The sequence below is a fragment of the Panonychus citri genome, unplaced genomic scaffold (genome assembly GCF_014898815.1).
Source record: "Panonychus citri isolate SS breed McGregor unplaced genomic scaffold, ASM1489881v1 Contig00138, whole genome shotgun sequence".
NCBI classification, from domain to species: domain Eukaryota; kingdom Metazoa; phylum Arthropoda; class Arachnida; order Trombidiformes; family Tetranychidae; genus Panonychus; species Panonychus citri.
Genome location: NW_026515543.1, coordinates 3,517,945 through 3,759,243, shown reverse-complemented (window position 1 = coordinate 3,759,243; position 241,299 = coordinate 3,517,945). Strand labels below are relative to the sequence as shown.

General features: G+C 31.6%; 44 protein-coding genes, 2 long non-coding RNA genes, 2 other non-coding genes and 2 pseudogenes across 57 annotated transcripts; 28 read left to right on the top strand and 22 right to left on the bottom strand.

The window, feature by feature from the left end:
* Positions 1–11,991: 11,991 nt before the first annotated feature.
* LOC128393004 (alpha-crystallin A chain-like) lies at positions 11,992–13,471 on the bottom strand. The gene has a single exon (XM_053353103.1). It carries the CDS (start codon positions 12,914–12,916, stop codon positions 12,230–12,232), a length of 687 nt encoding a protein of 228 aa, XP_053209078.1. The 5' UTR covers positions 12,917–13,471; the 3' UTR covers positions 11,992–12,229.
* Positions 13,472–13,623: 152 nt separating this feature from the next.
* LOC128393003 (replication factor C subunit 4-like) lies at positions 13,624–14,915 on the bottom strand. Its single transcript, XM_053353101.1, has 2 exons — positions 14,533–14,915; positions 13,624–14,421 (listed from the first exon to the last, which is right to left on the bottom strand). The coding sequence occupies exons 1-2, from the start codon at positions 14,762–14,764 to the stop codon at positions 13,646–13,648; spliced, it is 1,008 nt and encodes a 335-aa protein (XP_053209076.1). The 5' UTR covers positions 14,765–14,915; the 3' UTR covers positions 13,624–13,645.
* A 419-nt stretch (positions 14,916–15,334) lies between these two features.
* Positions 15,335–18,891, bottom strand: LOC128393002 (fatty acyl-CoA reductase 1-like). The gene is made up of 7 exons (XM_053353100.1): positions 18,185–18,891; positions 17,827–18,116; positions 17,563–17,742; positions 16,310–16,651; positions 15,993–16,241; positions 15,667–15,924; positions 15,335–15,584 (listed from the first exon to the last, which is right to left on the bottom strand). The coding sequence occupies exons 1-7, from the start codon at positions 18,278–18,280 to the stop codon at positions 15,419–15,421; spliced, it is 1,581 nt and encodes a 526-aa protein (XP_053209075.1). The 5' UTR covers positions 18,281–18,891; the 3' UTR covers positions 15,335–15,418.
* A 7,870-nt stretch (positions 18,892–26,761) lies between these two features.
* LOC128393666 (uncharacterized) lies at positions 26,762–28,915 on the top strand. Its single transcript, XM_053353862.1, has one exon. The coding sequence runs from the start codon at positions 26,762–26,764 to the stop codon at positions 28,913–28,915; it is 2,154 nt and encodes a 717-aa protein (XP_053209837.1).
* A 7,479-nt stretch (positions 28,916–36,394) lies between these two features.
* On the bottom strand, positions 36,395–37,046 carry LOC128393660 (baculoviral IAP repeat-containing protein 7-like). The gene is made up of 2 exons (XM_053353856.1): positions 37,035–37,046; positions 36,395–36,922 (listed from the first exon to the last, which is right to left on the bottom strand). Exons 1-2 carry the CDS (start codon positions 37,044–37,046, stop codon positions 36,395–36,397), a joined length of 540 nt encoding a protein of 179 aa, XP_053209831.1.
* Positions 37,047–38,736: 1,690 nt separating this feature from the next.
* Positions 38,737–41,868, top strand: LOC128393134 (putative ferric-chelate reductase 1 homolog). Of its 2 annotated transcripts, none has more exons than XM_053353261.1 (2): positions 38,737–39,325; positions 39,576–41,868. In XM_053353261.1, the coding sequence occupies exon 2, from the start codon at positions 40,019–40,021 to the stop codon at positions 41,345–41,347; it is 1,329 nt and encodes a 442-aa protein (XP_053209236.1). In that variant the 5' UTR covers positions 38,737–39,325; positions 39,576–40,018; the 3' UTR covers positions 41,348–41,868. The 2 variants fall into 2 exon arrangements, with proteins under 2 accessions (XP_053209236.1, XP_053209237.1); XM_053353262.1 differs by having other exon boundaries at positions 39,451–41,868.
* A 2,819-nt stretch (positions 41,869–44,687) lies between these two features.
* On the top strand, positions 44,688–49,341 carry LOC128393781 (protein pygopus-like). Of its 2 annotated transcripts, none has more exons than XM_053353992.1 (2): positions 44,688–46,764; positions 47,344–49,341. In XM_053353992.1, the coding sequence occupies exons 1-2, from the start codon at positions 44,865–44,867 to the stop codon at positions 49,116–49,118; spliced, it is 3,675 nt and encodes a 1,224-aa protein (XP_053209967.1). In that variant the 5' UTR covers positions 44,688–44,864; the 3' UTR covers positions 49,119–49,341. The 2 variants fall into 2 exon arrangements, with proteins under 2 accessions (XP_053209967.1, XP_053209966.1); XM_053353991.1 differs by having other exon boundaries at positions 47,341–49,341.
* A 14-nt stretch (positions 49,342–49,355) lies between these two features.
* LOC128393783 (E3 ubiquitin-protein ligase RNF185-like) lies at positions 49,356–50,873 on the bottom strand. Its single transcript, XM_053353994.1, has one exon. It carries the CDS (start codon positions 50,631–50,633, stop codon positions 50,106–50,108), a length of 528 nt encoding a protein of 175 aa, XP_053209969.1. The 5' UTR covers positions 50,634–50,873; the 3' UTR covers positions 49,356–50,105.
* Positions 50,874–52,323: 1,450 nt separating this feature from the next.
* Positions 52,324–55,047, top strand: LOC128393785 (uncharacterized). The gene is made up of 3 exons (XM_053353995.1): positions 52,324–53,005; positions 54,265–54,402; positions 54,494–55,047. Exons 1-3 carry the CDS (start codon positions 52,945–52,947, stop codon positions 54,727–54,729), a joined length of 435 nt encoding a protein of 144 aa, XP_053209970.1. The 5' UTR covers positions 52,324–52,944; the 3' UTR covers positions 54,730–55,047.
* A 443-nt stretch (positions 55,048–55,490) lies between these two features.
* Positions 55,491–57,513, top strand: LOC128393782 (general transcription factor IIH subunit 3-like). The gene is made up of 2 exons (XM_053353993.1): positions 55,491–56,699; positions 56,825–57,513. Exon 1 carries the CDS (start codon positions 55,548–55,550, stop codon positions 56,508–56,510), a length of 963 nt encoding a protein of 320 aa, XP_053209968.1. The 5' UTR covers positions 55,491–55,547; the 3' UTR covers positions 56,511–56,699; positions 56,825–57,513.
* A 1,670-nt stretch (positions 57,514–59,183) lies between these two features.
* Positions 59,184–93,943, bottom strand: LOC128393619 (uncharacterized protein DDB_G0283357-like). The gene is made up of 2 exons (XM_053353812.1): positions 91,501–93,943; positions 59,184–62,297 (listed from the first exon to the last, which is right to left on the bottom strand). Exons 1-2 carry the CDS (start codon positions 92,794–92,796, stop codon positions 59,616–59,618), a joined length of 3,978 nt encoding a protein of 1,325 aa, XP_053209787.1. The 5' UTR covers positions 92,797–93,943; the 3' UTR covers positions 59,184–59,615.
* LOC128393644 (uncharacterized) lies at positions 66,134–68,366 on the top strand. Its single transcript, XM_053353841.1, has 3 exons — positions 66,134–66,876; positions 66,966–67,163; positions 67,273–68,366. The coding sequence occupies exons 2-3, from the start codon at positions 67,142–67,144 to the stop codon at positions 67,758–67,760; spliced, it is 510 nt and encodes a 169-aa protein (XP_053209816.1). The 5' UTR covers positions 66,134–66,876; positions 66,966–67,141; the 3' UTR covers positions 67,761–68,366.
* On the top strand, positions 71,968–194,968 carry LOC128393647 (mediator of RNA polymerase II transcription subunit 9-like). The gene is made up of 3 exons (XM_053353845.1): positions 71,968–71,974; positions 194,371–194,522; positions 194,627–194,968. The coding sequence occupies exons 2-3, from the start codon at positions 194,395–194,397 to the stop codon at positions 194,895–194,897; spliced, it is 399 nt and encodes a 132-aa protein (XP_053209820.1). The 5' UTR covers positions 71,968–71,974; positions 194,371–194,394; the 3' UTR covers positions 194,898–194,968.
* On the bottom strand, positions 99,095–102,493 carry LOC128393650 (uncharacterized). Its single transcript, XR_008326237.1, has 4 exons — positions 101,814–102,493; positions 100,494–101,736; positions 99,755–100,390; positions 99,095–99,387 (listed from the first exon to the last, which is right to left on the bottom strand). It is a non-coding gene; the product is annotated as an uncharacterized LOC128393650 (long non-coding RNA).
* LOC128393624 (uncharacterized) lies at positions 104,449–113,206 on the bottom strand. Its single transcript, XM_053353816.1, has 8 exons — positions 112,850–113,206; positions 112,139–112,776; positions 108,268–108,454; positions 107,697–107,822; positions 107,071–107,162; positions 106,835–106,934; positions 105,582–106,738; positions 104,449–105,044 (listed from the first exon to the last, which is right to left on the bottom strand). The coding sequence occupies exons 2-8, from the start codon at positions 112,652–112,654 to the stop codon at positions 104,841–104,843; spliced, it is 2,382 nt and encodes a 793-aa protein (XP_053209791.1). The 5' UTR covers positions 112,655–112,776; positions 112,850–113,206; the 3' UTR covers positions 104,449–104,840.
* On the top strand, positions 113,395–115,262 carry LOC128393631 (probable inactive tRNA-specific adenosine deaminase-like protein 3). The gene is made up of 4 exons (XM_053353823.1): positions 113,395–113,758; positions 114,010–114,112; positions 114,169–114,484; positions 114,570–115,262. Exons 2-4 carry the CDS (start codon positions 114,016–114,018, stop codon positions 115,129–115,131), a joined length of 975 nt encoding a protein of 324 aa, XP_053209798.1. The 5' UTR covers positions 113,395–113,758; positions 114,010–114,015; the 3' UTR covers positions 115,132–115,262.
* Positions 115,281–116,387, bottom strand: LOC128393659 (uncharacterized). Its single transcript, XM_053353855.1, has one exon. It carries the CDS (start codon positions 116,385–116,387, stop codon positions 115,281–115,283), a length of 1,107 nt encoding a protein of 368 aa, XP_053209830.1.
* Trnaf-gaa (transfer RNA phenylalanine (anticodon GAA)) lies at positions 116,783–116,855 on the top strand. Its single transcript has one exon. It is a non-coding gene; the product is annotated as a tRNA-Phe (tRNA).
* LOC128393635 (nuclear nucleic acid-binding protein C1D-like) lies at positions 117,443–118,544 on the top strand. The gene is made up of 2 exons (XM_053353826.1): positions 117,443–117,826; positions 117,894–118,544. The coding sequence occupies exons 1-2, from the start codon at positions 117,640–117,642 to the stop codon at positions 118,442–118,444; spliced, it is 738 nt and encodes a 245-aa protein (XP_053209801.1). The 5' UTR covers positions 117,443–117,639; the 3' UTR covers positions 118,445–118,544.
* On the top strand, positions 118,696–120,281 carry LOC128393630 (galactose-1-phosphate uridylyltransferase-like). The gene is made up of 4 exons (XM_053353822.1): positions 118,696–118,858; positions 118,954–119,775; positions 119,837–119,991; positions 120,060–120,281. Exons 1-4 carry the CDS (start codon positions 118,834–118,836, stop codon positions 120,111–120,113), a joined length of 1,056 nt encoding a protein of 351 aa, XP_053209797.1. The 5' UTR covers positions 118,696–118,833; the 3' UTR covers positions 120,114–120,281.
* Positions 120,279–121,741, bottom strand: LOC128393639 (eukaryotic translation initiation factor 3 subunit J-like). Of its 3 annotated transcripts, none has more exons than XM_053353832.1 (3): positions 120,995–121,741; positions 120,744–120,895; positions 120,279–120,622 (listed from the first exon to the last, which is right to left on the bottom strand). In XM_053353832.1, the coding sequence occupies exons 1-2, from the start codon at positions 121,544–121,546 to the stop codon at positions 120,782–120,784; spliced, it is 666 nt and encodes a 221-aa protein (XP_053209807.1). In that variant the 5' UTR covers positions 121,547–121,741; the 3' UTR covers positions 120,279–120,622; positions 120,744–120,781. The 3 variants fall into 3 exon arrangements, with proteins under 3 accessions (XP_053209807.1, XP_053209808.1, XP_053209806.1); XM_053353833.1 differs by having other exon boundaries at positions 120,279–120,578; XM_053353831.1 differs by having other exon boundaries at positions 120,279–120,895.
* LOC128393633 (NADH dehydrogenase [ubiquinone] 1 alpha subcomplex assembly factor 3-like) lies at positions 121,840–122,870 on the top strand. Its single transcript, XM_053353825.1, has 2 exons — positions 121,840–122,303; positions 122,378–122,870. Exons 1-2 carry the CDS (start codon positions 121,949–121,951, stop codon positions 122,767–122,769), a joined length of 747 nt encoding a protein of 248 aa, XP_053209800.1. The 5' UTR covers positions 121,840–121,948; the 3' UTR covers positions 122,770–122,870.
* On the bottom strand, positions 122,869–123,859 carry LOC128393638 (ER membrane protein complex subunit 7 homolog). Its single transcript, XM_053353830.1, is given in 3 exon segments — positions 122,869–123,461; positions 123,553–123,643; positions 123,646–123,859. Coding segments are annotated over 3 exon segments (702 nt in total). The 5' UTR covers positions 123,770–123,859; the 3' UTR covers positions 122,869–122,974.
* On the top strand, positions 123,938–125,457 carry LOC128393632 (ER membrane protein complex subunit 3-like). The gene is made up of 2 exons (XM_053353824.1): positions 123,938–124,487; positions 124,598–125,457. The coding sequence occupies exons 1-2, from the start codon at positions 124,281–124,283 to the stop codon at positions 125,186–125,188; spliced, it is 798 nt and encodes a 265-aa protein (XP_053209799.1). The 5' UTR covers positions 123,938–124,280; the 3' UTR covers positions 125,189–125,457.
* On the top strand, positions 126,395–127,606 carry LOC128393637 (protein rtoA-like). The gene is made up of 3 exons (XM_053353828.1): positions 126,395–126,827; positions 126,898–127,089; positions 127,166–127,606. The coding sequence occupies exons 1-3, from the start codon at positions 126,665–126,667 to the stop codon at positions 127,525–127,527; spliced, it is 717 nt and encodes a 238-aa protein (XP_053209803.1). The 5' UTR covers positions 126,395–126,664; the 3' UTR covers positions 127,528–127,606.
* On the bottom strand, positions 127,702–131,945 carry LOC128393640 (progranulin-like). Its single transcript, XM_053353834.1, has 2 exons — positions 131,666–131,945; positions 127,702–128,428 (listed from the first exon to the last, which is right to left on the bottom strand). Exons 1-2 carry the CDS (start codon positions 131,769–131,771, stop codon positions 127,923–127,925), a joined length of 612 nt encoding a protein of 203 aa, XP_053209809.1. The 5' UTR covers positions 131,772–131,945; the 3' UTR covers positions 127,702–127,922.
* On the top strand, positions 128,603–130,992 carry LOC128393628 (uncharacterized; annotated as a pseudogene).
* LOC128393627 (TGF-beta receptor type-1-like) lies at positions 143,951–150,568 on the bottom strand. Its single transcript, XM_053353820.1, has 6 exons — positions 150,199–150,568; positions 149,606–149,760; positions 147,235–147,468; positions 146,811–147,041; positions 145,830–146,434; positions 143,951–145,752 (listed from the first exon to the last, which is right to left on the bottom strand). Exons 1-6 carry the CDS (start codon positions 150,333–150,335, stop codon positions 145,624–145,626), a joined length of 1,491 nt encoding a protein of 496 aa, XP_053209795.1. The 5' UTR covers positions 150,336–150,568; the 3' UTR covers positions 143,951–145,623.
* Positions 150,630–172,315, top strand: LOC128393620 (homeobox protein 5-like). Of its 2 annotated transcripts, none has more exons than XM_053353814.1 (4): positions 150,630–151,282; positions 153,459–156,282; positions 166,589–166,896; positions 167,729–171,124. In XM_053353814.1, exons 1-4 carry the CDS (start codon positions 150,955–150,957, stop codon positions 167,797–167,799), a joined length of 3,531 nt encoding a protein of 1,176 aa, XP_053209789.1. In that variant the 5' UTR covers positions 150,630–150,954; the 3' UTR covers positions 167,800–171,124. The 2 variants fall into 2 exon arrangements, with proteins under 2 accessions (XP_053209789.1, XP_053209788.1); XM_053353813.1 differs by lacking the exon at positions 167,729–171,124 and adding an exon at positions 171,171–172,315 and having other exon boundaries at positions 150,640–151,282.
* On the top strand, positions 151,331–151,403 carry Trnav-aac (transfer RNA valine (anticodon AAC)). Its single transcript has one exon. It is a non-coding gene; the product is annotated as a tRNA-Val (tRNA).
* On the bottom strand, positions 164,680–166,649 carry LOC128393651 (uncharacterized). Its single transcript, XR_008326238.1, has 3 exons — positions 166,139–166,649; positions 166,008–166,044; positions 164,680–165,928 (listed from the first exon to the last, which is right to left on the bottom strand). It is a non-coding gene; the product is annotated as an uncharacterized LOC128393651 (long non-coding RNA).
* Positions 174,829–183,239, bottom strand: LOC128393626 (activating signal cointegrator 1 complex subunit 2-like). Its single transcript, XM_053353818.1, has 10 exons — positions 183,113–183,239; positions 177,195–177,407; positions 176,997–177,080; positions 176,726–176,886; positions 176,441–176,624; positions 175,836–176,341; positions 175,659–175,766; positions 175,515–175,589; positions 175,192–175,454; positions 174,829–175,086 (listed from the first exon to the last, which is right to left on the bottom strand). Exons 2-10 carry the CDS (start codon positions 177,285–177,287, stop codon positions 174,977–174,979), a joined length of 1,584 nt encoding a protein of 527 aa, XP_053209793.1. The 5' UTR covers positions 177,288–177,407; positions 183,113–183,239; the 3' UTR covers positions 174,829–174,976.
* On the bottom strand, positions 177,651–181,603 carry LOC128393658 (uncharacterized; annotated as a pseudogene).
* LOC128393629 (tigger transposable element-derived protein 6-like) lies at positions 181,900–183,062 on the top strand. Its single transcript, XM_053353821.1, has one exon. It carries the CDS (start codon positions 181,905–181,907, stop codon positions 183,021–183,023), a length of 1,119 nt encoding a protein of 372 aa, XP_053209796.1. The 5' UTR covers positions 181,900–181,904; the 3' UTR covers positions 183,024–183,062.
* Positions 183,159–184,756, top strand: LOC128393641 (guided entry of tail-anchored proteins factor 1-like). Its single transcript, XM_053353835.1, has 6 exons — positions 183,159–183,299; positions 183,480–183,544; positions 183,650–183,988; positions 184,097–184,262; positions 184,327–184,394; positions 184,480–184,756. The coding sequence occupies exons 3-6, from the start codon at positions 183,878–183,880 to the stop codon at positions 184,672–184,674; spliced, it is 540 nt and encodes a 179-aa protein (XP_053209810.1). The 5' UTR covers positions 183,159–183,299; positions 183,480–183,544; positions 183,650–183,877; the 3' UTR covers positions 184,675–184,756.
* LOC128393625 (DNA primase large subunit-like) lies at positions 184,923–186,984 on the bottom strand. The gene is made up of 2 exons (XM_053353817.1): positions 185,279–186,984; positions 184,923–185,212 (listed from the first exon to the last, which is right to left on the bottom strand). The coding sequence occupies exons 1-2, from the start codon at positions 186,827–186,829 to the stop codon at positions 184,940–184,942; spliced, it is 1,824 nt and encodes a 607-aa protein (XP_053209792.1). The 5' UTR covers positions 186,830–186,984; the 3' UTR covers positions 184,923–184,939.
* LOC128393657 (striated muscle preferentially expressed protein kinase-like) lies at positions 187,425–188,375 on the top strand. Its single transcript, XM_053353854.1, has one exon. It carries the CDS (start codon positions 187,425–187,427, stop codon positions 188,373–188,375), a length of 951 nt encoding a protein of 316 aa, XP_053209829.1.
* LOC128393621 (rabankyrin-5-like) lies at positions 188,803–194,075 on the top strand. The gene is made up of 3 exons (XM_053353815.1): positions 188,803–189,005; positions 189,260–193,697; positions 193,758–194,075. The coding sequence occupies exon 2, from the start codon at positions 189,401–189,403 to the stop codon at positions 192,848–192,850; it is 3,450 nt and encodes a 1,149-aa protein (XP_053209790.1). The 5' UTR covers positions 188,803–189,005; positions 189,260–189,400; the 3' UTR covers positions 192,851–193,697; positions 193,758–194,075.
* Positions 194,969–195,458: 490 nt separating the features above from the next.
* On the top strand, positions 195,459–197,159 carry LOC128393642 (uncharacterized). Of its 5 annotated transcripts, XM_053353840.1 has the most exons (7): positions 195,459–195,766; positions 195,857–195,969; positions 196,085–196,103; positions 196,183–196,293; positions 196,362–196,424; positions 196,504–196,687; positions 196,787–197,159. In XM_053353840.1, the coding sequence occupies exons 4-7, from the start codon at positions 196,183–196,185 to the stop codon at positions 196,849–196,851; spliced, it is 423 nt and encodes a 140-aa protein (XP_053209815.1). In that variant the 5' UTR covers positions 195,459–195,766; positions 195,857–195,969; positions 196,085–196,103; the 3' UTR covers positions 196,852–197,159. The 5 variants fall into 5 exon arrangements, with proteins under 5 accessions (XP_053209815.1, XP_053209813.1, XP_053209812.1 ...); XM_053353838.1 differs by having other exon boundaries at positions 195,857–196,103; XM_053353837.1 differs by having other exon boundaries at positions 195,840–196,103.
* On the bottom strand, positions 197,152–197,977 carry LOC128393648 (acyl-CoA-binding protein-like). Its single transcript, XM_053353846.1, is given in 5 exon segments — positions 197,152–197,361; positions 197,471–197,521; positions 197,524–197,532; positions 197,633–197,747; positions 197,819–197,977. Coding segments are annotated over 5 exon segments (267 nt in total). The 5' UTR covers positions 197,834–197,977; the 3' UTR covers positions 197,152–197,284.
* A 677-nt stretch (positions 197,978–198,654) lies between these two features.
* Positions 198,655–202,550, bottom strand: LOC128393649 (uncharacterized protein DDB_G0284459-like). Its single transcript, XM_053353847.1, has 3 exons — positions 200,437–202,550; positions 199,682–200,365; positions 198,655–199,649 (listed from the first exon to the last, which is right to left on the bottom strand). The coding sequence occupies exons 1-3, from the start codon at positions 201,125–201,127 to the stop codon at positions 199,018–199,020; spliced, it is 2,007 nt and encodes a 668-aa protein (XP_053209822.1). The 5' UTR covers positions 201,128–202,550; the 3' UTR covers positions 198,655–199,017.
* A 154-nt stretch (positions 202,551–202,704) lies between these two features.
* LOC128393645 (chromatin modification-related protein MEAF6-like) lies at positions 202,705–203,307 on the bottom strand. The gene has a single exon (XM_053353843.1). It carries the CDS (start codon positions 203,206–203,208, stop codon positions 202,750–202,752), a length of 459 nt encoding a protein of 152 aa, XP_053209818.1. The 5' UTR covers positions 203,209–203,307; the 3' UTR covers positions 202,705–202,749.
* An 82-nt stretch (positions 203,308–203,389) lies between these two features.
* On the top strand, positions 203,390–204,402 carry LOC128393646 (ubiquitin-like protein 4A). Its single transcript, XM_053353844.1, has 3 exons — positions 203,390–203,560; positions 203,649–203,754; positions 204,020–204,402. Exons 1-3 carry the CDS (start codon positions 203,513–203,515, stop codon positions 204,277–204,279), a joined length of 414 nt encoding a protein of 137 aa, XP_053209819.1. The 5' UTR covers positions 203,390–203,512; the 3' UTR covers positions 204,280–204,402.
* A 1,273-nt stretch (positions 204,403–205,675) lies between these two features.
* LOC128393636 (glycolipid transfer protein A-like) lies at positions 205,676–206,908 on the top strand. Its single transcript, XM_053353827.1, has one exon. The coding sequence runs from the start codon at positions 205,878–205,880 to the stop codon at positions 206,610–206,612; it is 735 nt and encodes a 244-aa protein (XP_053209802.1). The 5' UTR covers positions 205,676–205,877; the 3' UTR covers positions 206,613–206,908.
* Positions 206,909–208,170: 1,262 nt separating this feature from the next.
* LOC128393871 (arginase-1-like) lies at positions 208,171–210,320 on the bottom strand. The gene is made up of 2 exons (XM_053354106.1): positions 208,992–210,320; positions 208,171–208,914 (listed from the first exon to the last, which is right to left on the bottom strand). The coding sequence occupies exons 1-2, from the start codon at positions 209,404–209,406 to the stop codon at positions 208,292–208,294; spliced, it is 1,038 nt and encodes a 345-aa protein (XP_053210081.1). The 5' UTR covers positions 209,407–210,320; the 3' UTR covers positions 208,171–208,291.
* A 2,114-nt stretch (positions 210,321–212,434) lies between these two features.
* On the top strand, positions 212,435–220,625 carry LOC128393870 (bromodomain adjacent to zinc finger domain protein 2B-like). The gene is given in 12 exon segments (XM_053354105.1): positions 212,435–212,598; positions 213,057–214,180; positions 214,183–214,480; positions 214,571–214,682; positions 214,750–214,854; positions 214,921–215,124; positions 215,206–215,271; positions 215,344–218,715; positions 218,782–218,928; positions 219,018–219,127; positions 219,211–219,738; positions 219,904–220,625. Coding segments are annotated over 12 exon segments (6,240 nt in total). The 5' UTR covers positions 212,435–212,578; the 3' UTR covers positions 220,058–220,625.
* Positions 220,626–224,277: 3,652 nt separating this feature from the next.
* On the top strand, positions 224,278–228,221 carry LOC128393248 (fibroin heavy chain-like). The gene is made up of 4 exons (XM_053353385.1): positions 224,278–224,681; positions 225,170–225,661; positions 226,559–227,153; positions 227,452–228,221. The coding sequence occupies exons 1-4, from the start codon at positions 224,585–224,587 to the stop codon at positions 227,558–227,560; spliced, it is 1,293 nt and encodes a 430-aa protein (XP_053209360.1). The 5' UTR covers positions 224,278–224,584; the 3' UTR covers positions 227,561–228,221.
* A 6,478-nt stretch (positions 228,222–234,699) lies between these two features.
* LOC128393121 (prostaglandin E synthase 2-like) lies at positions 234,700–236,656 on the top strand. Its single transcript, XM_053353249.1, has 3 exons — positions 234,700–235,136; positions 235,314–235,729; positions 235,804–236,656. The coding sequence occupies exons 1-3, from the start codon at positions 234,791–234,793 to the stop codon at positions 236,386–236,388; spliced, it is 1,347 nt and encodes a 448-aa protein (XP_053209224.1). The 5' UTR covers positions 234,700–234,790; the 3' UTR covers positions 236,389–236,656.
* Positions 236,509–238,085, bottom strand: LOC128393122 (serine/threonine-protein kinase 19-like). Its single transcript, XM_053353250.1, has 5 exons — positions 237,839–238,085; positions 237,574–237,722; positions 237,286–237,418; positions 236,847–237,192; positions 236,509–236,768 (listed from the first exon to the last, which is right to left on the bottom strand). Exons 1-5 carry the CDS (start codon positions 237,903–237,905, stop codon positions 236,729–236,731), a joined length of 735 nt encoding a protein of 244 aa, XP_053209225.1. The 5' UTR covers positions 237,906–238,085; the 3' UTR covers positions 236,509–236,728.
* Positions 238,086–238,680: 595 nt separating this feature from the next.
* Positions 238,681–240,766, top strand: LOC128392947 (uncharacterized). The gene is made up of 3 exons (XM_053353040.1): positions 238,681–239,184; positions 239,274–239,435; positions 239,545–240,766. The coding sequence occupies exons 2-3, from the start codon at positions 239,414–239,416 to the stop codon at positions 240,030–240,032; spliced, it is 510 nt and encodes a 169-aa protein (XP_053209015.1). The 5' UTR covers positions 238,681–239,184; positions 239,274–239,413; the 3' UTR covers positions 240,033–240,766.
* Positions 240,767–241,299: the final 533 nt, after the last annotated feature.

Below are 241,299 nucleotides of genomic sequence, written 5' to 3'. Positions count from 1 at the left end.
TTTTCATTACTTCATGAAGACTCGTGTGAAATTTTATTCATTTTGACCGAGCTATTTGACCGCAAATTAATATCTTATCTCACTGCTTTAAGACCTCCTTCATAGCAACTAATTAGCAAGAATATTCAATCAACTAATTTACCGACTTCGCGGACCAATCAGCCCGGGTTCTCAATGTATTCATGACCAGAAAAAAAATCTGAATCTACTCGACATTTTTTTGGGCTGCGCCAAGGCCTGAAATACTTTTAATCACACTTGCAGCATTTCTATGAAAAATTGCAATATCTCCCAAAGTAAAAATGATAGCAAAAAACCAATGGCATTTTTGAATTTAGCATAAAAAGTTAAGTCAGAAAAAATCAAAAACTTTTTTCGTGTATCGGCAGATTTCGATGTGCCTCTTTAGGGGAAAAAACTTAACAAAGTGATTTACATGTTATCTCTATGAGAGTCTTAACAATGGGTTGGAATTTTTCAATTTTAGTAAAGGGGAAAAAATAGAATTTTCATTTTCGATTATCTCTTTTCGGACTATCGATAAAACGCGTCAACACTGAATTAAGATCAAAGGACATCAGACCTCTTTGTCTTAGAATTAAAGTATGGAAATTTTTTCAGTTTTAATGATTTTCAAGCTTAAACATTAAAACAAATCAACACGTATTTTTTAATTTTTTGATCTGACGCCCGGATCTCGTGAAATTCGCCAAAAACGGGAAAATGGTCTGAATTGTTTTGTGATCGAATTAATATACTTATATAGCTAATCTTGATATCAAACGAAAGCTCTTGAGCTGTTCTTTAAAGAAAATCGGCATACCCTGAGGACCAAGTTTTTCGTACGGTTCCATACAGAAGCAATGTTAGTCCATCCAAAAATCGAAAAGTTTTTTGACTTAGATTGCGTCTTTTTGTGATAAATAGGTTACACCTTGGTAGAGTCTTAACAATGGGTTAGATAGTAGATTCAATTTTAGTAAAGGGGAAAAAAATGTAATTTTTGTTTTCGATTATCTCTTTTCGGACTATCGATAAAAATGCGTCAACAATGAATTAAGATCAAATTTTCAAGCGAATTCTGAAAAATCTATTTTTATCAAAATCTGAGAATCCACTGACAAGATATTAAAAAATATCAAAAAAAAAATATTTTGAAAAATTTTAATTTCAGGTCAATTTGATCTAATATACAGGGCATTTCACCAAGTTTCCAACAAGTTTTTCTCGAATAACTTTTTTGTTTTTGAGTGTTCAGACCCAAGACTCGAGTTATGATAGTTTAGGCCATACTAAATTGTCATACTAAAATATCAAGGTCATTCCGGTCATTTTGTTAGGATACGTTATCAAGGTCATTTGATGGTCACAATCAATTCAAATTAGAAAAATTAACATGTACCTAAATCACAAAGATTTCACTACTCTCATTCTCATCCGCCTCAAAAACGCTATATCTCAGCAACTAAAAATGTCCAAAAGTTGTAAACTCGTAAGGAGCCTCATGATTGCTATTTAATTAGATTGTATTTTGTAGTTAAAATTAGAAAGGTTTCAATTTGATAGTGTAAGTTGAACTTTTCGAATAATTGGACTCGTTTTCGATAATTCGAACAAAACGTAAAATTTCAGCAAAAAACTTTTTTTTATGATTTCGAAAGGGCCTAGCACATTCGATTTTTGATCGATTTTTTTTCTAAAATCATAATTAAGATCAGCAAGATCCACCTAATAGATTTTAATAATTAAAACAATTTAAATCATAAATATAAAAAATTAGTGAGCGATCATAACGAAAAAGTCCAAAAATTTTCCCAACAAATCAAGGGGGAGTATTACTTTTTCCAATTTTTTTCATTTGTGAAAATTGACTTTTTTCACTTTTTTTAAAACAATCACCAAATTAGTTGATTAATCATGTTTTTCTAATTAAGATATAATTTCTACTAGTTTCTTGCTAATTTAAGATAGTGATGAAAAAAATTATTCCATAATCCAAGTTTGAATGAATAATTCAAAATCATTGACAGTGCACCACGATTTATGTCAATTTACAAAATCACTGCTTATTTCATTCAAATTGACGGATCTCCGTTATTCGAACTGATATCGACATCATAACTTCAAAGATGGAATGGTTTTTTGTTTTTCTTTTCAAAAAAAACTTCAAATGACTTCAATGAACTTGAAACTTTTTATACGAAGTACTTCAGTCCCGATATGTATCTATACGAGATTTGATCTTTTTAAACTCATTGGTTCTGGACTTATAACTAAAAATCTGCGTAAAATGAAGTTGAATAGCCCTGTATAATAGTCATTGGTAGTAGTTTAAGAACAAACGGCTTTTTGGGTCTACCTTTTTGGTGAAAGGGTCAATTTTATTTTTTGTATAGTCCCTAAATTTTTCAAGATTATGCATTAGTATTTTGGTGATTTTTTTCTCTTGAGACATTTTTAAGGCCAAAAAAACGAAATAAATGATAAATCGAACCTTAAGTTCGTATTTTTACAAAATGACCTCAAAGTAAAATAGTAAAATTATTAAGAAAGGTTAATTAAGTGATAATTAATCACTTTGGACTTTTAGAAATGCCTAGTAAATGTATTTCTCAAGTTATTTGAAGTTCACGATGCGTTTCAATAGTTGCGAAATTCGAAAATTGGCCTCAATTGATAATAGAATGTGTCTGGACTCAAGAAATTTATTGTCAATAAATGAAAAAGGTGAGCGTTTAAGGTGGCACACTTGAAAAATTCTGTGATTATTTTTTGATAGATTTTGAGGCCAAAACAGTGACGATGTTAATTACATATAATAAATATACATTATAATCAATTGATTGTCCTTAAACTTTTGCCGAGGACTGTATGATTATCATGGAATCTTACGTTCTTAACCTAATGGTGGTAAGAATAGTGATGATAATAATATTCTATTAATAATTTATTGTAAGCGACTAAAAAGCAAATAATTACATGAATTTTCATGATATTGACCTGAACCGTCTCTGAGTAACAGGCCAAAACCCGTCATTGCGCATAGAGCCCCGTGTTAAATTCAACCGGATAGAACTTTTTTATTTCTTGTCCGATTTTGATCAAAATGATCTTAAATTGATTGTAAATATACAAACAATTAATACAGGGCGTAACAACCAAATATCCCTACTTTTGGCTCCTTATTGCTTGTAGGCCATTTTTCGTGTTGGATTTTTTTCTTCGCGGTTCTACAGAGAAAATGTGAAAATTTTGTTACGTTTTTGTTTGAAACTTTTCTGTGGAGCCGTTGATGACCAGTGGCCTCCCAAAGTCGGAAAAGTGGTACATTTCGATGCGAAAATTTTTTCTGAAAACTTTTTCCTGCCATTTAAAAGGTAGGGATTAATCCCTATGCCTTTCATAGGAAATTTTTGGACTTTTTTTGATTGTCCTGAAATTAAGTCCTACTAAAAAGCCGATGCCAAAAATGGTATTGAAATCAAAAGAACCTCTCTCGTTAGTCATTAAATAAGTTTATCATGAGGTTAATTTATCGTCCGAATGCGAACAAATAGCATTAATTCCAGACCAATGAATGCATGCCAAAGAATTTTTTTAACTTCAACTTAGTTTTTGGATGGGTCTGAATTTTAGTTTCAAACTTTTCAAAGAGTAAGATAGACAGGCCGTAACAACCAACTATTAATATTTCCACTCTTGAGGGCCGATTTCTCGAAAACTATTTGTTCAATTTTCAATCTAATGCCACCGATCGGTAGAAAAATGTGTAAGTTTTGTTTGGCGTTATTAAGAATATGACCTCAGCTTAAAATTCGAACGATGGCCTTTCAAAGTGGTACATTTGGATGCAAAGAATTTCGCGGTAAATTTTTTCCGGTCATTCAAAAGTCCAAATTTTATTGTGTACTGTGTTTTATTGATTTTCCAGCGATTTACCGTACTTACCTGCAGAAGACTCACTTTGATTGTAATCAAGTTTTTCTCTATTTTAATCTTATTAAAAATTTTTGATATTTTGGAATTTTATGTAAAAAATATCAATTATTATGATGGTAGCAAAAAAAATTAAAAAAGTTTCAATTTTTAAGTTAATTGTTGATTTAGACTAATTTACTCACCTTTCACCATGTTAAATCTCCACAGGTAAAGCTACGGTTTTAAACGATTAAAAACGGTTTTTACAATGAGAGAAAAGGTAAATTTAATTATTACTCATCAATGGTTAATAAAGGGTGTTAAGTTTAAAAAGTATAAATTATCTTACCTAAAACTGTGATAAGAAAATGAAAAATGTCCACAATTGTATTAAATTGTCATCTTCTTATCACAGTTTTAGGTAAGATAATTTATACTTTTTAAACTTAACACCCTTTAATTTAATTCTAATTATTATTAACTATCATCTACTTATATTCTATCAATTTACAAAGAAAAAATATTAAAATTGTTTTAATTGTGTTTTACTTATTGTCCCAAATATTGTGAAACGCAGTGTAGCTATTTAACATATCAATATGCAACTCGAGATTTAGATAATAGATCAGACAAAAATGAAACGTAAAAATCTTCATTTTTTCACTCACAGTGTGCTGATTTTCCATAAAGAGCCGATTTTCATGAAGTTCTTGATTTAGAATCAATTTTCATATAAAAATCTCCACAGACAATGTCTCTTCAATGGTAAATGGTTTTTTGATTAAGGCTCGTATTCACCAACCGAGATCTAGCTTAACTCTGAGATTAAATCAGCTGAGTTAAACTTAACTGTTTCACCAATTAAAATTAAAATTTGATTTGGAATCATAGCTAAGCGAAGATTTCTAAAACTCTCAATCAAAAATTTGCATTTCACCAACCGAAATCAATTAAGTCGAGATTTAATTGTTGTTTCACCAAGTGAAATTAGCCTAATCTGATTCAAGATTTTTAGCTAAGTGGTCATCAAAAATTAATCTTGGTAATTACCAAGATTAAAAGCTGATTTCAACTTTTTTTTCTCGTTTTTTCTAATTTCTTCTGTTTTAACTCTTTTTTCTTGAAATTTTTTTTTGATGAATCGATTAGTATCACAATGTTCTATTATTTTCCTACAATTTTCGCTAGCGTAAAAAATATTTTTTTTTCCAAAAAAATCGTAATGAAGATTTTCAGAAAACATGATCAGTATAATCATTTAATTTGTTAATTGTTTGGAAATTAATCTGAATTTCAAGTCTTTTCCATGAATATTAAATTATTTTTATCATCTTCCAATTGCCCGCTTTTATCTAAAGAGCGAAATGTTTACATTGCTGTTACCGTTGTTATGTTTGATGATCAGTTGATGATAAAAATTAATTAAAAATTAGGGGTAAAAAAGAAAAAATAGGGAAAAAATGAAAAAACACGCCTTTTTAGGGACAATTTCCTAATTAAATAAAAATTTAAATGATTTAAGATCTACTTGATTTGATTTGCGAAATCAAGATCTTGGGTTCAACTAATCCAACTTGGTGAATACACTTTGCGATTTAATCTTCCAATCAATTGATCTTTGGATCAATCGATTTCAGCTTCTAATCTCGGTTGGTGAATACGGGCCTAAATTTAAATAAAATTTGAACTTGATCGTTGTTAGGATCTAGAAGATTCTAATGTAACGTCAACCCTAAGTACAATCAAGTACATTGTTAGAATCAATTAGTTGATTACCATCTTTGTCGTCAAGGTGAATTTATCTTTGTCACCTCGACCAAGGTAACCTTTACCTTTTGTATATAAAGTCTTGTGTAGACAATATACAAGTAACCAGTTAAGTTTAGTTCACCTTTGTTAAAACATAAACGTTATACCTTCAACTATTATGATTTACTCCTTGTACCCTTTCTTGTTTATTTAACTATTAAACTATCACTTTAGATATAATTTAATTGTAATTAAACTTAGGTTATTATTTATTTCCATTATCTCGTCTCAAGCTTCTTAATTGTTTTCACCCAATGTTTATTTCATCTTCTCAGGAAGGAGAAATGATGCCGCTAATGGCATACCAATAATCATTTTGATGGGAACAATTTAATTGTTTGTAAAGAATGACGAAAACATTTCCTTTCCTAATTAATTGAGACAAGTGTATTTACAGTAAACTCTCGGTTAATGCATAACTCGTTAAACGCATAAAATTGTTTTATTAGCCTCCTTGCAGGTAATGCATTAAGAACTTAGCACCAAAAAGGTGGCCCTTCGGGCACTGAGCTAAACGCTTAGTTTGGTTTTATAGCGAAAGTGACTCTATTTTAAGGCCAAAAAACTATTGCTTCTGACTTTCGCTATAAATAGTTTGACAATGTTTGATGAAATAATATTTCATTCGAGCAAGCGTAAAACATTTGGGTGTTTATAACTGATAGCCTTGGTTAAATGACAGCGATTTGACTTATTTAGACATCTCTAAGTATTGTAGTTTCGGAGATATTAGGCCTCGAAGGTCAAAGGCCACTCTCTCATTCCGGTAAAACTGTTGATCAAACGAAAAAAGTGCTTGATCAACCATGTTAACCCATACTAGGATAGTCTCAAAAATAAGTTTCAGATCATTCTCGGCACTTGGGACTAATCACCGTCCATTTATTTAAATACAACAAAATTGTGACCGGAGCACTTTGGATATTTTTTTAACAAAACAAATTTTATCTTCTGCAAAGGCATGAAAAGTTGTCGATAAAATAAAAATTTCATGATCTAAAAACTTATCGTTGCTTAGAAAAAGTGACATGAAGTTTTAACTTCGAACTCGATTTTCTCGAAAACTACTGATCAGATCAGGAAAAAATAAATATATTTGGACTTCGTATTTGTGGCCCTACAAATACACAAAATTTCAACTCTTAACTCAAAACTAAAATTCGGCGACCCTTCTCCTTTGAAAGGCATCTGTTTGTTACTCAATGAAAGGAATGGTTCTTGGAGATAAACTCCAAGTGAAGACGAACTACTGCTGTTTTTAATATAAACCCGATTTTCCTTACAATATTCTTTGAATGGATTGATCAAAGCTTTTGTGTTTCACCAACCATGATCAAGTCTTGATCTCGGATCAGATTTAATTTCCGGTCAATTTAATGGTAAGGCATAAGATATGTCCGTCAGCTCAATATATTCAATTTTCAGCTGATTTTTTCGGCTTAAAGTTCGGTTTGATTGTCTCAGGCCCTCCAGGCCTTTCTTTGGTCATGGCGACCCTTATTAGCGAAGACCTAACCTAATTCAAACAAACACAATTAACTGAACAATTAAGTCCATTTTCATATGTAGCTTGAACTTTAAGCTGAAAAAATCAGCTCAAAGTAAAAATATCGAGCTGACGGACATGTATATTACATCTTATGCCTTACCAATTTAATTAGAGGATTAAAAAACTTATTTCACTAACCGATATCAATTGATCTTAGTTCAAATTGTTGTTTCACCAACCGAAATCATCTTTAATTGATCTCTGAAGTCTTGATCAAAATTTAATCTTGGTAATTACCACGATTAACTTTTGATTATGAGTTTTTTTCCTCATTTTTTCCATTGTTACTCATTTTTTTGAATTTTTTTACATAAATTGATTAATATCGTTATGTCCTATTATTTTTCTACAATTTTCGCTAGCGTAAAAAAGGTATTTTTTCTTAAAAATATTAAACAGAGATATTAAGAAAACGCGATCAGTGTAATCATATAACTTGTTAATTGTTTGGAAATCAATCTTAATTTCAAGTCTTTCCATAAACAATTAATTAATTCATCCACTTCAAATTTACCGCTTTTGTCTAAAGAGAAATAGTTTTTTATTGTTGTGACCGTTGTTATGATTGATGATCGGTTGGTTAAAAAAAAATTAATTAAAAATTAGGGGTAAAAATGAAAAAATAGGCCAAAAAGACAAAAACACGCCAATTTAGGGACAATTTCCTAATTAAATTAATATTCAATTGATTTGACTTCAACTTGATTTGAACCCAAAATCAAAGAATCGGGAATCAACTAATCGAGCTTGGTGAAACAACTTTTTAGTCTAAACTCGGAATCGGTCTGATCTGAGGATTAGTTGATCATAGCTTTTAATTACGGTTGGTGAATATGGGCCTAAATTGGCCAAATACTAATTTTGGCATCGGGAATTTACTAGGACTCAATTTCAAGGCAATCAAAATAAACTATTAACTAATCGGCTGACGCTTCCCTGTTGCTTTGTTTGATTGCCCTTACAATATGTCTGAGATAGAGAATTTATTTAGTGTTTGATTGAGGGTTGCTCGCTAATGTGCAGGTTACACGATTGTGTGTTCTGATTACAGTTTAATTGAGTAACTGTTGAAAATCTTCTTTTCAATAAATTTAACTTAACGTACACAGCAAAGCTCATAGAACCTCAAAACTTGTCAGTACAGGGCTATTCAGCTATTTTCGCCGATGTTTTTTGCGATTTTCTCAGCAACTAAGAATCAAAGAGACTCGAGACTTGAGTGGTATGAGTTTGAGCGATACTCAATTGTCATATTAAAAGATCAAGGTCATTCAGGTCACTGGTAAAATAACGTGTTTCAAGGTCATTTGAAGGCATTATCATAAAAAAGTATGTGTGAAAACACCAGTATCAAAATTTCAGGCTCTTATGTCTTTAGGGTCAACTGTTATGATAAGTTTTGTTAATTAAAGAATCTCAGTACCTTTTTAATTAAACTGAAATATCTTCTGATTGACAGTTACAACTAACTTCAAAATCTTAACCCAGGATGAATAAGTGTGGAAAATCATAGAATGACCATCAAATAACCTTGAAACGCGTTATTTTACGTGTGACCTGAATGACCTTGATCTTTTGATATAACAATTGAGTATATGCCATATATGCAGTTTATTAGAGATTTAACATGGGAAAAATGGACTCATCAAACATTTGGCCATAGAGCATGGTTAAAAATGATATGAAAATTTATCTAATTATAATTTATTGCGAACAACTGATAGGACTATAAGTACGCAAGTTTTACGACTCTGACCTCAATCGTCTCTTATTACTAGGACAAACCCGTGTTGTATTCGAATTTCTATAAATTTTTTATCAATAGTCCGATTTCGAAAAAAATTACCGCAAATTGATTGTGTGATAAAGCTGATCAAAATATGAATGAATCAAAATGACGATTAATCTTGACATTTGACTTTTTACGAAAAACCTAAACTATTATTTGGACTTATTTAAGGTTCGACATGACCTAACGTAGAGATTAATTTTCATCTAATTGATTATATGTAATGTCAACATGGTAACAATAGTTATTCAAGATGAATTCTTATTCACCATTTATCCAATAGTTAATTTTACAATTAATTGTTCTTATTGAGAAAAAGAAAGTAATTAATATTTCCCCTTCTTTCTTTTTCTCTTTCATTTCTCTATCCTCTCAATTGTTAATTGTTTAATGTTGATTGTAACTAACTCTTAATTATAATCCAATGATTAATATCTTAATTGTGGAATATGATTAACTAAATCACCCTGACTAAGATGATGTGTGATTAGCTGTGTAAAAGGACAATCAACGATTAAACAATTAATCTGTTTTTCAAATCTCTCTTAATTACTCTGATTCAACAACTAAATTAACTAATGTTCACCAAAATCACCAATTGCAACCATTATTCATATTAAACTTAAATTGTTTCCTCAAATCTCATTTAAGTTCATTCATTTAAACAAATTAATTAATAACTTTCTTAGAAAGCTCATTCAAAATTCATCTTATTATCAAATTTATGGTGAAAATCCATTGACTCATCGAAATTCATTTACTTTTTGAGAAAATTCATTGAATTTCTAAGAAAGATATTCTTATTTTTCATTAATTCATAATAAATACAAGTTAGAACGTTACACATATTATCTTCATATTTGAAAAATTGAAAATTCCAAAAAATTTTGTAGCGATTTAGTTAGTAATAACGGAGAACGGACATTTATTCGAACCAAAATAGACCTAGAACTGCTATTCACAGATCAAAGTTAACTATTGATACAAATCACATCACATATCTTCCGTCTGGGTGCTGAAAAATAAAATTAGACGATATTTTTGAGATGCTCGTTCAAAACTCTATGACCAAAAAAAAGTTGGATTCTTGACTAAAAAGAATAAAAAAGTGAAAAAATTTAGAGACCCTCCTCTGAACCATTTAAAGCTTAGAATTTGATCTTACGAATGATACTGATTCTATTAATTTCGTGCAATTCAATTTATTACAATTAAAGGAGAATGTACACCAAAGGATAATACAATGTAGTCAAAATGGCCTATTTATACGAATTGTGTGAAGTATAGGTATCAATTGAAAGCTCTTGGTGAGTCAAACGGTATGACCAAAATAAAAAAAATGTGAGTGTCGAGTCGTAAGTTTGTGTATTTGTTATTTAAAAGACCAAAATTTTCATGTGAAAGTCAACGGGATAAGTAGGCATCTTTGAATGCCTATTACTGCTAAACGAAAAGTCAGATCAAAAAAATGATTAGCTCGGCTTGTTAATTGTGCTAATTTTAGATGGCCAAAATGACCAAAAAAAATTTCTTGAAAAAATTTTTCATTCAAATGTTCTGACTTTGAGAGGCCACTGTTCGGCAACGGCTCTATGGAAAAGTTCCAAATCAGAACATGGCAAAACTTTCACTCTGTTGAATTGTGAAGAAAAAAAATCGAACAAAGTAATAACAGTGAGCTCATTTAATTATAAAAAGCTTAAAAGGCAACAAAAAACCAAGCCTATGAGCGTACAATTTAACGGAGCTTTCTGGCCATCGCCAGGTTTATCCCGCCTGAAGATATTTTAATGAAAATGTAACCCATTGGGTTACAACCTAAACCAAGTTTCGCTTCAGACATATAAGGTACACAGCTGAAAATTTTGCTCTATTTGGATGGTTTGAAACTAGAACACTTGGAGTACAAACTGTCTACTTTGATTACATCAAAACAGAAAATATAAATAGTTTATCAACTTTATTAATTACCGGAGTAAATTCCACTGAAGTGCTTTTTAAATTCTTTAAGGAACTTTCGACCTGCCGAAAAGTCAGTTTCGAACTTGATGTCAAACAAATTCTCATGGTCTCCTAAGTTCATATCTGTAATCTGTTCTTGCCAACGTCTCTCCGTTCTCAAGTTTTTCCGAAAACAGATCTGTTAATTTAACGTAATCGCTCTGTAGAATCCGTAAAATCATCTCTTGCTTTGCAAAAAAAAGAGATTGCTTGTATTCAATCAGCAAAATCCAGACCTCAAACGATTGACGATCACTGAAAGTGATCTCTTCAAACATTCAATTGAGTTCGTTAGTGTCTAGGAACTATTTGGTAACGTAAGTTTTCAGTGACCTGAAAAGCAAATGGTTTACTTTGGATGCAAAAATTTTTGTCAAAAGTTATTCTTTTTGACTATTTATCTTATATACCTAAACTCATCATTATCTGAAGTAAAGTTATTGAGATCCAACATGGCCAAAATTAACGAAAATTGCTCTTTAACTTCCTCATATAAATTTCTCATAGAGCAAATCACGATTTTGGCCTTTATAAATAAGAACCACAGTTGCATTTGAGCTTCGAAAATTTTGAAAAAAATTATTCATTTATATCTGATCAATAGCGCTTTCAATGACGTTTGAAACTTTATTCTAGGACCTACCATTCTTGAGATGCTCACTCATTTTCGGTCACCCGATATTATTAATACTTTCAATTGTTTCAGCCTCAACTGATGAAGATTTGAATGCGATTCATCTCATCTCTTCTCTAAGTTCTTGGTGTCCTTTTTCCTCGTAAGTTATATTCAAGAAATGATTAAAACTTGCTAATAAATTGCAAAGATTTGCGTTAATAATTAAGGTCCGTATTCGCCAACCATAATACTTACGAAACTCGGCGAAAATCAATGAGAAGTGCTGCTAAAGCTCCAACAGAGATGTGATTAAATTTTGACTTTTAGAATTTTATTTCTTTCAAGATAATAATTGATTGGATTACATTTTAGAATTTAATTAGTTTATTGATTAATTGTATCGGAATTTAATTAAACATCTTTTTCTTTCGCCTTTGTTTACCAATTCACATAAATTATCAGATGGTTGTATTTGACAACACAGAGAGTAAACAGAGATAATTATTAATTGCTAGTAATTGTTCAGATTGACTCAATTGACTAGTAATTAGTTATTTTTGGATGAAGCTTCAGATTCCTTTTGATTTGAATCCTCAACGATGGTGGTTTGGTTATCATCATCTCTTGATGTTGACATGGTGACTGGAATAGATTCTGATGTTGGTTTGTCGATAGTTTGATCAACAGATGATATGTTGGAAGTTAATGTAATTGGAATTATTTTTTCACCGTTAGAACCTTGAATTGGTTTTCGTGGAGCTTTAATTGTAAGAACACCATTAAGGGATAATTGTGATTCCAGTTTTTCGATATCATAAATATCCGGGATAATGTAACGTCGGCTGAATGATCGAGAAATGAAGCCATGATCATCAGATCGCTCCGCGTGTTTACCTTCAATGACTAAATTGTTAGTATCAAGTAATTTAACACTAATTTCTTCGGGTTTGAAATGTTCAACTTGAACTTTCACCTCAAAAGTATCGCCATTGATTGAGTTGACATTGGATTTTGATGAGGACGAAGCACAAGCCGATGATCCAGAAGCCGAAGCGGATGAGCTACAATCAGCATTGGGTTGAATCAAATTATCGTGGATTTGATTAGTCATCCGATTAATTTCTCGTAAAATCTGAGCTGTATGATTCCAAACATTTCGATGAACCATATTACCGAAACCACAGGGATTGAATACCATTGGATTTGTTGGAATTGTATGATGAGGAAAAACCATTTTGATGAACGTATCAAGATTGACAAGATTAATTAGAATTAAGTTTAAACAGGAAAATAGAAACTGAAAATTAAGGTAAACACAAGATTTAAAAAATAGTTTTCACGTTGATTGTTGTTGCTTTGTCGGAATTACTTTCGATTGTGATTGACTTTGATTGGAAGGAGTTGACTTTATATTCAATTTGAATGAAATGATGAATTTTCTGGAATTTATAATTCCAGTGAAAATTAGAGTGATTCTTTCATCATGGTTAGTGAATTGTTACCATGACAGAAGGAAAGTAATATGATTAATCATTCAGAATTAACAAGATTCACCGAGGAGCCTCTAGAGAAGTCTTGGAAATCTATTATTCACTAATTGAGCCAAACAATCAAGGTAAATAACGGAAACGATGAGAGATATTCAGTTGATTCAGTTGATCCAGTGTTGATTAATGTCCTCATTTCAATTACGTTTTCCTTTATTTTCCAACGTAGTTAATTGTATCACTGTTAATACAGAAAGTAACTTGATTTTTCGTTAAATTGATAGATTTTCCTTCTTTGAGAGCAATCAGTTAATCGTGATGCTTCTGGATGTTACTTGACTATAGTTAACATCTAATAACAATGATGCAATTCATTGCAGAAATTGAATCGGTTTGATTGTTCGGCGTTTGATTCACTTTGGTACACGGATGTAACTTTTCAGATAATTAGCTGTAATCAAATATATATGAGAATTTTATTTTTTGGAAAGAAGTTGAATAAAAACTGAGGCCACATTGAATGTTTGTAAAAACTCATCGGCTCCTTCAAGAAGCCTGTAATCAGCTAATGCTAGAGCTTCAATTAGTTCAGCTGTTTGTTCATCAGTCAAAGGACTTTCTTCACTAAGGAACCAATCGTGAAGTTGATTTAGTAATTGGGCTCCAGAAAAGCCTTCAGCGACCAAACCATTAAGAACATCTTCAACTTGCTCATATGATTGCTTTTTACAGGCATCGACAAAATGTTGGACCCAATCTTGAGGAATATAGCCTGTAACCTCTCGAACATCGTCTATGGTCATCATTTCCTCTCCTTTCAACCGAAAAGATGTTTGTAGAAAAGTGATCGCTTTCCTCAGATCTCCTCCGGAAACTTTGATTAATTCCTCCAAGACACTATCGTTTTGAATGGTAACTCCTTCATTGGTACAAATAGAAGCCAATTTTTCCATCACCAGGTCTTGTTGAAGGGGTTTGAAGCGAAATTTGGAGCATCTTGAGACGATTGGATCAATAATTCTACTAATGTAATTACAGATAATACAAAAACGAGTTGACTTGGTTTCTTTTTCCATAATTCTTCTTAAACAAGCCTGAGCTGATTGAGTCATTGAATCAGCCTCATCCAGAACAATGATCTTGAATGGAGGACATTTGGTGCCTGATTCACTGCGACTGACAGTCTGTTGAGCGAACCTTTTAACCTTTTCTCTTATAACAGCAATACCTCGTTCATCGGAAGCATTCAATTCTAAAAGAAAGAAGGAAAAAAACAAAATAAATTCAAACAAAGGAAAATAAAATATACTCAAGGTTGTCAATGCAACAAGAGACCAAAATATCTCATAGAAAGTTTACTCACCTAATACTCTTGATGAGAATGTATCTTGAAACATTTCTCTTGCCAAAGCTAAAATTGTTGATGTTTTACCAGTACCTGGAGGACCATAGAACAATAAATTTGGGAAATCATCGCCCTTTAAACACTGTTTAAGTACATTAACAGCTTCTTCCTGGTAAACAACATCATCAACCTTTTTAGGTCTATACTTTTCTACCCACGGAACCATAATCGGTTTAATTTCTTGAGACATTTCACTCTAATATTTATCTTGACTATTCCCTCTTCAACAAAAAGGTAAGATGATCAGAAAATGACCAAAAATGATTAAAAAAATTAAACAAAAGAACAACAATCAAGTTAAGCTTGTCAAGAGAAAAAGAATTTTTTTCAAACACAAAGACCAAGTTGGCGCGAAAAGAATATCGATCCCGCAACGATCCAGATACTACTCGTTCTTTAAACGAGTCTTTTTTCTGGTTAATCAGTTAATCACTTTAATTTATTATTCTAATCAATGAGATTCTCTGATTGTTTGATCGATAAATTAGTGAAATGGGAATAACTGGAAATTGACTATGTGATTCAAGTGCCGGTTGTGGTGAAAAAATGTTCACATGAACCAGAAAGTGTTTGGTTTCAATTCAATTGATTGTGATTCTATTTCAAGATGAATGGATTTTAGAAATTGAATTTTTTTCAAAACTCAATCAGTTCAGCTGATTAATTTGATTAAAAGGATTCAAGTGTTCATTTCGATTTGGAAGATCGTTTGGTACGCGTTATATTGGTGTTTATTTATGGTCATCGATTCGCTTTCAAATTGTTAATAAGCCATGAGAATATAATAGAAGAGGATTGATTTTGGTGTTGTACAAGAATTTGGTGTCATTTGTGGATCAAGGAATCATAAGGATGTTATCATCAAAGTACAATTGTAAATGTCAATCAAATTATCGGAAATATATGCAAACAAAGCAAACAAAATGATTCCAACGTAAGGTATTAAGGTTAGAATCTTCCAGCCATAATAAAGAACAGCAATTTGGTATATTAGATAGAGGAAGAGTTGTCTGAATAGGTAAGGAAAAGAAGAAGAAAATAGTTGAAGTTATTAAGAATAATTAATTAATTTCGATTATATTTTATACTTACATTCGATATTTAATTCTTGCCATACTAATTGTGTTATCGTTTTCTTTCAACAGATATCTCCTTATTCCAAGCCAGACATTCATTAGGACATCTTCAGTTCTTGGTTTTGATATATCAACATCATAAGTGGTAATATCTTTACCCTTTAAGCTGTTAATTAACGTGATATAATTGTCACAAGTGAATGTCCAATGACGATTAGCAAAGTATTTCATCAAATCAAGAGCATAATGCATCCGACCAACTATTTTCTTCATTCTGTTTGGACGAAAGATAATCAATAATATTTCATAAGGATAACAATTTAATTCGATATTGGTACTTACATTGGCGGCTGTCTAAATATGAATAGAAGGAGGTCAATTATAAATGCGAAAATGACGTGACTGTAAAATATTTTAATCTTATATTCAAGATTGGACATGTTATTGGTCTTCGGGGGTAATCGCGGTGGCCTGATAACGTACAAAGATGGACACGATCTCATGATACGTTCACCGTCGGCTAACATTGTGTAATTATCGACTGGTCGGATCGTTGTGGAGCATAAATTGTAAACTTTAAGCTCCTCGATACTGTAATTAGAAATGGGCAAGTTAATTGTGAGAAAAATTTTCCCAATGATTGTTTTTAATATTCTTACTCTCGAGCCGTTGTTAACCAAGCACTGATGAGACATGAATTGGCCAAAAAATCAACTGGAAATATATCAAGCTGATGATTGAACTCCCAATCAGTAACTTTAGCTATACCCAGGGTGGAAACTGTACTAAAACCCGCTGGCCCATTAAAAGAATCAACATAACCTGGAACTGGGTCACGAATAGCGGGTGAAACAATAGCTGGTCTCAATATAACGGCTTTCATGTTACCACGATATTTGTCCACTACATGTTCGGCCATCGCTTTGGTGTAAACATAACTATTGGGTCGACCTTGAAAAAGTTCGTCTTTCATTGATTCTAAAGTTTTATCATCAACCGATCTACAGGAAAACAAATCGAATCACAATTAATAAACAGTAGTAACTAATTTAGAAAGATGTTTAATCTTCTTTCAAACAATTAACTTACTCACTACAACTAATTGTGTATGTATGTTAACGATTGATTTGGCAAAAATTATTATTCTCTTGTTATTCAGTTGCAATAATTAAGAAAATAAGATGTAACAATTTAAAAGGTAAAAGTGGAAGAGTTAATTTCCAATTAACTGGTTAATTTAAACTATCACTTAACTTTTTTTATGAGATGAATAATTTCATTTACAATTAAAACATCATCGTAACTGTAACTGGAGGAATTAACCAAACAACAGCAATCAAAGTGTTAAATCATTACAATTCACGGAACATTGATTATCATCTCTTTGATTCTCTCTCTCTCTCTCTCTCTTTAAATCATTTCAAGTGTAAAATGTTAATCACTACCAATCGCTCGTTGTTTAAATTAACAACAATCAAGAAAACAAAACTTTACAAACAGTTAATTTAAAATCAATATTTTAAGTTGAATCAATTTTTTGATGGTTAAGTTTGAGGCTTAGTGGGTTAATCTCATGTTATGAAATTTGAGTAACTATCTAAATCAAAATGATCTAAATGATTTAAATCAGACCATATCAACAATAAGATGATAACTTGACAATCAGATTATAATAGATTGTAATTAGTGGCTATTAATCAAGAGAAAATTTCTCCAAATTGACCTTTTATTGAATTATTTAGATTTGATTGTTATCAAATTGTCAATAGACAACAATTAACAATTAAATCTCAAATGTTATAGTAACTTAATGTGGGGAAATTGGTAGACAGAGTTGATCAAAACGATACAAACTGATTAATTACTGAGTCAATCACTTCACACGAATTAATTGTAATGAATAAAATATTACCTGATTTTAGCAATTAGTTTATCGATGTCATCAGTTAATGGATAAAGTTTTTCCTCGATTCGTTCAAATTGACAATTAGAATAAGCTGTTGATATATGAATGTAAACTTTACATTGTTTCATTTGTCGAGTAAATTTCAACACGTTTTCGGTTCCTTGGACATTGGTCTCGAACTGTGACCTTGATAATTGCGAAAAGAAAAATCGAAACAAAAATAATGCGAATTCGATCAACTCATCTCATTGATAATAAAGTTAAACTTACCTGAAATTTGCATCAAATTTAACCGAAGCTGCGATATGATAAACAATATCGACCGTTTCAATTAATCGTCGGCGATCATCCTGATCGTAAAGTAGATCTTCTGCCGATAGATCACCTTCAATGGGGATAATTTTGGCTCTCTGATAATCGGGAATTTGATGAAATTTAAATGCCTGTGATTTGAGTAGATGGTCAACTCGTTGGCGAGCATTAGATCCGCGTTTTGATCTCATCATCACATAGATTTTACCGATTCCAGTTAACTCATTGAGAATCTTGAAAAGTAACAACTATCAAAGGGAGAGAATTAATTCCATTTAGCTAATATTAATTAAGAAGAGAAAAACAAATCACTTACCCTTCCACAGAATCCAGAGACTCCGGTAATGAACAAATTCTTGCCATTAAAGAAACGCTCAATTGGCGAATCAGAATCAGAATTAGTTAGTTCCATGGGATTTTAATTTCTCCTTCCAATTTGATCACAATTAGAAACAAGATTAACAGTTAGATTATCTTTTAGATGATGAAAATTCGTTGATTGTCGATGTTTCAACTGTTTTAATGATGTTGTAAGTGAGACAAAGTTGAATGGCACTGAAAAGAATGAAGAAAAAAATTATCGATTCGAAAGCGTCACAATTGATGTTGATCGCTTCGTTAATTTGTGTTAATTTATTTCTCCCTCTACTTGTTAAACAGTGATTAATTTGTTGGAGCTGATGATTTAGTTGATTACTGTTGGTTATTAGTTTTTTAACTATAAAACTTTACTTTGAGCATTGAAATAATTAGTACGAGTCTTCAATGTCCAAACCAGATGACCTTTTGTCCAGCGAAACAAAAAATCATTGGACATATTTCTCCTCATCCTCGACATGAAACAATACAAACCACTAAAGATACTACAATTAATGGAAAAACTTCTAGATATTATCACAATTAAACTTCAGCTCGATCATATTAAATCATTTCGTTACCTTTAAAACCATTAATCGAAGTCCCTGTTGATACCAAATTATTAGTAAACTATTGCAATTATTTTCCTGAGGAGATTTTGCTATTATTAGATTAGATTTCCTAAGATTGATAATCCTAATATTCCCAATATAAAATCAACTAATTTCAAGGTTAAAGTTGAATTAAAGCCAATTAAACGGAAAAAAACTCATAAAATTGTCTCTAATTCAAGAATTTAGATGGAGCCACTTAGAACTTTTTTCTGTCAATTAATTGGGACGAAATTTTTTAATCAAATTGATTATAGTAGTAGTAAAAATACACAGTTGAGGCCACTTTTTTTCAATTTTCTCTTTCTTTTTCTCTTTCTTTTGTCTTTCTTTTTCTCTTACTTTTGTAGTAACAAAATTAATGATTTTCGGGGTAACCCCAAGGCCAACAACCTGTTGCAACAAGTTTGCTAACTTTCCCTTTATAATTGAGGAAGTGCATTTAAAAGGAGATGACCGTGTATAGGTCAATGACTTCCCGGGTAAATGTGCATTTTATTGAAAATTAGATTATTAGTATAGTTATTAGGGTTACAATTGCTTGCAATACACCAATAGATTTGAAATTTTAAACTGAATAAGATGTAATAATGCAATTTTACTTTATGTTATTCTGTTGACCAGAATCTTTCTTCTTCTACACCGAGTAAATGTATGTTTTCAAACATATACAAGTTATTTTCCAAAACTCGTCTTTCTATGGAAAGATGTCTTATTCTGGGATACATTTGAATGATTCCAGCTAATCTAGTATAAAATAGAGCTGACGTCCTACGTATATTGAAACGAGATTTAACTGCAGAAATCCATTGATTCAAAGTCCTGAATCCGCGACGATGAACCGTTAAGCATATTCCTAAGCGATTCATCGAGTTGAGGTTCATGTTCCGGAGGTTCCTTTGAGTTGATCGAAGCCTATCAATAGTATCTATTGCTTGGGCTACTGTCCTCGGTGCAACGAAATCTTCTAATTCAACAGCATCCACAGGTGTAATTAAATTATTCCTTTGTTGATTGAGGAAAGTTCTCAAAGCAGAAGGTGATGGTATTAATGATCTCCTTGTCCTTATCCTGGGCGATGAAACGGTTGATGATGTAATTGACCTTGTTGGCGATGTGCTCATTGGTGATTCATCTGGATCGTTTATGGGATCATCATTTCCCGAATCACTGGACTCAATTACGAAAACAGGTTCCTCTGAATTGAATTCAACATCAATTGGTTCATCTGGAATTGGTTCGTCAATTGTAACCAATGCAGGTTCAGGATCATAAGGTGGTGGTGTATAACTTGGTGCTACTTGGTATGGTGGAGGTGGTGATGGAAATGGTGGATGAAGGAACGGGATCTCAGTAACTTGTTGAAGTCCTGATGGTCCTGAGTTGGATTATCAAGATCTTGAGGCTGCGATTCAGTTGGACGAACTTCCGGAAGGACAAAGTTTTCAAATATTGTTCCAAGAGATTCCGTTATGAGTTCACGATTCAACAATTGTCTATCAGCCGGTGTATCCGATATGAGTGATAGGATGGCCTGAACCAATACTGTTAATTGCACATGTGTTAACGAAATTTTGTTCATGGTGATAGTCTTGAGAAACTTGTATAAATTTAAGATTTACAGTTGAAGTAACGTAAACTAATAACTTGATTCCTAACCTGTCCAATTCAGAAACTGACCTGCTACACCTGACGTAATTCAGTGAAATCTTCAACATGAAGAGCGGTAAATATGAATGGAGGGTAATTAGTCAATTCATCCTGTGTAAGTCGTAGAGACTTGAGATTGGTATCAATGGATAGGTAATGGAACGTTCTCTTAAATGTATATGTTGAAAGTACCAAAATCGATATTGGTCGTGTCTAGAATGTCCAGAATGGTCCAATATTCGTACCTTGGGCTATGTATGTCGTAGAGACTTGAGATTGGTATCAATGGATAGGTAATGGAACGTTCTCTTAAATGTATATGTTGAAAGTACCAAAATCGATATTGGTCGTGTCTAGAATGTCCAGAATGGTCCAATATTCGTACCTGGGCTATGTATGTCGTAGAGACTTGAGATTGTATCAATGGATAGTAATGAACGTTCTCTTAAATGTATATGTTGAAAGTACCAAAATCGATATTGGTCGTGTCTAGAATGTCCAGAATGGTCCAATATTCGTACCTTGGGCTATGTATGTCGTAGAGACTTGAGATTGGTATCAATGGATAGGTAATGCAACGTTCTCTTAAATGTATATGTTGAAAGTACCAAAATCGATATTGGTCGTGTCTAGAATGTCCAGAATGGTCCAATATTCGTACCTTGGGCTATGTATGTCGTAGAGACTTGAGATTGGTATCAGTGGATAGCTTATCGAATGTAGATAAACATAGTATACTATCAAACAAATATCTCAACAATCAGGCTCCACCTCCCAAGTTCAGTCTGACTGAACTTAAATTTCATCAACTTGTACTTATCGTAGAGACATGAGATTGGTATCATTGGATAGCTTATCGAATGTAGATATACTCATGATACTATCAATGTAATATCTCAACATTCAAGGTCCGCCTCCCAAGTTCAGTCTGACTGAACTTAAATATCTCAAGTTGTACTTATCGTAGAGACATGAGATTGGTGTCGATAGATAGCTTATCGAATGTAGATCAACTGATAATACTATCAATAAATATCTCAACAATCAGGCTCCGCCTCCAAAGTTCAGTCTGACTGAACTTAAATATCTCAAGTTGTACTTATCGTAGAGACATGAGATTGGTGTCATTGAATAGCTTATCGAATGTAGATAAACTCATGATACTATCAAACAAATATCTCAACAATCAGGCTCCGCCTCCAAAGTTCAGTCTGACTGAACTTAAATATCCTGTTGTACTTATCGTAGAGACATGATTGGTGTCGATAGATAGCTTATCGAATGTAGATCAACTGATAATACTATCAATGTAATATCTCAACAATCTGTGCCTCCAAGTTCAGTCTGACTGAACTTAAATATCTCGTTGTACTTATCGTAGAGACATGAGATTGGTGTCGAGATAGCTTATCGAATGTAGATCAACTGATAATACTATCAATGTAATATCTCAACAATCAGGCTCCGCCTCCCAAGTTCAGTCTGACTGAACTTAAATATCTCAAGTTGTACTTATCGTAGAGACATGAGATTGGTGTCGATAGATAGCTTATCGAATGTAGATCAACTGATAATACTATCAATGTAATATCTCAACAATCAGGCTCCTCCTCAAAAGTTCAGTCTGACTGAACCTAAATTTCATCAACTTGTACTTATCGTAGAGACATGAGATTGGTGTCGATAGATAGCTTATCGAATGTAGATCAACTGATAATACTATCAATGTAATATCTCAACAATCAGGCTCCGCCTCCCAAGTTCAGTCTGACTGAACTTAAATATCTCAAGTTGTACTTATCGTAGAGACATGAGATTGGTGTCGATAGATAGCTTATCGAATGTAGATCAACTGATAATACTATCAATGTAATATCTCAACAATCAGGCTCCGCCTCCCAAGTTCAGTCTGACTGAACTTAAATATCTCAAGTTGTACTTATCGTAGAGACATGATGTTGGTAACATTGATAGGGAATTGAATGGGAACAACCAGTTGTCTTTTCAAAGCCTATCATGACCTTGCTAACGTTCAAATAAAAGCAACTAAAACTCAGTACTTATTCTTCACATCTTAATGATTAATTTATAATTATAACCATTTCATTTTCTCACGATCAAAGTACGATGCAGACCTTGATTCATTCTTTTATTTTAACTTTCAGCAATGATTCAATCTAATGATCATCTTAATAATTAAACTTTCGTGCCAGTTAAATGTACACCTTGAATTTGAATTCAGCTGCAATTAAGAGGCCCAGATAGTTATTATTATTGATAATTAATGTTAGTAAAATGTTCTTGAAAAAGTAATCAAGAGATTATAATTAACATAATCATTATTTATGAAAATAACGTCAAGTTCTGCTATGAATTGTTTCAATGAAGGACACACTGAGAGGCCAAGATAATTATCTTATTTAAAATACATACTTTGTGTTCAATTGAACGTAATTAAAACGTTTTGGGAAGAACAATTGAGAGTCTTATAATAATTAAAAAAATCATTATCCATGAGATTACTTGAGGCCCTACTATAATTATTTTACTTAAATTCACTTTAAGAAGAATAGATAATTAGTTTATTCAGTACGTTATTCTTTGTAGTCAAGTTCAAGTGCAATTAAAAGTGTTCTTGAAAAAGTAATCAAGAGGCCCACAATAATTAAAATAATCATTGTTTATGAAATCGCTTGAGGCCCTGCTATAATCAGCTTTACTGAAGGACACAAGCGAGGGAGCTAAGGCAAGACGATCGTATATAAATAGAAGAGGATTCAAGTGAATTTTCATCAGTCTTCAAATCTTTTACAACCGAAAAGATTAAGTTAAATCTTTGTTCGCTTCATCAACGTTTCATCGTCAGTGTATTTTTTCGTTTTGTTTCTGTACAATTTGTTGTTCAACTACAACTGTTTAATTATTCACTCAAGGTAAATGTCTGTTTCGTATTTTACTTCCCTCAAGCTTGTTAGAATTCCCATCGAGATTCGATCAAACAAGGGCTCAAACGAACCCTTGAATCTTGCTGACTTCAACATCAGATCAAGTGACTTTCTTACAATAGTAAAGTTACTTGATCTTGAATCAAAAGAAAAATTTCTACAATCGATCATTTCTTTTGATGTGCAAACATCTTCAATTAAGTTTAACAATAGGAAGTTTTTTAGCTCACTCGAAGGAGTGAGAATTGATCATCAGGCCGAAATTCATCGGATTTTCATGAAAAAATTTTATTTGGTTTAAAATGAAAATTATTTCCACTACCATCCCAACCAACAAGGTCTCCAAAGGTAAGGGTCCTTTAGCTCCAACCAAGGACTCCAGCTTTAAGAAACAATTGGATGGAACAAAGAAGAAAATGAAGGCAAAACCAATCGTCTGTCAATGTAAACATTTATTATTTGTATTAAAAAAAATACATGTAAAACTTGAACATAAATTGTTGAATTGTAAACTCTGTTCATCATTTACCGATGATCAGAGTATTTTTTCTCATATTACTACAAAATTAATTATTTGTAAAGCCCATTGTAACGAATTCTCTGATGTGAGACTTTGGGCTTTAAAATGTAACCATTTAAAACTTATTATGAACAAGTGTAAACTCCATTCAGCTTATCTCAAGATGATGAGACAAAAAGCTGAAAATCAATTAATGATTTTTAATAAAATTATGCTTTAATCATATTTTTTTTCTCTTTTATCAATTATTTTAGATGAACCGATATATCACACCTGCAATTGAAAACTGGGGTTCTAAGATGACTGGCTGTCTTAGAACCTATTCAATTATGAAACAAGAATTGAATAGAATGATGTCCTGTATAGACTTGAATGAGAGGTGGTTTGATGCTGTCAAAGATGGATTTTTCCGGTTCAAAGACGCTGACTACTTGCAATGTTTTTGTTGTGGACTTCAAATCGCGTTCGAATTTCTGGACGAAGACGTTGTCGCTCTTCACGCTAGCTTCAGTCCTTCTTGTAGCTTTGTCCTCAAGAAAGAACCCAACTTGATGCACAGGATCGAAGGCGATTTACACCGATATAGTGATGCTGTGCAGGTCCAGGATATAGATGATGAAACGTCTATATCTCTACCGATATCTTCTCTTGTCCGTTCAACAGATGGACAAATACTTCAAGTTTTCTCGGAGACAAAAATCCTTAATCCAGAGAAAGTTTTCCAGCTTTATCAACTAAGGATAAATCGTCATTGGTCATTCGCTGGATCCAGATTGACTCAAGGCAAAGGATTGGTTCGTCGAGTGGATTCTTTGGACCGGTTCAAATAGAATAGTCCAGTGTGCTTTCTGTCGGTTGGCTATTGATGGTAAGCTGAGTAAACTTCCAGGGGAGGTTCATAACCATTTTTCTCCAGATTGTCCATACGCTAACAAGGATAGCTATGAGGCTGAGAGACATCTTTGTTGTGTTTGTCTTTTCAAGACAACACAAGTTTTATATTCACCATGTAATCATTTAGCTGTCTGTTGTAGCTGTGACAGCACTTTGAAACGACTTGGGCAAGAAAGTTGTCCAATATGTCGTCGAAATGTCCAGTGTCGGATCAAAGTGATCAGACCTTAATTTTGTATAAAACTTTTTTTGATATAACTTCTTAACTCAATAAAAATTTTTCAACAATCAAACTTTGTGTTTACTCAATAACTCAAACGAAGGCTACGGAAAGCTGGTATTGTTTTCACTCATGTTGATAATGTTTGAGATAAAGTAATCTTATCATCATTCAAGTTGAACAAAGAAAATAGATTAGCATCTAGATCAAGTTTAGCATCATAAGGAATTTCTGTTCAAGGAGGAGTAATTGATCCTGATTACACAGATCAAGGTTATACAATCATAGTGATTATGAGATAAAAAGAGGGATGAAAATTGTTAAGTGAATTGTTGAAAAATTCACTCCCCTCATGAATGGAAGCTCTAGATGAAACAGAGAAGAAAGAGGGTTGGGCTATTCTAGACTTTAAGAGTATAAAAGGAATACTTTGAAGCATAATTTTCATTCGATACTTGATCATCAAACCATCAACTTGATAAAAATGACTTCAAATATTCCTGACTCTCCTGCTTCTCCTGAAACTCCTACTCAACGAGTTCTTCCATGGCGATCAAGACAGAGTACATCGTCGGCGAGCTTTGAAGACCGTTTCCAACAACTGTTTTGTGTTGAGATATCTCCAAAGCTTTGGTTGACTGTACAACGAGCCAAATCATCAAATGGACAAACGTATGTTGATATTCGTCGGAGGATGGAGCGAGTCATCAATGGTGTCAAGACTCAAATACCGACAAAGCTTGGATTGTTTCTTCGATATAATGAATTTGAGTCGTTGAAAGAAAAGTTGAACAACACAAATGAAGGCAATCGTGAATTTGAGCTGAATCTAAATGGTGGAAGAGAGATATCATGTAATGGACAGCACATTGACGCAGTTGAAATTCGATTGAAGGCTGGAGCAAAGGAAACGTGTATCCGTCTCGAAAAAGATGAAATCACCAAGGTTGCTACTCATTCAATCCCTGATCAGGTTTTTGCCGCAATGCAAGAGATTATTTGGGAATGAGTCTATAAACATGAAACCCAACATTTCTGAATTTTGATTATGTATCCTTACTAACATTTGAATCTATAAACTGTAACCCTATATTTACTCTGATAAATAAAACGTGAGCTCACTCAAATTTCTCTTTTCTATTATTTATTTTTACGTCGAGACATCAATCTTCGTGCATCTAAAGTTGATAGTATGAGAAGTGTACCTATGGCTACCAAGGTTCATTTTACGGTAGATTTCAAGACCTCACTCAAGCTAAGAGGCGAGTTGGACTCTGATGAAAATCTTTATCATTTAATGGACAAGATATGGTCTGGTTTTAGGAGACTCAAGATTCCTTTTACAATTAACCACCATGATATGGACAAGATTGTTTTGATTATCAACTATCAAGATTATTATTGTAATGAAAAAGAAATTGTTCAATTTATGACCAATAATATATTCTGTTTAAAGACTGAAATGATCTATTAAAAATTTAAATCAATAATCCAATTATCAGTTTATTTCTCGTGTTATAATGATGTTGTTGAGTATTGTTTCGATAATGTTATTAGTCTTGACTTTATTAATGTTGAGAATTATACTAGTAGATTTTTACAAGACTAAAGATTTGAAACTAGCCTGAAGCATGCGCACAAGCAAACATGATAATTTACAATATAAGCAACTGCTTTTGTCAGTTTAGTAATAGTCATGTTTGAGTGCAGTGAATGTGGAGTTTCATTCAAGAAATTCAAGTCTCTATTTATTCATAAAGAACAGTGTAGTTTATTGAAATGTTCAAAATGTAAGACAAGGTTTAAAGATAAAGAAATGTTCATTGACCATGTTATCAAATGTAAAACAGTAGTCTCTTCCCTTGGTGACGTAGCTACTTTTCGATTACATAAATCAGCTTATAAAGGTGTCCTTGAAATTTATGTTAAACTTGGTTCATGGTCATCTCTAGAGAACCTGTTTACAGCTGAAAGGCAAAACATAATTAATCTCATCAGCCATGTAATTGGAAAAATTGGATCAATTAAAACTCAAGTTTGTGTTCTAATCAAGTTTATTAAACAAAAACCAGATGGCGATACGGATTCTACTGAAATTTATAAAATTTCTCAAAGTGAACCTTTAACTCATTCTTCACAAATTGAAAAAATGATAACTAAATGTATAGAAAACCTTGAATTGGTGGTTGATCAGTTCACACAACGTGGAAGTGGATGGGTACTTCAGACAGTCAAGATGTTGGAAATTAGAGTAGGTAAGCTAAAAGAAAATAGTGGTGGTTGTTCAAGTGTTAAATTACCACTAAACTTGATCCGTAAAAGGAGCTTGGTATCGCCAGTTTGTAAGTCTCATTGCTTCAAGTGGGCCGTTCTCATAGCTCTTCATCCTCAGGCAACACATAGACAAAGAGTCTCTAAATATAAAAAATTTGAAAAATGGTACAAGTTTAGAGATATTGATCCAATTACACCCTTCTCTCAAATCAATCGTTTTGAGAAGCGGAACAATGTTTCTATCAATGTATACACACTGACTTTGTGTAAGAAACCCAAAGTTGTTCCTTTGAAAATCAACAAAGATAGAAAGACAAGTCACATTAACCTGTTTCTCTTCAATGATCATTACTTTCACATCACTAACTTTAACGGATTCATGATGAACAACAAGTCATGGGAAAGATTCTTTTGTTATTCTTGTCTTTCTGGCTTCAGAGATCAGTCCTCACTAACCAGGCATGAAAGCTTTTGTGGTGACAATTCAGCTCAAAGAACCATTCTTCCAGGTACAGAAAATGTTCCAAAAACATGTGAGTTTACTCGTGCGGAAAAGTCAATTTCTTATCCATATGTTATTTACGCTGACTTTGAAGCCTTGGTGATAAAGAGTGAAAATGCATTAGGTGCCAGCACATTTGAATACCAAAAGCATGAAGCTTGTTCATTTGGCTGGGTTGTTGTTGATTGGACAGGTAAAATTCTGTTCAATAAATTCTATCGAGGTGATGACGCAGCAGAGAATTTCATCAGAAGCCTTTACAATGTACAAGCGTCCATCAACCTTGATCTAATGAGGAGAATAAAGCCACCAATTCTAACATCAGAAGAAAGAATCATTTATGAACTTGCTGACATTTGTCATGTTTGTTTACAGCCACTTTTCCAAGACAAAGTTTTAGATCATTGTCATCTAACTGGTAAGCTCCGTGGAGCAGCTCATAATCTGTGTAATCTGAAACTTAGATTACCAAATCGAATACCAGTCATCTTTCATAACTTGAAAGGCTATGATGCTCATTTAATTATGAAAGGAATCAAGTCAAATCAAGTGAAAAAGATTTCTGTAATCCCACAGAATAGTGAAAAGTATATTGCCTTTTTCATGGATGATTTCATTTTTCTAGATAGTCTCGCTTTTCTTCTATCCAGCCTTGATACATTAGCAAACAATTTACCAGATGAAGATAAAACGAAATATTTATCACAAATGTTCAATAGCTCGGATATACCTCTACTTTTATCAAAAGGGTGTTTACCTTATGAGTATATGGACTCTTGGAGTAAATTTGATGATGTCAATTTACCTTCAATTGATAAATTTTATTCACATCTATGTCGAAAAACAATAGATGAATCAACATATTCAAATTTACAAAGGATATGGAATCATTTCAATTGTCAAAACCTTGGCGATTTTCATGACATTTACTTGAAAGTTGATGTCTTACTTTTAGCGGCAATATTTGAAAACTTTAGATTCACAAGTTTGAAACAATTTGGCCTTGATCCTTGTCATTATTTCTCTACACCAGGTCTCACTTGGGACGCTGCTCTCAAAGCAACAAAAACTTGATTTATTAACAGACATTGACATGATCCTCATGATTGAGAATGGGATTCGAGGAGGAATTTCTTGTGCAATGACAAGACATGTTGTTGCCAACAATCCTCTCTCTGAGAATTATGATTGTAATAAACCCAACTCATACATAACTTTTCTGGATGTGAATAACCTTTATGGTTATGCTTTGAGTGATAATCTACCAATGAGTAACTTTGAATGGGTCCCTTCGGAATCGTACAATCAAGTGATTGAATCAATAATGGGTGGACAAGATTCAGATACAGGATACATTTGTCAAGTTGATTTGATTTATCCACAACATTTACACGATCAACATAATGATTATCCCATGGCTCCTGAGAAATTAACTGTTGATGATGAATGGTTAAGTGACTATCAAAAGAGAATCATATCTAATCTCGAAAGCGTTGGGCTTAACCGATGTAAAACTGAGAAACTAATTCCTAATCTAAGAGATAAGAAAAACTATGTGGTACATGAAAGAAACTTGAGATTTTGGTTATCAAAGGGACTAATCCTGGATAAAATTCATCGTATTCTCAAGTTTAAGCAATCCAAATGGTTAAAACCTTATATTTCAATGTGTACCCTCAATCGCCAGAGAGCTTTAACTTCATTTGAAAAAGACTTTTGGAAATTGATGGTCAATTCATTATATGGAAAGAGCATTGAAGATAAGCGGAAACATTCCAAAGTTAAAGTTGTGACAAACGGTCAACAAGCAATGAAACAGATTAGAAAGCCAATGTTTGAACACTTTTACATTCTCGATAATGATTTGGCGATAATTAAATTACGTAAATTTGAGGTTAAACTGGATAAACCAATTTACCTTGGATTCACAGTACTAGAACTGTCAAAGCTTCGGATGTATGAACTACATTACGATCACTTTCAGCCTCTTTATGGAGATGACCTAAATCTTGTTTACACTGACACTGACAGCTTCATCTATCATATTCAAACTGAAGATATTTATAATGATTTGAAATCAATGTCAGCAATTATGGACTTTTCAGATTACCCTGAAAATCATTTCCTCTATGATGTTTCAAACAAAAAGAAACTTGGGCTACTGAAAGACGAGATGAATGGTCAAGTCATTGATGAAGTCGTTGCCATCAAATCAAAACTTTATGGAATTAAATATGGTTCAAAGATAAAGAAGACCGCGAAGGGAACTCAAAAGGCAACCGTTCGTGATGAGATATCGATAGAGGACTACAAGACCTGTCTCTACGATAGTGTATTATTCAGACATGACAATTACAGATTACAATCTAAACACCATCAGATTTCAAGTATAAAAACAAACAAAATATCTTTATCTCCATTGGATGACAAGAGATATATACGCGAGGATGGGGTATCAACATATGCATTTGGACATTATAAAATTGTTTAATAAAATTTATTTAATATGTAATCATTAACTTGTGTTTTACATTTAATTAACGGAAAATTTAAGTTATTGAAATGAGATTCGAGAAAAAGAATACAATAATAACCACATTTGATTGACAAATCTCCTTGGAATATGTTTTGATTATAAGAAAAAGAATTATTTTTACAGTTTCTTTCCAAGAAACAAGTTATAGCATCAGGTGGTGCAGTTCCGAATGAGTCAAAATATTCACCATGTCCATATTCTGATACAAACAGAGCAGTCCAATGAGAGCCTGGTTTCCAACTAGGATCTAGATTAATTACTATACCAAACGGCTTTTCAAAAAGTTCAAATGGTAATTTATCAATTGCGAAAACACCTTTGAACTCTGAGAATCTCTTGAGATGGCTATCAATATCAATTGTTGATAAAGCCATCAATAATCTGTTGTTATAGCTCTATTTGAATTTATTTGAATCACACTATCATATATTCCAAATACAATCATGTGTAATCCCTCAGTCAAAGCTTCGGTAAATTGTATATCAATTCGAGCACTTCCCCTTTTAATCATTGAGAGAGCACCAGAGTCTGTTGCCAATGTACCATCATCTGTAAGATCAAACACAAACAATGGGTACTTGTCAGCATAATCAGAGTACTTGATATTAATTTTAGGCACTCCAAACTCTTGATTCATAGCTCTGAACATGTTGTAATACTCTCTCATATAAATCTTGTTTTTGAAATCAGGTTTGAATGCTGAACTTGGAATCTTGACACCATTAACAACCAATGACATTTCCTTCATGTCTTTATGTTTAAATGAAAATGCATTGGTCGTAATGTCACCATTAAATGCCTTATCAGTTACAAATCCAATTATTACTTCGTGGTAACTGTCCATTGTAAACATTATCGATACTACTGGCAGCAAATCCGTTCACAAGGTGATAAGATTTAACTTCATTTCGTTGAAAGTAATACTTGGCCATTGATTTAGCTAGATTTTGTTCAATAGTCATCTGAACAGGCATGAATAACTTTACTCGCCTAATGAATAATGACATTTGTTCAAACTTTAATGAAATTGATCCTGACTTTGAACATGTTAAGCCAAAAGTTGCAGGTGCCAGTTTGAACCGTAAAACAATAGGTACTCCATCAATCAAAACTTTTCTTGTTGAAACATTGGTGCATGAATTGGTAGAATGAAATCAAATGAATCTTTAATTCGATTGATTCTTTTATCATCATCAATCAATTGACAAGCATCAACAGGTGATTTATACTTGAAAAACAAATCTTCGATAAATGATTGGTAATGAAACAAACTATTACCTGTCGTTACATTCACATTTCCGAGATAAACATCAAGTTCTTCGAATAATGATACAGCATAGTTATTCACGGGTGTAATTGTATCTGTAGCTAGTATTGGATCTTTGTACTCAATTTTGATTTTTCCATGTAAGTAAGAAGCTGATAGATCCGTATAATGTTCAGACGAAGGTACAACAAATTCAAAAACTTTCGCTTCATCAAGGGATCCTACAGGTCGATATTCAACATCATACATTGATTCAACAACAGTTTGTGTAGGTGGTAATTTGAATAAATCAAGCTCAGCAATAGTGGCTGGTGATGATTCATTGTGTATAAATTCCATTATTTCTTGTTGAAAATGTCACGAGTTGTTCTCTTTGATTTTCTTTTTGTCTTGTTGACTGGTCTGTTTTTACCTGTTGTTTTCTTTTTAATTGTTTTCCTTTTATATAACCTTTTTCTTCCTTTACCTTTTTGGATACTCTCAACCTTCTGTTGAAGTTTCGTTAGACCCTTTGATGCTAGATTAGTTACACCAGTCTTGAGTGCTTGTTGAATTTTTGGGTCTTGAGCGACTTTTTTACCAAGTTGTACTCCCTTATCTAAAGCTTCCTGTCCAAGATATTTAATTATTGGCATAGCAAGTCTTGATATAAAACTACCGAATCCGTACCCTCGTTGGTAACGTGGTGCTAACAACTCTAATATCACCAAATCCAGAACCAGTTTGACTTGAGTAATGACTAAAGTCACTATCTTTAGGACAATAAGCTTTTCGATGCATATCGATGATAGTTTAGAAAACGATGTTGGTCTTTATACAACTTTTTTACGAAAGTCTAAACTCAGAAACATTCTTCCTTTACCCTCAAAGGCTACCTGATCTCCACTATCATGTGTTGCCAATACACTTATGCTTTCAATATGGTTTTTTCGAATAGGGTAATATATTCTTTGATTAAAAGTACAATACCCAATGTCCTTAAAAATCCCACTTGTTAATGGGACAGCTCGAAGTACAGGAGCCTGTGTGCCACCGATCATATGATCACGTATGATATCAGTGTATAAATACATTAAAAAAATTTTATCGTTTGCAGCGTCCAAATTGAATTTTAGAGACGGAGGAAGCAACTTTTCCTTATTTGCGTAAGACCACCAATCATCTTCAAGTTTATCAATCCCCAAGACCTTTTTTACTTTTATGTCAAATATTGGTACATAAATGCAACCGTGTAAATTATTCTCAAGAAGGTCTTTATTCATTTTCTGAAGATAATATTTAAAAGCTCTCTGGTACTCGCCTGCTTCGTTGAAAATTGAACATTTTACTTTGGGAAAGTCAAGTCCATAGTTTACTGAGATTCCCATAGAATCCACACCAAAGTAGTGTACACCGATCTGTAGTTTATCAGTTCCGATTCTCAACGGATAGTCAGCAGGTGTAGTCTCTTTTATGTACTCGTTTGGTAACTCTTTCATCGCTTCATCAAAACTTTGTTGTAAACTCTTTAAAATTTTTTCAGGAGAATCGTTCAAAAAAAATGGTACTGTTTTTGTACTCGACACATAAACCCAATCATTAGTCATAGCAAAAATTTTTTCATTTGTATAAGAGTAAAAACGCTTAATTTTTAATCTATATTTAATCTCAGCTTTTTTGGCCATCCTTCCCATCGTATCAAGTGCTTATATAATCTTTTCCTTCGATCATAAACACGATCAAGTACTTTGGCCACTCTATACTCTGAATTAGGGTCATATTTAACCTTTTGGACTTCTTCTGGATAGAAAATTGATGTAATGTTTTCATCCATCAAGTCTTTCAGCTTGTAAACAGTATGACCAGGTGTCTCTTTAACTCTTGAGACTTTAAACACCTCATCAGTCCATTGTTGATTAGCACCTTTTTCACCAGTCATTGGGTTAAGAGGAATTTTCACATGATCATCTACTTTAATTGTTCTCTTCTTTTTAGGTCTTGATTTAATTGATCTTTGAATTGTTTGAACTATTTCCTGTTGGTTGTCCTTGGTCACCAAATTTGGACTTGTTTTAATTGTTCTATGGAATGAATTGTTGTAATTATCAACAATCTTTTGTAGATCATCAATATATCTGTTTGATTTATTGTGGTACATATACCTGTATATTTTTGCTCTTAAAGTTCTTATAAATCTTTCAGCTAATGCACATTTTACCGAATTGTCTGTTGTTGTGAAATAATGAACTCCAACACTTGAACAAAAGTCTTGGAACCTTTTGTTTTTAAACTCTTTACCTTGATCAGTCTGTAACTTTTCTGGTTTTCTTCCATTGTCAAATAATTTCCTAAAAGTACCTGTAATTGTTGATGATGATTTGTCTTTTACAGACTCAACCCAAGCAAATCTACTCAATACGTCAATTACTACCAGTAGATATCGGTTATTATTATTATCTTTAGCCCAATATGACATATCCATCAAGTCGGCTTGCCATTGTTCATCCAGCCTATCAACTAATACAGGTAAACGTGAAAAGTTCTTTTTTCTTGATCGAAAATTTGTATATGTCTCTTGACCTTGTAACCAATCTTTGACAAAATTTATGTCAATGCTCGGATCAACTCTCCTGACAGCATCAAATAGTCGATTAACACCACCAAAACTTCCAGTGTTGTTAATGTCATAATAAATATTCTTCAGAATTTCTTCACGCTTGTCCATTTTATAATTGGGAGTGTTTTTTGTTTATTTTTCTTTTTCAGTGGTATCTTTTCAAACTCCTTAACGGCTTTATTGAACGTCTTTTTATATTCATCTAAAAGTGGAGGTTCGATCGGTTTGTCAACAACTTCTTGAACTTCTTTTATATTGTTTTTAAGTAATTGATATTCTTTTTCTGGAATTAACACCATCTTTGATATTGTGTTCATTACATGTACTTATTAATCAACTTTTCACCAAAGTATGATAGAGCAGGTAACAGTAGTGCTGGTAAGAAAGCTCCACCTGTTTGATACACAATTTCTTTACGTTTCTTTAAAGGAACCCCTGACTTTCTTGATAAGAGTCTTATCTGAGCCTTAAACTTGCCAATTTTCCTTTGTTGTATTTGATTGATAGGTATATTTCCGTTTAGTGTGTTTTTACTTATATCTGAAATTGCATAGAATATACAAGACTTTGATTTTCTTAATAACTTATTTCTTTCAGTTTTTGATTTTTCATTAGCAAGTCTCTTTAATGTCGGTAGACACTTGATGACTCCTTCAACTGTCATGTTGAATAACGTTAAAACATCAATTTCTTTTATATAAATTATAGTGGATAAACATACATTGGGTCATTTTCATTGAAGTTGTTGGCTAATAATCGAAGCTTTTCAGGTGTCAGGTTTCAAATCAAAAACAGATGAATAAGGTTTCGATGTAGCATCTTCGAAGATCTGTTGAAGTTTTTAATCTTTGATGGAAACATTTGACGCGCAATATTTGAAATCATTGATTTGTCTCTCGGATTTTTGAAACACACTACATACTGACTATTTAAACTAATGTTTCTCATCTCTTTACCTTTAACAAAAAAGTTTTGAGTTATAAAAATTACTGATATATTACGATGATGTGAACCACGTGTAAAAAGATTACTTATAAAACTCTGATTAGCTGCTTCAAACATCAAATCATCTATTATTATCCATTCAGGGTCAGCTCCTCCGGCTTGGTTAATCATATCCTCTGGAGCCCTACAAAAGTAACATTACTCATTGAACTAAATTCTTTTTGATATTCTCCATAAAAGTAGGTTATTTTAACTGGAGGGGGGTCACAAATTTTCTCTGCTAGGTTTATCATATTTCGCACAAAGTATGTCTTACCAGAGCCTGTAGGCCCAGATACATACATTGTGAATGGATGCTTCAAATGAACAGAATACATTTTGTGTTTAATTAATTTCTTTATTCATTTTATATTAAATCATCAAGTTACAATTGATGAGGGAACTGATACATTGGGAGAAGATTTTCTATCTTCAGCTTTATAATTTCTGTAACGAGGGGTCGGCAATAGATAACCAAGTGATGATCCTAAAAGTGCTGTCCAAAGTGGTAAGTTTCCCGTCTTGAATACTATATTGGCGATAGCGGTTACCACCATTGATAATAGAACCAATATTTGTACCGAGAAAAGTACCTTCTTGCACCAAATCCTATATTCTTCCGCTTTGTCCATGATTGATTTTTATTAAGAAAAAATTATCCTTTATATAATTGTTCAAACAGAATGAAGTATTTTTCTATATCGATAATGTCACGAATACCAGTAACAGTAACTCGGCCAGTTCTTTTGAAGATGATAAAAATTACCTTCGTGTTATCTACTTTAACATGTACACCTGGAAATAGCTCAGGCTCATATGAATAATAAGGAAATTTATTGAGATGATAATATTTGAAATTAGAATTTAATCTCGAATGTGCGACAATATTTACTACCTTGGCTTCTGTTTTATATAAATTATCTGGATAAAGATCACAAAACTTGTCAATTAGCTCTCATGCAGCGGCATAAGTTTTACTCCTGTAACATTGATCTTACCAGAATTGAATATTAATAAACAACCACCATCAAGCTTCAGTATTCCTCCTGAAAAACGTTTGGGATAATCAACAGATGGACAACATGCTTTCACGATTTGTCGATCCAACTTATTATTCAATTTAAATGATATTACAATATTGTTGATAACAATTTCTTCACAAAGCACCATTTAATCAACTAGTGATAAACGTATTTTTCGAATACTAGTTTTACAAATTGGACACGAATCAAGATCAATTGCACAGTCCGTACAAGACACTGTATGTTCACAAGGATGGAAAATACAACCAATTTCCTTTTCTCTACAGATTTTACACTTGTATCTGCCGATATCCACTCTCGGTAGTTCTGGTTTTGGTATTTGTGGTTTAGTTTCTAAAACACAACGTAAAGGAAAATCGCAACCACATTTTACATACATAAAATAGCAGTTTTTGCTATGTATACCATGTTCAACGAATGGATCATCATCTGTCTGCCAATTGAAAAGTACACTGTCACAATGGAAGCAAACTACTTTATCTTCGTTACCTTCGTAGAAAAATCCAGCGTCTGTTAACTTTCCGATGTCTATATCCGGCCTTGGCCAATTAACAAATGATTCAAGACGAGTTATAGGGTTTCTGTACTCTGGATGACGTGGTCTTGAACCACCAATACCATTATAATTGTAATGATATCTGTATGGGTATTCTTGCTATTTGATCATACTCGTCAAACGATTCAACCATGATTAAAAGAAAATTGAAATCGTCAGCTCTATTTATACCTGAGAAAATATGTCGGCTATAAATAGATTGTCTCGTTACAAAGTGACTCATTTTGTGTATCAAAAAGAAAGAGAAAAAGAAAGACAAAATTGAAAAAAGTGGTTCAACTGTATTTTTAGAAAGAAAAATTAAAAGATAAGAGAAAGAAAGAAATGGTGATTAATTGCTGTATAATTTAATATTACAATAATTCTCAATTTTTCAATAAACTTTCGCTGTAAACAATAAATCGTAATCACTTTTGATTCAAAGTAAACTTTTTTTTAAACTCGAACGCAAAAAAAAAGTTAATCGACTTTTGTAATTAAATTATTACTTTAATAATGAATCATTATCATGTATTGATTACTATTAATTTCAATAGTGAATTAAAGGTTAACAATTTAACAACAGGATATTGAAAATTACCTTTAAATTGGATTACAATTAAAATGAAACCGATTCATGGTGGGTGAAAGTATTATTACCTTTTATATCAATACCTTGAGCCATCAATTATCAGGCTTTTAATTTGTTCCCATTATCATTAATATTGATTGAAATTAACTAATTTATCTTTATGTCCAGTTTGTTTTAATTGCTGTAAAATAGCAACAACAATCAACAACCTTTAACAACCGTGATTTAATGATTGTAATTCATTCAATACAAAAACAGGAAAAATTATCAACTATAAATATCAAGTGGACCAGTAAAAAAGTAACAATAACAAAGTGAAATAATTAAAAAAAAAGGTTAATTTTAATTTGGTATATAATTGAAATAACCTTGATTAACTATCTTGATTAAATAAACAATCAGATTAATTTTGAAAATGATAATTGTTCACTCATTGTTTGATTAACCTTGTTGTTGTTGATGAGACAATTAGATTTGTCTATGAGGCCATGTTGTTGGTTTGGTTAATCCAACCATTGGATTAAAATTAATCATAATCAAGGTACAATTAGTGACAATCAGATACAAAATTCACAGACAAATTGTTCACAATTACTTATCTAATCAAGTTTCCTTGTCAATTAGGTGCTATTACCAACAAATCACAATAACAATTAACAGAAATAATCGCTCTAAGTGTTTACATATTTCCCCAGATATAGTTACAATTAACTAATAGTCTTTGGAACACTTGAATGTGCGAATCTAAATCAGTTGATTGTAAGAGTAGATTTTATATTGTAAACAACAGTGATTAAGATTAATCGATCAACTGATTCAAAGCAAACTCAAAGGTCCATTCGTTAGGTGAACTTGTAACAATTTGACCTTAAATTGTGTTTAATTGTTGATTATTACAGTGATTTCCGATAATAAAACAAACTATCATTGTAACAATTATTGCATTTCCTTGAAAATTAACATTTATCTTTAATCAGTAAGTTACAATCAAGAAAAAAAAACCAACCAATCAAAGTTCACACTTAATCATTACCATAATGATTAAATAACATTTGTTTTATTATTTCATTCACTTTTGGTGTTAATTAAATCAGATTAATCCTAATCAACCACGTTGTTAAAAAATGAAATTAATTCGTTACGTGACTTAATAGTTATATCATAATCAAAGTTAATGAATTATTAATATTAATCAATCACCAACTCTAAACGTAAAATGTTGTTGACTAATTACAATTAGATTGATTGTAATTTTCACACCTAATAAACCACCACAATCAGAGAGTAACAATCAAGATAATTAACTAACGACCACAGAACAAGATGATTAGTTAAACTGATTCCATTCCAATTAAGGTCATGGGTTATTTAAAACTCTTGAATTTGAATTAAATTTGTTTCAATTAAAAATTTAGTTTAACCATCAGAATATTATTAATAATATCCTGTGAGAGCCAACGATTTGTATTCACTCATATTCATTAAATTATCATGTGAAATTAATTGTATTCAATTTCCCATCAATTGTTGTAAATTTTTCTCCATGGGTTTTTATTCATATTGTTTACTTTTTAATTGTAATTAACTGTAAACAAAAGAGGAAGAATCAACTAGACGATAATTGTGACGATTCTGGAAGTGCAATCGTGACAAAAAAGTGACAATATGATAACACGTTACAAGGTTTATTCAATTTCCCTTTCATATTATATCCTAATCTTCATCATCTCATCAACGATTGACAAGGTTTTTAGATTAACCTAATCTCCAACTAATCTGTCCCCCACTCTCTCATTTTGATACTCAAAGTGATCCACTCATTTGGTGGAGAACAAAATAAACAATCAAATTAAATTGTCCACCAGTGTCAATTCATTTCTCCTTTCTAATCGTCAGCCTTTCATGTGTTTACGATCAAGTTAATTGTGAATGTAAGTTTAATACAATTTTCTCTCTTGCTCTTTATTTTTCCAATAATAATCAACACTAATTGTGACTTTTTCTTAATTTTTTTCTATTCTTTTTCCTCCACCTCCCATTTCTACACTCGTACAAGTTACATGACCTACAAAAAGGCTTTACCCTTGCTCAGAATCTTAAATTTATTCTTTATTCGTTATTCTATTTCAACTCATCATCTTCATCTTCCTTTTCTTCATCTTCTCTATTCAACTTTCCCAGGTAAACTTTCGCCGGCCTCATTTCTGGTTTAATGGATTCTCTAAATTAGAATTTGCTGTTTATGTTATTTCATCTTCTTCTCAAACTGCCACTTGTATTCATCTCATAATTTAGTTACTAATTAACTGTTACTGTTTGGGTAATGATTGTTGGTTAATTAAATTTCACTTGTTACCGTTGACCTTGCCACTAATCTACCAAATCAAGAGACATTCAGCAACAAAAAAAAATACAACATTCAAATTACTTGAAACATTGTGACCTTCACCTTAAAAAAAGACCGATTCAAATTCAAGTTGGATTGTTGATTAAACTGTCAACTGTATGTGAGTGTTTGTTTGACTGTCGTGTCCACTTTGTTTCGTTTGAATCAACGTTTTAACTGGTTAATTGTTTGGTGTTTGTTGTTGTTGTTGTCATTTCATTTTCCATTACCAAAGAAAATGTCTAAACCATTGGTCATCTCTCTGGTCTTCATCTTACAACATTTGTTTTCATCAGCTGTTGTCGCAGCTCAAAGTCCTACACAGAAATGTATTGATGGAGATAAACTTTGTTTCGGTTCACCTCCTCAATGTCCAACTTCATCCGAGTTTAATTGTGATATTTTGGTTCTCATTAGTTTCAAAGGTAATTCATCTGGTTTAGATGTTGATGTTTATGGTAAAGGATCACCGGGTACTTACTTTGCCTTGGGCTTTGTCACTGAACCCAATACGATGTCCGGTGCTACCGTTGTCCATTGTGATTATAACGAGGATTCAACTCTAGCTGTTAACGAAGGTTATACTGAAGGTTATAGTTTAAGAAGTCTACCTGTTGGTACATTAACTGAAGACACATTGGCCGATATTGAAAACGGTGTCGTTCATTGTCACTGGACACAGAAGCCAAATGGAGTTGCGGGTGAATCTAGTTTAGAATACAATATCCATCGGGAATATTATGTTCAACATGCTTATGGGTCAATCTCAGGTGGATCGTTGAAACACCATAAAAAAAGGTCGATCACCTCAACGACTGTTAATTTAACTTCGGTCGGTGTCATTTCGTCGAGTAATAAAATACCTCTTGCAGTCCGAGTTCATGGTTCCATGATGACCATTGCCTGGTTATGTTTGGTCAGCATCGCCATGATTATCGCTCGATATCATAAAGATTCCTGGGGAAACACCAAACTTTGTAACGTTAATGTTTGGTTCGCTCTTCATCGAGGCCTTATGGTTTCCGCTCTCTCTTCAGCGATCATTGGGATGATTACAATATTTGTCCATGCCAAGGGCTGGCGGGCGAACTCACCCCATCAATATCTCGGACTATCTGCCAATATTTTCATGATCCTTCAACCCTTAGGCGCTTTATTCCGACCTGCACCAGATCACAAGAATCGTATCTTTTTCAATATCTTACATACACTTGGTGGTAACATTGGACATGCTTTAGCTATTTTGGCCTTGTTTTTTGTCGCCAAACTCTCAATCACTTTATCCAAAGGCTATTTTATCTTGTTGATAATTTTCCTCGCTTTTTATTCTGCTGCACATTTAACACTCCAATTTCATCCTCATCTTTTGTCAAAACTTAACATGATCGAAGCGACCGACATGGCTGATCTTAAGAGTGGAACCAACAATTCATCATCACAATCATCTTCTCATCCAGTTCGTGAAACAATTGAACGATCAAAGAAACGAGTTCTAACTCTATTTATATCACTAGTCATCGTTATCACAATTTCAATAATTATATTCATCAACTTGGGATCATCTTAATTGCTCTTAATCTCATCTGATTTTATTTTTTTAAACTTCATTCATCGAGTTATTTTATTTTGTATTAGCTATTTGATTTCAATCTTTCCAATGGAAAGTTTCTAGTTTTATTATTCATCTTTCATTCACAATTAATGTATTTATTTTCAACGAGTAATCAAATCAAATTGTTCAATCGTTTATGTATTGATGTTATAATTGCAAAATTTTAAATGATTAACCGTCAACCCTTATATTAATTGTGAACAATCAAAAGGATATGATGGACATTACCTGGTTTATCAATTGTTCAAAGAATATTAATGTTAATTGTTTGGATTTTGGAACAAATTTGACATATTTTAAGGATAAACGAAAATGATTCAACCAAACAATCAACAAATCTTAAAATTACGCACTTTGAATGTTTCTATTATATATCTTAATTGTATTCCATCAAATTAATTACATGAAACCGTCACAACCATAAACTTTTTGATAGCAACAGAAACTAATAAAAAAATTATATATACATTATATAACATTTGTGTATTCTTAAACATTTCATTGACAATTTAAGTCTAATTTGTTGCTTGTACAATCAATCAAAATAATCAACTAATCATTAGTGACAATCATTGTGATTATCTTAGGATCCTGGATCTAAATTAAAACGGTAAAAATGATGATCACTGAACTTTATCTCGAACATGTTTCTAATTATTATTACCCAAGGTCACAGTAAATGATTAAAGGATATTAACAACAATTAAATGAGAAACACAGTTTAATGAATTGGCAGTAAATCAAATTGGCAATTCATGGATTTACTGGTAAACCAAATGAAACCCAAAAATAAACCAGAGGTTAAATAAACATTCACCAGAAAGAGAGGGAAGTCTAGGGATTGAATTTTCCTTTCAAATTCACATGGTTTAAGCAATTAAAATGATAGTTAAATGATCCACTGATTTACTTTTAGTATGCAAGTAGTTGGACAGTTAAAACGATTAACAATTAGCAATAATTGTTGGTCATTTCTTTTTGCTTCTGAATGATTTTATCTTATCTTCTTGATGTATTGATAGCCAATCAATGAAAATCTGAATTTTCACTGTTTAATTGTTGGTTGAATTTGGCTAAGAAATAAAAAGCTAAGAGTTAATACCAATAATAACAATCAGTAACAATCGAGATGAAGAAATTAACAATTAAGAAAAAAAATTAAAGAAAAAAGTTTAGTGAATATTGTGAACATCAGATGGCAGCACAATCGATTTAACCAGAATTTTTTGTTCTTTCATTTATTTAATTGTGAACTAACATATTAACAATTAGATAAGATCTTAAGATAACAATTTAAAGGAATTAACTATTATTTTATAGATTATCAAATAATCAAAGTATTAGATTGATAAAAACTGTAAAGTATGAAAAAGAAACAAATATAAACATAAATGATTTTACTTCAACAATTAAAGATTAATTATCTTGTCTCAAATCTAATAGCAAACCAATCAAATGTTTACCGATAAATGGTAAACTAATAGTGTCCAAATCTATTAGACTGATAGAGTAAAATAATTATGGGAACAATTTAATCAAGCAAAACAAATAGAAATGCGACTAATTAAAGCAGATTAAAAGCTTAAATGTAAAATTAGAAAAGTTTTTTCCAAAAAAAGAGATTTAAGATTAAAAGTTTTAATTTGATCAACATAAAGTTGATTGTTGTTTGTTAATCAAATTTTTCATCTGGTTTCATCTTTAACGTCATTGTGATTAGACTCACCCATCCTAAGAAAATCAAGTTAATATAAAGATTCATGATCATCATCCTCATCCTCATCATGATCAGAATGAACCTGATGAAGAAAAAGTAAAAAAAATTATCAAGACCCACAAGAAGATTGAGTTAAATTGTTGAACAAGGGAAAAGCTAAGAACCTGTTGGTGGTTAAATTGTTGCCGTTGAAGGTAACTAGTTGAGCTTTAATCATTATCATTATTATTATAATTAACTTTAAACCGGTTTAAGATTCAAGTCATTCCAAAAGGTCGAGATCATCTTAGGACCTTTTCTTCAGAAAAACTTCCAACCCACCGGTGGAACATGTTACTGACTTTATCTTCTTCTCTTTTCCACTTTCTTTTCTTTCTTTTCTCCATCTCTCTCTCTCTCTCTCTCTCTCTCTCTCTCTCTCTCTCTTCTTTCTTTCATCATCATCATCTTCTTCATCCTCCATGCTACTGGTAATTATAATGATGAAGATAAAGTCTTAAGCTCTAAGATGAACTAATTTTCATGGTCAATGTTTTTTTCTTCGCGTCCGATTTTGTTATTGCTTCTCCAGGGGAGTTTGGGTTTACCTTTTGTTTTCTCCATTTAAATTGTTTCATCAAACAAACAATTAGATTTAATTATTAGCCACTTATTCATTAAGGTTGAACTGCCATTGATTTGTTGACTTACAACAATTTACTTTCGATTGAAGCTCAAACTTTTTTTAACTTTTTTCTCTATTTTTTGATTGAATTGTTTTTTTTTGTTGATTTTCTGTTTGATTTTTTGCTTCATTTCTTTTTATCATTTTGATTGTTACTCTTTTTTTTCAGTTTATTGTATTTCTTTTCTTAGCACTTTGATTTAGTTGAGGCTTGATAGTAATTAGTTAATAATGGAAACAATTGTGGTCATTTCTCTGTCTTTACTTTTGTTTTCTCATTTTTTCAGCTTCATATCGTTCATTTTGATTTAATTGTAACCATATTGTTGATTGTTGATTCTTATTTAGTCTGATAAATCTCATAGAAAAAATTTTTCTGGTAAAAAGTTTTATCTAATAATAACCTTGAGTTATTTGTTGGAACTAAATTAGTTTAACTTCAATGTCACTGAACTTGAATATTAGTCTCTTACTTTATATATATAGTTAATTGCTAATCGTTTTTTAATTGGTACATATTTATCTGGTTTAATCTTTAGGTGAAAGGCAAAGATTAATTATTATATAAATATTACTATTAACTAGAAATCAGTATTAGTTAATTGTTGTAATTACTTTTTGGAGGCAACTTTCATCTCGAGTATTTTTTTTAATACTTTCCCTTTCCCTTTTCTGATTCCATCAGAATTCAATCATTTTATGATTAGATAACTGATTTCCTAATCAACCCTTTCATATATTCATTTTTGTTTAGTTAATTTTTATTCTCGATTACTGTAAATCAAACAATTGAGAATTTAAATTAGAATTCCAGTTTTCACTTCATTTTAAAAACCGCGCGTAAAAAGAATAAAGCGCCAGCTATTAGAAGAATTTGTTAAGAGTACTGAGTTAAGGTCTTACTCTATTACTCTCTCTGTTAATACAAAGAAAAATCAAGTTTTAGTTTCTGTGTGATTAAATTGATGGAAAATGATTTAAATTAAATGTTTTATTATTGTTGATTGGTGTTAATTTTGTGTCTACTAACGTGTACCATCATTTAACTGACAAATAAGGTGGTTTGTTTTTATATTAAGTGAAAAATCAAGATGGGGACTAATTTTCATAATGTTGAAGTGCAGTGGAATAGAAGTGAAGATAATTTGACAACAAGACAAGCAAAATTAGATTGTATAGATGCGATTGGGGATGCTATATTGCGAGCACAACCTAATCAAATGTCCATGACACCTCAAGCGCCTCAACAACAGCAACAAGTATCACCACATCCATCACAAGGCTCACAACAACAAGCACAACAACAGTCACAACAACCTCCACCACTTCAACATCAACAATCCCCGCTTCAACAGCCGCTACAAATTCAGCAGCAACAGCATCAACAACACCTTCAACAGCAGCCATCACATCAGCAACATCTTCAGCGGCAATTACAGCAACAACAACCTCCACCACCTCAACTTCAATCGCAACCTCAACCTCAACAACAACAACCCCCACAGGCACCTACCAAGAGAAAAAGGGAAAAGAATCAAAGTCCGGCAGCTAATGCTAACAATTCTCACTCACCAATGTCACAAAGTTCATCATCAATGAGTAGTCCGAATCCTAATATCGCTCCAAGTCCAGGAGCTTTGATACAAGGTCCACCTCCATACAATCAAGGTTACAGAAACCTACCTTCACCTTCACTTTCTTCACCAATGAATGTTAACAATTCAATGTCCATGCCATCACAGCTTCATCCATCAAGACAACAACAGCAACAACAACAGCAGCAGCAGCAGCAACAACAACAACAGTACAACTCAACCGGTGGTAATAATCCTGGTGGACCAGGAATGGTTCCTAGTAATATGCGATTAGCTTCATATGCAAGTCCTGGTCCACCAACACCTTCGGGAGATAATGGTCTCTCAATGTCATCTCCATCAATGAATCCACCTAAACCTGGATCTACAAGTATCACTCCGACTCCCGGTGGTCCTTCACCATCGCTCTCTCGTACTCCGACAAGTGGTCCATCTTCAGTGTCCACAACAACTTCACCAAATCAAGCAAAGAAAACGAAAATTCATCACAATAACAATAATAATGGTCCTGATTCGACCACTGTAAATATTAATAATATGAATAACTCAGCACCTCACTTAATGGGTATCTGCCAGTCGCCTGACGTTTGTAAAGGAGAACCTCAATTAATGCCAGTTCCATCACCTCAACAAATTCAGTATCTTGATACCTTTGGTGGTCAGGAATTAACTATCCAACGTCAACCAAATACTTCAGCGCGAGATAATGACTTAATATCACCTCCTGACTTAGATTCAGGTTTTCACGATTTTACATCACCACATCATTTCCCTCCTAATTCACTTGATAATGGTTCTCAATTTATGACCAACAACAATAACTTAAATCCAAGATTTCCTAATCCCTCACCGAATTGTGTTGCACCTTATGATACAAATCAAAGGTTCATGGGTTCCGAGGGTCCTCAAAGATACTCATTTTCTCCCTACGATGAGGGTAATCGTGTGCCACCCAATGGACCAGGTTTAATGCCTGGAAACGGCTCAATTTCAGGTCCTGGACCTGGACCTGGCTCTGGACCTGGACCCGGACCTGGACCTGGACCTGGACCCTTGGATCCACCAATGAGACCTGCCAACATGATGAATTGTAGCCCATACAATTATGGTGGCCCTCGTATGGATAATGGTCCACATCCACCACCGCCACAACAACAACAACAACAGCAACAACAACCTCCATTCATGAATCCAGGCGATAATTACATGAACAATCATCGAATGCGAATGCCAGGGGACATGGGAATGCCGAGGTATAATGCTCCCATTAACGATGGTTCTATGCACCCACAATTCATTCCTCGAATGGGAGGTTACCCACAAATGATACCTAATCAGATACCGTTTAATGGTGGCCCTGGACCTCATGGTAATCAATTCATTAAGGGTAATTTAGGTGAGTATCTCTTTTTGTTCATTTTTAAATAGCCAGTTAGAGAATCAAAATTTCCTTCAATTTAATCATAAGCATTTTAGTTACTCTTTTCGAGCTTTTTTCATCTTTCAATAAACAGCATCGAAAGTGAGGTTGTGATTCTGTTGTGTTTCTGCGCATCTTTTTCCCCATTTGTTTTATATGAATGAAAAAAATACATAACTTCACCTTTGATGCTGTATATTTATCTTTCAATAACTGAGACTCTCAGATATGAATGTTGAATTTTTGTCCATGTTCACATGTTGGCTTTTAATTATCTTTAACTCAATCTAGTTCAGAATGTCATGAAATTTTGGTTGCTACTTATTAGTTTCAATATCAATTAATGAATCAATAGTTGTCTTGAACATTTATAGCGTATTACATTATATTGCATAGATTAAAATTCAATCAAGTTTCTTATCTTTAGTTGTTTCATATTTGCTCTTTTCCTTTCAAAGTTGATATGAAATTGTATTTCTTTTTTATTGTTATTAATCATTTCGTTAGATATTTGATTATAAATAATAACCGTATAATTAATTTTCCCGTCAGAAGCTGGTAATCAACTTGGTAATCAACCACAACCACAGCCACATGGTAATCATCCCGGAATAATAATGCACAACTCAGGGGAAGCCGGTACATCACCTCATTTACAAAATTTACAAAAAATGACTCCACCATTTGACAATGGTCCAGTTAAGATGGAAAACATGATGAACAATCAGCACATGATGTCTGGACCACCAGGTCCTACGAATGGTCCTGGAAATGGTGGACATGGTCCAGGTCCTAATATGGGAGGACCAATGCATGGTATGAACGGACCACCCAATCATGGACCAGGACCCGGTGGCTTACCTGTTGTCCATCATGTTATGAATGGTCCACCCGGACATGGACCGTGTCAAGGCCCTAGTCCAGGAATGCAACCGTCTCATGTACCTTTGCCTCCAGGGCATCATCAACATCACCAACAACAGCAGCATCAACAGCATTTACATATTCAACATCTCCAACAACAACAACTTCCTCCTCACTTACAACAACTACCGCCACAACTTCAACTTCAATCACAACCTCAACCTCAACAACCACCACAGGCACCCACAAATAAGAGAAGCAGGCAAAAGAATCAAAGTCCGGCAGCTAATGCTAACAATTCTCACTCACCAATGTCACAAAGTTCATCATCAATGAGTAGTCCGAATCCTAATATCGCTCCAAGTCCAGGAGCTTTGATACAAGGTCCACCTCCATACAATCAAGGTTACAGAAACCTACCTTCACCTTCACTTTCTTCACCAATGAATGTTAACAATTCAATGTCCATGCCATCACAGCTTCATCCATCAAGACAACAACAGCAACAACAACAGCAGCAGCAGCAACAACAACAACAGTACAACTCAACCGGTGGTAATAATCCTGGTGGACCAGGAATGGTTCCTAGTAATATGCGATTAGCTTCATATGCAAGTCCTGGTCCACCAACACCTTCGGGAGACAATGGTCTCTCAATGTCATCTCCATCAATGAATCCACCTAAACCTGGATCTACAAGTATCACTCCGACTCCCGGTGGTCCTTCACCATCGCTCTCTCGTACTCCGACAAGTGGTCCATCTTCAGTGTCCACAACAACTTCACCAAATCAAGCAAAGAAAACGAAAATTCATCAAAATAACAATAACAATAATAATAATAATGGTCCTGATTCGACCACTGTAAATGTTAATAATATGAATAACTCAGCACCACATCATTTCCCTCCTAATTCACTTGATAATGGTTCTCAATTTATGACCAACAACAATAACTTAAATCCAAGATTTCCTAATCCCTCACCGAATTGTGTTGCACCTTATGATCCAAATCAAAGATTCATGGGTTCAGAGGGTCCTCAAAGATACTCATTTCCCTACGATGAGGGTAATCGTGTGCCACCCAATGGACCAGGTTTAATACCTGGAAACGGCTCAATTTCTGGACCTGGACCAGGACCCTTGGATCCACCTATGAGACCTGCCAACATGATGAATTGTAGCCCATACAATTATGGTGGCCCTCGTATGGATAATGGTCCACATCCACCACCGCCACAACAACAACAACAACAACAACAACCTCCATTCATGAATCCAGGCGATAATTACATGAACAATCATCGAATGCGAATGCCAGGGGACATGGGAATGCCGAGGTATAATGCTCCCATTAACGATGGTTCTATGCACCCACAATTCAATCCTCGAATGGGAGGTTACCCACAAGTGATGCCCGATCAGGTGCCATTCAACGGTGGCCCTTCACCTCAAGGTTATTTCTGAGGTAAAAACGACAAAAGCGACAAAAGTTTCTTCCTCTTCGTAAAATTGGTAAAATCTGATGAGACGTAAACACAAATACAAACCAATCATTAAACTAATTTGATGTAGCCTACATGTGATATATTTGTCTTCTTTAACATAAAACCTCGTCATCTCTCATCGAGGTGTAAAATTGTCTTTACACTGATGAATAAAAATAATAAATAAAATGTCACCATGAAAATTCAATGAGTTCAATTAAAGGGAAAAATGAAATGTGACAGAATTTATTACAGGATTGAATAAAGATTTAACAGAAAAAATAGTTTCTTGTTTTCTTACAATAGATGAGAAAACCCATGAGAAAAATTGAGAGAAACTCAGATGCTGGTCAATTGATCATTACATTGGAAATAGACATAAGGGTCTACGTATCGATTTCGATTTAGATTATTAAATCCATCGGCTTTTCTCTTAATGTTACAATCAAATGCGATGAGTTTATAATACTTGAAAGAGCGAAAAAAGTGATAACAATTAATAGATGGAGAGAGAAGAGGAATGATGTAAGAAAATGAAGATGAAGAAAACAACCATATAAAAGATGAAATAAGCAAATTGTGAATCCTTTTCATTGCAATGAAACATTTCCTTTGATAATCCAGTGCATTGCAACCATAATAAACTGATATTCCAAAAGCAGTTAATCACTTAATTACCTCTTGATCCTTTTCTCTCTCTTTCTAGTATAAATCAGATGGTTATTATAGTGATGTTGTTTATGAGAAATTGAATTGATTGAAAAATTATTGATTAGAAATAAACCTTTTTCTGATGTTTTTTTTGTTGTCAATTGATTGATGAGAAAGTTTGGATTCTTTTTTAGTATTGGTTTGACTTATTTTACTTCACCGATTTGAAGTTTCACTTGGTTTTGAATGTAAATTGTGTCAATAGTTTTTTGTTTCACTTAACACCTATGGAAATCTAACTCTTTTGGGTAACACGCTATGCCACGAGAAGATAGAAAAGTAGTATCATGGCCACAAAGAAAAACATTTTACTCAGAAGAGCATCTTCTAGGTAATCGGGGTTTGTGGGTGAAGGGGCTGGTCTTGTGTCACCAAAGTTGAATATTGTAGAGGAGAAATAACCGAATGGAAAGGCACCAATACCGAATGACATATGGAAACCTCCATCACCAAAACCGAATCCAGGGAAAGAGGTTGATGGATGAGGTTCTGGTTCAGTCCGTTGACCGGGTGGCCTTGGTGGTAATGTGTCCCTGGGATCACGTCTTGATGATCCACGACCATAAATAGGTGTAACCTTATCTCGAGATATTAAGGCCTTGCAAACAGGGCAAACCTGACGTGTAGGCTTAGTTTCTAACCATTGATACAAACACGGCCAACAAAATAAGTGACCACACATGGAAACAACAGCATCTTTAGCAGTGTCCAAACAGATATTACAATCAAAAGAACCGTCGTTACTTTCCCGGCTGGAAGTGTCTCCTTGCCCTTCACCAGTCATTTTTTTAGTCGATTACGAACAAAGAAAAACACAATAATCCAAGTATTTATTGGTACGCAATGTTCCTAGATTTGTAGGTAACAACAATTATATAAAAAACACCAAGAAAACTTAAATAATTAATGAAAATTTATCACTTATTTTGAAGGAAAATTTTTGTTTCTTCAAAACAAAACAAATCTTTATGTTCAATTTGTCCAATTAAAAGGCCTAAAAGCAATTCCGCTTGAGTGTCGACATCTGGTGCCGATAGAATGAAACAAATTCTGATTCGCGTATTTCAATTCTGACCCTCAGAGTAGAGGTAGATTGCAGCTCTACCCTGATTCATGATGAATAAACTTGAATGACTTTAGTTTTTTTGTGAGACGAAAAAAAAGAAAATAACAAGAAAATCAAATAATTCAGCAGAAGATAAAGATTAAGAAAGAGATGATAAAGAAAAGTAAAAAGAAAAGCTAAAACTTGATTCGCCATCATGATTGTCATTGAATTTATCAAGGATTTTTCATCCATACATGTTCACACTTTTCTCTCTCTCTCTCTCTCTCTCGTCCATGATTTAATGGAGGGCAACTACTACGATAAATGATTAGTAACTTGATTGTTGCAATAATCATTTCAAGAGAAAGTTATAACCGAAATGGGAAACACAAAGAAGCGGAAAAAAAGACCAAGAATCTGAATTTCAAGCCCTCAAGTGAAAATCTCAATTGTAATTGATTTTAATTCACTTCTGGGATAATACTGTTAATTTATTCGTCGTCAGAATCAATAACACATTCACCACCTTTGTTTTTCTCAACATTATCTCCAATAAGATTATAATCATCACACATCATGAATTAACTTTCAGTTAATTTTAACTAATCTTGCAAATAATTATCGTAACACAATCGGAAATTAATTCCTCTCTCCCTCTCTAATCTTTATGGTTGATTACTGTTAATCAAAACGAACCAGGTAGTAAATGTGTAAAACGAAACATGAAATCCGATTGAGAAAAATGTTCAGTTAATTATCAAAGTGATTGATTAATTGACTTGTTTCACAACAAGACTAATTTATCTTCTTATAATGGTTGTGATCAGAAAAGTAATCGAGAGTTTTATCAACAGTTAATGAGTTCCAATCGAAGGTGAAATGTTGAAGTTTGATTGGAAAAATTGATGAGCCATCGATGATAATCACTTTCTCTCATCATCGTCAATGATTTTCCTCTGGAGATCCAAGTGAGCTTATTATCATCCATCACTTACTTACTCCTCATCTCTCACCTTAATTGTGACCATGGAAAAATAAAAAAAGATATTCATAGTAATCAGGAACAGAGAAAACGTAAAATAGACAAAAGATAAAGACAAGGAGCGAAATTTGTAGTCAGAAATAAGTAATCATGCTCATAGCATCTTCATCCTCATCAATATAATTTTTTTCTCTTCCTTCGTCTCCTCCTACTTTCCTTGTTTATCCTCATCCTCATCCTCGTCTTCTTCCTCTTCGAGCAAATCTTGACGGTACTTTTCACCTTGTACCTGCCCAGGCTTGATAATATTGGGTAAACCATAGAAGACAGAGAAGGAGAAAGAAAAGAGAGAAAGAGGAAGAGAAAGAGAAAGAGAGAGAATAAGGAAGATGAAGATGAAGATGAGCATGAAAATGATAGGTAACAACTTGTAATCTAGCGTTGATTTAGTGTTGGTTAGGTCAACAAGACATGTTCATTTTTGGCTAATCTAAGATCACACTTTTTGGTTACTCTTCTCAATGATTAACCTTAATGTTTATATTATCTTATTGTCACTTAGTAATCTCATTATCTTGATGAAAGTGATTAACTGACTGATCAATTTGATTGGTGTCAAACAATTTAAATTGTTTGAAATTCACAAGCTTCACCAGAGTGAATTAAATCTTCACTCTTTTTAGTTTATTCTTCTTTCCACCTTTTCATCTTCCTCCTTTTTCCTCCTCATCATCATCATCATCTCTCTCTCTTCATTTAGGCTTCTTTGTTTTCCTTCATCTTCTCCATCTTTCCCATCATCTAACTGTTACTCTCTGTATCTCTTTACCTTTAAAATTCAATTGTTCATCTTTTTCAATTCTTAAAGTGACTAAAAATTGTTATCAATACATTTTCCTCTTCTCATCATCTATGCATCCATCGAACTGTGCTAACAATATAATCACCATTAATTGTCATCATCAGAACATCACATTCAACAATCTCCTCATCATCAGTCGAACATCAAGTTAACATTATATTTATACTTTAAATCATTTGGATTCCCTTTAATTACAATTAGAAATGGTTTCGCTGGTGAGAAAACATTTAAACCTTTCATTCATTGTCACATGTTTCCTTACAGGTAAGTTAATTAATCTAATCATAACATAATCATCACCATTAGAATCAACTTCTTGTCAATCTCATCTCATTTCTACTCCCAAAAATCATCACCACCATTACCATGATTGTATTTGACCTTAACCCTCCCTGTAGCCTCCCAGCTCATTATCTCAATGCAATGACATTAATCATTCCCAAGTAATCACCTTGTAAACATTGAATATAAATTAAGTCGATAATGATTAGTAAACAGTCAACAAAATGATTAATTAATTATCTTTGAGAGGGAAAATTCAAATTGTAAGCAAGTTTTTACTGATAAGACACAAAATAGATTTAATTAACTCGATTTATCAAATTTAATCCAATTCTAATACAATTAGGTAAATGGTTGAAATTCACAGAATAAATTTACTTTTATAATGTTGATCTAAATTATGATTAAGGTAATAACATTCACTTTCATTTTAACCTCAAACACTTTGATGAAATTGATTAATAAATCATGATTATCTTTCTGAGAAATTCAATATCTCTCTCTCTCTCTCTCTCTCTCTCTCTCTCTCTCTCTCTCTCTCATCGAGATGATCTTTCCATTACCATCATCATCTTTTAGAGTGAAAAACAACCTTAGCAATCAAATCAAAAGCTTCCAACTGATTATATTTAGAATTTAATTTTACCGTTACTTTTTATCTCTTTCATCATTTTGATGATAATTCTGGTGAGTTATTATCAACTGAAATCATTATGATGAAACTATGAAACAATCATGATAATCATCATGAATAAATTGATTATTTCATCTTATTCTTGGTAAAAACAAATTGCGAAAATTTCTCCTTATTATTGATTCGTTAATATCTTGTGGTCAGTCAAACTTTATCATTCATATTGTAGCAATTTAATAATAAAACTCAATTAATCATTCTAATACTTTCACTCGAACCCTGGATTTTATTGATTACCTTTAGTTCAATTGATTTATGACAATATTTATTTCTAATTCATGAGAAAATCATATTATTTACATAGAAAATTTATGAATTATTAATAACAATTTATTTCTCTTGCATCATTTAATTCTTCAAGTTAATTGTTATCAATTCTTTTCAACAAATCATTTGAATCCAACTATCAACAATTAAACGAGATGAATATGATAATATCATATTAAGAATCGAGGAAAATAACCAACCTGCTAATCTATTGAAAATAGAAAATTTAACCAATAATCATTACTAATTGTTAATCATCTCTCCTCTTAATTGTTGACAGTAATCATAGGAAAAGTGTTCGCACTGAAATGTTACATTTGCGAGAGCTACGGTTCCGAACCATGTCCACTGGAAGATCTGAAAACGTGTCCAAATAATCAGGCCTACGATGTTTGCTTGGTGCGGATGCAGAAATCAGGTAATTATAATCATCTGTCGTCTTAATTACATGGTAATTATTATTGATTTTTCGTCATCTTTTTTTTTCTGTTCCTCATCCTCATCATCAGGAGATAAACCGATGAAGGTAATTAGGGGATGTGCTCTTGGCCCATGTAACTTTCGTGAACCTGCTTTCGATAATATTTTCAATCTTCGAAAACAATGTGATATGTCAAAGGACTTTTACGATTGTGTTTATTGTTGCAAAGACGATGGTTGCAATAAAGACCACAGTTCGTCACTGGTACCGACCTTTGTTATCGTCGTTGGTTCTCTGTTAATTACCCAGTTAATTAATCACTAATCACCTCTCAACCTTTATTATCCATTTTAAAGCACAAATTCAATCATACTGATGATAGTTTACTTTAATCCAGTTGATACAAATGCAATTGTTTTCTCTGCCTCTTTGCTTTAATTTAAGTTTTTTCTTCAACAACATCAGGTATTGATTTAATTGCGATCAATATATTAATAATTATAACTGTAAACTAATCATATGGTAATTCACTGACATGATCTTCCTCTTCATTCATTATCATCTTCATCACTTAACTCATTCAGTCACTTTAAACTTGTAAAATGTCACAAAATTAATAAATCACCGGATTAACAATCTTAATTTATCGTTAATTGTTTTACACCTTTTAATTCAAATTGTTGTCCAAAGATTCGAGATCATCAACACATTTTTTTCTTAATTATCCTGAAACAATCAACTAAAAATAAACATGTTAAATCAATTTGACAATAAAAGAAAATTTCATTCTAATTATTAATAATTAACTTTTTTTTTGTTCCAATCAAATTACTAATTGATGTAAATTTTTTGTCTTTTCATTAGCTATTAATGACAAACTAAAATTCCTCCAACCAACAAGTTCATTCATCAAATTGAATAATAGAAAATACTTTGAAAATTTCCAACAATTAAGGATTAGTTTAACTGAAGAAATTAAAAAAGAAAATCGATTTTGAAAAAGAGATTAAAAGTCTAATGTTCTATTCCATCAATAGATGGCGGTAGTGTTGCGAATGGAAAATAAATTGATTGTTTTGATTTATTTTCCATATGATTTTGTGAGTCCCAAATTGTTATTTTCTAATTACTTTGAATTAACTATGGAAGTTGTTGAAATAGAAAAGCAAAAAAGGACTCATCTTATTATTATCATTGATCTATCACCTAATCTGTACCTTCTACAACGTAATGATTCCTCTTATGAGATTTGGTTAAACTCGTTGATCTCATTTTGTAATATTCACTTGTTGATGAACAATGAAAATATGCTTCATGTTATTGGATCACATTGTAATGGGAATACGGTTCTTTATCCAATCGAAAATGATGATTCAAGTGACCTGAAAGGACCGACAAATGGTCAATATGAGCTGTTCTCGATTCTCTCAAAAACTATTCATAGTCAGATAAAGAAAGTTGTTCGACAATGTAGATCTTTACTGGAGGAAATTCATCAATCTAGAAATGGTGATTTGATTAAACCTCAGCCATTGATTTCTGGTGCTTTGGCCATGGGAATGTGTTGTATTCAAAGACACAAGGCTGATGTTGACTCTTCCAGAATGGCTGTTATTGCTGCTAGTAATTACGATTCAACCGCTTTCACCTCACAGTATATGAATTTCATGAATGTTTATTTCACCGCTCAAAAATTGGGAATTATCATTGATTCGTGTGTCCTCTCACCCGATGAACCAGAAGATGTGAAACACATTATCGCAAGTAAAATTCCCATGTCGATATTTCAACAAGGCTGCGATCTAACCAATGGAATTTATTTAAGAGTCGCCAATGTTAATGCTTTTTTGGAATACTTGATATGGGCAATGTTACCTGACTCAGAAATTAGGAAAAAATTGGTTCTTCCTTCACAGAAAAAGGTTTCATACAAAGCGGCCTGTTTTTGTCATCGAAATCTAGTGGACATTGGTTATGTTTGTTCCGTTTGTTTATCAATATTTTGCTCATTCTCACCAATTTGCTCAACCTGTAATACCGTATTCAAGCTTGGTCCACTTCCGACCGGAGTGAAAATGAAAAGAAAACAAGCAAAAGCCAAGTAAAATGTAATCACTCATCAAATTCAATTTATTCTTCCTCATCCTTTATCCATCCATCGAACTGTGCTAACAATATATCATCGTAATCATCAATTCATCATATTCAACAATCTCCTCATCAGTCAAACATCAATTACATCTTTATTTTAAATACATTGTAATCCTGAATCTCTTAAATTATAATAGGAAATGGTGAGAAAACATTTAAACTTTTCATTCATTGTCGCATGTTTTACCTAAGAGCTGTAGCCGCTTTACTATGGACACAAATTTATTCGATTAGTTAATCAATTTTAATCCAATTTATATAAAATTAGGTTAAGGATTGGAACTCAGAGGGCCCTCAAAGATACTCATTTCCTCCATATGATGAGAGTTCCACTCAAAGGACAATGAAAACCTGGACCAGGACCCTTGGATCCACCAATGAGACCTGCCAACATGATGAATTGTAGCCCATACAATTATGGTGGCCCTCGTATGGATAATGGTCCACATCCACCACCGCCACAACAACAACAACAACAGTAACAACAACCTCCATTCATGAATCCAGGCGATAATTACATGAACAATCATCGAATGCGAATGCCAGGGGACATGGGAATGCCGAGGTATAATGCTCCCATTAACGATGGTTCTATGCACCCACAATTCATTCCTCGAATGGGAGGTTACCCACAAGTGATGCCCGATCAGGTGCCATTTAACGGTGGCCCTTCACCTCAAGGTTATTTCTGAGGTAAAAACGACAAAAGCGACAAAAGTTTCTTCCTCTTCGTAAAATTGGTAAAATCTGATGAGACGTAAACACAAATACAAACCAATCATTAAACTAATTTGATGTAGCCTACATGTGATATATTTGTCTTCTTTAACATAAAACCTCGTCATCTCTCATCGAGGTGTAAAATTGTCTTTACACTGATGAATAAAAATAATAAATAAAATGTCACCATGAAAATTCAATGAGTTCAATTAAAGGGAAAAATGAAATGTGACAGAATTTGCCAACTGAAAGGAGTTCGTTGTAGACCAAATTCATTTTATCAACTCAAAAATTCATTTTATCATGAAAATACACCAAGTGAGTGGAAATACAGGGCTATTCAGCTATTTTACCAATGTTTTTTGGGATTTTCTTAGCAAATAAGAGACTCGAGACTTGAGTGGTATGAGTTTGAGCGATACTCAATTGTCATATAAAAAGATCAAGGGCATTGTTGAAAGAGAGCGTTTCAAGGTCATCTGGAGGTAATGAATGTTCAGAGATACTAATGGCAAATTTTGAGGTTTCTATGAGCTTGACTATGCACGTCAAGATGAATTTATTGGATAGGAGATTTGCAACAGTTATTCAATTAAACTGTAATATCTCAAGAACTGTGATAACAAAATTCTCTAAACTAATTTTCCAGGGATGAACAATGTGAGAACATAACTATATCACCTTCAGATGACCTTGAAAGAATTTCCAAGACATTTCAATTTTTCAACACCAAAAGTCCTGAGATAATTTCTAACTACTAGTATCAGGTCATTATTAATTCAATAATTGAATATCGCTCAGAAACTATGTTATTCTTTATTCTTATATTTTCAAGATGTGTCGTTCGGGATTCAGTTTAAATCGATAATCTATACAGCTCAAGCCTTTAATTTTATTTGCATTGGCGAGTAAATGAGCTAATGCAGCACAGTTTACAGTCAAATTTTCAAGATGGATTATCTACTACGAATGAGAATAAATTCTAAATTAATTTCATCAATAAGAAAAGTTTTCGTCTTTGTAAAACTCATTTCTTACCTGACTTTAAACTGAAGTGTAGAGAGTTTAATTTTCTTCAAGATCTTTCTGCATATTGTGATAATACATTTACGAGTCAATGAAAATGACTTTACTTGAGAGAATCATCAATCTGCATTGATGGAGCAAACAATGAAACTGTGGTTTAAATTTGGTAGAAAATTCTCATTTATGTGTCGTTTAAATCAACAGAAATAAATACAATACTTACCATCAAATCGAGATGATCTTTATGAAAGAAATCAATAATTTCTCCTTACCTTTCATCAGTATAAAAAATTGTCGCAATTGATAAAACTGATAAAAAATCAAAATAAACAATCATCAGGTTAATCGTTGACATTCATTGTTGAAAGAATTAATAATGACCTAATAGTTACAAATTATCTCAGGATCTCTTTTACTTATTGATGAAATTAATTCAAAATTTATTCTCACTCGGGGTACATTTTTAGTTGCAGAGATATAGTGTTTTTGATGCGGAATCCTTTTTATTCAACTTTCATTAATCTGCTCGTAACAAAGACTGTGAGATTAAAAAAACCTTTTTGATTTAGGCACATGAGGTTTTTTTTAATTTGAATCGATTGTGTCCACCAAATGACCTTGAAACCTTATCCTAACAGAATGACCGGAATGACCTTGATATTTTAATATGACAATTGAGTATGGCCCAAACTACCATAACTCGAGTATGGGGTCTCAACAATCAAAAACAAAAAAGTTATTCAAGAAAAACTTTTTGGAAACTTGGTGAAATGCCTTGTAGAAGGAGAAAATAAGAATCTCTCTGAACATCAACTCGAACAGAGAAATTGTTGTCAATGATCAATTCTAATCTTTCATTCCAATTATAATGAATTAATCAGTCCAAATAAATTGTAACTTTATTTTAATTATATTGTTGGACTAATAATGTTAAATAAACACAAAAATAGTATAAAAAATTCATATTACAATATAAACAAAGTGCAATTCAAATTTTAAGTGTTCAAAATGACAACCGAATGGGTTAAACTCATTTGGGTCTCTGAAAATCAGTTGATTGTTATGTAAATGGTGACATTACAATTATAATTTATCATTGGATTAATTGGCACAAATTGACTTATCCAATATGAGAGTAGTTCAATTAATTCGTATCCTTAATAATTATTAGGATGCATTTGGTAATATCGTTGAATCAATGAGGATAAACAAAAAACTGGAATCAAACAAAATGGCGACAATTTAAATTGTATTGTTGATGATTAAAATCAAATCCGATTGATTGTCGATCTTGTTGGGTGACAGAAAAAACTTTAATGCTTGTTAATTGACGACAATTGATTGTAAATTGGCAGGTAACTGTTGATTGTTAAATCGGGCATTGATTTGACACTGACAAAAGCTCCTAATTGTTCACTTGGTCCACTAATTAAATCCTGTTGGGTGAGTGATAAACGTGAACCAACACAATTACGTCGATAATCAACCGATAGCTCTTTAATTGATTCCTGTCTTTTGGCCGCAGTTGCCGCTGCTCGACGATTTAATTGATACTTTTGAGCTCGAATTCGAGGTCGATTTTTTGAAAAGCTACTAATCCGTTCTAACCGACGATCAGAAGCCTCACCACCAGTAATTAAATTAGCAAATCGTTTACGATTAACACGATCACCAGGTCCAAAACTACTGCCACTTGAATTTGTACTGTCACTTGAATTAGTATCATGTTGCTGATTATGATTAATATGAGCGGGATAATTAGGGTCAAATGGTAAATGAATCCTATTATGAGTCGATCTGTTCAAATGATATAATCCAGCATCTCTTGAACCATAAATTGATTGTTGCTGTTGTTGAATAAATTGACTAATTGTCCGTCCTGGTGATAAATTAGTCTCACTCATTGACCTTCGTGAGCCAATTACTCCTTTACTAGGACCAGTAACTTGACCACTGGCCAATTTATCCTTCCCATTATAATAGTAATGATTACTCAATGGATTGATAAAATGTGAGTCCTGTTGTTTGGACGAAGGAAGATTTTCCTTAATTACTGATGTCGACGAAGTTGGTAATTGATTAACTGATTGTCCATTATTAGTGTCCAATAGATGCAAATCACTGGCGGAAAAAAACTGCCACCCTCGGCGTTTCTCCTCTCCTATTCCTCCTCCTAACTGATTGTTACCATTAAGAATATTATTTGGATTAACAATTTGGGACGATGATCGTGACTTATTACGATTAATTAATCCTCCTAAAATTGGATTGGCTGCAATTAGATTGGCAGTTTTGGAAACATAAAAGTTTCCTTTCTCCATTTGAAGATGATTAAGATGAAGATGATTAGGTGTTAATGCTAATTGTGATGAATAATGATGACGATTTGGTTGCAGATGATAGTGATTACCACGGGATGGATACAATTGTTGATGAGACATATAATTAACAGATGATTTTTGATTTAATTGCGATTTTTGGTTGGATGTTGTTGGTTGATTGTCACTTTCGGAGTCACTTGTTGAACAAGAATCACTTGTAATTATTGAAACATCTTCACCTGATGAAGTTGATTCACCACTTTCAACGTCCCCTAATTGTTTACCATTAGCTGGACAATTACCAAGATTATCTGATTTAGTATAAATTGCTGAACCAGATTCTCTTGTATCATGAAATTCAAAATCATCATTAGCATTGGTTGTGAATGATAATTGTGAAATTGAAGCATCATCATCAAAATTAACTGAATTTTCTGGTTTCCTTAATTGTGGTTGTTGAGACGATGATTTAATTGCATCTTTACATCGACCATAATCAGAATTAGAATCACCAACTGATCTGACCTTAAGTGTTGCATAAATATGCTCATCATCATCGATAATATCATCATCATCTTGATTGTTGAAACGATTAGAATGGTTGATTAAATTGTTTAATTGTTTCTCTTTTTTGTTAAAATCTTTCACTTCGTTTGATTTTCGTTTACCATCAGACTTTTTACTCTTCCCAATCAATCTTCCTTTGTCATTATCATCATTAATTATCAGAGTATCATCTTGATTATCCTGTTGTCCACCACCGATTGGAGTGGTCAACTCCATGGTCGAGGCCATCATCTTCCGGTCAACGGTCGATGATGAAGAGAAATGCCAATTGTCGCCATTAACTGACCAGGTCATTGGTGATATTCTTGCCAAAGAGGGAATTTTTTCCTTCTTGATAGAATCATCAGATCGAGTTAATTGTGAGTTAATTGTTGAATTATTTGTTAGATATTGATTGAATTGAGTTAATCCCGATTGTGTTTGCTTCTTTGACAATTCGGTGATATAATTGTTGGACGATGATAAATGTGACGTTTTTCTGGATAATTGTCCCTTTAGATGATGAGGTTGATGATAATGATGATGATTAGCAAATAGACCAATTGATGAAGATGATTTAGTAATTGCTGCACCAACAGCGTTAATCGATAGTGATGAGCCATGATTATGTCTATTAACACCACCGACAATTGAATTTAAATGTAATTGTGATTGTGATCTATTATCAGTTGATGATTGATTATGACGACCTGGATAAGGGCTTCGAGATGTCGATGAAGTGACCAAATTTAAAGTTGATGGGCTCCGTTTAGCCTCAGGGGATTTCATTAATCCAAGGTAAGGTTTGTCAATTAGGACGAAATCATTATAATGAAAGGCAAACCCTTGATGTGATTTAGAGTTTATTAATCCTGATTTAGCATATTTTTCCGACCATGAGGATGATGATGGATTAATTGCTAATCCTCCACCTCCACTTGAGGTCAAACAACCAGATGAACCAGATGACCGACGGAAGGACAGTTTAACGGCATCACGAAAATTATCATCAGTTAAATATAAAGATATCGGCAAAAGGAAACCTTCAATTAAAGCAAACCAAGTGATCACATTGTCATGAAGAGGTGTCCAAAAATTGGGCACAATCATCCCAATGAACATGAATATCTGTTAATTATCAACGAAAAAAACACAAACAATTAGTTGATTGTCTTCAAAAAGCTACATTAAAATAACAATTAGATTTATTAATAAATCCAATTGTAAACTTTTTCCCTTATAAACTAATAATTACATCGTTTTATAACAATTAGTAAACTATTTTTGTAATAACAATCATCATTGATTAATTAATATACATTTTTTGGACTTTACAATTATTAAATTGTTCAGATTTTACTGTGAAATCATTTGATTGTTAATTCTAATCATTTGGTCACTTAAGGTCAGAATTTAACTTGAAGGAAAATTGAAATATTATAAGAAAAGGTTGAAGATGATTTAATTGTGGCCAGGAAATTAACAACAATCAACAACAATTAAGATGTTACGAAAAAAAGTTCAAGTTGATGAAAAGTTTTTTTTTTATTCACCAATTATTGATTTGAATGGATAGAAAAAGTTTAATTTTAACCTTAATTGTTACAATTAAAAGAGTTTAATGATATCGAAAGAGAGACAATTAAGAATAAAAATAATGTTAATTGAGTTCATTTTAATCAATGAGAATCTTAATCATTGCCTTTAAAACACAATTAATTGTGATGAGAATGAAAAAGTTTTCCAATGTTTAATTATTACAACACTTGGTCATCAATTAATTGTAACATAAATTAGTTGATTGAACCAGACAATTAATCAATGAGATAATCAGTCTAAATTGTCATTATTATTAATTGTTACTATTAATATGAAATGATAATAATTAGTTTGTAAATTATTAATTTTGATTGAATTAAGAGTAAGAGCCGGGATATTGAATTAGTGAATTGATTGTTTGTGTAACTTTTGATTAGTGAACGAGTTAAGATGATTAAAATGAAAGTATTTAATTACGACAATTAAATTAGATGATGAAACTAAATCAGTAACATCAACAATAATCATCAATAATGATTAACCTTGATAATGATTATGAGATAACCTTGCGGGTAATAACAATTAGCTAATTGTAAGACACATCTTTCAAATCGATATGATAAAAATAATAAATTATCCCAACAATTAACTAATCATTTGGTTAGAAAAAATAACAAAATTAACTTTTCAATATCAATTTTTTTTTGTTTTCACCACAAAAAGGTAAACCAGATTAACCATTGAAACAGTTAATTATCACTGATTGTTCAATGTTAAAAGTGAAAAAAACAGCACAGCAATTAAGATAATCCCAAGCTCCGGTTAATCAGTTGATATAAATTCAGAAATTAGTGAACAATTAACTGTTTCATTTCCCTGCGATCGAAAAAATTGTTTTCGAGTTCCTTTTTTTTCACTCATAGTGATTAGATGTGAGCAACAATTAACATTACTAATTCAGAATACATAATATTGATTGTGATTATAATCATAATCATGAGTGACCTTTAACTTGTTGCAAATTGTAACCTTGATTGTTGATAATCAGCAAGAAAAAAATCACAACAATAACATTGGAAGGAAGGTAAAAATAAAAGAAGCTGAGAGCTGATTGTTTCCAACGATTAAGGATAATCACAATAATCATATTTAAACAGTGGACAACAATCATGAATGATGATTAACAATTGATTGTTACGTTAATGTAACTACAAGATACTGATTGTTAATCAATGTAACTGGGAATCGTTAAGATTTATCATCAATCGAGAAAAAAAATTTTCAGTTTTTCTTTTTCAATTTGTAGTAATCTCATCATGATGGAGAAATCTTCATGCTCCTTATCATCTTTATCATCGTTATCTTCATCAATATCTTCCAAGAATAGTAATAAGATACGATTCTATTTTCATGATTAATCTGAATTTCGTTCAATCATTTCAAGAAAATAATGATGACCCTTCAAGGTCAAAGCTTTTAAAGTTATCAAATTTTCAAGATATAAGATAGATGAACATGATGAACAAGGTGATATTCATGTTGCAACTTATTCATCATCATGAAATTTACGTTCAATTCAAGGTGTCAAGTCTATAAGATTCACACCCTTTTTCAGATGAACATTTATGAATCAACATGATCATCATTAAATTGTAGCCTCACTTAATTTACAATCAATTAATCATCGTAATGATGAATTAGAATAACAAAAATTAATCAATACTAACACCCAATATTATAATAGATTCTGGCTGATAACTTTTGACCCTTATTGCTTTCTGGTGATTAAGATTAATTGTTACAATTAATTTCTGTTTGTATCGTGTTTAAATTGAATTTATCTTGAAATTATTAAATTACCAGTGACAATCATCATCATAAATTTTAATCATTTCACTGAAAGTTTATTCAACTAATGAATTGAAAATTATTGGTTATTGTTACCAAATCAATTGTTTGGATAAAGACAAATGATTAGTAAATTGTGACTTTCAATTGGTCAATTGCTAGGAAATGATAATAACACTTAACTCTACAATAAAGTTAATTATTAATTCATTTTGTCTCTTCAAGTTAATCACTATTCTTAATTGTGAATCAAAATCGTGTCCGTCTGCTTCCGTATGACCAGATAATCATAAATTGTTGGTAAAATCAACGTTTAATTGGGTTGATAATATTCAATCATCATTTTGATAAACTGTTACAATCAAGTTATCATTTATAAATCATCGTAGTAGAAAATTGAACAGAAAATAATTGTAACTTGATTGTTACCCTTGACACTGTGTTATTATCAATTGAACGACAACAATTAACATTGATCGTGAGGCACGATCGGTAATAGATTTGATGAAATCCAATCAATGTTGTAGTTTACAATCTTAATCATGATTTAAATTGATAATAATCATAAACAATTGTAATGAAAATCGTTTCACTTTTATTACAATCAACTCATTCCCTTCATTAATTCATATCAAACAATCAATTGGATTTCTGTGATTAGTTAACGATCATGATGAGGTTAATGATGAGCTAAATCATAACAATTAACATAACCATTTTCATGATAATTTAGTGAAAAAAAAATATATTGATTATTAAACAGCTAGTGACCATTAAAAATTCAAATAAATTCAGAAAATTTTAATTGTTACAATTAAGATTCGTACTGATCAGTTTATTACCAAGATTTACAAATCATCTTGATGTTGATGTTAATTTTTTCACCGATAATGCCAATGATTAAATAGTGGAAACAATCAAAATTGATTGTAAACTATTAAACTGACCTTTAAATTGTAACAATATCAAGGTAAGCTGATTAAATCAATGGGTAACTGTTTAGTTAATCATTACATTCAACTGATTAAATGGATACAGTTAATCAAACAATTATGGCTTCAGGGTGAAGATGTTAATTCAAATAATAATAGATCCGCTTCTGATAATCAACGTTTATTATTATGATTACCTATTATGATTAAGGAAAATCAAAACCGGATTAACTAGATTCATCATCATTCAACCTTAATCTAGTATCTTGGATTATCAGGAATCTCATTTAAATCATCTAATCGTGTCTTATTATGATTATCATTTGATCATTATTATTGTGATTATCAACAATGATGACCGATTCAGAAAAGGTCAATTTGATTTACAACAATCAACAATCAGTAGTTAACCAAAAAAGTGATCTTTTGATTATCAAGTAATCATGATAAATATTATTTAGAAATGTTTAATTTCTGGTTTACAATCATATCGGATTTTGATCAATAGACAACAATCAAATTTAAATTGTCACTATTAACCAATCATCAGGCTTATTATAATTTGAAATCATCTAAATCACAATTAGTTTTGTTAACCAAATATTACAATTGACTGTCAAACTATTCCAGTTAATTGTGAATCCAGAATATTATTTTTCTAATCAACTGAGAAAGTGAAAATTGCCCCAAGCAATTTAACCCTTCCCGTTAAATTACAATTTAAGTTAATTCAGTTTCCATCCCTAAACTTGTTCATCACAATTAACTTTATAAATACTCTCAACACTTACAGATCTTTATTATAACAGTTTAAATATTGTTACTTATTGAATATCGAGGTAATAATTTACATTAACAATTAATATTAACAAGCCTAGGATGTTGAGGTGATGAAGAAGATACTATTTAATTAATCATTGGGATGAGAACAATTAAATTGTTTCCAATTGCAACCAAGAGACAAACGCTGGATAACAATAAACCCGGACTAATAATTTTGAATATAATCTACCAACCGTTGATTGTGATTAAGAAATAGAAACAGCAACATAATTAGAGATGATGATGAGAGAGAAATTAATTGTGATCATATAAAGGAAAGTTAAAAAGAGAGTAAAAAATTAGCTGGTTAGTTGATTGAATTTCTGAATAATCATATTGCCCTGATTTAAGGAGGAGAACAAGCTGATTTACTGATTGTTGTCTCTTTTCAGTTAATTGTTGTCATAATCTTTATCTAGATTGATCTAAATTTCTCTTTCTTTTTGAATTTTCTCATCAAAACAAATCACAATCAATGAGAATCAACAAACCCATGAAAAGTATAAGCGGATTTTCATCTTTATCAACATCTTATTGTGAATTCAATGTTACCTTTAATCATTAAGGTAAATCCTTTTTTTCAACTTCTTCTCAATCTTTCCCTTTCAATTATTAACCCATCTCTTTGTTATTGTTGTTAATTATTGACAATTAGGATCCTGGAATCACAGGTATATAAGTGGGCGAAATGTTCAAATCAAAGTATCAGTTGATCTTCATCAATCTAACAGTGAACATCATTTAGTGATAGAATTGAACATTTTGGATTATCTTTAACACTTAATTCACTTTATTTCGACAACTAAAACAGCAACAATTAACTAAATTAGAATGTCTACAATTCGTGTTTTGGGTGAGTTTTCATTGATTCTCTTTCTCTTTAATTGTTGATTGCAGTTTAATCATTTCTTGTTTTTTGTTTCTTTCTCTGTTTGTGTTTGTGATCTGTTGATTTATTCCAGGAGATTTAGTTATTTTCACCATCGCTGTTCATCTTAGTTTATCTCAATTGGCCTTCGCCAGTGTACCAAAAGCCGCTGCCGCTAATTTAACAGCCTACAATACACCTTATGCTTATTATGATTACGAACGAGATCCTCGCCAATGGATGGGAACACCTTATACACCTTATGGGGCATCAGTCGCTCCCTTGACCGGTGGATTAGAAGCAATTGCAATCGGTCTTTTAATTGCTCTTGGAATTGGAATAATTGGATTCCCATTGGTTCTTCTCCTTTTCTCACTTTTCCTTGGAAATTCTGGTTCAGGTCTCAGTTTTGTTCCACCGGCATCAACAACCACCGTCACTGGCCGTAAACGACGAGATGTCCTAAGTAACCTTTTCCCCCAAGTTCCACCTCAACTTCAAGATCGATTAGTGAAAATGTTCAGTCAATTCAGTGAATCTCCTGATAAAATGGCCTTTATCAAGAAATACTTGGAATCTTAATCGATCTCCTAATCTACAATCATCAAACTTTTTCCAAAGTGATAAAACTTTTTTTACCATCTCAAATTTTGTTTAATTTTTTCCCGAACTGTAAGCCCACCAAAAAGTAATTGCAATCAGTTGATTATAAAATAAACAACCAACTGAATTCAGTCAATTATGATTATCATACTGTAAAAAGAAACTGTAAAAGCTCATAATCAAACCCAGTGACATTTAAAATTAAAACTTTTTTGTTGAGAGAAAAAAATTAATCCTAAACGTTGAAAAAATTCAACAATTAAGACAGAAAATCAATAGAAATTGACCACACAGTTACACAAATTGACCATTTAAAACTCCAATCATTTAATACATAGAATTGAATCAAAAGAAATCGACAATAAATCAATTAGTAAATAAGATGAATTATTGAGGATTTCAAAAAGTGATTTAATTATTAACGAAAACAGGGTAACCCAGAAACGAATGATCGAAAAGGTAAACAGATGCTTACGAATGCTGTGGATTAATTTAAATAAACCTAATTAAAGTTAAATTGTTCTGTTTAATGAAATAATTAATTCGGTTTGAAACAAAGTTAATATTTGATAATAGCAACTGACCCAAGTTTAATTGCTGTGCCTTATATTGTTTTATTAGTTTGATTTAATTGTCATTAAGATTGACAAGGTTCAAGTAATTTAACAATTAAATATCATACATAAAATATTATAATGATTAAGTAAATTGTTTCAATGAAAATACAACCGGGAAGTGAAACCAATTGTTATCCGATGATTTTAATTATGAGCCAACCATTAAAATGGACGAAACAATTTAAATTGTTACTCTCGAATAATGGGTTTTCATTAGCTGAGAAAACTGTAAATTAATTAATTGCAACTTAATCAACTACCAGTTTCAACTAACAATTTGACAACAACCTTTAATTTTGTACTTATTAATACAATTCAATCAGACAATTAACTTTTGTCACAATGGTGAATGTTAATTTTTACTTTCAGTGAATCAACAATTAACTCAATTTACTTGCATCTCGTTTATAAATCAAACTGTGTTGATTTAACAGTCGATAATTTAATTCAGTTTAATTAGATGAAAAAAAAAGTTAAATCAAATTCATTAATTGTGTGTGGGTTGGCTTGATTATCAGTTAATTGTTAGCAGTTGATTAGATGTTGAGATGTCGATTTGATTTGGTTAACAATTTTTTTCATTGATAATCATCTTAATCACCCGGAATTAGTAAATCATGAAGGCGAGGATTTATGATTAATCTTAATGATAATCAAATCTTTTTGGCCAGTTAAAGTTACAATTAACTAATTGTGGGTTAAGATTTGAAAGTGTGAAACTAAAATTTTAAGCTAAGATTAAGACAATTTAGTTCAATTTTGCAAATTAGTTTAAATTGTGATCAACTGATTTAGAAATTCATATATAACAATCAATCCTCTTCCGGTCAACAATTAAAATTAAACGTAATTAGTGAAATGAAAACAATTTTGCTTATTGTAGTTATTATATTAGATTTAATTGTTCCAGAATTGAAATTGATTTTTTTCAGCTTAATCTTTGATTAACCAATGAATTTAAATTGTTGATGAGAAAGTAAATTGTTACCACTAATGGTTAACTATTTCAAATTGTTCACTTACATTTTCTCATCATCAAAGTTAATTTAAATTGTCATTTCTCACACTCTAACAATTATCACAAATTAATAATAATGTTAATTTATTAATCATGACAAGGGATAAATACACAAAACACACAATTAGATTTAATTGTGTGTCAATTGTTAGTCCGAAAAGTTAATTGTATTAAACTTTCTCTCTCTCTCTCTATGTTAATGGAGCAAAACAATTGAAACTAAATCAGTAAATCATCAAAAGTACACTGAGTTGATTATTATTCTGATTGTTTATATGGCTCTCAAATTGAATTAAACCAACAATTAGATCTGATTATTAGATGAAAACATTTAATTGTTGAATAATAATAATCCAATAAAAGTATCGTAGGGAAACTGAATTAAATCAACATTAACCATCATGATGATTATTTTAGATTAAGGTGAAACAATTAAGAAACGAGATTTCAGAATTTGAAATGGATTAAAGTTGATTGTGATTAAGATGATAATGGTGTTGATTAAATTAAATTGAATTTAATTTAACTTATTTTTTCTTCTTCTTCATCTTCTCAACTTGTTGATGGTAAATTGAATGAACTAATTTAGTTTCGTTGATTAATATAACAACAATTAACAATAAGATAAAGTTACTGTTATGTTGCTTTAAATTATAATAACAATTTACCTTTGAAACAACAACAATTAACCAAACCCAAGACAATTGAATTATTTCAAGAAATTAACTGTTCCATTATTAAATCATTAACTTAATTTTAGTAGATTAACTGATTGTTAACATAACAAACAATGACAAAAACTTAATCATTGAGCATCTTAAATTAGTTAAACTCAATTGTTGGCGCTAGAAATTTACTGGTTAAGCAAAATTGGAGTGAATTTAACTAAATCAGTAGATCAACTTGATTAACTGACTAAACATTGAATCAGAAACAATTTAAATAATCAACTCGCACCAAAATTGTTCACCAATCAGGTGACCCTGTTTATTTAAATAACATTAGGTCAGCATTTCCGTTCAACAATTAAAATTGTAAATATTAAGAGAACAATTTAAATCGTTAATTGCTGTTAATTGTAATAATAAATCAGTTGACAAAAGTAACTAAAGTGACAACATTGACCTTAACCATCTCTTAACTGTAATTCCGTTGATAACTTGATTATTTTTTGCTCTTTCTACAAATATAAAACTCAAATTACTAAATCATTCATGACTAATATCAATTGTTAATTGCTGATGACATTCAAACAATTAATCCTGAGCAATTAATCCGATAAGATCATAACCTTCATGACATCAGTTGAATTTTTGTTTAAAAGCCTCTTATTGTTTTCCCTCCATTTTTTTACTCTTATTGCAACAATTTAGGCTTAATTGTTATGAGTGATTACATATTAACTTGATTATATTTTGACATGTTAATCTAAAAAACTTTTAATTGTCACTTTTCATGTTAATCCCTTGTATTAATCATCCTTGAACTTGAACAATCATCTTGATGATGATTCTGATATTTGATCATCTTTTAACCTTGTTTATCGTAATAACTTTTTTTATATATCAGTGTGGTCGTGATTAGTTAATTGTTTATAATAAACAGTTTTACAATCGCATAAAAAAATCGCCAAACAATTAAATTAATATTGAATTACAATGTTACCGTTACAATTAAATGTGATTATAATTGTTAATGAAAAAGAGGAAATCATAAAAAAAAACATCAACAATCAACTAAACCAATAAACAATTTAAATCTAATCCAACTTTCCTTTTGTTTTTTTTTCTGGGTCAATTGTCTTGGTGGTTATAACAATTTACTTAATTATTATCAAAATCTATTACCTGAGTAATTTAATTATAAGAAAAAGTTAATTGTAAATTGAATCAAGAAAATCATCATATTCAAATCACCAATAAAAGCAATAACATAGTAACAGAAATTAAGGAAACAATTTCTCAACCAACAATTAATAATTAATTTGATTGCTACAGTTAATAGTGTTTATTATTACCTCTTCGTATACTCGATTTGTTTAATTATCTACAATTAACTAATCCAGTAATCTCACCATACATTTTGTTTTCCAGGTTATGAACCTTATAAACTTTATTTACAATCATACGAATGGTAAAATGATTAAAGATGGTTAGTTAATTGTTTCGATGATTTTTTCACAACAATTGTAATTAGATTTATTTTCTTAATTAGAGGATTTCAATTAGAAAGCAAAAAATTAAGGATTAAGATTTGGGAATGAAAAACTTTCATCTCTTTAAGGCTCAACCATCATCTTAATCTGGATATTTTTTTCTGTTCATTGTTAAAGGTTAACTTAATTGTGATTACAAGCAATTAACTGTGATAATTTAGATTCTGTTCACGAGGGAATCAACAGTTTACAAAGTACAAGTAAATCAGGTTCAAACAATCAGCAACAATTTAGAGTTTATTTTAATAGTTTGTTGATTTAGGTAGAAACATATTAATCCAATATTGCATCACAGAAATTAATCTTAATCCTTAACTGATTTACTAATGGTTTAGTTACATTCAATTGATTAGTGAGATACTAGAAGTTGATTTAGTTGCACTATTTAAATTATTGATCAAAACTAATTAGTATGAAAGGTTAATCCAATTACGTTAGACTAATTTATCAGCTGAATGTTTATCTTCAAAATCAAATGGATTAATATTCTGGTTGAAGAGATTAAGACAAGATTAAAGGTTAGGTAATTAAGTAGATAATCACAATTAGATTAAATTGTTTCTCATAATGTTAACCGTGATTAGAGTTAAACAATTTAGATCAAACATTTTTCAATCAATCACAATTCATGTTTATATTAATGATGTTCATCAATTGGGTGAACCAGCAATTGATTGTTAACAAAATTGTCAATCAACAATTTGTTAATCAATTGATTGAGAAAAGATTTCAATCATTAGAGACTATAAACAAAAACTTTCTAAATCATTTTAATTGCATTATATTGATGTTAATTGTTGTCAAGATCAGTTGTTAATCATTGACCTTAATCCAGTAATTATGATTGTAATTGATTGTTATGAAGTTTAATCTGATAATTGAAATGTTTTTGTTTCTTTTTTTCAAAGAGATAATCACAACAGATATGATAACTCCAAGAGAAACAATTAACAAACAATTAATTGATTCCAATCCACGATTATATTAATGAACGTAATAACAGAAATTTGAACACAATCAAATTAATTGTACCAGTTAATTAACGATCCTCGATTATACTTGTTAATTATTCAAAATGTCAAGAACAAGCTGATTAGAGTCATTATCCAATCTAATTTTATCCCTCGAATTGATTAGATTTTGTTAATTGTTCACAATTAACAAAGTATCAGGTAAATTATGAGAGAGAGAAAGTTAATCAGCTAATCTATCAGCTGATTAGTTGATTATGATTTGAATATCATTACTTTTTTCATCTTGAAATTGTTTATTTTGAACCAAATTTATTATTATTAATTACTTTTAATCATCAGTCTGATTCACTAATTGTAATCATCTTGAAATTATCGTAGGTAGATTATCAAGTTTGATTCTTTGCCCGTGACAACAATTTATTTGACAGCAAATTAACTCTACAATCATGATTAACAATCAACAATTTGATTTGATTTTTTGATGATTCTAAATTTAATCCACATTGGTAAACCATTAAAATCATGTTGATTTATGAGAGGTTGAAATGATTAAGATTTAAACAGAATCAGATTAACAGATTTGTAATAATAATCGTTAAAATGAAAAACAATCATAATTACCTGTTGATCGTTAACTTTAATCATTTCAATATTGGTAACAATCAAATTAATGATTAGTTACAATAAACCGAATCATCAATAATTGTAATGATCAATATAACCTTTTCATTTGTAATCATGATTATGATGATGATTTAACTAAATTGTATTCATATTAATTAATGAATCACACAATCATAACTTAACCAGTTCATAACTAAATCAACAATTAACTGAATATCAAACTATTATAACTTTTATTTTTTCACTAATCATTAATTTTTTTACAGGTTAATTTAAATTCACATTATGATTAACATAATTATCAGCCAATTAGATGGACAAGATTTACTCAGTCATTATCTTAATCTATTACAATCAAAAGGGTTTAAATGATTAAGAAAGTCACAATTTAGTAAATTGTTAATCATTATGATTCTAGGTTTGATTAAACAATTACACCAATGAATTAAATATTACCATCATCAAGTTAATCAACAATTACAATTGTTTAACTTTAATTATCTGATACTGATCATGATGGATGCACAAATTGTTTGACCAACAATCAACAATCATTAAATTATCATTAAATGGTTACAACTTTCAATGATAAATTGTAAATTGTTAATTTAATTAGGAAGCTTAAAGTTTTACAATCAACATGTTGTATATAAATTGATTTGGAAACGATAATATCAAAATTGATTTGATTCAAAGTAAATAATTAAGATAATAGCATATTATTAAATTCAATCAATTCCAACAATCGATTATCATTATTTTATTGATGATAATAATATAATAATAACCTGATCACAATTAAACATTTGTTTAAATTGTCAAATCATTTTGATTCTGTTTAAAACTGTCAGTTGATTATTGGTTGACAACAACAATTTGAATGGTTGATAATCCTCTTAACGATTAGACAATTAAGAAAAATATCAAAAATTGTTTACAATTAAGACATGAAGGGGATAAGAAAAATGGTCACCAGTTGATTGAAACAATTAGATAAACAATCAAACACCAAATGGATCAACAATCAACCAGCAACAATTGGATTAGTGTAACAGGTAAAAAGTCACAAACAAAAGTGAATGTGGATTTAAAAGTTGACGAAGTTACAATTTAAGCTCCTTAATCCTGTTTGAATATTAATTTTTTCCACTTATTTCGTTAACAATTTAATTCAATTGTTAATCAAAAGTAAAAAGTAAATTAAATGTAATCATAATATTGGTTTAAGACTTTTTTCTTCGTTGATTGTTGTTGCATTTCACAAGAAAAAAAAGGTAACTTTGGTTGACTGATTTTAATCAACAATTTAGTTCGACCGCAATTTATATTGTCATTGATAAATCCAAGGATTGATTATTTTTATCATCATTATCATTTCTCTCTCTCTCTCTCAGTGATTTACCTTTTTCAGAACTTTTGTTCATCATCATGGTGGCAGTTATTATGATAATAATAAGAATAACCAACAAAAAAGGTAAAGTAACTTGATATCGGCCTGAATATGAAGATGGGAGTTGGTGTTGATGATAAGATGATGATTATAAGGATGAGGATGAAGATAATGAAGATAATGGTTGTAAAAGTAGATTTGGTTTAATTTAAGGACCGTGAGTAAAGTGTATTAATCAAGTCGATAAATAAAAGTTTCTTCAATCAGAATGAGTTGAAATTCAGAAGAAAAGAAATAATTTTTTCTTTCTCGTCTTAAAACTCACTTTGAATCAAACTAATCAATCGACATTATCACTTCCCGAAATTGTTGGAAGATGAAGATGATGAGAGAAGACCTTAAATATAGTAAAGTCAACGAAAGTGAATGACAAGAAAAGAAGAGATTTAAAAAAAGAAAGAGATGACTTTCGGATTTTCATCAATTTTTTCATCTTTTCTGATCCTTTGATTACTTTAAATTAAATTTGATTTGCTCAATTGATTTCTACCTGTAAATAGTTGATCTTTTTGTTAACATTTCGTATATGGAAGATGATAAAAGAAGATGAAAAAAAGAGTCAACATCCTTTTCCTTTCCTTAAGTGTTCATTATAAACTTTACAATAATTAGAATCTAAATCATCAATAACAGAGCTAAATTTGATTAACGGACATTTAATCAATAACAATTTCATCGTGTTAGAATTGATCAAAAGCCAGAATAATTGGATTGATTGAAAAGTCAATCCAATTAATAATCAAAATCAACCAACAATAATAAAGGAAAAGTCAACTGAGAATCGTGAAGAAAATTAAAATTAACATCACAATAATTGGGGAATAATTAAAGAAAGCAAATCATTTCTATTTGTGGTAATTAATTAGCGAGAAAAAATTAACTAATCCAAAGATACTAAACGATTATGTTAATCTCGCTAAATACAATTTTAATTACAATTAAATTGCTACTGTTTTTTTTGGATGTTAGTTGATTGTTGTATTGTTTTGGACCTCATAGTTTTGGGTACTGAATAAACCGACAATTTCATCAGAACCACCAAACAGAATCAACGGAAATTGGTCCAGAACAGAAAACTACAATTGGGTCAAGAGTTGACAATTAAGAGACAGTCAAAGCAAAAAAAGAGACTTGAATTTAGTGTTGAAACTAAGGTCAACTAATCTTACCTAAAAACGACAATTAAATCAACACAACGTGAAAATAACTGTTCAAGGGATTATGAGGATGAGGATGAAAAAACTGACAACCCAAGGCAATGAAAAAAAAGCAGATGAGATGAGGAAAAGGTTACAAGTTTTATGAGTAGATATTATCATTATTCTTGACTAATTTATCGTAATAAAGGTAAATTAAGTTTGTTAATTGAGTTGATTTTGTAATATTTTACTTCAATTCGTGAATTGCATGTAAATTTAATCAAATGATTGCATGTTTTAATTTGATAATGATGATGAGAAGTCACCACCAACATTAATTTAACTTTGACCATCAAGCTAACGATCAACAAACTGGACATTCAATTGGGCAGCAAATCAAGTTGAACAGTTTCAGTTGATCAGATTTTATTAAAAAAAATCTCGCTGTTGATGAATGATAATAATCAACAGATGATGATGATGATTTAAAAATTGCAGCAGATTGTTTACTTAAATTTTATCGTTAAATCAAGTATTATCTCGGATAATGATTAGAGGGTTAAGATGATTAAAAAGATGAATGGGGAGAGAGAGGGAGGAAGAGAGAGGGTGAGCCCTCACGTCTACAGGTAACACAAGGATTGGAACCAGTCACCAGGTTGGAAATTACAATTGGATGAGGTCAAGTTTCCCGCTTTTAAGGATGATGATGATGCTACTACTTATACCAACTATTAACAATGATAATACATTAAAAAACATCATTTACCTTGATGAAAGTACAAATAATATACATAAAACCGAAGCCAACAGGATGAGATTTACAAAATGTAATTGAGACTCAATTAGTTGTTAATTGTATATAAAAATATTCAAACGTAACTGTTTGTGATTTAGATTAGATTTAATTTAGTATTAAAAAATTTGGGTTAACCTAATGTCCTTTAAGTAAACATGAAGGAAAAAATTTAAGGTGAAAACAATAAAAATTGATGATAATTGTCTTAATTGTTTATATTTATTTCAATTGTTTGGTAAATTGAAGAAGCAAATATCAAATTAAATCAAATCATTGATGTACTTTAAGCAAAGGGGAAGAGACAGTTAATAATAATAGTAATTGAATTGTAAACAAAGACCATGAAGAGGTAAATATTATGATGACAGTGATGAGGATGGAGATGAGGATGGAGATGAAGATGATTAATGATTTCAATTATTTTGTTAAATTATTCAGTGATGAAAATAACTGTTAAACATGACCAAGAATATGGTGATTGTTATGATCTGTTTGCCTTTGGTGTGATCATGGTGGTGGTTAATTTCTGGTTTCCAACGATAATTAAAATATCTCCATCTCTACTCAGAATCTTTATCTTCTTCATCAGTCTCATCTCTTTGATGAAAAGTATGTGAATGAACGTGGAACCGCCACGGAAAATAAACAAGATAACAAAAGAAAGAGAAGATAATCAAGATGAAATAGACAGTAAGTTACCTGAATGATTAAGAAATTTTCTAGTCTTTGATTATCACCAAAAAGTCCGTTAAATGCGAAGATGAAAAAATAGACTAAGATGATTTTCTTTTCAGAATTTGATATAATTAAAGTGGAAAAGAAGATGAAGATAAAGGTAAAGAAAAAGAAGACAGAACCTGAGATGATGAGGATGATGATTGAGAGCCAATGACTTACTGTTATTTCAGAAAAGTATCTCTTTCTTTATCATCCTTTATCATCATCTTTCTCTTTCTTTTTCTGCTCCAATGGATCAAACTATTTCTTTTTAATTATCATCAATAGTAAATTACTTTCTTCATCATTCGTTTCAAAGGTAACTTTCCTCTCTCTCTCTCTCTCTCTCTCTCTCTCTCTCTCTCTCTCTCTCTCTCTCTCTCTCTCTCTCTCTCTCTCTCTCTCTCTCTCTTGTTCATTTTTCTCATTCATTAATTTCAGGAAACATGGTAATGATCATCATCATCATCTTTATCTTCATCATCATGATTATATATTAACAACAATCTAAATTGATCATTGAATAATATTCAACCAAATGCTCATCGTGATCAACCCGGAGGATGAATTTCAATCATCTGTGTGTTCAAGCAACAGTTTAACAACAAACAATAGATTGTTAATTAACTAATCACACAATCTAATCTATTGGATTTAAAAATAAACTGTTCAGTTAATCTGATGCTTGTTAAATAATTAAATGTTCAACAAAAGTGTAACATGTTTACAATGATTGGTGATGATTTTTAAATTGTAAAGATTATTATTATTTACAGTTATTTATATTTAGTTAATCAACAAGAAACAAAAAATATAATTATCATTGACTTGTGATCAAGATTAAATTGTTGTGATTGTTTTTTTATCAATGAGGTGAAAAAGTCAAGGAGGAAACAATCAAATAATTAACTAATCAAGATTAAGGTGCGGTTAAAAATGGTAACTGAATTGAACTTGAAAATTAGATAATAACAATTGGATAAGTAATAAATTGGGATTTGTGAACATCGATAAGTTAATTGTAATCAAAATCAACAAATTCCCAATCGATCAATGTATTAATTGTTTACGTTTAAAAAGTTTCTCTATAAAACTCAAGGTAAACCAAACAATCAAAAAACTAATCAAAGTTGAATTGTTTTAACAACAATTTACTAATCCAATTATCCAATACAACTGATGAAACAAATATAACATAAATATCTTGATTATTATGGTTGAAAAAAGTGATTTGTTTAATTAAAATTTATAATTTATTAATATGAAACTATTTTAATTTTCTCATTATCAATGATAATCAACCAATCCTCATGGCCTAACCCTTGATGAAACTTGTAATGATTATTGTATGAAGATGATGATGAAGACAATATTATCATCCTCTCTCCTTCCCCTTTCTTTACCTCATCATCATCATCATTGTAAGGGATTACGCAATAGTTGATAATGAGTCATACATCAACTAGTTACTTTCCCCCTTTTAATCATTTAATCCACCATTTTGTATAATCTTATCAATACCCACGAGACCTTTTAAAAATTAGTATTTAAAGCCAAACCAAAGACAAAGGACCTAAGTCTTTGATAATAGCTTTTTGTATCCACATCAAAATTGTCAATTTCTTCTTCTATGTTACTTTAACCTCAAAATACCCTTTACCCTTTTCCTCACAAATTCAGTTTTCTTAACTCAGTTGTATAATTAATCAAATCAACCTTTGTGTTCTGTTAAATAAAAGTTCTAATTCACTAACTGTAGTTGATCCTCGTGTTCCTCGAGTACAAATCGTCAATTGACAAATTAAGTTTACAAAATGGTGGAGATGCCTCTGCTTCATTAGTGAACAACTAGTGGCCACATCAGCAAAGAAAACAAAGAAATTGAGTCTTATTCTTTACTGAAAACTCCATTTCCTTTTCCGCTGTCTTAATAACAAACACTATAAGTGACACAACGTGTCGTTTTGATAAAAATTGATTTAGAGAGTCTAGAGGACCTTTAGACGATATTCCAAATCAATTTTTCGATTTGATCTAAGTGAGTTAACCTTCCAAAAACAATTTGTGTTGAGTGAAAAGAGACTAAGAAAAGCAACATGGAAAATTACCAGATTATGTGCCATGAAGGCGCTTGAACAAATAACCCGAAATGAATTGATTGGTATATCAATCGAATGGGGAATAAAGAACCCGAGTCAAAAGACAAATGGTATGCTTCAAAAAGAGATTTGGGAATCTCAATTAATACAATTTATGTTTGAAAACAATGGTGATGTGCCTGATGAATTTGAGATCGATTCAAGGAGGACATACCAGATTAAATGGATTGATGGAATCGAATTGCGAAAAATGGGGTTGGATTTCAATACGTTAATCCTGCTACTAGTAAAAGGTTTCAAGAGTCTAGATCAATTCACGACTTATACAAAAATCAACTAGAGGACGATATTGGATTACCTTCAGCGTTCGCTACTCTATTAGCCAATCGATTTTCAACCATGGAGAAATCATCAATGATGGAACGATTGAAAAGATGAATCAATCGACATCAAGAGAAAGTCAATTAATTTTGCCCAGCAACAAGTGTTGCAAAGAATCAACAGAAAGAAATGGCGAACAACGAAAACAATCATTTGTGAATTTCATCAGGAGTTTGGAATACGATCTGAGGACCTTAGATCCAACCAAACAATCCTGGATTGAACATATCACAGTCTTGCTAGAAAATGAAGCAAGAGAAAGAGCAGAGAATCTAAGAAGTGAATTTCCATGGATTCAGTATGATGAATGGAAAGAAAAATTGATAAATTCAACAATTACATCAAGTGAAAAAGCAGAAGCTGCTTACATAGTTCTACAAAAGAAATATGATAATCGAAATGATCCAAAGGAACATTTCTCAAAAATCGAAACAGCGTTAAAAATAATCTACCCAACAGCAAGTATTGAAACTTTGACTATCGCCTTATTATCATCTTTACCTTACTACATTCAGAATGAAATTATACCTGAAAGTTTAGATTTTGATATTGAGAAAATCAAAAGAAAAGTCATTGGACATTGGCAAAAACAAAGATCAAGAGATCAATTAAACCGTAACAATCCGAGAAACAATCGCCCTGGTCAATATGTGAGAAATCAGAGTCAACAAGGTCAACAAGGTCAAGTAAGGACATCAAATGACAAAGTGTGTAACTCGTGTAAGAAGATTGGTCACGAGGAAGAAGATTGTTGGACTAAATATCCAGACAAAAGACCAAATCGCATCAATAAGCCAAATACAAACCCTCGAAAAATCGAAGGTCAAGTAAACAATGTGGAAATTGATGAACCAATGAGTGAAGGTAGCATCACATCAACAAAATTAATTGCGACAAAAAGCACAATTAATTCATCTGATGCTAGACATCCAACAATGAGATTACAAATCGGTGAAGTTAAATTTGATGGAATGTTTGATACGGGAGCCTGTACAAGTTTAATTAGCAAGGACCTCGCGATTAAACTTGGACTATTGGCCTACCCTCACAAATTAAGATTTCTAAGTGCAAATCAAACAATTATCAATTGTGAATGGTTTGTGCCATTGAAAGTGTTTTGGACAACATCCCAAAGATTTTAGTAGCTTGTGATCGATGGATTATCTAATGATATCCTCTTTGGTGAAAACATCATTAAAGCTACATATTTAATAATTGTTACCAATGGATTAGGTAAGCCCTATTCATTAAAACAAAAAGATTTGAATCAAGATTACAAAATGAAAATTCAAAAACCAAGTTTAAGTGAAATTGAACTATTACTCAAATCGTGGTATGTGGACAATTATAACATGAGTTATTTACGATTGATGAGTAATAAGGACCTCATTACTCAACAACCCAATCATCAAGATCACCCATCAAATCATCAAGTGAACAACACGATTGATAAAAAGTTAATACCTCAAATCAACTCATTACGTGTCAATTACATTCAACATTTTCAAGACAATTACGCAGAAAATGCAAGTAATTTAATCAACAAAATCGAAGAGTTTAAAGAAACAAGTTTGGATTTACCGGATGAAATTCATAATTTGGAACAACAACTTTACAAACAAATTAATCCTGAGCTGAGTGAAGAAGAGAAATTAAAAATTTTCAAAGTGCTATCAGAAGAAAGAGGATCTTTTTCTTCAAGTAAATTCGATTTAGGATTGGTACCAGCATCAGTAACAAAATTCAAAATTGATATTGGCGACAAACCAATTCCAAAGTCGAAACCATTTAGATCAAGCGAGAAAATGAAAGAAGAGATGAGAAAAATAATTAAAGAATTCAAGGAAAATGGGATAATAGAAGATTCAGATGTAGGCGGTGGAGCCCCTGCGTTCGTGGTACCGAAACCAATGGTACTTGGCGGATGGTTACATCCTATGTCGAACTGAATAAACTAATTCAGAAAAGAAAATTTCCTATTCCCAACATCGACGATGCAATTAATCAATTAAAAGGAAACAAGTACTTCACAACTCTAGATTTAGCCCAAGGGTACTACCAGTTAGAAATACCAGAAAGTGAAAGAGACAAAACAAGTTTTGTCACAGAAGATGGTTGTTATCGGTATAAGCGATTGCCGATGGGTTTGGCTGACGCACCATCTTATTTCCAGGAGGTAATTAATCGAGTTCTTGGAGAACTAAAATATACCTGCTGCTTTGGTTATTTCGATGACATTGTCATCTACGGTAAAACGATCGACGAGCTTTGTGAAAACATGAAGAAAGTAATTGGTGCATTGAAAATCTATGGCTTCAAAAATCGAATTGAAAAACTCCAAGCGGGAGCAACAAAAATCGTATGTCTAGGACATTTAGTGTCAGGAAGAACAGTTCAACCTGACCCAAAGAAGATCGAAAGGATTAAGGCCCTCAATCCTCCGTCTTCTCAGAGTCAAGTGAGATCACATCTTGGATTATTCAATTACTTCTCGAGATTTGTGGAAAACTATGCAAAGATAGCAGCACCGTTACAAGAGTTAATAAAGAAAAAGTATAAAGGACTACCAATTCAATGGGAAAAAGCAACGTTAGAAAGTTGGAATACGCTTAAAAATGCACTAACAAAGAAATGCCTATTAACACATTTTTATCCAGATAGAGAAACAGCAATATTGGTTGACGCTTCAGCGGTGGCGATCGGTGGAATTCTAACACAAAAAGATGAAGATGGACAATGGAATCCAATCTATTTCTTTGGTGGTAAATTGCAAAAGTACATGTACAGTTGGCATACAACAGAAAAAGAATGCGCTGCTGTAGTCCACGCGTGTAGAAAATTTGCTCATTTCTTACGACACAAATCATTTGTTGTAAGAACAGATCATCACGCTCTTTGTGAGCTCAAAAACACACAATTCAAGGTCCCTCGAATTATGCGTTGGCAGCATGATTTGGCTGAGTTCGATTTCAAAGTGGAATATCTCAAAGGAGAATCTCATCCAGCCGATTGTTTTTCTCGCTCAAATGAATGGGCCCATAGACAAAAAGGAGAGATGAGAGACGATCATTTTGATAAATATCTTAATTATATTAAATATAGTAAAGACGATATCATAATGGAGGATATGGAACTGAAAGAAGAAATCGAAATACTCAACAAAGATACTCAAAAGGTCCTCTTGAATATCGTGAGAGAATTTGATTTTCTTGATTCTGTTCAAGAGAAAAATTTCATACGACAATTGAAAGCACCTAAAATACCTCAAGAATCTGAGAACGAGATCAGAAGAGAGCAAGAAAAAGATTCAAGATGTAATTTGTTAAAAAGAGAAATTCAAGATGGTAAACAAAGGAAAAACTACGAGATAAAAGAAGGAATTTTGTATAGACTAATGAACGATGGATCGCCGAGATTCTATTTGCCTGATAGTCTTATCGACTTCGTATTTCAACAGTACCATGAGGTAATGGAAGCGGGTCACTTTGGCTCGAAGCCAACAATTCAAAAGATCAAACAAGATTTCTGGTTTCCAGAAATGGACGAAATCATCAAACAAAAAGTCGCAGCATGTGATAAATGTCAACAATATAAAGTGAAAACATATAAAGAAGGAAGAGCGAGAGGAATGAAATTACCAAACAATCCGATGGAAAGAATCCAGATTGATATGATAGGACCTTTCACTGAATCAAGAAGTGGAAACAAAGTTGTATTAGTCGCAGCTGATACCTTTACGAGATACGGTATGGCTAAGCCATTCAAGAAAGGTACAAGCAAGGATGTCATTAATTTCCTAGAAGCAATCATCAATACGTTTGGAAGAATGAAAGTGATACAAAGTGACAACGGTCAAATCTTCACGTCAAAGGAGGTAAAACAATTCGCTGAAAAGAACAAAATTCAACTCATCAATTCAACGCCGTATCACCCTCAAACAAATGGTCTAGTAGAGAGACTCAATCGTGAAATAAAGGTTCGAATGGGGATCTACACGGAAAAAGATTATGAATGGGACGTCTACTTACAAACATTTATGTTTAGTTATAATAATACAATTAGAAGCGAATTGGGAGTTTCACCTTTTCAGCTTCTTTATAATTATGAACCGAGGTCCTTGATTCATAATCAATTTCAAATCGATCCTCTTTACAAAGAGAAAGACATTGAAGCGAAGAGATTAGAAATCAAAGAGAAAATCGAATCTAAATCTCAAGAGATGGCAAATGAAAGAAATCTGAAACAAAAAGAACCTGATTTAAAACGAGGAGATTTAGCAAGAGTAAAACCAATTCCGTACACCACAGGACCAGCATTCATGAAACAAAAGTATTCTGGTAAATACATTGTATTAGATACCTTTGAATCAACGGCAAGGTTAATCTGTGTTTACACGAGGAAGATAAAAGTCTTCAACTATGAAAGGATAAAGAAGATCATTGGAAAATTTCCTGATAATTATCAAAGTATCATGAAGAAATATCCTTCAATCAGGAAGCCTGAAACAGAGACTGAAACTGCCGAAAAAGGACCTCTTTCAGCAGTTGAGAAGAATGTTCAACCGTCGCAAAAGGAAAACGTCGAAAAATCGAATTGGAATGAGACCAGTGACACCGAAATTGATGAAGAAAATGAAGAAAATGAGAAAGAAAAAGAAAGTGAAAAAGAAGGTGACAAAGAAAAAGAGAACAGAGAAGAGATAGAAATAACTGAAGAAATTCAGAAAGAAAGAGATAAATGTGACGCTAATTCCAAAGAGAAACAAGGACCTCGTTTCTCAATGGAAAAGCCAAAAGAGTCGATGGAAATAACACCGAAAGAAATCGTATCCGTGTTACCTAAAAGACAAGGTGAAATCGAGAAAAAGAAAGAGATGGAAAAGAAGGAATCTGAGAAATCAGAAAGAGAAGAAGATACGAGTAAAAAGAAAAGAAATTATAAGCGAAAAGAATATAAGAGAGAACACCGAATGGAAACAAGAACAAGAAAATTAACACTTTAATTTGATAATTTTGAACAAGGACCTCGTTCAAAATTATCCAAATTAACAAAATCAACTAATTACGCTTTTAATCACTAACATATTACAATCCTACTAACATGTTTTCTTTAAAGTAACAAGATGAATTGACACATTTGAAAAGCTAAAAGCTTTTAAGTTAACAATGTTAATTATCTTAACAATGTGACAATTAGATGTTGGATCAAAGGACCTCTGATCCATCAGAAAATTGACAAAATTGTTAATTGTTAACAAAAACAACAACAATTAAGATCAATTTAAATACACAAACAAGATAACCAAGATGGCGAATCAGTGATTGATTCAAATTAAAGACAAAGAGGGAAAGTGAAGACTTAAAGAGAAAAGAACAAGTGTCGCCACTGTCGCTCACTTTAAATTCTATTCTAAATTAAGTCAATTGTTTTAACCCTTAATCATCTTAACGTGGTCAACATAATTGATTTTGTGAATATTTTGTGTTTAATTCTTTTAAAATTTTGTGTTTTAATTTGAACAAATTGTGATAATCGAAAAAGGACCTCTTTCGATCACACAATCAATTCAAATCAATTTGATTCAACAATCAAAAGCCGTTCATCCGAAACATCTCATCGTTCAAAATTCATCTTTGGATAGTGAAGTCAATCACAGGAAAGGACCTTTTCTTGAGATTGACCAAGACTAAATTCAAATCATGGAAAAATTAGATGAACATTGGCAAGTGTCAAGAGAATCAGTTGAAATTCTGATTAGAGAAAGAATCGAAAAACACTTTGGTAAGACTTGGAACGAGATCTCATTAGATGAAATAAATCATGGACTGATTTTTGTGACGCTACCAAAACAAGACACAACCAAGTATTTGATCTCAATCGCTTGTCGATTTTGTGAACACGTTCCAGCTCATCCATATAAATGTCAAAATTGTAAAAGTATTATTGTCGTGATTGTTTGAAACTATTGATTAGAATCAACAACATGAGAAGGAAAGAAAGAAATTGATTTAAATCAATTGGTAGGCAAACAGTTCGATTGCCTGGTTTGTTAGGTAACCCTTTAGCCAAAGTGATGATAATCAATGGTGATGAGATAGAAATGTTTGGAAAATTTCAAGTGTATTGCCGAAACTATTTCTGTGAAGAAAAGGAAATTACTTTGATGTACTGAAGCACCTCCAGTCCTGTCAAAGTAACCAACTCAGAGTAAATTCAATCATGAAATATGTTAAGGAAAATCAAGAAATTCTGAGACAGAAAGATAAAGTCGCTGTGATTCCGCCATTGGAAGGAAAAGACAATCCATTAAAACAATTAGTGATTTTGTCAAGCTTTTGATATTCGACTTATGATTCAATATCCAAACATTGTTGAATTAAACTCTCCATTTACAGCGATTAAAGGAAAAGTAATGTGATAAGTGACCAAATCGGTAACTCTAGCAATCGAATTGCAGTGAGTTCAAGTTCATTTGGTAAAGCAAAAGGACCTCTTGCTCAGCCAAATGAAAAGCCAAATTTTGGTATCCGTCAAATGATATCCTTATTTACTCAGATATCGAAGCGCAATCAAGCCAATCAACTTCAAGCCAAAAATCAAATAAAAGCGAAGACGATCAAAACACTCATCAGTTAGTAAGTTACCCTCAACGATGGAACCTCAACCTTCAACATCATCTTCAATCGAAATTGAAAAGCCAAGTGAATGGGGTGAATGGGATCCATCATGTGTATTATTAAAGTTGGTACACCTCTTGTAGATTGGGACTCAGTTCTTGACCAGGAAATAGGACCTTTTCCGAGTCGTAACTGTGCCCCAAGAGATAAGTGCCGAGTTGAGAGATAGATACTCCAGTTAGAGGAAGAGCAAAGTGAAACCAATCTCAGATATCGAAAAGATCCAACAATTCCGCCAGATAGAAAACGAGTTTTAATCAAGAGACGAAAGAAATGGAACAAGGAAAAGAACAAGGAATTGAAAACAGGATGTTGAAGAAGAAAGAAAAGAGAAAGTGGTTAGAGACTCATAGTAATCCAAATGAAGTGTTCAGTCTTTCGAATTGTGTCCATAAAGGAAGAATTGTCAGAAGCAATGAAAGAATTCAGAAAGAAAAGAAAATGTCTGTGGAATGGACATCGAAAAAGCAAGTTAAAACTCAAGTTGGTGAAAGATCTCTTCCAATATGGATTGGAATCGTAGATTTTGAAAAATCAATTGTTCAATGGTATCATCAGGTATCCAAAAGAAGCAATGGCAATTGGAACAATTTTCATGGATTGACATTTGAACAAACTCGTGGCTGTGATACTTGGCAAGTTGCGAAGAGAAAAGTGATCGCTATTCTCAATACAATGGACATTATTTGCGTGTGGAGGAGTCAACGATTTTATTAGTATAGGATTTTCTGAAGACGATTGGGATTTAATTAGACCCAAAGTTCGAGATGTGAATGTCTATTATAAGTGTTTATATAACACAACATCAATTGGTCTAAAATATATAATTTTTGCCCTTTTCGGATTAATTATCCAAGAGAAAGAACATTCACCAATTGTTGACGCTGGATTCACCATGTGGGCTTACATGATAGATCATGTTGAGTTTGAAAAGACTCATTGTAAAGCCATCGAACATCCAATGTACGTGCGACCTTATCCTTATTTAAATTATGGTTACAATCGACAATTCAGCCAACTAGTGAAAAACATCATGGAAATTTTACAAGATTGGCCAATGCAAGTTCGTAAAAGACCAATAGGAAAACCAGCATCTTCATATGATGAGGCCAAAATGTGTGACGGATCTGAGGACCTTAGACCGCCGTTTTCGGAAGTGGATCTCACCATATTCAACAAATTCAAGAAGCGACCAAAATTAATAAGAGATCGACAATTACGTTAATTTCGGGGCATTTGAATCTATCTCATTTCTGGCACTGTAGTGACAAAATTCAATAGATTCCTTTGACACCCGAAAGTAACGATAAGTTGAGGGCTCTGTAAGGATTACGCAATAGTTGATAATGAGTACATCAACTATTACTTTCCCTTTAATCATTTAATCCACCATTTTGTATAATCTTATCAATACCCACGAGACCTTTTAAAATTAGTATTTAAAGCCAAACCAAAGACAAAGGACCTAAGTCTTTGATAATAGCTTTTGTATCCACATCAAAATTGTCAATTTCTTCTTCTATGTTACTTTAACCTCAAAATACCCTTTACCCTTTTCTCACAAATTCAGTTTCTTAACTCAGTTGTATAATTAATCAAATCAACCCTTTTGTGTTCTGTTAAATAAAAGTTCCTAATTCACTAACATAGTTGATCCTCGTGTTCCTCAGTACAAATCGTCAATTGACAAATTAAGTTTACAATCATCATCATCTTAATCATCACAATTAACCTTAGGCTGATACAATGTACACTTAGACTGTTCAATTGAACGCTCACAAATTTTAAGGATTTAATCATAATCATGATGATTAAGTTGATGATGAAATTTTACATAATTTTGATAGGAAAACAATATAATAAGTTACACAATTAATCAAATTTTTCTCTCCGAACGTTAATTATAAATCATTTAAAGTTAATTGTTTAACACAATCTGCTTCAAGTAATATTTACAATCTACTAGAAAGGGAGTATTAAGTTGATAGAATCATTTTAATCTTTAATCATTTGCACAATATAAACAGAATTAAAGTTTAACTGAATGAGAGGAGAGTTAATTACAATCAAAGGAAAGAAATTAAAATCTAATTACAATTAAATTTCTTATCATTGGCAATTGAAAAGTAACAATTGTTAATCGTGTTAGTTACATGACAACAATTAACCACAGATGATCAACTCACAGAAAAATCAAATTATTGTGCAGAAAATCACACACAATTAACTTTAATTGTTTACAAACATTTATCGTTGTTATTAAATAAATTATTTAACGAATCGTTTTAATCACTATCATTGGGATAAAATAAAATTAATATGATAAAACTATGATGATAATTTGTTGAGTTAGGGCTTAATTATTGTTGTTTTCATTAAAATCATCATCAGCTGATCACGATTAAATTGTTGTTTGATTGATTAAGCCTTAGGCAAAGGAGGAAGTTGATTGTGTTAACTTGTATACTTTTTTTTTCATTTGCGTGTTTGCTAAATTGTTAATGATAATTATTATTATCAAGCAATTGGCAAAGTATCTTGTTAATCATGTTCAAATAATTTAACTAAACAGCAACAAGATTAAAAAAAATAACTGGTCACAATTAAGAAACCAAAAAAGGACATCTCATCATTAGTTAATTGTATAAACCATTAAAAATTGACCAGAGATTTAAAATGTCATTAAACCAGAATCAATATTAACCTGAGAGATAATCAAGTTAATTTACTAAATCATTCAAGTTATTAAGAGTTGATTAAATTTTATTAGAAAACTTTTCTTTTTTAATTGTATTATACAGTGTGTTCACGAAAAACGTGCTAGGTCTCGATATTTTTTTTATTCGCGTAAGAAACTCGATGAAATTTTCATCAAGTAATTGTCTTCAGATAAGCTATCAAATAAAATTGAGATTTCAATTGAATTTTCCCTACTTTCATTTTTATCACAATTTTTGAAATCTGAAGATTCATGACTCATTGGAATGAATAATCGGAATTTCTCTGAATTCGGTACTGACAACTAGTACTTTTTAGTCTTATTTTGTTGCTTATGAACTGATGAACAAAATGAATCTAAATTTATTATTTTGTATTAAGTGGTTGAGTTTTTATCTCAATTCAAAGAATTATGAGGTTGCTACTGTTAATTGAGCCGAAAATGACCACTAGCGTCGATCAGGTTTCACAGCGCGGTGGTAAAGGATTTTATGTTGTGAAGGTGCTCAATCAGCTAATTCAACATTGCTGAATCTAAATTTGAAAAGTAATTTTGAATCGGACATCAAATAAAAATGTTATTAACAATCAAACCCTAGCACATTATTCGTGAACACACTGTATCAGTTATAAAACCGAAATTGAAAAAGGTAAACAAATAATAATGATCAGTCAATTAAATTGTGATTAATAGTTAATTGATTCTGATTAATGGTAAAGTATCAAAGTTTTGCAATTGTGTAGGTGAGTGGGAGTTTAGATTAGGATTAAATGATTAAGGAAGTTAGAAAACACAAGAAAGATAATCAACTCTGGGTGGTTGATGTTATTAATTAAGCTAAAGGTATAATAGGCACCAAGAGAGCATGGGAGAGATGAGAGGGGAACAAGTTTGAAACAAGTTATCAGAATGAGAGAGAGAGAGAGAGAGAGAGAGAGAGAGAGAGAGAGAGAGAGAGAGAGAGAGAGAGAGAGATTATCATGATTACGATCATAACCTTGAAACTATTCCCATTGATAAAACTTTGGGAATGTAAAAGTCAACAGCATCACTGTTTTGATGATGAAGATGAAGATAAATCCACTGAGAGGTCAGTGGATAGTGAGAGAAAATGAAATTCAATTGTAAAGATGAAACAAAAGATGATTAATAATGAAATAGTGAGAGAAGGTGATGTTGATAGTGATGAAGATAAAAAGAAGACGAGATCATTTTTAACACTCCAAAGATTTTCTTCATATTTCAAACTATGAATCTTGGATTCATTATAATTTCGCCATTGGAATCTGGCTGAGCAACTTTCTTTTCTATTCTTTTTTTTTCATTCATCTCTCTTTCTCTCTCACTTTTTTTCATCATCTTTTATTCCAATGGCTCATTAAGTCAATTTTTTCGAGGCCTGAAAAATGGCCTTGCAACTCTTTCTATTATCATTTTACCTTTTCTAACCTTTTCTTTTTTTCATCTTCTCCTGGTTCTTCCAACCATCATCGTTCCATACGACTAATACCATCATCATCATCATCATCATCAACTGTTATCATTGTTGTATCATCGCTGTTGTTGTTTTTGTTGCTGTTTAATGTGTACGTGTAATACTTAAGGTGATATTAACCACATCCACATTGAACGGTGTTGATTTATTAATAATGGTGATATACTTTGAACTTGAGGCAAAATCAATCATGAAGAGATGAATATTTATCATGGTTAATCAAACAAAAGTTCAATCGCTATTCAGTAGATTGAAGTAATTTGGTGAAAACCAGAAAAAAAAACTTTTTTCCTTTTTGTTGTCTCTTCGCTTCTTTGAATTGATCTGAGACACTTTTTCCCTCCTCGGTTGCTATTAATTTTTTTTACACTTTTTGAACACTTTTAATTAGTAATTAGTGATCTCTTTTGATTGTGTGTTAATTATACTCTCTCATTCTCTTTCTTTCTCTTTATCATCCTGTTGTTGTTGATTGTTGTTAAATTATATAAATGAAAACGGTAATAAAAAGGCCAACAAACTGTGATCTCTTTTACCGCTCAACGTATTGTTTTAACTGTTGATTGGATGATAATCATCATTTGATCACCATGATGATCGTGAATCATTTGGACTGATTAAAAAACTGTTAATCCAATAGGTTGAAAGCGGGAATTACATTTAAACGCTTAAGTACTGACCCTTGATGACCTTGTTTCTTTTTTCTAATTTACTCTGATAATTTTAAGGGTTAGATGAACAATTTAAGTTAATTGTTGTTGTCCAGTTTAGGAGAGTATTTCAATTTGTACTTACCAGTGATGGTCCTTGATTAACAGCGTAGCTTAAACTTGTAATGGCAACAACAACAGCCCATCTCATATCAGATGATCGGATGTGGTTGAGTATATTGTTATTACCATGATGAGGATGCGGATGATGTTGAGGATAATTGTGGTGTTTGTTGAATGAATGATTTGAGTGGAGTTTTGAATGGTTGTGAAGATGTTGTTGTTGTTGATGATGATGATTTGATGAAGGATGAAGACGAGAATCCTCTTTGCTAATACTGTAAAATCTTTGTAAACTATTGTGGCTTCCAGAGGTTATTCCGTTTCCAGGATTAATGCCAACACCCACACCGACACCGACACCGACACCACCATTACCATTTCCGCCATTACCACCCAATGAACCGGGTGAATGGTTATTATATTTATTGGTATTGGTGTTATTGGTCGTTATCGCTTCATTAGAACCAAGGTTTTCAACTGCAAGGTCACCAAATGAAGAGATTCGGGAATTTGGCAACATTTTGGACTTTGGTGTCGATCGACTTGAATCATTTGTATCACGGTTACATTCAATGTAAACAAATGATGATAAAGTAATCAAAGTGATCAAACCACAGAGACAAGTAAAGAAAAGGTTGAACCTAATGTCCCATGCTAATGGATTTAAACTGCAAACTTGTTGATTCATCAATGAATTAATGGGAATGATTAAAGTTGATGATGATTGAGTATAATTGATTGGCATTGTTGTTGTTGTTGTCAAAATTTTAGGATAATTTGACAATGGTGATGTTGTTGGTATTGGTGTTGTTGATGCTATTGATACAGTTGAAGACAATGGCGATGAAGATGAGGATGAATAAGTTACAGATGATGATTGTTGAAATATTGGTGAGACTCGAGCAAAAACACCGGCAACACCAACTAAGCCCGACATGAGGGCGATCACAACAATATGGTAACAAATTTGATTTGAACGAACACTAAATCGATACTTGTAAGGCCATTTAAGGGTCAATGCTCTGTCCATAGCAAGCGAACCTATGGTGGACAATTGGAAGATTCGTAAAGTGGTCAATGACCATACGGTTAAATTACATGAGGTTTCGACCCGGGAGCGAATTATATTAACAAGGGAATAGGCGAAAATGGATGAACAGGAAAGTAACTGTTGAATCGTAATTAGAACCAGAAAAATATCAACATTTCTCCATTCAGAACGATAAATATTAAACATAAACAATATCCACACAGTGAGGGCACCAATGGCCGGGGCAAAGGCACAGTTTGATAACCAACCATAGGCTGTGGCATCCATGTTGATGTAGCAATTAGTTGATTGATGATGTTAAATCCGAAACTTTTTCTGTTCACTTTTATGATGGATAAACAACCAGAATATGATTTATATGAAGACTAGAGGTGAAAGGTTACAAATCGAGGAGATGATTAAGATGATGATGATGATGATGGATTTACAAATGATAATCAACAATTATAATCTAAACTCATTGTTGACAGAAATTTGAATAAAAAAGTGAAACATTTTCATCACAACGATCACAAAAGGTTAACTTTTGATTCCTTGGCTGGGAAAATGAGTTAATCATCATATTGGTTGTTTTTAATTGTAGAAAATTATAAAACTAATCAATATGAAGTTGATAAGATAAACAATGTAACTTAATTGATTAGATATAAAAATAGAAATACATTGTAATGGTCAGTCTTAGGATCGGATGATGATGATGATGGTCACTTGTTTATTCAATTCCAACTGTTGAAAGTAATATGAGTTTTCCATGTTAATTCAAATAGTAACAACAATATTGATCCTTGATTGAAAACTGTGAACATTGTTTATCATTGATTAGAATTTGAAAGAAAAAGTTACATAAACACAACGAGAACGAAATCGTTGTTGTGTTGATGTTAATCCAACACAATCAAGTTACAAACTGGATTGACTGTTCATTTGGAAGATCAGGTAACCGAGGGAGCTGAAATTAGAGAGAAAAGTGAGCAGAAAGAGAGAAAATAAAGAGAAGAAAAAAAGAATGAGAAATTCTGAGTTAGAATCGATGCCAAGACCGGTTACATACAGAACTTTATTCATTCAGATAAATCTTTTCTCTCTTTCGTTCTCACCCCCGATTTCAATTCTCTCTCTTCTCTCTCTTTCTCTCTTCTTTCTTTTATTCTCCTTCTCTTTCTTAATCTTCTCATCATCTTCTTGTTTTATCTTCAAACTCCATTGTGTCACCAGAGCCTCAATTTCAAGAACAGAATTGGAACAATCAACTGGGCGGAAGCTTTAATTCACTATCATTATCGTTATTAAGACGAAAACAATAATTTATCATAACAATAATGAGAAAATTGATTTTGTCTCAATTCGCCATCACAGTTAAATCATTTTCTTTCTTAATTATTTCAATTAAAGTTAATTCATTGAATTGGAAAAACAAAATCGATTCTCGAAATTTAAATCATTCCATCAATTGAGCTTCTAAATACTGTTAATTGTTGAGTAAATGAAAACTTTGTTACTATTAATATTTTGTTTTGTTTTTTACCGTTAATTTGTTATTATGATTCCCTATTATGATCATGGTGATGATTACAATTAAAACTGTAATTATGACGGAGAAAAATATTGTTAATATTATACGATAATATTTATGTTACAATTAACGTGATAATAATAATGTTTGTTTATGTTGATGAGTAAAAAAAGGGAATTAAATTTAATTCAATTCAATTTTTGATTCGGCAAACAAATGATTAACTTAATTATTCTTGATGAGTATTAATAAACGAGAAGATAATTGTCTTAATCATATTGTTTACTATTAAGAATAGGAAAAAGTGATTAAATGAAAAATGAAATGATTCCTGGTGAAGAATTTGTAATTAGTTAATATAATCATTCATCAACAATTAACAATCCAAAAATTTACATTGTAAATTTAATTTACAATCGGAGAGAAATGAATCACATTTATTGTTATATAAATACAATATCACAATTAACTATTAACTTGTTAATTGTTGAAGTAACTTTTAAATTCAATACTCGCAATTGTTAATGATGAGTTTGTGGTTCCATTGACAACAATTAGTTTTAATCAAGTTTCATTGATGAAAATAAAAACAAAACTTTTTCCCCAATCAATTAATTTAAATCAACTGTCAGGGAAAAGGTTAATCATTAATTATTGGTTAATATAATTCAGTTGTAGGTCATTTGATTATTACAATTAATCAGAGACGATGATTATGCTGATGTTGATGATGATGATTACGAAAGTTAAATCATGATTAATATAATAATCAAAAAGCCAAACCTACAAATTGAATAAAAGAGAAGCATAAAAATTAACAAAATCCGAAACTGATTGAGGATAAATCAGACAATTCAACACCCAAAATCAAAACAATCAAATCAAAGGCCAATCAAATTTATTAATTATATTGTTACTTTCAGTTTGATTAACATTATGATTAGTATATTGCTTGGGGTTATTTCATTTATGACAAAAAGTAGGTTTGATTATCACAATTAGTTGATTTTGTTTTCTTCGAGATCGTTCAACACCCAACAGAACAATAATCAAATAAAATTGATGATAATTAACTGAATCTATTAGTTTGTGTAATCAAGAGTTTAATTATCAATAGTTTATGATGATGAAAGATTAATCAACAAATTGTTGATTTTTTAGCAATTTAAATAACAATTTGGTGATAATCAATGAGAAACTGATAATGAAAGTGAAATATAATAATTTAGTTTGATATTAAAACTTAAATTTTGTATTATGTTTGTTATTTGATTGTGATTCCTTTGATGGTTAACAATTGATTTAATATTGAATTAATTGTGATGCTGGTAATCATTAATTGTTGAATGTTTCTGCTTGCGGCTAATCAATTGCATGATTGGTTTGGTTGTTGATTAATTTTCAATTCAATTGTGATTCTGGTGTTTTGGTGTTGATCTCAAACGATTTTTTAATCTCAATCCATTGATGACAATTATCTAATTGCCCTGAAGATGTTGATGGTTAATTGTTTTCCTCTCCTTTCTAATTTAATTGCTACAAGTTGATAGACTTCACCATGAGTATCATGTTGATCATTAACTGAGGTTTTATATTGGAAAAGAAACAGGAAGGAAAAAAACAATAACAGAAAATTAAATTACTTTTAAATTGATTGTTATTAGAAAATTTGATTCTCTCTCTCTTCGCCTACTTTTGTAAATTGTTATTCAATATAATTGTTATATTTTCAATACAATCGATGTTATTAACTTTTGGTCAAGTAAACTACTAACAATTTACTAATAGTAAATGATAATAGTAAACTTTTCGTCTCAACGTAAACACTATTTAACAAATCTAATGAACAATTTAGGCTAATTGTTTACGAAATTAATGTAAACCAGAATCATAACAAGAGACTAAATATAAAAACAAGGAAACGAAACGTTGACCTTTGTCATTGATGATTTTCAGATGAGTTAATTGTCTTAAAAGGGACTGAGATTAACAGAATCATCATCATTTTGTCTCTCTCATGATGATGATGATGATGATGAGGAACAGGGGAAAGGAGAAGAAAACAAAAAGTAAAAAAGCGAAATATCAACATACCATTAGAATAATGGGTTAGCATCATGTTTGATATTCTAATGATGTTGATGATAAAGATGCTTATCAAATGATGACTGCTTTCAATCAGCTCTCCAATTTACTGTATAATTAAAGCTTCAAAAGATTTGCATTTCAATTTCTCCACCCGATAATCTTTAGCCTGAATGTAAACAAAGTATGGATTATCAACTGACCACAACAACTGATTGACCTTCCGATCAATACATTAATCAAATGATCGTTGGTCAAGTTAATTAACTTATGTAATTCATGTAAGAATCACTTGTTGATTGAATGGATATTTGCTTCCATTGAGAATAACGTTTGGTGATGATGATGAATCAAAGAGAAAACAATTAATCTGTTACCATGAAGGAGAATTGATCTGATTCTTGGGTGAAAATTAATCAGAAAAATAGATTTAGAAAATCAATTGAATAGTGAATAAGTTAATCTTTAAATGAACATTGAGTTAACTATTGATGGTCTTTGATTTACTCAATTCCAATTGATTGATTGAAACACTACAATAAATTAATTGTTGATTACCAAAAAAAATGATAGATATAAATTGGTGAAACAATTTAAAGTTAAAGGTGTTAATATATGTACTGATTGACCAATACATTATATAATTATTTGGGCGAGGGTCAAGAGTAGCGGTTTGGATTCCTGATAAGGTCAGATATTTCATCTTGTTAAACGTACCCGATAATTTGTGGCCTTCAGTGAAATGATCTGAAAACGATGAAGAAAACTGGGAGAAAACCTAAATTATGATTAACTCAAATGATTAATTGATAACAACAATTAATGAGGTTGATTGGTATAAAAAGAGATAGATCAACGTAGAGAGAGAGAGAGATGAAAACAATGAACAAATAGATTGGAAATTAAGTTGTCATCGAATATTTAATTGTTGCTAATCGTAAGGTTGAATAGTTAATCTCATGGAACAATTTAATCATCAATTGATTTAAACGGTCAAAAAGGGTTACATTTAGATGGAAAGAAAAATAATAAATCGGAATAGTCAATGGAAAGAGTTTCTCTTCACCAGAACTGGATTAGAGAGATTGAGCCATTAGTTTCAATGTCGAATTTGTTTATGATTAATTATCTCATCGCCATCATAATCTATCATCATGTAGGTTTGTTTTCAAGAATTTTTTTCTCATCTTAATGTAGCGTAAACGAACAGTGACTTTGACCAATATTCGAAATTGTTTCTTCTTTTTTAGGCCTCTGGTAACTAAGATTAAGGTTATTCTTGGAAACCAACGCAATAGAAACTTGATGATCATCACCAACCCCAACCAGCATCATGATCATGATGATTATCAGCACCAAAATGTGATGATAATCAGAACAAATTAAAATGACCGTTGCAATTATATTACCATGAACACCATTGAGGTGATAAAATACATTCATCAAGATGAAATGGTTATCAAATCTGTTGATGATGATCACCCAAAGTGAATCCATTAACCATCAAGAGGATAAAATCCACAAGTAAATTGTAATTAACAATCAGTTTTACCTTATTGTCCACGAAATAATTAACCTTGACAAATCGACCATCAAAATGTTTAAACATCTATTTAATCGTCATCATTAATCGACAGTTAATTTGATTTCTTTTTAACTTCTTTTATTGTGATCACCATTTTCCACAACCATTAACATTGTATTTTCGCATACACATCAATATATATGTGTGAGTGTCTCTTAACAACAATCAACAATCAACAATCAACAAGCAATCATCAAATTTAATGCATCATAAAGTTACATGTTTACTCCCAATAATGATAATCATTTTAACCTCACATTGACTTTGAATAAACTCCTACACTTGATCACAATAATAGTAAATACACTCACACACTATTAATTGTGATTAAGAATTGATGACAATCAACAGAAATCATGAAAATCTCATATTCGTATTGTTAATGTAATAATTTCACTAACCGATTATTATGGTAATTGTATTAGACTAATTGTTTCACTATTACTTTTCCTTAAAAACTTTTATCAATCCTCTTTATCATAATCTTCATCCCAATCAATTAACTACTGTTAATTGTAACATAATTTCAATTTCATGTAAATATAAAACCAGAACAAATTAATAATAATTAAATAACAATTTACCTTTAGCCACTTTTAACATGATCCATTAAGGATTGACATTATTTTCCCTGACCATAGTATCTGAGAAGCAATTAGCTTACAATCTAATATGAATATTAATTGTTGATTATCATTAAGATTCTTTAATAATCTCATAATTATTATTTTCCTACTTCTTCAAGCTATTAACACAATAATAATAATAACAGTCTCACAATCTAATCGCAATTTTCATCCAACTCATTAGGTAGATTTGTTTACTTTTTTAATTCACTTTTAATTTGTAAAAATCTTCCAAGTTTCTTCCTCTTCCTCTTAAATTGTTGCTATTACATCAAATGTAGTTTTAGGCATCTTCATCTTCATCATTATCTCTCAGTTTATCATCTAAACCTCTTTTCTTAATATTCTCATCTCATTTTCTCTAACAGGTTACAACATTTAGATATGGTTACTCTTTAATTTACTTTAATTACTCACTAACACCTTGATAATCAACGTAAATATTTAACCTCTAACCCTGGATAATACAAAGGGAACGATGTTCATTCATGTAAAATCTCAACGCGATGAATATAAATTTCAACATAAACAGGAAAATGAAAATTAACCTTAACCTGAACGTTTCTGAATATCTTACATGTTATTACCTTGATTAACATACTTTGACCATAACAATTAAGACAAATATTATGTTTTCTTCTGGATATAAGTAACAATTAACAACTTTAGTCTATTGAAATTACATCAATGTCAAGTATGAAAGGTAAATATTATCATTATCGTAAATATTTTTCCAGCAAAATAATTAGATGTCGAACAATTTAAAGTTAATTAATCTAATACATTTTCTTTTTCTATCATCATTATTACAGGTACATTAAATTTCTTATAAATTATCAACGGATTACTGAATAGAAGCATTTTATTATGGATTCAATTGGTCTTCTGTTAATCCAACCAGATTATTATCATTTCTTACGTTGGACACTCAATAGAAATTTTCATTCTTCAATGATTTAATCTCTTTTTCTTGAAATTTCATCGAATATCTGATTCTTTCTTTTCTTCTTCCGTTTAATAGATCATCATCCTCATCACCTAATAGCTTCCTGAGAGAGAGAGAGAAGGTTAAATTGTGGTCAGAAAATGATAACAAGTTTCCTGATTTTCTTATAAATACAGTGAGTAGATTTTCTCTCTCATTCCATCATCTTCATCATCTTCATCATCTTCGGTCTAAATGATTTGAGAAACACCCAATTCCCTTTCTAATAATTTACCATCATCACAATTTCGCAAGGTTAACATGATGAAAACCTTTTTTTCTTCCAGAATCTTTTCATTTCTCTTCTTAATGTTTCTTTTTTTTACTTCTTTTTTAAATTAACTTTTGTATCAATTGAAGATCATCATCAGAATCTTCATCTTCCATCAAAGAGTAATCATAATTTAAATTAAACTAACATTTACACTTACCTTTCCATCACAGTTGGATGAGCTTCATTGTTCATAATATATAAATAACAAAGGAAACCATTAATTGTGATGGATCACAATTAACTAATTGAATTGACCTTTTGTCTTCCAACTAATTAAACTAATATATTAACAAGATTGTTACACATTGTCCACAGTGCAAGTAATCAGATCAATCATTAACTTATTGATAAGAAATGATTTATTTCCTATTTCATTCATTCATCTCTTTTTTTTTGTTTCACTAATTCTTCTTATCATGTAATCAGCTTAACTAATCACAATTTATTTGACTGATTTTGATTTAATAGTTGATTTAACAAGATTATTATCACAGTCGCCTTTTAACACTTAACAATTTATTAGATTGTAAAAGTTTTAACCAGGAGAGGAAAACTGAACAATCAATAATAATCATAAATCTCAAATACAACAATTAGGGGGGAAAAGTAAATCTAATTGTTTCCATTAGAAATTTATAATCAAATTGAATGAGAGATTAAATCAATCAATGAAATTGGTGATAATCTTATGAACCATATTAACGAAACAAAAAGTAAACCATAATTTTCACAAACTTTTTTACTCGTTGTTAACTCGTTGTTAACTCTCAAGGAGATTAAATTGTTGATTAACCTGAAATAAAATAGAAGGAATTAATTGTTAATGGCATGTTGTATGTATTTCTATGTATGTGGTGGGAATTAAAACAACAATAAGATGATGATAATAACCTCACCTTGGAACGGATGTGATTTATTATGATTATTCCGGAAAGATGGTGATTCGAAATTAATTCAATACTAATCATCATCATAACGATTATCATTTTGACCAACCTTTTCAAGAAGATGAATTTTGTGTATCATTATCATCATGGTGAATGGTGGAGGTGGAGATATATTAAGATGGAGAAACATTAAATAGGAAAAGGAAGTGAAGAAATTACTTTTTTTTTCTTCTCTTCTTTTTAACAATCGTAACTTCATTTGATCGTTGAAATCAGTTTGATGAATTGGAAAAGAATCGGTTAGAAATTAACATTTCCGTTGATTCTTATTCTCATTCATTCAGTTGATTAATCATTGTGATTTCAAATTAATATTAAAGTAGATTATTATCATTAGTTGGTTATTTCAAATATTACAAGCATCATAATTAAAAGTTATCAAGATGAATGAGAAGATGCAACGATGATTTTATCTTCATCATTTTTTTTTGTCTGATTGTTAGATTATTGATATTATTTTTCTATTGGTTCTGTTGAACTATTTTCAAAACGATAATTGTGATGCGGGTAACATGATATATATCATTTACTATGGTGATGATAATGAGATGAAACAGATGATGGAAGATGAAAAATGATGACCTTGAGAAGACTTTTTATGACTATTTCCTGATCAGAAGTGGCAATAAAAGAAAATCAAGACAGTGATGAGTTTTCTCTCTTTCTCCTTAAGATGCTCATTTTTTCCCCTCCTTCTCATTAGTTCATCAATCGGTCATCTTACACCATTGAGAAAGGGCGGAAACTGTGTTATTATGTTGGTGGAGAGAAAAAGGTTAGAGAAGTTTTCTCAAGATTTATCTCTCTCTCTCTCTCTTATTATTCTTTAGCTCTCCTTTCTTTGTTTTTCACTTCCATCATTTTGTTACCGCAATGAGGTTTCCAGTATAATCCGGTCAGGAAAGGATGAAGATAATTATGATTATAGTATGATGATGAATGAATGAAATGAATGATGCTCCTTAATAATAGCATATACACACACCACTCACAAAATAGACAATGAGATGGTATAGATGATATAGCAAGTCTTTGAATGATTTTATCTGGTAAACTTCATGTTGGATTAGACTCTCTTCTTGGTGTGGTTCCCTTTTTTTATAATTTGCTCCTTTTTGTTTCTACTTTCAACTCCATGTTGATGTTTCAAGATAATGATGAAGATTCATTTGCTTGATGAGGGTGGCTTAACCTTAAGAGAACGAGAAAAAAAATACTGGTCAAGATTAATAAGTTATATGAATAAATAATAAGCAATAACAAGATTACCTTTTTCATTACTGGAACATGATAGAAGTACAGAAAAAAAGATGGCGATGATGATAGAGAGTTGGTAATGATGGCCCAGCGCTCTTGTTATCTTTGTTTAGCTCCACTCAGAATCAGAAAATGTTGACCGATAAAAAAACTCTTCTTGTTATGATGATGATTGATGTAGATCAATATGAGAGGAATTAATCAAATTGTTCACTTAACAAACAATAATCATGTTTTATTAAGCTAATCCATCTAAACGTATAAATATTACCAAGAAACAAAATGGCAGCAAAAGAGTAATCACTTTTTTTTCAAGAGTAATTTGTTTCTCGTTGATTACATAAGATAACATTTTAATCGTCGAGATGAACATTAATTTGACTTGTACATGGAAATAATCACAATTTATAACAAAAAGTTCAATTAGAAAGAATAATTAAGAATTAGAAATAAACAAATTAACCTTAATTAGTTTTTTCTTTTTCATATCAACTCTTTGATTTTTGGTTCTTTTGTTTACCATAAATACTTTTCCCCTTTTCTTTGATTGGAGAAGAAAAAAATTGACCAATGGCAGAGATTCCATGTGACCGGCGAAGTCAATGGTTACCAATTTATTGTTTTCTTTTTATGGTGAGATTAAAGTTCAATCGTAATTGTGTCCAGACGAAAACAATTAATCAATGTAATCTGATTTGGGACAATTGATTGGTAAGAATCAAGGCCAATTGATGAGAAGATCTTTCTCTCTCTCTCTCTCTCTCTCTTCCTTTTCTTTCTGTTCTTCTCTTGGCTCTTCATCATTTTTTTCGTTTCATTTTTGATTGTTTTTTAATCATTTTTTTCTCATCATCAACATTTCTCTTCGCTCTCTTTATTAACCAACTATCATCATCATCATTTGGAATGTTATTACATTGAAGAGAAACAAGATGAAAAAATTGAACATCTTCAAGGACCAAGTAAGTAAACAATAAATATGGTTGACAATCATGTTCTTTTTTTATATAATTTCTTCTTCTTCGCTTCCGACATTTTGATTGGTCTTCTTTTTGCCCTATTACCTTTTTTTTCTTGTCTCTGGGCAAAAGGTTTTCCCTTTAATCTGACGAGAAGTTTGGAAAGAAATTATTTTTTCTGCAAAAATTAATATTAATCAAAAAATTCTTTTAAATTTCAGTTATTAAATAGTATCCATAAAAGAGAAAACAATATTCTTCATGTGATGTAAACAAAGAGACAGTTTCTCCTTGGAATTTGTGATTAAAATATCCCAACACATCTTCAACTATCAACAAGTTAATCTTCAAGGATGTGAGAGAAACTTCAATTAATTTGATTGTGTGAGATTATCTTTCCGATTTTGGATAATTTGGTTAACTGATCGTCATCAAAATAATCGTCACTATCTGAGTTACCTTTACATTCAAGGTTAATCCATAAAAGGTTCTTGGTGATGATGTTGATGGTAATAATTATCGTTTACTAATTATGTTACCAAATAGTAAACAATGATAATTACCGAAAACTGGTCAATAGTGTTCTTGACTTAATTGTTGCTTTATTATCTACCTACAACAAAACAATTAATGACACTTTGTCTCTTTCAACAAGCCGGATGACACTATCAATTCATCGTCATTATGATTAACAGCATTGACACAGAATTGATGGTATACAATCAATTCACCAATTGTTGATTAATTGACTCATTTAATATGGTAAAAGGATAATGAAGCAACAATTAATCTAATAGATTAACAACAAATTATTGTCATTATAAACTAATGAATATCTTTTCCAGGTAACTACTTGTATTGATTTTGAATTTGCATGTTTCTCATTTGAACTTTTTGTTTTCATGAACCATTCAGATATTCAACTGATTCAATTGGAGCTTTATTACCATGATTGTTTATGATTAACTGAAGGAAAACTGGTTACTGAGAATTGGATAAAGGGGTCGTCATTAGATATGATTATTACGATGATGATGATGGATAAAGATAATCATGATTATCAGATGAAAATGGTGAAGGTGTAAAGAAAACAACATCGGTGCTTGATTATCAGGCCCAACAGAATTAACTTTTATTGTGATTGATGCAGATTAATTTGGTCAAACATTTTGTTTCTCTTTTCTCGCTACAATTACCTGGGAACCAAATATTTCATCTTAATCATTATCCTGATTATTGTGATCAACAATTTTCAAGAATTAATTTGGTAAAGGTCAGTTGATTGTGTTGACAATGACCATGACTGCGATGAAAAAAAAATGTAGCCCAGGTCAGTGATTATATTAAATAGGCTGTGAATATTGAGACTCCCAATTAAAACCCTTTTACTTGATTATTATTAATCAAGTAATTATAATCAAGATGAACCTGAATTGAAGTTTAATTGTGCCTTCTCACAATTGAATCAATTGCTTAAATTGTCAACGAGAAACTTTGGTAATCCATGAATTTGGTAAACAATAAAGTTCAACTTTAATTGTGGTTGTTAATTATCATGCTAATTGAAACTACCGTGGTTATGAATACTAATCACAATCAACGTTTGTATTAAATTTATTTGAAAAAAAAAATCCATTAACTTATTGTTAATTTTTTGATCAGAAATGAAAACAATTAAGGCTGAAAAATTGAAGAAAAATATTTAATTCATTTTATTGTAATAAGATAATCATTATTATCAATCATGATTTACTAATTGTTTAGATAAATACAAAAGTCTGATTATAATTTTAGATCTTAATTGTTGATGAATCAAATTGTTATTGATTTGAAGCAAATGAATTGCAAAAAAGGAAAACAATATGTAGATTAATGAATGAAGAGTTAATTGTTATAGTTTTTTTTTCAATAATTATCATGATCATAATGTTGATGATGATTGGTGAGAGCATAAAATTTATTTGTTGTCAAATTATTAAGATGTTAATGATGATTTGATATCTTTTTGATTGATTCCAATAAACCAAATTGGTGAACCAGTTGTAGGTGATAATCATGAGCATGATGATGATGATGATGATTATACAGATAATGCAGCGAAATGACAATCAACTTCATCAGCATCATTGAGTAAATCAAAATCATCGTTACTTGTGTTACCTGGTTTTTCATCATCAGAGTAAAGTGACTTTTCACCTCCGTCGTGTTTCAACCAATGCCAAATTGTCATCGAATGAAGTAAAATGCTGTCAAGGTATTCATTTAGTGTGAGTGTATTGAAGTGCTAATCATGATTCGTGTTGTTAAAAGTTGATCAACAATTAACGAGGTTTAAGGTGAAAAATCAACAATCGGTGAAATTTCAGCATAATTGTCAATTGAAGCAATGAAAACAAACACGATATTAGTAATGATCATCAACCACCGATGTTTTCATTTCAAGTCAGGATGAGATTAACATGATATTAAGAGATAAAAATGTAGAGAGAGAGAGAGAGAGAGAGAGAGAGAGAGAGAGACAGGAAATAAAGTGAAACAATTAGTTGATATGATAATTTGAGAGGTAAGTGTCAAGGTTCATTTGGTGTAAGTGTGATGAAGATGATAAGGTGAGAAAACAAGTCTGAAGAAAGTGATCAGGGGAAAAGAATGAAAAATTTTCTTTATCCTGAAAACAGAATTGAAATTGTTTTTCTGTTCTGATTTTGTTCACATCATTTGAAGATTCTCAAGTTCTGTGAACTTTAAATACTTGTCTTCTCATTTTGATGATTATCTTGATTGTTGTGATACAATTTTTTAATCAATTTAATTAACTTACCTTAAGAATTTCTGATGCTTCGTATTTTTTTATCAGGATAATATCTCGTTCTCGCCTTATGATTGCCAATGAAATACAGAGACAGAAAAGTTCAAAATTTTCAAGTTTCGCAGTTCGATTACTGTTATTGGCACTTTCAACAGCTAATTGGTCAAATTCATATAATTTGAGATCATCTGATGTATCTGATTGTTTACTGATTGTCTCATGCACTTCTGATTTACCCTGCTGATTGGTCGAGGCTACAGGAACAGCTCCACCCGGATGGTTACCCACCGGGGTGAGTCTCTTGATTTCCTCAATAGATGAACCTTTTGAACCTTTCGAACCCGCTGAACTCGGTGAGCAAAGTAGAAACTCTGAATTATCGTTGCCCGTTGAATGTAAATACATTTCTCGAACTGGTGGTGAGAGAGCATAGGAGTAAATATTTGCACCCGGTGGTCGAGGTGAACTGGACAGGACTGGCCTTGGTTTGGGAGGAGGATGAATCAATATTGATTTGGTTTTATTGATTGGTGTTGGTGAGGTCAACATGGTTGTCGTTATTGTTGCTGTTGTTGTTGGTATAGTTGATGTAGCGGTTGTTATCAAATCTCCTATTGGAGGTTCTTGTGCTGAGGGTGGTGGTGATTTTAATTGTCGCCATTGCCCTGGTCGATCCACTTCATCAGCATCACCATCAGTGTCACCACTTTTATCAGGTGATTTAATTGTAATAGATGCTTCCTTGGATCGGTTTAAATATAAATCAAATGGTTCCGAGTTATTTTTAACTGTCGTTGTACCACCAACCTCGCCATTGGCTGAATCAGTTGAACCTTTCATCGGGAATGGTACAGTTGTAACACCGTCGGCAGTTAATGATGTTGTTGATGATTCAGTTGATGAGGTTTTGAAAAGATAATCAGAATCATCCCAAGCTGAAATCCATTTCTGAGACTTTTGGATTTGGGCTAAAATTGGTGAAAGACACTGGTCAACAAATGGTTCCTCTTTTGACTCCTCGTAACAAGCTAACGAATGGACTGACCAAATTGTTTCCCAAACAATTAAAACATCGTCATAATCATCGGTTTTACGTTTCATGAACTCTCGTTTGAAAAGACAAATTATCCAACGAAAGGCAAAGTAACAATTTTCAGAATCATTGGTACCTAAGAATCGGGAATCAAATAAAAACAGAAAAATTAGACGACAATCAAACTAATTTATGTACAATTCTCATCAACAATTAATTAAACAATAATTACGTAGATATTGTGCAAAAACTGGATCAGTTATCCGAATTAATTTGAGCAGTGCTTTCAGTTGATTGCTCATTGTTTTTTGTGACAATTCAAAGTTACGTTTCTAAATAATGAGGGAAAAAAAAGAAAGTAAACCAATTAGATATTAATTGTAATCATTTTAAGGTGTTAATATATATTGATTTTTAATTTGTTCTTCTTATAAAGATTAATTGTTGTAATTATGATTGTCAACTTACAAAAAGATTCATCATTTGAACGAAACACCAAAAGGCTTTGGGTATATCACCGTCCCAGACATAAAGTAAAGGAGCTGCTAAATCAGTCATACCTGTCATTTGTTTGACAAAATTGTTTGATTAATAAATTGTTACAATTTGACAACAATTGAGGGAAAAAAATGATACAATTTGATATCAAATAAATATAACCAATTAAACATTAAAAACTGTGTCAGCAATTGTAATACATTGAGTACAAAAAGAGATGACATTTTTTCAACGTTAATCATTGATTATTAGTAAAGTTAATTGTAATTAATGGAAACTCATTTTGAGGACAGTTATTGTTGATAGTTGTCGATATGATTCTTGATAACAGAAAATAAGTAAAAATATTAAATTGTTGTTGAAGAAAAAATTATTTTCTGATTTTACCGGTTGAGAACTTTAAATTGTAAACAATTGAACAACATTTTAATTTTCGTTATTGAAATTTTGATTAATCATCTAAATCACAATCAATATTACAATAGTGAAAAAAATTAATAATCAACCAAACAATTAACCTGCTGATCTTTCATTGGTCATACTGTTATTAACATCGTTTCCCATTTAGATGGACAATTAGTTAATTGTTAACTTACCTTGAACATAACCAGTATCAAAATCGTACATAATATAAGTCATCAAGAGATGTCGGAGTCTCTCGAGGTTACCAGTTGAATCGGCATAGAAAAAATGAGTTCGATCACAACGAACAACATCTCTGTCTGTAATTAATTAATTAATCAAGATTAGAATTCAACAATTAAACAATAAATAGTTTAAGTCGAGTGTAGGATAAAAACAATCAACTGAATTAAAGTAAAAAAAAATTGGAATAACAATCGTCAGGTTGTTGTAACAACTTGATGTCCAATGGTGATTTTTTTAATCAACAATCAATTCAGTTGATTAACAATTAGATAACAATCATAATAATAACCTATTGAAATAGTCTTGGTAGGGGTTAGGTGTTGGTTATTAATATCAACAATTAAAACTCAACTAGGTCTAATCACGATGAGGTAAAGTGATAAAAATTGAGACTAATTGTTGATTGTTGATTGTAAAAGTTTTTAGATTATGATTTATGTTGTAGGCCAATGTTTTTAAATGATAATCTCTTTGTATTAAATACAATCAGTAAATTGTTGTAATAATAATAATAGTTACCAATTAATGATTTACGCTCTCGGTAGGCAGTAAATCTTGATTCTTGATCTGGTAAAATTGTTTTCCATTGGTTAGAATAGTAATTGTAAAGTGATTTTAATTGTGACCAATCAAGATTATCATTTTTTTCAGTAATTCCCAAAACAATTGGCCATAGTTTACGCCGTAATGAGTGACTTGCAATGCCCTAAATTGTTAACAATTAAGAAAAAAAAATCAAGACAATTAAACATTAAATCAAGTTCATTGTTGATTGTTGTTTAGTTTTGGTTTTATCAACTGGTGTTGTTAAAGAGGAAGGAGTCTTAATCAATTGATTTGATTTGATTTGATCTCTAATTGTTATCATGATGATTATTATTATGATGATTATTATCACCAAACAATTTAACTACAATTAATTCAGTGAAAAGCATTTTAATTTTGATAGGGTTTGGTTAATAATGTGTTAACTATGGTGAAAGCAAATCTAATCAGTTTTGATATGCTCTTAATTGTCTTAATCATAATAACAAGATAACAATCAACTAAATCAGATTAACAGTGAATTGGACGATCAAAATTTTTTTAATTCTTCTAAATCAAATTAATCATAATAATCATTTTTCAGCAATAACATCAACTCAAGTAATAAAAAACACATAACAAGATACAAACAATGAAAAAAATTGATAGTTAATTAAAAAAAAAGTATCAACAAGTGAAACAATCAACGTTTTGTTAAAATTAATCAGTTAATCTCAACAAAATTTTTACTGGATTGATTGTTGATTAAAAATCGTGTCTACTTAATTTAATGGTGAAAATTATCACAACAATTAACACTTATCAAGTATAAAACAATCATTTTTTTGCTGTTGATTGTTTTTTACAACAATTATGATTATGTTTATCAGAAGCAAGATCATGAGAGATATTAAATTGTAATCAAAAAAGTGTGATTATCATCAGAAATTAATTGTAATACAATATCAAACAAGGTATTATCGTTATAACAATCATCAGATTGTTAATTATCATTAGTTGATTATCATCAATTGTGGGTGAAAATTTTAACCGAAAGTGAACCAGATTAACTGTTAATAATAAATAACTTTTGGGTTAAATTAAGTTGATAGAAATCAAAATTTAAGTAGAGCGAAAATTTAATGATAATCTTAATTATGATTAAAAAGAAATCATCTTGATCATCAGAAATGAGAATTAAAAAGTTCAACTAACAATCAAGTTAAAAATCATATCAACATCATGAGAGTCACAATTAAAAATTGAAAGTTACAATTAATCGATCAAAAATATAAATCGTAATTACTTGATTTTGTTGTTAAAATATTCGATTAGTCTAATTATATAATCATAATTATCTAGCAATTTATTGTCAATCGATTGTATAAAGAAAAGTTTGATATGTTAATTGGGCAACAATAATTACCCTCTTGATTGTGTTAGCTGATTTAATTTAGGATCAGCACAATTAAAACTCATCTACAAAATGTAAACATCATTATCTCATCAAATTAGAAAAAAATTAAGTTAATTGTGAAATTAATGTTGATGGTAAACAAGTAATCTAATACACCTACAATAAAGTTAATTATAAATAATCAAATTTGATTGTATTTGACTAGAACAAACAGAATCTTAAATTGTTATCATCTTAAATGCTAATTTTGATAATTACAATTTAAAGTTGATCTTGATACTAAATTAAAATCAACCAAATTGTATCAATTATATAGACACTGTGGTTAACAATATCAGATTGTCTAATTGTTATAATTAACTTTCATTTTGATGATATAATCAATGGATAAGGAGTTTGATTGAAATAATTGATCAGTAATTAAAAAGAAATGATGAAAATTAAATAGTTGGCTTGTTGTTTCGTGAGGAATCAAATTGTTTGAGTTAATTTAATTACCATTCTGTTGATCATAACTCTAAATATAAAATGTTGATTAACTAAATTACAATTAATTTAAATATATAATCAAAACTGTATCATCATTAAAACAAAATTGTATTTATTTCATGATTAATTTTCAACTAATAACAATGTGATTATAATTAAATCTTAATCAGATGAACACAATTAGTTACGATTAAGATGATGATTATATTGATTTAATGATTAAAGAAAAAAATTTAAATTAATTTTCATCTTGTCCAAACCTACAATTTAATTAGATATTCTAACTGATTAATTAATCAATGGTTTTATTAATTGTAAAGGCTAAATTTAATAATAAAAGTTAATTACTATTTATATTATCAATTAAGTAAATTAATTTAATTAAGTTACAATCAAATTAATCTGTTAGCATCATTTCAAATGGTTGATGAACTTTCAAATGATTTTAATTCATCATCTATCCAATTAGTTAATTGTATTCCAACATTTGAGCTTTTTAATCAATCATAATCAACAATTGATGCAAATTAATCTGATTAAATCAATTCTGATAATGACATTGATGATTAGCGAATTATTTTCTCACCAATTTAAATAGTGAGAAAAAAATATCAAAGTTTAAATTGTGATCAGATGATTATGAATAATTAATAACATTTTAGAATTGAATAATTAAAGTTAATTGCGCGGAAATGAGCAACAGTAAATTTTAATTATGATCATCATGATTATGATAATTATGATTTAGTTACATCCGTTGGTAATTTGAAATTAAATCAGCTTCCGAAAGAGATTAAAAATCAAATTGTTGAAATGGTCAACATTAAATTGCTGGTTAATTGTGTTCAATTGGTAAGAATTGGTTAAATAGATCGGAGAGGGAATTGTTACAATCATAATAACAATTGGATATTCAAAAATTAACTGAGTTCAACGCGAATTAAATTCTTAGAAGTTTAAGTTTGATCACAATTAACTGAAAATGAAACAATTTGATTGATTAATTGGCAACAAGGCGCATGGTGGGACCATGGAGGAGGTGGAGGTTTCCACCGGTAACATGAAATATCATATGTATCAATTGTTTACAATAGAGTTTTAATCATCATGATTAATGAAAAACTGAATAAACATGACGATGATGGTGAGAATATTAATTGTAAATCATATGATCATCAACAATTAATCACCTTTCTGATGATTCATTTTCAATTCAGCTGATTGAAGAGACAATTAAATGAGTTGAGAAAAAAAAATTTAAAGATCGAGGATGAGACTGGATTAGATTTTAATTAGATTATTACTTGATCTTTCCCTCAAAAGGCCATAATCATCTTCGTTTAATCAACTAACACAATTAATTATTGTTAAAGTTTAACTAAGACAATCAAGGAAGAGACAATAGATTTTATGTTAATTTAGTTCTTTTTTTTTCTTGATTGTAACAATACAATAGAATTGATTAGTTTAACTGATAGAAACACGTTGTCTTTTGTAAGTTAATCATGGTAATGACAATCAAACGTAAATTAACTTTGAATTGTGATGAAAGTTTGTGCTGATTAAATGGCTCTTAGATACTCACAATTTACTAAACAAATTAACCTTTAAAACAACGGTAACAATTAAAACAGAAAACAAGAGTGAAAAGATACAAAACATTCATAAGGAATGATGTTGATCTTATAACATTTTAATTGTTAAAATGAGTTGATGAAAGAGGACATAATGACGATGATGATGAAGAGACAATTAGTTGACCGCGGTCAAGAAATTTTCAACCGACAATCAGGCTCATAGTAAAGGAGGAAAACTCATCTTTTCAAGTCAATCAAAATGAAAGTGAATTTGTTCAAGATTAACTTACGATGGTTGAGATCAGGAAGAGCATTGAATAAGGTGTGGACTTGAAGTGGATTAAGGTTTAAGGAGGAGGATCAATTAGAAGATAATATTTACCCCTTTACAAATGCGGTCAAGAAGATGTCGTCGTGATGAATGTATGTACTTCTCTTGGTATTCATCTTCTGTCAATGGTGGTAATCGTTGTTGTGGGATCGAACAATCAATTTGTGGAAGAGCCGGTGGAGGATGTGAAATGGGCTCCTGATTATATTCTTGTCGATTTCCGTAATGAGCGTTTTCTTCTCGATGCCTTGCATAGCCTAAAGGATCTCGCAAAGTATTACGAATAATTCCTTCACCATCTTCGTATGGACTGAGAACATAATTGGTAACTTTAGAGAATTGGGTTAGAGCGGTTGTCCAAGGATCGCGAAGAAGCCTACTGGCGATGTGAGAACGTCTTGGAGGTGGAATATAATGGTCACTTGGGCGTTGAAGGGATCGACTGCTTAATGCACAAAATTCAACTTGAGGGTCAACCTCATCTTCATCATCATTCTTAGGAGAATCATGTTGGGAGATTGATGAAGGTGAATGTGGCTGCTCCTCAATTTCTGATGAAGAAAACATGGTGAGGGTGAACAAAGATGCGAAAATTATCAATGACAATGATGAAACTAGTAAATTGTAAACACAATTAGTCCAGTGATGAATTCAGATGATCAGATAAAACCGTGTGTTGAGGTGATGACCTTTAGATAGAAAATGAGAGAGAGAAAAAAAGATTTAAACCAAAGGAGATTTAATTTAGAGGAAAAGACTCACCAGGTTTTATTATCACAATAGAAAAGACAACACACACATTGGATTAATTGTTCACTAATTTGGTAACAATTTTTCTCTTAAGTATTGATGGTGAGATGACGAGCAAATGATGGCAAAGATGATGGAGGTGGTTGAAGAAAAAACAAAGGTGAGAGAGAAAGTAAAATGAGAGAGAGAAAAAAATAACCAAAGGTTGACTGTGTTTCTGTTACACAATCAAAGTGGTTACAAAATGTTAGCTGAATAAAGGGTAAGATGATTGATCTTTTCTCATTGACAAAGTCAGTAGATTTGTTTCATCGTGGTATCCAGAAAGGGGGGGGATAATCACTTACGATCACTGGATTAGTTGAACTAAAAGGATAAGAAATTAAAATGATCCCATGGAATTGAAAGAGAAACAGAAAATACCAAAGTCTCTTTGTCTGTGATGACGATTCTGTTGAAAGAAACAACAACAAAGTGGTCACGTGACTCAAGAGCTTTTTTGTTTACCTTTTTGTTCAAAATTCATTTTCTTTTCATTTTTTTATTGTTCTTTTCAATTTTGTAATTAACTTAATTATCTGATTCTTTTCTGAATTAGTTAAACCTGATTTCTTTGAATTTTGCTAATTGGTGTTTCTCTTTAAATCGTTTCATTTGTTTCGATTAACATTCAATGTGTTGGAATCACTTTTTCCCTTTGCTGTCAAATGTTGTCTGTAAATTGGACTGTTGATATTAATTAATTGATTGATTTCTTATATTGAATTTATCAAAATTAACAATTTAGACTGTTTAACAAATAGATTGTCAATATTCATCAACTTAATTAGACAATTACAACAGCTACTGGTTTCCTATTTCTACTTATATGGTTTTCCTTCATTTCAATTTTCTGGTTATTGAGAATCTACAATTTAAAAGGTAATTTGCTCACAATTGATTTCTTTTTATTTACAATTTTTAATTGTAACAATTTATTTATTATCCTTTGTCTGTTTAAAAATCGCAAGCAAGTTTATTCATCTAATTAGTATCTTGTTCATACCCTCATGAGAGTTTATCTTTCAATGTTTGAAGATAATCACATGTTTGGGTAACAACATTTCGAGATAATTTAATTCTGATTGTTGATTTAATTGTTTCTTTTTTTTTCCATCATTTTCCCTGGTTAGATTTTCATGGAATCGATAACTTTTAAAGATGTTGATTCAAATGTTCCAATTGATTTAAATGTTATACTTGCTGATCAATATGAGACTCGAGATATTCACAAGGGTAAACATTAATCTCTTTAAGTTTCTATTAAATTAATTATCTTTATCTAATTATAGTAAAAGTGTTTGTGGCCATTTTGAAAGACAAGAAATCAATATCACCAGCTATTCGCAGTTTAGCTAAATTGTTTCCAATCCCGAAAGATTTGATTCACTTGAAGCGAGTTAGAAACAATCAACAGTCGGATACCAATGAGATAATCATATGTAAAGAATGCGAGACTTCAGTTGATCAAATTGAAAGAAAATTAGCAAATTCGATTGATTATACTGATTTAAAGATCGTTTCGGTACCAAATGGGCCACCTTTTAATCGTTGGCAGTTTGAAAAAGCATCGAAACTATGGCCGGTCAATTTTTTCGAGAATAAAGAGTAAGAAATGAGCAATTGATTAACTTTGAATTTGTACTTGTAGAGAACAGAAATTAACTCAATTACTTGAATTGTTTATCGTCAGAATTACTCAGAGACTTGATGGAACTTGTATCAGTTTAAATGATCGATGGACTATCGATTCAATTATGAGAGATCTTGTGAAAAGATCAATGGAAAATAATTATCGAGATTTTGGTGCAATCGTTGATTCGAATTTTAATGTTCTGGTCATTTGTGGTGATCACATTGATCGACATCCACTAAGACATTGTCCAATGAATTTAATTGATTTAATATCATCTCTCCAAGGTGGTGGATCTTGGTATAAGAAGGACAATCAAGAAAATCAATCAATTGATGGACCGTTATCCTTAATTATGACGACCGATCATGATCCTGATGCGTATCTTTGTACAGGGTATGATGTTTATCTAACTCGAGAACCTTGTATAATGTGTTCCATGGGACTTTTACATTCGAGGATAAAACGAATATTTTTCTTGGAGGAACAAATTAAATCAACAACTAGATTAAAAGATGGATGTCCTAATGATTTAGCTCTATCACGAATGAAGCTTCACACTAATCCAGATATTAATCATAGATTTGATGTTTGGAGAGTGAAATTAAAAAATGATTGTTGAAATCGCGAAAAAAAATTAATTTGCTATTTACTAATTACCACTCACCACCATATCCTCATCGTAAAAATCAACATGATCTTGTTTTTTTCGTATCTTTAAAGATGAAAATTTAATTTCTTGTTAATTTGTAATCAATTGTATCTAATGAGTTAATCGCTGGAATCATCGCTGGAGTCATGTTCATCTCTGGACTGATTTCCTCTTTGAGCTCTGCTAACAGTTGAACTAATGAACGGCGATGAAATTTCATCAGATGAAGATCGTTCTTGGCTCGACAAATTCTGGGCTCGTTGTTGTTGTCTTCGTGGTCTTGGCCGTGGTCGAAATCTTGGATCGTTCAACTGTTGCAATTCTAATGAGACACCACGTCTTCCTCTCAGTCCAGCTCTAGCTCTTCTTGCACCTCTCCTTTGGCCTCTTGATTGACCTCTACCTCTACCTCTTGGTCGAGATTGAGTTAGAGTTTGAGTTTGATTTTGTCGTAGACGAGGACCTGAAAGTCTACGAGCTCTTTGAACAATATCATGTCTCACCGGAGATGCTGACATGTTATCACTTCTCGAACTAACTGATTGACGACTAATCGCCTGAGAACCAGAATTACTTGAAACAACACTAGCACGAGAAGATGAAATGGGTGATGTATTCATACCAGTATTCCTAACACTAGGAGCCGCAACAGTCCGAGTAAGTGAATCAGGCCAAATGACAGCGGATCCCCAAGATTCATTAGTTTCCGCTGAACTTGCTGTACTCATTGCTGGGCTTGTATTCGGTGACCGTCGCTCTCTTTTAATATTAAACAATTGACAATATCGATCTATCAAATTGTCGACCAGTAAAACTCTTGACCGGTTAGAATAATTTTCGCGACAAACGGGACACTGCCCATTATGATTTCTCCATTGGGTAAAACATCCGCTACAAAAGGTGTGTGAACAATTGATATTAACAGCGTGATGGATCAACTGTTGACAAATAGCACATTTGAGTTCACTTTCAACCAACTCTCGAAGTTGAGTCAACAACTGAGAGGGTGTTTGGTTGCCCGAACTGGTCCCGCCGGTGGTAGAGAGTAAAGAAGAGTTTCCAGCAACCGGCCTTGGAGATGGACATGGAGATGGAGTTCGAGAGACCACAGATGATCGTGAACTTGCAGGAGACAACGAAGTCTCAACTCTCCTTGAAGATCCACTTTCGAAAGAATCTCTCCGTGGGGTTGCCTCTGATTCAGAAGCGCTACTTCTCGAACTCATAATCATTAAGAAAGACGAAGATTTACCAAATTAAGCAAAAGAAAAACTTCAATTTTATAAAGAATAGTAAAATGAAAGGAGAGAAGACAAATTGTGATAATTAATTTTAATTGTCAATAATCTTTCCTGGATTATTTAAAACCATTTAACATTATTGGAGAGGGATTTTAATTAACAATCAATTAAACAATTAACCCTCATAATCCAAAACATGTTTGTCAATTTATCCCATGGAATATACAGAAATCATACCTGAATCTAAGATCACCCAATAAGTCAACGGAACATTTTATTCAATAATTTTCATCGAGATCAGCATATGAAAAATTGAATCGAAATTCTTAGAGATTAACTTTAGATTTATCAATTATATCTCTGAGGATATTTTCATCGAAGCCGAAATAGCTCAGTTGGGAGAGCGTTAGACTGAAGATCTAAAGGTCCCTGGTTCAATCCCGGGTTTCGGCGAATCCTTTTGCCTCCGTTCATTTCATCTCACTTTCGCCTCTGATTCTGATTAATAGAAACAATTTATTTCTGCTTAACAACTGATTTGTATTTCTTTCTTATTCCATTTCTTATTGTTGGTCACTTTAATCTTTAATGTCTTTAATTTGAACTCTATTGAGTTTTTTTGCCAATCGTTGATGAATAATTTTCATTTTTTCTGTCATGATTGACTGGGGTTTCTAATTGTCATCAATCGAGGCAATTGACCAGAATGTTAATATCATTTACGAAATGTGAATAAAATTAGATTTTTACTTGATCTTCAGGTCACTTATCCATTAAAGTTCAAATCTCAATATCGGAAATTATTTCCAACGAAAAGAAAATCTAATTACCTGTTTTACTTTTAAATGATCAGTCTTAAAGTTGAAAATTAAATCGGTGTTATATCAATTTAACCTTCTCTCTATGAATTCATTTACTCTTTTTTCAATTTAATTTGTTAATTGTTTCTAATTTGCAATCAGTTGATTTAAAAAGATTTTATTCTTCGCAATGACAATACGGTCCCCGGAATTAATCAGCTGACAATTTTTTGTTTTTTTCTCAATCTCAACATGTGAATTTAATTTTAATCAATTTAATTGATTGGATTTTTCCTAATGATTTGTTGATTGTTTCATTTAAAATTTGATATTTATTACGTTTGGAGTTTTGGAGTAATTCAGAGTTTTTGGCTTTCAATTTTTTCTCGAGCAAACATTTTCTTTTCGAGTTTTGCTTTTTGGCTTTTATTTTGAAAATGGAGATTCCTGTTGCTTTGAAGAATCGGTTGAATACTTTTAAAACAAAAATGTCTTCTCTTAAAAGTGATTGTCAAAATTTATTATCTAAATATGATTCTATTCGTGAAACTATTGAAGGAAACGCTTTGGAAGAGGCTGCTCTTGATTTAACGACGACTTTTACAATCAACTCATTATTCTGGCGTAAGTATAAAGATTGTCCAATGTGAAACTTTTTAATTTTCTACAATTTAATTTGTTTTTTCTTCAGTTTATTTAACGTGTAAAGGAGTGGACCCGAAAAATCATGATCTTAGGCTGGAAATCAATCGTATCAAACAAGCCAACTTGAGATTGAAAAAATTACAAGACTCATCTAAAGCTCCTAAACTTAACATTCCAGTAGCTAAAAGATTCATTAAAAGTGCCTTATTTGATCCAGAAGCTGGAAAAACAGTTGATACGACAGATGATATTGAACAAGATGATGAAAATGGTGAAAGACAAATAAAACGTTTGCGAAGTGATCCTGACGAAGAAACAAAAGACATCGAGATGAAGCCAGATACTGAATTGAAGGAAAGCGATGAAACTAAAGATGAAACTGAAAAGATAGAGGAAGAAGAGGACGAAGATGACGGAGAAGTGGAAATAGTTGGTACAAAGATAAACTCAGATAATACAAATAAATCGGACCGATTTTCAGGAGAATCAAGAAAGAGAAAAAACGAAGGACCAAGCAAAGGATCGTCCAAGAAGCGAATGTTCCGAAAACAGTTACGAAAGAAGTTCATGCGAAAATCTAATAGAAAAATGAAATAATCATTTTCCACAAATTTTCATCAATAGAAAATCACTAAATCATAATTTATATTAATGTAAAGTGTTTATTAAAGAACCAATTAAAAGGAGTTCAAATCAACCGGTGATCAAGTTGCTATTTCAATCATCCCGATGAACACAAACAACAATAGGAGTTAATTGATATCTCTGATCGATGAGCTTTAATTAAGTGCTTTTTAATTACAAAAAAAATGATAAAATAAAATCGATAAATCGGTATGAAGAAAAAAGATCCACAGCTGATCGAATCAAAGAGATTGATTGACGAGCTCAAGTTCCATTCATTGTTCTCAATTCTATTAACATCTTTTTCTAATTAATTTCTATGATTAAATCGTCACATTATTACGAAATATAAGCTCATCATTATGGAAGAAAAATTCATCGCTACAGGTAAGATTCAATTCTTTTTTATAGTTTATCTTCTTTGATGAATTTTATGTAAATTAGAATTTGAAAAATTGTTTTGATTCCATTTTCTTGATTAGAGCATCAACACATTCGTTTTAATCCGTTAACCGAAGAGTGGATTTTAGTATCGCCTCATCGAGCTAAACGACCTTGGAGTGGTCAAGTAGAGAAACACAAAGACGTGACGATACCTGAACGCGACGAAACTAATCCACTTTGTCCAGGTTCAGTTCGATCGAATGGTCAACGTAATCCTGATTACGATTCCACTTTTGTCTTCGACAATGATTTTCCAGCTTTACTCGAATCGGTGCCGATTCCTGAGAAAAGTACAAGTCCTTTCTTCCAATCAGCCGCAGCGAATGGTAAATGTAAAGTAATCTGTTTCCACCCGAAGTCAAACATAACGTTACCTTTAATGACGATCGATGAGATTATCGCAGTTATTAAGATTTGGATTAGCGAATTGACAACTTTGGGTAAACAATTTACTTGGGTGCAAATATTTGAAAACAAGGGGGAAATGATGGGCTGTTCGAACCCTCATCCTCATTGTCAAATTTGGGCTTCGTCATTTCTGCCCAATGAACCAATGAAAAAAGACAAATCTCAGGCCACTTATTACGCTAAAACGGGTACAAACTTACTGATTGATTATCTCCTCGAAGAGTTGAAATCAGGTGAACGATTGGTAACTCAAAATGACCATTGGGCTGTTGTAGTCCCTTATTGGGCAGTTTGGCCTTACGAGACGATGATTATTCCCAAGAAACAAGTAAAACGTTTAAATGATTTAAATGAAAATCAAGTTGAACAATTAGCTGATATAATGAAAAGATTAACCACTCGTTATGACAATTTATTCAAAATGTCTTTTCCTTATTCAATGGGCTGGCATGGTAAGTGAAAACAATTGATTCTCCATCCAACAATCAGTTAATTGTTCTCTCTTTTCTCAAGGCGCTCCTACCGGTGAATATGCCGATCGAAATGTTGACCATTGGACTCTTCATGCGGTCTATTATCCACCTCTACTTCGTTCTGCCACAATTAAGAAATTCATGGTTGGATATGAGATGTTAGCACAACCCCAGAGAGACATTACACCCGAACAGGTAATGTAAATTCATCGCAATTAACAACAATTTAACATTGATTTTACTTTGATTCTTCTTACATAAAGGCTGCTGCAACTTTGAGAAATCTTCCCGAAAAACATTACAAATCAACCGATTAATGATTAACGCAAATTCTTCTGGTGATTATTTAGTAGTACAAATTCCGTAGGAACAAAGAATTACAAATTTTATGGAACTTTCGAGTAACCGATTAGATGATATGTTTGTCCAAATAATTAGAAGCAACAATTAGAATTAACAAATAAAAGTAACAATTTGAACTCTAACGATTAACTTGTTTCTTCTTTATTTTTGTTTACGCTTTTTTTTCTGGACAATTTAACGAAAATCAGATTAACTAAAATTGCTTCCACCATGAAGAGTTAATAAGAAATACGGTGAATAGAAGTGATTGTGATCGTAATCATATTGAGATAATTAAACGTTATCGAGATAATTTTCCAATAATAATGAAGACTCCTCTTGACAATCAAATCGTCATCACCATTGTTTTTACCGATTACAATGTAATTCCTTTTGGACTTGTTTATGGTGAATAAACAAATTGAAAGTTAATATTTTCTCTGAAAATATAAACATTTAAAGTTAACACGGTAACAATTGAAAGCTGTGGAAAAATGTTAAAATTGATCAAACAATCTCTTAATTAGTTAATATTATATATGTAATTGTATGTATATTATATATGCTTAAGCATTTTGTTTCTTGCAAAATGAAAAATTACCCACACAGCAAATAAAAAGATTTAAATGTAATTTATCCAGGGTTACAAAAACTCTTCATACTCATTCATATAATCATCATCATATTCTGGTTGTAAATTATTTCTTTCTAATTTGATTGATGATTTAACTAAAGTCTTCTTCTTGGGTTTGGCAGACTGTAAAAAGAGAGAGAAAGAGAAAGAGTCAGTTTAGTATGAAATGTATTGAACAATTAGAGTAAAAGGTAAACGTAAAAGAGAAAATTAAATTGTTACCTTTTGAGCTTTGATTTTTTCGTTATATAGAGCACTCAAACTACTTGATAATCTTTTGAGGTCATCAACTTCCATTCCAACACACAATTCCCGGAAAAGTGTTTCTAGAAAACCAACATAAAGAGGCGATTTCTCAGCTGTTGCCAATTTGTCCACTAAAAGTTTCCTAAAATCTTCAAAATTAGCTTTGGTAACTAGTTCAACATCGCTTAGGCAACCAGAAGGGACACCGACACCGAAAGTATCCTTTGCTAACATAAGATCAGATTCTTCTTGCAACCTTTGCTGTTCCAATTTATCGGCTAATATTTCTTCAGGTGTTCTCACTTTATTGGCTAAGGCCTCGAGTTCAGCTTCTGCTTGGCGTCGTTTTTCATCTTTCTCCTTGATTCTTTCCTTGAAAGGCTTTTTCTTAACAGGTTGTGGTTTCTCTTCGATTACTACTTCTTCTTCCTCATCTTCATCGTCCCAATTATCTTTAATATCATCGTCTAGATCTTCATCTTTCCATTTGTTTGCTAATGATTGAGATGAGGGAAATGCGTCATCCATAGTGAGCGAGTAAGAGGAAAACAAATCAACACACAATATGGACAAGAGTTTACCTTGGATTAAATCAATGAGAAGGGTTTTCAAGTTGATGGACACAGAGATAGAGGTTAATAGGTAATCAAATTAACTTGAATGTTTAAGAAAATGATGACACAAATTGAAATAAACGAAATAAGAAAAATGTGTTAGTGTTAAAAAGTGATGAAAAAATGGTGGCCACCAAAGAGTATCGAGACTATCGAATCTTCAATATCGAATATCGAATATCGAATCAAATTCTCCGCCAGGGGTCACCATTGAATGGAAACAAATGGAAATCGATTTGAGTTTTCATTCTTGTTGATTGTTTACTAATTTTGATTAGTCAATTTCTACTAAATTATAATTGTTTTTTCGTTAAAAATGGAGATTCTCAGAAGTCTAGTAACTTCCGGGGTAAAATGTTCGAATCGAATCTTTTCTCGACCAAATTTAATCAACCGGATTATGATCAACAATAAACGAAATCAAATGAACGTTCATAGTGAGGGTAAAATGATTGTCAACTTTTTGGCCTCAGAAGATGCTGATCGTTTATTAGTCATGTCTTATAGTGATCTTGGTTTTAGATTAACCAACGATCTTTTCCTTTTAGGACCAATTGTTTTGTTTCCCAAACAATTGTATTCTTGGAATGTCGGTGATGCCTCAAGAGTAACTCCAGCTTCAACTAGTCTCTTTTATCTTTTAGTTCCTAAAGTTGATTTAATTGTGTTTGGTAAGTTTAAATTTACTATTGTTTTTTCTTTTGCAACTAATTTACTTTACTTTGGCTTTTTAATTTTTTTCTAGGCTTTGGTGATCCTGGTAATTCTATTCCTCTGGAAACTAGGATATTCTTACAATCCAAGGGTATCAACTCCGAGTGTTTACCAACTAAAGACGCTGTCGCTACTTATAATTATCTAGTAGACGAAGGTCGTAGAGTAGCTGGAGCTTTTATTCCCCCAACGAAAACCGTACAAACATTAGCTGATGATCAGGCCGTCTTGCAAACTGGTGGTCGTCATGTTTCAGATTTCTCAGCGGGTTATTATGACGAATTAGCGGAAAATGAGTATATCCATGGTGAGCTTACTCGAGCTCGTTTTTCTCACTCTATGGGCGACTTAACCCTTGAAGAAATGAGAGAAAAAGTAAGAGAAATCCGTAAAAAGGCTAGACGAACTGAACCTGAATTTTAATCTCTTACAATTCAATTACATGTATAGTTATTTAAAATCATAAATTCTGTTGAACCAAATTGAATGAGACTAGTTTTGAAATAAACTGATTGCAAAATGTTTGTGATCAAGAGGTTTTACTTCATGACAATAAATAATCAAATACAGAGGAAAAAAGCAAGACAATATCACTAATGGTGAAAATTAACTCAACCAGTGACAATTTTCATCTTTTCTTAATCAACTTGGTACTACTCGTCTTCTCCCCTTTACCAGTAATTTGTTTACTTGGACCTGCATTTCCTCCGGTAAACCAATTTGTCATCATTTCAGATAATTCAGGCACATCGGGCATTTGAGTGTTTTGTATTTCTCTCTGAGCTTCAGAATCAGCAGCGTTCATCATCTTAGGTAGAATCATGATCAGAATCAAAGGTAATACCATCATCATAACCATAGGGTTGAAAAGGAAATCTGTTACTCTCCAGGTTTCTCTTTGTTGGAAATAAGCGAAATATGATTGAGGCTTAAACTTTAATGGATAATTAACCTGGTGCACTGCAGAGGTTTGAATGTAATTCACTTTTCGGGCTCGGATTTTACCCTTGGAATTAATGTCAACTCGCACTGGTATATACAAATAATCGGGATTAGTAACTTCAACAAGATAAGATCCTGGTGGAACATTATTTATTTCAAATGTCCCATCTCTCCTAAAATGAGGATAAAAAGACAATCATTAATAGAATATATTTGGTGCACATTGGTGATTAGGTTTTACTCTTAATCGATCATTTAACTTACTTCATAAAACCAATAAATTGACCATAATTAACAATAATTCGAGTAGCAATAAACCAAGAAGGTGTAATAGAGGAATTAGGACTTGGAAAACTCTTCCTTCAATTGTATTTATACTCGAATGTTTAACAAGTGATTCTGAGGCATAAATTGGTCCTTCTTGAGCTAAACATACTGAAGATGTTAAGTAGATACAAAAAACAATAGAAAAATAATACATGATGTAAATTAATCACAAAATAAACCAATTAACAAACATAAACAGAAAATTAAATTTCTTCAAAAAAAATGATCGATCATATGGTAAATCGTAAGTGTCGCCATCTATTTAGAAAATGAAGAAAATTTATTCTTTTGATGAAAAGAAAATTAATTTTGTTTTGGTTTTCAGTTTTTCTAATTAATTTAGTTTCTTAATTGTTTCTAAATAATTAATTAATAATTTTTTAGTAAAATGATGGTTTGAAGCTCACTTAAATTTTGTTTCAAGTAAAATTTTCTATCTAACGTTTCGGACATTTGGTAATTGATTCAAGTTTCACTTATCCTTTACCTTGCAAAGTGAATCTCTCATTGGAATTGGTTTAAACCTTTTGACTGTTGATTTAAATCAAAATAATTGTTCTTGTTTTGATTAATATCTACCCCGTTGTAGCTGTTAGTGATTCTATTTAATTTGGTTCTTTTTTAAATAATTTATTGTTACTCTTTATCCAGTTGTCTTAAAAGAAATGAGTGAGCTTTTATTGGATACTTCTATCCGAGCCTGGGTTTTCTTACCTATTGTTATTATTTCATTTTTATTTGGTATTCTTCGTCATTATGTGTCCATTTTGATTTCATCCACTAAAAATATTGAATTACATCAAGTACAAGACAGTCAATTGTTGATCAGAAGTAGATATCTCCGTGAAAATGGTAAATTTATCCCAAAACAGGTAAGATATTGATATAAGATTTGTCATGAAGGGTTTACACCAATATTGTTTCCTTCATTTCCTATTGATTGTTGAAATCTAATTGGAAGATAAATTAATTTTAATCACAGAGTTTCCTAATGAGACGACATTACTTAAATAATGAAGAAACTGGTTACCTTAAAGCTGGATCTCGTCGACCTGCTCAAGCTCCTAATCCAATGTCAGATCCATCAATGATGACCGATATGTTAAAAGGAAACTTGACCAATGTTTTACCAATGATTTTGATTGGAGGTTGGATTAATTGGACCTTCTCTGGATTCGTCTGTACCAAAGTACCTTTTCCATTAACACTTCGATTCAAGCCCATGTTACAACGTGGAATTGAATTGATGTCCTTAGACGCAAGTTGGGTCTCCTCTGCGAGTTGGTATTTCTTGAACGTTTTCGGTTTACGAAGCATTTACACATTAGTATTAGGCGAAAATAATGCTGCTGATCAAACGCGAATGATGCAAGATCAAATGTCCGGAGCTGCAATGGCGATGCCACCAGATCCAAAACAAGCGTTTAAAGCTGAATGGGAAGCACTAGAAATAAGTGATCATCAATGGGCACTTAAAAATGCTGAAAATGATTTAATTGGAGAGAAAAGTATTGGTAATCAACAATCACCATCAGAATTTAGTCCAGCAACAATAAGTGAACCTAGAAGTTGATTTAGCAAAGATCCATTTAATTACTGGACTTATATTTAAATTTTTGCTAGGCTACAATTTGTACGATGAAATTAATCAATTTACAATCGATTGAACGTTTTTTGTTTCTTCTTCGCCTTTTATACGTCTGGATGTATCCTGGTATCAATCAATTAATTCACAGGTACAAATTGTTTTCCATTTGGTCAAATAATCAATTTTAATTTACACAGTTAATTGTTCCCTTTTTCTTTCAAAACTAATTCATTAAATACCACAGAACTGGACAAGCGTTTATCTTTGAATTTCTTTACTCTTCGTCGACCACAAAACGCGCAATCAACATGACCTTTGAATATTTTACCATTTGTAGAACTTTTAACTCTCTTGACCTTTTTCATTCGTTTTTTCGGTTTATTTTGATTGTGTAACTTTCGATAATCTGATTTTTGTCGTTTTAATGGTTTGTAATCAGCTGAAGAAAATGATCTCACCTTTTTAACCATTTTCTTCAATCCACTTGGAACTTTCTTAATCATTTCGAATCCAAATTGATGGATAATATTTTGAGGTGAAACTCCAGTGATCAAAATAATTAAACAAAGAGAAAGAGTAACAATTAAAGAGATAAAAAGAATCATCACCTTGCGACAATCACAATCAGTTGAAAGGGTTGGTTAAGATGACGATTAGGATAATTAAGTGACATAATTTTTCAAATCCTTGACAATTTGAGACATTTTAATAGCAAATTTTGCCTTGAAAGTTGTTTCCAACACTTAATTGTAATGGTCATCGGTTATGCGTTAAAATGAAACAATTAAATTGTGTAAATTGAAGATGTTGGTTGAGATTATTGAAACTCAATTTACTGGTAAACTAATCAATCAATCAGATTGAATTTAATTAATTGACATAGACAAACAACAGACAAAGTCACTCTCAGTTTAATTACCAAAATGAACTTGAAAAAATTTGATCAATCAAAATATCTAGATTGTTTTACTTTAATTTAGTATAATTACTTGCTTGTTTTTATCACAATCAATTGATCATTTAACCAGAAAACCATTGGGAAAATGAGTTATTAATAAATGTTTATAAATTTGATTTCTCTTTCAGTAATAATCTCAATTTAGTTTATTCTTGATTATCAATTCAAGATCATAAATGTATTGATAGTTTTGATTGTTTTTCGCAATTAAATTCAAATGTTGTTTGTTTATTTACTCGCTTCTTGATTGGTTTTGATACAAATGAAAAAATTGCACATCATTCTAGTTGATTTAATTGTCATAATTGTTAATTTTCATGGACGATAATCATCAGAAAGAGATAAACATTTCTCAAGGAAATTGTTGACCAAATTAATTAATTCACACCAATGAATTTGCTTAAATATTGGTCCGAATTTCATTTTGATTCAGTTGTAGTTTACAATTCCAATCACTGAAGATTAATTTGCTTTACGTTTTCAAATTACAATCAATTTAAGTAATGGATACACTCTGGTTAATTTATTTAATTTCTGCCTTTTATATGATTGATGTTCCAGTTAATTGTTTACCGATTCCAATGGACCAAATAGGAATAATCAATAATACAATTACTTCCAATAGTTTCTTATCACCTGATTTCTCTAGATTATTATTCCCTCAAGGTAATTATTAGTATTAATTGTGATTTTCTGTGATTTAACGATAATTTCTCGTTTCTTATAATCATCTAAGTGAATACTGATTTATTTCGTTGGTGGTTTTCCAGTCAATTAGCTCCAACACCTTATACAAGACAATCAAATTATCGCAATGAAAATAGAACCAATTTAAATTCAATCGGTAATAACAAGAATTTTGGACGACAATATGGTTCGAACAATTTAAATGGTGACATGTTCGGTGATTACAATGGAGCAAATGAAGGTTTGTTAGTTGGTTGATTAGTCGAATTGTTGATTACATTTGATGTTTTTTTCTTTTCTTTAAAATCTACAAAAAGGTGATGACTTTTTCTCACAAATATTTTCCTTCCTATTCGGATCTCCATCTTCTGGCGGCGGTGGTAATAGTGGTCATTATGGTCCAAGTAATGGTGGAGTAGATGAACAAGGCCGAAGTGAGGTTAATATTAATTCAGGTTCGAATTCGGGGTCAGGATCAAATTCTGGTGCAAATTCTGGTTCAAGTTCTGGTTCAAACTCTGGTAGTTTTGGAATGACCCAACAAGAGTGGTCTCAATATTTACAACTGATTCAAGCCTTAGCTCAAGACGGTGACAGTGGAGGCGGTGGAGGTGGAGGTCTCGGTGATGCTGGACAATTAATTAATATGGCAATGAGTGCGATAGGTGGAGGGTTTTAACAATGTACAAAGAAAATAAGTTTTGTAATTATGCAAAAAATGAAATTTCATAAATAAATGTTGATATTCTTAAAAAAAGTATTCACGAATTTATCATCAACTAACCCAAAAGTACGAGAGGACGGGAAAGATCGACTTATTATAATGTATTGAATGAATCTTTAGATTAATCTATTAGATTAATTTTACTGTTTCTTTTATTAATACATAACTTAAACTTTACCTTTTTTGGATTAAAAACGTAAGAGTATTGGATTACATTGTGATTATTGGTGATATTTTTCACCATAGAGAAAAAAAGAGAAAAGAAAAGATCAAAATAAACAATCAAAATCATAGTAGATTATTATTATTGATTTGATGTGATAAATGTAAAGGTCACTTTTCATTTGCATTTATTTTCGAGGTGAGATGGTCTTTTTATTTGAACGAACACATTTGCCAAGATCTAATCGACATTTATATCCGTTTGGACAACAGTGCAGTCCATCAGAGCAACAGTTAGCACTAGGGTATGGACAACAAGCCCAACTACCTTGTGGATCTTTGCAACAGGTATTCTGAGATTGGCATTCGAATGATGACCCTGGACATTGTGTACCAATCGAACTCGAACTATTAAATAAGTCAACATCAACTCTATTCAATTGGCCAAGAGTTGATTTCACATTACTTGATACCAAAGGGATTCGATGGATTTTAGGCTTGACCACTCGATCGTTTGGACAGCAATGGACACCATCACCACAGCATTTACTATGATCGGGATCACAGCATCCATATCCTCCGATTGTCACAGCACAACAAGTTTCGTCGTCCTCGCAAATTGTCCTATTGTCGGGACAAGTTTTCGTATAGTTGGAACCTTCAAGCTCACCAACGATTCGGATTTTTGTAATGCCTGAAATTGAAAAAGGAGAAAATTAAAACAATTAAATAACACCCAATTTACTAGTTAACAGTTTTAATACTAATCAATATTCAACATTCAACCATAATCAGTTAATTGTTAAGAGGTTCAGAGTAAAATTAAAGGCTAGAAAATTACTTTTGTATATGATTACTAGTTAGCTAATTGTTTACCATTAAGGTAATCAAACAATTGGTGATTATATCAATTTTGATTCGACTCCAATAAACAATTTACCATTTTGAGATGATATAAGACAATTAAGATGATTAAAGTAGGAAAAATAAAAGTAAAAAGTAAAAAGTAACATTAATTTCTATGTACTTTTGATAATCGTTACAACTTACAAGCAATTTAATTGATATAATAAAAATTAATCTATTGGTAGATTGAAGTTAAAGAAAAAGTTAATTGTTGATATACCATTTAGATGGGGAGATCAATAAGATAGATTTTAAATTGAAACTACAATTGTACTTAACTTAATTAGGGAAGAAATAACAATTTAAAAATTAGTTGTTTTTTTTCTTGTTTCAACCTCATCAATTAAATATTAATTAGCATCATCATCATTAACAATCAATGGTAAATTATAATAGTCAACACAAGTTTCAACTTACAAATTGACTAATTAACGTTCGTGATAGAAACTAATTATGATTACAAAGTATATTTGTTGGATTTCCTTTCACACATGATTAGAATGATGAAATATTAATGATGTAATTTAACTGAATCATCAAATGGTAAAGAAAAACAATGAAACTAACTAGGTTTAAATTGTCACAATTTAGTAGTAAAAGATAATATATTTAGATCAAAAATTGAATGAAAAACTTGAGATATTGAGAATAAAAATTTTTCTCTAAAATTATGAATGGAAAATCAAATCAAATTAATTTAACTGTCGCAGCATTTGAAGTAAGTGAACAGTTTATGATATTCAATCAACAATTAACCAAACAATTAAATGATATGTTTGTTTTGAATAAAAAGGTTCCGATAACGAATTTATTTCGAGTTGAAAATGGAGAGTATATTCCGATTCTAAGGCCACTTCGGCAACTCCTCAATGATATTGGTTACTTTGGATTCTTCAGGTAAGTTTAATTAAATTTAATTACAATCAAAGCAAATTAACTACATGAATAATTCAACAGAATCAATTTGAAAATAGCCAAACATGGACAAGTCGGACGATTGACACCAACGGGCTATCATGATGGTGTCCTTGGTATGATTCAGAATAGAGTGAGTAAAAAGTTACCTTAATTGTGCGGGTAAATTGAACTCTAATTGTTAACAATTTAGACGGCTGATACTGCAATTATACCGATACCTTTGACAACCCCTGAACCACCCGGTTGGCTTTCACCAGTTATTAATGAGGAAAGTTATTACATCTACAGTATACCTTATTCATCAGTTAGGTCCACTCAGGACATTTCGAAGAGTTTAATTGTCTTTGATTTGATGATTATTTGGTTAACCGTTTTAATTGTTACCTATGCATTGGAAACAGCAATTGTGTTGACCAAAAAACTATCAACTAATGGATTTTGTTTAAAATTGTTTCAAACTTTTTCAAGCTATTTGGCTATACTATTTGGACAATTCAATCCTGATCAGCAAAACAATTTAACTCTAATCAGAATTTATCAAAGTTTCATATTGTTAGTTTCTTTGACTCTATTTAATGCTACATTTAATACAAGTACAATTACCGGTGAAAATCAAGGTAAAATTGATACACTTCGAGATGTTGTCGTTCAGGATAAGATACCGATATTTCTGGAGGGACTATCGTTATTTGAACTATTTCAAACGGGAGTTACTCATGAACATCGGGAAGTTTTTAAATTGGCGAATAGGAAAAAATCAACTCAACCTTTTGGCCTCACATCGACCGATATATTTGAAACATTATCACCAAAATATGCTATCCTGGTCTCAGAGAGAGCAGGTCACTCGGGGATGATTATACCTTCCGCTTTGGGTAACACTTATGTAGCGAAAATTTATCGTTCCAAGAAACCTTATCATCGAGGTTTATTGGCTTATATCGTTAATCCAAGAGATAATGTCGATGAAACAAAGAGACGTCTCTCCGATTTGTAAGTTAATCATTTTTTTCCAATTCCAAATCAAGTTTGACCCCCGTTTCTCTCTTTCTCTCGTTTATCTATCGCTTTCAGGGCCTTGAAGGCACTTCAAGGAGGAATTTTCAATAGAGTACTTGGTCAAGTTCTAGACCAATTCATGTTAAGTATACCATTCTTACAGGTTAATCGATTTGATCTAATTAAAATGAATCTCGAATCGGATGAAGGTGATCAGAATATCTTACCTCTTGCATTGCCCGGGATTCTGATTCTGTTTCATGTTTATATTGCATTGAACATTTTATCAATTCTCATCCATCTTATTGAACTTTCAACTAGATTATCATTACTATCAACCGAATTGAGAAAATAATCTCAATGGAAATGTTTACATTGGTAATAATTTGATTTGAAAAAGAAAGAAAATGTAATGTAATCAATCACTTAATTAAATAAACAGAAAATAATATTAATTATTCTGGTATCTTTTTAGGTTTACTGATAATTTGGAAGACTTTGTTTTCTTTTATCAAATATATTTCCTAACCTCTCATGATGAATGAAGAGATGTTGACAATTTTCTGAGAGAGTAACAGCCAACACTTGATAGATTGTCAATTCAAACGAGAATCAGACACAGTTAATTGATTAGAATTAGTAAATTGTGTCGAAGTTTTCTTTCATTTAGCTTGACAACAACAGAAATCTTGACGATGGTAAAAAAGATGGAAGATACTAGAAGATGAAGAGATAATTTCAGAAGAATTGAAAGAAATTCTAATTGTTGACATTGCCTTAATTGTATCACATAAATCAAGTCTGAAGGGTAGTACATAGATCGTAGAAAGTAATGATGAATAATTTAGAAAAGAAATTAACTAAATCATCAACATGGTCAATAAAAAAGTAAACAAGATTAGTAGGTGACCCAAAACATAGGGAAAAAAGGAACCAGAGAAAAACAAAAACATAAACAAATCACTTGGAGATTATTATTATTGTTTTACTAATTTTCTAATGAAAAATCATTTAATACAAAGGTTTAGTTAACTAGATTACTATTATAATCAAATATTAATAGAATTTAGAATTTAAAAAGAAGAAAAGAAAAGAAATTAATTCTTACCTTGGGAACAATTTAAACCAATACATTTTTCTCTGTGTGATGTTACTTTTGTTGGTGTTGTTACAATTAAGGTAAAAAGAATACCAGTCAAATAAGCAAAGTACATGATTACAGTAAACAGAAATTAATTGTTCTCTGGTTGATTAGCAGTTAGAAGGAGAAAAGAAAATCACAAATGATTAACTGGATCGAGAATAACAAACAGATGATTCAATGTCTTGAGATGAAGTGAAGCTCATCCACTTATCCGCTTTGAGAAGAGAAAATCCAATAAGTGTTTGTCGAAATTTTCTCTTTCTTTTCTCGTGATTTGATAGAATTGATTTCGCAATTAGTTAACCAATTCAAATCATTAGAATCGAATAGATAAAAATTACAATTCAATTCGATTCGTTTTCCTTTTTTCTCTTTTTATTCGTAGCGAAAATGATGTACAGGGTGTTTTTAATTGAACTCCCGATTTTTGACATCTTATTAAATAACCTCGTGTGTTTAAATAATTTAAATTTAATACCATCAGATAGACCTTATTTAGTTGCACTAAGGCCGAAAAGTTCAGAGGGTAAAAAGGCGTGGTTTCAGAAAAAAGCGCGAGAAACGAAATTTTTGCATCGCCGAAAATTCGGCCTCGATTTCTGGACTTAATTCGAAAATTTTTTTTTTATATTGTGAGATCAACTTCTCTCCCCTGATTGTAACCACCTACAATCAACAATCATCACCAACACACAATCAACAATAACAATTGGTTGATGATGGTGACTGTTGATTGCTCAACATTGTGTTGTAATCATCATCATCACCTTACCCTGAACTAACTGACCATTGGTCAAAGATAAGATGATGATGATGAAAAGACTCACTCTCAATTTTGTATATAAGCAGAGACAAAATGAAATTAAAATTATGTTTACTTTGAGATCTTCTCTAGTCTACATCTCTCTAACTTTGATTTCTTAGCTTTTACTTTGTAAAAGCTGATCAAAGTTTTCTCTCTCTCTCTCTTCTCTCTCTCTCTCTCTCTCTCTCTAAGGTACTCGAACCCCGATACCGTCACAATATTAAATTTGTTCACAAAGAAAGCATCAACAATCGTGCTATCTTAGTTTTTATACAGGGCAATTCAGCTATTTTTACCGGACACTACTGACAAGTTTTGAGGTTTCTATGAGCTTTGCAATGCACGTTATGATAAATTTATTGCATAGAAGATTTTCAGCAGTTATTCAATTAAACTGTAATATCTCAAGATCATGTGACAGCAAGGATATCTTAACTCATTTTCAGGATTAAAAAATGTGAAGAATAACTGTGGCACCTTCAGATGACCTTGAAACGTGTTATTTTACCGATGACCTGAATGACCTTGATCTTTTGATACAACAAACAAGTATCGCTCAAACTCATACCACTCAAGTCTCGTGTCTCTCTGACTTTTAGTTGCTGAGAAAATCGCAAAAAGCATCAGTAAAAATAGCTGAATTGCCCTGTAGTATGGGCTAACATCGTGGATCGAGCACTTAGGCTTAAAAAGAGGAGGCCTTAAAAAGTGATGGTCTAGCTGAGACTAAAGTTAGTTAAAAATTATACTACACCCAAGTTATAAACACCCAAATGTTTTATGTTTGCTCGAATGAAATACGGTTTCATCAAACATTGTCAAACTATTTTTAGCAAAAGTGACTGTATTTTAAGGCCAAAAAACTATTGCTTCTGATAGCTTTGATTAAATGACGATGATTTGACTTATTCAGACATTTCTAAGTATTGTAGTTTCGGAGATATTAGCCCTCGAAGATCAAAGGCCACTCTCTCAATTGTTGATCAAATGAAAAAAGTGCTCGATCCATGATGTTAGCCCATACTAGAATAGTCTCAAAAATAAGTTTCAGATCATTCTCGACACTTGGGACTAATCGCCGTCCATTTATTTAAATACAACGGAATTGTGGCCGGAGCACTTTGGATATTTTTTTCAAAAAACAAATTTAATTTTCTGTAAGGACATGAAAAGTTGTCATTCAATTTAAAATTTCATGATCTGAAAACGCGTCATTACTGAGAAAAATTGACCTGAAGTAGTAATACTTCATTACTCTTTGGTTTCAACTCTTAACTCAAAACTAATTGTTAACAATTGTTTATTTAGCATTTTTTTTCAGAATAAAGCATAAAATAATTAACTGGTTGATGTTGTGGTTACTTTATTTGAACTTTACAAGAATGACTTTAAACTTTTTCATCGGGACAGAAGACTAATTGTCATCGTGGACTCCAAAATGTCACAAAAAATGATGACAAAGTCTCGGTGAAGAGAGTGAGACTCGTTGGCGATGAATAGCCTTAGAAATCTGTTTTATTCTGTTATTTGATACCCTTTTATATTACATTTTTTCTGATCTAATCGAGAAAATCGAGTTAGAAGTTAGAACTTCAGGTCAATTTTTCTCAGTAATGACGCGTTTTCAGATCATGAAATTTTAAATTGAATGACAACTTTTGATGCTCTTTCAGAAAATGTCTATTAAAATAACATTAAAGTATTGATACTTGGACTAATCAAGGTCCATTTATTACAATACAACGGAACTGTGGCCGGAGGCTCTTGTGACAATTTTCCTTAAAAAAATATGCTTGATAAAAAGAGCATCAAACTTCGAACTCGATTTTCTCGAAAACTATCGATCAGATCAGAAAGAAATATATATATTTAGACTTCTCATTAGTGGCCTTTCAAATACAAAAAGTCTCAACTCTTAATTAAAAAGTCCACTTTTTACACATCGTCCTCAATTTCTCTTCTCTTTGACCATTGAAAAAGAGCAATCTGATCCAAATGTTTTGCAACTTCTCTTTTCCTTTTAAGGAGAAAGATTAACTTTTTTCGCTCTTGATAATTTTTAATTTAATTAACTTTACCTGTGAATTTAAAATTAAATTTTGTGTTATTATTGTTCATCCCATCACAAGGATCAAGTTGATACCAAAATTATGATAGTTAAACAGCTACTTTAGTTGTTTTTGTTACTCTTAAAACTAAGCTATTATTGCGTCATAATAACTTCAACCATTTTTGTGTTTCTTGGTAAGTTTTGTTGATAACCTAACAAAGAAACCAAAACCACACTCAAAGCCTCAGATACCTTTCAAATTTAAACTTATCGAATACAAACCTAAAAATAAAAACACAATCACTGTACAAAACTGAGCGCTTAACAAAGAGTAATAGCAAGAGAGAGCAGTTGATAGCTCTCACAAAAAAATTAGTTCACACCGATCAACCAGGCGGAGACACAAGTAGATAGTAAGAATGGTCGATACGTTGAGAAAATGGACTTTTGAGTTAAGAATTGGAACTTATGAGTTTTGTAGGGACATGAGAAAGAACTCGTTTGTTAAAAATTTCATTGTGATCTGATCGTTAATTTTCGAGCAAATTGCGTTCAAAGTCGAAACTTTAGATCACTTTTTCTCAGCATTTGTAGACTTTTTAGGAATGAAATTAACAGAGCAAGGACATCTTTTTATGCGCTTTCAGAAAATTAGACTTTTACAGACTAGAAATATCTACAATTATCAGGCCAAAGCGATGTTTAGGTCAGATAAGTCGAACGCTTTAGGTATTTTGTTACGAATTCTAAACGAATTTTTGGACTAAATGATCGTAAAGAAGTAAGCTCAGTATTAATTTCGCAAAAAAATTATGAAAATAATCATTAGAATAATAATTAATTAGAAAAATTGACTAATTAAATCTCCATTGACTTGCTGCAGTTTTTGCTATTTACTTGAGCTCCACCTGGTTCATCGGTGTGAACTAATTTTCTTGCTTTTTTGTAGTCTGCAGTCTCTTCTTATTACTGTTTGGCACTTAATTTGATACAAATTTCAAATTTCTCTTCTCTAATTTTATTTTCTCTTTTTCATGACGAACCTAATGAGTTAAACTTTTTTGGACCTGATCTTGGCCTTCGTCTCAACCTAATGATACCTATTTCATATTCAAAGGACATCAGGCATTTTTGACTGTTTTTAGCCTAAACTTTTTGATGTTATTTTATTTAATTTTTGAGCTTATGAGTTAAAACAAATCAACGCGTATTTTTTAATTTTTTGATCTGACTCGCCTTTTCGAGATAATGGACCCTGACTCTAACAAGTTATCACCTATTTATCTCGAAAAGGCGCAATCCAAGTCAAAAAATTTTTCGATTCGATTTTTGGATTGACTAACATTGCTTCTGTAACGTAAATTTCGATCTAATTATTCATCACTGGTTACAAACCCGTACAAGGATAAATCCGTCCATTATCAATAATCAATAACCAATTAACCCTTATTTAGGATTACTTCCTTCCATAATCAATAACTTGTGTTAATCAATATATGGTCTTTACTATATTTGGATCATAATCATTAATTACTAATCAACCTAAATCTTTATTACTAACCGACAAAGATGAATAAACCTTCTACTCACGAGACACTCGTGACTCTCGATGATCCTGAAAACCAGATCACTTACTAATAGAATGTTCACTTCTTTTAGAATCATCACAACATTCAAGTTAAAACATTCTAATAGATTTCATCTTGTCATCGTCCTTTTAATTAAGTTAACCCATTCCAATAATCTGTGTAATTCATTACAATCATTTAATCAACCATTGGATAATAAAAGTTCAATTATACTAGTTAAAGTTCTTCTTATTGTGTACTCAATTTATTTAATTCATTTATCACTCATCAAGTAACTTTTTTACGTTACACTTCTGTATGGAACCGTACTAAAAACTTGGTCCTCAGGGTATGCCGAGGCCACTTTACCGCTTTACAACGCTAATCTTAGTTTTTGTCGATTTTTTCGAAAAGGCGCCAGTCGGCACCTTTTTATATTTCATTTTCTTATAGACCAGATCAAGATCTATCAGAATATGTGCAGAAAAGTTGGTCCTCAGGGTAGTCCAAAGATGCTATTCAAGTCGGAATGAAAAAAACATTGTTTTCTGTGTCTAACGAGCCTCACGTTCAAAAAAAATTGCAAATATATATTTTTCTTAAAGAACAGCTCAAGAGCTTTCGTTTGATACCAAGACCAGCTATATTAATTCGATCACAAAACAATTCAGACCATTTTTCCGTTTTTGGTGAATTTTACGAAATCTGCAAGTCAGATCAAAAAATTAAAAAATACGTGTTGATTTGTTTTAACGCATAAGCTCAAAAATTATTAAAACTGAAAAATTTTCATACTTTAATTCTAAGGCAAAAAGGCCTGATGTCTTTTAAACAATCTCACTGTTCAAAAACCGAGCTGATGAATCCAAGACAAGACACTTACGATTGGAGGACTGGTATTTAATGAATGAAGAAAATATTGTAAACAAACTAAAGATTTTAAATGAAATCGTAAAAATAATAGAAGCAAAAATTGTACAAACTGAGCGTTTAGCTCAGCGCCCACAAGGGCCACCCTCCCGGGTGCTAAATGCTTAATGCATTACCTCCGACCTTAGGAGGAAAATAAATTTCCTCATAGAGCTGAAGTCTCTTCTTCTTTACTCTTTGATTATAACGGTTATAATATTACCCTTTAAAGGTTAATTGATTTACTTCAATCATAAGAATAACAAGGGATGAGAGAGATAAAGACAAGTGAAGGAAAAGGAGAGGGAGAGGGAGAGGGAGATAAGGAGATATCTTAATCTATGGTTTATTTAAGGGTAATTAAAGTAATTAATTGAAGGTTAGAAGAAGAGAGGGAAATTTCTTGCGTAGGTCAACTCTTTCGGGTTGTTAGGGTGATTAAATCCATTAGTCATTGGTTTATTTCGTTACAGGAATAATCGCCCATCTCTACTCAGGATTAGTTGATTACTGCTTTTAATTACGGTTGGTGAAAACGAGCCTCAGATGCCTTTTAAATTTAAACTAAAATCAAATTTACGACAGATACGACGATAAATCTAGAAGAAATTAATTTGACTGTTCTAAACAATCTTTAAGAATCACAAATTGATTGAAACTGATTTCTTCAGATTCGAATTTCATTATTTAAAAAAGGGTGAGAACGTCTTACTCATCAATAAGATTCGGTTTGTAATGCTTTTATCGAAAAAAAATTCATAATTTTAGAACAAGTTATTGTACAGTGCGTGCTGAGATGATTATTCGTAATCCTGAAACTCTTGTTCTTCGCTTTCTTCCGTCTACTCTTGTAAAATTTGATCTGATTATAGTCTGGTATTGATAGTATGGATCTGGAAAATTCATTAAAAAAAATAAACTCTAAAATACCGGTTAAAAGTGGCAAAAACGTAAAATTCGTTAGAATTTGAATTAGCGACCAAAAACGGAAACGGAAAAGGTGGCAGCTATAATATCGATTTTTACCCATTTCGAAAAGTGCTCTATCGATTACGGTGGTCGGTGACTCGATATTGACTGAACAGTTCGTGCCCCCCCTTCCCATTGCCCGAAGGGCCACCTTTTTGGTGCTAAGTTCTTAATGCATTACCTTCAAGGAGGTTAATAAGGTATGACCGGTAAAGAATGGAAGTAATCTTTTCAAACTTTCGTGGTTATTATAATTTTGAATTTATTTTCTTGAAATTAGTATATTTTTTAATGACCAGTTTTTACCTTCAATTCAATATATTTTTCGAGCTGTTTCGATTATGAAAAGTTGTGAAAAATGCGATTATTCGAATATGTACCAAAAGAAAAAAGCGAAATTTGTTAGAGGTACACTGCCAGTCAATATTTTTCGTTTTATTCATTTTCAATAGGAAGTTCAACTAATATTTAATTTCCAATGTAAATTCCCTATTATATGAACAATTTTTTGATTATTGTCTGTTTTAGACCTGAAAAAAAAAAATAGACGCAAATTTACCATTCTAGTCTCAATTTCTTATAAACAATTAGTTGAACTACGAGTTGTCAAGTTTTTATGGCACTGACCTTAATAGTCTAAGATACACAGGCCAAAACTCGTCATTTTCCATAGACCCCCATGTTAAATTCGATCTGATATAACTTTTTTATTTCTCATCCGATTTCAAAAAAAAATCTCTAAAATTGATCGTTGTGATCAAGACAATATAATTTGTCAACAATAAAATCTAAAAAATATCTCTATCAATGAAAACGGAGGACCAACGAAAAACTTTGAACCGTTTATTTGGGTTTTTTAATCAATCAGCGCTAATTTAACCAACTTAAACTATTCTAAATTTTACAAATTTTGCCCAGATGATTGCTATTGCAGTTAAGAATAAATTATAAAAATTTGATCCAATTTGGTCAAGTATTAGTACCACAATTAAATATAATTGTTACAACGAAAAATATTGACTGGCAGAGTAAAGTTGAATAAAAAGCTAGTTCTTCAAATAAGCCGATGATGAAAATTCTAATTTTAAGTTATTAATGAAGGTTGTTTTAATATGCCAGAATGTTTTAAGAAGAAAAAAAAATTATTTTTTTAAGTCAAAAATTCGAAAAAAGTTCGAACCGGAAATTGCGTCATTTTTTCTCAAATTCGTTGGAACTTCGAATTTTTTCACAATTTTATTCGCAAAATCAATTTCAATCCTTACTCTTCATCGAATACTGCCTTAAAATTTTTCAAATTATCTCGAATAGTTGAAAAGTTAATAATGCTGTTTAAATTGTCGCGCGAATTTAATAAAAATACTCGATTTTACCGATAAATTAAAAAAATTGTCCTAATTAGTTAATTGTTTTCCTAATACATGAAAATTTTATATCATTGTGAAGCTCAAATTGTGCTGATTATGAATTTATTATCGAAAACTTAGTCATAGCTAACAAATCAGATTAATTAAGTTCCAAAAAGTTATTTAGAATTTTCGACGATAATTTGATCGAAGTGATCTGGAGAACGGACTTTTGCTAAAATCGATTATTATAACCTCATATTCAACTTCTAGTTATTCCAAAAGTCTATCAAAAAAAATTCATACACAAGTTCAATTTCATTAATTAATTAATAAATATCAGAGTTTACTTCCATTCTTTACCAGGCATACCTTAAAACAATTTTATGCGTTTAACGAGTTATGCATTAACCGAGAGTTTACTGTAAATACACTTGTCTCAATTAATTAGGAAAGGAAATGTTTTCGTCATTCTTTACAAACAATTAAATTGTTCCCATCAAAATGATTATTGGTATGCCATTAGCGGCATCATTTCTCCTTTCTGAGAAGGTGAAATAAACATTGGGAAAAAACAATTAAGAAGCTTGAGACGAGACAATGGAAATAAATTGTGAGGAGATCAACTTCTCTCCCCTGAATGTAACCATTTACAATCAACAATCATCACCAACACACAATCAACAATAACAATTGGTTGATGATGATGATTGTTGATTGCTCAACATTGTGTTGTAATCATCATCATCACCTTACCCTGACCCAACTGACCATTGGTCAAAGATAAGATGATGATGATGAAAAGACTCACTCTAAATTTTGTATATAAGCAGAGACAAAATGAAATTAAAATTATGTTTACTTTGAGATCTTCTCTTGTCTACATCTCTCTCTCTCTCTAACTTTGGTTTCTTAGCTTTTACTTTGTAAAAGCGGATCAAAGTTTTCCCTCTCCTCTCTTACTCTTTCTCTCTCTCTCTCTCTGGCGCAGAGGGTTGAAGCCACTGTCCTCGTTAATCGAGGTTGTAGGTTCGAGACCCGGTGTCAGTCGGCATTAGTCGATGATGACCCAATGAGAAAGAAAGGGCACCCGTCAGCTGAAATGACTCCTGTGAGGGAGTCAGCCTCCCTAGGCGGTGACACCTAGAAGGGGTAAGACGGGAGGAGAATCGGCTCATGGGGGAGCTAGTGACTACCCGACACATTTACTTACTTGTAAAAATGAAAGATTGAGTAACAATTAAAGAAAAAATAGTACCGTCATAGACGACTAGTAAGGTCCGCCGGCAAAAGCGCAAGACAGCGCGGTCCGGTACCACTAGCCAACGTCGAGCAGTGCGGCACCACACGGCTGTTCGCAGAGTGGTGGAATGTCCGGAAACATAGACCTAATCTCTCTCTCTCTCTCTCTACCGTCACAAAATAATCGACAGAAAGAGGTAAGGTCAAATAGTATTAGTTACAACTGAGTATTGTTCGAAATTAAAAGTTTTCGAGCTTACATTTCGCTTGATTGTTAAAAAGCTTCAGATTTTGATTAATAAATTAAGTGTAATTTGAGAGGTTAGATAATGAACTTTAACATGATACATAAATGATCATTTTATGACGATTAGTTTAATTACAATTAAATTATATCTAAAGTGATAGAATTTTTGTTTTTCGATCTTTTTTAGGCTATTCTTTACTACAGCCCCTACTCAGATTGTCTTGAAATTTTTTCTGGGGGTAGGCCTCATGTAGGTCTATATACCTGTTGAGGGTATGTTGATTGTAAATGGTTACAATCAGGGGAGAGAAGTTGATCTCCTCACAATTTATTTCCATTGTCTCGTCTCAAGCTTCTTAATTGTTTTTTCCCAATGTTTATTTCACCTTCTCAGAAAGGAGAAATGATGCCGCTAATGGCATACCAATAATCATTTTGATGGGAACAATTTAATTGTTTGTAAAGAATGACGAAAACATTTCCTTTCCTAATTAATTGAGACAAGTGTATTTACAGTAAACTCTCGGTTAATGCATAACTCGTTAAACGCATAAAATTGTTTTAAGGTATGCCTGGTAAAGAATGGAAGTAAACTCTGATATTTATTAATTAATTAATGAAATTGAACTTGTGTATGAATTTTTTTTGATAGACTTTTGGAATAACTAGAAGTTGAATATGAGGTTATAATAATCGATTTTAGCAAAAGTCCGTTCTCCAGATCACTTCGATCAAATTATCGTCGAAAATTCTAAATAACTTTTTGGAACTTAACAACGCTGAAACGCTGAAAATGCTAGTAAGCCTAAAAAATCTCACCTGAAGTTCTTTGTACGCCCAACATCATGGCCTATTTGCTACTTTCAACGGACAAGTTGCCGCTATTCTGAGCCCGTTTAAGAGCTTTAAGATCTAATTTTTTAGGCTTACTAGCATTTTCAGCTCGAGAATTTACCAGGGCTTGATTTCATGATGATTGGAAAGGTCAAAATTTTCGCATGGAAGCCAATAGATCAAGTTCGCACCTTTGAATGATAAGCACTCCTGAACGATAAGTCAGATCAAAAAACAAATTAGCACAATCTACGCAATAAAAGTTGGGCTTTTGAATAGCATGAAAAAATTTACCGCGAAATTCTTTGCATCCAAATGTACAACTTTTCCGACTTTGAAAGGCCATCGTTCGAATTTGAATTTTGTGGTCATATTCTTAATAACGCCAAACAAAACTTACACATTTTGTCTACCGATTGGCGTCATAAGATCGAAAATTGAACGGATAGTTTGCGAGCAATCCGCTCTCAAAAGTGGAAAAGGTTGGTTGTTACGCCCTGTATAAATTTCCATTATGAAGAGTACCCAGTTTTACCCAGATCTCTCTACTCAAGGCTGGCGCCTATGCCTGAATTGTACGAAGCAATCACGGGCACCGTGGTAACCAAGCTACACTTCACCTAGAGCCTGAGGAGAATATACATTAGAACAGGTTCAAATTTATGAAAATTGATTCTAAATCAAGAGCTTCATGAAAATCGGCTCTTTATGGAAAATCAGTACTCTGTGAGTGAAAAAATGAAGATTTTCACGTTTCATTTTTGTCTGATCTATCTAAATCTCGAGTTGCATAGTGATATACATGATATGTATTAAATAGCTACACTGCGTTCGAAAATATTAGGGACAGTAAGAAAACACAATTAACAACAATTTAAATATTTTTTTTCTCTCTAAGGCCCGTATTCACCAACCGTAATTGAATTAGAGTCTAGGTTTAAATCAGCTGATCACAGCTTTTGTGTTTCACCAACTATGATCAACTCTTGGTCTCGGATCAGATTTAAGTTTAGGTCAATTTAATTAGGGAATTAAAAAATCTTGTTTCACCAACCGAAATCATCTTCAATTGATCTCGGAAGTCTTGATCAAAATTTAATCTTGGTAATTACCACGATTATCTTTTGATTATGACTTTTTTTCCTCATTTTTCCATTCGAACTCATTTTTTTTTGAATTTTTTTAAATAAATTGATTAATATCGTTATGTCCTATTATTTTTCTACGATTTTCGCTAGCGTAAAAAAGATTTTTTTTAAAAATTGAATTCAACTCGATTTGAACCCAAAATTAAAGAATCGGGTATCAACTAATCAGGCTTGGTGAAACAACTTTTTAGTCTAAACTTGGAATCGGTTTGATCTCAGGATTAGTTGAAATCGATTGATCCAAAGATCAATTGATTGGAAGATTAAATCGCAAAGTGTATTCACCAAGTTGGATTAGTTGAACCCAAGATCTTGATTTCGCAAATCAAATCAATTAGATTTTAAATCATTTAAATTTTTATTTAATTAGGAAATTGTCCATAAAAGGGCGAGTTTTTTCCTATTTTTTCTTTTTTACCCCTAATTTTTAATTAATTTCTATCATTAATCAAACATATAACAACGGTAACAGCAATGTAAACATTTCGCTCTTTAAATAAAAGCGGGCAATTGGAAGATGATAATTAAATATTCATGGAAAATGCTTGAAATCCAGATTAATTTCCAAGTAATTAACAAAATAAATGATTACACTGATCAAGTTTTCTGAAAATCTTCATTACGATTTCTTTGAAAAAAAATTTTTTTACGCTAGCGAAAATTGTAGGAAAATAATAGAACATTGTGATACTAATCGATTCATCAAAAAAAAATTTCAAGAAAAAAGAGTTAAAACAGAAGAAATTAGAAAAAATGAGAAAAAAACAGTTGAAATGAGCTTTTAATCTTGGTAATTACCAAGATTAATTTTTGATGACCACTTAGCTAAAAATCTTGAATCAGATTAGGCTAATTTCACTTGGTGAAACAACAATTAAATCTCGACTTAATTGATTTCGGTTGGTGAAATGCAAATTTTTGATTGAGAGTTTTAGAAATCTGCGCTTAGCTATGATTCCAAATCAAATTTTAATTTTAATTGGTGAAACAGTTAAGTTGAACTCAGCTGATTTAAACCTAGACTCAAATTTAATTACGGTTGGTGAATACGGGCCTTAGTCCTCTACCCTCAAACTCATTTCGTTTGGCTGTATGGTTGATTTAACAGAGATACAAACACTCAAAAGTAGGTATAGTTCATCGGGACGCTCATTGGTAATGAGATGTAATTTATTGGAGGTATGAAACAAATTGCAGAGACAAAAATGCGAATTACAAATAACAAATCAAGTTGATTTAGTTGATTGTTTTTAAAACAAAAGGAAATTAATTTTTTTTCTCAGAAGAAATGCTTGATTCTTTACCCAGTATTGAACAAAAATTTCGGGACTTGAATGGGTTGTTGATTCTGTTGGGTTGTTACATCTATTGGTTAATTAGATAATCAGGCGAAATAAATTTAATTAGTTGGAGGTTTGTATCTTCCTTCATTTAACCATTAAATCATTTCCGTAGTTTTCTCCATGTCTCTTTGTTTATAATCATGTAAACATAATCATAATTCCGTCTATGGCTTGATAGAATCAAAATACCATTTAAGTTTACCATTTAAACGGATGCACTTTTAGTGAGCCCGTGAAGATAATACGTAGTAAAGAAACATGTTCAGCATTAACGTGGTAAATTTGGAGGTGGTAGTGAAAAGTAATCCAAAAGTATTTACATTTTAAGAGAATTAGAAACTAATAAGGAACAAAAAAGAAAGATGAAGAGAAGATGAGATGAGATGAGATGATGGAGGTAATTGGACGAATATGTAATTCGAAACAAATCAGATTAAATTATTCATGATGAGGTTATTGTTGTAATTGTGGTGGTAAATATTTGTTGGCGGTGGAATTGGCTGATAATGGTAAGAAGTTGATGAACGGAAACAGCAATTTATCAATGAAATAATTAGTGTTTCGCAATGAAGGAAAAAAAGAGAATATCTTTCAATTCGGATTCATGGTTTGTTGTTGCTGTGTTGAGGTCAGAATTAGTTTAGGAAATGATGAGAGCTTTTTGTTTAATTGTTGTTTCATTTTTTGATTGAGGTAAACAGCAGTGACCCGTCCATTGTAAGCAGAGATTATAGCAATCAAAAAAGGAAGAGGAATTAACCAAAACTACTGCTAATATGATTGACACATTGAATTCAGTTTTTCATGTGTATGAATTGTGTATCGGGTGTTGAGGTTGAGTTTAGGATCCATTGGTGTACTTCTGTTGACTCTCCTCTCTCTTTCAACACCCTCGATATTACGTAAATAACAATTATCTTCTTGTTTCTTCTTGTGGTTGATCAATTTTTCCATCACAATATTTCCCTCTTTTCCATAACATCTCGTTTGTTTAACTCTTTCCAATTTATCTTTCAGATTTTCTGGTTCTCTCTTCATGATGATGACAATGAAGTTGTTGATTATAACGATGAGTTATGAACACAAAGTAAAAAGTATATATTTATAAACATATACACAAGCTATTTACGCGCTTTAATACTCTCTTTCATAATGGTTAGTCGTTTCGTCCAAAAGCAAATTATTGTTTTTTTTTTACTTTGCCAGAGAGTCTTGGTCAAAGGTTAATCATGAATGGGAGCATAATCATGATCAATTAGCAGCAGCAGCAATGATGAAGATGAAGATAATCTTGAACTGTACAGTTTTATATCATAGTTGTGCTTCCTGTTTATGTATTTTTTTAAATCGATTTCTTTTTTTTTCGCCTTATGAAGTGTGTGGTTAATAAGTTGATTGATTTAGGGCTGTGGTCACTGGTGGTGAACAACGAAGCTGATGGAGATGATACATCAATGAATTTCATACAGTCACTTTATCCTCTGAGGCACCAATAGCAGCAATACTTTTCTTTACCCTCAAAGCAGTTAACCTCGCAGGGGCATTGGTATACCAACATTCCTTCATTAAACGTGACATTACACGAAGTGTCTGTACAAATAGAATAATGAAAATTTGAACAAATGATTTACCATAAAATTGAGTTAATTTCAATCATTTAAACTCACCTCGTTATTTTGCCATCTACTGGGTATTGGTGGTCTTGCTTGATCGACACAAACCACTTTCCTCATTTCTTCAATTGAAGGATCTGAAGGCACCATATCGTAATAAGGTAATTGATAATCTTCATAAACACCATCAATATTACACCTTCGAGCCATTTCCCAGTAGACCAGACCAAGAGCGTAAATATCTGCTCTTTTGTAAGCATCAAATTGATTTGGATTCATCAATTCATCAAGAACTTCAGGAGCCAAGTAACGTTTAGTTCCAACTCGAGGATTTGGTGGAATATCAACTGAATCCATTTCTGAATCGTAGCGAACAGCCAACCCAAGGTCAGCGATAGCACAGGTCCCATTTGATTTGACAAGAATATTTTTACTTTTGAGATCTCGATGAGCAATTGCAGGTTTCCCTTGGTCAGTCTTTCTGATGTCATGTTGAGTTCCCTGTATCTCCATGTGTAAATGGGACAAACCATTAGCAATCGAATAAGCCATTCGTGCTAATCCGGCAGCATCAATGGTATTTTTGTACAAATAATCATACAAAGAGCCATGTTCATGATAATCAGTGACCAACCATAATTGTGTCCAGGTTCCACTATCTAAAAATTGTCATAAAACAAAAAATTAATCACATCGAAACATAACAAGATCATTATTGTCAAAAGCTAAGATACATTGAGAGTTTAAATTTCTATGATGTCATAGTCTTTCAGCGAGATGTCAACTAATGAGTTAATGGGAAACAGTATAGACCCAAATGACTGCTGGTTCCTTATTACTCTTCAATTGATCTTCTAAAGATAACATTCACTTAGTAACGTAAGTTGAGAAATGTAAAAGTTATATTAAGAATAAAAATCAAAAACAATATGAATCAATGGAAACTGATTCTTGTCTAATTCTAATTTCATCATTTTAACGATTCTTCTTGCGATGCTCATCTTGTACCATGAGAATCTCATAGACATCACTAACCTTTGTTATCAGCAGCAATGAAACCAAGAATATTATCATGTCGTAACATGATTGTTTGGTAGATTTCTACCTCACGAAACCAAGATCTTTCATCACGGGATGAGAAAATCTTAATAGCCACAGATTCCCCTCGCCATTGTCCTCTCCACACTTCACCGTAACGTCCTTTACCTATGGATTCAACAAGCTGTATTTGACGGGCGATGGTACGTTGCACAAGGAGAGGAAGACCTGGAAAACGAAAGAAAAAGAATTATGTTAAAAATCAAAAGGAAATATTCCCTAATTGTAATACAAATGTAATAAGAATGGAAAAATTAATAACCTTGAAAACCAAGAAGCAAAAAGAATAAAATTCTTGTTACATTGATATGTAATTATGATAATAAAATAGCGTAAAAAACAGCGAAAAGAAAATATTTACCTGATCCTGAGCCTGAGCTTGTGTGTTCAATGAGATCTCTGATTGAACTTCCTTGAGATTGAATGAGAGGATCTCCAGAAGTTAAACTGCCCTCAGGGTCGGAGTGATATCTCCATGTTTTCTGATCACGAGTCCGTTTACGGACAAAATAGACGCTTACAAGAGTTAACACAAAGATACAGGGGATTGCGATCATTAAGACAATTTTGAAAACGTCCAGTGAAACCGAAGTATCTAAATGTCGACGAGAGATACAAAGAAGGTCAAGGAAAAGGAGAAAAGAAAACAAATAAAAAAAACGGTTTATGTTTCTTCTAGACGATTGACAGAAGAAGAAAATAAAGATAAATAAAAGAATCGGGATCATTTTTTCTTCTTAAATTAGAATTAAGAAATGTAAGAAGAAAAAGAGTAGGAAAAGATTCAATGAAATGTGTAGTAACAATGAGATGGGGATTGAGGAAGAAAAGATGGAAACATATTCGTGGGAATGGAAAGGATCAGCTGAGGATAATCCGAGAATTAGTAACTGATGCAGGAGAGTAAAGGGTTTGGTGGGAGATCATGCATTCGATTAGATTTTGTTAAAGGATGGGAAAAGGAAGATAGTTTAAGGAGATGAAGAAAAAGATATAAAAGGAGAGAGAGAGAGAGAGAGAGAGAGAGAGAGAGAGAGAGAGAAAGATGAAGATTGAAGATGAAGAATATCATCTAGTCACAGCTCCATGTATGAATCAATGGTTTCTCTTAATTTGAAACAACAGCGAGATAAACAGAGAGAAAAAATTAATTATAACCAACTAAAACTAGTGATTAAAGTGAATGTGACTGTGTTTATGTGTGAAAATTGGGTAATCATAAATTGGCAAGAAAAAAACTGAGGTGAACAGACTGAATGAATATGTAAATTGTGAAATAATTTGATTAATTGACCAGTTGAACTACCTTTTTAAATGAAACTAACATTTTGAATTGAAAAAAAGGATAAACAAGGAACATGGGAAAAAATTTCAAGGTTTCAAGATATAATTTCTGAATAGTAACTAGATATGTAAATATCGTTAATAGGAAAGAGATAGAGAGAGATGCGATTTGTGCGAATGCAGATTAATTTGTGAAATTAGCAAATGTGTGTGTGTGTGTGTTGTGAGAACCCACCTTGAGTGTGTGGAGGAGGCAGAGTAGGCTGTAGATAACGATTACAATATTCTGAATTATTGCAGCATTCTATTTGACGAGGATTCTCAGGTTGTGGTGAACCAACTAATTTCTTACACCAAAAAGGTGCATCTGGTGGAATTAGCTTGTTGCGGGCCACGCAACTATTGATAGTAGATGAGAGTCGAAGATCGAAAGATGAAGACAGAAGAATAAGAAGAGAGAGAGAGAGATGAAGATTGAAGATGAAGAATATCATCTAGTCACAGCTCCATGTATGAATCAATGGTTTCTCTTAATTTGAAACAACAGCGAGATAAACAGAGAAAAAATTAATTATAACCAACTAAAACTAGTGATTAAAGTGAATGTGACTGTGTTTATGTGTGAAAATTGGGTAATCATAAATTGGCAAGAAAAAAACTGAGGTGAACAGACTGAATGAATATGTAAATTGTGAAATAATTTGATTAATTGACCAGTTGAACTACCTTTTTAAATGAAACTAACATTTTGAATTGAAAAAAAGGATAAACAAGGAACATGGGAAAAAATTTCAAGGTTTCAAGATATAATTTCTGAATAGTAACTAGATATGTAAATATCGTTAATAGGAAAGAGATAGAGAGAGATGCGATTTGTGCGAATGCAGATTAATTTGTGAAATTAGCAAATGTGTGTGTGTGTTGTGAGAACCCACCTTGAGTGTGTGGAGGAGGCAGAGTAGGCTGTAGATAACGATTACAATATTCTGAATTATTGCAGCATTCTATTTGACGAGGATTCTCAGGTTGTGGTGAACCAACTAATTTCTTACACCAAAAAGGTGCATCTGGTGGAATTAGCTTGTTGCGGGCCACGCAACTATTGATAGTAGATGAGAGTCGAAGATCGAAAGATGAAGACAGAAGAATAAGAAGAGAGAGAGAGAGAGGATAGAGATGGAAAATGGAAAGGAGAGAGAGAGAGAGAGAGAGAGAGAAAAAGCCACACGGAGGAAGGACAAGTGATTGGGGTTCAAGAGAGAAGATGATTGTTTTTTTTTGAGGGTAATTGTGATCAAGAATATTTCATATTTGGGATGGACAAGTTGGAGGAACATGGGAGAAGAATAAGAAGATATTGATGACGAAAAAAATATAAAAGGAAGAAAATGGAGAAAGAAAGAGAAGAAAAGATTCTTATTAATCAACTGTATTATAAAATTTCTTACCTCGCAACGAAGTTGATGCAAGAATCGGTTTAGCATCACGGTTACAGAAATCTTGTTCACGACAGCATTTAATGGCGAAGCGGACTTTGGTTTGCTCCGAGTAGAGACATTTCATCGGATTTTCAGGAGGCACCAATTTATTTAAAGGTATACAACTAAACACATAGAATTATTTTATAGTTTAAGTCTTAATGTCTCTTTTTGTTTATATTTTTTACTCTTTCTATTTCTCTTTCTTCCTTTTTTTCTCTCTCTTTCCCCTCTTTCTATTTCTTTTTCTTTCATACAAGATATAAAATGTATATTCTCTCATAACGTATATGTACTTATAGAAAATGATTTAAATAGAAGCTTAAAATAAGAAACACATACACTGAAGATTACAAATAAACGGTTATTCCTGAAGAATATGAAGCATAGACATGGAAAGATCAACACATAAATAGCCTAACAAGCGTGTGTATGAGATAAAATCAAAACACAAGCTCTAAATATGTATAAATATAAAATGATTCTATAAAATGGCCACAATACAAACAACATTTAGTGAATAATTTTTTTTTGTTTTCTTTCACTATTAACAATTAACTTACCCAAATTCGTAGTTAACTTGACCATCTTTAAACATTTGAGCTGAAGTATAACATATCCCATCTGTAATACATGTTTGATCCGGTCCACAAGTAACCGGATCTCTACAGTAACATTTAATTTCGGTTATATTAACCATACTGTTGTATTGAAGGTGATTAAATGCAGTAACTATGGAGAGTAGATAGAAGAAGCAATAGAGAAGAAGAAGAAAACCAATTAAATATTAGTCAATCATCGATGTAAAATGTAATTTAATAGTCAATCAATTAAAGGTTAATAAAAAGTAAAGAACAAAACAAAAAGTGATTACAAAACCAAACCGAAGGCGAGAAAAAATCAACAATAATATAAACACAGGAGAGAGAAAGAGACAATAAAAAGAAGGTGTTTTCGGAAAGAGACAAAAGAAATGAAGAATCCAAGTAACTCTACCTGTCGGTGGAAGAAAAAAACTCTTATTCTTTTTATTCTGACAATCAGATGTCGCCACTGGTGGAATAGAAAGTGACATCTGGGGGCGGAGAGAAAAGTTGCTCTCTAACTTATCGTTATCGTTAGAAGAAAAAGTTTTTTCTTCAACGAAATTCATTCACCAACTAACCGTTCGTAAAGGTTGTTGTGTGTTAGTTAGTTTATTAATTGTGATCTAAAGTTAAACAATAATAATAGAAGAAAAATATTTTCATCCAGATCTGTGATTGTACATCAATTATATATTAACCAAATCTCAATTTGAGCTCAAGAAAAGAAAAGCAATGGTTAAACTAAAGGTTTTCCATTCGTCTTTCTTTATATTATTTTCTTTATTTTCATCAATAATAATTTCGTTTTGTTTATCAACTGATTTATCACCAACATCTTCGGTTACTTTATCAACTTTAACATCGCCAGTAAACAATGTGACAACATCAACGACATTCACATGTCCAGAACAATTTGGTTATTATATTGATCATTCTGATTGTACCAAATATTTTGTTTGTGTTTTCGGTGAAGCTCTTCATGAAACGTGCACCGGTGGACTTTATTTCTCATCGGAATTACAAACATGTGATTGGCCTCGAAATGTACTTTGTGGAATAGGTAATTTATTCAGTTAAATATTGTTAAAATCTCTTATTTCTCATCCAAGTCCTCGTAGTGTAGTGGTTATCACATCTGCTTAACACGCAGAAGGTCCCAGGTTCGAGACCTGGCGAGGACATTTTTTATCGATTTTCGATTCAGATTTTTATCGAAATTCCTTAAAAATCAATCCAATTAATCGTACAATCAATTACCTTAAATTGAAACTAGTTTTAAAATCAATTATCAATCGAAATTTTTACTTTCTCTTTCTATCAGTACATTCGTAAAGTGCAAAAGTAAACTTTTTCTTTTGCTTCTTCTATTTAATCTCTTTGGGTGGAAGCTTAATAACAATTAACGATTTAGAGAAATTAAAATTTAGTTCTGGTTCAGATAAATGTAACAACAGGTATTCACATAAAATATTCAAGGTTTTACAGGTAGTTACACCCTAAATTACCTTGGATTTTAATCAATTATTATTATTATTTTACTTCATATTAATCAACTGATCCTGAAGAAAAAAAAACACAATTTTATTAATTCTAAATCACTTACACAGAGCAAATGAAAAACTAATTATCTTGTCAATCAAGTTACAAATTAGTGTAACAAATTGTTTTCTCTTTCTTTTTGCTCTCTTTTTCTCTCTCTCTCACTCTCACTTACTAACACAATTTACTAATCATAATAATAAAAAAACTTTAATCATGATTATAAACTAACATTGAGAATTTTTCTCACCCAAATTTCAATGTGAGAAAATTAAAATTCCCCGTCATTGATTAATCATGATTAATATAATTGTAAAGAACGAAACTTTCTCCTTAAATTGATTGATCAACATCTCTAGTGATTGTTGCACTCATTTTAATTATAATTTAAATAATTGCCTTATTTTCTCGTAAACTTTATTGTAAATCAAAAATCTCCATAAAATTTAATTGTAATGATTTAGAAAACGGAGAGAGAGAGAGAGAAATGATAATAATTACCATTAATTTAGTTCAAGGATTTAGTAATGATAGATCATGATAATCGTTATGAATTTGAGCAATTTAAGTTTACCTTTAATTGTTGTTGATTTGGACAATAAGATTTATGTTAATCACTAATGATTAATTGTTAATATTGAATATCTAATACAATGTTACATTGTAAAAGGTGTTGATTATTATTGTTGATTGTTTAATGATAAGAAACTTGTATAAATGTTTAATTGTTGATCATTGCTGATGATTAGATTAATTGTCTACGGTTGTAATATTCAACATATACCATAATATACATGATAGAGAGTAATATAATAAATAAATCAGTTAAATTGTGTTAAAATACATTTATATTGTAATGGTCACGACGATGAACAGTTAAACATCATGATCTTAATTGTTGTTAATATTGTTGAAAGATTAAATCAATCAAATTGACGAGACAAGTCACGAAAAAATCATCTTCTTACCTTGTTTACAATTATTATCATTATTTAATCATTTCGATCGACTTTGGATTTTTGATTATCATTTTAATAATTTAGTTAACAATCAACAATCCACAGTTTGAAATGTGTGATTAACTCAATCAACCATTGAGTTAATCACGCATTTATCATTGAAATTAGTTGATTATTTGCACTTTTGCAAAACGGAAAATAAAACTAATATTTGATTGGAATAAATTTCTTTGTGGGTTACTAGTGCCAATCAATTTAACTTTCACAACAATTTAAGTTAATTAAGCTGAGAAAAGAGAAATAAACACTTAACATAATCAAAGTGATTAAATTAATTTCTCCGATCAGTAATTTAACTTGTCTCTCTCTCTCTCTCTCTCTATGTTACCTTGATAAATTTTACTTTTGATTGTAGAAATTGATTATCGTCTCCTTATTAGGTTTCCAATAAATTAAAATACTCTAATTAACTTACTTTTATACTTTATTAATCTATCATCTTGTTGATTAATTAATAAGCTATTTAGTCAACTCATAATTAAATTATCTACATAATACATACAATAACACTTTTTGATTGATTGATCACAATTACCGCTCAGTAATTAATCAATGAATTTTATTGTCAATTTCATTTTTCCTCAAAAATTGAACAAATATTACAAATCTATTCATTTTGTTGTGTATTTGATTAACTGATTAACCGATTAATTTCATTTTAATTATCTCATTTATTAGGTAATAAGACTGAGAAAGTAACACATGCATCAACTGGATTAGATAAAGGATCATCGTCATTATCAATTGATAATAACAAGAATCATGATAAACTTACGGATAAAGAAATTACTTATGATACAAATCTTGATGGAAACAATAATGGTAATGATGGTTTAATTTCACCTCCAATTACTTTACCTGACATTGATTCAATTTCATCTGGTAACAATAATCACGCTAATGATGGTTCATCATCATCAAGTTTATCCTCATCTTCATCTGATAAAGATAATCGAAAGGATAAAGAAGCTGAAGATTTAGATCTTCAAAGATCACGAACAACTTTGAATAAAAATTTCGTCTCCAATTCAGGTAATACGAATTTCAATTATCTTGATTTTACTAATAATGTTAATGGACGAAATCCATCAAGTTCATCGTCATTTACTGGATTAACTTCAAATCGACGAGATAATTCAACAATTAATGGTAATAATATTCACCTTGATGTTGAACCTCCATCGGGCTCTAATTATGAAGAAACATCTTCAACCGTTGTAGATTCAAATGGAGGTATTCATTTGCCCGATGGTCAAGGAGGTTTATTTGGTATCAATGGACAATTACCTGGGTTATTAACTACTGGAAACGATCAAGGTAAACATGTTGATTCATCTTCATCTTCAGGTAAAGAAGTGAGATCCATTGACGAGTCAAGGTTACCAGGTGAACATAGAACCGGTCGATCTTCAGATGATATAATTGGTGTAGATAGAAGACGGGGTGTCCCACATTATCAGTTGCAGGCTTTAAGACAAGCTCAACATTTTAGGCGAATGTCACCCGTCATTCCGATCATTTTACCCAAACCTGGATCAAGTGATTCATCCTCTTCATCTGCATCACCTTCAGTAGGCTCATCTTCCTCCTCTTCATCGCCAACAGCACTTAATAGTGAAACTAAAAGGCAAGATTATGATTATGATTCTTATCAATCTGATCCAATTCAACAACCGCCATTGATTCATGGTGGTGGTGGTGGTGGACCTGATTCAGGTTTAACGCCACGATCATCGTTATCACCAGATTCAGGAAGAACTCGAAGTGCTGTTAGAGGAGGATCGGGCTCTTCTGGATCAGCACGAGGTGTAAGTCATTTTGGTGAACCTTCATTCGTTGAATATATCGATGATCGTCCAGGTGAAGGTTATTATGAGGAAGAAAAAGTTGTCGTAGATCATTATAATCAGGCTCGTGGTCGACAATCTCAGCCTTCACTTTCCCCACCTCGATCATCATCAACACCTACTCTACCCTTACCACCACCAAATCGAGGTGACTCTTCATCGGGAAGGTCTAGATATTCACCGGTACCACGAGTCAACAGTCAACCACATTTTCGTCCCTTCGTACCTCCTTACGCAGGATTTGAAGAGCGAGCACCCCCACAGTCTCAGCACCAACCACCTCCACCCCAGCCCATCGTTTCCCCACCATCATCTGGGTCCCACAGGCATCAACGACCATCATCATCAGATGTATTGATTGGTGAAAGAAACAGAGGTAATGAGGAAATTAACAATCGACCATTGACCCCTTCTACCTGGGAACCTTATCCTAGGTCACCTGAATCTACTCCCCACCATGGAGATCATCATGATTCATATGACAGACCAGAAGATGAGCCTCATCAGCCTACTCGATACATTTCCCACGAACCACCAGCAGTAACTGAACCAACACGAACAACCGAACCATTAATCTACCAACAGCCTCCATCTAATAGTCCGTCAATTAAACCCGTTTCCAATCGGAAGCCAGGATCAAGTGGCCTTCAACAACCCTCATCATCACCTTACCATCAGCCTGGACTTTCAGTCTCACGTAACCGACCACGAACCCAATCATTTGGTAACAATGGAGAGGCACCAATCAAACCTCAAATACAATCACCATCATCAACATCCCCACCCCCACCACCTCCTCTTCCATCAACTCCACCACAGCCTTCAATCAATACCAACAGAAATCGACCCAACCCTCAACAAGACGCAGCTCCAAGGTTACCAACCGGAAGTGGTGTTCCCTCAGAACACGGTCAACCCTTTGGATTAGTTGATTATGATGATGAACTACCATCGGATCAACGGTTCCCAGTATCTGGACCAATCATCGATCAACCCTCTCCACCACAAACCTCACCACCAGTGCCACCGCCACGAACCCGATCACCAACCACAACAACCACAACACCGACCACAGCAGTAGCAATAGTTGAACATAAGCCACCAACTAATCGACAAAGAGGCAACTACACACCAATTAACTCACCATCATCATCATCATCTGGACAATCATCTCGATCCTCATCATCTTCATCATCAGGATCTTCATCAAACACCAACACGAACAATAATGACCAAGGATCAAATCGTCGACGACCTCGACCAACCAATAAACGATTAACTGTCCGACCAAAGGCCACAGGCCCACCTACATTCCCCGCTCGACCTGTTAACCTTTATCCAACCGTTGAACCAGCAACACCCGCTGGTAAATGTGATCCTCGAGTGTGTCGCCTTCCCGATTGTAATTGTGGCTCGTCATCAATTCCGGGAGGATTAAAATCATCACAAGTGCCACAAATTGTAATGATTACATTTGACGATGCCATTAATGACCTTAATTGGGAAATTTATGAAGAAATTTTCAACTCAAATAGACGCAATCCAAACGGTTGTCCACTTTTAGGTACATTTTATGTGTCTCATGAATGGACAGATTATGGTCAAGTACAAACACTTTACTCGCGAGGTCACGAAATGGCCTCACATGGGATAACGTAAGTGAACATAATTCATTTTAATAAATCAGTTAATCCAATTTAAAACCTTGAGAATAGAAATGAGAAAACAGTTTAATCATAACGGTAATGAAACGAAACATGATAATCAAGTTGAAGTTTTCAATTTAATCCATTTTTCAAGCTTAACCAACAATCTAATTGATTATAATGATCATCATCTTGACTTATTTGATTTGGTTATTTCAAGTTAATTGTTGATATAATCAATGAGACGTTATCATTAAGGGAATGACTACTGTTAATTGTAATTAGAATACGAGAAACATAAGTAAATGTAAATGATTTTCATGGTAATTTTAATTGTGATCAAACAATTTAACCTTTTTCAAGAAATCATTAAATCTACCTACTAGTGATAATACATTACGATGAAGATAATCATCATCATCATTATCATCATCGTCATCACTTTCATAGTTTTTTTCATTAGTTAATCACCTTTGCTTTCACCTTGAACTAAATTGTTGGTGGTGCAGTTAAAGGCAACGATCAAATGATTAACTACAATAAATTGTAGTTAAATGACAAAAGATTGAGAAACAAATGATGATGATTAATACCGAATCAAGGAAGATACAGAAATCGTAGTTAACTTTCATTGAACAACCAAAAAGTAAGAGATTATCTTCATTATCATCATCATCATCAATAGAAGGTGAAATGATGATGAAGACAAAGATGAGGATGAGAAAAGGTCTCACTAAATGACGTGGTATTAATGATGATTAAGATGCGTTGAAAATGATTCATGTTCAATGATTTGTCAATAATAATAATGGATAAGCATTAACTCAATTCAAAAGTAAATCAAAAGTTTTGGTTAACAATTAAATTATCAACAATCTCCTTGAATCTTAATTCACTTCTCTCTCTCTCTCTCTCACTGATTATGATACATTTTAATCATATTATTTGATTATATCTTTGATTTGGTAAAAGTGAATTACAACAAAAAAAAATGAATGATCATCTTCATCAGATGAAAATTTTCTTAATTACCTTATTCGTGATTCTTATATAACAACAATCAACAACAATTTAGGGCAAACAACAATCAAATCATTTATTTAATGTATTTGAAGGTTATAAATCTAATATCATTTGTTTAATTTGTTTAAAATCAAATCAAAAATAGTAAATCTGTTTCACCAAATAATCAGCAATTCAAATTAATTAAATGAGTTTAATTTGTTTTTCTTTGATTGTTGTTAACTAATGTAAACCTGATAACCTTTTTTTTTCAACAATTTGATTTTCTGATTCTTGATCATCTCTTGATTGTTGTTTTTATTTTCTCCGATTATATAATTTGTTAATTGTTACTTTTAAAACTATTTTGTATCAGTTTACTGAATTAATTTTATATGATTATATGATTATATCATTGTCTTTACCAATTAAATGAACAACAACAATCAATTTTGATTGCAAAGTGAAAAAAAAATCAAAAATGATAACCTTGATTAGCTATTGAACTTTTCAACTGTAAATCAATTGACTTTGAAATCTACCTTATAATTTGTATTATTGATTACAATTAACTTTTCAAAATCAATTGATTAAGTTTTTTTTACCTCTCTCACTGGTCTCGAAAATTTTAATTGTTGTAAAATAACAATTAATGGGAGAGGAAAGGATAACTTTTATTTTAATTAGCGATTTAAAACAATTTACTAACTATTTCTATTGTGTATTAAGATTAATCAGTTGCAATGACATTGATATTGATACAAGTTGATTGTGATAAATCAGGTAGTTTACAATCAGTTGACAATTTAATCATCATTAAAGGTTATTAAACCAAATGATTTGTAAACAATCAATCAAAATCAGGTAAGAAAAGACAATCATTAACTAATGAGAGAGGAAAAAAACTCATTTCATCAACTTGTTGATTGATTGATTGTTTCAATCTGGAAGCTCAGATTAATTAAATGATACACAATCAAGACAAAACCATAATGATTAATGAATATAAAAAGAAACATAATTTTAATTGTTGATTAAAAATAGTTGCTTTAGTTTTTTTCTTTCTTGTCTATTAATTGCTATTTCTAATTGTAATTAACTTTACGACAATCAAAAAGACACAAGAAAAAATCAAAGGCAAAGTAATCAATAAATAAATATCCCAATATTAATAGTAAAAATTACAACTATTAACAGTTAATTAATCAAGGAAAAATGATGAAACTAAATTAGTCTCGACAATCAAAAGATCATTGACTTAAAATAATACTACAAATACACTTAACAATTAACTAAATTGCTCATTTAACCTAATAGGTAGTGAAGAAATAAACTAATCAAAAATTAAATATAAAAAAAAAACGGAAGGAAGAGAAACCAAATTAATAAATTCAGTTAATAGTGAAATTTAATCACTATCACAATCAAATAATAAGTATAAATGATTTACCAATAAAATGAAAACCTCTCAATCAATTCAATCAATTTTAATATCGTCATCAACATTATGTATTATTATTAATAGAAATGAAAACAATTCAATTCATTATTAGGTAACAATCAAGATATTTAATAATCTATTATTATTATCAATTTGAAAGTAAAAAAAATTAATATCAATTTAATCAGTTGATTGGTTAATATGTTATTAATTTTTAAGGTTAATGAGGAAAAGTAAAAAAAAAGTTTAACCAAATTGTGAGTACGAAAGACTAGCCTAATTTTTTCATCTTACGATTGAAAGTGAAGTTGATTTAAATCATGATTCTAATGATGATTAAATAATGATACAACTGTAGTAATCATAATAATAGTTACTGATTAACAATTCAGGTAAATAATTGGAATTATAAAGAAATTAGATTTACCCCTTTTGTTGAGCATTTTGTTCAATTGATTAACGATTGTGAAGTTTTTCTTGGTTTTATCTGTTTAATTGTGTTTCATGATTATCATCATGATGAAAGATAATTAAAAATGATTTCACATTCAAGTTAATCATTTGCTCTATTACAATTTAAAATACTATTGCATGTTGTTGATTAACTTTCAGATTAACTTAAATTGCTGCTCTTAATTGGGTGTGGTATCGTTATTACAATTAACTGTTACTTTCGTTGTTGTTGTTGTTATTATTTACTTTAACCTTTATTATAATTATTTGTTTTGTTATCATTATATTTTGATTATGATTATCAAATTAAGGAAATTATCATTACTGAAATTTTTTCTTAAATTCGTACCAAATCAAATTTAATTGTGAACAATTAACCATGAGAGAGAAAGAGAAAGAGAAAGAGAAAAAGAGAAAGAGAAAAGTCGAAAAAAAAGATTCGAAACAAAAAGTAAAAGTTTTGTAACGAACTTCAAAATAATCAAGACAATCAAGTTAATTGCTATTCCAATGGTAATTTAATATTTCTATTGTGCTTTCATTCATTTTACCTCCATGATGGAAAATTTTTAACAAACAATTAGTTAATTTCCGGATTTCAACAAAATTGAAATGATATAATTATTTAATTGTTCTTGTTGATTACTTCACTACGCCATTATCAATTCTATTATACAACAATTGAAAAAGTATATTGACAATAATTAGATGATTAATATATAATAATCAAGTGAACAATTTATATTTTATCATGAAACATTACAAAATTGTTGTTTCTTCAAAATCAGATTAGATTTAAATTGTTGATTGAGGCCTAAAACTTTTCATTTTCACTTGATTAGTATTTAATTTTTTGCTCTCTCAATCCTGATTGTAAATTGCTGATCATCATCTCTTAATCATCGTCATCTAATCATTTAAAATTATCTGTATTTATATATAAGATTATCAAGTGAAATGAGAATGAAAACAAAATAAGGTTGATTGAATAAACGATTTCTCTTATTATTTTTAATTCTTTATATTAATTGATGCTCTTTACTGATTAGGACTCAAACTAAATTAACTAATCAACTATCGTTTTACTCAATCAAAATTTAGACCTTGATGTGTGATGAGTAAATATATATATTATTAATAATGATTTTAATTATGTTAACTAATACGAAAAGGCTAAATTGTTGTTGTTGTAAATTGTAAGTGTTTAGGCTTGAAAAGTTAATTGTCTTTAAAATAGATTTTGGTTTTTCTGTTGTTTTCACAATTTGATCAGTTGATTAAATATATTATGATTAGTTGAGCGAGAATGAGGAGGAAAAAATTCATGATAAAAAAACTCTTAATTGTTGTGGATAAGAGTTAATTTAGTTTGATTAAATCAGTGAAAACGATGAACAAATTACCTGATTATCTTTAATTTAACTTGATCAACAATTAATATTTCCTGTTTAGTATTTGGTTTTTGTAATTTGTATTTGAACACTGGGCTAACAATTTATAAATAGCTTTGATTAATTGAACTTGGAATACAATTAACGGTATGTATCAATTGTAACAATTAAGGTGAAACAGTGAAGATTCAATCAAACTAAATTAACAAATCAAATTGTGATTTGCCTTTGATACTTTGGTTAAGGTGTGAGACTTTAATTGTTAACTTTTCATTTTCTAAATTGTTGTAATAATTAAGTTAATGTAAAAAATTTGATTCTATCAACATGAGCAATTTAAATTTTATGTTAATTGTTATTTCATTTCCAATTCACTTTTCCTTTTCTAATTATTATGGCCAAGTGTAGGTTGATTGTTGATTTGATTGTTTGTTACTATTAATATGATTAACGTTCAATATTGTCTGTAATACTTGAAAAATTATAATCAAATCTAATTAACATTTAATCAAATCAACACAGAATTGGTAATTAAGATTATCATTAATCAACACGATAAATGAAATAACTAAATAATGTTTGTTATTATTTCACTTTGATCATAATTAACTAAATCATTGAAAACAATCAAGGTAAAACACTGATGACAATCATTATTAATGAACAAAACTAATTGTCCAACAAACCAAGAAAAATTAATCATTAACTGATTTTAATCACAATTTGATAATCTTGTTAATCGTTATTAATATTTATGAACAAAACAAATTGATTATCGTCCCAACCTATCAAAAAATAATACAAATTTTTGATATTTACCATTTAATTGTTGTAGCTTAAGGCATTGGTTTAATTATTATTACAACAATTAATATTTAATTTTTTCTAATTCTTGATTCACTAATCAACGCCTTAATCATTAATTAGTCTTTCTATTTGTTCATCACAAGAATCTGATTCACTTTCAATTACTTTTGCTTTACTTTTATTTTTGCTTTCATTATTTAACTGTAACTTTAACTTATACACAATCAATACAACAATTTACTGATTGTTGATTTACCTTCATCACTAACAACAATCAAGAGACACTCACACAATCACAATTGTGTCTATTTTTTTGACTGATAGATTTGCTTTTAAAATATGAACAGAAACCCTGCTGAAGTTTAATTGTGATCAAAAAAGTAATCAAACAATTAAAAACTAGAATCAAATTGTTGACGATGATGAAACAACATCAACTGTCAAGGTTTATGCTGTCAACACCCCGATGATCACTGTTTTTTTGTGAACAATTTGTTGATTGTTAGATTTTCAATCTTGATCATCAAATATTGTTCTTAACCATTGTGTTCACACTCAAAGTTAATTAGTGAACACACCTTATCAACTCGTTCACTTATTAACCAATACTTATTAACAATTAACCATACAAGTGACGATGAACAATATCAACAATATAATAATTAAGATTAAACAACAATTAACTCAATCACTAGACAATCAAATCCTATTTTTTTGTTCATTTTATTATCTGGATCCTTGTTGATTAAAATTTTTCACGAATATTTAACTTTGATCATGATTAAACTAATCACAGCATTATAATACTATCAGAAGCGGGTAACAATTAACAATTATGATTGTTTGCTAATGTAAATTAGCTCAAATAGTTAATTAGTTTGCGTAGGCTGAACTTAATGATTAAAACGTTGATTAACAATCAATGATTTCTTAATGAACTCATTCATTATTTTTGTTTGATCTGACATTCATTGGAAGACAATCAAATATTAACAACTTGTTCATTTAACTAATCAAACTAATCAAGAAAAGTTAATTGATAATCATCACCATATTGACGTGTTAATTAACTTTATTAACAGTTAGTTAACAAGTTAATAGACTTAATTTTAATTCTATCATAAAGAAAATGATCAAAAAAAAAAGGATGAAATTTTTTCTCATTCGGAAACATCATCTCTTTATTATTTTCACCAATTCGTTACTATTGTCATCAGAACTATTATTATTTACCTTTTATTATCATTATCATCATTTATGATTATCATTATTTAATAATATATATTTGATTCGTTGATCAGTTAACATGACTACTATTTACCTGTTCGGCTGATTAACTGTCAAATTAACGGAATTGAAATGGTTGAAAGGATTAGAGTTGCTTCAATAGCTTTTCAAGTAACAATCAGGTAATACACACAATCCACAATAGTAATAAATAGACAGAGATTAGGAAAGAGTATTAATAATGATGATAATGATGATGATAAGTGTGTATAAATATATATATTTATCTGAATGAACATCCAATAATCGGCTGAATGAATTAATGATTGTAAAATCAAATAAATTGTGTTTACTTGTTGATATTGATACAAATTATTATTATAAAGTTGTAGCTTTTTAAATGATTAGCTGATTGAGTAACTATCAATACAATAAAGTTTTTTTTTGTCATCATCATAATAATATTAATGATGAGGATGAATATGAAAATTAAAGTTTCATCTTCAAAACCATTTTCTGGTTAAAATGAAGATAAAGATGATTAGGATGATAATGATTAAGATTAACTGTAAATTGTCAACTGTAATGTTGATAACGAATAAAAAAATCAACGTGATCACGATTAAGATGATCGTTTTGAAGATGAATTTCAGTCCTAACGAAGTGAAGTCGTAAGTACGATTGTGAAGATAAAGATGATGATGATGATGAATGCTTTGGATAAATGAGATGATGATTGTGATGATAGGGATGAGGTTAGAATTAGGATGAAAAAAAACTGTTATTACGGTTAAGATGAGGATGGAGTTGATGATGAAGAAAAAAACATAAAAATTGTCATGAAAATGATACCAAAAACAGTGAAAATTGTAGTTAATCAGTTGATTAACTAATCATTTTGGTTCCTTGCTTTTTTATTTAACTCTCTCTCTCTCTTTTCACTATTTTTTGTGATTTAATTATAACTAAATTCAGTTATTTAACTGAATTACCTTGGAGGCGAAAGGTAATCAGTTTCTTATATTAAGATTCAATTGAAAAAATTTCCGTATATTTTTTCATTTCATATAAATTATATTCATCATCTTCTTGATTTAATGTATATTAAATGAAGAGCAATCAAAAACATCATGAAGATATTTGTATCTAAATTTAAAACATTATCAACTAATCAGCTTAATCACCAAGAATCATCATCAGTTTTTCATTCAGGGTTGAATATTTCATTTGATTGTTAATCCATTAGATCAATCAATTTAAATCCCCTGACGATGATTAACTTAATATCATGTTGATGATTCTGGTTTAATTAGTTAATCGACAATTTAAATTTGAATGTTGAATGAATTTTTTTTTACCTCTTTTGCTTTGAAACTTTTCATTTTCATTGTTATGGATTGTTGATTTTTACCAACAATTAACTAATTCTTATTTAAATATACATGATTAACAGCGGTTTCCAATTTCAATAACAATTACTTGATACATTTGGTTATTTAGTAAATCAAATCAAACAATTAAATATCAATTGTTAATCTTTTTTTCCCTTTCTGTCACTTTCCTTTAAGCCTTAATTGTTAAACCATAATCAGGTATGATTATTGTTATATTGGTTGATTGTTATGCTGATTTATATCTGTTACAAGTTAATTTACCTCTCAAGTTAATCATAATCATTAGTTAATCGCTTTCTCGATTATCAATTGATTAGTAAGTAGTTAGAAATAATTATGTAATGATTGGGCTATTAAGAAGCGATTAAGTTATTATCGGTAATTATTATTATCGATTGTCAATTAAATTTTATCGCTTTAATTTAGTTAAGTAAAATTAACTGTGTAGTTTTAAATTGTTACTTAATTGTATCGGAATAATTAGCATAATTTGATTAGAGTGATTTTCATTAATTTCTATTGGAGAAAAAAACTTTCAGGAAATTTACTCTTATGAATTAAATTAAATTAAATTAAGCTTGACATTAATTGCGAATTGTAATTAATGTGAGATAATCTGGTTTTCTGTTTCTTTGATTATCCGATTAACAATTAAACATTAAATTGTCACTTTTTTTTCGTACACTGAAAATCAGGAGTTAAATTGTTTATCGATAATCAATTACCAGTGACCATATGATTACTTGTATTAAGTGGATATGTTGGATTAATATCTTGATAATGGTTAACGGGGTTTGTAATTATTATTGTTACAATTGATTTTGAGTGTTGATAAAAATTGAAAATCATATTCAATTGTATTGCTAATACCAAGTAAACTTGATAATCAAGCAGAATTGAGGTTAAGTTTATCAACATTTCCAGAGGCATTTGATTATCACCACACTTAATCACTATTATTATATCATATCAGTTGTGTCTTTGATTGCGCCTTCATTTTTCAGAATCATATTGTCACTATTGATGAAATAATTATATCCATTACCATCGAGTGTGTGTATATGTTTAAAAAGCTTTCACTTTCCAATCCTGAGGCTATGATGTAATAATAAGAACCAAATATTGTTTCTGCTTCATTGATTGTTGGTGTCGATAAGAAACCGTTAGAGTTGATCGTAATTGGACTGTGATAATTTTATTCAAGGCACATCTACGCAAACACATTCACTCACAAAAATGAGATGAAAATTATATCACAACCTTTAAGAGTTGATTTCGTTTTCATTTTCACGTTCAATTTCGTTGTTATCTATTTCAACGGCAACAGGTTAGATAGATTATCATCATTATCATCAACAGAGCGAGAGTCAAGTAGTATGGTGACATTTTTTTGCTTCTATTGGTGAACCAACATCAGTAGTTAATTGGGACAAACAGATAACAGTGTATTAAATGGTTGGTGTTGGTGAAACGTGCTAAGCAGAGATAATCTATTAGCTTAAAGGTTGTTGTTTATACCAATCCTCAACCTTTATCCTTCTTTCAATGTCACCAATTGGTATAATTGATTAACAAATTGAGTATAAGAGTGAGTATATATATTAATATATATATCTCTCTCTCATCAAGATGAATAATTAGTTGATGTGACAATTAGATGTTCATTGCTTATAAACAATTATCCCAAATCACTGATACTAACACCAAATAAGCAAAACCATCATCACCTTTAACAGGATCATCGTGATTATGATTAGCATAAATAATTTGCAGAAATCAATTGGTTACATTAATTGGTTTGAAGAAACAAAAAAAATCACTTCCAAGGTTAAGAAGGGGTAATAATCTTGATGTATAAAGGTTAGTCTTTAGGGTGAAAACAAATATCAGGTCCTTTCTACCTTCATTCGTTACCATGTTACGTGATTTTCATTATGAACCTGGAATATGTTAAGAAAAAGAGAAGAAGCAAAAAAAGAATAAAAATAATTTCTAATGAAAGAAGATTAATTTACTTACAGGTATAAATAATCATTAACAATCAACTAAATTTAACCTAATTAATCAAGAAACTACAAATTAGGAATCACCGATATTCAGAATAATCAACAAACAACAATGGTAAACATAATGGTAGATGAGAGACTTACCTTTTTTTTATGAAAAGAATTAACAATTTATGTTGGAAAAAGAGAGAAGCTGTGAAAACATTATTCCAATTGATTAATCACTGATTCTTTAATAATCCGTTGATTAAAAAAAAAGGTTTTATTACAATTTAGGTTAAAACGTATTAAAAATAATTCCATCAACAATTAACTTGACCAAAATGAGAAACAAATAGAAAACAAGATTGACATTGAAATGAACCAATAGGAGAACAGAGATTTTCCCATAGCAACTGTTTCCCTCCAAAAGGAAACATTTATGTTGATCATTATGTTAATTGTTTCTGTTTCTTAATCATAACTTGACCTTAACTAATTAATTTAAATTTGGAATTTTGATTTTGTTTTGTTTTTGTTTGCATTCGTTTGTTTTGATTGATGGTCTTTAGTTTTAATAATTTTGTTCTTTTCTTTGTTCTTCTACTTAAATAGTCACTCATTTGGCGAGAAATTTTCAACCAGTCAATGGCACAAGGAGATTCATGGACAACGTGAAGTTTTGTATCTTTATGGTGGTGTTAAGATGGAGGATGTTAGAGGAATGAGAGCTCCGTTCTTGCAAATTGGTGGAAATAAAATGTTCCAAATGTTGTACAACGATAATTTCACTTATGATTCATCAATGCCCGTGTTTGACAATAAGCCACCATTTTGGCCTTACACTTTGGATTATTCTGTTAACCATGAGTGTATGATTGCTCCTTGTCCAACTGAATCATTTCCTGGTGTCTGGGAAGTTGGTAAGTAAACAGATTCATTTATTATCATATTTTTTTCTTTGCAGTGAGAATCAAATTAATTAAAAATCTTGGCTAATTGTATTGATAACAATAACCCTTTGTTGGAATATCAACTAAAAGCCAACACCCTTTCTTATATTCTAATCACTTTCTCTTCATTTGTTTTCCGTTTTCATGGAAACCTTGGTGATGGTGTTTATCAAAATCTATTGAGATTAAAATCTCACTCATCCTATCATTTCGAATCCATTAATTGAATAAGTGCTACATCTTTCTCAAACCCTCTCTCACCTTATTCCAAAGTGTAAATGAGAGAATTTGATAGAGAAAGTGAAAGATAACCTTTCTCCATCTTCCTCAAGTCGGAAGTGGTGAAAAAAAAAATAATGAAGACTTGATTGAGACACTTTAATGAGAAATTTGGAAAGATAAAGAGAATCGTGTTATTGTTTATTCATTTTACGTTGACGTTGTTGATAATAAGCGATATTAAAGCACATCAACAACAACTTTCGTTTGCAAGTAGTTACTTTACTGACCGTGTCTCACGATCAACCAAATTTCATCCCAGCAAAAGTATAATAACGTTGGTGGATCACGGATTTTGTTTTTCTTTCCTATCTGAACACAAGCGATGTTGATGATTAAGAAAGAAAAAAGCAAAATAATCAACATAAATACTGTAACTTGGGCTCGTTATCATCAACAGAAAGGAAAACAACTTCTTCTTTTCATCATGATCATCATCTTGATTCAGAACCAGAATCATATCCGATAGTTTTTTCTTAATTATTCTTCATGTTTACTGTTTTCATTTCTCTTTCTACCTTAGATGATAAACAATTCAAAACGATTCTTGTTATCGAGAAGGAAAAAAAACTATTCCATTCTTTTCTAATCTGATTCCTATTTATCATCATTCACCATGTATTATAATTGTTGCTCCGAATCGTGTGACCGACCGCAAACAGATCATCATCATCATCATCATCATCACAATTAAACTCAAGTAATACACTTTATCTTCAACAATTTAACCAAATGCTACTTTACTTTGATATTAATCAGAGATCCTATTAACCTGTAAACTCAATTGTACACAATTGAAATCAATCAACTCTCAAAGATGATTAAAAAGACTCCCTTAAGTTATTGTTATGATGATGATGATCTAATCATGTCCGATGTTAAGTCCGTTGTCTTCCGGATTACTCCTTATTTCACTTTCCACTTTTCTCTTTCAATTTTTTTATTCATTATCTTTTCTAATTATTATCATGATGATGATGAAAAAAGAGCCAACTAATCAAATTGGATTATTGTAACTATTATTATCATTACTTTTTGAACAAAAGGACTACTATTGATGATTAATATGGATTGATGATGATGATGATGATTATCATCATAATCTTGATGATTTAAAAGTAAAGAGTTACATCATTTCATTTGTTACTTAAGATAATGATATTAACTTTTTTAGCTTGCAGTTAATTAACTTATTGATGTGATGACGATGAAAAGTAACATAAATCCCAATTTCCGGTTTCCTCAGGAGGCCATCAGTTTATTGTTCCAGGTCAATTATTAGATTAATTTAACTTATTTAAAGTAATCAACTTTGTTTCAATCGGATTTACCGATTTACCACCAATCACCTAATCACTTTCAATTTTAAAATGTTCAACGATGATGATTAAGATGATTATCATCATTTGGATAATCAACTGCAACTTTTACAATGTTGATTTTACACTTTACGTGATTTCATTTTCAATTGAAAGCTATTAACTTGATTATCGACTAATTTTAAATTGTGAACATTATGATTTCTTTTAATCATCATCTCCAATTATCATTATTATTATTAACTGCAAGTTAACACGTTAAACCCGATTGAGTAATTAATTTTGAAAGAATTGAAATCGTGTTGTCCATTTCCGTGGACTCGAAACTTTTTAGACTTTTATTATAACGAAAACATTTACTTTTCATTTAAAAACCAAATGAAAACAATTAATTTAATCAATCTAACTCATTGATCTGAGTTAATTTACTAATCCATAACCAAGTGAATTTAAATTGTTACTTGTTCACATTTTCCAAGATCCTCTCTTTTCAATGTATCTTAATACTCTCTGCGGTGAACAAGGATTTAATTTGATGATAATCTTATTTGGGTCAGTAATTTAGTCTCAAATTTTAGCTTTTCTGTTGTGTATCTTTAAATTACTATTAAAAATTAATAAGAATCAGGTATTAGCTTATTAATTATTTCATTTTGTTTTAACGATTTTAAATCTTTCTTAATGTTTTTTCACTTTGAAACGTTGTCTCGTAATCGGTGTTGGTTTTTTACTGTTTGTTTACATTATCATGTAATAGTTAACTAACTTTTCTTGTATTAATTCATTAAGAGTGAGAGAGAGAGAGAGTATTGAAAATGATCAACAATATAAGAGAAAGGAGATTGAAAATGGTTATGCTGATGGCGATGGTGATGGTGATTAAGATGATGATGAGGACGAGGACGATGTTGATGATGGTAATTGTGTGTAATTGTAACAGCGAAGCTCAAGTTTTCATTAATGTTTCTTGTTTTAAGGTCAATCAAGGTTTTCATCAATTGCGAATCTAATTATTGTAACATTTGAATGTTGTAATTTTAAAATCATCATCAAAACGATAATATCATCATCATCTTTATCATCATTCATCTCACAAATAAGCTTAGTGAAAGTGAATGTGTGTTCCCTAAGAAGTTTCGTCTTCCTGGTTGATTAGTTTAAAATTAATTGTTATGTATTAGAGATGATGATAGATTAACTGTAGTAGTAGTTAGTTGATTAATTAGACTTGGGTCAAAGCGAATCAAAACTTTCTGTTCAATTTAATTTCATTTTTTCTGCTTTTCTACTCTCATCATCATCGACATCATTATCAACAATTTCAACAACAATTAAACAAAGCGTTTTGTTTCAATTTAACCTCTACTCTCTTTTTAATGATTAATAGCAACTAAATGAATGTTGATTAAAATGTTGATTAAGATGATGATGTTGTTAGTAGTGCAATCATAATGATAGGTTAGGTTACCTTTTTTTTCCGCTTCTTTCATTTGGAGTTTGAAAAAACGCTGAAACAAATACGATTCTCGTATCTTTCATCTAATTAGTCTAATTTTATTCTTATTGAGTTCAATTAAGAGAACTTGAAATTAATTATAATCAAAAATTTAAGACTCAAAATGAATTAGTTAATTGATTGTTCGATTTTCATTGTTAATCGTCGATTGAGGGTCAATATTAGACAATAATGATTCTAACTTGAGGTAATACTTTCGTTCCGTTTGTTGTTATTGTTGATTTTTTCTCGAAATTTTCGAACTGTTTTAGAACTTTTTTTCTTCTTTTCGATTTGTCTGTACTTTCCTTTTCTCGTTTTCTACCCAAAAAAAGCTTCACTTTCACACGATCTTAACCACAATTTAATACTCACACGCATTTTAAACGCAACAATCAACTAACTATTTATGAGGTCAATTAACAGGCGTTCAAAATGATGATTATGCTTCTGAATCTAAAATGATATTAACTGTTTTTATGCGCTGGCGGTTCCACTTAGGGACAAGGTCAATCATCGTATTTGACAATTATTCAATTTGTCTATTCTTAATTGCTTATTACTCATAATCTGTGTAAATCTAATCAATCACTGAATCTTAATCATGATTCTCGTTAATCTTAATCTGACATCTTATTTGTCAATTTCATCTCGATTCGGTTTATGTTTATTTAGTTCACCTTAAGCTTTTGCTTTTCAGTTTAATTGTTTAATTGAAAATTAACTATTGATAATGAGTCTTAATTATCTTAGATGATAACTGATTAAATATCATTTACCACACCTTAACATTTATACACCACAAATTGATGTTGGTTAATTAATCAATATCAGAACTGTTTACCAAAACAAACAAATCAAATATTAGCCCAATCAATTTACTAATTATCACTTCATCTTCGTATCCTCAATCAAACCATCAGATTGGTGATTTTTCACAATTAATCTTAATTTTTACCTTTGAATTTAATTTGGTTCATTAATCTATTAATACATAACTCATTTACTATATATTTTACTATCTCTTTATTAGGATATACTCATAATATGTTGGATGCCGTTGATTAATTAATATTGATTCTTATCTTGTGAATCGTTATCTCCAATTAAGATTTAATTTTCTCTTATTTTTTAATTCAATTTATCCTCAGGTATGGTTATGTGGGAAGATCTTCGAGGTGGCCGATGTTCAATGGGCGACGCTTGTTCAAACCCAAGTGATGAGGATGGTGTTTATAATATGCTTTTACGTAACTTTAAACGTCATTACAACTCAAATCGGGCTCCGTTCGGCCTTTACTATCATTCCGCTTGGTTTAACACTGCCCATCACCGCAAGGGATTCATGAAGTTCATTGATGAAATTTTATCCTATGGAGATGTTTATTTTACCACCAAATGGCAAATGCTCCAGTGGGTCCGTGATCCCACTCCTCTCTCATCAGTTAATTCATTTGAACCATGGGACTGTAAAAAATTGGTTGAATCACGACCTGGACCTTGTAACCATCCGACTGTTTGTAACGTTCGTGGTCAACATGGTCATCGTTTCATGAAAACATGTCAATCATGTCCATCTTTTTACCCTTGGCTCGGTAAAACTGGACTTTAAGTCCAACTCATTAGACACAATTAACAATTTAGTATTTTTTCAATATTTTACTATTTAGTTTGTTTATTATTAGTTAATTTAATGAACTCAAGGAAAAACAATCAAGAGACCATAAAGACAACAAAAATTAGGTAATTCAATATAATACCTAAGAGTCAACCTTTAATATATCGAACAACGTTAATTGTGATCAAACAACTGACTCTCTAATTATCGTTGATCTTGCAAACCAATTTTCTCAATTGATTCTTCATCAACATGGTCAATCTTGATTTACTTTTCTCGCCATTCCCTTATTACTGCTGATAATTTGAAACGTTTCCTAATCATCATCATCAAACATCATCAATGGATCAGGAATTAAACGTTCAACTGCGCAACGGGTGATAATTATATTTATAACCATCATTTTTTGTAACAAGTGAAAACTTCATCTTTAGGCTCAAGCCCATTCTCTGTAACAATCATCCTTTTCATCCTCATCTTCATCATCACTTTTCCATATTCATCCTTGCCAATACTCTCTCTTTCTCTCTCATCATCACAATCTTCCAGTTTTTCTCTTCATCCAGTGCTGATCATCTTCTTCACATGATGTGCCAAGGTAGAGAAATTAACATAATTTAAATCACTCCTCTAATTAATCTTCAATCATTAAACCAATTTACATCTTCATTGACACAACATTTGGAAGATTTGAAAATTTTTAATTATTCTCAAAGTGGATCAAGAAAAATCTCACTTTCGTCGATAATCATTTAGATTAATTCAATAATCAACCTAAATCTACTAAAGGAGAATCAATTTCGATGGCGATTCAACAATCAATTCAAAAAAAAAACAAACTGATTTACTTTGGTTCCGGTTTTTAGGAGAAGAAGAAAAAACAATTTACTTTAATTTGAATTAAGAATTTAAAGTGAAAAGTTAATTGTGATCATTGCCATTCATCATGCATATTTAACCCTTTGAACACCTTTAATTGCAATTAAATCAGTTGATGTTAATCACGCTGCCATGAGAAGATCAACTTTCCACCACGAAAGTTACAATCACCATTGATTGTTGAAATTAATTAAACTCATAACTCTCTAGTCTGATTAATGATAATGATAAATAATCAACCTGATTAATAAGATAATAATAACACGGATGATAAATGAAGTGAATGCCAAGCCGCAATTAGTTAATTGTTTAATATCAACAATTAATACACGCACATATATATGTACATACATATGTAGATAAATTACATTAATTTGATGACAATCAGTTAATTATCATTATTATTATCATATTAAGTTGATTTTTATATATAAATATAAATATTGAATGTAACTAAAAAATGTATCAATGTGATTGTATTTCATCATCAATCAACAATTAATGTCAACCCGTCTTCCAGTTTGTCACCTCAACCTTTTGTAACCTTTTCCTCTTCCACTCCCGAAATCAGCATCATCATCATAATCATCATCATCACCTCCTCATCCTCCTCGCAATTAACTCTCGATATGTAATTTCATTGTTTCTTTGTTAATCCCATTATCCCAATCATACTCTCTCTCTCTCTCACTCTCTCACTCTGTCTTATTATTTCAAGCTACTCTCTCTCTCTCTCTTCTGTCATCCTCATCATTATTATCATCTTAATCTTAATCATCATCATGAACAATTTCAAAAATAAATGTTATTATTTTGTCATTACAAACTTGATTTATCCTTTTATTTTCATTCTTTTTCATGGAACCTCTTTAATTTTATTAATCTACTTGAATTATCTTCCACTAATTAATTGTAAATCTAATTAGAGAGAGAAAAAAAATTATTTGAGAAAAACCATTCGAAAGTGCTCATAATTAACTATTTCACAATTTGAAACCATCAGTAATCAATTAATTGTAGGATTTAATTATTTCATGGTTAAAGAAAAGCAAAAAAAACTCCATTCAGCTCATCTTTCAATTTTGATGTAACAACAATTTCAACAATCAGCAACAATTTAACAACCATTTAAAAAGTTAACTAACTATTATAAGATGAGATTGAGAAAAAATTGAAAACAACAATTTAATTGAATTAAAAGTCGATCAACAATTAACTGATCACTTTGGTATTAAGGCCTTAGAGTGATGAATGTGAAAATGTATTGACAACAATTTTAATTGCTTATAATTAAATGATTGGTCACAAACCCCTTTGGTCACTTTGACTTTTAATTAACTGTGAATATTTAATGTTTTTAATCATTTTATTGATCATAATCAACTGATCATTAATTGTTGTTTTCAATTTTTTTTCCTTTCTTTTATGTGTATCGGAAACAGATTTTGAAATTTTTCATTGAAATTTTGTTTTTACGAACAATTTAAATTGTTATCAGGTCAATTACAATTAAATTTAATGATTTAATAATCTTGTCACCATTTTAAGAGGTCAGTTGTTGTTAACTGTTGTTAGTTTCATTACAATTAACTTAAATTAATGATTGTCCATTTAAAGATTTTATAACAAACTATTAATTAACCCTAAGGAAAGACAATTAAAATTGATTCTCAATGGTAACTGTCTCATTGAACAATTACAATTAGTATAATTAACCTTGTATGATAGTTGATTAAATTGTCATTTCTTTGTTTATAACAATCTTGTTTCTCTGCTAATTATAATCAATTTGATTATTAAATCATTTCTTTCCCTGTAATTGATTGTAAGTAATAAAAACAGTTATTAAAATGTGATCAAATTTGATTGGATAACAATTAACTTCTGTAATTATTTAGGAATTAAATTGTTCATTTAATTGTAACCACTCCTTTGCCATTAGCTAAATCACAATTTGTGTGGTAATTCAATTAAATTGTGACTATAAATTGATAAACTTTAAGTCAAATCAACACTTGAGCTTAAATTTTGTTTGTGGTTATTTTTGTTTTGTTTTTTTTTCTTGATTGTTGTTGATTAATTTTGATTAACTTTTTAATTCTCGCCCACTTTTTAATTGAGTATTTAGTTTTATCTTTGCTGAACATTATTTCAATGTAACATTTACTTTTAATTACCATTATTAAGATATTCCAGTCATCTGAGTTGATTAGTAACAATCAATAGATTGTTTTTTAATTACAAACGATCAGATTGAGTTTGATTTTTGTTTCATTTTCTTTGAAAAATTGTGTTAATTATCAATAATTGTTAACATTTAGCTGAATAAATTTGGTATTTCTCCCATTGATATTAAATCAACCACTTTCTCTGGATCATAATCATTAGCTGAAAGTAGATCCTTAACAACTGAATCAGTTAATTGTGGGAAAAACTCTTTAATTTGTGCGACCATTGATGCTAATCGATTTGGATTAATTTGATTCGGTTTATTGTTGTCCTTTGAGATCCATTTCTGGTTTGAGTTGCCTCCGAATACTTTAATTTAGCTAATAAATTTGGATTAAATCCTATTGAAATTAAGAGAGAGAAAACAAACAAATTAATTATTAATAATTGTTGAAGATTCTAAAAGTCTAATTATTGATACTTGTCATCTGAAGTATTTGAATTACCATTAATATTATTGGCTGATGAGTTAGCATGCTTAATATTATCTGATGAATTGTAACTTGGTTTAATTGTTGTAGTTTTTGACGATGAAAATGAGGTTGATGATGATTTGATTGTTGAATTTCCTTGATTGCTGGCAATTACATTGAATAAATAGTCAATACGACTTGGATCAACTGAACGAAAACCAGTTAAATCAGCTTTTTCCATAAGAAGACAAATATCCGAATCAAATGAATATTTAGTGAAATAATCTTTAGAGAAACTGAAATAATAGGAACAATGATTAGTTAATTATTCACCGAAAAAGAGACAATTAACTCACCATGAACTTGAAGTAGCGATAGAGATCATATCTAAATATTCATCTATTAAAACAGTTTTCTCGTCCAGGGAAATTCTAAACAAAAGAAAACAAATTAGTCTCATAAAATCAAATACAATCAAACAATTTGAACAATTAACTAACCTGTCATCAAGTAGATTATCAAGAGAATCAAATTTAATCATATTACGAAAAGCTTTAACAAGGCAGCATCGAGATATGGTAAGAAAACGAATGATGGTTTCTGAGGCTCTGGAAAAAAACGGAAAATGGACTCGGATTAAATTTCGTCGATTAATATGGATTAGATTGAGAAATTACTTTTTGGCTTTAGCGTCTTTGGCGAATCGTGAGGTCAATTCATCCTTTAGTTTGGGAAAAAGATTCTCATAAAAATCAACTAGACTTGCATCGAAACGAGCCGATCGATAGGATCGAGCGGCTGTCGGTGAAATCGATATGAGGAATGAAATTGGGACAACGGTTCCGACGATTTGTTCAATGATACCAAAAATATGGCTCCAGGTCAAAGTTGAGATTAAGGTTGTGTGTTGAGAATCAACTACAACCCGTTCACCTCCACCGGTAAGGCCAAGTTCTGAAATGATTTTGGTCAATTTATCCTTTCCAAGGCTAACCGATGATTCCAAGTTTTTTATTAAATCCGGATGACAATTTAAAACAGTTTCAACCATAGAAGTTAATTTTTGATTAGTTGCAGGATAAATGTTTCCATAGATCGCACAAAGATCCATAAGTAAAGGAATATCGAAAATCTTTTTCTCCAATATCATTTTTCCATAATAATCAGGGGACATACAATTTTTCTGTTGAAATAATAGAAAAAAAGTAAAATTAGTATGAACCATTTAGTCTACTGGTCAATGGTTAATAAAATTGTGACCAATTAAACATAAAACACTCACTGGATCTTCAGTACAAGTTGACAATCTACAATAAACTTTAAACACTGATTTATGGATTGAATTGGCAGCATAATTAAGATTCTCGTCCAGATTAACCGGGGCCATGTAGAAACGAGGGGCATTATTGATGTATGAACGTAAGCCCATGTTGACATTAGAATCGAATATCATTGTGGACCAAAATCTGTACACGAAATTTTCGATAAAGAGAATAAAGATTACAACAAATTTTAGTTCTATTCTCTTGTCAAAATTTTCTCTTTCAATCGATGAGAACAGTTTTACCTATGATAAGGTAGCCTTAAGATGATGTGAAGGTTAGATTCAAAGTCAATAATCCTCGCGATTATATCATCAGCCGGTAAACGAGATTGAAATTCAGAGTTTTGGAAAGTAGGTAATGGAAGAAATCGGAAATGGTCAATGGGATGGACAAAAGATTGATGCTAAAAAAGAAGAGAGAAAATGACAATCATTACTAATCATATTAGAATTTGAAATAATCAATTTAGTCTCATTGAGACAATTAAACTAAATCCAAAAGCCGTTTACTCACCAATGCTGCTAAATGTTTCTTACCACGATCACCTGAAACGCTAACTGTCCTTTGGTTAACCAGCTTATCATTATTATTTGGCCTCTATCAGGTAGATAATAGGAAATAATGAAGGGGACAAAGTGAGAACAATTAATTATTAAAAATAAGAAAATGAAAACATAAAGAAATTGAAAGAAAAGCTAAACATTGGCTTACCCGATAATCTCTTTCTGGTCCTCTCATTTTGGGAACTTTTGGACGGACAGAAGGCCCTGGGTGATTGTTATTTCTATGATGATGACCATCCATGTTTATTGTTGAGTAAAATAGAAAAAGAATTCAAAAATCAACAGAAATAAATTAGTTAAAAACAATTGAAAAGAGAAAACAAAAAAAAAACAAACTGCTCTTAATTCACTTGCAACGTCAGGATAGAGTAAAAACCAAATAGTAAACAAATACACAAATTCGTACAAATAGACAAATATTTGTACAAATAAGCAAACCACTGTCCAAATGGTTTAAAAAGCTTGTTTTGGTCATTTTTAGTTACAATTCCAATGTGTTCAGTTTAAATTTTTCTATTGTGATTTTTTCAATTATTTTCTTTGTTTTACACTGAATTTTACAATTTATATTTTTCATTTGTTCTAATTAAATAATCATGGAAAAGAGAGTAACAAGATCATCAACAGTAAGTGAATAATAAAAAAGTGTGAAATAACTAAACAACTAAAATCTGTATTCTGTTTTATTATTAGGTTAAATATGGAGAAATTGAATGGCCGGTTGAAACAATTTCTTTGGTCAAGAAAGAAGGACAAGTTAAGAGAAAGCTTAAGTGTATTTGGTATGCTGATACTAAAGATGTTACTTTAGATGATTCAGAAGATGAACTTGAATTCGAACCTTACGATCCTGAAATAAAGGACGTTAGTGAATTAATAGAAGAATCAAAGGCAGCAAAAATCAGAAAAAGAGGACAAGTTAGCTACAAATGTCCTCTTTGTGGCGCACCATTCCGGCCTGGACAGAAGGATGTAGCAGAGACTCATTTACATGGACGGAGAAACAGAGATGGGATCTCATGTCATGTCCTTCATGTGCTTCATGTCCGGCAAGAAAAGACCCTGCTCCTAAAGATGATTGTACAGAGAGACACACTGCCACTGTAATTCAAATCAAAAACTGATAAAATTTTTTGTAATTACCTCAAATTTAGTTTTAATTTTCATTGATTTTTAATATCTGAATAAAAATTTTACTTCGAACCGATGCATAAATCTTATCATATCTCAAAGGGAATTGACTGGGGTGGGAAATAGAGTTGACTCTTGATGTTCCAATGTTGACTGGGGTTTACTGGGGTGGGAAATAGAGTTGACTCTTGATGTTCCAATGTTGACTGGGGTTTACTGGGGTGGGAAATAGAGTTGACTCTTGATGTTCCAATGTTGACTGGGGTTGAGATAAATCATTAGATACTACTTCCAGACTCAGCACAGCTAGAGCATTTGTAATAGATTTCGCTCGTGGCTTCGACGCAATTTTTATGGAACCATTTTCTGCAAACTACACACATTAAAGAATCGGCTTTTAAGTGCTTATGAAATGGACAAATTACTTCAGAACATTGAGTAAACTCTATCTCATGTTCTAGGGTGTTAATAACCTTTTCAAATCCTGGTTCATTCACTATTTCGTTTGATTTGGTTACTTTTTTCAACTCCAGTCCATAGTGTTTAGTATTTAAACACGTTGGATGTTTAGAAACTTTCAGTTTTCTGACTATTGGCAACGGTGCTTTCGATAGAACATACTTAATCCAGTTTCTTGCACTATCAGAATTTTCGTATAACAACACTTTACGTCGAATAATACCTGCTGCATGAAATAGAGTGAAAACACCAGTCAAAACCATTATTTTGTTTTTGTGCGTCAGTAGCAACGACGAATTGCCAATCGCTCATTGCAAATTTGTTACCAGCGATTAATGTTGACAAAATAACGATTTTTAATAGCGAATGAAAATCATTCCAATAGTCATCAGAATTTAACGAATCAAATATGTATATGCTTTTCGACTTCCAAACAATTGCACCAAGAATCCAATGACATTTATTTTTATTCATAGGCACTAAAATTATATCTCTATTTAGAGCCTGATTCTCTTGAATATGTCGGACGACAGCAGATTTAGTCAAGATTTTTTTGGCAGTTGATATTGCAAAGTGTAAGATTGGATCGAATACGAAAATAACTTCATGTGATTTCCAGACATTCGAATAATGAATAAGAAAATCGTTAATCACAGTATCATGGAGGAACTTTTTGCTGTTCAAACAGGTAACATTCACGTTTGCTACTTTGAATGAAGTAGTTACTGATTCCTCTGTGTAAGCTGCTTCATCAGGTATCTGAAGAGTATTTTCTTCAATTTCATCCCCATTGGTTGTACTGCTTTGAGATCACTCAATGAAGCCACTATCTAAGTTTTAAATCCGGTAAGTTTCATTTTGTGAATAATTAACGTCGTCCTCTTCTGATGATTCATTCAGCTCTTTTTTTACAATTAATTGACTTGATTAATTGAATTTAATCAGGAGCAGCCAAGTACGGGGTCAATTTATCCTTCTTCCTTGGATTCTTTTTACCACCGACACGAGAAAATTTTTTCTAAATTTTACAAAGTCGATATGGAGTATTCTCAATTGTTTCAACTCAAGTCCTATTGTTTCAGCAACAGCTGTAATGTGAAAACATTTTACACCTTTGAAACAGCTGCATGAATTTACCATTCTTGATCTCACAGTGGCAAGAACTAGAAAAGGTCCTCGGACGATGAAATTTTCATTTTACGATTATATTCAATCTCATGTCTTCAAGTTCAGCCGATGCATCGTCATGAGCAGTACCATTTCTGGGATAACTTCAGTTTCTTTTAAATGGTTCACAATTTCGATAGTGGTCTTTATCACTTAGTTTAGATGTGATATCCAACTTCTTTGCTTGACTATACTCTTTCTTCGAGCAATAATTTCCTACTCCATCTATTGCTCGATTGAATTCTGATAAAATTGTGAGCTGAAATTTCAGAAGATCAATCATCAAAACTGGAATTTGTTTTTTCTTTCGATCTTGATACGACTTCAGCATATTGTTCAATGACTCACTTATATTATTTTAAATGCTTACATGTTGGTTCTCAAATGCTTGATATTCAAAGCATTAAAATAAGCAGCGTGATTAATGAGATCACTTTCTAAATTCTTTGTAGTATTTAACAATTCTGAGCTCATTGTCTTTTTTTTGAATAATTCAATACATCAAAATCTCTCTAGTCTCTGAATTCAATAATTGCTCAATGATACTTCGATATAGAATACTATCTTTGAGATTGCATCTGTTTTTCGCCAAATTTTTACATCTGAGACGATATGATTATAGCAAAAGATGGTTTGATAAGTACCCAGATGACCTTATAGCATTCACGATCGACTTTTCTCGATCAGTAACAATGGGAATGTGTTTCGTGATTTTTAACTTCTTGTTGACGAAGTTGTTCCAAAAAAAATTGTGGACTCCTTCATGCTTCTTGTCGTGAATCATAAACACAATGGGAAAAATTGGATCACCAACAAGCTCAGTATTTCTTGCACATAAAATTGATACGTAATAATTACCAAGATTGAATGTTGTGTCATAACTTAAAATTTGTTTTTCTACCTTGCGAGAATATACGATTTGTCAACTCAACGGCAGTTCTGCTTCCAAGTATAACAAGATCAGGAAGAACTTGATAAAAGTGTACTTCATTTTCTAGTTCCGATTTACCAAGAATGTAGCCTCCATAAAACTCATCGAGGCTCAATACGTTCCTATTATCATACTTTTCGACAATTTTTATCATTTGTGAATTCTCTGGAGTATGATGAAGTATAAATTTATCTTTCTTCTTCAAATACCATCAGGAATCATTTCTAAAGTGGCACTTTTACAACATTCTACATGTTTCATAACTGATCCAGCACTGTTCTTGCTCAACCAAATCAATTGTATCCTTAGCAATGCGAAATGAAGGTCTTTCTTTGAATTTCCATGTGGTCGTTTGATTGCTAATGTTTATCACCTTCATAGACCACAACACATATTTCAATACCTGGTCAAAAAATAATTACAAAATTTATGAGAATAGACGATAAAAGAGTATTAGCGCAACTTTCGTTGACTGGGGTTGACTGGGTTAAAAAGAAAACAAGAAACTTACCGTCCATCGTATAAATTAGCCTCTTAAACTTTGTTGATGTAACATTTTCCGGCTTCTTTTCCAATCAAAACATAGCTGGAAGCTTTTTAATATCCTCCTTCAGTTTTCTTGTAGGTCCAATGAACCACCACCCAAGGTCGATCCGATAATCGTTTCCTCTTTTCTTTAGAAGATGGCACACAACTGACTGGATCACACGGTACCATGGTATTAACAGGATTTATTCTGTAATAGTTCTAGAACTTCCATGTGTGTAACCTCAAAATCATCTGAAATTTTGTAATAAAAAACATTTGTAAATTCAAATTATCTATCAATGGTAAATTAATTTTACCTCTATTTGAGAATCAACACTCATCTTATTGCTGATTTGTTAAATTTAATGTAGAATCACAATTATAAAACACTTTAAAATCTAAATCCAAAAGCTAAATAAGCATTAAAATCTTTGAATGAAAACATTAATTGAAGTTTCTATTGCTTTTGATTTTGGCGGTATTTGTGGTATTTGTGTATTTGTTTGTTATTTGTCTATTTGCTTAGTACAGTAATATACCCACTTGAGTTGTACTCCACTTGAGTTGTTTTTTTTACATGCAGCGACATCTCTCGTAACTGAAATTAACCCTTTTCATTTGATGTTAACAAGTGTAATCACCATGAGGTACCTTATAAATAGTGATAAATTGAACATTCTGACTGAATTAGATTCTAATCGACAACAAGAACTTGCTAATAAGTATAATGTTACTCAACAAGCGATCTCGAAGATAAAAAAAAGAAAAGAGTGTTACCAGTCAGTGATAAAAAGTGAAAATGTAGCTCGTCGTTCACGTTGTCCATCAAGTAACCTTTATACTCTCCTCGACTCTTTAGTGTTTGAATTCATTCAATTATTAGAAGAAAGAAATTTACCTGTTGATGATAAGCTTATTAAAGCTAAAGCTCTTTCTGTTGCTCAGAGTTTAGGATTGAATTCATTTGTTGCTAGTGCTAATTGGTTTATGAAATTCAAGAAACGAAACGATGTGAGACGATTGAAACAACATGGTGAATCTCGATGTGTCGATCTCGAAGTTGTGGAGAATTGGTTTTTGAAATTACCTGATATTGTTAAAGATTTTGAACCCGATTGTATTTATAATGCTGATGAGTCAAGTTTCTATTGGAAAGCATTACCAACATCATCTTATCTTACAAGAGGGAGCGATCAACATGGAATCAAACAATCAAAACTCAGAGTCTCAGTCATGTTTTGTTGCAATCGTTTTGGAGGAAAAGAGAAGATAATGATTATTGGTTTTCGAGCTCGTCCTCATTGTTTTAAAAAATTTAATTATGATCTCTCAACTATCGGTGTTAATTACAAGTACAACAGTTCAAGCTACATGACATCAGCTCTATTCAATGAGTGGCTAGTTGAGTGGGATAATCGACTGATTGAAGAAAAAAAAAAGATTCTTTTGTTTGTTGATAACTGTCCAGCTCATAAATTAACTGCAGACCTGAAAAATATCACCTTGATCAAATTACCACCTAACACAACATCACACTGTCAACCTTTAGATTGTGGTATCATAGCTAATGTTAAGAACTTATACCGTTCTAAGATAATTCAACGACTCGCTCCCTCAGTCGAAAACGACATTAATTTGTTAGATTCACTCAAAGAATTACAATTGATTGATGGAATTGAAATGTTGCAAGGTTGTTGGTTTAATGTTAAACCAGATACTATTGTTAATTGTTACACTAAAGCTGGATTTCCATTAAATTAGATTGAACCTAATAGATGTCGCTGCATGTAAAAAAAACAACTCAAGTGGGTATATTACTGTATTTGTTTTTACCCTGGACCGCAACGTCAATGAGAAAGGGAAACAGCTGATTGAGGTTCGGTCTCAATGGTTGAGATTTAAAGCTGATTCATTTGTTTTCTTTTGCTCGTGTTTCAATTAATCTTATTTCCTATCAATTTAATTTGTCAACTAATTAATTATCTCAATCCTATCATCATCTAGAATACATATTGGATCTTTGATTCATATGAAAAGGTAATTATGTTTCTCTAAATTCATCTTATTCTCATCCAATTTTTTTCCTTCCCTTTTATGTTACTATGAAACTCTTTTTGTTTACATTTTCCTTTTGTTTTCATTTCTCTTTTAATCTGATTTAATTTAATTTCTAATTGTTTTTTTTTATTTATTTAAATTCACTTTTAATGGGATTAGTATAATTGGCTACTTTGAACTGATAAGAAAAATTGAAATTGTCCTGGTTTGATTATCTTTGCTCAGTAAGTGGTCACGTTTATCATGAAATATTTTGTTTCCTCTTTTTTGTTGATTGTTATTTGAAAATCTAATTTGTTTTGTTTTTGTTTTTTTTTTTTTACCATTAGACTGATACTGACAATTAACCTTGATTGTTACACATTCATCACCTGAATTTGATTAATTGCTGTGGTTTAATTTCAACTGCCTCTTCCTTGTACTTTCCAGCAATATCTCTTAGGAAAAGATTGGTTTACATTTCTAATTGATCATCTGGAATTGTTATTTATTCTGTGTAATAATCAGTTAATTGTTACCCTGGTAATTTCAATCCTCGGAACCATTCAAATTCAACAATGTCAACAACAGAGACTTCTAATAACAGTCAACAATTTAATTACAATGCTTTTTGGTTCATTACCTTTTGGGGTTTATTCACAACACTAATGCCAAATTTTGTTAAACTGGTAAGGATAATTTGAATAATTAATTGTATCAACTATTTACAATCTAATTGCAAGTTAATTTAATCTAATCAATCTGATTGATATTCTAAATTTATTTGTTTCATTTAGGTTTTATGGATTTTCTTCAAAGATTCACAGTTAGAGAAAAATTTGCGAAAACAAATAACAGAATTAAAAACAGAATTGGGAACAATCAATATGACTCAAGAATTTGTTAAATATGCTAAAATTCAGCGTAAAATTAATAAGATGACGGAAGATCTTAAAAATAGAGGTAAGTGATTAAATCAATTGAATTATAATCAATTTCATGTAAATTTTGTTTTCTTATCATACAGGTAATACTAAAACAATGCTCAAACTTAAGGTACAAGTTATTGTCTATGGTATTTGTTATGTTACTATGGTTAGTGAATATTTATCAAAATGATTAATTACATGTTATTATATGAATATATGATTAATCTAATTGTTTTCTAATCCATCAACAGGGTTTAACGACGACTTATTTAATTTGGTCTTATCGATATACACCATTGGCCAGGCTTGATCATAATCTTCTGTTTCCACTGGGACCAATTTTAGCGTTTCCAACGGGTGTCGAAGGCGCAATTGGCATAACTTGTTGGTTTTCAATGGTTACTTATTCCAGTCGAACTGTGAAACGTATTTTAAGTTCAACATGATCTAAAGATGGACCAAAGAGATGATCATTTTTGAATTAATCGCAATTTGATCCAGTCGCTTTTTCCCATTCATTTAAATAATCATCAGGATTCTGGATCAATGCAAACGATTAACCATTTTGTTTGTTTACATTTATCATCACCTTGATTATGAAACTTTTTTGTTTTGTTTTTACAGATCGAAGAATCAAGTTTTTTTGTACAAATCTCTTCGATTAGTTGAAGTGATAATAAATAGATTCGATGGATTGAAAATTTATTACGATTATTGTTCTGGTTCATCAAGATAATCGGCTTCTTGTTCCTTGGGTTCATCATCTATCCTTTCAATGAGTGTTTCCAATTTTGAAGAATCGATTGTTTCATTAACTCTCTTGATAACTTCGAGTTCTGATAGTGAATCTGGCTCAAGATGATCGGGTTTATCTCCAAAATCTTCCATAGTTTGTTCATTGGTAAAATCTTTAGGTGAAATAGTAGATTCATTGGTCTCCGTTGCGTCCATTGGTTCGGACTCTTCTTCATCGTTTTGTGATGACTTGAGAGAAAAGAGAAAAATTATTAAATTCGAGCGACTTATTGTCATTTTAATCTTGTGACTTACTGTAGTTTCTTGGGTAAGAATACGAGTTTCCTCTGGTAGAAGGAAATTATCAATTTCGTCGTCTATCATAATATCCTCTCTCTTTGGATTCTTGGCCAGAGCTTTTTTACTTTCGCTGTAGAAAGAGTTAGGGTGGGTTATACCGTCTTCGGGTAATTTATGTCCAGGATGACGAACCGAAAAGTAAACTGAACAAGCTTTTGAATAATTTTTCTCTTCTAAAAGAGTTTCGATTGACTCAATCACTTCATCACTCGCTCCTTTTCGTGATAAATATTTTTTCAGCATTCCAGGTTCGAAGTGTTTAAAAGGACAACCATGAATATCACCTATTCCAGGACTTGAATTGATAATCTTTTCACATCCATACGGACTGAAATCGACCTTTTTACCTTCTTTACCATAATTGTATCGAATACCATATCTATATTCTTTGTCAAATTTCTCGGGTGGAATTTTCTGGATAAACTCATCACGGAAAAATTTAATCGCATCTTCAAGTGACAGTCCGATTCCTTTGAGAAACAAACTGTAGTGTAATCGACCGTTATACTTTATGTGATGATTTTTACGTAAATTGAGATGAATGTTTTCCATACAGGGTGGGAAATGTTCAAGAGCTAAACCATCAACCATGTGAGGGGTGATCACTTCTTTAAGGTTTCCCGATGCATCGGTTTGCATTTTTCTGGCAGAAGCAATTTTCTTCATGTAAATATTGCTGATCAATGGAATCAAACGGTTATCTTCATCTGGTCGAGCTTGGACAAGTCGAGATAGAGCATAGTTTAGTTCACCTCTGAACCTGTGACAAATCAGAGAAATCATGTCATGGGTCGTGACATAAGCAAAACCTCTTTCAACATAAGCTTTACGCGTTCTAACAACATCCAACGCTTCTTCAAATCTGATCCGATAAATTGGAGCTTTATCATTATCATTGACTGTTAAACTATAGAATAAGGCGTTCTGTTTAAGATCACGACTTTCTTTTGAGTCATCCAGTGTTATGGGTTCGAAGTTCAATTGGTTATCAGCAATCATCTTGGCAACAATTTTCGATTGTTTATTAATTCCAACAGTTTCTTTCAACAATCGATATCGGAGAAGTTCAGATTCTCTGGCCACAAACCAATTCTTTTTATCCTGTGGCGTACAAAAGAATAGTCTCAATAGAAAATGTGAGATTTGATCTCGACGACGGGCATCGATTTTTAAAGCATTATGAGCACCCAAAGTTCGAGCATGAAGAGTTGTGATAAAATTATCACCATATTTTGTGGTGACCTGCTTTAAACGCTCAGTTATTGTACCAAGATGATCGGGTAGATTTTTTGTATGACCCATCTCACTAATTTTAAGTTCTTCAAACACTTCTAAAATGGAAAGACGCTCATCAACCATATCATTAACTTCAAGTAAATCAATTTTTCCAACCGGAGGGAAACTGTAGAAAGACAAATCATCAGTGGCTTCAGAATCTTGGATAACGGAGACATGCCCTTGGGTTTGCTTCCTTCGTTTAGGTGTCGGATTAGATTTGAAATCCATCTTACTAATGGAAAATGTATACACACAAACAAATTAAATAAAAGAAAAAAAACAATTAATACTAATTGGAAACAATTAAGAAAATCAAATTAAAAGAGAAACTGAAAAGAAACATAAACAATCAGACAAAAGATTTTCTCTCATCTTATGTTTAAAAGGCGCTTCGATTTCCCGCCGAATAGAACCAGGGACCGATTTCATATTTAGAATTGGAAATTTTTTCTACTAAAATCAAATTAACTTGTAATCGAAAAAAAAACCAATTAAGAAAATTAATTACAACTTTAATCGAATCCAGAAAAACAAAAACACTTGATTTAACCTCGAAAACAGTAAAGAAAAATATCCCAAAAAAACGACAACAATATGAACGTTTAAAAGAGAAAAAAAAAATTAAATTAGTTTTCTAATTGTTGCAAATTGGTAGAGTTAATTGTTGGTCAACAATACAAGTTAACTAATTAATAAAATGGTAATAATTTTATTAGGATTCACTATCAAGGTTGTTTGAATTGATTTGCTTAAATTGTTAAATCTACTTTTCGATTGTGATATTTGACTATTAAATTGAATTTGAAAAGTGGTCGAAATTAAAATGGCCGATGGTGAGAATGTGGATCATCATGGGGCAGTTGCCCAAGAACGGGATCCAACCGATGCGACCAACAAATCGCGTAAAATATTGACCAATGAAGGAGCTAAAAAAATAAACGACGAGGACGTTTTATTGACTCGCGAAGGTTACAAAATATTTCGAGAGCAAGTGGTCAATAAAGGTAAATTTGCCCAATATTATGCTGCTCGAACCTCGACTGGTATTGATTGTGTGGTCAAAGTTGTCCCATTGACCAGTTTAGCAATCAAATACAAGGAAAATCTTCAACGAGTAGGAACCAAAATCTTACGTCACCTTCAAGGTAACCCGAATGACCGAATCGTGTTTATAACCGACATTTATCTGACCAAGATAAAGTTGTACGTCTTCTGTGAGCCGATGACCATTGACCTCGAAAAATTGGCTAAAAAACAAGCATTGAAAGAAGATGATTTCAAATCATGGATCATGGATATTCTTAAGGGCCTTTACTATTTGTGGGAAAATTGTATTGGTCATCGAAATATTCAAGCGTCAAATATTGTCCTAACAAGTGACAGAAGTGTCGCCAAAATTACAGGATTTGGTATGTCAATGGTCACTTGGGATCCAGAAAAATCAGCTCCAATTTTTGCGGAAAAGGAAAAGGAATGGCATCACCATTTCTCCCCTGAGGCGATTAAAGGTGAATATGATGTTCATTGTAATGATATTTGGGGCGTTGGTTGTATTATTGGTCTTCTAATGTCCAGACGAAATTTCTTCGAAAAGAAAACAACTGATCATGTTTCCTCATTTAAAACTCATTTTCGTCGAAATGAGATAACCATGTCACCCGATTTAGAATGTTTCCTTTCTCGAATCTTCATTGCTGACCCAACCCAACGAGGAAATTTAATCGAACTGACCTCTCACCATTGGTTCGGCGGAGACCAAAGTCATGGACATTAAACAACTTCGAGCGAAAAGCTAATCAATTCCATCAATTGATTTGAAGAAGAAAAAAAAACGAAAATCGCTTCAATTTATCATCAGAAAAAAAGAAGAAAAAAATTCATATTCAAATTCTTAATTATGTTATTATCTTTCGAATGATTTAATTCTAATTATGTTTTTCTCTTAATTTTAATTGTTCTTTTGTTTATCAATCTCCAATTCTCAATCTAATTTTCAATCGTTGATTTCTGTTAAAATTAAATAGAAAATGATCTTATTATGAATAAATTTAAAGGGAATAGGAAAATTTCTTTCTACAATTAATGATTAATTCAATTGAAAGAATTAACTTAATTGTCACAAGTTTTTAATTAAGAACAAAATTTAAACAGAACCGCCAAATGTTGAAATTGAATCTCAGCTGTTGATCAACCGACTTGAGTTAATCTTCCCAATGAGATAATCGTTTTAATCAATCGTTTTATTCATGATTATTTATTAATTGGTTGTTAATTAAACTTAATCATTTTAATTGGTGAAATTCTATACTCTTAGTCTTTAATTGTTTCCCTTTCAAGTGACCAACAACATCGGAACAAAAGTAATTAATTGTTCTGAGAGTTGAAGGTTTTCATTTCTATCTTGGTGAGTATTCACTTTCTCTCTCATCTTTTTGTAATATTTTTTCATTCATTTTGATTGTAACAATTAATTGTAATTGATTATGATTTTTTTAGATTATTAATTTTTGTTCTTCATCTTTATCTCTCCCTCTTTCTATTCTATTTCTTCTTTTTCTTCTCTTTCTGAATCTCTGTCTATTTTTTTCTTCCATTTTCTCTTTTCATTTTTTTTCTCTTCTTTTTTCGGCTCTTTCGCTTTCTCTTTCTCTTCTCTAGTCTGGATACACCTACAAATGTTTTGTTAATTTGTTTTTCTCATCAAAAGAAGACCAATTTGTTTCTAATCTAAATTCTGTGTCAATTTTGTGCTTTCGTTATCTTTTTCTCTGTCATCATCTTGTCCAGTTAATTGTTACCATGGAACGTGGTGAAGTGGAGAAATTAAGAGAACATCTTTCTCTTCTAAGGGAACAATACGTCAAATTACAATCTAAAAATTCTGAAATTGAACGTAAATATAATGTTCTAGTGGCGAGTAGCGGTGAAACCAGTGAGAGTCATTTCGTTAATCGTTTGATGAAAACCATTGCCAATCTATTAGATAAAGATGATTATTCAGATTGTACCATTTGCCTGAAGGGTGGAGATGTTAAAGTTCATAAGTTTATCCTCACCTCTCGAGGTAACCATTGGGGTGCTGAAGATTTTAGTGAAACCAAGACTCTTGATTGGAGTGATATACCTTACGATACTGGTCTAGTGATTCTTAAATGGATTTACACTGATCAAATTGATTTAACATCTAATTCAGAAGAAGCTATTTTAACCATCATTAAAATAGCAAAGAAATTTCAACTCAACTCTCTTATTGAAAAATGTGAAGAGTCATTAATGTCATTTGTTAATGTTCGTAATTGTGTTAAATTTTACCAAATAGCTGATGAAATTCAAGCCGATACTCTAAAGAATCATTGTTCCCAATTAATCTCCAATTATTGGAATGATTTTAGTTCCAATGATTTTGCTTCAATGACAGCATCCCTTTTGTTTAACATGTTTAAAGCAAAGACTCGGTTTCCTCTTCACCAAGCAATCAAAATCAAACGGGAGGATGTTGTCTTCCTATATCTTATTGAATATAATAGCCAATTGTTTACAAAAATCAATGAGGCCGATGAATCTGGTGAAATCCCGTTGAATTTGGCTCTTAAATCGGGTCAAATTGACATTGCTAAAACTTTACTTCTCCACCAGGCCAATATAAACGCTGTCGATGATAATTCGCGAACACTATTACATCGAGCCATTGATCGAGACGATGGAGAATCAATTAATTTCCTCCTTGATTCAGGTGCTTCTGTTCACATCGCATCAACACGAGAGAAACAAACGCCTCTGCATCTATTGTGCTCCAAAAAATTAACCGATTCCACAATTTCCAATAAACTTTTGTCATCAGGTTCCGATCCGAATCTACAAGACGCTGAAGGAAATACTTGCCTTCACTTGACCATTTTACACAACAATGAGCCAATTTTTTGTGAACTTCTTGATCAACGTAATGTATCACTTGATATTCGTAATGCCAAAGGATTTACACCACTTACCTTGGCTCTTTCACGTCTCGAAGAGAATGAAATTTTTGCCATGAAATTGGTTGAAAAAGGTGCTTCTGTTGATTCATCTGATCCTGTCACTGGTAATTCCTTGCTCCATATTGCTGCAACCGAGAAAAATGAATCAGCTGGTATTTTCTTAATCAGTCGAGGTGCCAAGGTTAATGTAACCAATAAAAAAGGTGAGGCACCTTTGCACATCGCTGCTTCCCTTGGATTAGAGAAATTGGTTAAATGTTTATTAGAAAATGGTGCTAATTGTAACATTGTCACTTCATCGGTATCATTGGTTAACTCTAATGGTGATCCTTTTGCCTCACCAGTTGAAAGTAAAACAATTGATGATCAACTGTCATCTTATGTTTACAATCAAACACCATTACACTTAACGGTTCTCAATAAACATGAAAACATCATTCGTATTATTTTAAGCTGTAAAGCATCAGATGGTAAAGATCTTGGATCATCAATTACCCTCCCCAATTTGAATATCAAAGATTCAAATGATGAAACACCTCTTTCCATGGCGATTAGATTAAAGTTATTAGACATTGCTCAATTGTTGATTGACGAAGGAGCCAATGTTAATATTAAAGATTCAACAGGATTTACATTATTACACAAAGCAATTATCAATGAAGATTCAAGAGGAGCCTTGTTTTTATTGAATCATGGAGCTGATATTAATCTTTGTACACCCACCGGTGAAACACCATTACAATTGGTTGTTAAACATCAACTTGAATCAGTTTTAATTGACCTGTGCTCTAAAGGTGCTGATGTTAACACACTTGATGAAAATGGTAATTCACCTTTATGGATTGCTCTTGAATCTAAAAATGAAGATATCGCATCGATTTTGGTACAATATGAGTGTGATACAAATTGTTGGGGTGAAGGTCCCGGTGGATGTTGGCAAACGATACTTCATCGATCTCTTGATGAAAACAATGAATTTATTGCTGTTTTCCTGATACGCTCTGGATGTGACCTTAATTCACCGAGAAAACCATCGCCCGATGGTAAAGGAGATGAAGAAGCTCACGATGGACAGACACCTTTGCATATGGCCTGTGCTTGGGGTCTTGAGAATGTGGTTCAAACTCTACTGGAGTTTGGTGCCAATGTAAATATACAAGATGCCGATGGAAAAACACCTCTTCATATTGCAATTTTTAACCAACATTCAACCATAATCTCTCTTCTTCTTTGTCATCCTTCTCTAAACTTAAATCTTCGAGATAAAACGGGCTGTACACCTTTCGCTACTGCGATGAATATTAAAAACAACAAGGCTGCCCAAGAGATTCTCAATCGAGATCCTAATTCGGCGGAAAAATACGATGCCAAAGGATACAATTTTCTTCACACGGCAATCAAACGAGGTGACATTGAGAGTGTCCTATTCCTCCTTTCAATCAATGTTAATATCCATTCTCGAGTCCAGGATCCCGTTCAAATGACACCATTACATTTGTCCGTTGAATCAGGATCTGAACTTATACTTCGCAATTTACTTTTAGCTGGAGTTAATATTAACGATATGACCGCACAAAAACAGACCGCTCTTCATATCGCCGCTGAACATGATCACAGTGCCATTTGTAGTATATTATTGGAGAAAGGAATTGACTTTAATGTGATCGACATTAATTTAAATAATGCTTTACATGTTGCATGTCAAAAAGGTCATCTAGCGACATCCAAAGTCCTTTTCAATGAATCAACTATAACTTCGGATGCAGTAAATGCTAAAGGTCAAACCCCGTTGCATCTTTTAGCTCAATTTGGTCGTGACAATGCAGCGGCAATTTTTGAACTTTTTATCAGCTGTGAGCCCAATTACCCTGTTAACAAACCGGACGCCGAGGGTAGCACAGCTCTACTTTTAGCCTACATCAATGGAAATGTCAACCTTTGTCGAGCATTGGTCAAAAATCGTGCCTGTCTTGGAACATCAAATAAGAATGGGGTCAATTTATTCAACTGTTCCGTCGCTTCGAATTCACTTTTATATAAATTACTTGATTCGCTTGATGCCGAACCTGTTTGGACCGAAGGTGATGCTTGTGCTGAATGTAGTCGAAAGTTTGGCATCCAATTGAGAAGACACCATTGTCGCCACTGTGGTCGTGTTTTATGTTCTAATTGCTCGGCTAAAATGATCACGATACCCAAATTCGGCCTAAACAAAGCAGTTCGCGTTTGTGAAACTTGTTTCGAAGTGCTAATGATGGGATTCTCAGCATAAAATCTTTATTCAGAGAGAATCATATCAACACCTAAAACAAACCTTTCACTTCGTAATCATGATTACCAAGTATTGCAACGTTTAATTTATTCTTACAATTTGTCTAATTACCAACAACTATATTAATTGTGACATAACTAAAATTGTTATCTATCAACAACAATTTCTCTTCTATCTCTTTTTTTCTTAGATTTACAATTTAAAGCAAAATATTTAAACATATACACAAAAAACACATTCCAATCAAATAATAAACCAATTTATTTTATTTGATTAATCCCAATTGTCTCTTAATTGCTGTAAAATCGGAATCAAAGTATAGTTAATCCAAAATGTTTTAAACAATCAACCGACTGAACAGAAACTCCTGGCATTCAATTAACGATAATTGATTGGTTTTTATGTATTATAATCATTGATTAGACAAGTAATTGTTTAGAAAACAATCTCGTTAATTATCTTAATTATCGGTAATCATTTCACACACAGAGAAGATTAAAAAAGTCTATCAGGTTAAAGATTAACTATGAAGGAGAAAACAATGAAATCAACTGATTAACAAGAATATTTTCAATAGAAAGTTAATCAGTTGACAATTATTCTCAAAATTATTCCCACAATTAAATAGATTAATTGTTTACTCTAATCCCGCGCTTTCTAATTGGTAACACTGGTAACCATAAATAACGAGCAAATGATTCATCTTAGATTTTAAATTTTAAATTTTAAATTTTCTTTTTCAAATTTTCATTTCATTCTCCTTGAATTCACCAATAAATTGAATTTCCCTAATTGTCATGGGTAAGCCACGAAAATGTGACCTTTGCAAGATCATCCGTTCAGAAAGGTAAGTAAATATGATCCATTTTTAATCGATTAATCTTCTATTGACCTCACCCATTCGCAGATTCACATTATATTGCAACGAATGGCAGAGAAGACCAGAGCAAGTGACCTTCCCCCGGAAGTGAAGGAAAAACGGGCTGAGATGTACTGCAAAGTCACCACAAAAGTATCGAAAAATATGGTATACCCGAATGTCAATGTTACTTTTAGACCTTAATTTTCCTCTGGCATCGAATCGCTCGTTTCATTTTTTCCTCTGTTCGTATTAACATTGATCATCTTTATTCATACTCATTGAGTTTCTCATCTCCATGAAGTTCATTTGTACTTTTACAAGAAAAACATTCAAACAATAAACGATTCGTTTGGCCAACTTCAATTTCGTCTTGATTATTGCAGAATAAGAATCAAAATATTCTAACATTATCCTCGTTGTGACACTAATCCATTGCCTTACATTGCCAGTCCAGTGAGTGAATTGACCTTTTAACATTTTAATTGGTGACAATTTATTTGTTTTCATTCAATTGTCATTACTTTGATTTCGCGCTTTCCAATTCGTAACCTTGGTAACCAGAATAGTCAACACCTGATGAATCATATGTTTGGTTTGAAATTTTTTTCTTTCCATTAAATTGTTTTCTTTTTTTTAATTGACTAATTTTAGTTACATTTTAATTAGTTTTGGATTATTAATTATGGCTTCTAATAGTAATAATAGTAACAATAATTCTAACACTAACAATTCAAATTCTACAAAAGAAAATATCAAATTAGAAGACATTGACTTTGAGTTTCTTCCTCTTGTTTATGACATAATAAGAAGGTAAGTTTGTTTTGTTTTTTTCTCTTAATTGTTTTGAATGTAATTAATTGTATATTTTTTCTCTCTCTCTCTCTCACTTGGTTTTATTGTTTAACTGTTTCTAGTATTGAGAAAGAGCTAAATGAAGGCAATTCTGTTGGACAAAAGGCTGTTCATCGGGAACAAACTGAAATTCCTGCCAAGATGCAATTGCTTAATGATAAGTTTAAAAAGTGTCGTGAACAATTAATGAAAATTGAGGGAATTGATATAACAAAGGAACAACAATTAAAACAATTGGAGACTTTAAGTAAACAATTGGAAATGAAGAGACAACTTCTATCACAATATAAACATTTCTCACCCATGGAAACATCTAATCAAATGCATACATAATTTTCCAATCAAAGATTTTTTTGCTTTTCATCAATCAAATCAATCAATAATCAATTCCTGGAAATCAATCATCTTAATCTGTTATTATTATTTACGAGAAATTTCAATTCCTTTTTCAATTCATAATCGTGAGTAAATATGTGAATATATTTTGATTAAGTTAGCTAATCAAATTCAACTGCTGACAATTGATTTTTCCTCCATCATGTAAATCATATCATCTACTGTGCTACAATCAATCAATCAATCAATTAACTATTGTACAAAAGGAGAGAGAAAAAAACATTCTAATTGTAGAAGATACAAAATAAATCGCAAATAATCATTTAAATGTTGATTGAATCATCAAGGCATTAACTTGGATTCTTTGACATAAATTTTGTAATTAAATCTCTACTTGTAATCAGAAATAGGATTTTTTAATCTTCTAATTGATTTGATTCCTTTTTTTGATTACAAATCTACTAATTCATTCCTACAAATTGAACTTTTGTTTTTCAACTCAAATTTTCATCGCTTCTTAATTTCATAGTTGGAAACATTTCCATTACATAAAATAATAGAAAATTGTAGTTGAATTGATTCTTAAATTGTAACCATGAATCTCAGTTGAATTTAAGAAAAAGCTCAATTGTGACAATCTTTTTGTTGTCACAATCTCTCCCTCGCTCTGGTTGGTCTGGTTTCGACTGTGACATTTGACAACCTTTTCTATCAGCAAGAGAAGGTTAAAAAGCGGCGATGATTAAGAAGAAGATCAAATCCTGTTGATAAAAGGCCAAAAAAAGAAAAGAATTCAAATAGAAAAGAAGAGGATGAATATGATATCCGACGAAACGGAAAAATGGCCTCGAATAGACAAGAAAAAGGTGAGTTTATAATAGCGAAATGATGAATTACCTTTTGTCTTTTTTTCGGTTCTTCTCTTCTTGGGCCTGGCAGATCTTCCGGGTGAACAGAGAAGCCTGAATATCGTCGTAACGAAATCCATCATCTGTATCAAGAGAGCAAGAGAAGGAGTTTCAATTATCATTTAGAGAGAAATTAAATTAAATTAAATTAAAGGTTAAAGGTAAAAATAGAATAAAACTTTGCACAGTGTAAACAAATCTTTGAATGTTCAACATGTTCTCAACTAATGGATATCTTCAATTTTTAATTGTCTCACTTACAATCACCTTGACCAGTGTCTTCTCACTTCCAGTGGTAAGTTAATTGTGGTGAAAGTGTGAAAAGTTAGGAAAACAATAATCTAATTAACTCTTCTCATCTTATTGACCATTAGATGCGAATGAGACTTTGTATCTCCTCCAATGATCCATATCGATTACAAAGTCAGTGTGTTTTATGTCACAATAAGAGATTCGTGAAAACAGTTCGTCAATGTACCGGTGGGGTAAGTTAATTGTTCGTAAAATTTAGTTCTACAAATCTAATTGTTACCATTGATTCTTAATTGTTCAGACATATTTACCCGCTAATGTATCAGTCGAAGAGGGATTTTGTATGATCAAACAGTGTAGATTGGTGAGTATCCATTTCGTTTGTAACCTTAATACTTATTTTAATTTCTTAAATTGATTTCGATTGTCTTTTAATTGTTCAGCAAATGCCTTTGGTTCCACCTCAGCCTTACAATACCCTCAATAGTAATGCCAATATAAATACAGTCTCAACGGATAATCTTTATTCAGGCTACGAATCGGCCACTGATTATCAATATCAACTTCCAAAGCCGATTAGGGTTCGTCCACCGGCCGTGCTTCATATCGGTAAACCAGTGAGACCAGGTAATCATTTATATCTAATTAATATTCAGTCATTTTAATTGTCTTGTATTATACATGTAAAACTAATCTCTTTTTCATCTTGATTAATCTAATCATTAGGACTTTTAACTGGAAGGCCACTTTTATTTGGTAAAAGAAGTATAGATTTTGATGAATATGATTGACGATAAGGATACTAAGTGATTGTTAATTTCTAATCGAGACTCGTTAATGATTATGGATTCATTTGAATTTATTTGAACGCCAAAGCTACAAATCACAGGAACTTTAATCTATCCTTAGGATTTTCTCATGTCTAATCGTTAATCTTTTACTATAATTTATGATTAATCTGTAAAAAAATGTTGATTTGGTAATTTTTCACTAATCCTTTAATTATAATCTAATCAATTGGACCTTTATATAATCTGACATGTAAACACAATCAATGTTTGTCATAACCGTTTGAATTAAATATTGACACATTTTTTTTTATAATTTAGTGAATATTTTATTCAATTTAGAAATTAAATTGTTCCAATAATTAGATCAAAGTGAGAAATTATCAATTATAACCTAAGATATTATTCTAGGTTCGTGTCGACACTTAGTACGGTTTTAGTTGAGACCATAAGTGTCAATCAGTTGCTTAGCTCGATTAACGTAGGCAGTACGAGCTTCGTCTTTAGCCATACCTGAGAAGAACAAGAGAAAAGTCAATTAACAGTTAGAATTTGTTGCTAATTAGACTAAACATTTTAAACAATTAAGCTAATCAACTAGAAAGAAGGTTACAAAACTTACCCTTCTTCTCGTTCCATGCATCCCATTTAGCTTTACCCTTGAAGTCCAACATCCAGGTCGTTCTGGATATGAAATTATGGATCACAATTCAGGGAAGAAAATTGATTAACAATTAAAAGTGATTGGGATAATTAAACATGTAGAAAAATTAAAAAAACTCACCAGTGTTACAATCGCCTTCGGATGCTTGTTTGAAGAGAGCATATAATTCAAGTAGCTCTTGGTCAGTTGGTCGACTCTTGAGATTCTTAACTTCTTCGGCCGCTTTATTGAAGTCCTAATATTCACAATTTATCACAATTAGAGAAGATGATTAGAGAAACTTAAGCAGAATAACAAACTTCTTACCTCTTGAGAAGCCATGATTAGAAATACGATTACAATTACTGAGCTTTAACGAAAAAAAAGGAAAACAATTGATCTTCAATGAACCAACGATTTAAGTTAAATCACATCACAACAATCAAGGTAATTTCTTTTTATATCTCACAGTTTCGCTCTCTCTCACTCACTCGCTATCTTTGTGAGTTGCTCACTCACAAGATGATTAAATTAATTCACTTTGATTGGAGAGAAAAATGAGAAATTAAGGTGGAGATGATTTTCTATTCTAATTTTCGTTGTAAACAAAAACCTGATTCTCAATGAATCTCCAGGGAGAGGATAACCAATCATTTTAATTTCTATCATCATCAATCTAGGATCTTGCCCATTTTCATGATAATCATCAACACCCATCAACAATTAACAGATCTCATCATCATCTTGATCACAATTAGGAAACAAAAATCATCTTTTGTTTTTCTTTATCTAAATTCAACTTACCAAGCAACTTTTACGATTTTCTCAACAAATGAAATAACTGATAATCGATAATTAATTTGATGATTAGAGTAATCAAATTGGTTCTATTGATTAGTTTAACATTTAATGAATGATAATTCATCAATCATTAAATTGATTTCAAAAGTGTTACAAAGTTTCCAGCCAATTGGCTTAAAAGTTAATTTACAATTTCTTAGAAATTTATTTAATTGTGAACATGTTTGATTTCTGATAATCTAATCTGTTGATGGAAAACAATTAATTTTGATTGTTACACAAAAAAAAGTTGCAAGAGACTTGAAAATCTGATTACCATAATCACTTTAATTGTGAATATAAATGATTAGTAACCAGAAAAACTGGATTAAGAGTTGATTATAATCGTGTTTTAATTTTAAACGATAATCCTAATTGTTAATTTAAATTGGATGATCAAAATGATGGAATAACAAAAAGCAACAATTTGTTAATGCATTAAAATAGTGATTTAATTAGGAATTAGAGGTTAATTTTTCATGTTGATTATTTACACATCTACAACAATTAAATAGTAATCATAATGATTGAGGCTTCTAAACAAAGGTTGGGTATTAAATTAAGATTGAGTATGTAACAAATTTTACAATAATAAGATTATAGATGCGATAATAAATTAGCGAGAATAAATTACAATTACAATTTGATGGAATAACAATTTAGGATGTAACAGTTTGAATCAGTAATCATTTCTTAATGGGCATGAATTTAACGACCGGTGGGATTTCTGAGGCATAACCAAAGAGATGACCCATACCGAGATGACCAGTCCGAGTGAATTCATTGTCGAGAACTGTTTGAAATTGTTGTGGTGTTAATTGTTTGAGTAACGATGAACCATCGGTATGATTACCATGAATTAGAAGATGATTTCTTGATTCTTCTTGGTGTGAGATTGGTGACCTTTGGGTATCATCGAGGTAAAACTTTTGCTCCCTTCGTTCATGATGACGATGAACTAATTTTTGGCCTGAGGGTTTTCGTTGGTTTCTGTAATCATCAGAAGAGTGATTATCGTTATCATGATTGTTGTAATTGGATTCAGATTTTTCATCTTCAGCGGGATAAGGATAATCGGTGTACTTGGGCTCTTTGGGTGGTTCCATGTCAGGGTGAAGGTCATTATCGTATTCGTCGACATACTTGACGATTCTTTCGTGTCGATAAGGTTTCGGTTTATTTTTGTTGCTCTTCGAGTTTGAACCTGGTGATTGTTGTTCTTGTCGACTGATTGATTTCCAATTGTCACTGATTTCTTTTCGTTTGTTGTGTCTTTTAGGTGGAGATCGAGTGGATGATCGGTGATCATATGATGAATCTCTTGAGAATCTGATGAAGGTGAAGAGCTACTTTGTCGATATTCTGTTCGGATGAAAGGTTTATCATCTTCTCTTGGATGTTTAGTTGAAATGTAACCCAAATTTGCTGGAATATCATCATGAGATTCAATAGATTGAGGAGGATAATATGAATCAGGTCCATCGTGAGAATTACCAGAAGGGGAATGAGACTGATGATCGTTATTTTCATGATAATCAGAATCATGATCATCATGATCTTCACTGTTTTTGTTATGAGAAAAGCTATCGAAATTTTTGTTATAATCATCTTCTAATTGTTCGGATGGTGGTGGAGGAGGTGGTGGTGGCGGTGGTGGTGGTGCAGCTCCTTCAGGTCGTCGACGAGGATTTTTCGTTGATCGATAACGTCCATTTTTATTTTCGTCACTTGGTGGTGGGGGAGGAGGAGAATCTTCTCTGGCCATTTTTAGGTTTTCGTTGACGAAATCATAAGGAGAAGTGTAACTATCATCATTGTAATGATATTCTTTGTATTTTTTGGGCTGTTTTTGTTTTTGTTTTTGTTTTCTTTTTTCGCCTTCACTTCGATGATTATCTTTATAATTATAATCTCCCAAAATGAAACCCGAATCTCTATGATCACCAGAATGATGACCTGACCCAGAATCATAAGCCACTTTATGAGCGTCTTTATGTTTAGCGTTTTCCTTTGCCGCCGCTTTATCAACTTCATCTAACAAGTTACAAGAAACAAAGAATCAAATATTAGATAATTTCAATTGATTAACCAATTAAATTACTTACGATGCTCATGATGAACTTTCTTCCCATGATGTTCAGTGTGCTTTTTATCACCTTCGTCTTTTTCCTTTTCAAGATGAGCACCTTGATCCCAACTCCATCGTTTAATGAAACCATCACCTCGATTCCAAGTGTGTTTAACGTACTTGTCGTGATCTTTGTGAACCTTTTGATCGAGAAGGGCAACTCCAGCCTCTTCTTTCAGGTCGTGTTTACCATGATCGTGAGCAGCGAGGCCAGATTTACCTTTATCAACTCGACCATTGTTCAAGTGTTTATCCAAATCAGCTAAAGTGGATTCGTGTTTAACAAGATAATCCTGTTCAATCAAATCATTACTAATCTCCTGATAATGTTTATCGTCATTATTATAACCCTTGATTGGACCATAGGAACGTTTAGTTTTACTTTCGGATGGATTTAAATCATCACCGGTTGATAGTAATTTCTGTTCAACTATCGATTGAGCGCTCAAAACGGGAACTTGAGGTATCGCCGGTGCTGGTGAGGGTGAAGGTGCAGGTGAAGGTTGGGCTAAATGAACAGTTCCTGAAGTCGGTAAAGGGGTGAACACTAAGGGTAAAGGTGAAGGTGTAGTGGTTGTCGTTGTCACCGGCGGGTTTACATTACCTCCAATCGCCTCTGCACTGAGATTCACAATCAGTAGACTGTTAAAAATGATTATCCAAAACATGGTAATGAATTTAGTTGATTTTGTTAATTTACTTGTTGTTGTTGTTGTTTCACTGATTAAGATTTAATGACAATTTAATGATTTACAGTTCGCTTATATACAATTTATAATTCCAATGTTCACTTGCCTTTAATTGTTTTGACAATTAGAAAAAGGGTTTGGCTTAATCATCTTGGTGATCAAGTTACGATTTAAAATCAATTCCAATTTAGATGTTAATTTGTGTCCCATTATTGTTTTTCTTTAGTTAATTTAGTTACACCTTATCCCTCATTTAGATAAATTGTGTTTACGATTAAATTTCATTGTCAAGTTTAATTGTGATTCTTTTTTTTTTCTTTGATTCTCTTAATCAAACTAATTTTTTATTCTCTTTTGTTTTTTTTCTTTCTCTTTCTCTTTCTTTCATCTTCGATTGATCTTTTGTTCAATCTTTCGATTTTTTTTTCTTTTTCACTATTAATCTAATAAGAGAATGCCAATTGTAAATATCTTCGTGACAATTAACTGATTAACTGTTCCAGTTATGTGTAAACTGTGTGATTCCAAGTGATTTAATTGTTAAGATTAGGTCAGTGATTTAATTGTAATTCACAAAATTTTGGTTGATTTGGTTATATACATTAAAATTTGTTTACTTCTCTTGACTTGATTAGTGTTTTTTAATTGTTCTGAATTAGTCAATATCGTTGAAAATTCATTGATCAATTGTGAAAAACTCATTTAATTCAATCAAATTTTTAATTGTGTTATTGTAAATCTTTGTTATTATTTGGCTTTAAATCAATCTTTGTTTCAACTAATTAATAAGTATTGGCTTTCATGCATTTTAATTGTTATTCAAATTGTGAGTTAATCAATTAGGTTTAATCCTCGAATGAGAAATTAATTTTTTCAACTCCAATTCCAGATAATTAGTTACTAATTTTGTGTATTCAAATTAAGCGACAATTGATTTACATTTGTTTTATTTCAATTCTTTTACCGATCTGATTGTATTGTTTATATTTTGATTTTCTCTCTCATTGTAATTAAATTAAATCTAAAGGTTAAATTAAGGTGCTAATAGAAAATGATCAAAACAAATCAATACAATTGTAAATATGACTAATGACCTAATCATTTGTTGACATTCACCATGTGTATTAACTGCATGCGAATATTTCAAATAATAGAAATCAGATAATTAGCTAATTACGAGTGAAAATAATAAACCATTGATGAGGTCAGGTTAAATTACGCCTAATTCAATTAGATTAGAAAATTCAATTAAGTTAATTTTTCACTTTTTAAAGGTCCATCGATTTCACTTGTTTCCAATTAGATCAATCTTTCAATTACCATTTGATTGTTTAATTCACTTTGTTGGTGTTTATTTAGTTTCATTGTGATAGCAAATTTTAACTAATTTTAATTAATTCAATTTGAACCATTGAATTAATTGTTAATTGTTGGATTGGAATTAACTTGAACGATATTTATGAGCCTAGAAAACAGCGCCTTCTATGGTATTTGTAAAAAGACAATTTCTATTTACACTAATTGATGAAGATGAGAAATTTGATTAATGGCGGTAATTAATGAGGATGATGGTGATTTATTGATTTTGTTTCAATTCCATTTCAAACACTAGGACGATTTGCTTTCTTAATTTTCTTTGATCCTTTAGATGGTCTTCCAATTGGAACCGATTGTGAACCATCTTCAGTTTCTCCATTATCTTCAACACCGGAGAAATTATTTTCTTCACTACTTTGCTCTTCGTTTTGACCTGGTCCAATTCCGCCGCTTCCTCCACCAGTACCTTCTTTCTCCAAACCTCGAACAGTGGCCATAGAGGTTATCGATGAATTGGAAAATAGTCGATCAGTTTCCTTGAATTTTCGACCTCTCTTTTCACCTTTACTTCCTCTGTTGACACTTAGATATCTATCCCAACCTCGTATGATATTACCACAAAGTTGAGTATCTTCAAGATAACTTCCCTCAAAGGCATAGATTTGTCTCTCCAAATTGGCTAGAGTTTCAACAATCTCTTCTCGTCTCTTAATTAATTCAGTTAATTCTGCTCGAGTATCCATCACGAGAAAGAAAAACCCAGTCAAAAGTTAATCATCAAGAAAGACAAAAACTCAATCAACAAACAAAAGTGAACCAAAAATGTAAACAAAACAAAACCAAAACGTGCATCGATTTGCGCGCCATCTCTCGTCGGCTCCAAGAACCAATTTCGCAAAAGCCTGAGCCGTTACATTGGCTTCCAATGAACAGATCAAATGATTGAGCTTTTAAATTCACTTGAATTTTTAATTGTCATCTAATAATCGTTCATACCTGTTAATTATCATTATTCAACGAATCAGATTACTAATTATTTGGTAGAAAATGTTAATCCAAGTGAAAGAGTTTCATGGTAGTGAGAAAGCTCTTCAGGTGAGTTGAACAATTGATTGTTTCTTTTTTTTTGTTTCTCTTTTCATTTTGTTTACATTAATTAATCTCTTGTTGATTTGAACAAAAGGTTCCTTCCGATGCTACAGTGGTACGATTAAAGGAGGAGATATCAAAGTCATTCCAGTTACCTGTTCATAATCAGCGATTAATGTATAAAGGGAAAACTTTGGCAAGTAAGTTGATCTCTCATCTATTACCCATTGATGTTTAACCATAACAATGTTTGATTGACAGGTAGACAGTTATTGTTATCTCGTAGCTTTTTTTTTATTTGTTACATTTGATTAATCGAATTTAATTTAACGATTGATGAAAAATAATGTCATCAACTACCAATCGTCAATTTAGACTATCATTTGAGCCAATGATCCATCTTGTGAGAGTTTATTCTCATCCATGTATCTGTTTCTCTCTATTTTGTCCTATGTGTATTTCTAGATGACAAAACTCTAATGGATTACAATTTTGAAGAAGGTTCCAAAGTTAATCTATTCAAGGTTTTCGAAGGAGCATCTGAGAATCAGCCCCCTGGATTTTGGAATGATTTGAGTAATTTTCTAAGAGGATACTATGATGGAGAAGATGTTAATAAGATAATTGATTACATGAAGAAAGACATATCCGGTAATGTAGACAAATTAAGTTTGGAAGATATTGAAAGATTAGCTTATGAAAGGATAAATTTGGATAAAAATTAATCGAATCGCGTAAACAAAAAAACAAAAGACAAAATCAATCCTACGGATCATCAACACAATTATTGTTTTTACTGATCAACTACAATTACCAAGATTAAACGAAAGTTGAAATTTCTAACTTCATCCAAATTCAAGTTTATATTAATTTTCCATTCCATGGTTTTCTATTATTCACCGCAGAGAGTGAAAATTTAATAGATTTAGTTATTATTATCTTTCATCGCTAATCATCATCATCATCATCATCATGGGTAAACTATTGGAACGAATCAGAGCTTTCATCCCAAATCGCAAAGTAAAAGCCGTGAACGTGTTTTCTGGTAATCCAAGGATAAAAATAATTCGTACGATTTCAGGACATTTGGGTTTGATTGTATTCATTTGTCTTCTCATGGTGACCCAGTTTTTCCGTTATTTTATCCTTCGAACGGGCCATTGTAATATCGATGGTTGTTTATCACCTGAATTTATCGCTCAAAACATAACCGATGATGGTGAATGTTCATTCTGTCAGATTGTTTGGTTAGATGAATTTCTAATTGATCCTGAAGATGGATTAGGATTTAGACTTCACCGATTACAATTAACATCAATCCAATTATATACCAACATAATTAGCTATCTATTCCTCTCATTTGGTGCTTATTTTTACAATCCATACTTTTTATTGATTCATTTGATTACTCAATCATTTCTGATTCTTGTTTTCACCATTAAATTGTTTTTTAAATTGTTATCATCTAGAGGAGAAATTAGCTCAATATTTGAGCTGTTCATCTTTTGTCCATCAAAAGTTTGTACCATCATTTGGGTGACAATTTATTCTGCAGCTATTATATTAATCGTATTCAGTATAACCCTGACAATAACATTGAATCAGCTGATTTCATTAAATGCCATCAAGAAGAAATTGAAAAAAGTTATCACTCGAGTCGATGAAAATTGGGTAACATCATTAAATGAAGATATTGATAAAGAAATTTAATTGTAACAATCATTTAGGTGAGAAAATGAAATCTAATTAAAGTTGATTAACAATATTCACTTAATAGCTGATCAGCTGTTTCTCTTTCCAGAGCTGTTTATTTCTCTCTCTCTTTCTCTCCCTTTTAAATTGTTCCAAGGATTAATTGTTCCTCTTTTTAATGATCTACTTAATTTATAACAGTTACGAGTAAATTTATGATGTGTTAATCTAATCAATCCTTGAATTGAATCTAATTAAATTGTAATTTTCCTTATGAGAATCATTTTCAATCTCTTTACCATCACTTGTACATTAACTTGATCAATGTAACAATTAACTGATAATTAATATTAATTGAGAAATCATCATCAATATTGTTATCTGTTATTGTTTTATATCAATTAGTTAGTTGGCAATTAGAAGCTGTTGATTTAATGCAATTGTTACAAATGATTAATAGTCAGACTTGTAATTAAGGTGTAAATCTGTTTAAACATTTCGTCAATGTGAATCAAGCTTTACAAACAATTAACCCTAACAATCAAGTCTGGTTGTGTATTTGGATAATTAATTGTGACCATCAATTTAAAGGAAATCATCATTAACAAGGTGTGATCAAGGAGTCTACAATATGGATGGATCAACAAACGAGGATAATGTTAATCTTAATCATAATGGATTAACCGATTTAAGGCCTAATGAGGATAATTGTTGTTCCATGATAACTGATGCTAATCAATTGTTCAAATTTCTTAAATTTCCTGTAATTGAATCAAATTTGATTATTCCAACTCAACCATTCCTTGATTCATGTCGCAGTCTCATTGAATTTGTGGCTATACTTGGACCAGTTTTTATTCCGGTTCGATCTGATATCGGCGGAAATGTCGACAAATTGACCAAAATAGTGACCACCAATCCAAGTAAATTCACAACAATTAACTCGATCATCGAATCGGAAATCTCATTGCCTAATGATAAACAAATAGGAACCGATGCTCTCTTATGGTTAACCCGAGCTCTTCAATACATGAATACATTTCTTCAACTATTGGTTGATGATTATAATCAAGGAATCAATTCAAATGATTTAACCAAACAATTTACCCAAGCATATGATTCAACTTTACGAAAACATCACAATTGGATTGTTCAAAATTTGGTTCATTTAAGTCTGAAAGCAGCTCCAACTCGATCGATGATAATTAATCTCATCTCACCTGAAATTTGTTCATCTCATGATTTACTAATTAAAACTGAGAAGGAAAAAAATCTCTACCAAGAGATTAGTGATTACCGTAATTCAGTTGAGATTAACATCAACGCTGTTCACCAATTGTACGATAATTTAAATCTTCAATATTAATCCAAATCAATGATATCGGACAATCGGATCGGTTAATCATTTCCCTCAATTGTTCACAATCAAAATTACTTAAAGTCTACTATTGGTGTAGATTAATTTTCATTCATCAAACATTGTAAACAATTTGCCTTTAATCTTAATTGTTGTTTTAATTTTAATTGTCAATCGAATTTTTTGTTTTTCTAATTGATTCATAATTAAGTTCGATTTTTGTTTGTTAATCGAATCGAAAGTTTCCTTTATAAAAAGAATTGAATAAATATCAATTATTGGAATTATTGGAAACAACGATATAATATGACAGAAAGAGAGTAAGAAAGAGGAAGATAAAGAAGAGAAGAGAAGAGATATCTTAGAATTAGAGAAAGAGGATAATTTAACCTTCATCTGTCTTCTTCTTCTTCTTCTTTGATGTTACAATCAAAATTAAAAGAAAATCAACTAATTAATCTAAACCAATTTCTATTTAAACGGTGAAACAATAATTACCACAAAATTAATTAGATCTTTAAATTGACCAGGTAAATATTTTTTCAAAAGCAGAAACCAGTTTTTCTCTCTGTCTTTTTTTCTTTTTCTGTTATTTTCTCATTCTCCTTCTCTTTCTCAACCGATAGATGGAAGAAATAATCTTGTTTCGAAAATGTTCAAAAGTTATTCAAGTTATTGATTGATGATTTTAGTGATTAATTGAAAATGTCTCTTCAGATGATTTAACTTTAATTTTCTATTCTTACAGGTCGAAGACAAATCTTATCCAGTGTATCACAAAATCTGAATCAAGAGGTTATTTACTATTCGCCGAGTGGAAAAAGATGAGGAATATTACTGAAATTTGCCGGTTAGTCAATTTCTTTCAAGTTTACATAACAATTTGATCTAATTTTCTGTGATGATTTTTCTAGTATTTGGTCAAAAGAATATAACCACTGTATAAAGAAGATTTTAGCGTTGATTCTCGTCCGATCATCGGCGAATTTATTGAGCATTCAAAGGAAAAGAACTGTGAGTTACATAGAAAATTTAGCCTCCGATGGAAACAATTAATTCAATTTTATTGAACAGAGTTTCAATCTTTTCGAAAATGAAGTCCGAGTTCGTTTGAGGACAACAAAAGACGTCATACAAGAAGGTGGACGAAGTGATATAGACGACGCTATTTCTGATATTGAAGCAAGTGCTGTTATAAACCAACAAGAACTGGTCCTAGGCCATTTATCGAGATACTTTTACAATGATCAAAAGCCGAAAGAGGTAAGTCTTTTAACAACAGGTCTCAAGATTTTCCGAATTTTATCAATTTTATAAATATTGTCGCTTGCAGCAATAAACAAGAGTTTAACTTGATTGTAATCGAGTTACAATCGAAGAGATTGAAACTCTTCGAGATGATATGTTCAAAAGATATCAGGTCAGTGGTTTTTTTGCCGCAATTCATCAACTTTAATTTCTCAATCTAATTTGACATCTTTTTTCTTGAAAAGTGGCTTCTTGGTTGTGAACTTAGAAAGTATTAATACAATCATTTCTAAGAAAGTCATAAAATCAACACAATTAATTGAAAGAATTTAGTATATTTAATTAATTCTGGTATATTCAACATGTGATTTATTGATTTTCCACTTTCTCAACAATCGTTTTATTAAACTTTCCCAAATTAGAATTGATAATAAATTGACTTAAACATTACCCAAGAATGAGAGGATTAGTTTGATTGAATTATCAACCGTTTTTGTTGAATCTTTAGGTGATCCAATCTTTGGATTAACTTCAACCCAATCGAGACATTTGAGTAAATTAGTTGAGTTGATTGTTTTGGCCAAAGTTTGGGCTTCGTCGAGGGTCAGCCCTCCGGGCACAGGGGTACCTGTTGATGGGGCATAACTTGGATCGAGTGAATCAACATCAAAGGAAACATGAAGAGGTTTTGACTCAGTGGGTTTGAGTATTTCCAAAGCTCTCGAAGTGATCTCACTGATTCCCAGTTTATCAACGTCGCCCATGGTGAAATATTTGATCTGTAGGCTATCTAAAAGATGCCGTTCAAGTGGATCAAGATCGCGAAGACCAATGTAACAGAGTGAAGAACTGTTTAGATTGGGTTGAATAGAGTGGAACAATTTAGTTAATTGTGGACTATTTTCATATTCACTTTGAATTCCTTGAAGGAAAAACGATAAACTCATTCCATGTAAATTGCCAGTGGTTGTGGTGAATTCAGTGTTAACATCGGCATGAGCATCGATCCATAGAACGGAAAACTTTTGATTGTGCCTAAAGTGACCTAAGAGACTACCGATTGCTACACAAGAGACGAAGACAAAATGGAAACGTTGATTGTGATTAACTAAATGATTTCTTCTTGATTGTCTTTCTCACCTAAAGTATGATCACCACCGAGATTCAATGAGATCCGATCTTCTTGTAAACATTGATAAACTTTGTCACTTAACAATTTACTGTAATTAGCGATGATTGTTGTGTTTTTAAGTAAACCTTTAATCGGCTCTAGTGGTTGATTGTTTGCTTGATTATCTTCAATGTCTTTAACACTGATATCACCATAATCTTTATAATCAATGTGATGATTTTCAAATCGTTGTATCAATCCATTGGCACGAATCACTTTCGGCCCTAATTCAACGCCCTCCTTAGGTTGACCTTTATCAAAACAACCACCGACTAGGCCGATCCTTTTAGTTGATTGTTGAGAACTGTGAAATCTTTGCTTTTGCAATCGAGGAACAGTTGAAAAGGAAAATAATAATCGAGTTATTTTAGATGAATTTACCATTTTCAGGTCACAATTAACAGAAGACAATGAATATTAAGAAGCAATGTAACTGTAGGTTGGAAAATGATTGTAAGTCAATGATGATTAATCTCATTAATCAAGTGATTGTCGTAATTATTGTTTGTAATCATCTTAACATAAAAGTTATTTTAAGTGATTTAAATGATTTTATCAACCACTCGAGTAAAATGTGATATCCACTTGTTGAATTGATCAATTACAATTGTATTGTTTCATTGTGAACGTTGATCAATGGGATGCACAGAGTTAATTGTTAAGCAAGAATAGACTTTGTTGCTTTTTGTTGATATCTTTTAATCCCTGATTAACTTAAAGTAATAAACAGTTACTATGACAGTTGGAATCTATTTTTCTCTTAAATATACATCAACAGCTACAGATGATTAACGGAACCTTGAGATTTCTGGTTCTTTGAAAATTCCAAGATCAATTCGAAGGTTATTGTTGATTTATCGAGGAAATGAAAAGAGGAAAAAGGAAAAGAAAACCTTATATTCCTTTCAGGAGTAAATTTAATTCCAAACACTTGTTACTTAACAATTAGATCCATGAGTATAATTGAAAGACATCAGTTGATTGTAAAGTTATTCCTCATGAAGAGAGTTGAAAGAGAAAGAGAAATTGTAATTCGTTATGACCGCTCGAAGTATCTTTCGAAATGATGGAATCAATATCGACACCAACTTGTTGATCAAAAATTCTAAAACTTTTCGGTCTAATTTTGTTGGTTTTCTCGAGGAAAAAGGTCACTGTACAACCATCGAGAACAATATTCACTTGATGAAACTTCATGACATTGAAAGAGATTCAAATACTCAAAGGATTTTCATGAAAAGATGAATAAGTCATTCAAGAAATTATCTCACAAGTCAGAGTAAAAACTTTTCACTAAATGAGCAAAGAGAAGTAAAAAAAAATCCGACCAACCGAATGACTATTTTGTTTGATTTTCCACCGATAGATGGAAGGGCAACTTGTTTTCTTTTTCTCGGTCGATCAACACGTGTCACCATCTATCGACAGAAGAAGTTGATTTCTGTTAATAAATGTTCCAATTCTTATAAATGGAAAAAATCATTAGAAAAACGAAAACATTTTAAGTTAATTGTGAGAGTTAATTTAATTATTAGAATGTTAATTGTTTCTCTAACATGATGTTAGCATGGGAAAGGTGAAGGGATAAGAGAAGACAAAGTGATTTTCGATCAAATATTAGAAGGTGTTTGAAGATCCGCGAAGGAGATTAACTTGGAATTTAGATTTGTTTTGATTGTCAATTGATTCTAATTCTGAAAAGTTTCTCCATCTCAATTTAAATGTTGTTTTCTTTTGATTGTTTTCTTTTTTTCAATCAGGTAAAAGGTGAGAATCTTATTAGGGGAAGAGAAATTTGTGTTCGCGTAGAGAAAATATTAAAAAAGTATTGAAAGATATACAACCTAAAGTCTCCCTTTTCTCTCTCACTCTTTTTTTCCTTCTCTTCTCTTCAAGTTTATCTTCCTCTCGTCTTCATCATCATCTTTCTCATCATCATCATCGTCATCATTCTCTCTTCTCTTTTTTTCTACTTCTTCTCCCTTCTCTTTTCTCTCTCTGACCTCGGGAGCAAACTCTCTTCTTTCTCTTCAACATTATCTCTCTCAATCTCTCTCATTTTCTTGATACTTCTCTCTTATTCTCCCTCCATCTATCTATCTAGCTCTCTCTCTCACTCTCCCTGTTTTCAACTATATTCTGGCTACACTGTTTAGCCTGCTGTCGGAGAGAGAGAGAGAGAGAGAGAGAGAGAGAGAGAGAGAGAGAGAGAGAGAGAGAGTGAGTGAGAGAGAATAGAAAAAGAGAGATAGGATGAGAGAGAACAGAAAGAGAAAGAGAGAGAGAGAGCTTGAGCGAGAGAAAAGAGAAAGAGGGGAAAAGAAGAGAGAAAAGAAGAGGAGGATGATGATGATGATAATGATGATGGTAAAGGGAGAAAGAAGGAAGATAATATACGAGAAGAGATGAAGACTGAGCTGAAAAAGTTGATGATGATGGTGAGATGGTTGTGGAGATGAAAATGATGATGATGTTGATGAAGAACTAAATGGAAGACCTGATCATCATCTTCATCATTATCATCATCTTTCTCTCTCATATCTTTCTCTTCTCTTCTCTCTCTCCCTCTTATTGATCTTTCGCTCCTTTCGTTTCTCTCTCTCTCTCTCTCTCTCATTCTGTTTCTTGTGGATAATATTTTTTTCCAGGAGAGAATGATTATGGTTTAACTCGAAAATGAGTTAAACTATTCTCTTCGTTCTTAATTTCAACAATTAAACGAAATTAAGTAATCAAGGTGAATGTCCAAACATTTCGGTTATCAAAACAAACTCATAATTTGAAAATGTCGCCGATTGTTTGAGAAAAACAAATGATGTTTGGAGAAACACTTTTGACTAATCGCTAATTGGTTAGAGAAAAAGGAAGAGAAATTAATTTTTGAACTATTACATGGAAAGTGAAAATCGTATTAGAATCAACGAGAGAGAAAAACGAAAGAAGAGAACAAACTTTTTCTCTTCTGTGTTTTTCTCCCTGTTTCTCTTTTTTAGAAGAGAAAAAAACAGAAGAAAAGAAGAGAAGAAGAAGAGAAGATTGAGTGAGAGCAAATGAGAGAGTGATAGAGTTTATGAGAGAGAGAAAGAGAGAAAGAAAGTTCATCGAGAGAGAGAGAGAGAGAGAGAGGGAAAAGAGGGTGAGTCGAAAGAGAGAAAAAGAAAGAGAAGGAGAAGAGAAGGAAAATGAAGGGAGTCAAGAGAGTATTTTTAGAGAGAGAGAAAAAGAGAGAAAAGGAGAAACTCTTCTCTCTCTCTCTCTCTGTTTCTATCTCTATCTCTATCCTTTTCTCCCTCGTGCTCCTTCTGAATCTCTCTCATCGCTCACTTTTCTTCTTTGCAAACTCTCTCTCTCTTTCTTTCTCTCCTCATTTCTCTTCTTCTTCTCTCTACTCTCTTGCTTCTCTTTTTCTCTCTCTTTCATCAAATTCTGATATTTATTATGATTTTGTTTTCATTTTCACAATTTAATTAAATTGTTCTTCTAATTGTTATGTTTAAATTGAATATTGATCAGTTTGGATTAACAACAAATTAATTTCTATGATTAATTAGAATCAATGGATAAATACTCGAAAAGGTAAGAACTCACTTATGTTTTTATTCTTTTCTCTTCATATTCTTTTCTTGTTTGTGTCTTGTTTTCAGCTCTCTCTTTCTTTCTCTCCCATTTTTCTCTTTCTCTTGGTTGTGTTTGGCTTTCATTTTTTCTCTTCTCTTCTTCTCTTATTCTCTCATTTTTCTTCTTTTTCTCTCGCTCTCTTTTCTCTCTCTCTCTCTCTCTCTACCTCTCTCTTTATTTCTTTCTTCTTTCTCTACACACTCCCTTACAACAAGTTGTCACTCTCCTTTCTTCTTCTTCTATTTGCTGTATTTCTCGACTGATAGACAACAATTAGCTAAATATCTTTTGCTTTTTTAGCATTTTTAGTTCATCATTGTTGGTAATATTCTTTTCGATGATTTAACTAATCCATATTTTCCTCGTTTTGTTTATTTCAATTTCGTCTCATCACATAATCTCTATCAAATGTTTAGTTATGTTCCATCCATTGGAAGAACGTCGCTTTTCGAGGTTGGATCAACCCCACCACCAGTCGCTCATTCAGGTGCTTCTATTTTGAAACGACCACTCAACTCAAGTTTACCTAATGATCAACCATCGCTCCAACAGCAACAACAACATGAATCTAAATCATCTAATAAGAGAAATAAATCTAACCATTCATCTAAACAATCATCATCTTCATCTTCATCATCCTCATCATTAACTCCTTCATCTTTAATCGCGGCTTCTGCTTCTACCATGGGACTAGACTCTATTCATCAAGCTAATCTCCTTCGCCATCATCGTTCTAATCCTTACAATCCCTCTTCTCATCAACAACAAACATTTGATGCTTCAAGATTTTCCCAAACTCATTTGGCCTCATCATCGTCTGAGTTACCAATTAAATTGACCAAATATGATGATCAAAGTGTCAAAGGAAAATCTAAACTTGTTAACCTTTCTTCAAAAAGCCAAATTGAATCTCCAAAACCTCAACAATTGGATGAGTGTGAGAAAGATGTTCCCTTAAATTTATCTGTAAAAAGACCAATGGATAACGATTCTCCCGCTGGAACTAGTGAAAACCATAGAATGGGAAAATCAGCATCTACATCAGCAAATTGTGATGGAAATCGAGACAATTCAAGTAATCATCAGAGAAAGAAGGCAAAACGTCAACAACAAATTTCTCTGCAACAACAACAACAACATCATCAACAACAGCAGCAGCAATTAATTCAACTACAACAGCAACAGCAAAAACAATTACAACAACACCATCAACAATTACAAATTCAACATCTTCAACAACAATCAAAATCTTTATTGTCAAATCCGACAGAGATAATTACAATTCCAAGTATTCCTCATGATGGTAAACCTCGTAAACGAGGTCGACCTCCAATTTTGTCTCCACCACCTGAACCATCACGATCTGATGGATCATCAATAACCGCATCTTTGGCCGCTTCTCTTGCAAATAGTTCTGGTCTTCATCCCGCCGCGGCAGCTTCCCTTTTAGCATCAGCTCAGGGTGCCTTAAGTCCTTTGGAAATTTACAAAACCATTTTAGCTCAGAATTGTTTTCAATCAATGTTTTCGCCAGGATCATTTTGTTCCCCGGCCACCTTAACGGTGATCCATTAGGAGCACTCAATCGTGCCAATAGTTTAAACCTTAACAATCAACTAACAAAATCTCATCAACAAAACAACAACACCAGTAACAATAATGGTAACGCCAGTAATTCAAAAGTTATCGTCTGTGAACCTGTTGATGATAAACGAAAGCGAGACTCTCTCAAAGGAGATGGTTATGAGGGAGATTCTGATTTAGCGGATAATGAAGACATTGACTACGAAATCCCAAAGGTGTTCAATGAGGAAGAGCTTCGTAAACCAATGAAGTTTGGGTTAGTTGATTGATGATTTTAGTGATTCAATTTGCGGGAAAAATATCTCTCTTTCAGATGATTTAACTCTTTAATTTTCTATTCTTACAGGTGGCGAAGACAAACTCTTATCCAGTGTATCACAAAATCTGGAATCAGGGGAGAGGTTATTTACTATTCGCCGAGTGGAAAAAAGATGAGAAATATTACTGAAATTTGCCGGGTTAGTTAATTTCTTTCAAGTTTACCCATAACAATTTGATCTAATTTTCTGTGATGATTTTTTCCAGTATTTGGTCAAAAAGAATATAACCACTGTGCATAAAGAAGATTTTAGCTTTGATTCTCGTCCGATCATCGGAGAATTCATTGAGCATTCAAAGGAAAAAGGAACTGTGAGTTACATAGAAAATTTTGCCTCCAATGGAAACAATTAATTCAATTTTGTATTTTCGAAACAGAGTTTCAATCTTCTTTCGGAAAATGAAGTCCGAGTTCGTTTGGAGGACAACAAAAGACGTCAAGGTCAAGAAGGTGGACGAAGTGATGTAGACGACGCTATTTCTGATATTGAAGCAAGTGCTGTTTCTAAACCAACAAGAACTGCAAGTCCCAGGCCATTTAAACGAGATACTCCTTTTTACAATGATCAAAAGCCGAAAGAGGTAAGTCTTTTATCAACAGGTCTCAAGATTTTCCGAATTTTATCAATTTTATAAACTCTTTGTATCTCTTGTCGCTTTCAGCAACAAACACGAGTTACAATCGAAGAGATTGAAACTCTTCGAGATGATATGTTCAAAAGATATCAGGTCAGTGGTTTTTTTTGCCGCAATTCATCACCTTTATTTCTCAATCTAATTTAATAATTTTGTCTCTTAAAGGAATCAAAGGAAAGCAGTGAAAGGCGATATCAAGCTCCGATGTTTCCTGAATCTGATTTTTATAAGAAAAAAGATCTTGAAATGGTCGCCGAAATTGAAAGAGAACGTCGCAAGCAACACATGATGCTAGTCCGTGCTCTTGACAATCATAAAAAGTTTGAAGAGAGGGAAAGACGAAGTCGACAAGAAATTGCCGAGAAAAGAGCTATCATGGAAAAGAAATTTCAAAAAAGAAAAGCTGAAATCGAAATTCAAAAGGAATTGAAACGTTCAGTCGAAGACATGGTGCTCAAAAATTCTAAGGCTCTTCCAACATTGAATCGAATCCCTGGACTCAAATTACCTTCACGAGTTTTCGCTGATTGTTTAATGTTTTATGAATTTTTACATAATTTCGGTGAAACCCTCGGGTTCGACATGGAAAGTTTACCCTCAATCAACAATCTACAAAAAGCTCTTTTGAATTTAGATGATTCAGCTGAAAAAGAAATTGTTTCAACTCTTCATCAACTTCTAGTTTGTGCCATTGATGACCCTGGAATCCCGTGTAATATCAGCACCGTTATGGGTCAAAAACTTAAAGACGCGCCCATAACCGATTTCAACCTTTCTGAAATATTGAAACTTTATTTCCAATCATTTTCAAACGTGCATTCAGATTCATCTGATGAAGAATACTTACCCACCACTTTATACGAAGTTCTCAAATCTGGAAAGCCATTTTTATCTCTCAATGCCGCCCAAAAGATGGATATTTTAAGTTTCATTTGTAATGAACTTGTCAACAATCAAGCTATTGTTCGACAAATTGAACAAACTGTCGAGAATCTTATTATTCTCCGCCGTGAAAAGTGGGTTCTTGGTTGTGAACTTAGAAAGTACAAAGCAATCAAACTGAGGAGAGAAAAGGCCACAAGTGAAGAAGCTGGAGAAGCATTGAAAAAATTTGATAAGACTGAAATTGATGCTGGTCTTTTGGATGACAGTGGTGATAGTGATGCAGATGATAATATAATCATCACTGTACATGAAACTGATGAAGAAGCGACTATCACCAACGAGGAATTGGACAAAAAGCTAGATAAATTAGCAAAACAATGTGCACAAATGAATATTAAACTGACAAATGCCATGCAATGTATGAGAGTAGTGCCACTTGGTCAAGATCGATATCGTCGCAGATTTTGGGTGTTACCAGCCTCTGGTGGAATATTTATCGAAGGTTTAGAGTCTGGCCATAGAGATAATCTTTATATGGAAGATAGTGATGAGGAAGAGGAAGAATCATCCGAAACGGAGGAAGAAAGTGAAGACATTGAATCTGAAAAGAAGAACAAAAGTGAGGAAGATATCGACATGGAAAAAGATCAGGAGAAAGCTGATGAATCCATGGATGATGAACAATCAAAAAACGAAGTGAGAGGTGGAGTTAAACCCGAAATTAAGGATGAAATTAAAGAAAAACCAGAAGAGAAAAGGGGAAAGAAAAAGACTAGACGAATTCAAGAAAATGGTGAAAAAGATCTTAAAGAAAAGCCCACGCCAGAAGATTCTACCGTCAAGGGGGAGAATGTTTCTGATGTGGAGATGAAAGAAGAATCGGATGAAACCGATGAGAACAAAACCAAGGAAGAAAATGAAGATGATACAGAGATGATGGAAAACAAAGATAATATCGAAGTGGTCGATCTAAAAGAGCTGAAAAAGGAAAAGTCTGGACGAGTTAAACTAGAAAATCTCGGTAAACATTCACTTTCCCCTGAGGTAACGATTGAATTGAAAGGGATGGTTCCTGACGAGAAACCAAGTAATCGCGAGACAACGGTTACTATTCAGCCCGTTTCCGCTCCTTTGAAATCTTTGCCTAAAGAAGAAATTAAATGTGATATGGAAATTGCTGGTATTAATACAATTCGACAACCTTTGGGTAACAACAGTGATGGAACATGGATCTCACCAGTAACCGATGGTTTTCCAAGATCATCATTATTTGATTCTAAAATGGGCCCTTCCAATTCAAGTGACTTTAATTCTCGAAACAGTTTCCTGGATGCTTCAGGTTTCCCTTTTGAAAGTGTTAGTCCTGAACGATCTTGGTTCAATGTTGTCCCTCGAATCCCTTGTAATGATACAACTATAACTATCTGTCCAGTTCCAAGTGTAACAGGTACTTCATCCTCCTCACCTTCAGCTCTCGATAACCAGTCAACCTCTAAAGTAAATGAATCTGGGGAAGAGTCTGATAAATCTCTCATTTCACCTGAAAATTCATCATCACCAACAAAACCTTCTCAAAATGTATTCATGGAAACTTTTGTATATCCTCATTTATCTGGATCTCTATTTTCTCAAAACTCCACCAATGCCACGAATGGTGCTAAATCCGAGGCTAACTCATCAATTAATGATCTTCAATCTTCATCTCAACATCAAACTTCCTCATTGACCAATGGTGACATCGATATGTCCGTTGTTAATCCTTCCCTCCTCACAGGACCCGAATTTGAAATTGATCCAGAATTATTAAAGAAATTGGAACAACATAAAAAACAACAACATCGTAAACCTAAAAGAATCCCTGAAGAGTTTCAACGAGGCTGGTGGATCATAACGGACATTGGTCAGATCAGATCAATAATTGAAACTCTTAATGAAAGAGGATTCAGGGAAAAACATTTAAAGAAACAATTGACCAAATATTTAACTTATGTTTCTACAAACTATAAAGCTGCAATAACGGAATTCGATATCTGTGATCTTGATCGTAAAGTATCTCAAGAATCTCCCTTCGGTGTTCCTGAACCAATCGAAGATGATATTTGGTGCAAAGAAGTTGCCCTGCGTTTGGATATTGCCGTTTTAGAGCAAATCGAAGCCTTAGAGGAAAAGATTGCGAGCTCTAGCATGCAAATTCGTGGCTGGAGACCAACGTCAAAATTGTCAACAGATTCTAATGTTAAATTTGAATTATCACCATTATATGAAATGGTCGATGAAGAAGATGAAGATGGTGATGAGAAACAAAAACCAAGTACAAAAAGTGATGACCAACCAGCACCAAAAGAGACGAAAAATAAAAAGAAAGTATTTGATCCCGTTGTCTCAGGACGCTCACGATTATTGGCCACCGAAGCTGGTATTGAAAGGAGATACCTCAAACCTCCTTTGGGTTTCAAAGCAAACACAATACTTGTTGCCTCAGCGAACAGTAATGGCGATGAATATGCTGATAATGCCGCTGACGAAAATGCTCCCACTGGTCTAGTTCGTTGGCGTGAAGCTGTTCGAGAATGTAGAAGTGGTTCTCAAATAGCTTTGTTACTTCATTTTCTAGAGTCATGTATCGCTTGGGATAAATCAATCATGAGAGCGGTAAGTCAAATCAAACTTTTCTTCTTAAAATTCGATCTAATATCATTGATTATTCTGTTATTTCAGAGCTGCCAATTCTGTAGTGGCGGAGAAAATGAAGCTCAGCTACTTCTCTGTGATGGTTGTGACAAAGGTTATCATATGTATTGTTTTAAACCTAAAATGGAAAATGTTCCGGATGGAGATTGGTTCTGTTATGAATGTCAAAATAAAGTAAGTGAAATCTGAATACAGAAGTACAATGAATATATCATGTAAAGAAACTTGGATACTAAATTGTTTTTATTTTTCTAATAACTCAGAATACAATTGACAAAGTTTGCATAATTTGTGGTAAGAAAGGAAAACTAATTAACTGTGATACTTGTCCAAAAGTTTTTCATCCCAATTGTTTGGATCCTCCTGTTACTAAGTAAGTCTATTGCTAATAAGAATATTGTTAATAAGAATTTGAATTGTAATTTCTAATAATTTCTCTTCATTGCCAATATTTAGACCGCCTAAAGGAAGATGGTGCTGTAATATGTGTAATCGTAAACCAAAGAAGATCATCAAAGGTCGTAAAACGATGACATCTCTCAACGCTGCGGCAACTTCAGCGATTGACGAGGCTCCCAAGAAAGATTCATCATCTAATAATAAGTCAACGTCATCAACTTCAACACCTAAAGAAGAAACAACAACAAAAAAGTCTAAACCAACGAAACGATCAAAAAAGGAGGTAAAATCATCTCAACAATCATCATCATCATCAACGGGAAACACAACAGCAGCAAATGATTCAACCACGAGCGCAACAACAACAACGCCAAAGGAAACTAAGAAAGAGAAAAAAGCTAAACAAAAAAGTGAGGAAAGCAAAGAGATGGTAATATGTGAAAATTTATTAAAAGACTTGACAGCTCATGAAGATTGCTGGCCTTTCTTATTTCCGGTCAATACGAAACAATTTCCGACTTACAAAAAGATTATTAAAAAACCTATGGACTTTGAGACAATCAAGAGCAATTTGAAGGCAGGAGGGTTAGTTGACCCTTTTAAACATTGAATTTGTTAATTAATTTCTTTCTGTTATCCATTATCTTTAATTTATCCATTTATTTTATTTTAACCAATTTTTTTTTCTTTCATTTATCATCTAAAACAATTGTATTTACCTTATTAATTTTTTTCTTCATCTTTTTCCAGGTACAAAAACAAAAGCGAGTTCATAATTGATTGTCGCCTAGTTTTCGATAATTGTGAAACTTTCAACGAAGATGAATCACCTGTTGGGATCGCAGGTCACAATATGAAACGATTTATGGATAAAAGATGGAGAGAACTGGGAGGAGAAAATTAATTACCATTTAATCAAGAGCAATTTAAATTTTTGGTGTGTGCGTGTGTTATTTTTCACGGGAAAATCTACAAAGACAACTTATTCGCATTAATCAACACACAACATCATTTACTAAATCATTTCAAACAAATTTAAAGCAACAAAAAACTAATCTATTTCTAGATCATGTAAAGGTTCAAATGATTCAGGGAAATTGTATCTCGTCATCTTGTATTTTGTTTTTGTTTTTTTTTGTAAAATTCTCATTATTATTTCGGAAGCTCATGTATACTTACTGAATATTTACTTTCCTTTTCCTCTTATCCATCTTGCAATTTCTTGATTAATGTTGTTATCCTTTCGTTTTCTCTATATCTTGGTCCTCTTTCTCCTTGCAAATTTCCCACCTTCCAAATCTCATGGAATTGACCTCATTTTTGCTCCTCTTACCGAAAAAACACCGAGAAAAACTCCGTTTAATATTCATCTACGATCACCTGTAAAAAAAACTCATTTTATCTATTCTATGTATATAATAGTTTACATTCCTTTCCTAAATTCAATTAAAAACAATGATCTGTTCAAAGAATTGTCAACATGATTCAAATCAACGAAAACATAAAGATGATTTCAAATGACGAAAATCAGATGAAATTTATGATAATTGTAATCAAAAACACGAATTTCGAATTCAGAAATTTCTAATGACGATAATTTGATCGAGTGTAACTGATTAGGTAAATCTGATTGAAGTTCTGAAAGTAAGAGTGTTGATAAAAAATTTCGAACAATTAAATTGATTGTACAACAAGAGTACAAAAATCTTATCAACATTTCGTAGAAATCAACAAAGGGAATAATCAATCAAAATGAATATACGAATTCCGAACTTTTACAAAATTTTCATGTAGAAATTGACATTGGAATGATAAGCAAAGAACTTTAAGAATTTTAAATTATAATTTCACCTTTAATTCTGAACTGAATTGAAAGAAGAGTATTCTTACAGATCAATAGATGTCACCCGGTAAAAGAGCTTCAGATGAATCGGAAAATTCATGTAGTTGAGATTAACTGAATTTTTGTAATAAAAATTGAACGTAAATCCGATTACCCAGTAAATCAAACAACCAAAAGAAAAGTAGGAAAAAAACAACAAGAGATATTAGTAAATATTAGTTTATCGTGATAATCACAACAATTGAAATAAACTTAGTAACCCAATCAAGTGAAATAGGAAAACAAAGTTAATTACTATCAAGATGATGAATCAAGATGAATGAAACTTATCAAACTTACAAAGGGACAAGAAAACCCGATAATAGATTAACTGTTTCACTAATATTACCTTGTTGTTTTTTCAAATGCGTGTGGAGGTAAATATATCAATCAATTTTGAAGTGAGAGAGGAATTAATTTGTTGACCTAATTTCAAAGAAAGAGAGAGAGAGAGAGAGAGAGAGAGCTCTTTATACAAAGTTCGTTGAGAGTAAGTGATGATGATGAAAAACTATCATCCTTAACCACACTATTCTTAACAGTTCATCGGCCATTTCAGAATGCGGAAGACACATAAAGCCGTATATATATTTGTATGTTCACCGAATATAAATACATAAGATGCCCCTTTTTCTCCGCCCTCTCTCTTTTTTTCTTTCCTCACTTTTTTTCTACATCTTCATCCTCATCCTCATCATCTTCATCTCTTTCTTACTTTTCTCGGACAAGCCTGCGGGAAGAAAAACAGGCCAGCAAGGTTGAAGAGTCAACTTGAATGTTGGCTTAACTTTTAACCTCACCTAACGGACCACCGTTAATATTTCATCCCATTTTAAGGTCTTGGTCAAGGCTGTAGAGAAGGATGATCAGGATGATGATAAGGATGATGGAAAAGTAGTAGTATTCCTTGGTAGTATTATAAGGAGACGATCATGTATCCGCTATATGAGTGTCATGATACCAGGGGTTGGATGAAGATGATTTGTCTTCACAAGCAAAATGAATCCATCTTTCAGTTCTGAAACTTGCACTTCTCTTTTTCTCTTCTTTTTTATCATCATCTTCATCTTCTTTCTCCTGGTTAATATATATCATCATGGAAGGGTCCAGGTCTCTCTCTCTCATTCTCTCTTCATGGTAACTGTAAAACCAGTCAGTCAATTATCATAATCATCTTCATCATCATCGTCATTATCAACAGGAATTAATGAATTTCTCATTTCCAATGAATCTGGTTTTTTTTGTTCTTCTTGATTCTTTCATTGATTAATATCTCAATTGAATATAAGAGGCTAATTGGAATTTGCATCATTATTCATTAGCCTTACCTTTCTTTTTGTTTTGATTTACTAATCATCATCATCTCTCTCTCTCTCTCTCTCATTTTCATCTTTCTTCCTTAAAACCAATTAAACTTTTATATTCAGTTAACTTCCGATCAATTTGGTGACTCTCAAGTTTCAAGTTCATCATGATGATTTTCATCATTTGCTGCAACATTGAAATCAAGCAAAAGAATAAAGAAAATTGTTCTAAAATTTAATTTCCATCATCTCACTTTTCCGTTTATTTTCAATGTCTCATGAACAATCAACGATATCACAATTAGATATTGAGAGTTTGCTTAAACTTTTAATAATATTAACGTGAAATTATAACTGGTCAGTCAATATTAACTTTATTATCTTGATAATTAGTGAGAACATAAATTTGATCAGATCATCTTGATTTCTCAATAGTTTATCGTTATTATCATGGTATCAGAATCATCATTCCAAGATTTGTAACATTGATTCCTGATGATTTAGTTGGCTGGCTGGTTGATTGTTGCTTCTGAGATGAGAAAAAAAAGTTCAATAAAATGTTTCTTCAGTATTAGAGGGCTCTAAGAAAGTAATCAAGGTAATTAAGTTAATTAAGGTAAACAGAATTTTTCTATAAAAAGTTTTTAAACTAATTACGAGTTGACACCGAAACGAGCAAAGTAAAAACTGAGACTATTAATCAGATATTTTTCTTGTTTTTAGAGCAAAATTGACATGAAAACGTCGCTTATGACGTAAATTTTGTATTCTACAATTAAATCAAGAACAAATTAGCTCATAATTAAACATTCGGCCATTTAAATTGTCCATTCTTTCATTGTTGTTACCCATACGATTAGAAATCAAGCTTATCAATCCTGGATAAATTGTGTTACAAAACTTAATTCATGACTTGAATATGATTAGAAACTCAATTTAGAGTAAAGTAAATTAAATAATCTTATAAATGGAAATGATCTCAAATAAAGTGAGAGATTATGATGATGATTTAAAAGCGATTAAAATAATTACGATAAATATTTGAAAGCTTTTAATGTATAATAATAGATGGACAATGGACACAGGTGAGAAGAAGATGGAAGAAAAAAAGTGATGACGATGATAAGATAAAAGTTTTCGATGAATGAAATTTTCTTGATGAATTAAGGAGTAGCCATTAGTACATTTTGGTGTGGTCAACCTTTCGGAAACCAATATTAGCCTAAATTTGTGTGTGTGTCCATCGTTTTCATCACTATTCCTTCATGATGAAAAGAATCACTTCTATCTCTTTCTCTCTCTCATCTTCATCATCATCATTCTAACCTTGTGTTCCAATGAACTTGATAATGAATCGAGTTTTCTGTAATAATAAATATCTATATAAAAGAAAACACATAATATATATTATATAAGAAATAATAATGATAATGTTACATCAGGTAAAAGGATAACGATAATAAGTAGTACTTATTAAAGGCGTTAAAATGTTACACAGACATGAAGAAAAGAATAGGAAAAGAAGATGAGGATAAAGGATGAAGATAAAGAAGAAGAAGAAAAAATTGAAGAGAAACAGTTAGATGGCGAGGAATAAGATGAAGATGAAGATGAAAGAGATGTGTTAAAAGGGAGAGACGGTCAAAGTGGCCTGAAAAAAGGGTATTCTTCGGTTCCTTGTACCTTGTTCTCTCTCGCTCTCCTCCTAAGTAACATCCGTGAATCGAAAAGAGAGGTTACACCAAGAGAAGAAAAGAAAGAGAAGAAAGAAAAACAAGATGTGTGTATATTTAGAAAAAGAGAAGCTAAAAGATGAAGATGATGAAGATGATGATAATGATGATGAGAAGAGAGAGAGAGAGAGAAAGATGAGAAAGGTAAGTAACGCCCTTTACCTTGATTTTGGTATTTAATCGTAAACAACCGGATTCAATGAGTTCTTGTTAAACTCTGGTCAGATCTGATTTCTTCCTTTGCTTTGTCAATTGTTATTTTCTGTGAGTGAGTAAATTTTGTGGACACAATATAATTGTGACAATTGTCTCAACTTTACCATCACCAAGCACAGTTGAATTAATCAACTGTTTTAATATCGTCGTCCCGTTAATCGGCTAATTCCTGATTCATTTTCACTTGTGTGTGATTTATTATATATTACATATCTTCCAGTGTGTTGAGTGATCCAATTCTCTCACCAAATTTTAATCATCACCACAAACACAACAATTAAATACTCATATTAATCATGACGACAATCCGGATACTTTTGGTAATCTCTTGTTTGGCCACAGTCGCTCCCGCTGCAGTTAAACGTGATGAATTTGGTGGTGCAAATCCCTCCGGTAAGTTGATAACTATCATCATAATTGTCACTAATTTTCATCGAGAAATCATCGATAACAATTAACAACAATCCCAAATTCTAACACAACGATAACAATAATAGTAATAGTAAATACCCTCCATTAGTGGTCAAGGATTTTCCTTTTAAAGTTGTAAATTAGCTCTTGACCCTTTACCATATAAATGATTATCTTTTTAAATTGCTGATCGTTATTGCAAATCATTGAGAGCCCGTTTTATGACCGTTGGTTGTAAGATGATTGATTAAACGCCTTTACCACATCCAACTGACCTTAATATTGTTCATGATGAAGAGAAAAAAATTAGGCTAAAGCCCTTTGATTAACATGATGATTTCTTTTATGATCTTCTCGTTTTATTGTTATATTATAATTCTTACTTGATTTACTTGTTTCATTTTGATTTTCGTCTCTCTCTCTCTCCTTCTTTCTCTTTCTTTCTTTCTTTCTTTCTCTTGGACTTTTAGCTGACCATCCTAACACCAGTTCAGGTCAAAACTATCAGGCAGGTAGCTCAGGTTCATCCCCAGGAAACCTGTACTACTACTATTATCCTGTTGGAGACAAGGGGAAGGAACATGGATATCAGGCCAGTTCATCCAACCAGTTTACCAGCTCAGTGACACCAGGTAACGGTAATTCGGGTTCTAGTGAATCCGGTTCTCCTCATACCTCTGCCCTGGAGACACCGACAAGTGGCCAAGATTTAAGCTATTCAGCTCAAGATCTAAGCTATTCTGCCCAAAATCTTGGACAACAAGGAAACTTGGGTCAATCTGGTGGTTCAAGTCCCGTTGGTGATTATTCAAATCAAGCCGGTTCATCTAATTACGATCAATTAAGTAGCATTGCCAGTCAACTTCAACAATACGGTTTCGGATCAGGTTCATCAGGCAATTCAGCTTTTGCTCCAAACAATGGTGCTGGATACTCACCTTCAGGTTCATCTTATAATTCAGGTAAACACACAAAGTTTAATTGTCATTGATAAAAGTTAATTAGATACTCTTGCCAATAGATATTCATTGGAAACATGTTGACAATTTTGTAGTAAACAATTTTCAAAAGTTAGTTGAATTTACGCTCTGTTGATTTTTCACCGATTGTCATCATGTTCCTTGATGATAGTCATGATCATTAGGATAATTATGTAATATTATTTTCCTGATCAACGATTTTTTCCCAATTTTCCAAAACAAAGTTCCAAGTAAATTTGAGGAAGAAACTTAAATATTAATACATTTCTGGTGACAATCACAATTGTCAAAACGTGCCAAGAGATTATAAACTTTTCTGTTTCTATCAACATCATGACAACTTCAGGCCATTTTCAGGGTTAATCTTATTGACGAAAATACGTTTCGATCAAGTTGACAGACAGATACTGTTAGTTTCGGATGAATGAAGTTAAATCACCAATCACCAAATTTGGTTAAACACCGGATCCTTATGATCAATTTAAATCAAATCTACAGACCAGTTAGTTTGAATTGAGATCAAGACGACACTTTTGATGACAAAAAGCTCATTGAGTGACAATCAAAGGTTGACTAATTATCTCTTTAAGAGATGAAATTGGGCAATGATTAGAAGGCTATTAACTAAATTAGCGTCGATTAAGTTGAACTTACAATAATTAGTGATGTTCCCTTTTAAAATTAATGAACTTAGATGGTTAAGCCTGTTGTTGATTAGAATATTGTTAAATACCCTGAGAGAGTTTCTTTTAATGATCAACATGATAATGATAATGAGAAATTAATGAAGAGAATTTTTATCTTCCGGATTTGTTTGTTTGTTTTTTTCTCTTCCTCATCTTTTTTTTTATCTTCATCTTTTCTTGGATAAATTATTAGGAAATAGCTACAATTTAAATAGCGATGCAAATGGTGCTGGCTACTCTTCAGGCTCTGGCTCAGGTCCAAGTAGCTCCTCTTTCCCAGGTTCTGGTAGTGACGCCTCAGGGCCTTACTCATCTTCTGGACCTGTTCCCGGTTTCAGTGGACCCGCTGGTTCAGGTGCCCCAGGCGGATATGGTGGACAACCAGGTTCAATTCCATACGCTTCACAAGGTGGTTACAGTCCATACCAATCTCATGGCGGTTATGATACTTATCCAGCAGCATCCAACAATCATGCCGCTTATGAACCACCAGCAACCGGATATCGACGATATGGAATCGGTTCAGCCATCTTACCAATCCTTGCACTCGCCGGATTATCACTTCTCATTCCAACTGTAACCTCACTTTCAACCGCTGCCACTGGCCGTAAACGACGATCAATCGATACACCAGCCAAAGATGCAGGTCTTGGTGCCTACTTTGATCGTATCGAACGATACTATTCACTATACAAAAACGCCGTTGAACGGGAAGAATGTATGAATCGAATTCTCTGTGAGCTTGGTGATGCCATGAGTAACGTTCGAGGAAAATCAACCTTATTTAAGTGAGTATCCTAAAACCAATCTCTCTCTCTCTCTCTCTCTCTTCCTGAAAGTGATTAAGATTGAGAAAAAAAGTTACATCGTTAGTTAATTTACTATTTATATGAAAGATTAAACCTGAAAACCAGTTAAATCATGATAATAGTTCAGCGACACTTTTCCATGATAAATGTAGTAAAGTTAATGAAATTTACCTGCGAATTTATTATCTTATTTCATATCTTACTTATCTTCTTATTTTCTATCATCTTTCCTTCCTTATCATCATCATCATCTCTAACTTGGTGTTTACCTGTTCAGTGTCATGGAGAAAGTTGCTCCAACATGGATGAACAATAAGGTTGGTGCCCTTAAAAGCGGTGCTATTTCAGCCGAGTACGGAAAATGTAAAAAATACACTTGCCAGTAAGAGTAAAGGTTAATCGTATTTTTTAATCAACACTAGAGAAAATTAAAAAAAAACCTCTCCACCTCCACCATCACATCACCAACCAAAACCACCGCCAAAACAGTTAAAAACTTCATCAAAGTTTCTCAATCAAAATGTTTGGAAGAGAAAATTAAAAAGAAGAAGAGAAAAAAAAAGAAAATCAAATTTACTATCAAACGTTTAAGTTAATGATTAAAAGAAATCAAAGTTACACTATGGAAATGAAAAAAAGAAAAGCGGAATTAGGTCACTTTCATCATCGTCGTCCATTGGTTTTTAATTGCGTCCACTACACACAAATGAAACAACCCACCTAGGAAACAACAAAGTATATAAGACAATTAATAATCAAATTTTTCTTCTAATTTAATTAAGACAAACAATTAATTTATCAACACAAAAAAATCACAATCAAGTCTTAACCCAATTTGTTTAACAAAGTGATGGCGATGACAAGATTAATCGGATGATCACCAACGCAACAATTAAATGACCAACGAAGCTACAAAACAAAACATTAATTTTGATAATAATATAATAACAATTAATTAATAATAATATATAAATAATATATATGTAAACTTATAAATAATATTGAATAATAATAATTAGTGGCCTCGCAATGGCCATTTAAAATCAATCGTTCTGATTAATTTATCGGTTTACCTGAGATTCAATTTAACTTGGAATCAGTTTTAATTGTTGAATATATTCAACTGAATTAGATCAATATAACTGTGTTAGGTCATTTGATCGTGAATAGCGTTTGGGACAGACAAAATTAACCCGATTTCTTTTAATTATCATCCGTGAGTGTTGTTGATGATCAATTGGATGAGCATGATGATGATGGAAACACAATCAATAAAGATAATCCAATGGAATCTTAATCCTTTCCCTTTTGTTAATTGTTATTATTGAAACTCTTACTTGTCTCAGATTGATGATCAATCAATCAATACTTAATTGTGTCAATTCCGTGTCTTGCATCAGTTAATTGTGGTAAGAGAAACAATTGATTGTCTAACCAAGTGAACCATCAAATTTGATCAATGAACGTTAATTTGATAAACAAAGACAAATAAGTTGATTGGGTTAGAAATCATCTCGAAAATGAAACATCATCTTAAAGATGATCTAATCAACGACATTGAAAAGTAAACCATCTAATAAGATCAATGAAGAATCAATAAATGAGAATTTAAAGAGAAATACTGAAACAATTAAGAGACAACAATTAAGAAAACGAAACAAATAACATAACCGTAAACGCAATACAAAAACAGAAAAAATCAACAGATCTTTGGTTAAATTGGTTTGATCATTTGAAGAAAAGAGATGAAATTAGTTAATTATTGATATTTAAAAGGTTGTAATTGATTTAGGATCGTGATTAATAAATTTTGATAACTAACAAACTCATAATGAATCAAGAACAATTGAGTTAATTACCACAAAGAGCAAAATTTTTGCTTTAAAATACTTAAATTGAGTGTGAAAATAACAGAGTTGAACAGGATTTCAATTGAATATCAATCCTTTAATCTTAATCCATTACAATTAACTTGATTGTTACATAAATGGCTAAACAACGAATTGGATTGAGAGTAAATTAAAACATGGACGTGCTAAACTTTCAAGATAATTGGACACGTTTCCATGCTCAGGATTAGGACAAGAAAAAGGTTTTACCTTATTTGATTCCTTGCTAACATTATATTATCATTATCATCATCATCATCATCGTCTTTATTATTAATAATAATAACTGTTAAGGTCACATTAATTTAGGAAAAACTTGTTTACCTGTATTAATATTTATCTTTCTACAGGTAACATATTCCAGTTAATGCTTAGTATTTATGGTGTGAGTTTTATTTCAGGAAGCAATCATCTTGCTTCTCAATGATGCTGATGATGGTGATGAAGATAATGATGATTCTGATCATTTGAAACTGAACATCTCAAGAAAAGTAAAAAGATTAAGGTGATGAAGATAAATATTAGCAAGAGAGGTAAAGGAAGTGTTATAATCATCAAGTGAGAGAGGAAAATGATGAGAAATGATGAGAAAACGATATTCAATTATATGGAAAACTTGATTAGCTCTGGAGAGTTGGAATTAATTAGATGATTCAAATTAGAATTAAATTATTAATAATCAATAGTTACAAAGTTTCTAGATTCTTGTTGGGACTTTCGTTTCTGTCTTAATTGTGATTCTGTGTTTCATCATCATTATGATATTTAAGTAATTAAGACTCGGGGTATTGGTTATGTGATTATAACGATTTAATTTTAATCATTTTGGCTTTTTTTTAGATTACTGATTGACTGTGTAACAATTTGCTCTAATTATCAACTAATAGATTTACTCTATTGACCAATAATTTAGTTGATTGTTAAAATGATTATTTATTAATCATTATTATTATTGTGATAAAAAAAACTTCAACAATCTGATTGTTGGGCTAGTATTCAAGAGATTAATCTTAATTGTTTCATCATCATCAAGTTTAACTTTACTCACGCCTAAATTGTAATCAATCAAATGTTAATCATTGACAATCTCTATTAACCTTTCCAAATAATCAATTGATGATCCATCAAAATGAAAGAGTTTACATTTAAAGGTAAATGATGATTTAATTATTTCGTTTCTTTGTTTCTCTTGATTATAAAAGTTTGCAACCACTTTTAATTAACAGTTACTGGTAATTAGTCAAAGATAAATCTAATCGGATGACCATTTGAAAAGATAATACCAGTTAATTGAGAGGACATTGATTATTATCATATGTTTGGATTAGCTTAATCTCTCATTGATTATCATTATCGTCGCGAGTAAATTAAAAGTGATTACAAACTCAAAATCGGTGGCTGTATATCCAAATTTTAGATTGTTAAAGTTAAGATGGTCAAGATTAACTGGATTTATTAATTGTCTTCTTCTCCTTTTTTGTTTCCTAATCTAATCAATTACAATTTAGGTTAATTAAAATCACAGAAGTTGATGATCAAGGAAACGAAATCTATTAATAGTTAATCAACATTGAACTTCGCCCATCAAGTAAATATAAAGGTTAGTTTGTCAACAATTATTCCAACAATTAATAAATCATCAATTCTAATTGTAATGATATAACCTATTAATGGTTAGTAAGATCAATCAACTAACAAACGATTGGATTGAAAAAAAAAACACTAATTTAATTGTTGATTCACATTTTATAGTGAGATTAAATTAATCAGCTAATCTTTATTTTCTGATCATTTTAATTGTTTATTTATGCTTAACAATTAATTTATATCTTAATTTTGCTCAACTGATTAATAAATCTATCACTTGCAACCTCAATCAGAATCAATTAATTACTTATTCATATCATATATGTGAATGATTAAGATTCAATCATGATGATTAAAAGGATTCATTGGATAATTTGATTGACGATAATCTTTAAATAAACTAATCAACGAGATGAAATTAATTGTTGGTCAAATTGTTGTTTATTATCATCTCTCACTAATCTGTTAATCGCTATGAGTTTAACTGTTATGTTAATTGTGCTTTTGTTACTTTGATTAAACGTTTTATCATCTTAATCATGATCATGATAAAACTTTTGATTGACTTGTTAATCAAGAATTAACTAAATGAAAGTCAATCAAATAAATTGTGATGATCAAGAAATAAAAAACTAAATATTTTTCAATTCACTTAATCTATTAAAAGATTTTCACATTTCCAACAATTAACTAACTAACACCAACAATACAATTCAATTTCATGGTTGATTCAGATTTGCTTAACCATTTATTTAACTTAATTGTAAACGATCAACATGACATGCAAGTTAAATTGTTTTGCATTAATGTCAACAATTAACTGGGACAAGTGATCACTTTTTAATCATTTCACTTTAATATTCAAATTAGCTCGTTAATTGTTATCACTTATACTTGATAATCAATCAAACAATGGAAATTTAATTTGAAAAAGTGCTGATAATCAAATCAACTCTTAATTGTTGGTCAAATTTAGACGGTTAATTTGATAATAATATTATTAGTACATCACTTATCTGATTGAAATTGATTTGATTACAATGTAACAATTTATTTTTGTTTTTAAAATTAACCTTGAATAGATTTGATTGTTAACTTTTAATGATTGAGATTGTTAATTTGATTGTGATGATACTTTCTTAATATTCAATATATCAATTTAGATATTGATTGTTATTAAGGAAAAATCAAAGATTAGTCTTTGTTTTCAACACTAACAATTTAGGGAATCATTTGATTGTTGTGAATTAGATTACGATCAAATTTGATTGTCAATGATATCTTTTCATTGTATTGGCCTAATATTAATAGTTGAATTGTTATTATTAATTGTGGCATCGTTACTATCATTTTTGATAAATAATTGTAAGATTCATGAATGAAATTAACAATAAAGTGATCATCAAGTTTAGTGTTCAATTGAATTGAGGCTAAATTGTTGGATTAATTATGTAAACTGATGTCCCAATGACCTCAAGAAAGCAATATTTAGATGATTGGGTTAATTTCAAGTAAATTGATTTGTTGATTAAAATTGTAATTTACTTATAATCGTTAATTGTGATAATTATTTCAAGTTTACATGTTGAAAATAATAATAATTTATGAATGTGTTGTAAAATTAGAATCAATTTTAATTGTTATGATGATTTAAGGTTGTTGATTGTTAACAATGAAGTTAATCAACTAATGACCATCGTTTATTGTACTTTAAAACAATCAGTTGATTGCTAATTAAATGTAGATTTATATAAATAATTTAACTTTTTCCGGTTTAAATTTTGATCACTTTGTTTCAAGTCTATTGGTATTCAGGGAATAACAATTAAGTTGATTATGTAGATTGAATTAGTTAATTTTGGTTGCATTTTTGGAATTGGAGTTTAAATTTCTTGCAAATTTGACTAAAGTCTCAGCTGGCCAAGGTTCTCTCACAGGTAAATTAACTGGACCATAATAGTAGGACGGAGGAGGAGGAGGTGGATAAGGTGATGATGCCTGAGGCGGAATATAAATGAATCCTGGTCTTTTTGTTTTCGATTTCTTTTTTTTCGACTTCATTAAACCAGCGAATACATTTGGAAATTTAATTTGACTCGGTTTCTTGTTTCTTTTCGTCGTGATTGGTATTGGTGACAGAGAAGGTAATTGTGGAGGTGAAGGGATTGCCATTAATTGTGGGTGATGATGATTATGTTGGAGGTGATGACCATTGATTGAAGGATTAGGTCCATAGTCGACAACTTTACGATAATAAAATGGACTGAAATCATTGGGGATGACCAGTTCTACCTTGTGAGATGAGGGATTGGAAGAAGATGGTGATGAAGATGAGGATGGAGATGTTAAAGCGGACGATATGGACGAAGTTGAAGATGGAGAAGTGATTCTTGATGATGAAGATGAAGCGGGAGGTAAGATCATCTTTCTCCATTCGATTTTAACATATCTTGGTCTTCCGGGTAGGGAAGGTGTTAAAGTTGGACTTGGAATACGAGGGCAATCAGTTAATTGTGGTTTATTTGGATAACGGTAAGGATTATATCCATCTGCATACTCGGATATTTGTGGTAACGCAACTGGAGATGGAGTATTATTATAACTAACTGAATTAACAGTAATCGCACTGTCGTTGTTAGTTGAGAGATTCTGTTTACCGATTAAATTTAAATTTCCATCTCCATCTATTCCGGGAACATTTTTCTCACCATAATCATACTTTTCATCGCCATAATCTTGATCCAAATTAATTATATCACGAATCGACTCGTAGGTACGATTTTTGGCTCGAATAGGTCGACCTTTACCATCCAATTGGACATTAACTATTTGACCATTAGGAGATAAGGTCACTGATACGGGAGACGGAGACGGTGGCGATGATGTTAACGTTGTATTTGAGCTCGAAGCACTTTGTCCAATGTGTATGATATTTGTATCATTGATGAGAGGCCCCCAACGGACACTATTTGATGGGAAAACAAAAATACACAATAATAATAACAAATCTAATGAAATTAAATCAATCCAATCCATTATTAAAGTTTAAATTGTCCATCAAATTAGTAGATTATTAAAACGCTTACACCAAACACTTTCAACATAAAAAAATTTATGTAATCCAATTGTGAACATGGATTTGGAACCAAAATATAAACTACAGTTTTGAATGAATCAAATTCCTTAATTGTGTGACATCTCGGTTAACCATTTGATCCATAAGTGAGTCTGTAAGTGGTGACAACTAAAAAGATGATAGGAAGATAATACAAAGAGACAATTAAATTTGCTTAACCAGATCTTCCAATTGAATACTGACCTTGTTTCCCGAAAGCATAGATGCCAAGAAAAATGTCATGGTCAATGGATGAGTCAACATATTTGTTTTAATCTTTACACATCTATTGGTATATCAGGTTGTTAACTAATTGTCACAGTTAACTGAAAATTTTCAATAGAATACAATTGGCCTGAATGAGAAAAGAAAAGAAAAAAATCAAAAAAGAGAAAAAGAGAAAAAATTCATACAGAGATGGAGAGAAATGAAAAGCTTCAGTAGTCAATAAGAACAAGAATAATTTCCACCATGATTCCAATCCAAATAAAAGATATTTTTTACTTGGAAAATTAAGAATTTAATTAATTATCAGTCATTAAAAACTCTGTAGTCAATTGTTACTTAAGTTGAACAAAATCAATATCAGATTGAAATAAATTTGCAAAGAAAACAATAGAAACATTCAATTGTTGCTTACCTTTAATGTTGATTTTATTTTTTCCTGCTTTGGGATTCATATCAAGTTACTCGTGAAGATATTGAATCAATTATTGTCAATTTCTTAATCACTACAATTAAAAAAATATACGAAACTTTGAGTAACATTATCACTGGAAAATTTGAGAACCAGAATTTGAAAAGACCAGAAATCGAAGATTTGGAATCGATCCAATGAAATAAATCGATTAACTTGAATAATTGATGGAAAAAATCTGATAAAATCGCGATTCTGTTCGATATTGACTTGAAATTAAGATCGATATTTCTGATTGATTCGATTACTCGGTAACCACATGCGACTGAAAAATCCATTTGTGTTTACATTTTTTTAGTTAATTAATTGTTTTCATTAGAATTGCCTGATGATGTTAGCAAAAAGATTTCTACAATTGGGATCATTAGTTAATTATAATGTTAAATGTTCCAGTAATTTGTGTGGAAAAGGTTTGATCTGTGGTCAGTATGCGATAGAAAATAGAAACACATCTAATCTTAGGTTCAAATCAACATTTTCATCGCCATCTTCATCCTCATCTTCAACTAAACCATCTAAATTAAAAGTATTTCTTGTCGGAGGATTAACATTTTGTGCCACTTATGCCACTATCGAAGGATTCAGTGGTTATTTCAAAAAGAGTAAAAAAGTGGACGAAGATCATGGAAAACCAAGTGAAAATCACCTTGAATGGGACAGTTATTTAAGAACAGGTAACAAGTTTAATTCTCACTTATTATTCATTTACTTTAAATCAATGAAAATCCAATAAGTTCATCAGTTCATCAGATCTTTACAAGTTGAGTGACTTTCGAATATCAAATGATAAACCTTCAGCAATCATTGTTTTCTATTAATTAATAATATAATTTTTCTTTCTATTATTTTAGTTCAGAATAAACCGAAAGGAACAATTGCCGGATTCGTAATTCCAAAAGAAACTCTACCGACTATCCCAGTTTCTCGAGAAGTTGATGGACCTTTCAAACTAAATGGAACCAAATTGTCACTATTTCAATATCAAACGTGTCCATTTTGTTGCAAAGTCCGATCTTTTCTAGACTATTATGGTTTACCTTATAATGTTGTCGAAGTTGATCCAGTTATTAGACAGCAATTGAAATTTTCTAAATATCGTAAAGTACCAATATTATTGGTCGATGAAAAAACTAAGGATGGTAAAGAATCAAGCAAATATGTACAATTAACTGATTCATCATTGATTATCTCGATTCTGTCCACTTATTTAATGTACAATCAAGGAGCTGAAAATATCCAATCAATAATGGACTTTTACCAAAATATGGTTTGTATTTATGTCTTGATTAGCAGATTCACTTATTCTAATCATCAATTGGCTTTCTTTTTCTTCTCAATTAGGATGATAGTCGAGGATTTGAAACTGATGTTATCAATAAGTATTTCTTGATGATCGGAGAGGCTTGGTCACCAGAGAAATTGAAAGCCAACGAGAATAAATTACACGAAGAGCGACACTGGAGAGAATGGGCTGATAATGTTCTAGTTCATGTGATATCACCGAATGTTTATCGAACTTTGGATGAATCATTTGACGCTTTCAACTATTTTTCTGAAGTTGGTCAATGGGATAAATATTTTCCAACATGGGAACGATTAATATGTATCTACATTGGAGCTATTGGAATGTATTTTGTAAGCAAACGATTGAAAAGGAGACATCGATTGAAGGAAGATGTTCGAAGTTCACTTTATGATGTTGGTAATCAATGGATTAAGGCGATAGGTAAAAATAGGAAATTCATGGGAGGAGATAAACCAAATTTAGCTGATTTAGCTGTTTACGGTGCTCTCAGTTCCTTCGAGGGATGTGAAGCTTTTCGTGACCTTTTAAAGAACGTCAACATTGGTCCTTGGTTCTATTCGGTGAAAGAGCTTTGTAACGCTCACGCTGGATCCAAATTTCTGACCAATGCCAATAAGTGAACCGATACTAATATATACTAGAGAATTGACCGGAATTTGATTCACATTTTTGTTTTTACTGCAACTCTATTAGTCAATGAGTCGAAACAAGAAAGAAACTACCAAGTGAACCGCTTAAAATTAACCAGAAAAATATCACAATTGTGATTTGTGTATTAATCGTGATTGGGATTCATTGAACCTCATTTGCCAACAAACATTTTAAAAAGAAAAGAGAATGTAGTTTAAATTAAATAAATTATATCACTTGGCGAAACTTGTAAAGAAATTTGATAAGAATCCATGGATAATGAGTAATTTGAACTTTCTCTGAAATTTTCTCCAAATTAATTGTATTTTATCACAGTAATCGTAACATTGTTCCATTTGGATATTCGGTGCTGAATAATACAAAAGAAAATACGACGATGATGATTAGAACATGAGGAAGAAAACCAAAGATATTCGAAGATATTTACCATTGGACGAAATCTCCGCCGATTAAATCGAGGACATGATACGCGATTCCAAGTTGAACATCTTTGGGCAACTTTCGAGCAAACAGTTCAGTTCGATTGACCTCATGGTACTTTGTTCTCTTGATCATGGATAGTAGAGCATTTCGACCAGCGGTAAAGGTCTTATAAAAGTGGCCACAATTGGGAAGAGACAGTAACCATGAACCAACAGTTCGATGAACAGCTAACACTCCATTATGAACTAATTCTTTGATTTGATCTTCGGTGAACTGATATTCATTCTTAAGCTGAGTCGAGGTATAAGTTGAAGATGAATTTACCGTCAACACTTTATCAATGAATTTCTCTAAAATAATCAAAAGATGGACAAAAGAAAAACAATTAGAAATCATAATAGAAATTCAATTTACATGTAAACCAACGAGAGAAAAAAACTCACCCAGAGCGTTTCCATTGTAATTACTTCGTAAATAATTGATATAATCCTCAGTGTAGATTAAGGCAGTATCAGTATTAGTAATGGTACTTCCTAATTTGAATGAAACAATTAATCCATCATCACAGAATTTACTCTAATCAGGAAGATCAACAATTAGAAAACATTTTTGTTATTCCGAAAAAAAAAGGATAAAGAGATTCTGATGATTATCTTCAATTATAACAATGATTCTGAATGAACACCAAATTCAACAATCAAGCTTAATGTCATTTAGATCAATTAACTTACCAATTCAATATCAACTTTACTCCGATTCTTAATTAAAGGATAACATTGATGTTTCCACATGATGGAAGGAAAATTATCACCAAATAGCTGATTGGAGAAAAGACTTTTAACTTGATCCAGAGCATTTTTAACATCTAACAGTTTGCTATCTAATTAGAATATCAAACAATCAATAGAAAATCACAGAAAACAATTAAAACAATTAAAACAAATTAGAAAACAACAAATGAATCAACAATCATATGGAAAAGAGATTATCACTTACCCATTACCTGGCAAATCCTTTTGTTTGATTCTTCTTGTTCTTCATTTTTCCTCTTGTTATAATTCATTTTATCCGTTGATTCTTGATTCCGATGGACAATTAGAATTTACTCTTGATTATAACAATTTAATTAAAAGAAATTAAAGGAAAATTGTTTACGTGGAACAGAATTAGTTAAATCAATCTCGTTAAAATGAAATACAACTTATACAATTTTCTGGTTTTCTCACTCACCGAATCAGCTGATTCTCTTTGAGTGATGCAACAGAAAAAAAGTAAACATGAAAGATTAAATCTCTCTTTCGGCTTAATCCAATTTTCTAATCCTTTTCGATAACTTTGATTTACTTTTCTCTTTCTTGATGAATAAACAATTAGTTTTAATTAGTGAATCAACTAATTGAAAGAAAATTTGTTTCTCTATTTAGTTACTTTCCCTTTGTGTAAATTGTGATTCTTGAATCATTGTTATGATGATTAATAGAAAGTTAAATTTAATTGTCTTCTTTTTTTCTTAATTGTAAATATTAATAAACAATTGAACTGTCACTATATATCCTAATGATTATTTGGACTAATTGTCTTGCTCGATTTGAATTAACAATCAATACACAGTAAATTTTACGGTTACCATGAACTCAACTAACCTTGATTAAAATTTAATTGTGATCAACAATTTATCAGAAATGATTAACAATCAAGATGAAAACAACAATAAGAAAACTTTGATTATGATTAATGAGAAGAGGAAAGTTACAACAATTAGATGAGAAGAAGATGATTCTTCATGGACAGATAATTATGATCATCTAATCACAATTAAATAACAAGCCTATGATGTTGAGGTGATGAAGAAGATACTATTTAATTAATCATTGGGATGAGAACAATTAAATTGTTTCCAATTGCAACCAAGAGACAAACGCTGGATAACAATAAACCCGGACTAATAATTTTGAATATAATCTACCAACCGTTGATTGTGATTAAGAAATAGAAACAGTAACATAATTAGAGATGATGATGAGAGAGAAATTAATTGTGATCATATAAAGGAAAGTTAAAAAGAGAGTAAAAAATTAGCTGGTTAGTTGATTGAATTTCTGAATAATCATATTGCCCTGATTTAAGGAGGAGAACAAGCTGATTTACTGATTGTTGTCTCTTTTCAGTTAATTGTTGTCATAATCTTTATCTAGATTGATCTAAATTTCTCTTTCTTTTTGAATTTTCTCATCAAAACAAATCACAATCAATGAGAATCAACAAACCCATGAAAAGTATAAGCGGATTTTCATCTTTATCAACATCTTATTGTGAATTCAATGTTACCTTTAATCATTAAGGTAAATCCTTTTTTTCAACTTCTTCTCAATCTTTCCCTTTCAATTATTAACCCATCTCTTTGTTATTGTTGTTAATTATTGACAATTAGGATCCTGGAATCACATGTATACAGCCATCGACTGAGTTTGCATCAATTTTTGTGTGACAGAATTGAACATTTTGGATTATCAGTAACACTTAATTCACTTTATTTCGACAACTAAAACACCAACAATTAACTAAATTAGAATGTCTACAATTCGTGTTTTAGGTGAGTTTTCATTGATTCTCTTTCTCTTTAATTGTTGATTGCAGTTTAATCATTTCTTGTTTTTTGTTTCTTTCTCTGTTTGTGTTTGTGATCTGTTGATTTATTCCAGGAGATTTAGTTATTTTCACCATCGCCGTTCATCTTAGTTTATCTCAATTGGTCTTTGCCAGTGTACCAAAAGCCGCTGCCGCTAATTTAACGGCCTACAATACACCTTATGCTTATTATGATTACGAACGAGATCCTCGCCAATGGATGGGAACACCTTATACACCTTATGGGGCATCAGTCGCTCCCCTGACCGGTGGATTAGAAGCAATTGCAATCGGTCTTTTAATTGCTCTTGGAATTGGAATAATTGGATTCCCATTGGTTCTTCTCCTTTTCTCACTTTTCCTTGGAAATTCTGGTTCAGGTCTCAGTTTTGTTCCACCGGCATCAACAACCACCGTCACTGGCCGTAAACGACGAGATGTCCTAAGTAACCTTTTCCCCCAAGTTCCACCTCAACTTCAAGATCGATTAGTGAAAATGTTCAGTCAATTCAGTGAATCTCCTGATAAAATGGCCTTTATCAAGAAATACTTGGAATCTTAATCGATCTCCTAATCTACAATCATCAAACTTTTTCCAAAGTGATAAAACTTTTTTTACCATCTCAAATTTTGTTAATTTTTTCCCGAACTGTAAGCCCACCAAAAAGTAATTGCAATCAGTTGATTATAAAATAAACAACCAACTGAATTCAGTCAATTATGATTATCATACTGTAAAAAGAAACTGTAAAAGCTCATAATCAAACCCAGTGACATTTAAAATTGAAACTTTTTTGTTGAGAAAAAAATTAATGCTAAACATTGAAAACATTTAATAATTAAGACAGAAAATCAATCGAAATTGAATATGAGAAAAATGTTGAACAAACTGACCATTTAACATTTCAATCATTTAATACATAGAATTGAATCAAAAGAAATTGACAATTAATCAATTAGTGAATGAGATGGATTATTGAGGATTTTAAAAAGTGATTTAATTATTAACGACTTGAAGCCGTTGCCAAGACAAACTTTGAATTTTGTCAAGCATCTCAAGCAGGAATCTCGGCTTACAATCGATCCACTGGAACCACTTTTGGAACAGTTCAACGTTTCATGATAAGACAATGTCTCTAGTTGCTGCTGGACCTTTAGAAGATTCTTTCTATGGTCAACTTCTGACTGCGCACTCGAAAATACCAGTTGGCAAAGAAAAACAAAATTCTACTCTCGGAGATGCTCGACAGTTCTACGATTGTCCTCAATAGACAATAGATCACAAATTTCTCTTACTCATCAATTCGATTTCGTATCCTTGTCAAATATCAATTTATGTTCCATTTTTAGTCTAAAAAATCGTTCTTAATCATCTTAATTAACTAAATATTTTGCCATTTTAATCAACCTGAAGTAATCAAGTCTCAGTCTATTCATGTTATTATTTATATCATTTTATTACGTTGATAATTTTAAACATCAGTTTTGACGTTTTTTTTCTATTCTATTTCAATTGTTTATCTCTATTCAGTTTAATCGTGATGGATCGTAATGATCGACGAAGGTCAGAAAGTGAACCTTTACCACCGAAAGAACTTATTGTAGCATTGATTTATAGAAATAAGCTTCAATTTGTTGTCATTGAACGAATAATAATGTTTTTATTAAAATTTTTCTAGTATTTTTTGTATACAATTTTCCTTAGCCGAAGATCATGGTAAGAATCATGTACGTAGGGAAATCAAATTCTGGGTCTGGATCTATTGTCTAGAAAAAGCATACGATAAAATTTACCTCCAGGGAGAAAATCAGGATCCATTGCGAAAGTA

Excerpts from the sequence above, each read along its gene's own strand:
- LOC128393647 (XM_053353845.1), top strand. The coding sequence starts at position 194,395 with ATGGCTTCTAATAGTAATAATAGTAACAATAATTCTAACACTAACAAT. Across the intron at positions 194,523-194,626 it reads GTTTATGACATAATAAGAAG|TATTGAGAAAGAGCTAAATG; the intron begins GTAAGTTTGTTT and ends AACTGTTTCTAG.
- LOC128393871 (XM_053354106.1), bottom strand. The coding sequence starts at position 209,406 with ATGGTAAATTCATCTAAAATAACTCGATTATTATTTTCCTTTTCAACT. Across the intron at positions 208,915-208,991 it reads CGGTGGTGATCATACTTTAG|CAATCGGTAGTCTCTTAGGT; the intron begins GTGAGAAAGACA and ends TCTCTTGTGTAG.
- LOC128393666 (XM_053353862.1), top strand. The coding sequence starts at position 26,762 with ATGTTTGAGTGCAGTGAATGTGGAGTTTCATTCAAGAAATTCAAGTCT.
- LOC128393620 (XM_053353813.1), top strand. The coding sequence starts at position 150,955 with ATGGTTAAACTAAAGGTTTTCCATTCGTCTTTCTTTATATTATTTTCT. Across the intron at positions 156,283-166,588 it reads ATGGCCTCACATGGGATAAC|TCACTCATTTGGCGAGAAAT; the intron begins GTAAGTGAACAT and ends CTACTTAAATAG. Across the intron at positions 166,897-171,170 it reads TCCTGGTGTCTGGGAAGTTG|GTATGGTTATGTGGGAAGAT; the intron begins GTAAGTAAACAG and ends ATTTATCCTCAG.
- LOC128393626 (XM_053353818.1), bottom strand. The coding sequence starts at position 177,287 with ATGGATGGTCATCATCATAGAAATAACAATCACCCAGGGCCTTCTGTC. Across the intron at positions 176,342-176,440 it reads CAACTTGTACTGAAGATCCA|AAAAATTGTATGTCCCCTGA; the intron begins GTGAGTGTTTTA and ends TTATTTCAACAG. Across the intron at positions 175,590-175,658 it reads GATAATCTACTTGATGACAG|AATTTCCCTGGACGAGAAAA; the intron begins GTTAGTTAATTG and ends TCTTTTGTTTAG.
- LOC128393785 (XM_053353995.1), top strand. The coding sequence starts at position 52,945 with ATGGTTTCGCTGGTGAGAAAACATTTAAACCTTTCATTCATTGTCACA. Across the intron at positions 53,006-54,264 it reads TGTCACATGTTTCCTTACAG|TAATCATAGGAAAAGTGTTC; the intron begins GTAAGTTAATTA and ends AATTGTTGACAG. Across the intron at positions 54,403-54,493 it reads GGTGCGGATGCAGAAATCAG|GAGATAAACCGATGAAGGTA; the intron begins GTAATTATAATC and ends CCTCATCATCAG.
- LOC128393639 (XM_053353831.1), bottom strand. The coding sequence starts at position 121,546 with ATGGATGACGCATTTCCCTCATCTCAATCATTAGCAAACAAATGGAAA. Across the intron at positions 120,896-120,994 it reads AAAAAATCAAAGCTCAAAAG|TCTGCCAAACCCAAGAAGAA; the intron begins GTAACAATTTAA and ends CTCTTTTTACAG.
- LOC128393644 (XM_053353841.1), top strand. The coding sequence starts at position 67,142 with ATGTCTACAATTCGTGTTTTGG. Across the intron at positions 67,164-67,272 it reads GTCTACAATTCGTGTTTTGG|GAGATTTAGTTATTTTCACC; the intron begins GTGAGTTTTCAT and ends GATTTATTCCAG.
- LOC128393633 (XM_053353825.1), top strand. The coding sequence starts at position 121,949 with ATGGAGATTCTCAGAAGTCTAGTAACTTCCGGGGTAAAATGTTCGAAT. Across the intron at positions 122,304-122,377 it reads AGTTGATTTAATTGTGTTTG|GCTTTGGTGATCCTGGTAAT; the intron begins GTAAGTTTAAAT and ends ATTTTTTTCTAG.
- LOC128393002 (XM_053353100.1), bottom strand. The coding sequence starts at position 18,280 with ATGGAACTAACTAATTCTGATTCTGATTCGCCAATTGAGCGTTTCTTT. Across the intron at positions 18,117-18,184 it reads TCTCTGGATTCTGTGGAAGG|TTGTTACTTTTCAAGATTCT; the intron begins GTAAGTGATTTG and ends TCCCTTTGATAG. Across the intron at positions 15,585-15,666 it reads GCAAGAATTAAATATCGAAT|ACAACTCTTCCTCTATCTAA; the intron begins GTAAGTATAAAA and ends TTACCTATTCAG.
- LOC128392947 (XM_053353040.1), top strand. The coding sequence starts at position 239,414 with ATGTCTACAATTCGTGTTTTAG. Across the intron at positions 239,436-239,544 it reads GTCTACAATTCGTGTTTTAG|GAGATTTAGTTATTTTCACC; the intron begins GTGAGTTTTCAT and ends GATTTATTCCAG.
- LOC128393134 (XM_053353261.1), top strand. The coding sequence starts at position 40,019 with ATGTCTAAACCATTGGTCATCTCTCTGGTCTTCATCTTACAACATTTG.
- LOC128393782 (XM_053353993.1), top strand. The coding sequence starts at position 55,548 with ATGGAAGTTGTTGAAATAGAAAAGCAAAAAAGGACTCATCTTATTATT.
- LOC128393659 (XM_053353855.1), bottom strand. The coding sequence starts at position 116,387 with ATGAGTTCGAGAAGTAGCGCTTCTGAATCAGAGGCAACCCCACGGAGA.
- LOC128393632 (XM_053353824.1), top strand. The coding sequence starts at position 124,281 with ATGAGTGAGCTTTTATTGGATACTTCTATCCGAGCCTGGGTTTTCTTA. Across the intron at positions 124,488-124,597 it reads GTAAATTTATCCCAAAACAG|AGTTTCCTAATGAGACGACA; the intron begins GTAAGATATTGA and ends TTTTAATCACAG.
- LOC128393637 (XM_053353828.1), top strand. The coding sequence starts at position 126,665 with ATGGATACACTCTGGTTAATTTATTTAATTTCTGCCTTTTATATGATT. Across the intron at positions 126,828-126,897 it reads TAGATTATTATTCCCTCAAG|TGAATACTGATTTATTTCGT; the intron begins GTAATTATTAGT and ends TAATCATCTAAG. Across the intron at positions 127,090-127,165 it reads TTACAATGGAGCAAATGAAG|GTGATGACTTTTTCTCACAA; the intron begins GTTTGTTAGTTG and ends ATCTACAAAAAG.
- LOC128393657 (XM_053353854.1), top strand. The coding sequence starts at position 187,425 with ATGGCCGATGGTGAGAATGTGGATCATCATGGGGCAGTTGCCCAAGAA.
- LOC128393621 (XM_053353815.1), top strand. The coding sequence starts at position 189,401 with ATGGAACGTGGTGAAGTGGAGAAATTAAGAGAACATCTTTCTCTTCTA.
- LOC128393781 (XM_053353991.1), top strand. The coding sequence starts at position 44,865 with ATGGGGACTAATTTTCATAATGTTGAAGTGCAGTGGAATAGAAGTGAA. Across the intron at positions 46,765-47,340 it reads ATTCATTAAGGGTAATTTAG|AAGCTGGTAATCAACTTGGT; the intron begins GTGAGTATCTCT and ends TTTTCCCGTCAG.
- LOC128393619 (XM_053353812.1), bottom strand. The coding sequence starts at position 92,796 with ATGGATGCCACAGCCTATGGTTGGTTATCAAACTGTGCCTTTGCCCCG. Across the intron at positions 62,298-91,500 it reads TTAATCAAGGACCATCACTG|ATATTCATGTTCATTGGGAT; the intron begins GTAAGTACAAAT and ends GATAATTAACAG.
- LOC128393248 (XM_053353385.1), top strand. The coding sequence starts at position 224,585 with ATGACGACAATCCGGATACTTTTGGTAATCTCTTGTTTGGCCACAGTC. Across the intron at positions 224,682-225,169 it reads TGGTGGTGCAAATCCCTCCG|CTGACCATCCTAACACCAGT; the intron begins GTAAGTTGATAA and ends TTGGACTTTTAG. Across the intron at positions 227,154-227,451 it reads GGAAAATCAACCTTATTTAA|TGTCATGGAGAAAGTTGCTC; the intron begins GTGAGTATCCTA and ends TTACCTGTTCAG.
- LOC128393642 (XM_053353838.1), top strand. The coding sequence starts at position 196,014 with ATGTTCAACATGTTCTCAACTAATGGATATCTTCAATTTTTAATTGTC. Across the intron at positions 196,104-196,182 it reads GTGTCTTCTCACTTCCAGTG|ATGCGAATGAGACTTTGTAT; the intron begins GTAAGTTAATTG and ends ATTGACCATTAG. Across the intron at positions 196,425-196,503 it reads TGATCAAACAGTGTAGATTG|CAAATGCCTTTGGTTCCACC; the intron begins GTGAGTATCCAT and ends TTAATTGTTCAG.
- LOC128393649 (XM_053353847.1), bottom strand. The coding sequence starts at position 201,127 with ATGTTTTGGATAATCATTTTTAACAGTCTACTGATTGTGAATCTCAGT. Across the intron at positions 200,366-200,436 it reads GAAAGTTCATCATGAGCATC|ATGAAGTTGATAAAGCGGCG; the intron begins GTAAGTAATTTA and ends GTAACTTGTTAG. Across the intron at positions 199,650-199,681 it reads CCGAACAGAATATCGACAAA|ATTCATCATATGATCACCGA; the intron begins GTAGCTCTTCAC and ends GATTCTCAAGAG.
- LOC128393624 (XM_053353816.1), bottom strand. The coding sequence starts at position 112,654 with ATGTTTTCTTCATCAGAAATTGAGGAGCAGCCACATTCACCTTCATCA. Across the intron at positions 106,739-106,834 it reads AGTTTTTGCACAATATCTAC|GTACCAATGATTCTGAAAAT; the intron begins GTAATTATTGTT and ends CCCGATTCTTAG. Across the intron at positions 105,045-105,581 it reads AAGCATCAGAAATTCTTAAG|CACTTCAATACACTCACACT; the intron begins GTAAGTTAATTA and ends AATCATGATTAG.
- LOC128393627 (XM_053353820.1), bottom strand. The coding sequence starts at position 150,335 with ATGGTTAATATAACCGAAATTAAATGTTACTGTAGAGATCCGGTTACT. Across the intron at positions 147,469-149,605 it reads TGCATCAACTTCGTTGCGAG|ATACTTCGGTTTCACTGGAC; the intron begins GTAAGAAATTTT and ends GTCGACATTTAG. Across the intron at positions 147,042-147,234 it reads AAGCTCAGGCTCAGGATCAG|GTCTTCCTCTCCTTGTGCAA; the intron begins GTAAATATTTTC and ends TTCGTTTTCCAG.
- LOC128393630 (XM_053353822.1), top strand. The coding sequence starts at position 118,834 with ATGGAAGAAAAATTCATCGCTACAG. Across the intron at positions 118,859-118,953 it reads AGAAAAATTCATCGCTACAG|AGCATCAACACATTCGTTTT; the intron begins GTAAGATTCAAT and ends TTTCTTGATTAG. Across the intron at positions 119,992-120,059 it reads GAGACATTACACCCGAACAG|GCTGCTGCAACTTTGAGAAA; the intron begins GTAATGTAAATT and ends TCTTACATAAAG.
- LOC128393629 (XM_053353821.1), top strand. The coding sequence starts at position 181,905 with ATGAGGTACCTTATAAATAGTGATAAATTGAACATTCTGACTGAATTA.
- LOC128393004 (XM_053353103.1), bottom strand. The coding sequence starts at position 12,916 with ATGGTTTTTCCTCATCATACAATTCCAACAAATCCAATGGTATTCAAT.
- LOC128393121 (XM_053353249.1), top strand. The coding sequence starts at position 234,791 with ATGATGTTAGCAAAAAGATTTCTACAATTGGGATCATTAGTTAATTAT. Across the intron at positions 235,137-235,313 it reads GGACAGTTATTTAAGAACAG|TTCAGAATAAACCGAAAGGA; the intron begins GTAACAAGTTTA and ends CTATTATTTTAG. Across the intron at positions 235,730-235,803 it reads TGGACTTTTACCAAAATATG|GATGATAGTCGAGGATTTGA; the intron begins GTTTGTATTTAT and ends CTTCTCAATTAG.
- LOC128393640 (XM_053353834.1), bottom strand. The coding sequence starts at position 131,771 with ATGTACTTTGCTTATTTGACTGGTATTCTTTTTACCTTAATTGTAACA. Across the intron at positions 128,429-131,665 it reads TGGTTTAAATTGTTCCCAAG|GCATTACAAAAATCCGAATC; the intron begins GTAAGAATTAAT and ends TTTCAATTTCAG.
- LOC128393636 (XM_053353827.1), top strand. The coding sequence starts at position 205,878 with ATGGATGGATCAACAAACGAGGATAATGTTAATCTTAATCATAATGGA.
- LOC128393122 (XM_053353250.1), bottom strand. The coding sequence starts at position 237,905 with ATGAATTATAACAAGAGGAAAAATGAAGAACAAGAAGAATCAAACAAA. Across the intron at positions 237,723-237,838 it reads AAGGATTTGCCAGGTAATGG|ATAGCAAACTGTTAGATGTT; the intron begins GTAAGTGATAAT and ends TATTCTAATTAG. Across the intron at positions 237,419-237,573 it reads GTAAAGTTGATATTGAATTG|AGTAAATTCTGTGATGATGG; the intron begins GTAAGTTAATTG and ends CTTCCTGATTAG.
- LOC128393641 (XM_053353835.1), top strand. The coding sequence starts at position 183,878 with ATGTCAACAACAGAGACTTCTAATAACAGTCAACAATTTAATTACAAT. Across the intron at positions 184,263-184,326 it reads GGAAGATCTTAAAAATAGAG|GTAATACTAAAACAATGCTC; the intron begins GTAAGTGATTAA and ends CTTATCATACAG. Across the intron at positions 184,395-184,479 it reads GTATTTGTTATGTTACTATG|GGTTTAACGACGACTTATTT; the intron begins GTTAGTGAATAT and ends ATCCATCAACAG.
- LOC128393783 (XM_053353994.1), bottom strand. The coding sequence starts at position 50,633 with ATGACTGGTGAAGGGCAAGGAGACACTTCCAGCCGGGAAAGTAACGAC.
- LOC128393645 (XM_053353843.1), bottom strand. The coding sequence starts at position 203,208 with ATGGATACTCGAGCAGAATTAACTGAATTAATTAAGAGACGAGAAGAG.
- LOC128393625 (XM_053353817.1), bottom strand. The coding sequence starts at position 186,829 with ATGGATTTCAAATCTAATCCGACACCTAAACGAAGGAAGCAAACCCAA. Across the intron at positions 185,213-185,278 it reads TTCTTACCCAAGAAACTACA|TCATCACAAAACGATGAAGA; the intron begins GTAAGTCACAAG and ends TTTTCTCTCAAG.
- LOC128393635 (XM_053353826.1), top strand. The coding sequence starts at position 117,640 with ATGGAGATTCCTGTTGCTTTGAAGAATCGGTTGAATACTTTTAAAACA. Across the intron at positions 117,827-117,893 it reads AATCAACTCATTATTCTGGC|TTTATTTAACGTGTAAAGGA; the intron begins GTAAGTATAAAG and ends TTTTTTCTTCAG.
- LOC128393003 (XM_053353101.1), bottom strand. The coding sequence starts at position 14,764 with ATGTCTCAAGAAATTAAACCGATTATGGTTCCGTGGGTAGAAAAGTAT. Across the intron at positions 14,422-14,532 it reads ATTCTCATCAAGAGTATTAG|AATTGAATGCTTCCGATGAA; the intron begins GTGAGTAAACTT and ends TCTTTCTTTTAG.
- LOC128393646 (XM_053353844.1), top strand. The coding sequence starts at position 203,513 with ATGTTAATCCAAGTGAAAGAGTTTCATGGTAGTGAGAAAGCTCTTCAG. Across the intron at positions 203,561-203,648 it reads GTAGTGAGAAAGCTCTTCAG|GTTCCTTCCGATGCTACAGT; the intron begins GTGAGTTGAACA and ends TTTGAACAAAAG. Across the intron at positions 203,755-204,019 it reads TAAAGGGAAAACTTTGGCAA|ATGACAAAACTCTAATGGAT; the intron begins GTAAGTTGATCT and ends GTGTATTTCTAG.
- LOC128393631 (XM_053353823.1), top strand. The coding sequence starts at position 114,016 with ATGGAATCGATAACTTTTAAAGATGTTGATTCAAATGTTCCAATTGAT. Across the intron at positions 114,113-114,168 it reads GACTCGAGATATTCACAAGG|TAAAAGTGTTTGTGGCCATT; the intron begins GTAAACATTAAT and ends ATCTAATTATAG. Across the intron at positions 114,485-114,569 it reads AATTTTTTCGAGAATAAAGA|AATTACTCAGAGACTTGATG; the intron begins GTAAGAAATGAG and ends GTTTATCGTCAG.